Genomic DNA, 288,358 nt, shown 5'->3' with positions numbered 1-288,358 from the left:
AAGGCAGACTCTGCTTCCAAGAAGTTCTTAACCGGTTTGCCGTTTTCTGGCGACCGATTGTTTGGCGAACGATTGGATGAAATTATTAAGGAATCCAAGGGAAAGGACTCGTCCTTACCCCAGTCCAAACCGAAGAGACCTCAGCAACGGAAAATACAACCGAGGTTTCGGTCCTTTCGGCCCTCAGCCAAGTCCCAATCCTCTTCGTCCAACAGGCCAGAGAAAGGCCAGAGGAACTCCTATGTGTGGCGGTCTAAGTCACGCCCCCAAAAAACCGCCGGAGGCACTGCCTCCAAGGCGGCCTCCTCATGACTTTCGGCCTCCCCGAACCGCATCCTCGGTCGGTGGCAGGCTCTCCCGCTTTTGCGACGCCTGGTGGCCACATGTCCAAGACCGATGGGTGAGAGACATTCTGTCTCACGGTTACAGGATAGAGTTCAGCTCTCGTCCTCCGACTCGTTTCTTCAGAACATCTCCGCCCCCCTCTCGGGCCGGCGCACTTTTTCAGGCTGTGGGCGTTCTGAAGACAGAAGGAGTGGTGATTCCCGTTCCCCCTCAGGAACATGGTCACGGCTTCTACTCCAACTTGTTCGTGGTACCAAAGAAGGACGGATCATTCCGTCCCGTTCTGGACCTCAAACTGCTCAACAGGCATGTGAGCACCAGAAGGTTTCGGATGGAATCTCTCCGCTCGGTCATCGCTTCTATGTCACAAGGAGACTTCCTAGCATCAATCGACATCAAGGATGCTTATCTCCATGTGCCGATCGCACCCGAACATCAACGCTTCCTGCGTTTCGCCATCGGGGACGAACACCTTCAGTTCGTGGTACTGCCCTTCGGCCTGGCGACAGCCCCACGGGTCTTCACCAAGGTCATGGCATCCGTTGTGGCGGTCCTACACTCTCAGGGCCACTCTGTGATCCCTTACTTAGACGATCTCCTAGTCAGGGCACCCTCCCGGGTGGCGTGTCAACACAGCCTGACCGTCGCTCTGGCGACTCTCCAGCAGTTTGGGTGGCTCATCAACTTCCCAAAGTCCAAGTTGACACCGACCCAATCACTGACTTACCTCGGGATGGAGTTTCATACTCACTCAGCGGTAGTCAAGCTACCGCGGGACAAACAGCTTTCGCTGCAGACAGGGGTGCAATCTCTTCTTCGGGGTCAGTCACACCCCTTGAGGCGCCTCATGCACTTCCTGGGGAAGATGGTGGCAGCAATGGAGGCAGTGCCCTTCGCGCAGTTCCATCTGCGCCCACTCCAATGGGACATTCTCCGCAAATGGGACAGGAGGTCGACGTCCCTTGACAGGAACGTCTCTCTTTGCCTTGCAGCCAAAACCTCTCTTCAGTGGTGGCTTCTTCCCACTTCTCTATCGCAGGGAAAATCCTTCCTGCCCCCATCCTGGGCTGTGGTCACGACGGACGCGAGCCTGTCAGGGTGGGGAGCGGTTTTTCTCCACCACAGGGCTCAGGGAACCTGGACTCCGATAGAGTCTTCCCTTCAGATCAATGTTCTGGAGATAAGGGCAGTGAATCTAGCCCTAAAGGCGTTCCATCGGTGGCTGGAGGGCAGGCAGATCCGCATACAGTCGGACAACGCCACGGCGGTCGCCTACATCAACCATCTGGGCGGCACGCGCAGCCGTCAAGCCTTCCAGGAAGTCCGGCGGATTCTGCTGTGGGCGGAAGCCACAGCCTCCACCATCTCCGCAGTTCACATCCCGGGCGTAGAAAACTGGGAAGCAGATTTTCTCAGTCGTCAGGGCATGGATGCGGGAGAATGGTCTCTTCACCCAGACGTGTTTCGAGAGATCTGTCGCCGCTGGGGAACGCCGGACGTCGATCTCATGGCGTCACGGCACAACAACAAGGTCCCGACCTTCATGGCACGGTCTCAAGATCACAGAGCTCTGGCGGCGGACGCGTTAGTTCAGGATTGGTCGCAGTTTCGACTGCCTTACGTGTTTCCTCCTCTGGCGATGTTGCCCAGAGTGTTACGCAAGATCAGATCCGACTGTCGTCGCGCCATTCTCGTCGCTCCAGATTGGCCGAGGCGGTCGTGGTACCCGGATCTGTGGCATCTCACGGTGGGTCAGCCGTGGGCGCTTCCAGACCGCACAGACCTGCTGTCACAAGGGCCGTTTTTCCATCTGAATTCTGCGGCCCTCAACCTGACTGTGTGGCCATTGAGTCCTGGCTCCTAGCGTCGTCGGGGTTATCTCAGGATGTCATTGCCACCATGAGGCAGGCCAGGAAACCAACGTCCGCCAAGATCTATTACAGGTCGTGGCGGATCTTCTTGTCCTGGTGCTCTGATAAGGGTTTTACTCCCTGGCCTTTTGCCTTACCCATTTTTCTTTCATTCCTTCATTCCGGAATGGACAAGGGGTTGTCACTCGGCTCTCTCAAGGGACAAGTATCGGCGCTCTCAGTATTTTTTCAAAAGCGCCTAGCAAGGCTTCCGCAGGTCCGCACGTTCCTGCAGGGAGTTTGCCACATAGTTCCACCCTACAAGCAGGGCTGTGGAGTCGGAGTCGTGGAGTCGGAGTCGGAGTCGGAGCTCATTTTGGTGGAGTCGGAGTCGGAGTTGGAGTCGGTATAAAATGCACCGACTCCAACTCCTAAAATATATAATAAATTGGGGACAGGAGTGCAATGCAGAATGTGCTGAATATTTTACTAAATAATAACATTTAGTATAATGCTTATATTTAAGTGAAAAATTTATTGTAGTATAATGTGAACATCAGACATTTAATTGTTTTTATGATACAATAATCAAGATATTTGGATAGAACATAAAATATTTATTGGATACCACTTTAGAACACAAAAAACTAATAAATTGTAAATATGTAATATTATATATATATACACAGTGTATATACACACACAAGATATATATGTAATCTACTGTATATTACATAGTGTATTACATATTTACAATTTATTACAGTTTTTTGTGTTCTAAAGTTGTATCCAATAAATATATTTTATGTTCTATCCAAATATCTTGATTATTGTATCATAAAAATTATTAAATGTCTAATGTTCACATACACATATTCATGTACTACAATAAATTTTTCACCTAACTATAAGCAATATATGTAGGAGTCGGAGCCGGAGTCGGAGTCGGAGCCGGAGTCGGAGTCGGTGCAAGAGAATTTGAGGAGTCGGAGTCTGAGTCGGAGTCGAAGGTTTGGCTTACCGACTCCACAGCCCTGCCTACAAGCGTCCGCTGGAACCCTGGGACCTTAACAGGGTGCTATTGGCTCTTCAAAAACCACCTTTTCGAGCCGCTGAGGGATGTCTCTTTATCACGTCTTTCGCAGAAGGTGGCATTTCTTGTGGCAATTACCTCACTCCGAAGAGTGTCGGAGCTTGCAGCGCTGTCATGCAAATCCCCTTTTCTGGTTTTTCACCAGGATAAGGTGGTTCTGCGTCCTGTCCCGGAGTTTCTCCCTAAGGTGGTATCTCCTATTCATCTCAATCAGGATATCTCCTTACCATCATTTTGCCCTCATCCAGTTCACCAGTGTGAAAAGGATTTGCATTTATTAGATCTAGTGAGAGCACTCCGGCTCTACGTGTCTCGCACGGCGCCCCTACGCCGTTCAGATGCGCTCTTTGTCCTGGTCGCTGGCCAGCGGAAGGGTTCGCAGGCTTCCAAGTCAACTTTGGCTCGGTGGATCAAGGAACCGATTCTTGAAGCCTACCGTTCTTCGGGGCTTCCTCTTCCTTCGGGGCTGAAAGCCCATTCTACCAGAGCCGTGGGTGCGTCCTGGGCATTGCGACACCGGGCTACGGCTCAGCAGGTGTGTCAGGCAGCTACCTGGTCTAGTCTGCACACCTTCACAAAACACTATCAAGTGCATACCTATGCTTCGGCAGATGCCAGTCTAGGTAGGCGAGTCCTTCAGGCGGCGATTGCCCACCTGTAGGAAGGGGTCGTTTTCGGCTCTCTTTTATTGAGGTATTCTTTTACCCACCCAGGGACTGCTTTTGGACGTCCCAATTGTCTGGGTCTCCCAATGGAGCGACAAAGAAGAAGGGAATTTTGTTTACTTACCGTAAATTCCTTTTCTTCTAGCTCCTCTTGGGAGACCCAGCACCCGCCCCTGTTCCCTTCGGGCTGGTTGTTCTTTTGTGTACACATGTTGTTCATGTTGAATTGTTCTTTTGGTTATGGTTTCAGTTCTCCGAACATCCTTCGGATTGAATTTACCCCAGACCAATTTATAAGTTTCCTCCTTCCTGCTTTTGCACCAAAACTGAGGAGCCCGTGATCCACGGGAGGGTGTATAGGCAGAGGGGAGGGGTTACACTTTTTCAGTGTAATACTTTGTGTGGCCTCCGGAGGCAGAAGCTATACACCCAATTGTCTGGGTCTCCCAATAGGAGCTAGAAGAAAAGGAATTTACGGTAAGTAAACAAAATTCCCTTCTTTGTACAGCCTAGTAACATGCAGTAGTTGTCAGTGCTTATAGGGACATGGACCCATACAAAAGACAGACCTATAGAATACTAAAGTTAGGTAAGTGATAATAACAAAACTCCCTTGTGTGAATACAAATCAATGCAGGGTTATAAAGAGTGCAATCACCGTATTGAGGACAGATACTCAAAAGGTACAAGTCAAAATAGCAAGTGCCGGGTAAGTTAAAGCCCTTTAAAGTACATGCAAGTAAACACTGAGAGAATATTATCACATAAAAGCTCACATAAAGGTAATAATTCACAGTGGCACGAAGTACACTTTACCTTTCTACGAAAATATATTTTTATTGATTTAGAGCCTTGCACATTTCTATCTACATGGGTATTCTTATGTATGTAAAGGGATTAGAAAACCCAATGGGAATGCTGAGTTAATACTGTTAACAGTGCTCAGGACCCTCATGTACAGTTAGGTCCAGAAATATTTGGACAGTGACACAATTTTCGCGAGTTGGGCTCTGCATGCCACCACATTGGATTTGAAATGAAACCTCTACAACAGAATTCAAGTGCAGATTGTAACGTTTAATTTGAAGGTTTGAACAAAAATATCTGATAGAAATTGTAGGAATTGTCACATTTCTTTACAAACACTCCACATTTTAGGAGGTCAAAAGTAATTGGACAAATAAACCAAACCCAAACAAAATATTTTTATTTTCAATATTTTGTTGTGAATCCTTTGGAGGCAATCACTGCCTTAAGTCTGGAACCCATGGACATCACCAAACGCTGGGTTTCCTCCTTCTTAATGCTTTGCCAGGCCTTTACAGCCGCAGCCTTCAGGTCTTGCTTGTTTGTGGGTCTTTCCGTCTTAAGTCTGGATTTGAGCAAGTGAAATGCATGCTCAATTGGGTTAAGATCTGGTGATTGACTTGGCCATTGCAGAATGTTCCACTTTTTTGCACTCATGAACTCCTGGGTAGCTTTGGCTGTATGCTTGGGGTCATTGTCCATCTGTACTATGAAGCGCCGTCCGATCAACTTTGCGGCATTTGGCTGAATCTGGGCTGAAAGTATATCCCGGTACACTTCAGAATTCATCCGGCTACTCTTGTCTGCTGTTATGTCATCAATAAACACAAGTGAACCAATGCCATTGAAAGCCATGCATGCCCATGCCATCACGTTGCCTCCACCATGTTTTACAGAGGATGCGGTGTGCCTTGGATCATGTGCCGTTCCCTTTCTTCTCCAAACTTTTTTCTTCCCATCATTCTGGTACAGGTTGATCTTTGTCTCATCTGTCCATAGAATACTTTTCCAGAACTGAGCTGGCTTCATGAGGTGTTTTTCAGCAAATTTAACTCTGGCCTGTCTATTTTTGGAATTGATGAATGATTTGCATCTAGATGTGAACCCTTTGTATTTACTTTCATGGAGTCTTCTCTTTACTGTTGACTTAGAGACAGATACACCTACTTCACTGAGAGTGTTCTGGACTTCAGTTGATGTTGTGAACGGGTTCTTCTTCACCAAAGAAAGTATGCGGCGATCATCCACCACTGTTGTCATCCGTGGACGCCCAGGCCTTTTTGAGTTCCCAAGCTCACCAGTCAATTCCTTTTTTCTCAGAATGTACCCGACTGTTGATTTTGCTACTCCAAGCATGTCTGCTATCTCTCTGATGGATTTTTTCTTTTTTTTCAGCCTCAGGATGTTCTGCTTCACCTCAATTGACAGTTCCTTAGACCGCATGTTGTCTGGTCACAGCAACAACTTCCAAATGCAAAACCACACACCTGTAATCAACCCCAGACCTTTTAACTACTTCATTGATTACAGGTTAACGAGGGAGACGCCTTCAGAGTTAATTGCAGCCCTTAGAGTCCCTTGTCCAATTACTTTTGGTCCCTTGAAAAAGAGGAGGCTATCCATTACAGAGCTATGATTCCTAAACCCTTTCTCCGATTTGGATGTGAAAACTCTCATATTGCAGCTGGGAGTGTGCACTTTCAGCCCATATTATATATATAATTGTATTTCTGAACATGTTTTTGTAAACAGCTAAAATAACAAAACTTGTGTCACTGTCCAAATATTTCTGGACCTAACTGTATAATCCAGACTTGGTAGCATTTATAAATTGTAATTTTCTTGTGGGCCTGTTCTGTCCTCTATTCATTTGAATCACTTTTCTGCGTAATTCTCCATTTACCCGGTGGTAGTGCTGCAGGGAAATTGAACACTTGCTGTCAGGGTTCCACACTCATTGCTGGGTGTCCCAACGGAAGATGGAGTTTCATCTGTTTATTGTCAAGGATTGTCCAAACTTATTAAAATATTATCTTTCTCCGAAAATAAGACACTGCCCCAAAAAAAATGTGTTAGGGCTTACTTCAAGGGTAGGACTTATTTCCAGGGAAACATGGGTCGGGGGTAGGTTTACCTCCCAAAAAAGGCAGACCCCTGACATCTACGTTGCTCCCAGGTCCTCCTGCGACCCTCGGCGGGTGATTCCAGCAGGTGTTCTTCTCAGCAGTCCTTCCCTGCTTCCGGCCGGAACTCACACACACGTCTAATTGCGAGCACACACACTCATGCTCATACACACAACAGATCACACAGATCAGATCGCACACGCACGGCATCCAGTAATACCGTATTACTTCTGGCTGGCAGGTGGAGCTCGAGGACCTGCTGTGGAAAATATTGTTGTGCTTTCCACAGAGTCCTAGGTCCTCAGAGCAGTGCGGTATCACTGGATGTGTGTGTGTGTGTTGCACCACAGGTCCTCGATGCGTTCCACCCTGTTCCGTTTGGGATCTGATGACCTCATTGCGGGGTCTGTCTTCTCTCTCTTGGGGGTGTCTGCTTTCTAGAATGAAGTATCCTCCTGTATTTTTTAACTTTTTTTAGCTGCATGGACACTTTACTATTGAACCGCAACTCGGGCTTATTTTCAGGGTAAGACTTATATTTAAGCCTAAAGCCTGCTTTACACCATACGATCCAGCATACGATATCGTATGCGATCGTACCCGCCCCCATCATATGTCCGGAAAGTTCAATTTGTTGAACGTGTCGCACAAACGAATAACCCCCCGTCACACGTGCTTACCCGTCCATACGACCTCGATGTGGGCGGCGAACATCCACTTCCTGGAGTAGGAGGGACGATCGGCGTCACATCGACGTCATGCGGCAGCCGGCCAATAGAAGCGGAGGGGCGGAGATAAGCGGGATGTAAACATCCCGCCCACCTCCTTCCTTCTGCATTGCCGGCGGGAGCCGCAGGACGTAGGTAAGATCTGTTCATCGTTCCCGGGGTGTCACACACTGCGATGTGTGCTACCCCGGGTACGATGAACAACCTGACGTTCAATTTTTAGGAATTGAACGTCGTGCATGCGATGAACGTTTTACCGTTCAATCGCAATTGCACGTAGCTGTTACATGCTACAATGTAACTTACGATGCCGGATGTGCGTCACTTACGATGTGACCCCGCCGACACATCATAAGATATATTGTAGTGTGTAAAGCGTCCTTTACTCCAAAAAGGCCAAAAATTCCTGCTAGGGCTTATTTTTGGGTAGGGCTTATTTTTAAGGAAACACTGTATTATCAGATTGCAGCCTTTGGGTTTATTACAGAATATCACTGCAAGCTTGGGGTTTTATGCCCCACAGTTGACCTTGCTATCCATCGATTAATCTATAAATGTTAGCAATCTCTGTAATAATGTATAGGCGACAACCTAACATTCATCTGTTTTTCCTCATTTACAGCAATTCCTCCATTTATCATGAACAGTTTGGAAAAGAAAGCTTTCCTCAAGGTAAGCGTGCCACTTTGTTAGATATACACTAGTCGCGTCAAGTTTGCTGGCCTTCACGTCTGACACAAGTTTGCCCTTCTTTTTGTATTTAGCGTTTTCCATGGATGAGTGCCCCTATACAAGTAGGATTAGTGGGATTCTGGTAAGTAGCTGTGGTATTTTCATCTCAGTATAAAGCTTTTTTTATGCTTATGTCTGGGTTTGGAAATTAATAGCATATAGTAATGTTCACAGACAATGCTAAAGTAACCTGCTTAAACGTCTTAATTTTTTGTCTTTTTAGCTTGGTTTTTGCAACACCCCTTTGCTGTGCATTATTTCCACAGAACAGGTAAGAGTCATTTTCAATGCGAATTGTCATTATACAAAGATAATGCCACCGATACCTCTGACCCATACGTATAAAATATGGCAGGTATTTAATATAGTGTAATAAATGGAGTAAAACATTTTGCTTAGGCATTTTCAACAATGAAATATTGCATTTTGAACAAAATTTTGGGGCAGTCTCAGTGATAAATCTTGCCCCTCTGCCTGTATTCTGGACAGATTTAATGTGAATTACGGTGTAATGGTGCATACAGTATTATTCTTCCCATCAATTCGATGGAAACTACAACCGGAACAAAGGTGCAGGTGTGCAAAAACTAAATATGGCCATAAACATTACATGGTGGCCAGTTGTTATGTTTCTGGCTTCACCACAACCATTTATACAGGATCTTTCAGTGTGAAATAAAGCTCTGAGTCTGTTGACCTCCAACAACCTGTCGCTCTGAGAAAGAGTTTATTGCAAGATCCTAATTGTTGTTCGCTTGCTCAACACTTCCATTGTAGGAAAGTAAAGGATATGGTTCCAGGTTAAAAAGACTTGATGTGGTGGTGTGTCCTCTGAACAACCCCTTCCTTCTCAATATGGAGTGGTCTGTCTATTTGGAGGACCTCTCTTTAAATATAGACATCTTTGTGGATGTGCGTACTATAGAACGACTCTATCTTTGGTAAAGGTGAACCTACATTCATTTTATATATCGCAAAGTTTGGGAATTTTAACATATATAAAGGGCCGATTCATTACAATTGGTGTATATGCCTTACACCCCTTAACGACCACGGGCAGTAATCTTACGTCCTAGCGGTCATAGCATTACTGCCCGCGGTCTGCTGCAAGCAGCTTGCAGCGATCGGCGCACATATCAGCTGAGTTTTACCGTTGACATGTGTGCCGGTCAGGCACGAGCGGAATCGTTATCCGCCCGTGCCTTTTAACCCCTTAAATGGCGCAATCAATATTATATCATTATAATGGCGACAACGGTAAACATTTACTCATGGCCGTTATCGGAAGTCACGTGACGTGATCACGTGACTTCCAATGGTTGCCATGGTAGCACAGAGTAATGTTATGACTCCTGTAGCTCACATGACTCACTTCCTGCCTCACACAGCCGAGAGCTGGGGGACACAGGAAATAAGCATATCAGGTATTTACAGCTGTGTAGCTGTGATCAGCAAATATGGCAGAGTGATCAGATAGCTGCTGATTCATATAGTCCCCTAGGAAACCCAGTAAAATTTTATAAAAAAAAAGTTTTAAAGAATTAAAATAAAACACACAGTTTAAATTACCCTCCTTTTCGCCCCATTGAAAATTAAAGAGTTAAAAAAATATACACCTATTTGGTATCGCCGCGTTCAGAAATGCCCAATCAATCAAAATATAAAATCAATTAATCTGATTGTTAAACAGTGAAACAGCAAAAAATTCCAAACGCCAAAATTACGTTTTTTGATCTCCACAAATTTTGCGCTAAATGCAATAACAGGTGATCAATACGTAGCATCGGCGCAAAAGTGGTACCGTTAAAATTGTCAGCCTAAGACGCAATAAAAAGCTGTGACTGAGCCATAGATTAAAAAAAAATGAGAATGCTACGGGTCACAGAATATGGCGTAAAACATGCGCCACTGTTTTCTTACAAACTTCTGATTTTTTTAACCCCTTAGATGAAAGTAAACCTACACTTGTTTGGTGTCTATGAACTCGCACCGACCTCTGGCATCATACCAACACAGTTTTGTTATATAGTGAACACAGTCAATAAAATATCTCAAAAACAATAGTGCTATAGCACTTTTTTTGCAATTTTTCCACATTTGGAATTTTTTTGCCATTTTCCAGTACACTATATGGTAAAATTCATGGTTTCATTTAAAAGTACAACTCATTCCGCAAAAAATGAACCCCCACATGACCATATTGACTGAAAAATAAAATAGTTACGTCTTTCGCAAGAAGAATAGCGAAAAAAACCTGAAAGCGCAAAATCGTCCGGGTTAATTAAGTGGCTGCGGGAATGAGATTTTCTGAATTCATTTAAGGGCGCATGCTACTTAATGAATTAGGCACATCTTACCACAGCCGTTCGTTTCCTCTAGAAAAATGACTCCAGTCTTGACTGTAGCACATTTCTGGCATAATTTACGCCACTAGAGTGCCATAAATTTGATGAATTTCCCAGGCTGATTTGCCTTATCCCGTCCCTTGCATCCCAAACTTTGTGCCATTTTGGTGGGTTCTGTATAACCATGCAGAATGTCGAACTTTCTGCTCAACTTCGAATTGCTTGAGCATTTTGCAACATTTCTGGATGTTAGGCTAGTTTCACACTTGCGTTGAACGATATCCGTTGCATTGCGTTGTGTGACGGATGCAACGGATGTGTTGCATATAGTAGCACAACGGATGCAACGGATGCTGCAAAACAATGGAATCCGTTTTGATTTTTTTTTTTTCTACAGTTTTACCGGCGGCAGACTATTGTGAACGATCAGCTGATCGCTCCCAGTAGCCGGCCGCTGGGTGATCAGCTGATCGCTCCCTGCAGCCGGCCGCCGGGTGACCAGCTGAGCGCTGTCACTTGCCGGCCGCCGGGTGATCAGCTGATCGCTCCCTGCAGCCGGCCCCGGGTGATCAGCTGATCGCTCCCTGCAGCCGGCCGCTGGGTGATCAGCTGATCGCTCCCTGCAGCCGGCCGCTGGGTGATCAGCTGATCGCTCCCTGCAGCCGGGCGATCAGCTGATCGCTCCCTGCAGCCGGCCCCGGGTGATCAGCTGAGCGCTGTCACTTGCCGGCCGCCGGGTGATCAGCTGATCGCTCCCTGCAGCCGGCCGCCGGGTGATCAGCTGATCGCTCCCTGCAGCCGGCCGCCGGGTGATCAGCTGATCGCTCCCTGCAGCCGGCCGCCGGGTGATCAGCTGATCGCTCCCTGCAGCCGGCCGCCGGGTGATCAGCTGATCGCTCCCTGCAGCCGGCCGCCGGGTGATCAGCTGATCGCTCCCTGCAGCCGGCCGCCGGGTGAGCAGCTGATCGCTCCCTGGAGCCGGCCGCCGGGTGATCAGCTGATCGCTCCCTGCAGCCGGCCGTCGGGTGATCAGCTGAGCGCTGTCACTTGCCGGCCGCCGGGTGATCAGCTGAGCGCTGTCACTTGCCGGCCGCCGGGTGATCAGCTGAGCGCTGTCACTTGCCGGCGGCCGGGCATGCCGGCGGGCGGGCGCTCAGCTGAGCGCTGTCACTTGCCGGCGGCTGGGCATGCCGGCGGGTGGGCGCTCAGCTGAGCGCTGTCACTTGTCGACGGCCGGGCATGCTGGCGGGCGGGCGCTCAGCTGAGCGCTGTCACTTGCCGACGGCCGGGTGCTCAGCTGAACGTTCGGCCACCGCGAGCCAAAATAAAGTTTGTGATTTAAAAAAAAAAAAAAAAGAGCATGCGCAGTGAAATCCAGAGGATTTCACTGCTCAAAACAACGTTACATGATGCGTTCCTCCCGCTGGGCGGAAGCAACGGAGCGTCGCCCAGCGGAAGCAACGCAGGTCCTTTTGGTACAATCCGTCAACCATACAAGTCTATGGGAAACAGCGGAATCCGTTAACGGATTCCGCTGTTTTCCAAAAGGGCGGATTGTAACGGAAGGAAAACAACGCAAGTGTGAAAGTACCCTTAGTTGTCCTTCTGTGTCCCATTCAGAGGTTAATAAATATTGTTAATATTTTTTTCATTCCATTCCATTGTTAATATTTTTTTCTTTTCTTTTTTACATAGCTCAATGTCTGTGTCCCGACTGGAGCCTGAACTTCAAGCACAAATTAAAGAGAACAGCCCGGGCCTCGAGAGAGTATACTTCAATAAAGGGTTATAATCCGGAGCACACAACAATCCTACAACTGTATGCGGAACTCATAGGAGGAAGAAAGCAAGTCTTAAACCCGTATAAAGATGAACACAAAAGTATTTTTTATAGGTTTTCCAAACTGTCTTATTTTAAAGTCTTAGTTCAACATCCAATAGAAAACATTGTTATTTTTGCAGTTTAGCAGAATGTACATCTCACACTTACTATGTAGCCGTCCTCATAAATATTATCAGGAAGAGCTGGGCATTGAAACAAATGGGAACAGGTAGCGAGTAAGAAAATAAAAAATCCTAGTATGTATACAATAAATATACATTTTTTTATGTTGGGCAGCTTTCAAGATAGTTGGTTAGGACTTCTATTATTTTATTTTTTTTATATGAAATAGTACCACTCATGTCCATTAGCTATATAATATTGTTCTTTCTGCCTCGTTCCCTTTAAGGCTATACCGGACAGGTATGGCGGAGGACCGGGGGCAGACACAGAAGGATGAAGGCACCTGTGCAGCAACATTATACGTACCCTTTGCAGTCCAATAATTTACCTGTAACAGAAGCTGCTTTGTGCTTTGGAGCAGGTAGTAGGGCCCCTTTACAGAATGGGCTCTTGTACAGCTTCACAGGTTGCACCAATGGTATGTCCGCCCCTACAAAGGACAGACTCTGTATGGTAGGATATATACTTTAATGTCTACTGATGACAAGAAAGGCCCCATTAAGAGTACCCATAATCATCTGGACATGCTGCGCTCCAGACACAGTGTGTCTTCTCTTGCGGTGAAACGAGTGTTTTCTGCTGCAGAATGCAGCGTCTGTGCCCCAATCAGTTTTCTGGGCGCAGCATATTTTCGCGCCATGTTCTCCCTTCGAGAACACTCTCGTCTCCACAGCATAAGTTGACATGCTGTGACTCGGGAAGCTGCGCCGCAGGTCCGTTAATGCTATTAAAAAAAAAAAAAAAAAGCACAGTGGGCATGGGATTTCCACAAATGCCATCCACTGTGCTTCTTCTGTACAGCGCAGTGTTTCGGACACAGGGAAAACAGTGATATTCCTGATTGTGGGCACACGCCCTAAATTGTCGCGCATATCCATACGTAAGTTTACATCATTTAAAAACGTTTTTTTATTGCAAGCCTTAACTTTGACTTACCAGCCAACAACTCATTGTAACTTTTCTGTATTTTCTTTTTAATTATGGTTTATTACACATACCTCAGTTAATTAATAGCCAACTGGGAATCATTCCTCTGACTGCCAAAGGTCACTTACCTGTGACCCTTACTTAAACATAAACCACTAAGTGCACAGAGTTCAAAGGTTGACAACATAGGTGCCATAACCTTTCATACGGTGCAATATTCCAATATGTTGTTAACACAGTACAATGGCACATCCATTGCCTCTCTTTAGCACAGAAGGCACAAGATGTTCTCCCTTTCTATGCCGATGACCCCTATGATAACTTTCAGGGTATCCCAGGACGCAGTCTTGTGCTTATGTCAGGCTAGTTTCACACTTGCGTTGACCGGCATCCGTTGCATTGCGTTGTGTGACGGATGCAACGGATGCGTTGTATATAATGGCCCAAAAGATGCAACGGATCGTACAAAACAACGGAAAGCTTTTTTTTTTATTTTTTTTTTTTTTTTATTTACAGTTTTACCGGCAGCAGATTATTGTGTACGATCAGCTGATCACCCGGCTGCCGGGCGTTCAGCTGAGCGCTCTCACGTGCCGGCGGCCAGGCGCTCAGCTGAGAGCTCTCACATGGCGGCTGTCGGGCGATCAGCTGAGCGCTCTCAATAGCCGGTTCCCGGGCGCTCAGCTGAGCACTCTCACATGCCGGCTGCCGGGCGCTCAGCTGATCGCTCTCAATAGCCAGCTGCCGGGTGCTCAGCTGAACGCTCTCACATGCCGGCGGCCGGACGATCAGCTGAGAGCTCTCACATGCCGGGGGCCGGGTGCTCAGCTGATCTCTCTCAATAGCCAGCTGCTGGACGCTCAGCTGAACGCTCTCACATGCCGGCGGCCATACGCTCAGCTGAACGTTCGGCCACCGAGAAACAAAATAAAGTTTCTGTGATTTTAAAAAAAAAATGAGCATGTGCAGTGAAAAATAAAGGTTTCCGCCGCTCAAAATAAGTTACATGCTGTGTTCCCTCCGCCCGACGCAGCGTCAAAATAACGACGCTGCGTCGTCCAGCGGATGCAACGCTCACACTTGCGTTACAGTGCATCGTCCATACAAGTCTATGGAGAATAGCGCAGTGCGTTAACGAACTGCGCTAGTCTCCATAGTGACGGACTGCTCTGAACGCAAGTGTGAAAGTAGCCTCATGTTGCCAACGCTCAGCTTCTGAAGTAAACAAGTAGATTTCATTGCTTTTCAGGTATCTTATCCTCACAATACCACAATTCATTTTACTTAGACACTCAGATATTTGGGCTCTGACTTCCTTTACCAAATAATTAATTGTATGGTGGTAATCACATACAGGATCTTAATTGTCTCTGTACTAGATATGTCTATTCATTAGTACATACTAAGCACTCCGTAATATTGAAGATGAGTGCACACATTGATCTAGAAAAGCTTTTTTGTGATCCTCATCCAACCTTATTGTCTGCCAGGCCAATTATTCTCTATTAGAAGAGCATTATATTCCTTCTAAGCTTAAAATTGCATAAATCATCAGAGCTGTAGTTATACATTAAAGTATTGATGACCTATCTTTAAGATAGGACCTCGATATTCGCTCGGTGGGGATCTGACATTTGGCAGGCCCATTGCTCAGCTGATAATGGTGGTACCTGGAGCTGTATAGTGTTTGGAGACAGATTTCCAAGCTTTGTATTGGCTGTCCTCCTCTACTGGAGCTGTATATCACATGCAATTCAGTGGGAGCTGAGCCACAGTATCCGAGAAAAGCGATTTATATAGTAGACAGACCTGTGATGTTCCTGGTCCATACACTGCGAGCTTCCTATGGCCGCAACTCCAAGTATCTGCTGTGCAGTGGGAGAGCCCCCACCGATCTGATATTTATATAGGTCATCAATTTCTTAACCTAGACAACCCATTTTATGTTAAATATAATATAGCTCTTTATTAGGTTCCATCTCTTTGGGCATATTTCTAAATCCTGATAATTCTTGACTGAACCTGTTTAAAGTGGTACAGCTTTTTACCTGTAAGGGTATGTGCGCACGCTGCGTTTTTAGCATCATTTTTGTGTGTTTTTTGGGTGCGTTTTTAGTCTAAAAAAACAGCAAAGTCTATGAGTTTTCATTTTTGCTGTCCGCACAGTGCTTTTTTTTTTTAGCTGCGTTTTTGTGGTGACCATAAAGATGCAGCATGTCAATTATTTCTGAGTTTTTGGCAGTGTTTTTCACCCATGCATTGCATTGGAAAAAACGCAGGAATAAAAAGTGGTAAAAACGCATGCGTTTTTTGATGAATTTTTGCCACGGGTGCGATTTTGTGCATTTTCTGGGGGGGCCAAAAACGCTGCATCTTTGTGGTCAGAATAAAAAGGCAGCATGCGCACATAGCCTAAGGCTCCCATACTCATTAGATTAAAGTCTGCCAAACCCATAATTGGCAAGCAGTGTATGGGAGGCCTCCAGACTCTCCTCCGAAAGATGCTGTCGAAGGAAGAGAAAGATCCAGCCTTTTGATTTCAAACCGTTCATCCTTTCTTTCTACATGAGACAAAGTATGGCAGCGACTCTCTCGTAGAGAACAAACGAGAGGTAGCTGTTGGCTGCACAGCTATCGTGTAGGGAGCCCTTACCCTATGGAGTAGAGCACCACTGCCTATTGATTGCTGTGTACCTTTTGGTGCCTATTTGCCAACTCTCAATGTTCTGCCTTTTCGTTAGTCCCCTGCCTTCACTGTTACATTGCTGCTCCAACTATTTTCATTAGTCATTCATCTCCGTGCAGAATCTTGAAGATTTTTTTTCTATATATTTAATATTGTCATTTTTTGCTGCAGCATTTCACTAAAATATTTCAATGGTGAATACAGGATTAGTTTATTTAATATAGCACGTACTTACAGAGGTAAATGCCCTTTTTATACCACCCAATATTGTTTTTCATAACTCACAAGTGCACTATTTATTAAGAAACTATTTTGATATATAGGTTTACATAGAATTTAAATAATATATATATTAATTACAATTTAATTGGGAACAGATCTTTGAGAACCTAGAAGATAGAAGGGCACAATTTATATTAGAACATTTTCCAACAAATCACGGTCCTAGTATGGTCTCCTGACCCAAACTTGACAGCTTTGGGCTGTGATTTACAAATTAGACTACAAAGGAATCACTAAGGCCGGTTTCACACATCCGGCTTTTCGCCGGTTCCGGCGCACGCCAGTACAGTGTATACTGTACAGTGGCAGAGCAACAAGCTCTGGTCACATGCTGTCATGTGACCAGAGCATGTGACCCAGAAGTTACAGTGCTACCACTGTACTGTATCACACTGTACTGGCGTGCGTCAGAACCGGCAAACCGGCGAAAAGCCGGATGTGTGAAACCGGCCTAAGACTGCTTTCACACATCAGTTTTTTGGCATAAGGCACGATCCGGCGAAAAAACTGATGCGACGGATCTGGCTAAAAAACAGATCAGTTGCATCAGTTTTTTCCATCAGTTCCTTCAGTTTTTTGACGGATCCGTTGTGATACTGAGCATGCTCAATTCAAAGAAACAGATCCGGCGGCCGTATCCGTTTTTTTTCATCCATAGGCTTCCATTATAAAACACGCTGTACGGCGCAATACAGTTTTTCACCGGAGACAAAAAAATTTCCCCTCAGCGTTTCATCCAGCCGCCGGACAAGCAAAAGCCGGATGGAACGCAAGGCCATCCGACACAATCCGGCGCTAATAGAAGTCTATGGGGAAAAAAACTGATCCAGCGGCAACAGACGCCGGATCCGTTTTTTCACGTTTTTGCCGGATTGTGCCTGATGGCAAAAAACTGATGTGTGAAAGCAGCCTAAGTCTTTTATGGTCATTGTATTCTGCTGTTGTGATTTGGGTCACCAAGTACTTATATTGCAGAAAGACACTTAGGCTACTTTCACACATCAGTTTTTTGCCATCAGGCACAATCCGGTAGAAAAATTGATGCGACGGATCCATCGAAAAAACTGATTTGTTGCATCAGTTTTTTCCATCAGTTTAGTCCATTTTTTGATCCGTTGTGATACTGAGCATACTCAGCTTAAAAAAACGCAATCTGTCGTTTGATTCCGTCATATGACGACTGATCCGCCCATAGGCTTACATTATACAACACGCCGGACGGCACCAGATCCGTTTTATCCACATTTTTCCGGATTGTGCCTGGCGGCAAAAACCGGATGTGTAAAAGCAGCCTTAGCCAGACACTTAAAAGATCATTCCCATCTTCTTAGATGGATATTGTCTGATAGCGCTTACAAAAACAAGCATTTTTACAATTATCTACTTATTGAAATTTGCAGGCGATCTTAAGATATCAACAGTTTTTCTTTTGTTTACAGCTTGCTACCTAGGAGACCGACCAATGCTGCTGTGTAGCTTATAAGCAATGCACTGAAGCTGGCCAGTATTAGGAGGTAACAGTGATTCTGGCAAAACAGTATATACCAACACAGTAAAGAGGTGATAAGCACCTGCGCATGTTCTGCGGTCTAGCGGCAGTAGTCGGTCTCTAAGGTACTGAGCTGGGAACCATAGAAAAGTGTGCATGGGGTTGTCCACTATTAGGACAACGCCTTCACAATAATCATTTTTGCCCCCCCCCCTTTAAAATAAACACCTTTTTACTCCCCTCCAGCACTGTTGCAGCTGTGTAGTCACTCTTTCTCAATGTTTCATATGAGCTCTGCCCCCAATCAGCGCCGGTTTCAGTCTCCCCGCTTTCGGACAAATCGGACATAAAGACGAAGTGAGGGCTGTAGCTATCTGCTCACTTCCTATTGATGATTGATGTATCGAAAGGCAGGGAACGTGAAGCCGGCACTGATTGGGGGCAAAACACTCCGAATGAGAAGAGGTTGTCTTAGTAGTGGATAGAATCCTTAAATATCTCAAAAAGAGCTGACATTTTTAATAAGTAGTAAATTGCAAAATTGCTTGTTCATATTTATTTATTTATTTATTTTTTTTGTGGATACCTTGTCTACCGCATTGTTTTCCTCTGCTATATATCCCCTAATGCAGACTACATTTTCCACCATGTCTCATAATATTACTCTTGCTTCCACATAATTGTTGGCATTAGCAATATACATATTAGGCCAGATTTATGAAACTGGTTGCTTTTTCAGTGATACAATCACAACTCCTCTTTCATTTTTCAAGTGGACTATACAAATTAAAAGCTGCCCTATGCTTGGTTGCTATGAACAGCAAAGGGAGTTACAGAGGTCTTCACCAATATCTTTAGCTGCACGGGACATAATATAGAAGGCCAGGGACAGGCTGGATGTGATAGACTGACATCCTGTCTGCACAGTAACACGTGTACTGGATTGGTTGTCAGACTGGAGATCACATGACCCAAACTCTTACAGTGAGAGACTTAAAGGGTTATTCCTAACTCCAAGATCCTATCCCAGTATGTAGTAGGTGTAATAATAACAAACCCCTCCAATTAGAAATGTAGTATAGTTCTCCTGATTATGTTGCTTACCACATGTGCAGGGCATTGCAGCTTAGGTATCCATGGTTATGACTACTCATACAATGAGTTAGTTGCTAGTGGTCGTAACTATGGATTCTTAAGCTACTATTATGCCCTACACTTGAGATAAGTGACATAGCTAATCAGGAGAACTATACTACATTTCTATTGGAGATATTTGCTAATATTATTATTATTATACCTACTACATATTGGGATAGGATCTTGGAGATGAGAATACCCCTTTAACCCTGCTGTTCTGTTCGGGTTTACTATACACTTATAGTAAGAACACCTCTAATGAGGAAAAGTCAATTAACCATTAGTGATGAGCGAGTACTAAAATGCTCGGGAGCTCGAGGCTCGGGCCGAGCATCTCAAAATACTCATGTACTCGGCCCGAGCACCGAGCCCAATGTTATCCTATGGGAGACCCGAGTATTATTCTGAAATGACCCCCGGCAGCATGTAGAAACCATAAAACTGTAAATTAAAAAAAAAAACGTGCGTGTGTGTAAGCGTGCATATATATATACACGCGGAGTGGAGTGCGGGAGGGGCCGTAGCCGAGCGGGGAAGTGTCGGGCTAAAGGCACGGTCACGCTGTGCGGGCTGGCCAATCACTGCAATTCCACAACAGGGCTGTGGCATTGCAGTGGTCTGCCAGCCAATCCCTGCATAAGGGATGGCTGTAAAAAGAGCGCCAACATGAAGACCACGAGTACAGCACGAGTATCGCGAGATTACTCGGTCCACGCCGAGTAGCCCGAGTACATTGATACTCGTGCGAGTACCGAGTAGTAACAAGCATACTCGCTCATCACTATTAACCATGAGTTTCAGTACCGCATAATGACTATTTAAAAAATAAATAAATAAAATGTAATCATTTTTGACCGAATATCAGGGTTGATAGATTCCAGCAACATCTTATAATAGCTCATCCTCTCAGTACTATACAGGGTATATATGAAAAACATTGAATTGCCATAAATTTGATTTAATACATATTATAGTCTCACCTTAAGTGCATAGGTGTCTATAATGGGGACATTTAGCCAAACATGTTTGATTATTGTCTCCATGAAGAAGGTCTTGAAATAATGAATTTCTGTAATCATCTGTCTTCTCTGCAGTCTTATATACTGTATTAACCAGATGTGTATCAATGACACACAAATTAAAACCTTAGATCCTGGTAAAATATTATATTTTAGTAAATAGGCTATTGAGTCCATGCTGTGATGTAGATAGATTATTTAATTGCCGGTAGTGTCGCCCAGCAGTCTGCACCTAGTAATTCCCTTGAATATTTTTGGTGCTTAATAGTGATGAACAAGAAATAGGGGCAGAATATGTATTTTGCATTTTCTCATTTTATAGCGGAAGACTGAACTATTGGAATGACCAAGGAATGGTGGCCGTAGGAAAGCTGCCGTCAGGAAACCTTGTTGTTGTGATATTGCGTTTTGTGAGTTGTGCTATGAACTGAATAGAGTAATTAATAAATAAGTCAGTCTGACTGGTCTAGACAATATAAAATAATAATAGTGTCTTGAGTCCTTTCATGAAGCTTTGTATGGAGAACACGTCATGTGCCATTGGTGTAAGGACAACAGGCCTGAAGCTTTTGCCATCGCTGACTCTGAACCGTGCCAAACTCAATCCTTTGTTAGTTACTCAGTTGGAAACCACAAAAAGGGTCGGCTCATAAATTGGTTCTCCTGCTGACCCAGTTTAGGAAAGATGTTCTATTTCAAAAGCCTTATGATAAAAATATTTCTGTACATTGTAGTATCTATGGATGACTGCTAAGAAATACCATTTCCGCCATTACATAAAGACTCCACATTTTCCACTGTATTTCACTAGGTAATTTAGAACTCAGGGTTTAAGCAGATAATGCAATAATACATTTGTGCAAGATTTAAAGAACACCTCTAGTACAATTGCCGCCAGTCCAGCAGCTGCTTGGGCTATCCGCCTGGGGAAACCAAAGTGTTCACGTTGGGCAGTCAGTGAGGCATCATTGGGAGCTCTCACTTTAGGCCAGATTATTACTTTTTTACCCATTCTCTGTAGAATGTGGCCATAGAGGGCTGTTACGGCAACTTCAGCAAGACATTTGGTCCATGGAGAATCTGATGCCCAGTGGTTGATATTTATAAGGGTTAAATCACTTACATATTGCATCATGGGCTGTTCTTCATACTTTTCACAATGCTTTATTTTTTCTGAATTTGTTGGTAAGGGTAAAATTTAGGTTTAATGTGGTTATACGGTTCTTGGGAAAACCTCTTCACAATTCCTAGGTTTCCCCAGCTTAAAATAAGACCGTTCCGGTGCTGGCGCTATTCCAACGGTCCTGGCACTTGCTCTTCCGGTATAATGTAACAATGGGATGTCACATGATGCCTGAAGCTAATCCGTGGTCACCATGCTTTCCACATTCGGACAGATCACTTACATCCGGAGGAAGAGAAAGCAGCAGCACTCACTTCCTCAAGATGTAAGCTATATGTCCGAAGGCGGAGAGAGTGAAGTGGCCACTGATTAGCCTCAGGCATCACATGATATCAGATTATTACATGATCCCAGGAACAACGAGCACAGACCCTGCTGAAACGGTGGCGGTAAAGGACATAAGTTTAAGCTTTCTTATTTTAAAAAGGGGAACATACTGATTGAGAGGGAGTTACCTGAGAAGTAGACAACCCCTTTAGAGTGTAACTGGCATTTTGTAAACGTTTTGATATTACAGGCACTGTATATTGTTGGTCTCTCCCCCCAGACCCTCATCTATAGGTCTTAACACTGATCTGATATTCAAATTTCCTGCATCAGTGACTTCGACGCACAGAGCAGTGTACAGATTTAATAGTAAGTCTATGGGTCTGTACAATCACTCATGCAGAGTGATTGCCGCTTAATGAATCGTCCATGTCTGATTACCAGAAATGTATGCCATGAATTGAACAATCGTGTGACCCCATATTCTCATAGCTTTGCAGGAACTAGCACATAAATGCCAAAAGCCGCAATATTTTTCCTCAACTGCTGAGTTGCGCAAAAATATTGTGATGTATCAAGGTGTTGATGCCATTTTTGTGGTGTAAGCCCCTTGATGAATTGGCCCCTTAGATTTTCTATTGAGCTTGTACACCCCTGTGTGTGTGCAGCTCACTTGAGTGATATTTTGACCCTGACCCCCACCAATCAGCAATTCTATGCAGCGCCTGTAATATATAAAAACTATGTCAAAGCAGTATTTACTTTAAAGAGCAGTTTACCAAAAAATCTGGTGACTGAGTGTAAGCAGATTTAATGTATGTGTGGTAAAGCCTCTGGGATGTTACCACTCCAGAATACGCGTGTTCCTCAGTCTGCGTCTGATTTCATACTTATCAGATGACAGATTACACACATCCTTCCCTTAAAGCAAGGAATATCTCTTTAATACAGTTCTGTGGTGCATGAGACCTAAAGCCCCCATCACATTTAACGACTTTCCAGCGATCCCGAAAACGATACAACCTGATAAGGATCACTGGTAAGTCGCTACGTGGTCGCTGGTGAGATGTCAGAGTCAGATCTTCCCAATGACACAGCAACGATACAGCGACAGTGTCGACCTGTACAACGATCTCGGTGGTACGTGTCTGAGCTTGGAGTCATCAGTGAGGTCGTTGGTAAGGTGTCAAACACACCGATGCATCCTGCCCAGCAGGACCTCGACGATCAAAAAATGGTCCAGGCCATTCCGACACGACCAGCAATCTCACAGCAGGGGCCTGGTCGCTCCTATGTGTCAAACGTTGCGAGATCGCTGACTAGGTCGTTGTTGTGTGACTCAGCCACGATCTCGCTATGTGTGAAGGTACCTTAAGTCCAGTGTTCAGAGGAAGTGGAGTAGAGGTTTTGTATTAACAGGCCCTCCAGCTAGAACAAAAGAGAACTAAGGGGTACTTTGCACGCTGCGACATCGCTAGCCGATGCTAGCGATGCCGAGCGCGACAGTCCCCGCCACCGTCACACATGCGATATCTTATGATAGCTGCCGTAGCGAACATTATCGCTACGGCAGCTTCACATGCACTTACCTGCCTTGCGACGTCACTTTGGCCGGCGACCCACCTCCTTCCTAAGGGGGCGGGTCGTGCATCGTCACAGCGACGTCACACGGCAGTCGGCCAATAGAAGCGGAGGGGCGGCGATGAGCGGGACGTAAACATCCCGCCCACCTCCTTCTTTCCGCATTGCCGGTGGAGGCAGGTAAGGAGATGTTCCTCGCTCCTGCAGCTTCATACACAGCGATGTGTGCTGCCGCAGGAACGAGGCACAACATCGTATCTCCTATTGGTGTGACATTATGAAAATGACCGACGCTACACAGATCACCGATTTACGACGCTTTTGCGATCGTTTATCGGCGCATCTAGCTTTTTCACGTTGCGACGTCGTTACCGGCGCCGGATGTGCTTCACTTTCGATTTGACCCCGACGATATCGCAGTAGCGATTTCGCAACGTGCAAAGTACCCCTAACAGTCTAAGTTCCCCCTGCAGTGTGAATATTGCATATTTACATTTGGAAAGTACTCAGAGTATGGTCTCATACCAAGAGTGAGTTTAATTTTTTTTATCCAAACAGATGAAATCCACCGCTGAAATAAATGCAGCAGAACTGCTCTTAAAAAAAAAAAATGATGAAAAACACAAGCTACCTAAATCGCAAATTAGTGCATAAATGCTGCTAATATTCCACAGCATCACGTGTCGTAGGAATGTAGCCCCTTCCTTTTTTTTTTTTAAACAAAATTCTAGATTTCAAATAGTAATATTCTCTAAAGATGTTGTATATATACAATAATATGCTTTTAGGGGTCATTTGAGGTTAAACACTGCACCACTCTTGTGCATAGGCGGTGGCTGGTATTGCATGTCCATTCGAGTGATGGCTGATTGTTGGGAAGTTGTATTCCTAGAAATTCTAGCGTACAGACAAGACTCGTTGTACCAAATCTATTAACAGGCGTACTTACTCCCCTGAGCATCCGTGTAAGGCTAGGTATACATTTCCGTTAAATTGTATCAGGCACAATCCGCGGCTCTGGTAAACAACGCAATCCGTTTAGCGCATTCCATTGTGTCCCATAGACTTGTATTAGTGGTGGATTGCGACTGATTACCTTGTGTTGCATCTGCTGCACCGAGGTCAGTCGTTTTTGGACTGACCGTCGTGCGGAAACAACGCAGAATGTAACGTTTTTCAAGCTGTCAAAATTAACGCACTGCGCAGGAATCCGTCGCCATCCATCAAGCTTGTAATGTTTGTCTAGGGTGCTGGATTCCGTCATGCTCTACTGAGCATGCCCAGCATGTTTGGCACACCCACTGGGCTGTCCCAAACACAAACGGATCATGACTGATCTGTCAAACAGCGGATGTAACGGATACGACGGATCAGTTTTTTCACAGGATTCCTGTGAAAGGAATCCTGTGAAAAACACATCCGTTGCGTCAGTTGACATCTAAAAAACGACAGATCCGTTGCTGACGGATTTAAAACAACGGAAATGTGAACCTAGCCGAACACTGACGTATAAGGCACAAGTTTGGGTAAATCCTCCTTTATGTGCTTTTTCAATATTCCCGTAAGACCCTTTTTTTTTTTTTTTTTTTTTTTAATCTCTTGCCAACATCTTTTTTTATTTTTTTTTTTGTGCACATCATTTATTTATTTAAACCAAAGAACATTAACTTTGAGCGCATCATACCCAAAGCTTCAGTCTTTTAATGTTTTTATCAATTGTATTCATTTTTGTAGGATCATAAAAGAACAAACTGGAAACGTAACTCATGTAATTGTAAGATATTCCAGAGGGAGACAACTCCAAGTTATGTGCAATAAGATCCAAAACTGGGATAAGAAAAAGTGACTTTGTCTGCCATGTTATCTAAATAATGTTATACAGTGAACAACCGCATTTTATGTTCTGTATTAGTGGTGAGAAAATGTTAGGAAACTCTTAAATGTTCTTAAATCTCAGTTTAGTGGAAATAAAATAAAACCAAGGCTGGACAAATCCAATATCTGAGTGTGTGTTGTTTTTTTTTTTTTTTTTTTAATGCAATATAAATTTCTATTAGCGGCCGGATATACTCATGAATGGAAAATATTACTTCTGCTCATGGATGCTGGATTACTACAATGTGGAGGTTTGATTTATAAACTTTCTGCGGCAGCAATACATTTGGATGCAGGGAAAGTGAATGAAAGACTAGGCTTGTGCACTCCAGACTTGATGGATGAGGGGGTGGGAGTCAGACGCTTCTGATTCATTAAAGGAAATCTGTCAGCAGATTTTGCTATGTAAGGTGAAGCCAACATGTTGCAAGGGTTGACACGAGAAGTTCAGGCAATTCCTGTTTTTTCACAGTCCAATATGTTTATTTCCTATGTTTGTTTAAGTAGCAGGACCCTTATCATTGCTCGGACTACAATATCGCATGCTCAGCAGTCCAACATGCCCCTTCCTCTGATTGTCACCTCACTGTCAATGTACAACTTCAGATATGAAGAAAAATGAGGCACTCACCGGTCTGTAGATATTTAGAATTCTGTTTATACAGGCATAGGAGGAGGGTGCAAGGATGTTGTGCACACGGACAACGGCCGTTTCGCACCGGTTACCGATGCTTCCTTGGACCCGTAGAAGCATCGGTAACCGGTGCAAAATGGCCATTGTCCGTGTGCGCAACATCCTTGCACCCTCCCCCTATGCCTGAATAAACAGCTTTCTAAATATCTACAGACCGGTGAGGGCCTCATTTTTCTTCATATCTGATGATGTATAATTCTGGATCTTTTTGAGTGCACCCCGGATAGTAGATCCATACTGAAGACCACGTTAGTTACCTGAACAGGTGCAATTAAGCTGCAAGCTTAAGCTGGTCCCATGCTTGATTAAGCGTCTATTATTCCTTACCGTTTTGGAGAAACATAGTGCCCAGTTTATTCCTTCTAACTTCATTTGGCTTGATCACTGTCAATGTCCAATCTCTACAGAAAGCCTGGTGCAGGTGGGGACAGCCCTGTGCATTCTGCTACATGACTAAATCTAAAATTTCTAATTGTCAGAACGGCTGCACCCAGTATCTTTAGAGTCAGGATCACTGTCCCTACATCATGGTGCTCTCAGATAAGATAGCAAAACACCTGATGACCAATTCCCTTTTAAGAGATGACTACCTCTTAATATGTTCGGAACGTCTTAAAAGTGCATGCACCTTGCCAATAATCTTACTCTAGGCAGGGACTGGAGTAAGATTTCTGACATAAGGAACACTACATCTCGTCATTAAATAACAAAAGTGGCAATATTTTTTTAACAACTTTACATAATCACTTTGAATCGCTGGTGTATATTATTTTTTTTTTTTTTTTTTATTCAAAATCAATAGTAGAGGCAAAAAAAGGACTAGGGCTATGTGCCAACGCTGCGGAAAATTCACTTAATTTGCCGCGATTTTTTTGCAGAAATTCCGCAGATGTTTCAAAAATCCGCAGTACAGCGAGTCCCCAGCCATTTCTATGGCATTTGGGGAGTGCTGTGCCCATGCTGCGGTTTATTCCGCAGCGGAAATAATGCAGCTTTCCCTGCGGAAAAATCTGCAGCATGTCAATTATTCCTGCAGATTTCTCCGCAGAGTCCTATACTTACCTGCCTTGATAGAAGACACCGGAGTCACTTCCTCTAGTGCAGGGGAGCGCGGTGGAGCCAGGAGCAGGAGGGGGGCGTGGTCTTCACAAGCTGCGGTCATGTGACAGCCAGAGCTAGTTCAGGCCCGCCCACCTTCTCCTGCAGAGTACAGATGCTGACAGACACGGCCAGAAAGTGAAGTGCTGCGTGATGGAGGTAAGTATGAACACCCGATCACTGCAGCACTTGTTCTGCATTGAGGATGCAATGCCAAAGCCATAGTACTGTATCCTCAATGCAGAATGACCGCAGCATATCCGCAGGACATTCCGCAATACAACCGCAGCATGGAAACAGACAAAGTTGTGCTGCGGATTTCTGGGAGCTCCTGCGGATATATCCAAAGGACACTTTCCCTGTGGGGACATAGCCTAAGGCATTTTCTTCTGAATCAGCTCTATTTTTTTTTTGGACTCAAAATTCACATTCGTTATTAGTCTTCATGGCGTTTGTGCTACAGTTACCAGATCTCACTAAATCATATAATCAGTAAAAAAAACTATACAACCTGGCTCGGCAAAGTTTTTAGGCCACGCTCACATGTTGAGTATTTGGTGAATTTCTGTATTTGTAGCCAAAACCAGGAGTGGAACAATCTGAAGAAAAATATAATGGAAACATGGGCACCACCACATCTATATTTATTACCCACTCCTGGTTTTATCTTACAAATACTGAGGTAAAAAACTCCCCAAATACTGAATGTGTGAGCATGGCCTTACACCAGTATTCTGGTATAAAAAGTTTTGAAAAGTTGTATAAAATGTGCTACTTATGTGACTTTTGGCATACTCGCACCATTTTCACCAAGCTCTGACAAAGTCGACAGAACTGGGGCTGGACCAGGATTTCAGAACCGCTGCTCGTCAAATTCATGATGGGCAGTGGAGTTTACTACATCACAAATTTTATTCCAGCAGGGACTGGAGTAGGATTTATGGTAAGTTGCACACAATCACAATTGCATGCTATGAGCATCTTCATGAATCAGGAGCGTCTTACTCCAGCCCATCTCATCCTTAAGACCGGCATGAACAACATCCTCCTTGATGTATCGGGCCCCCTAGAGTCTAGTCTATACTCGTAACATTTACAGATGAAAAGTTTTGAAATGAATCAAAAATATCTCCAAACACTGACAAATTGAATCCAAACATCAACAACTGTGATGATTAATGAAATATAACATTTGTCCACTAGATGGCGATGTATCAGCTAAAGTAAATAACGTATTCCTAACCTAGAATAGCATACAAGGAATAGCCATAACATTAACACTTCTGACAAATGAAGGAAACTAATGACTGCTGGTGAGATGGAAGCTGAAGCACTAAGAGAAGACGTATGCAGTGCAAATGTGTTCATACAACACAAGTGAAATCTGTCTTATTACTGTTTTCAGCACTGTTGTTTTCGATCGGATCTCACTAAAGAGCTGTGTATCAGCATGAGAGCAGTGTCAGTCATTACATGTCTCACAATATAATAACTGACAATCAGTGTGGATTCATAAAAGAGAAGTCATGTCTAACCAACATGTTGGCTTTCTATGAGGAGGTAAGTGCAAATCTGGATGTTGGCCACATGGCTGATGTTATATAGCTGAACTTTACAAAGGCATCATAGCCTTATACTGAAGCTCCAGGACCAGTGATTAGGGGTCACTATATGTACATGGGGAAAAAAAAATGGTTAGGGGCAGGAAACAAAGTTGTTGTAAATGGTACATTCTCTACATTGGATTAAGAAAGCAGCAGGGGCCGCAAGGATCTGTGCTAGGACAAATTCATTTTAATGTCTTTATTATTGAACTTTGGATGGGATTAAAATTAAAGTATCAGTCTGCTGATGACACCAAACTATGTAGGATAATAAAAACTGATCATGATAATATAATATTACAGAATGATCTGGATAAGATGTCTTCACAGGCAAATACATGGAAGATTGTGTTTTAATGTTGATAAATGAAGAGTGATGCATTTAGACTAGAATAATCTTACTGCTGAATATACATTAAATGGAAGTAAACGCTGGACTACAGCACAGGAGAATAACTTGAGTATTTAGGTTACAAGTAGTGATGAGTGAAGGTTTAATTGGGTTTATAAAATAAAAAAATAAAACCCGGTTCCCACCCACAATTGATTCCAGATATGGGGACCATAATCCAGTGCTTAGAAATGGTGGTAGAAGGGATAGGGGGATTGGAGCAGGTGCCTTATACTTACCAGTCTTCGCGAGGCTTTAACGCTACTTCCGAGGCTGCTCCTTATTGCTCATACATATGCACTGCTTTCCCCACCCCTGGCGTATGTGATTGTTTGCAATCAGACGTTCCCCTAGCCTGTGTGTTAGTGAGTCTGACTGCCAGTAATCACAGACCCTGTCTGAGGCTCAAAATTGGTGTAAAAATAGATTTAAAACTTTGGCTTTGGGTCCCCCTATATTATAATACCCAGTACAAATAAAGCATACAGCTACAGGTTGTAGCGCCCAGCCATGTGCTTAACTTGGCTGTGTATCAAAATAAGAGGAACCTCATGGGGTGTTTTTTGAAAAAAAAAAAAAAATAAATAAAAAAAATATTTAAATCATTTAAAAAAAATGACATGCAGTTCCCCCCCAATTTTGATACCCAGCCATGATAAAGCTCAACAGCTAGCTGCTGGTATTCCCATGCTGGTGAGAGTCACAGAACTTTACCAAGCTCATCCCGATTGCCCTGGTGCACTGGCAGTCAGGGTAATAAGGGGTTAATAGCAGTTCACAGGTGCTACTTAGTCCTTAATAGGAGGCGTCTATAAGACCTCCCCATTACAAATCTGTAAATAAAAAGAAATAAACACAATGAAAAAAATCTTTTCTTTGAAATAAAATACAAAAAAACACCCTCTTTCACCCCATTATTAATCCCTAAAACACTAGAGTCTGACGTAATCCATACAATATCCCACAACTATCCCAGCTCTGCTACATCTGAAATGACAGCGTGTGGGCACAGAAAGTGACCTGGCAGAGAATGACTGAGCCACATGATGAGCGGTGACAGGTTATTTTTGGCCACAGCTGGAGGCTCCAACAGTTCTCCACCTGTGACTGCGGGTAACCTGACCTCAGGTAACCTTATTGAACGGAGTGATCTCACAGACCTGCATCTCATAGCAGAAAACCATGTTTTTCTTGCCAAGAGATGCATATTTGGTGCTGTAATTTTTACAGCATATTCTTGCACTCAATCTACACCTCCTGACAAAAAAATAACACACCAAAACTTTGTGTGGTTTTGATGAGATAGTGATGCGATTTTGTTTGCCAGGAGGTGTAGATAGCAGACAGTCATATTCTATGCTTGCACGCTGTCGCTTAGATCCAGCAGAGCTGCGATAGTCTTGGGACCTCGTATGGATTATGACAGACCTGAGTGTTTGGTGGTTAATAAAGGGGTGAAAGAGGGTGGGAGGATTTTGTATTTTATTTCAAATAAAGGATTTTTTGGGGTGTTTCTGTTTATTTCTTTTCACTTACAGATTAGTACTGGGGGTGGTCTCAGACACCTCCCATTACTAATCTAGGGCTTAGTGGCAGCTGTGAGCTGTTATTAACCCCTTATTACCCTGATTGCCAACGCACCAAAGCAATCGAGATGAGCTGGGTAAAGTTCATGTCATGGTTTCATTTCCCTGTCCACATGGCTAGGGGGCGGAGCCTTCTCTCGAGCCTTATTTCTAGAGCTAGGATGCTTTAAATACCATCAGCTCTGGTGAACCAGCGCCAGCTATAAGCTTAGCGCAGCTTTGCCTGTGATTGCTGGTCCTGTAAGTGTTATCCTGATCCGTCTCCTCCCTCTGCCCCAGTTCTCTGTGTGTTCCATCACCTAGTCGTCCCTCAATTCCTCTGTCCCCCTCCTACCTCCCCACTAGGTTGTCTCCTGTTGTACTGACCTCGACCCTGCTTCTGCTGATTCATCTGGTCCTCATTCTGCCCGTACTGTGCTTGACCCGGTCTGCCCGACCATTCCTCGCACACCCTGCAGCTCTGCTCCCCAGCTGTGCTGCAAGGCAGTGTACTTGCACACACTGTGTATCCACTTCCTAGTTCTTGTTGCTCTGTGTAGTGTCTTCTCCTGCATAGCTTCAGCTCCCCCTGGTGGCTGCTTGACAGTTCAAGAATTGTCGCATCTAATGAATGCAACAATCCTGGGCGGCTGCTATTTTTAGGCTGGGGGGCACAATAAGCATGCGTCTCTCCAGCCTGAGAATGCCAGCCACTAGCTGTCTGGCTTTATCATAAGGATCAAAATTGGGGGAGTGACCGTCTGCTGGTTTTTTGTTTTCGTTTTAATTATGTAAATAATTTTAAAACAGCTGTATGGAGTTCCTCTAATTTTGATACACGGCCATCATATGCACCCGGCTGGGGGCTGCAGCCTGTAGTCATATTTATTTATTTATTTATTAATAAATATATATATATATATATATATATATATATATACACACACACACATATACACACACACTCATATATACTGTGTATATATATATAGATATATATATATATTATCAATTCTTTTTTAATTTATTTTTACACCAATCCACAGTGGGTCTGTGATTATAAGCAGTCAAACAAGCTGTCACACAGGGTGGGGGCGCTGTCTGACTGCAGCCAATCACAGATGCCAGGATTGCCAGTGGACAGGAGAAGCAGTGAATATCTATGAGTGATAATGAGAGGCCTTGGAAGTAGAATGAGCGACCCTGAAGCAGTGTATAGCTGCGCCAGAGACTCTTAAGTAGCTTTTTCCATTTATTATCCCAGTTGCCTGACCCAGTTTGTTACACGGAGTTCCCTGAGAACTCCAGGCCCGTCACTTGGGTACTTTTGATCCCGCGTGGATCCAGACTTTTACAGTCCAGGAATTCCCATCACTAGTTACAAGTAAGCTTTTAGTGTTCGGAAAAATAGAGATTATATTCCGTGATCCCAACGTATTGTTACCCCTCTATAAATCGCTTGTAAGGCCACATCTAGAGTATAGGATCCAGTTTTCGGCTTCACATTTTAAAAAGGACATTCACAAGTTATAGTCAGTTCAAACGCAGACAACTAGATTATTACAAGGAATGGAGGCTTCCTATATGATGAGAGGTTGGGAAAGTTTGATTTGTTTAGCTTGCAAAAAAACACGTCTCAGAGGAGATCTCAATTATATGTATAAATACATGTGTGGTCAATATAAAGGACTGGAACATGACTTATTTCTTCCAAAGACAATACTAAGGACCAGGAGGCACTCGCTGTGGGTTGACCATTAGTGCAGTCAGACTGTGGAATGCGTGACCACATTAGGTAGTAATGGCAGACATGATAACCACTTTTAAAAAGGACGGGATACTTTTTTCAGAAAAAAATATAAATAACATAAAGATTAAACTTTATGGACTTAAAGGGGTATTCCCATCTCCAAGATCCTATCCAAATATGTAGCAAGTGTAGTAATAATAATAATAATAATAATAATAGGCAAATACCTCCAATTAAAAATGTAGTATATTTCTTCTGATTCACTGTCGCTTACCTCAGATTCAGGACATTGAAGGACCTTAGATATCCATGGTTATGACCACAAGCAACTGACTGGCCGTGACTATATGCGTGGTCATAACTATGGATTCCTAAGGTCCTGCAATTCCCTGAACATGAAGTAATGACATAGTGAATCAGAACTATACTACATTTCTAATTGGAGGTATCTACTTATATGATTACACCTACTATGTATTAGTATAGGATCTTGGAGATGGGAATACCCTTTTAAGTTTTTTTAACCTATATAACTGTAACAACTATATATAATATGTGGGTTGAAGCACAGTCAGCAGAAGCAGCTGTGCAGGAGGCTTAAAATTGGGTGAAATCAGTCAAACTGCTATAAAGGTGAAGTTGTGTAAGACAGTTTCATGTCACAGGTCATACACCATGGCAAGGTTGAGCACAGCGACAAGACACAAGGTTTTTATACTGCATCCTCAAAGTTTCTCCCAGGCATAGATTGTTACGGCTTTTGTGACGAGATTGAGAGAGTGAGTGAGTGGAAGGGGAGGCCCCTGCCACTTACCTTCAAGCTAGGGAGGTGCTTTGGGCTTGCCCTCAACCCAGAATTACACTTAAAGGTAGCAATGTCTGAGCCCCTGACCTCTTGCTATCTCCTTTCCTTGCCCTGATGGTAATGTATCCTCCACACCTACCACCCAATGGGACAGACCAAGACGGGGATCCCCAAAAACCCCACCTATACAAACGACAGGGGGTAATAACTCACATACTCCAACAAACAGCAAGGGAAGCACACAGGGGTGAACAGGTACCGAGAAAGGTAAAGGGAAAGTTCCAACACCAGGGGAAACCGCCACACCAACAAGCACCAGAAACAGCAGCATCAGCAATGCGATGCGACTGTCCACCTCCAAGCCCAGATCCAGAAAGATCCGAAATAACCAGCATTCCCTGTTGGAAGCAAGGGTTTTTTTTTTTTATCCAGGCCGGAAGTGGACATCAGCAGGAAAAGCTGAGCTGAATAGCAGAGTCTGCTGCTGCAACATAACTGAAAGTAACCCCTTGTGTGCCAAAAGTAATGTGTGTGGTCTAGGATGCAAACAGAGGAAGTACAAAACTGAGCCTGTCACATAACTCAGCTAGAGAACACGTGACATAGATTTGAAAGCAGACTGGAGTGTTAGGATGTGCTGTTGAAGCTCTTTTGCAGATGCACCAAGAAATTGGTGGCCAGGACTTGACTGGCCATTTGGCAATTTTGGCAAATGCCAGAAGGGTCGTCCCTTTAGTGGGCTGCTTGAACTATGGCCATCGCACTCTCTCTTCTGCAGCATCCACGGCAGACAGCATTAGCTTGCCTTGAGCACATGATTATGCCATGCTGCAAAGCTAAAATCAGCAGGACCACGGGGTGGCGCACTGTGCTGTTATGTACCGCCCCAGCCCTGCTGATTTTAGCTGGGAATCTCATGCCATTCTCTTATTCCTAATCAAATGTATAAGCGTGTTTAAGAAGCAAATACATTTTATCAGTGATAGAACTGTATATTTTGGGGTCTTCATTAACACTAGAAGTCCCAGAGAGGGGTCATTTAACATTTATACCTTTGGAACCCAGAGACGGGTTGAATGACCTGAAGGATTTTAGCTAACATCCTATAATCACCGTCTTTTGTTCTGTAATTAAGGCCATTACTGACGCACCACAGGAGGTTGTTGTTTTCCATTGAGTTTAGCCATTTAGTTTCTAGTTAGTTCTATTCAGTTTATTGTATTTGATAATATAATTGACTAAGGGTCATTTGACCCTCTTTCAGGACTTCAGGGGGAGCTCGAAATTTCTCGGACTTCTAGTGTTAATGGTGTGCTCAATTCTGAGATAAACAAGCAGATACATCTCCATCACTTGTTACCACCAAGGAGACATCTAAGTGGCTCCAGATTTATTCTGCAGCAGGATAATTACCTCATACATATATACAGCCATATATTCAGAATTAAGAACAAGGTGAACTGGAAGTGATGACACAGCCACACACAGCCTTGATCTCCAAATCACTGAGTTTGTCTGGGATCACATGAAGAGACAAAGATTTGTACAAGCCTACATTAACAGAAGATCTGTGTTTGGTTTTCCAAGATGTTTGGAACAATCTCCATGAAGTTTCTTCAGACTCAACAACAAAAATTTATGTCATAGGTTCTTATTTACTGTGATCCAATTCTTTTGTATGCAAGAATCGGAGCAAAGCTGAGAAGAAGATGGAGAACTTAATGTCACCATCTTCTCCATTTTCTGTGTCGGCATCAGATTGCACTTGGATGACATTCAAGTGCAGTCCAATTGTACCCCCCCCCGGGCAAGCAGGCGGGCTGCTGCCGCTCGGATGCGGATCCGGATCCACGTTGGCTCAAGGGGTCTCTGGACCTGGGGGTCACGCAGCCATTTGATTAAAAAAAGGAGGGGAGATATGTACAGGGGTTTTTTGGAAAGTTTGTGACGCCACCCACGGTGTGTCGTAATGTGAGGGATCACCGCTGCCGTTGGGGAGCCCGGTGATGATGGTGCGGCAGCCTGATGTTTAACCCCTCCGTGGTAGGGGGTTTGTGTCTCGGGGCCCGTTGATGGTTGGGATGGTGTTTGAGTGCCGTGGGGGGAATAGGAACAGGGATTTCCAATGTACTCACTCAGTCCCAGAATAACCACACCGACAGCTTGTAAACCAGAATTCTGAACACCACTGCAGCCTGCGGAGAGCACGCCTGGATCCGTGCCCTTGGTGTTGTTGTTGGTCTGTGGCCCTGTCCCGGCACCTTAGTCTCGATTGGACCCGTTGGTATGAAACTCTCCGGGTCCCACTCACCCGTATGGCTAACGGAGTGAGCTTGCTCTCAGGGTTCATGTGTAAGATTTCTTTGGACTGTAGTGGGAAAGTCCTATCCCTTCGGTGCGCTAGTACCCCAATTTTGGATGGGGATGACACTTGAAGTCTTCACCCCCGTCGGGTAAATTACCGGAACGCGTGAAGCTACTTTCCGGCCTGGGGTCCACGTACCCCATCGTGCCCTGGCCCTTGCCCGGTAATAGCTCAAAGCTGCTGGCTGCCCTCCTCGGCAGTCCGTGCCCTTGACACTGTCCCCTGCGACCGGGTTCCAGCTCCTACCAGGCCCAGACCAACGTCTGCCACCTAGTACACAGGAGCTCTCCTCCGTGGCCTCTCCTCACGAGAGCCACTTCACCTCCTCTCTCCTTCACTCTCGACTCTCAACTGTCACTGTCCTCACTTTCTCCTCACCAACCCCCCATGTGGGCAGCCCTATTCCCTTCAGGCCCCCCAATGGTGTGCCTGGTAGGTTCAAATGGCAAGTGTTCCTAGGATTTTGATTGGACAAGCTGTTATCAACACCAAAGGACCAGGATCCGTAACCAAGGAGGGTGGATACTGTGCAGAAGGGCAGATTGCACAATACCCTGTGACGACCTGATAGGCCAGGGTGTCACACAATGATTTACATGCACCCATTGACTTTAATGGGTGTGCACAGTCCGATATAAGCTGACCACACTAACAAAATGTAAAAAAAATGCATTCTGGTGTAATTATCAACTGGCTTCTATCCACAGGATCTTACAAATGCGGTCACAAAACTTGCGGTCTATGTAAATATATGGTAAATGCTAAAAATATTAAAAAATATAATATACAATTCAATATTTCTTCAATGATTAATTGTGGTACAGACAATGTCATTTATGTCATTTCATGTAATTCATATCATTTACAATATGTTGGCAGTACTACACGCACCTTGAGAAGGCGCATTTCCGAACACCTACGATGTGAATAACACTATGACAAGGAGCCTTTCAGGTGCATCCCAGCACTTTCTTAATGTCTACAAAGGTAACCTGGGGAGTTTAAAAGTTAATGTAATAGAGAAAGTCTACCTACCAAAAAGAGGGAGAAATTTGAAAAATATTTTACATCGCAGGGAGACTAAATGGATTTTTCAGATGGAGGCTAGAGCTCCTTTAGGTATGAATTTAAAAAATAAATTGATGTGTATATATATCAATCTTAAGACATGTTTCTGATTGCTGCTCATTTGTATTACTCACGTGTGAGGCTTTTTTCTTCAGATCACAACCATGGTCAAAGATGGAATAAGGACATACAGTCCGAAATGCTTCCCTGCTACATGACTTTGGATTGATTTTTACAATGGACATTTTTACTATCTAATATATAAAGCTGAGTGTGTGTGTGCGTGTGTGTGTGTGTGTGTGTGTGTGTGCAGGGCCGTATTTGCCACTAGGCACCCGTGGTCCCGTGCCTAGGGCGGCACGTTGCGGGGGGCGGCACTTTCTGGCAGCAAAAAAAAAAAAAAAAAAAAAATTTATATAAATTTTTTTTTTTTTTTTTTTTTTACATCCCCGCCCCCCGTCCCTCCCTCCGTTACACTCGGCTGTGTTCCGGGGGGGGGGGTTGGGAGGGAGGAGAGGCGCACTTCTGCTGTCTATTTAAATACATGGCATAGTGAGCTGACTAACCCCGGAAGTTCCATGGCCTGCACTTCCGGGGTCAGAGGCGCGCGGGCGCGACAATCAGCTCACTGCCCCGTGCTGCAGCGTCCAATGCTGCAGATGACACACGCCGCGGAGGAGGACGCATCTGCAGCTGGAGCAAGCCAGAAGAGGAGCCAGCCAGAGCAGGGCGGCGGGCATCGGAGCAGGTAAGGCAGAGCCTAGAATGTATGGGCACCTTACAGGTTAGTTGATGATCGTTGCAAATTGCGATGCCTCTTTTTGTCCACTGTAATCATGCAAGGGGAGGCTGGGGGAGGCTGGGAAGAGAGAGAGGCTGGGGGGAGGCTGGGAAGAGAGAGAGGCTGGGGGGAAGCTGGGAAGAGAGAGAGAGGCTGAGGCTGGGAAGAGAGAGAGGCTGGGAAGAGAGAGGCTGAGGGGAGGCTGGGAAGAGAGAGAGAGGCTGAGGCTGGGAAGAGAGAGAGACTGAGACTGGGGGGAGGCTGGGAAGAGAGAGGCTGAGGCTGGGGGGAGGCTGGGAAGAGAGAGGCTGAGGCTGGGGGGAGGCTGGGAAGAGAGAGAGGCTGAGGCTGGGGGGAGGCTGGGAAGAGAGAGAGGCTGAGGCTGGGGGGAGGCTGGGAAGAGAGAGGCTGGGAAGAGAAAGAGGCTGGGGGAGTCTGGGAAGAGAGAGAGAGGCTGAGGCTGGGAAGACAGAGAGGCTTAGGCTGGGGGGAGGCTGGGAAGAGAGGCTGAGGCTGGGGGGAGAGAGGATGAGGCTGGGGGGGAGGCTGGGGGGAGAGAGAGGCTAAGGCTGGGGGGAGAGAGAGGCTGGGGGGAGAGAGAGGCTGAAGCTGGGGGGAGAGAGAGGCTGAAGCTGGGGGGGGAGGCTGGGAGAAGAGAGGCTGATTCTGGGGGAGTCTGGGAGGGGGAGGCTGATGCTGAGGGAGGCTGATGCTGAGGGAGGCTGGGAGGGGGAGGGTGAGGCTTGGAGGAGGGAAGCTGGTGCTGAGGAAGGCTGAGGGAGGAGGGAGGCTGAGGCTGGGGGAGGCTGGGAGGAGGGAGGCTGAGGCTGGGGGAGGCTGGGAGGAGGGAGGCTGAGGCTGGGGGAGGCTGGGAGGAGGGAGGCTGAGGCTGGGGGAGGCTGGGAGGAGGGAGGCTGAGGCTGGGGGAGGCTGAGGCTGGGGGAGGCTGGGAGGAGGGAGGCTGAGGCTGGGAGGAGGGAGGCTGAGGCTGGGGAGGCTGGGAGGAGGGAGGCTGAGGCTGGGAGGGGGAAGTTGAGGCTTGGAGGAGGGAGGCTGATGCTGGGGGAGGCTGGGAGGAGGGAGGCTGATGCTGGGGGAAGCTGGGAGCAGGGAGGCTGATGCTGGGGGAGGCTGGGAGGAGAGAGGGGGAAGCTGGGAGCAGGGAGGCTGATGCTGGGGGAGGCTGGCAGGAGAGAGGCTGATGCTGGGGGAGGCTGGGAGGAGAGAGGCTGATGCTGGAGTAGGCTGATGCTGGGGGAGGCTGGGAGGAGAGAGGCTGATGCTGGAGGAGGCTGATACTGGGGGAGGCTGGGAGGAGAGAGGCTGAGGCTGGAGGAGGCTGATGCTGGGGGAGGCTGGGAAGAGAGAGACTGATGCTGGAGGAGGCTGATGCTGGGGGAGGCTGGGAGGAGAGAGGCTGATGCTGGAGGAGGCTGATGCTGGGGCAGGCTGGGAGGAGACAGGCTGATGCTGGAGGAGGCTGATGCTGGGGGAGGCTGGGAGGAGAGAGGCTGATGCTGGAGGAGGCTGATGCTGGGGGAGGCTGGGAGGAGAGAGGCTGATGCTGGAGGAGGCTCATGCTGGGGGAGACTGGGAGGAGAGAGGCTGATGCTGGAGGAGGCTCATGCTGGGGGAGGCTGGGAGGAGAGAGGCTGATGCTGGGGGAGAGAGGCTGATGCTGGGGGAGAGAGGCTGATGCTGGGGGAGAGAGGCTGAAGCTGGGGGAGGCTGGGGGGAGAGAGGCTGAAGCTGGGGGAGGCTGGGGGGAGAGAGGCTGAAGCTGGGGGAGGCTGGGGAGAGAGGCTGATGCTGGGGGAGGCTGGGGGGAGAGAGGCTGATGCTGGGGGAGGCTGGGGAGAGAGAGGCTGATGCTGGGGGAGGCTGGGGAGAGAGAGGCTGATGCTGGGGGAGGCTGGGGAGAGAGAGGCTGATGCTGGGGGAGGCTGGGGGGAGAGAGGCTGATGCTGGGGGAGGCTGGGGAGAGAGAGGCTGATGCTGGGGGAGAGGCTGCTGGTGAAGGCGGGAGAGAGCGGCTGCTGCTGGGGGAATGGGAGAGAGGGGCCAATGCTAGAGACAGAGGACAAGGGTTGAGGGATAGAGCAATGACAATATCGATGGGGGGGAGTGTAAGGACTCAGAATAAGAGGGGGCCAGCATTGGGAGCTCATTATGGAGAAGGGGCAGCATGTGTGGGCTCAGTATGGAGTGGAACAATGTAGGGGAGTCAATATCAAGAGTGGGGTAGTGTGTGTGGGGGGGGGTCTCAGCATAAGCGTTAGTGTGGTGGTCTTAGGATGAATGGGGCAGCATGGAGGTGTCATTATGGAAAAGAGGAAGGCAGCATTAGGAGCTCATGGAGAGGGGCAGCATGCAGTGGACACTGAGGAGGGGGCAGCATGCATGGGACATTGTGAGGAGGGGACAGCATGCATGGGACACTGTCAGGAGGGGACAGCATGCATGGGACACTGTCAGGAGGGGACAGCATGCATGGGACACTGTCAGGAGGGGGCAGCATGCATGGGACACTGTCAGGAGGGGGCAGCATGCATGGGACACTGTCAGGAGGGGGCAGCATGCATGGGACATTGTCAGGAGGGGGCAGCATGCATGGGACACTGTGAGGAGGGGGCAGCATGCATGGGACACTGAGGAGGGAGCAGCATGCATGGGACATTGTGAGGAGGGAGCAGCATGCATGGGACATTATGAGGAGGGGGCAGCATGCATGGGACATTGTGAGGAGGGGGCAGCATGCATGGGACACTGTCAGGAGGGGGCAGCATGCATGGGACACTGTCAGGAGGGGGCAGCATGCATGGGACACTGTCAGGAGGGGGCAGCATGCATGGGACACTGTCAGGAGGGGGCAGCATGCATGGGACACTGTCAGGAGGGGGCAGCATGCATGGGACACTGTGAGGAGGGAGCAGCATGCATGGGACATTGTCAGGAGGGGGCAGCATGCATGGGACACTGTGAGGAGGGGGCAGCATGCATGGGACACTGAGGAGGGAGCAGCATGCATGGGACATTGTGAGGAGGGAGCAGCATGCATGGGACATTGTGAGGAGGGGGCAGCATGCATGGGACATTGTGAGGAGGGGGCAGCATGCATGGGACACTGTCAGGAGGGGGCAGCATGCATGGGACACTGTCAGGAGGGGGCAGCATGCATGGGACACTGTCAGGAGGGGGCAGCATGCATGGGACACTGTCAGGAGGGGGCAGCATGCATGGGACACTGTCAGGAGGGGGCAGCATGCATGGGACACTGTGAGGAGGGAGCAGCATGCATGGGACATTGTCAGGAGGGGGCAGCATGCATGGGACACTGAAGAGGGGGCAGCATGCATGGGACATTGTGAGGAGGGGGCAGCATGCATGGGACATTGTGAGGAGGGGGCAGCATGCATGGGACACTGTGAGGAGGGAACAGCATGCATGGGACACTGTGAGGAGGGAACAGCATGCATGGGACACTGAGGAGGGGGCAGCATGCATGGGACACTGTCAGGAGGGGGCAGCATGCATGGGACACTGTGAGGAGGGGGTAGCATGCATGGGACACTGTGAGGAGGGGGCAGCATGCATGGGACACTGTCAGGAGGGGGCAGCATGCATGGGACACTGTGAGGAGGGGGCAGCAAGCATGGGACACTGTGAGGAGGGGGCAGCATGCATGGGACATTGTGAGGAGGGAGCAGCATGCATGGGACACTGTGAGGAGGGGGCAGCATGCATGGGACACTGTGAGGAGGGGGCAGCATGCATGGGACACTGTGAGGAGGGGGCAGCAAGCATGGGACACTGTGAGGAGGGGGCAGCATGCATGGGACATTGTGAGGAGGGAACAGCATGCATGGGACACTGTGAGGAGGGGGCAGCATGCATGGGACATTGGGAGGAGGGGGCAGCATGCATGGGACATTGTGAGGAGGGGGCAGCATGCATGGGACACTGTGAGGAGGGGGGCAGCATGATGTGAGGACAATGTGCAGATCATATTTCATAATTGAGGAAGGTGTGGTGGATATAATTTATAAGGGAGGGCAGTGTGTAGTTTATTAGGGGCAGTGTCACAGTCACAGTATAAGTGGGGACGGTGGGAATATTTTATACTCATGCTATGTTTTGATGTGCCTGTGGTGATTCCCATTGGGGGGGGGGGGGTTAGTGCCCTTCGTTTCTCATTGATACTTTTTCAAGTGTTTTACAGAGTAGATCTGCCTTAAACAGATGTCGTGTGCGAAAACTCAGTTTTACGTTGTCAATAAGGGGCGCGACCACTTAAAGTGCCTAGGGCAGCACGAAGGCAAAATACAGCCCTGTGTGTGTGTGTGTGTGTGTGTGTGTATATATAAACTAGAAAAAATTGCCGCCACTTCCTAATCTCATAGCCTGAACTGGTGCATACTGAACATGACATACAATATTCAAAAATAGCAGTTGCACTCAAGTAAAGGGAAGGAGAAAAATAAAAAAATAAAATTCATGTCCTTTGTCTGTGCACGCCTCTCAGTTATTTCAGGTGTTTTAATTTTCCTTTTGCAGGTTCTATTCTAGCCCATATAATAGTTCAGTTTGGACAATAGAGGCATAGCAATTAGAGTAGGACCCAGATGAGAGTTACACCATGACGTTGGTACCTGTCCACAAGTAAATTTGGCCACCTTTATTTGCTAAGTAACTCATACTTTTCAAAGAAAGTTTTTCATGTTTTCTTATCAGTAATGCGTAGTCACATTCCAATATTCATCATCTACATTCTTGTTTTTTCTCCTTCCCTTTACTGAATATTGTGTGTGTGTGTGTGTGTGTCTGTGTGTCTGTGTGTGTGTGTGTGTGTGTGTGTGTGTGTGTGTGTCTGCTAAAGGAATCCGAACCATCACATTTACAATCACAAAGGGGAAAATTTAATCACGCACTTTACAGTTATTCTCAAAAAAAACTGCTTACATTAAAGTCAATAGAGCTGGGAGCTACAGGCTATTAATAGGAGCTGTGATTGGTTGCTATAGGAACAAAGGACATTCTTAGTATAAGAAGCTTATGTGTGAGGTAATATGATTTCTGTGGAGAGACGGATAGAGAGACAGACTGAGAGACAGACAGACATAGCCACAGGCAGACAGAGAAAGAGGCAAACAGGGAAAGAGACAGAGACAAAGAGACAGACATGGAAAAAATGCAGACAGACAGAGAAAGAGACAGACAGGGAAAGAGACAGGGACAGACAGAGACAAACAGACAAGGAAAGAGGCAGACAGAGGCAGACAGGGAAAGAAACAGACAGAGACAGATAAGGAAAGAGATAGACAGAAAAGGAAGAGAGACAGAAAGAGGCTGACAGAGACACAGGGAAAGACACAGACAGACAGACAAGGAAAGAAACAGACAGGGAAAGATACAGTCAAAGACAGGAAAAGAGACATACAGGGAAAGAGACAGACAAACAGGGGAAGAGGCAGACAGGGAAAGAGGCAGACAGAGAATGAGACAGACTGGGAATGAGACAGACAGGGAAAGAGACAGACAGGGAAAACTACAGACAGACAGATAGGGAAGAGACGGAGACAGACAAAGAGACAGACAGGGAAAAAGACAGACAAAGGCAGACAGACAAAGTCAGACAGACAGAAGCAGACAGAGGCAGACCGGGAAATACACAGACAGACAGAGGAAGAGACAGACAGGGAAAGGACAGACAAAAAGACAGGGAAAGAGACAGACAAAGAGACAGACAGGCAAGAGACAGTCAGACAGATAGAGGCAGACAGGGAAAAAGACAGACAGATAAACAGACAGGGAATGAGACAGACAGGGAAAGAGACAAACAGGGAAAGAGACAGACTGACAAAGACAAACAAAAAGACAGGCAGACAAAGAGACAGACTGACAAAGACAAACAAAAAGACAGGCAAACAAAGAGACAGACAGTCAGACAGACAGAGGAAGACAGGGAAAGAGACAGACAGATAGACAGGGAAAGAGACAGATGGGGAAATAAACAGACAGGGAAATACACAGGCAAGGAAAGAGATACAGAGAGAGAGAGACAGGGAAAGAGACAGAGACAGCCAGACAGCGAGAGAGAGACAGACAGACAGGTAGAGAGAAACAAACAGAGACAGACAGCGATAGAGAAATAGACAGACTGGGAAAGAGACAGACACACAGAGACCGACAGAGAGATAGACAGAGAAAGAGTGACTGATACAGAGATAGACAGACAGAGAGAAAGACAGAAGCAGACACGGCTAGAGACAGACAGATACACAGAGGCAGAGAGACAGACAGACACACAAAGACAGACAGGGAAAGAGACAGACACAGACAGGCCAAAAGATAGACAGACTTAGCTACAGACAGACAGAGAAAGAGGCAAACAGGGAAAGAGACAGACAGGGACAGACAAGGAAGAGACAGACAGAAAGAGGTTGAAAGAGAGAGAGAGACAGACAGAGAGACAGGGAAATAGACAGACAAAGGCAGACGGGGATAGAAACAGACAGTGAGACAGGGAAAGAGACAGACAGGGAAAGATACAGACAGACAGGGAAAAAGACAGACAGGAAAAGAGAGACAGAGGAAGAGACAAACAGACAGAGGCAGACAGGGAAAGAGGCAGACAGACAGGGAAAGAGACAGACTGACAAAGAGACAGACAAAGTCAGACAGACAGAGGCAGACAGACAGGGAAAGAGACAGACGGAAATAGACAGAGAGAGAGAGACAGAAAAAGAGACAGACAAAGAGACAGCCAAACAGCGAGAGAGAGACAGACAGAGAGACAGACAGACATACAGAGACAGACAGGGAAAGAGACAGATAGACACAGGCAGGCCAAGAGACAGAAAGACAGAGAGACAGTTACTATCCCGGGCAATGCTGAGTACTATAGCTAGTGTTAGAATAAAATTGGATTTTTTTATGTACAACCCGGATTTGGATGCTGGATTCCACCTTTTTTTTATGTACACTGATAATGCTGTATACATTATACCCTGATATGCTGCTGTGTACTTCATATAGAAGACACTTCAACTGCTGTGTATACATCACAGGATATACTGAGACTATTGTACAGTCATGGCCAAAAGTTTTGAGAATGCTACAAGTATTAATTTTTGCAAAGTCTACTGCTTAAGTTTTTCTAATGGCAATTTGCATATACTCCAGAATGTCATAAAGAGTGACCAGCTTAACAGCAATTACTTGCAAAGTCAATATTGGCTAAGAAAATGAACTTTAACCCCCAAAACACATTTCAACATCATTGCATTCCTGCCTTAAAAGGAGCAGCTAACATTGTTTTAGTGATTGTTCCATTAACACAGGTGTGGGTGTTGATGAGGACAGGGCTGGCAATCAATCAGTCATGATTAAGTAAGAATGACACCACTGGACACTTTAAAAGGAGGCTGGTGCTTGATATCATTGTTTCTCTTCAGTTAACCATGGTTATCTCTAAAGAAACACGTGCAGCCATCATTGCTCTGCACAAAAATGCCCTAACAGGGAACAGTATCGCAGCTACAAAGATTGCACCTCAGGCAACAATCTATCGCATCATCAACAACTTCAAGGAGAGAGCTTCCATTGTTGCCAAAAAGGCTCCAGGGCGCCCAAGGAGGACCAGCAAACGCCAGGACCGTATCTTAAAACTGTTTCAGCTACGGGATCGGACTACCAGCAGTGCCGAGCTAGATCAGCAATGGCAGCAGGCTGGTGTGAGTGATTCTGCACGCACTGTGAGGCAGAGACTCTTTGAGCAAGGCCTGGTTTCAAGGAGGGCAGCAAAGAAGCCACTTCTCTCCAGAAAAAACATCAGGGACCGACTGATATTCTGCAAAAGGTACAGGGAGTGGACTGCTGAGGACTGGGGTAAAGTCATTTTCTCAGATGAATCCCCTTTTCGATTGTTTGGGACATCTGGAAAACAGCTTATTAGGAGAAGAAGAGGTGAGCGCTACCACCAGTCTTGTCTCATGCCAACTGTTAAGCATCCTGAAACGATTCATGTGTGGGGTTGCTTCTCAGCCAAGGGAATCGGCTCACTCACAGTCTTGCCTAAAAACACAGCCATGAATAAAAAATGGTACCAGAATGTCCTCCAAGAGCAACTTCTCCCAACTGTCCAAGAGCAGTTTGGCGCCCAACAATGCCTTTTCCAGCATGATGGAGCACCTTGCCATAAAGCAAAGGTGATCACTAAATGGCTCATGGAACAAAACATAGAGATTTTGAGTCCATGGCCTGGAAACTCCCCAGATCTTAATCCCATTGAGAACTTGTGGGCAATCATCAAGAGACGGGTGGACAAACAAAAACCAACAAATTCTGGCAAAATGCAAGCATTGCTTATGCAAGAATGGACAGCTATAAGTCAGGATTTGGTCCAGAAGTTGATTGAGAGCATGCCAGGGAGAATTGCAGAGGTCCTGAAGATGAAGGGTCAACACTGCAAATATTGACTTGCTGCATTAACTCATTCTAACTGTCAATATAACCTTTTGGTACTCATAATATGATTGCAAATATATTTCTGTATGTGATGTAAACAGACAAACACTATTAAAAACCAGAGGGCAACAGATCATGTGAAAATATAATTTTGGTGTCATTCTCAAAACTTTTGGCCATGACTGCATATATAGACTGAGACAATTTTCTACACTGTGTGCAGAATTATTAGGCAAATGAGAATTTTGATCACATGATAATTTTTATACATGTTGTCCTATTCCAAGCTGTATAGGCTTGAGAGCCAACTACCAATTAAGTAAATCAGGTGATGTGCATCTCTGTAATTAGGAGGGGTGTGGTGTAATGACTAGAGTTGAGCGATGTTCGATTCGAACCGTTCGCGAATTTCAAATTCGAGTGATTTTGGGCGGTGTTCGAGTCGTTGGACGAACTCGAACGATTTGCTTCAAGTTCGGCAGTTCGAGTTACCGTTCGATAACGGTTCGGGCACCAAGAGCGTTGCTAGTTACTAGCTGGCTTTTCACTGTAATAGTGTCAGTCACTGTTAAAAATGATATTATCAAAATTCAGCATATAGTGTGCAGGGGGGACGGGGTTTAGATCAGTGCTGCTGAGTGCTGAAAGAATGGTGATCGCCATTTTTTTTTTCCTAACCGCGCGTACAGTGTCGTGGGCCAGGCTGTCAGCCAATCACAGAGACACACACAGCAAAGTGGATTGTTGCCAGAAAAGCAAGGGCATGTGTCATTGGCTGTGCATGTCACATGTCCTTGCCCTATAAGACCCGGCCATTTTCCCCATCACCACCATTATCTCTCTGCTGCAGGTGTGTGACAGTCACTGCTCCCGCTCCCGCTGCTGCTGCTGTGTGCGCTATAAATTTATATAGTGCAATCTACACATCGGTTTAGGGATTAGGGACTACTTGTAATTTCAGCCCTTTTCAGGGCTACATTACAGCACTTTCATAGCCATTTTTGCTAGGCAGGTCTGTGGCAGTGCTGTGCAAGGTTTTATCACAGCGTCTGTCTAACTCAGCTCAAGCAATTCCTTGGGGCTTAGTTTCATTGTCAGGGATAGTACGTGAGGCTTCCTCTGCTGACAAGCAAGCTACACCACCTCTGCATTGTACACCACCTGTCCATTTTTGCTACGCAATTTTAATTGCAAAAAGTGCTGCCAGTTTTAGGGGCATAGTTTCATTGTCTGGGATACTACGTGAGTGTTCCTCTGCTGACAAGCAAGCTACACCACCTCTGCATTGTACACCACCTGTCCATTTTTGCTACGCAATTTTAATTGCAAAAAGTGCTGCCAGTTTTAGGGCCATGGTTTCATTGTCTGGGATAGTTAGTCAGTGAGGGTTCCTCTGCTGACAATTTTGCTATACCACCTCTGCATTGTACACCACCTGTCCATTTCTGGTGCGCAATTTTAAACTGCAGGTAGTCCAGCCAATCTGTGAGAAAGGTGCAGGCGTAGATATAATGTTGCCTTCATCCAAAGGTGGAGCTCTCGATGTCTGATACAGCTCAACACCAGCAGCTGTTTCCACTTCCAAAACAACTGCCCACCTGCCAATCACACTGCATGTTGCGATTAAAAGGGTGGAAGGTCTGCATCCAAAAGTATGTGTGACTGCTGTCCCCACAGTCACAGAGGATCAAGAGCATGCAGATGCACTTGATGAGGCAGACGGTGATTGCACCGCCCCGCTATGCCGCATTGTAGCACAGAGACCTTTGCACTGCGACTTATGCTTCATTTAAAGTTGTGTATAGGGTGGGCTCCACAGTATACAGCAAAACAACTAGGAAAATGACTCTAGGCAGTTGTGTTGATAAATGATTGTTTAACTGTACCAAAACAAACAATAACAACCATGCATAAAACTGAAAGAATAGAACAATCTTTTCACAAGACCAAAAGCCTACACCCCTATGCTGCATAATGTCGATTTATACCCCCTTCTCACGTACCTTTGCCTAACCAAGGGACTGTCTAAACAGTTGCCTACTACCTGAAAATCCCTCTGCGTAGCAGGATTAATTGTGTGTGTGTGTGTGTGTGTGTGTGTGCGAACACGACCTACAAGTAGCGCATCACAAGAGCTTACAACTTATCTACCTAAACATAGACAAAACCCATAAACCCCTTTGAATACCCTTGTTTGCTGAAGACTCACAAATACGGCAGATGATAAAAGTGGTAAGGCAAACCACACAGCTCAACAACACAGTCCTGGTAATCTTGTAAAGCAACAGTCAATGCAAACATGTGTCGCTGTCCCTCTAGGACTTTAACTGTAACTGACAAACTGACAGAGCAGAGGCAGCAAGTCTTATTGTCTGTATAGTCGGCCTAAGCAGAACAGCTATGTGTTTTGTTACCAAATCAAAGTGTTAAGTGCACGCAGTCCTGGCTGGGCCCAGCCTACCATAGCCGGGTACTGTGGTGTCCAGTTGCCATAAATACAGACTTGACGATCCTCTCACAGTAATCAGTATAGCCAGCAACTGAAGAATGGCGGTCTCCTGCACAAGATGCTGCTCACAGGCATTACGGTCCTCCACACCAAACTCCAACACGAGTCTCCTCACAATCCACCGAAGTTTTTCCGCGGCGGCTCCTTTCTGTTCCGTACACCTTTCGCTTTTCCTTCAGCTCACATACAGCACCTCCTCCGGTCTCCAAGTCCACAGCCGCAGACCGTTTTGATATTGCTATAGTGACCAAACAGTCAAAGGCAGATGCAAAACAGCAGCCCCTTGTGGGTAGTCAGCAACAATGCATTCAATGAATGGCAAATAAGCATCTTGCATTTACAGTGGATAAAGGTCAGCAATACACCCTCACCCTATCACTTCATATCCATGTGACGGTTCATGGACGAAGTACTCAAAGTAGTGATTTTTTGGCCTCTACTTGGAGATTGGTGACAAATCTTACAGATGACATGAGTTGTGTGATCCTTTGCGATGTCAAAAAAAACCCAATCTAGGCAAGGCTTACAGCCCATGTGACCTGCAGAGCCACCATGACTTCTGCTCAGAGGCAGAGTTGTGGCTGAGGATCCAGTTGTTGACATGCTTCCAGTACTTTGTCTCTGTCCAGGAAGACGTAACCTAACCTTGTCGTCAGTAGCATCCTCCTCCACCTCCTCTGCTGACCTCATCGACTGGCTGACTGTGGGTTGACAGTAAGTTGGGTCTCCGACCTCATCATCACCCTGTGTGTTTTCACTTACCTCGTCCTGACTCCTCAGAGCCAACCTTTTCCTGCCCTGACCGAATAGTAAAGTTGTCGTTCCAATCAGGTATCTGAGTCTCATCAGCATGTTCCCCATTGTCTCCACCAAGAGGATTTACAGTTTGGGAATGAGGGTCTACATTATGCTCAGAACCTTCTTCATCGGGGCCTGGATCCGACTCACAAAGCTTCTGGGCATCAGTGCAGATCATTTCCTTGTCTGGACTCACTGCAGCTTTGGAGCAGATCTCTGATTCCCAGGCTATAGTGTGACTAAACAGCTCTGCAGACTCAACCACCTCTGTTACCCCATACTCAGCAGGGCGGGTGGAAAGTTGAGAGCTGGTAGGAAGCAAGTGCGATTGGGTTTATATCACAGAGGAATGGAGTATTTGGGATATTGAAGTTGAGGTGGAGGAGAGGCCACTTAATGGAGCACTTGAGATCCATTCAAGCACCTGCTCTTTTGGTGCCTCATCTACATTTGGTAGCGATGGTCGTGTCCGTGAAATTATCCACGGGAAGAAGTAGACATCTTATTTTGGCTGGTAGTTGGTGTTACGAATCAGTGTCGCCGTAGCCGCAAGCAGCCTGCTGCAGTTCCAGTTGCGCCCAGGCATCAGCTGCCATTTTTGGCTGTGCCTCGGGTCGTCCAGCTGGCTGCTTCCTCCTCCACATCTAAGTGTGGAGAGGCGGCTAGTGCGCATGCGTGTGCCAATTTACCCCAGCCACAGCCTAAGTCAAGTGTTTCGCCTAGTGAGCATCCTCAGCCTGACTGTGCCATTCCTGAAGCTAAGTCCTTAGTTCGGGCTACTGAGCATGCTCCCACGCTTAAGGCCGCTTTACACGCTGCGATCTTGCTAGCGAGATCGCTAGCGTGCGTACCCACCCCCCATCGGTTGTGCGTCACAGCCAAATTGCTGCCCATGGCGCACAACATCGCTCGGACCCGTCACACTACTTACCTGCTTAGCGACGTCGTTGTGACCGGCGAACCGCCTCCTTTCTAAGGGGGCAGTTCGTTCAACGTCACAGTGACGTCACTAACCGGCCGCCCAATAGAAGCGGAGGGGGGCGGAGATGAGCGGGACGAATATCCCGCCCACCTCCTTCCTTCCCCATTGTGGGCGGCCTCAGGTACGGTGAGGTTCCTCGTTCCTACGGTGTCACACATAGCGACGTGTGCTGCCGCAGGAACGACGAACAATCTGCGTCCTGACAGCAACGATATTTAGGAACTGGACAGCGTGTCAACGAGCAACGATATGGTGAGTATTACCGCTCGTTAACGGTCGCTCCTGCGTTTCACACGCAACGACGTCGCTAACGAGGCCGGATGTGCGTCACGAATTTCGTGACCCCAACGACATCTCTTTAGCGATGTCGTTCCGTGTAAAGTGGCTTTTAGTGCGAAAAGCCTCTTTGCACAGGTACTTGGACTCCGTGCCATGTGTAAGTCCTGTGTTGTGCCTACAGAGCATGCTGAAGCTGATAGTCTGTTTCCTGAGACTGTTGTTCAGGCTCCTGAGCTTGCTCAGGCACTTAGTGCATCAGAGGCTAGGTCCAGTAAGGATCTCACTGGCCATCTCCGTGAGGTGGCAGTCCCTGATAGGCCAGAAGGCATCAGGTGTCCTGATGATGTGGCCACTCTGGACTGGCTCGCAGAGGCCCGCCCCTATGACTTGGCACCTCATCATTTTTCGTCAGACGATGACTGGTGAGGTGTTTGGGGCGTGGCTGCCATGAGGTCATCAGTGAAGTGGCGGTTCCGGATAGTCCGCTGGTTATGTCACTGATGACGTGGCACTCTGCTATTGGCTCCTGGAGGTGCATTGTGGTCTACCCTGGGTTGGGGCGGACCCAGGTTATCAAAGGGGCTGGAGGCAACAAGGAGGTGCGCAGTCTTCTATTATGCTAAGACAGAGCACACCTCCATGTTTTGAACCCATTGCGGCTTTAGGCCAGAGGTAGGCAGGGTAATGCAGAACGGTTACGACCAGCTCCTGTCCTACCAGTCCTGCTAGTGCAACCCAGTGGCATTAACTGGGCTGCTGCTGCTGCTGTGCCTGCTGTCCACAGGTGTGCCCCCTATGCACACGGACAGCATAGCCAATGGCCCCTGTGTTGTTAACTGAAACTAATAGTAGCCTGAACCGAGTTAGACGACACTCGGATCTGGAGACTGTGAACCCTGTTAGCGTCACAGGGTCTACACACTCAACCCAGGGTTCACAGTCTCCAGATCCGAGTGTCGTCTAACTCGGTTCAGGCTACTATTAGTTTCAGAGCCACCCAGCTTTGTATCCTCCGCCTAACCTTCGGGTTTCCAGCATCTCCTTTTCCATCTGGGAGCACGATGGACCCCGACTGGCGATTGGGATATATATCACCGTATCTTAATCTGCCAGTCCCCCCGTAACAGATGGTGTTTCTTCAGGAGATGTTACTGTTGCTTTACCACCAAACCCACAGACACAAACTTATTTTCCCTTTCCAACACACCTGTTCCCCTTTCCACCAGCATCTGGCCTGTTTCCACTCATTTTGTATATGACCAAATTTGCAACTCTGCAGGGACACACTACTCAACGCCGCCTCAGCACAGCAGCCAGCCCTCGGTCCCTCAGATTTGGACAAGTAAAAGACCGTTTCCTCCTAGCCATGACAAAGCATTCATATTCACTCTGTGCAGCACTGGTGTTTAGTGTAAAAGCCGATCTAAGATTGCGTACCAGCTTCTGCTGATACTCCTGCATACAAGCGTCCCTTTCTTATTTTGCCAAATTTTGTCTTGTACCGGGAACCTAAGAGTGTAGCAACTCAGTAGTCAGCATTACTTCTAATTCTGACATTCCGAGGGTCATGTTGTAGGTAGTGCAGTAAGAAGGCACTCATGTGTCTTGTGCATCCAGGAGGACCAAAACCTTGCTGTGTTGTTGGCGGCAAGGTGAGAATCATGCTTCCTTCCTCTGCCCTCTCCCCCCAACGTCGCACAACAGAAATGTGATCAAGGTTTCCCTCATCTGCTGAGTCTTCCATTTCTTCCTGGGCTCCTGCCCCTTCCTCAACGTTTTGGCTGCTACCATGCGCCCTTGAAAATCCCTCTCCCCCACCGTCCCATGCCTGCCGCCTTGGTGCTTTTGACCGTCTGGACCTTGAAGACCTTGTTATCCCTTCTGCATATGACTCCTCCTGTACTTCCTCCCCTTCCTCTTGTCCCACCACCTGACTTCGAATGTTTAGAGTTTGCTCCAGCATGTAGATGACATTTCTAAACTGTGAAGAAGGGTGCATAGGTTCTTGATCTGAGAACACTCCAGCAGCGTGATCTGCCCCACCTCTGGATCTCGTTAGCCCAGGCTATACATCATAACGTATTGAACCAGTGCTCGGCGGTGCTGCCACAGTCGCTGCAAAATGAGCAGAATCAAATTACTGCGTGTCGGCACATCGCATTTCAGCCTTTGAACCGGCAGGCTGAAAGACTGCTGGAGCGATGCAAGTCATTGAGCTGCGGGGTGTGAACGGCGGAAGTGAGCACATCGCGAACGTGCCCTCTGCAGAAGGCCATGTAGGCCGGGATAGTGATTTAAAAATTGCTGGACAACCAGGTTGAACATGTGAACCATCCAAGGCACGTGTGTCACATTGCCCCGGCGAAGGGCCGCACCCAGGTTTGCAGCATTGTCGCACATGGCCTTCCCTGGCTGCAGATTGAGTGGAGACAACCATTGATGAAACTCGGTCTCCAGAGCTAACCGTCCACAACTCCTCAGCGGTGTGACTCATATTTCCCATACATTTCAAAGTAAAGAGTCGACCGCCTGATGCCGTTGAGCTCTACTGCCAGCATAGTAAGGAGGTGTACGGGATTCTTTGTGCACAGTTACAACGCGGGTGGCCTTACCAGACAGGATTTAAGCAGAGGTAGAGGACCAAGACGAGGTTGAGGAGGCAGAAGCAGTGGAGGAACTTTTACGTACAGAAGAAGGACTGACACACAACTCGTAGGGATGGCAAGACTTGTACAGCAGACCCTTCTCCATCTCTCACCATAGTTACCCAGTGCCCAGTCAGCGACATGTAACGCCCCTGTCCATGCTGACTGGGCGTAGTATCTGTGGTGAAATGCACCCTGTCACACACAGTTTCTGAAGGAAGCAGTGATGTTGTGTGTGACATACTGGTGTAGCGCAGGCATGCCTTTCTTAGAGAAGTAGTGGCGACTGGGCATCTGCTCTTGGGGCACTGCGATGGACATAAGGTCTCGAAAATCCTCTGTGTCCACCGGGTGAAAAGGCAGCATTTCTGTAGCCAACAGCTTGCAGATGCTGAAAGTCAACCTCTTAGGCAATTCATGCCCTTCTAAAATCATGTAAAACAAAGCAAGGGGACTCCAACCAGAGTCTCCATTTTTTCCAAAAATTGGGCCCCAGACAACACTTAAGTGGCATCAATTGTCCCACAGTTGCAAACTTGAAAAGTTGATTTGCATGAAGCACTATCAAAAATCCACAAGCCTTTTCGTCTCCCCAGAATGACACAGGGGTAGAAAAGTCCTTGCAGATCCATGATTTGTTCATCTTGATGAACGTTAGTCTGTCCACATTGTCACTGGACAGATGCGTGCGCTTATCTGTCAGCACACAACCAGCAGGACTGAAGACACGTTCCGAGAAAACGCTGGCTGCGGGACATGAAAGGTCCCCAAGGCGTAAGTGGGGAGCTCAGGCCATTTTTCCAGATTGGAAGCCCAAAATGAGCAAGGCTCAAGTTGCACAGTAATGGCATCGATGTTCACTTGCAGATACTCCTATATCTGTGTCTCCTCCTCCTTTTACTCGTCCAGCTCTTTTGTTTTCGCATGAGTATATGTACTTGTCACTTTTCCATCTGTTTGTGGTGTCTTGTGAGTTGTCACCTTTTGGACACCTTTGAAGGTGTTTTCTATGTGTTTGTATGTGTTTGTGTTTGCCTGCCATTGTTTTCAATAGGGTTCGAAGGTGTTCGTTGAACGTTCGCAGAACGTTCGCTGAACTGAGCCGCCGTTCGACGAACTGAACTCGAACACTAGGGGGGTGGCTCAACACTAGTAATGACATCAACAGACTATAAAAGGTGTGCTTAATTATTAGGTAACTTCCTTTCCTTTTGCAAAATGGGTCAGAAGAGAGATTTGACGGGCTCTGAAAAGTCCAAAATTGTGAGATGTCTTGTAGAGGGATGCAGCAGTCTTGAAATTGCCAAACTTTTGAAGTGTGATCACCAAACAATCAAGCGTTTTATGGCAAATAGCCAACAGGGTCTCAAGAAGCGTGTTGGGCAAAAAAGGCGCAAAATAACTGCCCATGAATTGAGGAAAATCAAGCGTGAAGCTGCCAAGATGCTATTTGCCACCAGTTTGGCATATTTCAGAGCTGCAACATTACTGGAGTATCAAAAAGCACAAGGTGTGCCATACTCAGGGACATGGCCAAGGTAAGGAAGGCTGAAAAAACACCACCTTTGAACAAGAAACATAAGATAAAACGTCAAGACTGGGCCAAGAAATATGTTAAGACTTATTTTTCAAAGGTTTTATGGACTGATGAAATGAGAGTGACTTTGGATGGGCCATATGGATGGGCCAGAGGCTGGATCAGTAAAGGCAGAGAGCTCCACTCCGACTCAGACACCAGCAAGGTAGAGGTGGGGTACTGGTATGGGCTGGTATCATCAAAGATGAACTTGTGGGATATTTTCGGGTCGAGGACGGAGTGAAGCACAACTCCCAGATCTACTGCCAGTTTCTGGAAGACAACTTCTTCAAGCAGTGGTACAGGAAGAAGCTGTTATCGTTCAAGAAAAACATGATTTTCATGCAGGACAATGCTCCATCACATGCATCCAACTACTCCACAGCGTGGCTGGCCAGTTAAGGTCTAAAAGATGAAAAAATAATGACATGGCCCCCTTGTTCACCTGATCTGAACCCGATGGAGAACCTGTGGTCCCTCATAAAATGTAAGATGTTGCCAATGTATGTAAAGCGCTGTGGAATTAATAGCACTATATAAATGAATAAATAATAATAATTATAATAATAAGATCTACAGGGAGGGAAAACAGTACACCTCTCGGAACAGTGTCTGGGAGGCTGTGGTGGCTGCTGCACGCAATGTTGATCGTAAACAGATCAAGCAACTGACAGAATCTATGGATGTAGGCTGTTGAGTGTCATCAGACAGAAAGGTGGCTATATTGGTCACTAATTTTTTGGGGTTTTGTTTTTGCATGTCAGAAATGTTTATTTCTAAATTTTGTGCGGTTATATTGCTTTACCTGGTGAAAATAAACAAGTGAGATGGGAATATATTTGTTTTTTATTAAGTTGCTTAATAATTCTGCATAGTAAGGGGTACTTTGCACACTACGACATTGCAATCCGATGGTTGCGATGCCGAGCACGATAGTCCCCGTTAATAGGTAATAGTTACCTGCACAAACAAATATCCTCCTAAGATAGCCAAATCTAAAAAAAACCTCACTCCAACTTCCAAAAATATTAAGCTTTGATATGTATGAGTCTTTTGGGTTGATTTAGAACATAGTTGTTGATCAATAATAAATAAAATCCTCTAAAATACAACTTGCCTAATAATTCTGCACACAGTGTATTTATATCTGTGCACACACGTGAGATTTCGCCCTTCTATGCAGGAGGTGTCATCCATATCAATCAAAGCAACAGGATGGTGATCAGCAGTGGATGAGGGGGATAGACAACACACTAAGGATGCCCATCCAACCGGACCATTCAGATTTACATAGAACGCGGGAGAATTTAGAAAGATTTATGAGGGGTGTACAGCGAAAGTCAGGATAATATACACCTTTGTGGAATATAGCACAGGTGCTGCTGTAGGTGCTAGTCTTTTGTTCATACATGAAAAGTCTGGTGACAGGTTCCCTTTAACTACTGGCATTGGGCACTGACTGTTGCACGGTGTGTCATTCTGAGAACTTCTGGAATGCCAGAGGAGCACACGCTATCTGATTTGAACTGCCTCACATTGACAAGCTGCGCTACAGTCAGTACTCTGTACCAGGAATAAACTACTACTCTTGCTGCCCTTGAGGAAGTCACTACTTGACGATACATGTGGGGCCAGTAGCACCAGGAATTCTAAGTACTTTTTGGAGTTTATTACACCCTGGTTTGGGTTGAAAACAATTAGCATCAGAAGAGTTCTTTTTTTTCAGATCTCTAGTAGCATTCCTTTATATGCCTTGTGGCCATGGCCATTTGGCTGTGTGTAGCCCTGCATATAATCTTGATATTTGCAATAGGGTTCCCTCACTCTCATATACTTTCTTTTGTCGTTATCAGTTGCAATAGTCCCCGGGGAGGACCACTGGTATAGATGAATGTGTGTGGATCTTTCTTTCATTAATATTGGTCACTGGTGACTCTCACCCGAATCTCTGTAATCTGTACATGATTGAATAATTATTGCTTTGACTTGTATTCGAACTATATTCATACACTTTTTATATTGATCTTCTGGTGGTCTATCATTGTGATTTTTAATTATTTTTAATTGTATTTGTATTTTGTAAGTGGCTAGTCCACATTATTATTTTTCATATTTCTGATTTGTGCTTCTTTCATATTTTTCTACTTGAAATATTGTCTGGTTGATCCCTCATTTCTTTGGCATATCTTTTTCTATTTGTGTTTTAACTCTTTTTAGTGCCGGGGGTGATCCCAGGGCTGTAGTGGTGCCCTCCCCTTTCTTTTTTTTATAGGACTAAACTACTACTGACTACTGTCCTCAAGATGGTTAGAATCAATCCGTCCGCAGGTGTTTACATGAGAAAAATGCCCATAATTAGAGGGGATCTCCCAATATATATAAAAACTGTTAGATCACACATAAACTGGGCTTTCATAATATACAGACAATATGCTCCTCCCCTCACAGAACGCCCTGTATATTCTAGTTACAAATAAGTGGGGATATCAATGAATATAAATATATAGACAGATATGTCCATATACAAACTGAATATCTGTGAACCTTAAGTCCACAAATCAAGAAAATCCCGTGGTCTAAGACCTATACAGGGTAGCTGACTGTCAAAAGAACTCCCATTTATCAGGGAAGGGGGGGAGTAATACCCTTGTTACAAAAAACAGGGCTAAATGCCTAAAAGGTCAAATGAAGCTAGAGAAGGTAAGTTGTTTGTTCAGGCCTCCCGGATTGGTGGATTCCAGCCAAAAAATCCAGTGTGTCTCCCTCTGTAGCAATTTCTTATCCCAATCTCCCAGACGAATAGACGGGGGGATCACTTCAATGGTCTTAAAAGAGAAGGATCCCAGATCTCCATTGTGGTATGTATTCACATGTCAGGCTAGGGTGTGTCCGGTTTATTTCTCACATTCTCTAGATGTTCCCCTATCCGCACTTTGAGTTGTCTTCTGGTTTTCCCTACATAGTCCTTTGGACATGTGCATGTACACAGGTAGATTACTCCCTCCGTTTTACAATTCGCAAAATTGCGATTTTTATAGATCCTTCCTGTGACTGTACTTCCAAATTCTTTAGAGGGTGTGATGTGTTTGCAATATATGCATGACCCACATTTCAATATTCCCTCCTATCCAACCAAGTACCACTTCTTTTTGGAGGGGCATAGAAACTATGGACAACCTCATCCTTTATTGTCTTAACTCTTTCAAACGTTACCGAGGGGTGTGCCGATACGTACTCACAAATGTCAGGGTCGCTCCTTAAAATACCCCAATGTTTCCTCAGGATAGCCATTACCTTCGTATGCTGGTCGTCGTACATCCCTATTAGTCATGTTATCTGTCCATCGTCTTTTTTTGGGATGATGGTCAAAAGGTCTCTTCGATTGCTATGAAATGCATTTTTATATGCCTTTTCTATAGTGTTCTCTGGGTATCCCCTTTCCCTAAATCTCTTTATAAGATGGTACGCCTGTTTATCATATTCTGAGATTGTAGAGCAGCTCCTCCTCTGTCTCAGAAACTGTCCTTTCGGAATTCCAGTTTTCAGGCTCGCTGGGTGATGACTTTCCCAATTGAGCAAACTATTTGTGGCATTCGGTTTCCTAAAGATAGAGGTACTTAGGGTCCCATCTGTTTCCTTTGTTATTAGAACATCCAAGAAGGGGAGTTTGTCTCCCCCTATCTCGTATGTGAACCTCAAACGTAAGTCATTGATGTTCAAATGGTTCACAAACTCAACAAAGGACTCTGCTGATCCTGACCACACTACTAGAACATCATTTATGTAACGTCCCCAGAACTGAATCTGGGGACCCCACACTTCAACGTCCATGAACACAACGGTATCCACCCACCAACCCAGGAGCAAGTTTGCATACGTGGGAGCACAGGGGCTCCCCATTGCAGTGCCCCTGAGTTGGTGGTAATACTTTGTGTTAAAAATAAAGTAATTATGCGTCAGGATGAATCTGATCAACTGTAAAATGAAGTCATTATGTTGGAACATGTAAGTTCTTCTGGAATTTAGATCATGTTCCACAGCTTTCATACCAATATTATGAGGAATACAACTATATAGGGATTCCACGTCAATGCATACTAGGAGAGCTTTGGGGTCAACCACCAATCCCTCAATCTTATTTAATAAGTCCATAGTGTCCCTTAGATGTGACGGTAGAGATGTTACAAAGGGGCGAAGGATTTCATCCACATATATGCTGCAATTCTGGGATAGTGCCTCTATACCTGACACAATGGGGCGACCTTTCACCGGGCACACCATTGGTGCTCTTGGTAACAGGAACTCAAATTCCTCTGAGGATATCAATTTCATTGTCCTAGCTTCACATAGAATGCCCTTTAGCTCTTTCATATAGTTCAAAGTCAGGTCCGATTTCAAAATCTCATATGTTGAGCGATCCGACAAAGTGACCTGACACATCATCAGATATTCTTTTTGATTCATTATAACAACATTTCCCCCCTTATCTGAGGGCTTTATTATTATCTCAGAATTGTTACCCAGACTTTGAATAGCCATTCTTTGTTCTGTCATAAGACTCGGTCTAGTAGGTGTTAACCTCGGGTTAATCTTTTTTATGTCATCACAGACTAGTTTACAGAAAATGTCGGTACTGTTGAACTCACTAACAGGAGGCATTCTTTTGCTTTTAAGTTTCAAACCCGAAAAAGGCCCCTCCCCCTCTGATCTATTGCTCTTCTCCTCCAAACTCATCAAAGTATTAAAATCAGACATCAGTTCTACAGGTATTCCTAGTTGTGCACACTTTACCCGGTCATGGTTGGCGAAGAACTTCTTCCACTTTAATTTTCTTATGAAGAGATTAATATCCTTCACCCATGAGAAGGCGTCAAATTTTACAGTGGGCACAAAAGACAATCCTGTCTGTAGTACTGAGCACTCAATGTCGGTAGGTATATATGTTGAGAGATTTATGATACATAGATCATTAGGGTCTATCTTGCCCTTCTGTTCTGTGAGGGAGCTCTTTGTCTGAGGTCGTATGGCCCCAAATCCCTCATCTCTAAAAAAGAACGTGTGGTGGTTGGGGGCAAAGAAGATAAGGATGAAGAGGATACTGATGGTCCTGAGGTAACATCTCTGGGAGCAAACTGTCTCCCTCCCCTGTTTGTATTTCCTCTCCATCTTTTCTTTGAGAAGCCTTTATTCCTGACTCTTCTAGATTCGGTGTCTGATGATTCAGGATCAGTAGAGGAAACCTCGCTAGGTTGTTGTTCTTTTGTCAGAAACGAGTATGCCTGTTTATCCTTGAATTCAAATAAATCTCTAATAAACCTCTTGTGTTTTCTGTCTTTAATGCTAAGTCTGTATTTTTCTACTGTTGTTTGGAGTGTAGTCTCTCTATTAGCAAACTCCGAATCTGTTTTGTATTTTAAAGCCTCCTCAATCAAGTTCTGCAAGGTACTAGAGGATCTTTCTAGAATGATCTTTTCTTCTTCTAATAGAATGTCCATAAATCGTAACGATGATGTAATTGATTCCTCCTCCCACTTGGCCAATAAAGCTGCAGACCTGGACCTGTTTGCAGGCACAATAGTGATCCGCAAACCTCTGGGGACAATCCTCTGTTTGATGTAGTTATCCAATGATTGGACCTCCCACCAAGATTTAATGTTCTCCTTGTATGCTACAGTTAAATCGACAAAGATATTCCTCAGGGAGGGGCCTGCCGTAGAACTATTATTTACAGATAATTCATGTAGGGTCACACCTATATGTTTAAACTGATAATAGGTTCTACCCCTGACAGTTTTTGATTTGCACATTTTTGTTGTATCTGCAGTGCAGAGATTATCTCTGTGCACTCCTATACTCCCAGACTAGCTGCACTTTAATCTAGTGCAGGGAGAAGAGGGCGAGCTGACGTTGAGCGGGGGCGCCACTACGCAACCCAGGGTGCCAACCACCGCGGCAAGGTAGGGAAAAGTGTGAGGGTGTTTGACCAATCCCGCTCTGCACTGCAGCACCTTTTCCTTTTATGTATTATATTTTTGTGTGATGTTTGTCATATGGGATATCTAATTTTAATCTAATTTAAATAAAGGTTTTTTAAGGGTTTTTTCTATGGTATTCCTGATATTATACAGAGGACAGTGTGTGAGGAGGGATATTATAAAGAAGGGAAGTGTGGGGGATATTATACTGAGGTGCAGTGTGTCATGGGGTATATTATACAGAGGGGCAGTGTATGAGGGTATATTATACAGAGGTGCAGTATGAGGCATATATTATACAGAGGGGCAGTGTGTGAGGTGATATTATACAGCGGGGCAGTATATGTGTGGGGATATTATACATAGAAGCTGTATGTGAGGGATATTATACAGAGGGGTAGTGTGTGGGGATATTACACAGAGGTGCAGTGTGGGAGGGATAATATACAGAAAGGCAGTGGGTGGGGCAATATTATTCAGAGTGGCAGTGTATGTGGGTGGATATTATACATAGTGGCAGTGTGTGGAGGGATATTATACAAAGGGGCATTGTGTTGGGATATTATATAGAGGGGCAGTGTGGTGGTGTATTATACAGAGGGGCAGTGCGGGAGAGATATTATGTAGTGGGACAATGTAGAGGGTGTATTATTAATTAAAGAACTGGAGTTTTTCCAAAAATGGGCAGTGGGACTGTAGAAGTTTTGAGGGGTAGAGGCAGAGCTGGGGTGGATCCTGGGTGGCGTATGAAGGAGGCCCAAAAAATCCCAGTGGCAGCCCTTGTGAGCATTATTAGTAATCTGTACCACATAGCAGGTGCAGTAATAAGGACACATAAGGCAGCAATGGCTATCAGTAGAAAGAGAAGTTTGTGCAGGTTAGGGAGGGTGCTAAGAGTGTGAGAAGTCAAATGTTTCTGTGTTGTAAACTGCAGGCTGGAGACAATGTCATGTCAGTCTGGGCCAAATGAAAAAGACAAGAAAAGCGAATAACTTAATCAGAAAGAACGTCAGCTGTAAGTCACTATATATAAGTGTACTGTAATTCCCTACATATTGTGCAGGACTTAGTAGTTGTAAATGTGCTTACCTTGTTTGCTGCCCACTCACAAATTTCGCTCTTGCCCTGAGATGAACCCCTAACTATGCCTCTGAATGTATCTAGGTACTGAATGTTATCTCAAGATATGGAGATTATGAGGTCTACACTACAGTGGTCTTTTAGTCGAGTAATGATGTTTTTGAACTAAAGGGCCATTTACACGCTGCGACATTGCTAACAATATATCATCGGGGTCACGGTGTTTGTGACGCACATCTGGCATCGTTAGCGACATCGCAGCGTGTAATCGTTGTCTGGTCAGTAGCGAGGTTGTTTGTCATTCCTGCGGCAGCACAAATCGCTATGTGTGACACCGCAGGAACGAGGAACAACCTCGTACCTGCGGCCGCCCGCAATGAGGAAGGAAGGAGGTGGGCAGGATGTTTGTCCCGCGCATCTGCGCCCCTCCGCTTCTATTGGATTGCTGCCGTGTGACGTCTCTGTGACGCCGCACGAACCGCCCCCTTAGAAAGGAGGCGGTTCGCCAGCCACAGTGACGTCAAAGGGAAGGTAAGTCCGTGTGACGGGTGTAAGCGATGTTGTGCGCCACGGGCAGCGATTTGCCCGTGACGCACAACAGACGGGGGGAGGGGACGCTCGCTAGCGATCTCACTAGCGAGATCGCAGCGTGTAAAGCACCCTTAAGAATTGATCAACAATTTTTTGGTGGAACTAAACTACAGACTGTTATAGACCTACAGTCATAGTAGCCCAACATAATTGTGATTACATGGTCTACCGTAATCTGTAATGAAGTTCCTAGACTACACTATTGCTAAAGGTTAGCTCCACATTTTCCATCTGTGGATTGTTTATATCTGCAGATTAATGTACCATAGTGAAAGTTTCCATAATGCAAGTCATTAGTATGATACATATTCTTATGTCATTGTATGAGATTGAGTTATGCAAAACGATTCACAGTATCCTGATTCATTATCCACAATGGTGCAACATGACAGCCATAGCAGACTACTGCGAACTTCCTTCTACATGCCTTTTCTAATTTGTAGGTCCCGTGATGTCCATCATATGGGTCCTACTAATCAGAAATGGCACCCAGGATATAAGTAGGTAGTAGGAATTTCAAAGTGTTCCAGCTCTGTTCCAGCTACCATGGAATACCAATATGATCACGGGACAATGTTTCTGTATATCGTTTTCTTAAACTTTAGTATAAGACAATGAGCTTAAACTCTAATATCCCATTCTAAATGGGATTAAAATCATTATTGATGACATAGCTATTGAAGATTCGAGGCTTCTCATGCCCAAAGAAATATGGTTCTGGTTTACAAGATAGCAAGTGCCTTTCTGGATGTTTTCCTGAGATAGATCTTAAGCTTCTTTTGGAAGCCCTAAAACCGCAAAAATGGCTTCATTACTAGAGATGAGCGAAGGTCGGGTTCTACGGGTTCAGCTAGACTTTATGTCAGTTCTGTTCTGGACCCGGACTTGACATTAACTTTCATTGGAAGTCACTGATTGGCAGTTTGGGTCTCTGAGTAAGTATATCCAGAAAAAAATACAATTAATAGCTCAAAGAATAGAAAACAATTTTTACTGGTGAACATAATCTATAACCTTCAAAAATCTCAATTCACGAAATTATTTTTAAAATCACAATATTTAAAGGGAACCTGTCACCTAGAATATGCGTTCTGACCTATCAGCAGATGCATGTGTGCCCTAATTACACCTCCCTACCCATCCTTATGTTCTAAAATTGTATAATATGAAAGTAATAAAAAACGTTTTATTACCTTCATATTTCCTATGTAAATTAGAGAGCCGCTGGTCACATGGGCGGGGCCTTGCCCTATGGACGTCTGCATACTTTCCGTGGTATCACGCCCCTGTGGGCGTGATACCATGGAGTCACATGAGCGACGTCCCCGTCGCTCAATCTATCCTGCGCGCATTTATATTTACCATTGCGGGAGGCTTCTCTTCCGGGTTCTCCTTGTCAGTTCAGACGCGCACTGTGCATGCGCAGTGCGCGTCTGAAACTGGCGAGTAAACACCCAGAAAAGAAGCCTGCCACAATGCACGCAGGATAGAATGAGTGACGGGGACGTCGCTCATGTGACTTCATGGTATCACGCCCACAGGGGCGTGATACTATGGAAAGTATGCAGACGTCCATAGGGCAAGGAGCTGCCCATGTGGCCAGCGGCTCTCTAATTTACATAGAAAATATGAAGGTAATAAAACGTTTTTTATTACTTTCATATTATACAATTTTACAACACAAGGATGGGTCGGGAGGTGTAATTAGGGCACACATGCGTCTGCTGAAAAGTCAGAATGCATATTCTAGGTGACAGGTTCCGTTTAAACCACAAAAGTGCAAATGTCAGTTCGGGTCACTGCCCACATGCGACCAGTCATAAACAGAACACTTTTCTGGGTGACTGTGGGTGGGAGTTCAATATAATTGTCCAGGTCAGTACAATTACAGCCATTCCAAACTTGTATTTTTTTTATTTTTATTTAACCCCTCAATGAACTATGACATGATATGTATGTCATGGGTCATCTCCCTGCCTTTGATGTATGCTCGCACGCTGAGCCCGCATCTTTCCCCGCACGTGATGGCTGTCACTTGCTATAAGAACGATCCTATGTTTTGGCATGACAAGGTATCCAGCAATGATGTCAATGATAACTTTATCAGTTATAGTCCTAACAAAATGAAACAGGCCAAGGTTAGTATGATTATTCTCAAGTAATTGTAGTCATTCATTTTACTTTTTCTTCTCCATCTGATCCAGACCATCATGACAACATTCTCCATTCAAACATATACAGCACACTGCTATTAATGAATACATTAACTCCAATGTTGCCATAGACATTAAAAACATGAGGTACCTAGCATTTTTTTGAACAGAGAATGCAAAAGTCATCCAACCACATAAAGGTGTACCTTTAATATGGATGGTCCATAACACTATTTTCCCATTTCTCCATGTGCCAAAACAGCATTATCTAAATGTGAAGCGAAAGGTGAACCAGGCATAGTTCGCAATCCAAACCTTGTGTGGGGAAGAGCCTGGGAGGTGGCAACACACACCAATATCTACTACAATAAAGAAAAAAATAGGACTCGCATTCCTTTAGTATTAATCAGTCATAGCCATAAGAATATGAAAAGGGTAAAAGTTATGATGATTACTCCCAGGTAATTGATCTAATTAATTTTATCTTTTCTTCTCCATCTGATCCAGACCACCATGATCACTTCCTTCATACATGTGTCATCTCTGCAGAATGTTTCTTACAGACATATTTGGCTCATTGCTTTTCTAGAACATTGCATATGTTTCCTCATTCTAAATAAAGCACATAGTGCTATGACCGTCCAAAGTATTCCAGGCATCCAGGCAGTAATAATGCCTCTCCTTGTTTTTCTACAAACTAATTGCATCCTCCTTTTGTATTGTGGCGCCCTGGACAAGCCAGGTCGTCACAGAACTACACCAACACACCCCACACCCCGGTTAGGCACACCGAAGCCAAACACAAAATCCTTGTTGCCTTCCTCCAGGGGCTGATGTCCACACCAGGGGGTGGGCCAGGTGGTTGGTCCCGCCCACCGAGGAGTTCACAATCCTGGAGGCGGGAAAAGGAGAGAGAGGAGATTAGAGTTTGGAAGTGAGAGGAAGTAAAGTGGTAGAGGAGCAGTCTGAAGGCGGTCCGGGTGTGTGGCCCGGATGGAACAGCAAGGTTGGCAGACGGTGGTGACCGTCTGCAGGAGAGGCTAATTGGAGCAAACCGTATGGACCGTGGACGGGCGGTGGCCCGGCGGTACCGGATCGGAGAGTAAAGAGAAGCCAGCACCATCCGGCAGGGCTTATGCACCCCGACAAGGCTAGGAGTCGCCGTTAAATTTGTCAAATCCGTTAGCGAAGGGAACCTCCGGGGTTTCCCAGCAGTCAAGACCCGATTGAAGGCAACCGCTCAAACCGTAGAGGGAAACACAGTCACCGCCTGTGAAAATGTAATTTACCCTCTCACTGTATATGCTGTGATACTATGTCATGATATGCATATTTCCCTGGTTGTATTAGTTGTAATTCATGTATTTCCTTGGGGGAGCTACTGGTCTCAATGTGTCTCTCTCATACAATTGTAGTCTTGGCATCTAATGTGATTATGTAAATAGCCTGTCCTCTTCTTTCCAGAGTTGTGTATCTAATCTGTAATTGAATTGGCCAGTGAAGGAATAGTCATTGTTCTGCACAGCAGGGGATCCCTTCATCTACTGTGGCTGGCAGACATATCGGAGCCCTGTGATGGACCAAACCATTGATGATAGGATGTGTGACCCCCACCCCCTGAACATGGTGGGCTGGTCAAGGAGCACAGACAATGCATTTCCCTTTTTGTAACTTCAGAGTGAGCTGAAACTTGAAGAGAGCAGGAGCCCCAGCCTGGGTGGCTGTGGACACGGACGGAGCTAGGCCTGTGTGGCGGCCCGTGGGATTGTGTGAAACTCTTTGGACTACTGTAAGGACGATTGCTTTGTTATCCGGTCCGAGGATTGTCGGGAAGGGCCCCCGAATCTGTTTTATTTGGACTTGTCGTGTGCTGTTCCTGTATTCCTGTTAGTAAACCTGTTGGATCATCCTCGGCCTGTTGTCTCTCTTTGCTCTGATGTACACCCCGTCACAAACTGGTGGCAGCGGCGGGATCAGAGCAGAAGAAATGGAGGACAACAGCCAATCGACGTCTGAAACCAGAACCTCAGGATACAGGAACTGGACTGTGGCGAGTCTACAAACAAAGGCCCGTGAATTAGGTGTCGGCTACAAAGGACTCTCTAAGGAGCAACTAATTGAGGCATTGGAACACGCTTGCCTGCAAGATGGCACCGAGGAACAATTTCCACAGCAAGGGGAGCAAAGACGGGAGCCGGAGGTGAATACCCAAAAAAGTCAATGGGTTGTGTGGTACAAGGAAAAGATGGCACTGCTTGGAGATGAGGCCACCATAGAAGATAAGAGGGAGGCCATGCGTGGAGCTGAAGAGAAGGAGCGCAGGATGGAGGAGATGGCATTGCTGGATAAGCAGCTCGCTGTGGAAGCCGCGAGAGGTTCCAGACAGACTGTAACCCCAGCACCCATCATGAGGGAACTTCCCAGAGTGTCCCGCAAAGACTTCAAGCAGTTTAATGAGGCTGCTGGTGACATTGAGGGCTTCTTCCAGGACTTTGAGCATCAGTGTCGATTAATGGAAGTCCCAGAAAGGGAGCGCGTCCGGCATCTGGTTGGGCTCTTAGAGGGTGGAGCTGCTGAAGCCTATAGAGCTATGGACCCTCGGTGGAACTGTGAGTATGCGGAGATTAAACAGACTATTCTAAAACATTATGCTGTGACCCCAGACACTTACAGGACTCAGTTCCGTGCTTTAGCCTGTGATGGGGAAGTGTCTTTTAAGATATATGCTCATAGACTCAAACAAATATGTAATCGCTGGCTGGAGGCAGAGGAGGCCTTATCTTGGGAGACCTTCCTGCAGGTCATCCTAAAAGAACAATTCTTTGCCCAGTGCCCCGCTGAGATCCGGGAATGGGTGCGTGAGAGAAAACCAGCGACAGTGGAGGAAGCTGCTGCTCTCGCTGATGAGGCTCTCACCATCAAGCCTCAGTGGAGGGTTCTGTTGGAGGATGGAGAGACGCCTAACAGCTCCACAACACCGGATGCCCCCAGTTATTCTGTCCCCATTGTTCCCCGTTCCTCTAAGCCACCACATGTTGATACCCGTGTTAATGTGCCTCCAGTTGCTTCTACTGCACTTTCTGGAATACGCCGGGGAGAGGAAGTAACAGAGCGCAGGTGTTATGTTTGTAGGCATCCCGGGCATTTGCAGGCCTCATGCCCAGCCAGGCCATGGAGGAATCATCCTCAAACCCCTACAGCACCTTCAGGTGGGAGCCGGCCTCCAAGTTCCCCTACCCCTTACCCAAGAGGACGCCTTGGATGGAGGGAGACCCAGCTCAGATGCTATCAATGTGGACAGCCAGGGCATCGGCAAGTCTCCTGCCCAGCTGTTCAAATGAGGACTGATCCTGCACCCAATCGGATTGTTAATTATTTACAGCCTAGTGCCATGGAGGAAGATGTGGCACCGTTATGTGAGGACTGGCCTAGTGACTCAGCCCCCCATGTTGCACCACCAGGAGTTTACGGGGTGCGACCCGCAGTTATGACGACTTCTGCTCATCGAGGTAAGCACTTGCAGGAGGTTGTGCTGGATGGACAGAGACTTGTTGGATTTTGTGACTCGGGTGCTTTCCTCACACTGGCTGATCCCCGAGTGGTTCGGCCTGAGGCAATCCATAGAGGACCTGGGATTGTTATTGAACTGGCTGGTGGACAATGGAGGACTATTCCCACAGCCACTGTGGATCTGAACTTTGGTTTGGGGGTCAGGCGATGTGTGGTTGGGGTGATGGGTGGTCTGCCTGCAGCTGTTCTCCTGGGCAATGATGTGGGAGAGCTACGATGCCAATTCGTGGCTGCATGAAGCCACATGTAAGTAACGCTCTGCCTGTGTGTACTTAACCAGTGACCTGTAGAGGTCCCTAGTACGTACACAAGTTGGGAGGGTGAGGGATTGTGAAAATGTAATTTACCCTCTCACTGTATATGCTGTGATACTATGTCATGATATGCATATTTCCCTGGTTGTATTAGTTGTAATTCATGTATTTCCTTGGGGGAGCTACTGGTCTCAATGTGTCTCTCTCATACAATTGTAGTCTTGGCATCTAATGTGATTATGTAAATAGCCTGTCCTCTTCTTTCCAGAGTTGTGTATCTAATCTGTAATTGAATTGGCCAGTGAAGGAATAGTCATTGTTCTGCACAGCAGGGGATCCCTTCATCTACTGTGGCTGGCAGACATATCGGAGCCCTGTGATGGACCAAACCATTGATGATAGGATGTGTGACCCCCACCCCCTGAACATGGTGGGCTGGTCAAGGAGCACAGACAATGCATTTCCCTTTTTGTAACTTCAGAGTGAGCTGAAACTTGAAGAGAGCAGGAGCCCCAGCCTGGGTGGCTGTGGACACGGACGGAGCTAGGCCTGTGTGGCGGCCCGTGGGATTGTGTGAAACTCTTTGGACTACTGTAAGGACGATTGCTTTGTTATCCGGTCCGAGGATTGTCGGGAAGGGCCCCCGAATCTGTTTTATTTGGACTTGTCGTGTGCTGTTCCTGTATTCCTGTTAGTAAACCTGTTGGATCATCCTCGGCCTGTTGTCTCTCTTTGCTCTGATGTACACCCCGTCACACCGCCAAGGCTACAGTTCCCAGGGCCAGAGCCTGCGGGCAAAAGGGGCTCCCTCAGCATCCATCCAAGCTGGGGAGCGGGTTACCGGTGGGAAGCCATTGGAACCGTAACACAACACAGGTGCAGGGAAAGGCAGTCACCATCAACCTGCCGGGAGGAGAAACACTGCAGCCGTCTGTGGGACCCGTTCATCCAGCCATTTGTTTTACCGGAGACTTTGCATTCGTCATTGGCTGAGTGAGTACCACCGTGCCGTGCGGCACAGCGCTGCCCCCGCGACCCTGCACCTCACCAGGCCCCGTAACCCGCCTGCCATCCCTAAACCCCCCATCGGGCCCCGGGACAACCAAACCCCCTACCTACGGAGGGGAGAACCAACATCCAAGCTGCTCCCTGTCATCGCTCCCGGGATCCCCGTCCAGAGCAGCGGTGGTGTCACCAATCTCACCACAACCGTGGGTGGCGTCACGGACAATATCCCTAAACCCAAACCACCCCCTTTCACTCACGGGCGAGGAACGCCGCTCGAGTCCCCGGGATCCGGCCCACCGCTCGAGCCACCACCAAGCAGCAGCAGCAGTAGCCGGACCCGAGCAGTGGGTGAGTGCAGCGTCCCCTCCTCCGCCCGCGACAGTATCCCACAAATGTAATTGCACCCCCAAACGTAAAGGGTGCTTTACGCACTGCGACATCACTAGCGATCTCGTTAGCGATGTAACACGCCAGATCGCACATACGATTTGCCGAGATCGCACATGTGACCGGCGCTACAAAAAAAATGACCTATGTGCGATCTCGGCAAATCTTATCTGCGATCTGGTGTGTCACATCGCTAACGAGATTGCTAGTGATGTCGCAGTGTGTAAAGCACCCTTAACAGTGCACCTTTTGTACCTTCACACAGTGATCTGTGTATCCGTGCCCAGTACACCCATTACCTACCTCCACATGGTGATAGTGCCATCTTTTTGCCTCTACACAGTAAAGATGCCCTCTCAAACTTCCATATAATAATTAATTGTGGACCTTAGTGACATACAATAATAATAATCACCATTTGTGCCTAAATAGAACAATAATATCCCCCTTCCATATCATAGTTTTGTATCAATGGAAAAAAACTAATTAATTTCACTCTGGCCTTTTAAAAGAGTAAGTGACACAGGGTTCCCTGTTCAACTATAGTTTTCAGTTGTATTGACATCTTCAATTGAAAGTGCTACCTCCTTGGGAGATTTGCTTACTCCTTCGGGAGTAGAAGAGGCCTCTCCTTTTCCTGGGAGCCTTCTAGACCTACCGGGAGACTTGGCAGGAGGACTCAAGGTATATTTTACTTTGATTTTAGGTAGAGTCTAGCATCACATACTAAGTTATCCTCAAGGTCTCTTAATTGGAAACGATTGCTCCTGGCAATGTCAGAAAATATTATTTCTAATGCGATGGACATCTAGCTGTGTTCATTCTGGGTTATGAATTGAATACCAAAGACTTACACTAAAAATGCAGCAGGAGGAGAAAGGAACAATGCAGGTTTAAATGCCATGCAGGGTCTGAAGAAAGCTAGGTAGCAATGATCTATTGCTAAATGGATCACTATTCCTATTTTAAAGGCATCTTGGTTGATCTGATGATGGGCAAGATGATCCTTTTCGATTATTCTGTGTTCCCATTAAGTATAATTGAGTGCTGAGAATAGCCACCTTTACTTGTCACCTGTGTGTTATATAGCGGTCACCTGAAGGTCAAGTGTTTCTAGATTTTTTTTCGTCCTAGATGATGTGTGACCAATGACAATATACCAGTCGCGTGTGCGGTTATTCGATAGCTCAGAGCCACAATCACTACATGCAGCTTGGGCTGTGAATGAGCGCCTACACAGCAGCAATCCTCCATTGTGATGGCAGCCTAGTTTCCATAGGAACTGAGGGAGGGAGATTGCAGTTCCAGGCTCCATGAGCTCATTCTCTGTCTGCCTGCCTAGAAGAAGGAGGGAGGGGCGGCTGCTTGCCTACCCATCCAGCCATCCTCAGCATCATCACAGCCCCAGCTGCTGATGTGTGGCTTATACCGTCAGCTGCAGGAGCAAAATGGATTCAGGACTGAGACAGCTCAGCTTTCCTCTCTGCCAAACCTCAACATGGTGAGTCCTGCTATAGCTCATCATTTCATGTTTTCTTATGGGTGTAAGGCTGCGTTGTCATTGTCATCTCCGGACATCGGCGTAGGTGCCATGTACAAATATAACTGACTGAGGATGCTGGGCTATACTGACAGCTTGCTGCAATCGGAGAATTTCCATGGAAGAATGACCCTAGCCAGGGGCGGACATATCATTGGTGCAACCGGGGCCCCTGAGGTAAGGGGGCCCATTTCTACCTCTAAGGCAGGTGGAATTGTGCATTTTGATAATTTATTGGAGTGAAAAGGGCCCATATATTGTTTTTTCACAGGGGTCCTTTTTAGTCTGTGTCCACAAGTGACCCTAGCAGTCATGTATTATGTACTATACACATTAGCACTGCAATAGTCCCTTGAAGGGTAATGATGGCAGCGATTGTAGTAATCGGGCTGGGCCTCACCTTAATTTCCATCTGGAAGACACAACATCCCCGGGGAGTTGCAATGAATTCATGATTCCGGCATGTGCAACAATTTTTATCTATTTTCTCTTCTCTTCTGTGCTGTTCTAACAATACGACAAACCTGATCCAATGTCACTGCTTCGACTATAGACTGGACTGCATAGTATTTAATGTGATATATGGAAATCCTGGGATAACGTGAGTTGTTGAGGTAGTGCAATGGTACCGCTTGCTTCAATGTCAATCATTTATTGTGACGAGAATCCAGTAGGCCATGACCATACATATTCAGCAATTTAACGTGATATTTTTATGCATGAGATACCATCATTGTATATATTATCAGTGGATGTGATATCCTTGCATGGTGTTGCCTCTAGCTTCCAATCAGATTTCCATTTTAGACAGGTTTTACATTTTGGGTAATGCTTTACGCCTAGATGTACTAGAAACGTATGGTGGTTTCCCAATATTAAAGTAGGCTATATTCCGATATAGCATAGACACGGTAGGTTCTGTATGATTTGTGATGGTAGCTTTATAAATCACGTGCCTGCCTTTTACTGTAGCCTATTGATTTTTGCTAATAATATTGGCTTGGCACTGTGCAGTGAATGTCGCGGAGAGCACACAAAGCCTTTATAATATTGCAACAGCAAATACAGTCCTCCTGTATATTGGATCGAGTTCAGTTTTTTCCAGGCCTTAGTTCTTACTTCTTGATCTATTGAGTCATCAGGGGAATACATCTTACAGTGGTGACCTTTATTACATAAAATGCCTGGCCGGGTTGTTAATTTTGATTTTGTCATGTTCATTTAATAGATTCTTATGCAAAAAAAAAAAAGCAAAAATGCTATTTCTAAAATTTATCCTGTCCATAGACTGGAGACCTCAACACAATGAGTGATTGTTCACAGCTTTAATTGTCATCTTATAGTATAGGAATTTGCCTTTGCTTACTACATATTTTTCAATTTGCATGGTTTTCCTACACACATTTTGACATCAGATCTAATTGTATACTGTGTCTGACCTGAACAGGAAACAACGTGTCTGAAGTACATACAATGTACTATACAAGGTATATATTTTTGGTAGGTCAAATGTATAACATAAGCCTATTTTCCAGGAAAGATTCAAAAGTTGCAAATTTATTTCATATTATATAGTTATCAGCTCTGATATTCCCAACAAAAAGCATTTTCATCTTTGGCAAAAGTACACAATATTTCAGCAAGAGGCGGAGAAGATACATCCTAATTCCATGTTTTCCCTAAAAATAGTCCACAAGTGGCCCCACTACGAGTAGCTTGTTGCTGGGATTTGCTATCAAAAATCTTTACAAAGAAGCAGAAAGAAGTATGTTATTTGTAGCCCCAAAAAAATCAATGAAAAATACTTAAAATACCTTTCTTATTAATTTCTATTGTAAAACCACTTTGCTGGTCTTATGATCCGTCTATTGAGTGCTTTTTTCTGTTTCAGGTTTTGGAAAAATGCGTGATAGGTAAAAAGAAAGTCCATATCACTTCTTTGAAGTGTTTCTTGATTAAAAACACTCCAAACTAGATACTACCCAATCAAAAGGCTGCAAAAATATTTCAGGAATTTGTTTTTCAAAAAAGCATGAAAAACTCTTAAAAAACTGCTTTAGGAAATCAAAAACTCCCCAAACAAGGAGCATTTTCTTAAATGGTTTGCACCAGAACACTTGTCATTTTACCTCCTCAAAAAATACTTTATGTACATGTAACATCTCGGGGTCGAGGGGGTTTTCACCTGACACGTTGCCGGATCGGGGGTGCAGATGCTCTGCGTCATCACGGGCTGACCTGGCCTGGTTTCGTGACCCCGAGACATACAGGAGGGGAGGAAATCGGTGTACAGGAGGGAGGACGGAGGATTGGGGTGGTAGTGACAGTTTAGGAAAGTCTTTTAAGATCGTGACACCAGGCCAGAGATGGACCGCCACTGTGGGTGCTGCTCTCCAGGGCTGATGATGAGGGTCACAGGCGGAGCGGGATTACCCCGGGGAGGATGATGGAGGATGGACGGGGGTGGTGGTAGTCCTCGTTGGCGCTGCAGCGCTGGGTGACAGTGTCGGTAAAGGAGAGGCAGAGACAGGGGCTGCGGTTTCCAGTCTTTTACTCACAAGACGTTTAGGCGCTGCCGCAGAGTACCGGTCTCTGCCACGATGGGCTCCAGCTGCTCCCGTAAGCGTGAAAGTTCAAGTCTGGTGTGTGTGTTAGCCTGTGAACCCTTTCCTCCTTTGATGCGCTAAGTATCGGACCCCCGTGGCGTGAAGCACTTGGGGATCCCGGTGTCAGTAGAGTGTCCCGTTCTGTACGCTGATAGTGCGGTTCCGATGTGGGGCCGGTCGTAGACTATATCCGGATCCTATATGCTATTTGGCTGCAGACTCAGTGGGACGGGTCCGGTGACTTTTTTAGCCGTTCCCCGCGACCTTTGCAGAGTTAGTAGACGACATGAAGTATGCCTGCCTTAGGGTTCTGTACCCTGACAGCGCCGGTTCTGTGGAAGCAGCCACCTGCTTCTCCCCAGCGACCATGTTGAATGCCCTGGCCCACAGAGCTTCTCGCGGCACGTCCACTCTACTCTGTGTCTGAAGCTGTTCTCTCTCTGTTGTAGTTCTGTTGTGTGTTCCAAACTGCTGCTTCCAGCTGCTGCCACCGGCTGGTTCACTACTCTCACTAGGTCAACCTGATCTTCCCACTGTGTGTTCCTGACCCCCCCTGGTGGTTGCTTCTCCCTGATCCAGGGGATCCGGAAGCCCCTGGTGCGGTGGCGTCCTGTAAACCCACCGCTGTAGTGGCCCCCTACTGTGACCCAACCCTGGCCCAGTCCCCATTGGAGAGGGCAACCCACTGTTACTGTATGCTTATGTGAGTGGAAACCGGTACCGACCTTTCTTGGACCCAGGATAAGTACTACACCTTAATGGAGGTGCAGTACCCAGTGGCACCTGAAGCCTCAGGGGCGCCACATACACATACCTTATCCAATTTTGTGAAAGTGTATGGAGGCAATAAAATACTGTTTCATTAACGATGTAAGAGTATGTTCATATCATGCGTTCTTTTTGCATGGCTTTTTTTCCTCAATTTTAGAAAATTGCTGCAAGAACTGCACATTGTAACCACTATATTAGAAATGCAAATATATGTGTAAATACACCCTAAAAGTCCTCACTTATGAGGTGATCGCCCCCTTCAAGGCTTTATTTAGGCTATGCTTTCCTCCCAGGCATCCCAAATTCAGAAGGAGGAACTAAATGTTTCAGGTCATAACTCTACAAATCATTTCATCCAGGAAAACATTCTCTTGTGTAGTTAAACACAAAAACAAGAAGTTACATGTTAACTTCCTTTCTTACGTAGTTTTTTAGGTTGAAAGTAGACATAAGTGTATCGAGTTCAGCCTATAGCCTAACATGGTGATTCAGAGGAGGTCAAAAACCCCATGAAGCAGATGATAATTGTCCATTTTAGGGGAAAAATGTCCTTCCAGACTCCACATACAGCAATCAGACTAGTTCTCTGGATACGTCCCATCACATAATTTAGTACCCATAACTTGCAAATTGTCTCTTCAGGGAGGAAGTAGATGAACTGTAGTGCCACCTATTGGAAGTAGAAATCTTAAAAGTCAAAAGTCAAAGTTTAACGACCCTTGTCATATGACTTAGGATTTATGCCAGATCAGAACCTCAATTTGCAGACACAGTGTTTCAGGGTAATTGCCCCTCATTAGTGCAAAGTATGAGATCTGATCTGGCTGTATGAGAAGCTAAGACGGGGTCTAAGGTTAAAGCTTTTTTCCTTGTGAAGACTGACACACCAATCTTACATACCAGTAGTGAGGAGACTTAGGGGTACTTTGCACCTTGCGACATCGCTACTGCGGTATCGTCGGGGTCAAATCGAAAGTGACGCACATCCGGCGCTGATAACGACGTTGCAATGTGTAAAGCCTAGATGCGCCGATAAACGATCGCAAAAGCGTCATAAATCGGTGATCTTTGTAGCGTCGGACATTTTCATAATGTCGTACCAATAGGAAATACAATGTTGCTCCTCGTTCCTGCGGCAGCACACATCGCTGTGTATGAAGCCGCAGGAGCGAGGAACATCTCCTTACCTGCCTCCACCGGCTATGAGGAAGGAAGGAGGTGGGCAGGATGTTTACGTCCCGCTCATCTCCGACCCTCCGCTTCTATTGGCCGCCTGCCGCGTGACGTCACTGTGATGCCGCACGACCCGCCCCCTTAGGAAGGAGGCGGGTCACCGGCCAGAGTGACGTCGCAGGGCAGGTAAGTGCATGTGAAGCTGCCGTAGCGATAATGTTCACTACGGCAGCTATCACAAGATATCGCATGTGCAACTGGGGCGGGTACTATCGCTCTCGGCATCGCTAGCATTGGCTAGCGATGTCGCAGCGTGCAAAGTACCCCTTAGGCTATGTGCCCACGGGACATTGTACCTGTGGATATATCCGCAGGTATGTCCTCAGGTTTCCCGCAGCAGCTCCCTGGAATCCGCAGCTATCCATTGCTGCGGTATTCTAGCAAAATATCTGCGGTAAACCTGCGGACATTCGTGCGACTTACCTGCAGAATTCTCGCCCTTTATCTCCATAGTGGAGAGGCAGGATTTCTGCAGTTATTTCCGCAGGAATAATTGACATGCAGTTACGTGCAGTTGCAGGACATCTGCAGCATAATCCGCAGCCGCACATACCGCAGCATGGACACAGCACTCCCCATGTCCCATAGGATAACATGGGGAGTGTCTGTACTTGCAGTAACCCGTGGATTTATCTAGAAAATCCAGATAAATCCGCAGGTTTTCCACAGCAAATTCCATGGGTACATTGTCCCGTGGGCACATAGCCTTATAGCTGCAATGCAAATTGTCTCTTCAAGGAGGAAGGAGACAAACTCTTGCACCACCTATTGGAAGAAGCAATCCTAAAAGTCAAAACTGACCCTTGAACGAGCCTTGTCATATGACTTAGGATTTATGCCAGATCTGAACATCAATTTGCAGACAAGGTGTTTCGGGGTGATTGCCCCTCAAAGTGCTTAGTACTCATAACCTGTGATTTTATATTTGTTAAGAAAGGCATCCAGGCCCTCCTTGTACTCTTGTACACCTGGGGAGGCTGCATTATACTGTACATGGAGGCCTGGGGAGGCTGCATCATACTGTACATGGAGGCCTGGGGAAGCTGCATTATACTGTACATGGAGGCCTGGGGAGGCTGCATTATACTGTACATGTAGGCCTGGGGAGGCTGCATTATACTGTACATGGACGCCTGCGGGGGCTAGCTGCTATATTATTCATGGAGAAATGGGGAGGCTGCATTATACTGTACATGGACGCCTGGGAAGATTGGCTGCATTATTATACATTGAGGCCTGGAGAGGCTAGATGCTATATATTATACATGGAGGACTGGGCAGGCTGGCTACATTATTATACATGGAGGCCTGGAGAGATTGGCTGCATTATAATACATGGAGGCCTGGAGAGGCTGGCTGCATTATTATACATGGAGGCCTGGAGAGGCTAGCTGCTATATTATACATGGAGGCCTGGGGAGGCTGGCTGCATTATTATACATGGAGGCCTGGGGAGGCTGGCTACATTATTATACATGGAGGTCTGAGGGGCTGCATAATAAACATGAAGGACACCTTAGACATGGACAAGGGCTGCATTATACATGGAAGTCTAGGGGGCTGGAAGGACACCTTATACATGGAATATAGGGGTGCATTATACATGGAGGAGTATGGGGCTGCAAAATACAATATGAAGTTTTATTGTGTTGCGTTATAATACATATAGGACTATGGGGGCTACATTAAAATATATATAGAGGACTATGGAGGCTACCTTATACATGGACTATAGGGGTGTATTATAAAACATGGAGGACTATTTGGTGCAGTATAATATATGGAGTACTATGGGCTGAATTATAATACATGGAGAACTATGAGAAATTCATTATAATAATTGGAGGGCTATGAGGGCTACTTTATACATGGAGGACTATAGGGCTGCATTATAATATATGGAGGACTATGTGATGCGGTATAATATATGGAGGACTATGGGGTGAATTATAATACATGAAGAACTATGGGAAATGCATTATCATACATGGAGGACTATGGATGTGCATTCTAATATATGAAGGATTATGTGGGACCCTTTATACTATTTGGAAGGCTATGTGGGGGCCATTATAGTATTTGGAGAACTATATACAAGGGAGAGAAAGATACAAGCATGGGCTGGGAACGTTTGTGCTGAGGGAAAAAGACTCTTCTCTCAGCACCCAGCTTTCCCATGCTCTGATATGGGAAAGCTGGGTGCTGAGGGTAAGATGTATAGCAGAGCATGGGAAAGCTGGCTGCCGAAGACAAGATGGATATCAGAACATAGGAAAGTTGGGTGCTGATAGACGGATTTCAGACCACGGGAAACCTGGGTGCTTATTATCCCGTACCCCGTCATTATCCCGTATCCCAAGTGTCAGTGTACGTGGAGGAGGGGGCCCAGGTCTGAACTTTGCACCGGGGCCCATCAAACTCTAGTTACGCCACTGAATGTAGAGTATGCCCTCTTGTACCCTATGCAGGTCTAGGTATAAAAGCTTATTAAAAAGATCTCTGTCCCCTCATATATTTGTACATTGTAATAAGATCGCCCCAAAGCCTATGTTTATCTAAACTGAATAACCCCCAAGTAATAATCTGTCTTGGTATTGCAGTTCACCATTTCCCTTAAAAACGTTGGTCACTCTTCTCTGCACCCACTCTAGTGCAGCTGTCCCCTTCTTATACACAAGAGACCAAAATCTTAGACATTATTCTAGGTGTAGCCATACAATTGACTTGTATAAAGGCAAAACTGTGCTTTTCATGGGCATCTATGCCTCCTTTAATGCATCCCATTTTTTTATTCACTAAAGTTTATTTTGACATCAGCCCATATACCCACATCTTTTGCAGTGACCGTTTTACCAAGTATTTTACAATTTAGTACATGATACTTTTTGTTTCTTCTGCCCAAGTGCATGACCTTACATTTATCTACATTAAACTTCAATTACCATTAATCTGCGCAAGCCTTTAACTTACATAAATCTGTATGTGATATTAAATTATCATCCACTGCAGTGATAACCTTGCAGAGTTTAGTATTATCTGCAAATATTGAAATACTACTTTGTATTTTCTCTACAAGGTCATTAATTAATATGTTAAACAGAAGAGGGTCCAATACTGACCCCTGTGCTACCCCCACTGATAACTGTGACCCTTTGACAGAAAAGGCAAAAGCAGTTAAAACATATTGTGCTAAATTGCTTACCCCTTTTTGCTTGGATATTTAATGAGAAGTAAGGCATAGGTCTCACCATTGTTTACCTGGTAAGATTAGTGTCCTGCTATAAAGAGCAGCATTTTTCAAGAATCAGGTAGGTGGAAGAGATTGGCTGTTACACATCAGTGTTGAAGCACAACGCATAGTGATTACCAGCAAAAACAACAGAGTTGCCAAGCTTAGTATTTTGTTTAGTCATAGACTCAAGTTACACTCTTAAACCAGGTGCTCACAATATAGACTGGAGCCTAGACGTAGTGTGCAACAACTTTCAAAATCCAGGCCCACCTCTATTCAGTGCTTAATCTGGCAGGACTCATAATAACACCAGTCCAGAGCTGGTCCATGTTGCAAGTGTTGGTCCAAAAAAGATCTGGTCAGATTTCATAGTCACTGCTCCTCTAAAAGGTCAACTACAACTATTGATCTATTGTCACCAATACATTCTTTTCTTGATCTGTCATAGTTTTTTAGGTTCAAAGTTGACACAAGGCCATTGAGTTCAACCTATGGCCTAGCATGATGATTCAGGCAAAATCCCCATAAGGCAGATGATAATTGTCCGTATTAGTTGAAAACGTCCTTCTCGACTACACATACAACAATCAGACTAGCTCACTGGATCAACATCCCATATAATTTAGTACCCATAACCTGTATTATTATATATTTTTAAAAGTCATCGAGGCCCTCCTTGTACTATTGTAGGGAATCAATCATTATCGCTGCTCTTACAATAAAAATGTGCCCCCTGTGATATCATTAGACCTTCTTTCCTCTCTACGTAGAGGATGTCCGTTGTCCCCATTGCAGGTCTAAGTGTAAAAAGCTCATTAAAAAGACCTCTGTTCTGTCTCCTCATATACAGTGGGTCCACTCATATCCTGTCCACTGCCATTAACTTGAGAACTTGATAATTTGAGGACTTGAGATTTGATGTTTTGTCTTTCCTGACGGTCCTGAGGAAGGGGGCAGTGGCTCCGGAAACGCGTAGACCTGGATGAAAATAAAGATACATTAATCTAAACATCTGTCCCAGTGATCTTTTGGCGCAGTATTGAACACCCCTCTCTTTTGCTCTCTGTTATCTGCCGTTTTGGGTGGCTGCAGCCTTTGATCAAACTCTACATGCGATTACAGTGGTTGTGACTTTCACAACGATATCTGGTGAGTAGTTTCATCCTCCTCCCACCCCTCACATACTGGGGTAAGACCCTATATACGCTTTCTTTCCACAGCTTTCTCGTATTAACTTGAGAACGGCGGCAGCTACAGTTAGGTCCAGAAATATTTGGACAGTGACACAAGTTTGTTATTTTAGCTGTTTACAAAAACATGTTCAGAAATACAATTATATATATAATATGGGCTGAAAGAGCACACTCCCAGCTGCAATATGAGAGTTTTCACATCCAAATCGGAGAAAGGGTTTAGGAATCATACAGTTAGGTCCAGAAATATTTGGACAGTGACACAATTTTCGCGAGTTGGGCTCTGCATGCCACCACATTGGATTTGAAATGAAACCTCTACAACAGAATTCAAGTGCAGATTGTAACATTTAATTTGAAGGTTTGAACAAATGAATCTGATAGAAATTGTAGGAATTGTACACATTTCTTTACAAACACTCCACATTTTAGGAGGTCAAAAGCAATTGGACAAATAAACCAAACCCAAAAAAAAAAATTTTATTTTCAATATTTTGTTGTGAATCCCTTGGAGGCAATCACTGCCTTAAGTCTGGAACCCATGGACATCACCAAACGCTGGGTTTCCTCCTTTTTAATGCTTTGCCAGGCCTTTACAGCCGCAGCCTTCAGGTCTTGCTTGTTTGTGGGTCTTTCCGTCTTAAGTCTGGATTTGAGCAAGTGAAATGCATGCTCAATTGGGTTAAGATCTGGTGATTGACTTGGCCATTGCAGAATGTTCCACTTTTTTGCACTCATGAACTCCTGGGTAGCTTTGGCTGTATGCTTGGGGTCATTGTCCATCTGTACTATGAAGCGCCGTCCGATCAACTTTGCGGCATTTGGCTGAATCTGGGCTGAAAGTATATCCCGGTACACTTCAGAATTCATCCGGCTACTCTTGTCTGCTGTTATGTCATCAATAAACACAAGTGACCCAGTGCCATTGAAAGCCATGCATGCCCATGCCATCACGTTGCCTCCACTATGTTTTACAGAGGATGGGGTGTGCCTTGGATCATGTGCCGTTCCCTTTCTTCTCCAAACTTTTTTCTTCCCATCATTCTGGTACAGGTTGATCTTTGTCTCATCTGTCCATAGAATACTTTTCCAGAACTGATCTGGCTTCATGAGGTGTTTTTCAGCAAATTTAACTCTGGCCTGTCTATTTTTGGAATTGATGAATGGTTTGCATCTAGATGTGAACCCTTTGTATTTACTTTCATGGAGTCTTCTCTTTACTGTTGACTTAGAGAAAGATACACCTACTTCACTGAGAGTGTTCTGGACTTCAGTTGATGTTGTGAACGGGTTCTTCTTCACCAAAGAAAGTATGCAGCGATCATCCACCACTGTTGTCATCCGTGGATGCCCAGGCCTTTTTGAGTTCCCAAGCTCACCAGTCAAATCCTTTTTTCTCAGAATGTACCCGACTGTTGATTTTGCTACCCCAAGCATGTCTGCTATCTCTCTGATGGATTTTTTCTTTTTTTTCAGCCTCAGGATGTTCTGCTTCACCTCAATTGAGAGTTCCTTAAACCGTATGTTGTCTGGTCACAGCAACAGCTTCCAAATGCAAAACCACACACCTGTAATCAACCCCAGACCTTTTAACCACTTCATTGATTACAGGTTAACAAGGGAGACGCCTTCAGAGTTAATTGCAGCCCTTAGAGTCCCTTGTCCAATTACTTTTGGTCCCTTGAAAAAGAGGAGGCTATGCATTACAGAGCTATGATTCCTAAACCCTTTCTCCGATTTGGATGTGAAAACTCTCATATTGCAGCTGGGAGTGTGCACTTTCAGCCCATATTATATATAGAATTGTATTTCTGAACATGTTTTTGTAAACAGCTAAAATAACAAAACTTGTGTCACTGTCCAAATATTTCTGGCCCTGACTGTAGCTCTGTAATGCATAGCCTCCTCTTTTTCAAGGGACCAAAAGTAATTGGACAAGGGACACTAAGGGCTGCAATTAACTCTGAAGGTGTCTCCCTCGTTATCCTGTAATCAATGAAGTAGTTAAAAGGTCTGGGGTTGATTACAGGTGTGTGGTTTTGCATTTGGAAGCTGTTGCTGTGAGCAGACAACATGCGGTCTAAGGAACTCTCAATTGAGGTGAAGCAGAACATCCTGAGGCTGAAAAAAAGAAAAAATCCATAAGAGAGATAGCAGACATACTCGGAGTAGCAAAATCAACAGTCGGGTACATTCTGAGAAAAAAGGAATTGACTGGTGAGCTTGGGAACTCAAAAAGGCCTGGGCGTCCACGGATGACAACAGTGGTGGATGATCGCCGCATACTTTCTTTGGTGAAGAAGAACCCGTTCACAACATCAACTGAAGTCCAGAACACTCTCAGTGAAGTAGGTGTATCTGTCTCTAAGTCAACAGTAAAGAGAAGACTCCATGAAAGTAAATACAAAGGGTTCACATCTAGATGCAAACCATTCATCAATTCCAAAAATAGACAGGCCAGAGTTAAATTTGCTGAAAAACACCTCATGAAGCCAGCTCAGTTCTGGAAAAGTATTCTACGGACAGATGAGACAAAGATCAACCTGTACCAGAATGATGGGAAGAAAAAAGTTTGGAGAAGAAAGGGAACGGCACATGATCCAAGGCACACCACATCCTCTGTAAAACATGGTGGAGGCAACGTGATGGCATGGGCATGCATGGCTTTCAATGGCACTGGGTCACTTGTGTTTATTGATGACATAACAGCAGACAAGAGTAGCCGGATGAATTCTGAAGTGTACCGGGATATACTTTCAGCCCAGATTCAGCCAAATGCCGCAAAGTTGATCGGACGGCGCTTCATAGTACAGATGGACAATGACCCCAAGCATACAGCCAAAGCTACCAAGGAGTTCATGAGTGCAAAAAAGTGGAACATTCTGCAATGGCCAAGTCAATCACCAGATCTTAACCCAATTGAGCATGCATTTCACTTGCTCAAATCCAGACTTAAGACGGAAAGACCCACAAACAAGCAAGACCTGAAGGCTGCAGCTGTAAAGGCCTGGCAAAGCATTAAGAAGGAGGAAACCCAGCGTTTGGTGATGTCCATGGGTTCCATACTTAAGGCAGTGATTGCCTCCAAAGGATTCGCAACAAAATATTGAAAATAAAAATATTTTGTTTGGGTTTGGTTTATTTGTCCAATTACTTTTGACCTCCTAAAATGTGGAGTGTTTGTAAAGAAATGTGTACAATTCCTACAATTTCTATCAGATATTTTTGTTCAAACCTTCAAATTAAACGTTACAATCTGCACTTGAATTCTGTTGTAGAGGTTTCATTTCAAATCCAATGTGGTGGCATGCAGAGCCCAACTCGCGAAAATTGTGTCACTGTCCAAATATTTCTGGACCTAACTGTATAGGCATAGAAGTAGTGTCTAGGTATAGTAAAGTAGCCTTGCGCTACGCAATGAAGCCACCTATAGAGCCACCTGGTGGAAAATAACGGACTTAGCATTTTTATTATATTATTATCATAGCATTTCTATATGCAAGGTGTCGATTCGTATTGAATTGATGATGCCCTGCAACTTTGTAATTCACTTTTTTCTCTATCTTGTTCCGTTTTCGAAATAAAAATGCTAACGCCGTTGTTTTCCACCAGGTGGCGCTATAGGTGGTTTCATTGGGTAGCGCATGGCTACTTTACTATACCTAGACACCACTTCTATGCCTATAGCTGCCGCCGTTCTCAAGTTAATGGCGGTGGACAGGATATGGGTGGATGCACTGTATTTGTATATTGTTAAATAACACATCAAAACCTTCATTTTTCCAAACTCAATAACCAAAAGCTTAATAATCTGTCTTGGTTTTGCAGTTCACCATTTCCCTTAATAACTTTAGTTGCTCTTCTCTACACCCACTCTAATTCTTATACACTGGAGACCAAAATTGTACACAGTAATTTAAATGTGACTGACTGCACTAATGACTTCTATAAAGGCAATACTATGTTTTTCTCATGAGAATCTATGTCTCTTTTTAATTCATCCCATTATTTTATTTCCCTTGGCAGCAGCTGCCTGACACTGGTCACTAAAGTTTATTTTGACATAGACTCATATACCTACGTCTTTTTCAGTGACAGTTTTATCCAGTATTTTACAAATTAGTACATAATTATACATTTTATTTCCTACATTTGTCTACATTAAGCTTCAATTGTAATTTTTTGCCCAAGTCTTCAGGTTACTTAAATCTCTATGTGAAATTAAATAATCCTCCTCTGTGTTGATTATTCCAGATTTTAGAATCATCTTGAAATATTGAAATTCTACTTTGTATGCCTTCTACAAGGTTATTCATAAATATGTTAAACGCTGTTAATTGTGACCCTTTGAATTTTTTTTTAGAAGTCCTATAACAAAAGATTAGCCAGTCAATACCTTAGTAATTGGGCAGAGCAGTGTGGTACTGTAAATAGTAGCATTTTTCAAGGATCAGATAGATGGAAGAGCTTGGCACTTATACATCAGTGTTAAGGCAAAACGCATGGTGATTACCAGCAAAAATAGAGTTTGGTATTTGGTTTGGTCACAGACTAAAGTTACACTCAAATCAGGTGCTCACAATACAGACTGTAGGCTAGATATGTTAAGCAACTGCTTTCAAAATCCAGGGTCACTTCTATTCAGTGCAGGACCCAGCCATAATAACACCAGTCCAGAGTAGTCGAAGGTGTAAGTAGTGCTCCAAAACCATCATGTCAGATGTCACAGTCACTGCTCCTTTAAAAGGTCAACTACAACAATGGATCCTCCTCATTGCTACTTATCTAGGAGAGGTGTACCTTGTCTGAGCATCAATTTGTCCAATATATTCCTTTGTTGACCTGTCTCTGGACAGTTGTACAGCTTTGTTTCTCCTCTATTGAAGAGTAACTCCTAATAGTTGATGGTCTTCACTGCATCATAGGCTCCTAGCCATTAATAGTCATTCCTGGGTTGTATGTTTTATCCAACACAGGGAGCAGGGAGGGACAGAGCAGAGACACAGCCAGCCCCTGAATTGAGCATCACTGATGATGCTTAGTCTCAGGGAGGGGGCAGAGGCTGTGTCAGTGACTGCAGCCTCTGCCCTGATGACGCTTTGTTTGAGTATTCCAGCATGCACTGGAATTCTGAAATGAAGTGTCATCAGACAGGAAGTAGGGAAAAAAGCAAGAGCAGTTAAATGTTAGTGTAATCAGGGAAGGGAAGGACATTTTTAATGAAGTCATATTAAAAATAGTTTAGATTGGGGCAAGAAATAGATAAATATTGATTAAAAAAATTTCAGTCTTCAGACCAACCCTTTAAGGGTAAGTGCACAGAAATGCCTGCACCATTTCTACATCTCTTGGCAGTAAAATGCTGTGTAAAATATGGTCATTTTTGCCAGAATTCTTACATGTGTTTTTGGTGCAGATTTTTTGCACTCATTCATATGAGTGAAATTTGCCGCCCAAACCCTGAAAGAATTGACATTGGCAATTTAATTCTGCTGTAAATCTGTACTTTAAAAATAAGCAAGGTGAGCATGAGACTTCAGGAATCTCATTCACTTTGCTGGGACCAGGAAATTCTTCAGGTTTTGGGACAAATCGTCTAACCCTTCATTAAGACTGGCATGCCAAATACTATTTTTAATGAATTAGGATCATAATGTTTTCCAGTAATCTTTCTCTATTGATTGATAGTGGCTCCAGACCTAGCATATCTAACTAGGGTGTCCACATTTTTCATATTTAAAAATGGCTCCCCTCTTATAGGATACATATCTTTCCATCAATAGAACTTAATTTATCTTGTTTCTAAGACTTTATTGCTTTATTTTACACTGCATTTCCTAACCCCTTTAAACCCAAAATTACCTTGTTATTTTTTTTATATCTTTTCTGTACAAGTTATCCAAATCCCACAACAGCCAACTTTTTTCTAGATACATTAAAAAGCCATAGGAAGCCATAAAGATTATACTTGTATTTATTATATGTATGCAGTCTGAAATACTGATATTAACACATTATAGAAATTACTGTAACTTTTCGCCTGATAACAAGCTATGACATACATTTTCATCATAAGTTAATATATATTGTATGAAGCAGGCTCAGGAGCTGAGTCTGCTTTATACCAAGCAGGCTGTATCCAAGTTAATAGCCATGCATGTGCCTGTGACTGCAACAACCTGAGCTTGCTCTGATTGCTGTATATTAACCACCTAAATCCCTGGTCAGTCTCTGACAGTGGTATTTAGATGACATTAATAATTATCTGGGGGCCTGCTGAAAGCCCCCATAATGTCTATCTTGGTCCTCCTGTAAAATGTAGCCACCGGCTGAGCTCTATAAGAGACAAAACCTAAGATAGAAACAAAGTGATCATATACCCTGCAGTAAGTACATAAATATGAATCTAATATATAAAGCTCAGAATATGTATTGTGAGACTGTGACCGGGGTTATCTATGACGGCCGGTATGTCTCGCCCCGGTTGTGCTCACTCCATGATAGAAAGTAAATCCACTCTAGGGTTAATGCTGTTTCCCTACAGGCTGAAGGAAGGGTTAAATAGAATCAGGAACAAGGGCAGGTGTGCCGGGTGTGAGGGAGTGAACACAACTCCCTGAGTTCTCTGCTGGAGAGGCACATGTATATTGTTGTGGACTTTTGTTTGGACATTAAAACCGTGTGCTGTGAACCTTAATGCCTGGATCCCGTGTCTTCTGCTGCGCAGCCGACCACGCTACCTCACATATGGTGGAGAATACGGGCATGACAGCCGGTGAGGTGTAGCATCCATCCCTGGTGACCCAGCAGCACATGTCCTGGATTCGAGCGGCTATACTACAGCCCAAACCCGGTGACGCCATGGAGGACATACTAAGGCAGCAGCAACAGACTAATGCACAGCTACAAGAGGCTAATGCACAGCAGCAACAGACCAATGCACACCTGCTCCGGGCGTTGGAACGTCAGCAGCAATCCTTGCAAGCGCAGGACACAAGGCACCAAGAACAGCTGGTTCAGGCCAATGCACGTCAGCAGCAATCCTTACAAGCGCAGGAAAAAAGGCACCAAGAACAGATGGTTCTCCTGGCCAAGTCGATCCGTGCCGGACCGGCAGCAACAACCCCGGGACCGGGTGACGACGGCAGAGTCCGGAAAGCGGTGAGACAAGCATTACAAAAGATGACCCCGGGGGATGATGTGGAAGCGTTCCTGGCGGTGTTTGAGCGGGTGGCCGAGCGGGAAAAGCTGCCGACCCCCCAGTGGGCTGAGGTATTGTCGCCCTATCTGACGGGGGAACCTCAAAAAGCATACCTGGACCTCTGTACCGAGGACGCCATTGACTATGTGACCCTGAAAGCCGAAATACTGGCTCGGTTGGGGGTGAATACCTATGTACGGGCTCAGCGGGTAAATCAGTGGTTCTATGAGGAAGCCAAACCCGTACGCTCCCAGGCCTATGACTTGTTGCATCTTGTAAAAAAATGGTTGCAGCCTGTCACTCTGAGCCCGGCGCAAATGGTGGAAAGGGTAGTAGTGGATCGTTTTGTGCGCACTTTACCCGTCACCGTTCAACGGTGGGTAGGACAGGGTGACCCGAGTACCCTGGACCAATTAGTGTCCCTGGTAGAGCGGCATGTGGCTACGCAGGACTTGATACGGGACACTGAGACTTTGCGTACCGCCCGTCGGTCCGGCCCCTCCAAGCCTAGGGCCAAGGACCCACCGCTGACACCGGTGCAGGAGTCCCCTACCGTCCCGTCTGAGGCCACGGCCGCCATTCCTGAGGTCCGGAAGGTTCTGTACCCTAAACGACAACCCGTCAAGGGGGTTTCCGTCTCCATTAGATGTTGGCGGTGCCAACGGGTGGGACATATGGAAGCCCAGTGTCCACTCACCACGGAGCCCATGGATTGTGGGGTTACCCGGCGGGGTTCAATGTATGCTCAGGTGGTGTGTACCGCTGACCTGGTCTCCCCAGAGACGGAGCCCCACTTGTGCCAAATACAGGTGAATGGATGTCCGGTTACAGGATTGTTGGATTCCGGAAGCTTAGTGACCCTTGTGCAATCCACCTTGAGGGCTAAAGTAAAGGCCACAGGACGTACCGTGGGGGTGGTTTGCATACATGGGGACCGCCGAGACTATCCCACGGGGATTGTCACCATCACAGCACCGTGCGGTCAGGTGCAACATGAGGTGGGACTTCTTAACACTCTTCCCTATGACGTGATCCTAGGAAGGGATCTGCCCTATTTTTGGACTTTATGGAAGGGACCCCCTAAGTCTCCTCAGATATTGGTCAGTCCGGGACCTGAGCCCTACAATCCTGAATCCGGGACACCTGCCGTAGGGGTCCCCATGATAGGGACAGAATGTGAACCCGATAGGTCGCCCCTAGAGGTATTGGCAGGAGAGGCTGAGACGGTCGAACTCATCCCGGAGTTGGAGGCGTCCCCGGATACGTTTGGGACTGCCCAACTCCAGGACCCTACATTAATACATGCCCGGAGTCGGGTGACAGTAATTGACGGGGTGGCACAGCTGCCCGGTGCCCAGGTAAGGTACCCCCATTTCGCTCTTAAGCAGGATTTACTCTACCGGGTAGATGAAATACGGGGCGTGGGGGTAGAGCAGTTGGTGGTGCCCCAGCCGCATCGTCGGCGGGTCCTCGACTTGGCTCATAAACACCTGATGAGTGGCCACCTAGGGGTCAAGAAAACGCAGGAGCGAATATTGCAAAGGTTCTATTGGCCCGGAGTCTTTGGGGAGGTAAAACGGTTCTGCGAAACCTGCCCGGAGTGTCAGCTTACCGCACCCCTGACCCATTTTCGCAGTCCGTTGGTACCGTTACCCATTATAGAAGTCCCTTTTGAACGGATAGGGATGGATCTGGTGGGGCCCCTCGTAAAGTCCGCTCGAGGGCACCAACACATCCTAGTGATCGTTGACTATGCCACCCGGTATCCCGAGGCGATACCTCTCAGACATACTGCAGCAAAGCTTATAGCTCGGGAGTTGTTTGCTGTGTTCTGCCGGGTGGGGTTGCCCAAGGAGATCCTTACGGATCAGGGGACCCCATTCATGTCTAAAGTGACCAAAGAGCTATGCCGGCTACGCCAGATCAAGCAGTTGCGTACGCCTGTGTATCATCCTCAAACGGACGGTTTAGTCGAGCGTTTCAATAACACCCTGAAAACCATGCTCAAAAGTGTAATTTCAAAAGACGGGAAAGACTGGGATATGATGCTTCCCTATTTGATGTTTGCCATCCGTGAGGTGCCACAGGCATCCACGGGGTTTTCGCCTTTTGAATTGTTATACGGGCGACATCCCCGGGGATTGTTGGACCTGGCAAAGGAAACATGGGAGCAAGAGCCCACCCCCCATAAAAGTGTGATTGAACACATTTTGGGTATGCAGAACCGCATAAGCGCGGTCATGCCAATTGTGAAGGAGCATTTACAGGAGGCTCAGGCCGCGCAAAGCGGCCGCTACAATAGACAAGCCACCGTGCGCACCTTTAAACCCGGGGATCGGGTGTTGGTATTAATCCCCACGGCGGAGAGTAAATTCCTGGCTCAGTGGCAAGGCCCCTACGAGATAAAGGAAAGAGTCGGGGTAGTCAACTATAAGGTATTGCAGCCCGGTAGGCGGAAACCTGAACAAATATACCATGTCAACCTATTAAAACCTTGGCAGGAACGGGAAAGCCTGATGGCTGTTTTTTCCCCATCTCCATCCTCTTCGGGTCGTTCACCTCCGGCTCCAGCGACCTCCGGAGAGGACGAACCGGAAGTAAGGATTGGAGAAGCCCTCACCAAGACTCAGAGGCGAGAGGCCAGACGGTTGGTTCAGCAGAACCCCGATGTCTTCTCCGAGCTGCCCGGTAGGACTAGTCTGATACGACATGATATTGTCACCGAGCCCGACCTGAAGGTACGCCTGAAGTCATACCGGGTACCGGAGGCTCGACGACAAGCCATATCGGAGGAAGTAAAGACAATGTTACGCCTGGGGGTCATCGAAAAATCCCGGAGTGAATGGGCTAGTCCGATTGTCCTAATACCAAAACCCGATGGCTCCTTAAGGTTCTGCAATGACTTTAGGAGATTGAACGAAATATCCAAGTTCGATCTCTACCCCATGCCCCGGGTGGATGAGCTGATTGATAGGCTGGGACAGGCGCGATATTTCACCACGCTCGACCTGACCAAGGGGTACTGGCAGGTGCCACTGACGGAGTCCGCCAAGGAGAAAACCGCTTTTGTTATGCCGGAGGGTCTCTTCCACTATGTTGTCTTGCCTTTTGGGTTACACGGCGCTCCGGCCACGTTCCAGAGGTTGATGGACTTGGTGCTCGAACCCCACCAGGCGTATGCATCAGCGTACCTTGATGACATCATTATTTACAGCTCCGATTGGCAGACCCACTTGGAACAGGTACAAGCGGTGGTGGACGCACTTCGAACAGCCGGATTGACAGCCAATCCCAAGAAATATGCGTTGGGACTCACGGAAGCCCGCTACTTGGGCTACGTGATAGGCCAAGGAGTGATTAAGCCCCAAATTAACAAGGTTGAGGCGATCCAGAAGTGGCCTAGACCCCTGACCACGAAGCAGGTTAGGGCCTTCTTGGGTATCGTGGGGTACTACAGGAGGTTTGTAAAGGATTTTGCGGGACTATCAGCCCCCTTGACTGACCTTCTCAAAGGCAAGAAGTCCGTCATGGTGCGCTGGACTCCGCAGGCCGAGGACTCCTTCTGGGCCCTGAAGGGGGTCCTGTGCGGACAGCCCGTTCTCGTACACCCTGATTTCCGGAAGGAGTTCATAGTACAGACTGACGCCTCAGAGGTCGGCCTGGGGGCAGTGTTGTCTCAGGTGGTTCAGGGGGAGGAACACCCCGTCACCTTCTTAAGTAGGAAGCTCACCCCTCCCGAGCGGAATTATAGCGTAGTGGAGAAGGAGTGCCTGGCGATCAAGTGGGCCTTGGAGTCCCTACGCTATTACCTGCTGGGACGGCAGTTTCGCTTGGTGACGGATCACTCTCCACTGGTCTGGATGAGGTCCGCCAAGGAATGGAATGCCCGGGTTACCCGGTGGTTCCTTTCTCTGCAGAACTTCCGGTTTACGGTTGAACATAGAGCCGGTGGGTTGCAGGGCAACGCCGATGCCTTGTCCCGCGGCCCGTGTTTGATGGCGGGAGTTCAACCCCGCACGCTTGAACTGAGGGGGGGGGGTATGTGAGACTGTGACCGGGGTTATCTATGACGGCCGGTATGTCTCGCCCCGGTTGTGCTCACTCCATGATAGAAAGTAAATCCACTCTAGGGTTAATGCTGTTTCCCTACAGGCTGAAGGAAGGGTTAAATAGAATCAGGAACAAGGGCAGGTGTGCCGGGTGTGAGGGAGTGAACACAACTCCCTGAGTTCTCTGCTGGAGAGGCACATGTACAGTTAGGTCCAGAAATATTTGGACAGTGACACAATTTTCGCGAGTTGGGCTCTGCATGCCACCACATTGGATTTGAAATGAAACCTCTACAACAGAATTCAAGTGCAGATTGTAACGTTTAATTTGAAGGTTTGAACAAAAATATCTGATAGAAATTGTAGGAATTGTACACATTTCTTTACAAACACTCCACATTTTAGGAGGTCAAAAGTAATTGGACAAATAAACCAAACCCAAACAAAATATTTTTATTTTCAATATTTTGTTGCGAATCCTTTGGAGGCAATCACTGCCTTAAGTCTGGAACCTATGGACATCACCAAACACTGGGTTTCCTCCTTCTTAATGCTTTGCCAGGCCTTTACAGCCGCAGCCTTCAGGTCTTGCTTGTTTGTGGGTCTTTCCGTCTTAAGTCTGGATTTGCGCAAGTGAAATGCATGCTCAATTGGGTTAAGATCTGGTGATTGACTTGGCCATTGCAGAATGTTCCACTTTTTTGCACTCATGAACTCCTGGGTAGCTTTGGCTGTATGCTTGGGGTTATTGTCCATCTGTACTATGAAGCGCCGTCCGATCAACTTTGCGGCATTTGGCTGAATCTGGGCTGAAAGTATATCCCGGTACACTTCAGAATTCATCCGGCTACTCTTGTCTGCTGTTATGTCATCAATAAACACAAGTGACCCAGTGCCATTGAAAGCCATGCATGCCCATGCCATCACGTTGCCTCCACCATGTTTTACAGAGGATGTGGTGTGCCTTGGATCATGTGCCGTTCCCTTTCTTCTCCAAACTTTTTTCTTCCCATCATTCTGGTACAGGTTGATCTTTGTCTCATCTGTCCATAGAATACTTTTCCAGAACTGAGCTGGCTTCATGAGGTGTTTTTCAGCAAATTTAACTCTGGCCTGTCTATTTTTGGAATTGATGAATGGTTTGCATCTAGATGTGAACCCTTTGTATTTACTTTCATGGAGTCTTCTCTTTACTGTTGACTTAGAAACAGATACACCTACTTCACTGAGAGTGTTCTGGACTTCAGTTGATGTTGTGAACGGGTTCTTCTTCACCAAAGAAAGTATGCGGAGATCATCCACCACTGTTGTCATCCGTGGACGCCCAGGCCTTTTTGAGTTCCCAAGCTCACCAGTCAATTCCTTTTTTCTCAGAATGTACCCGACTGTTGATTTTGCTACTACAAGCATGTCTGCTATCTCTCTGATGGATTTTTTCTTTTTTTTCAGCCTCAGGATGTTCTGCTTCACCTCAATTGAGAGTTCCTTAGACCGCATGTTGTCTGGTCACAGCAACAGCTTCCAAATGCAAAACCACACACCTGTAATCAACCCCAGACCTTTTAACTACTTCATTGATTACAGGTTAACGAGGGAGAAGCCTTCAGAGTTAATTGCAGCCCTTAGAGTCCCTTGTCCAATTACTTTTGGTCCCTTGAAAAAGAGGAGGCTATGCATTACAGAGCTATGATTCCTAAACCCTTTCTCCGATTTGGATGTGAAAACTCTCATATTGCAGCTGGGAGTGTGCACTTTTAGCCCATATTATATATATAATTGTATTTCTGAACATGTTTTTGTAAACAGCTAAAATAACAAAACTTGTGTCACTGTCCAAATATTTCTGGACCTAACTGTATATTGTTGTGGACTTTTGTTTGGACATTAAAACCGTGTGCTGTGAACCTTAATGCCTGGATCCCGTGTCTTCTGCTGCGCAGCCGACCACGCTACCTCACAGTATGTAAAGTGCTGGCCAAAAGTATTGGCACCCCTGCAATTCTGTCAGATAATACTCAGTTTATTCTTGAAAAAGATTGCAATCACAAATTCTTTGGTATTATTATCTTCATTTATTTTGCTTGCAATAAAAAAAAACAAAAGAGAATGAAACAAAAATCAAATCATTGATCATTTCACACAAATCTCCAAAAATGGGCCAGACAAATACTTACCTTAGCCTAATACTTGGTTGCGCAACCTTTAGCCAAAATAACTGCGAACAACCGCTTCCGGTAACCATCAATGAGTTTCTTACAATGCTCTGCTGGAATTTTAGATCATTCTTCTTTGGCAAACTGCTCCAGGTCCCTGAGATTTGAAGGGTGCCTTCTCCAAACTGCCATTTTGAGATCTCTCCACAGGTGTTCTATGGGATTCAGGTCTGGACTCATTGCTGGCCACTTTAGTAGTCTCCAGCGCTTTCTCTCAAACTATTTTCTAGTGCTTTTTGAAGTGTGTTTTGGGTCATTGTCCTGCTAGAAGACCCATGACCTCTGAGGAAGACCCAGCTTTCTCACACTGGGCCCTACATTATGCTGCAAAATTTGTTGATAGTCTTCAGACTTTATAAAGCCATGCACACGGTCAAGCAGTCCAGTGCCAGAAGCATCAAAGCAACCTCAAAACATCAGGGAACCTCCGCCATGTTTGACTGTAGGGACCGTGTTCTTTTCTTTGAATGCCTCTTTTTTTTCCTGTAAACTCTAATAATACCAAAGAATTTGTGATTGCAATCATTTTCAAGAAGAAACTGAGTATTATCTGACAGAATTGCAGGGGTGCCAATACTTTTGGCCAGCACTGTATGTATGTATGTGTGTATGTATGTGTGTGTGTATGTCCGCTAAAGGAATTTGCACCGTCGCATTTACAATCATGAAATTTTGCACAGATGCCCCATTTGACCCAGGGAACATAATAGACTATGTTTTGACGGGAAAAATTAACCCCGCACTTTACAGTTACTCTCAAAAATCCTGCCTCCATTAAACTGAATAGGTGGGAGCTGCAGGCTATTAATAGCAACTGTCAGTAGTTGTTATAGGAACATTATAAACTGTTAGTATAAGAAGCTTATGTGTGAAGTAATAAGATGTCGGTGGTGAGACAGATAGAGACAGACTAAGACAGACGTGGAAAGAGACAGACCTGGAAAGAGACAGCTGGGCAAAGAGACAGCTGGGCAAAGAGACAGCCGGGCAAAGAGACAGCCGGGCAAAGAGACAGCCGGGCAAAGAGACAGCCGGGCAAAGAGACAGATGGCCAAAGAGACAGATGGCCAAAGAGACAGACGGGCAAAGAGACAGACCTGGAAAGAGACAGATGGGGAAAGAGACAGACGGGGAAACAGACAGATGGGGAAAGAGACAGACGGGGAAAGAAACAGACGGGGAAAGAGACATCCCTGGAAAGAAACAGACCGGGAAAGAGACAGCCCTGGAAAGAGACACCCCTGGAAAGAACAGCTGAGTAAAAAGAGCCAGACAAAGAGACAGATGGGTAAAGAGACAGACGAGCAAGGAGACAGACGGGAAAAGAGACAGACCTGGAAAGACACAGACCTGGAAAGAGACAGACCTGGAAAGAGACAGACCTGGAAAGAGACAGACCTGGAAAGAGACAGCCAGGTAAAAAGACAGCCAGACAAAGAGACAGACGGGCAAAGAGAGAGACGGGCAAAGAGACAGATGGGCAAAGAGACAGCCCTGGAAAGAGACAGCCCTGGAAAGAGACAGCCCTGGAAAGAGACAGCCCTGGAAAGAGACAGCCCTGGAAAGAGACAGATGGGCAAAGAGACAGACGGGCAAAGAGACAGACCTGCAAAGAAACAGACCTGGAAAGAGACAGACGGGGAAAGAGACAGACTTGGAAAGAGACAGATGAGGAAAGAGACAGACAAAGACAGATGGGGAAAGAGACAGACATGGAAAGAGAGAGACAGACAGACACACACATAGAGACAAACAGAGAGATAGAGAGAGACAGACAGACACAGAGATGGCGACAGATAGACTGATACAAATACAGACAGAGAGATAGAAACAGACAGACAGAGACATAGACACAGACAGACAAAGAAAGACACAGACAGAGAGACAGACAGACAGCGACACACAGACAGATACTGGGAGAGAGACAGTTACTATCCCGGGCAACGCCCGGGTACTACAGCTAATAGTACATATAAATAACATAGGGTACTTAGCAAACACTGTTTTTGATAAAAAAAAAGCACAAAAGTCATCCCACCACAACAAGTTCCTAACCTAGTATTAAAATCTCACCTGTCAATCAACGTCAATCTAGATGGGGGCAGAGCAGAATCAGGGGCCCAACTGTTTAGACATCTTTACATGGAAAGCTTTATAAATGAAATGACTAGCTTAAAAAGAGGGAGCCATGCCCCTGTTTGTACAACATACAAAAAAACACAGCAAAACCAAAGAAAAAAAAATATAATACCCCTGCATCAAAAGAAAAAAAGACCTGTGAGTAGCACAGGTAACTAGGGACCTACAGCATATACATTGTGTCCACAAATATCCTGTCCACCGCCATTAACTTGAGAACGGCGGCAGCTATAGGCATAGAAGTGGTGTCTAGGTATAGTAAAGTAGCTATGTGCTACGCAATGAAACCACCTATAGCACCACCTGGTGGAAAACAACGGAGTTAGCATTTTTATTTCGAAAACGGAATGAGATAAAGGAAAAAAGTGAATTACAAAGTTGTAGGGCATCATCAATTCAATTCGAATCGACACCTTGCATACAGAAATGCTATGATTAGAATGTGTAAAAGTCACAAGGCTGCGGACGTGAAGCGATGCCTCATGGAGACCTTCCTACAAGTCATTGGGTATGGAGGCTGTGTGGAGTGGCCTCCATTCTCACCTGACCTGACCCTATTGGACTTCTTTCTATGAGATCACATCAAACAGCAGGTGTATGCGACCCTCCACCAACATTGCAGGACCTATGACGACATATCACAGATGCAAACGTGTCACTACCATATTGCACAATGTGCAGCAAGATACAGTATGCTGTCCAGAGTCCAGATGTGCATTGCAGCTGACGGGGGCCACTTTGCGCATCAAAGTTAAATGAGCATTCAATGTTTTGGGGGGGGGTCATGGGTTTCATATTATAGCATTTCTGTATGCAAGGTGCTGATTCGTATTGAATTGATGATGCCCTACAATTTTTTAATTCACTTTTTTTTCTCTGTCTCATTCCGTTTTCGAGATAAAAATGCTAACTCTGTTGTCTTCCACCAGGTGGCGCTATAGGTGGTTTCATTGCGTAGCGCATGGATACTTTACTATACCTAGACACTACTTCTATTCCTATAGCTGCCGCCGTTCTCAAGTTAATGGTGGACCGGATATGGGTGGATACACTGTATATGAAACCGCAAGGAGGTAGTATAGGGCACACCTGTCAAATGTGCACACAAAATGCAACCAATAATATTGTTAAAAAAAAACCTCCTGTGCTAAACATAATATATAGGTCTATGTGCAGTAATATATGCAGTGGTTAATCAAAAATACCTAATATGAATAAAAAAGATAGCCATATGAAATAGCATGAAATATCTCTATGTCTGTAAGTTGATGCACATTAACTTATTCATCCGTGTTCACAACATTTTATTAGAGCAGAAAATTTAATATATGAATAACACGTAAACTTTGACTAGACAATCTAAAAATGTGTCACATTTATGGAAGACTCTCGTTCAGGATGATAAATTAATGTTGGTGCAGTAGGTGCATCTATTTACACTGTCTAATCAAAGCCAACTATTGGTTAGTTTACTATGGTCCTTAATTCATGCCAAAATGTTGCCACAATTTTTGTCTTCAGTTGCAGCATTGTAGTCCATGCCCCTTCACCATTAAGTCATGCCTTTGTGTTACATCCTTCCTTCTTGCCAAGCAAGATAATAAAAATACTTTAAGATATCTTCCTAAAATGAGCATTTAATATAAAAAAGCAAAAAAGAAAATATCATTACTTACAGCAAGATGGAATTGCAGCTGTATATGGCTCAGGGCAAAAGACTACTACCACTCCAGCAGGATACAGCTAAACCCCCACTAGGTGGAGGCAACACAGGTGCAGGTGGAACCATTCACACTCACTTCCAAATATGGAGGAGGTGATGGCTGGATGGTAAAACTGCACACTGGTGGCTTGCATAGAGCACTGTTCACACTAGCAGACGCACAGTCACAAACCCGCAGCCTATTAGGTGACGCCCATACTATTAGATCAGGCGGGCTGCCAAGCCGTACCCCCACTGCGCGCTACGTAGGGACAAAAACTCTGATAGCAAGGCCTAACAAAAAGGGGCCTGGCTGTATCCTGTACAAAAAAGTTTGAGGTTTTTTGTTAGCGTTATGGCCCTACGTAGCGCGCAGTGGGGGTACGGCTTGGCAGCCCGCCTGATCTAATAGTATGGGCGTCACCTAATAGGCTGCGGGTTTGTGACTGTGCGTCTGCTAGTGTGAACAGTGCTCTATGCAAGCCACCAGTGTGCAGTTTTACCATCCAGCCATCACCTCCTCCATATTTGAAAGTGCGTGTGAATGGCTCCACCTGCACCTGTGTTGCCTCCACCTAGTGGGGGTTTAGCTGTATCCTGCTGGAGTGGTAGTAGTCTTTTGGCCTGAGCCATATACAGCTGCAATTCCATCTTGCTGTAAGTAATAAAATGAGCATTTGGTGAATTTTTGATGTTGCAGATTTTCTGCACCTATTAGGTAAATTAGGTTACGTGTGTTTTTTCATTGTGTTTTTGAGTGTGTTTTTTTTTTACATACGTTTTATCACGTTTCTAATGCTGTTTTTTGTCTTTTTAAAATGTCATGTTTTAAATAAAGCTGCTTTGATTTTGATACTTACTGTTACTTGACTTTGTCAAAACTTTATTAACACAGTCATTGTTCGGATTACATGCCTTCTTTACCTGCGATTTTCCAGAACTAATACAGTTCTATAGGGGAAATATGCATATAAACTCAGCATAACCGGCTAAAGAAATTGACATTTTTTAATTAAAAAAGCATCACAAGTGAGTTTACACAGCATAAAAAAGCACAGTGGACCCGAGATATCAATAAATCCCATCCACTTTACTGGAGCTGTAATATTCTGGGTTTTTTGGTCAGCGAAAATACACATCGTCAAAAACTTACTACTATCTCTTCTTGGGAATCAGTCCAGAATTCTGGAACATTCTTATCTAATATTTGACCAATGGCTATTGGTATTACTTTATTGAATCAAACCAAGAGATTCACAAGAAATAAGGATTGGTGTTCTTTTACGTGGACAAGGAAGTCACAGGGTGCTGTAAATAAAAAGATAGGGCCGCAAGGGGCGTAGGTAGAGTAGGCTCGCACATGACTGAGGTTTGGAAGGAGGAGGCCATGAAGGAGTCTATAATCAATTTTCTGATGCGCTCATGGGGCCAGGAGTTGTACTCATCACTGGGCCGGTGATTGTGGGTTTGGGATGTCCAGCTTTGTGGCCCCGAGGTGTCAATAAAAGATGGGGATGGGGATGTTGGGAGTAGTTGTCTTTCGTGACACCACCTGTGGAATGTGGCTACTAGGGGAGCCACCGCTGCGGGATCTCGCTCACTTCTGGGGCCGATGGTGTGATGCAGCTCAGGTGTTCCAGCTCTCCACAGGTAGAGCTATGGCCCCCAGGATGATGATGAGTACGGAAGTCTATGGCGCCGGAGGGCAGGGGCAGGGGCGTCACAGGAGCTTTGGTTCAAGTTCTTTACTCACTGTCAGATTATCGCCCCTGGAGCGCCGGTTTTCACCAAGACAGGCTCCAGCCGATCTCGGAGAATTCGGAGGCCAGTGTTGTGCATGGTGAGCCCTTCCTCCTTGCATGGTTTCAAATGGGTCACTGTGGCATAAAGCTACACAGAGTACCCTCTCTGTGGTGTTTAAATACCATCCCATATAGCAGGCAGCGCGAGTCCTTTGATGGGCCGCCCTATGGTCATGATTCCTGGCTCTATTTGTTGCTTTGCCCCGGCGATGTTGTGGGACAGAAGACTTGAAATCCTCTGCCCGACAGAATTAATAAAAGGACTTGAAATTCCCCTTAATCTAGGGCTCTGCACCCTGTCAGCGCTGGTCCTGGGGGAACTGACTCTGTATCCCCTCAGCGACCGTATTCTCCTTTGTCCCACCAGGTCCACCGGTATTGCTGTTCTCCTGTTTGGAACTGCACTCCACAAGGCTGTGTCTGTCTCAGGCCGGCTCCTACCTCCAATTCCTCTCTTGACTCCTTTCTCTCCCCGGACATCACCCCTCCCCCTCACAGGTCCCTAGACTAGTGGGTGGGAAGGCCTTTACAATTAGGCGGACATCCATGTGACCTGACCTTAGTCTGGTCCCCAGTTAGAAAAGGGCAATGGTGTCTATGTGTGTATGTGTGGATGAGTGGTCTGGAACCAGCACTGACCTCCTCCGAACCTGGAATGAATACTGCACCTTAAGTCCAACGCAGTACCCTGTGGCACCTGAAGCCTCAGGGGCACCACATTTCCACGTCCACGGGAGAGTAACTGAAGGGGTGAGCAGGTTTAGTTTAGGTCACATGGGTTGGGATTTGTTATAGGATTGGTTGGGAAGTTGTGGGAAGGGGTCAGGAAGAAAGTTTGATTTACCTTAAAAGAGGAAGACAATCCAGGATTGTGCTCTGCGCCATAAAATCAGGACCTGTTCACATCCCGACCATCTGCCCCCTTTTTCTGTTTTCTGTTATTAATTTGGTAACCTTTTTGGGGTTGAGTGTGTTTTTTATTTGTATTAATTATAGTCATGTCATAGCAGCTGGAGGTGAGAGGGTCAGGGATGGCCTTGGTTATTGGGGTAGGGTGACATCAGAGATATGTCTCTCCTTTGTTACTGAGTTATGGTTTAGTTCTCGCTGGGACGGTTCCCAGGGAACAGGAAAAATTGGAGAAGGGACAGCACTGTGACAGTTGTCAACCCCTAGTCGGAGCGGTGTGACTGGGGATTATTTATTTTGGTGCTGTTCCATGTTGGTAGGCCATTCAGCATCTCCTCAGAGAAAAGATTGTTTGATGTTTTTGGATATTAATATGTTGTAATCAATAAAGGTTGCTGTGGCCATATATTTCCACATCAGTCAGTGTTACGTCTTTCTTTGTGAAGGTCGTATACACTTTACAATACCCTAGTCAACTGATTTCCAGCTTTTGTCTCGTCTTTTTAACCAATAACTAGTTTTCTATAGCAATACGTTAACTATTTTTTCACCATATTAAGGATATTGAAATGTTTTGATTAATGTACCAGACTTTAATGCATTGTTGACTGCCTTTACCTAATTTCCACATTGATAGTCACCAGGCGTTTTCCGCGGCGTTTTTGTGCATTTTTGGACTCAAAACTGCATGACTTTGCTTCCCCCTTAAAGTCTATGACTTTTCATTTTTGCTGTCCGCACGCAACTTTTTATTAGCTGCGTTTTTTAGCTAAAAAAAAAATGGACATGTCAATTCTTTCCTGCGTTTTTCACCCATGCAATGCATTGGAAAAACGCAGCAAAACGCAGTGATCAAAAATGCAGAAAAAAGCAGCCAAAAACGCACAAAAACACAGCAAAACACGGTGCGTTTTGTCCACGGGTGCATTTTTGTGCGTTTTTTGTGGCCAAAAGCGCAGCGTTTTGGAGAAGTGCTAAAAAGGTCTAGTGCACACATTTTCTGATCTGGGACAAGTGAATAGTATAGGCCATAAATCTCCAATAATTGACTGTTCCACTTCTCAGATTCTTGCCTTTCACGAAAATCCCTTTCTCCATCATCATCATGCCATAGAGGAGCCCCAGAGGTTGAACAAGCAAACTGAAGTTTATGAGAGTTACATATATAAAGAGAGCAGCATTAACCCCGTCAGCCTCCGTCAATTTTCCGTTTTTCATTTTCTTCTCCCCTTCTTCCAAAAGCCATAACCTTTTATTTTTCTGTCAATACAGCCATATGAGGGCTTGTTTTTTGCAGGATGAGTTGTACTTTTTAACGACACTATTCATTCTGCCTCATATTGTGCTGGAAAATGGAAAAACATTCCAAGTTCAGTGAAATTGCAAAAAAAGTGCAATTGCACAATTGTTTTTTGTTTTTTTAATTTACCATATTCACTATATTGTAAAACTAACTGCATTATGATGCCTCAGATTGATATGAGTACCTAAATACCAAAGATGTATAGTTTCATGTTTATCTAAGTGGTGAAAAAAAATCCAGAAGTTTGTAAAAAAAAAAAAGACCAAAGCGTTTTTTTGGGATCTGGTGTTGTTTTTTGCGACTTGAGCTGACATTTTTAATCATGTTATCTTTGGGTAGATGCAATGTTTTGATCACAAGTTATTGCATTTTAATGCAATGTTGCTGCGACCAAAAAAATGTAATTCTAGCATTTTGATTTTTTTCTCGCTATGCCATTATCCGATCAGATTAAGTGATTTTGTATTTTGGTCGATCTGGCATTTCTGAACATGGTGATACCAAATATGTGTTTTTTGTTTTATTATTGTTTTATTTTCAATGGGGCAAAAGGGGGTGGGTGATCTGAACATTTAGATTTTTTAATTTTGTCATATTTTTTACAACTTTATTTTTACATTTTTTATTGATTTTACTGGTAACCTTAGGGACTTTATGACTGCACTATCTGATCGCTTCTACTGATCACAGCTATGCTTCAGCATTACTCCAATCAGCAGAAATGTTGATCTGTGAATGCTGACTCAAAGGAAGTGAGTCATGACAGCAACAGGGGTCAGCAGTTGACTCCGCACTGTCATGACAACCCATTGGTGCCCCATGATCGCGTTACGGGGCTGCCGAGGGTGGCGGGGAACAGTGTGATGCCCGCCGAAGCGCATTAGATTGTGCTGTCAGAGTTTGACAATGGGATCTAAGGGGTTAACAGGTGCAGGTAGATCTCCGATCCACCTGTACCTCTCAGCTGCACAAGTTTGCTGATCAGATCAGATGACATGTGCGGGGAAAGATTTGGGCTCTCTGTGTGAACCCACATTAAATGGAGGGAGGCTACCTAGGATGTATATACAAGTGCTTCTCAATCAGTTAGAATATCATCAAAAAGTTATTTTTTTTCAGTTATTCAATACAAAAAGGGAAACACATTATATAGAGTCATTACAAACAGAGGGATCTATTTCAAGTGTTTATATCTGTTAATATTGATGATGACTAGGTACACAGGAGGAGAAAGGAGGAGCACATGTGAAGGATTCAGGGACACATTAGATGGTATTGTAGTATAGCCGCTCACCTGGTGTCAGGTTTCCAGGTTTTCCAGTTCTCTTTTGACTGCCCTTGCCCTCGGTTAACATGGAGGTTACCGTTCTGTTGCCCTACTTCCTGTCCAGCAGCTTAAAAGGCCGCCTCCCAGCCCAGTCCAGTGCCTGAGTATACTGCCTGCTGTGTGCTCCTGCTGTGTTTGCTGCTTATTCCGGATTGCCTCGGGATTCCCCTAAAGGACTACCTACCGATTGTCTCAGGACTGTACCCGGCTCTTAAGGCTGTGCCCGGATTCCGTTTACCATCTTCGGTCAGCACTCCGCCTGGTTCTCTTTTGGTTCGTAACCATCCTGGATAAACATTTCCGTACGGACACTCATTGACTTTACCGCTTGCTCCTTATCCCGGCCGCTGCGCATTTAGGCCTTCCGGGGTAGATTGCCGGACAGTCCCTGTATAGGGGTTCGCTCCGGTGGTCTCCCTGGGGGAGTCCGGTGCGTGGTCCCGGGAATCCCCTGCGCGTCTATTCCGGAAAGTATTGTATGTGTTATTGTATTGTTGTGTTTGTTCTGTTTCTACCGTGGTGACATACTATAAAACATCTTGTACCCGGAACTCGTCTCTGATTGTCATTGCCCTACGCTATCGAAATCCTCAGAATATAGAATAAGTATTACATTATACTCAGGCCCTTAGAGGATTTCGCTGGGGCAATGACTGAGACACGAGTAGATCAGCTGTTCTCCATGATTAACTCCCTGCAGCAGGAGATGGAGGTGGTGCAGACTAAGCTTAGAGATGTGGAAACGCAGCTGGGCCATGATCACCAGGTACTGGGTCCGGCTATACAGGATTTGCAAGTCAGAGTGGAGGCTCAGGAAGCCGTCCCCACTACGTCCGTACCAGCTGCCGGTATGCCTAGGTTACCCCCATTCCGTTTTAATGGTGATCGTAGTCAGTTCCGTGGATTTATTAACCAATGTATACTGTTTTTCGATGTACATGCTGAATATTACCGTTCTGACCGGTCAAAGGTGTTATGTATCATCATGTTATTAACCTCACGAGCACTGGCTTGGGCTAATCCGATGATAGAAAACCGGGACATCCGTTTAAATCACCTAGATGACTTTCTGAACGCAATGGCGCAGATGTTTGATGATCCGAATCGCCGTGCTACCGCTGAATCTGCTCTCCTTTCCTTACGTCAGGGAAAGCGCTCTGTCATTGAATACGCCACTGAGTTCAGGAGGTTAGTGGTAGACACCGACTGGGGAAACAATGCATTATTGTCCGTTTTCAGAAAGGGTTTGTCCGGTACCATCAAGGACGAGTTAGCCCGTTCCGAATCCCCAGGGGATTTTGACCTGTTTCTCCAGCACTGTGTGCGCATAGATACCCGTTTAACGGAACGTAGACAGGAAAAATGGGCAGCTATAAACCGTATAAATAATAATACATTTCCTTCCAGAGAACCGGCTTTCAGGACTCCACGGGAGGCTGAGGACGTTCCTATGCAAGTGGACTCTCTACAAAAGCGAGAGACCAACGAACGTCGTGAACACCGGCTCCGTGAGCGTTTGTGTTTCTACTGCGGTCAATCGGACCATTTTTTAATCGACTGCCCGAAACGTCCGAATCGCCCAAATAAGGTATTGGCAGCCATGGCAGAGTGTGATAACACGGACGCAGAGTCTGATATCTCTGAGGCAAGTGGACACTGGGATGCGGTATTTCCCTTGACGGTAATGTCTACCTCACCGAAGGACTCAGAAGGGAAATATACCCATTGTTCACTCCCCATTCAGATCCGGTGGGAGGGACAGCTAATTCCTACCTCTGCAATGATAGACTCTGGGGCAGGGGGAAATTTCATGGACTTATCTTTTGCTAGTAAACACGGTATCCGGACTCAGCAAAGATCCTTACCGGTTACCATGGAGACGGTAGACGGATCTCCGTTAACATCTGGACCAGTGGATCGGGAAACAGTACCGCTAGAATGCGTGATGAAACCAGGTCAGCAGGAGACTCTTGTTTTCATGATGATCTCTTCTCCACATTTTCCGATTATTCTAGGTATTCCGTGGCTACGGTCTACAAATCCGGTCATCAATTGGGAAACTAAGGAGATATCCTTCCCACCGCAGAGTGATCCGGCCATTTGTCCAACTGTTCCGGTTCCGGTAACACCACATGCAGAAGGCACGGTACAGGTACCCGTTTTACCCTCGGTTTATCGTGACTTCGCTGACATATGCGACAAAAGAAAGGCCGATCGGCTTCCTCCGCATAGACCGTATGATTGCCCCATAGACTTACTCCCAGGGGCAGAAATCCCGTTTGGTCATGTTTACCCGTTGGCGGCTCCTGAGCTAGAAGCCCTAAAGGAGTATATTGATGAAAGCCTGGCCAAGGGATTTATTCGCCCGTCTACCTCGCCCGCAGGGGCACCCATCTTTTTTGTGAAAAAGAAGGAGGGGACTCTGAGACCCTGTATTGACTACCGGGAACTGAATAAAATAACCATCCGGAACCGGTATCCGTTACCGTTGATTCCGGAGCTATTGGAGAGAGTCCAACAGGCAAAGATATTCACCAAATTGGACCTCCGTGGGGCATATAATCTGCTTCGTATACGTCCCGGAGACGAGTGGAAGACCGCGTTCCGATGTCGGTACGGACATTTTGAGTATTTAGTGATGCCTTTTGGACTTTGTAACGCTCCTGCGGCATTTCAACATCTAGTTAATGATATTTTCAGGGATATCATGGACCAATTCATGGTGATCTATCTGGATGATATTCTAATCTTTTCTGATTCTCTCCAGGAACACCAGGAGCACGTCAAGACCGTACTTACCCGGCTGAGGGACAACCACCTGTACATTAAACTGGAGAAATGTGAGTTCCACTGCTCACAAATACAATTCTTAGGTTATGTCATCTCTCCTCAGGGACTGAACATGGAATCTAGCAAGATACAAGCCATTCTCGACTGGCCGGAACCGGGAAACATCAAAGAGGTACAACGCTTTGTCGGTTTTGCCAACTTTTACCGACGCTTTATCCGTAACTTTTCAGAGATTGTTCGTCCCATCACCCTGTTGACTAAGAAAGGACAGAAGTTTGTATGGTCCGCCCAGGCTCAGGAAGCGTTCCATCATCTCAAGGGATGTTTTACCTCAGCACCCATACTAGTGCATCCGAATCCCGCACTTCCCTTCATCGTGGAGGTCGACGCTTCCGACTACGCATTAGGGGCCATTCTTTCTCAAAGGACCGGGGACAAGAGTCTCCTGCATCCGTGTGCCTTCTTCTCCCGCAGGTTGTCCCCTGCGGAAAGGAACTACGACATTGCGGATAAGGAATTATTGGCGATTATTGCCGCCTTCAAGGAATGGAGACACCACTTACAGGGAGCCGCGCAGCAAGTGATAGTACTCACAGATCACCGTAATCTGGAATTTCTCAAGTCTGCCAGGTGCCTGTCTCCACGACAAGCCCGTTGGAGCCTATTTCTTAACCAATTCAATTTTGTTGTTACATACCGTCCAGGTTCACGTAATGGGAAAGCCGATGCCTTGTCCCGAATCCCTGCCGTGGACTCCGTGCCTGGAACCCCGTCGCAGACCGTGTTAACAGATGCCAATTTCGTTGGAGTAATCCAGGACCAGGACTTGTGGAAGGACATCAAGCTGGCCTATGATGGTGATGTATTTCTTGCTGCCCCCCCGAATGATGTAACTCTAGTTCTTCGGAATGGTGTGTGGTTAAGAGAACGACGCATTTATGTCCCGGAGGCCGTAAGACTTCGGGTTCTCAAGTTGGTTCATGACTCCGTGTTGGCCGGTCATAGGGGGGTACAGAAGACGCAGGAATTTCTGAGCCGGTTTTTCTGGTGGCCTACCTGTTTAAAGGACGTGAAGGACTATGTCCACTCATGTGTGGTTTGTGCCCGGTGCAAGGTCCCTCGTGTGGCTCCTACGGGACTCCTCCAACCGTTACCCGTGCCATCTCGCCCTTGGGGGTCTATCTCCATGGATTTTATTGTGGAGTTGCCGGTCTCAGGCGGGCATAATACCATTTTAGTGGTGGTGGATCGATTGACTAAAGCTGCTCACTTCATTCCGTGTACCGGTCTTCCCTCAGCCGCAGAGACAGTGGATTTGGTTGTCCAGAACGTATTCCGATTGCATGGGGTACCGGATGAGATCATCTCCGATCGGGGCGTGCAGTTCACGTCGAGATTCTGGAAGGGGTTTTGTACGGCACTCCAGATTGATGTCTGTTTGTCTTCTGCATACCATCCTCAGACAAATGGACAAACCGAACGGACGAATCAAACCCTGGAACAATATCTTCGCTGTTATGTCAGCCATCTCCAAGACGATTGGTTGAAGATGCTTCCGTTGGCGGAGTTCTCCTACAACAACACTCAGAGCAGCTCCACTAAGGTAACGCCCTTTTTCGCTAACCTGGGTTACCATCCGACTATTTTGCCTAGGTCACCGGTTGCGGTTTCGGTACCAGCGGTGGAGGACAGAGTGACAGAACTACGACAAAATCTGGAGGTTCTAAGGAACACCGTAGCTACGGCCCAGGAGCGTTACAAGAGGTCGGCGGACACTCACCGGAAACCGGCACCCATGTACAAGGTAGGGGACTCTGTATGGTTATCCACCAAAAACCTGAGATTGGGTGTTCCTTCGCAGAAACTGGGACAAAAATTCATCGGTCCGTTCAAAATCACCGGGATCGTGAGCCCTGTGGCCTGTCGGCTACGGTTACCGCACCATCTAAAGGTACACCCGGTTTTTCATGTGTCTCTCCTCAAACCCGTTTCCCCTAATACTTTTCATGGTCGTATTGTGCCTCCTCCTCCGCCTGTGATGGTCGACGGCGAGGAGCAGTTCGTGGTTGAGGACATTATTGACTCCCGGCTCCATCGTCGTCGGCTTCAGTATCTGGTACGTTGGCAGGGGTACGCCCCCGAGGACGATTCCTGGGAACCGGTGGGTAACATTCGGGCACCCCGGAAGATTGCCCAGTTTCATCGCCGGTACCCGGACAAACCTGGCCCTGATCCGTCCTGAGGCCGTCTCTGGGGGGGGGGAGTAATGTCAGGTTTCCAGGTTTTCCAGTTCTCTTTTGACTGCCCTTGCCCTCGGTTAACATGGAGGTTACCGTTCTGTTGCCCTACTTCCTGTCCAGCAGCTTAAAAGGCCGCCTCCCAGCCCAGTCCAGTGCCTGAGTATACTGCCTGCTGTGTGCTCCTGCTGTGTTTGCTGCTTATTCCGGATTGCCTCGGGATTCCCCTAAAGGACTACCTACCGATTGTCTCAGGACTGTACCCGGCTCTTAAGGCTGTGCCCGGATTCCGTTTACCATCTTCGGTCAGCACTCCGCCTGGTTCTCTTTTGGTTCGTAACCATCCTGGATAAACATTTCCGTACGGACACTCATTGACTTTACCGCTTGCTCCTTATCCCGGCCGCTGCGCATTTAGGCCTTCCGGGGTAGATTGCCGGACAGTCCCTGTATAGGGGTTCGCTCCGGTGGTCTCCCTGGGGGAGTCCGGTGCGTGGTCCCGGGAATCCCCTGCGCGTCTATTCCGGAAAGTATTGTATGTGTTATTGTATTGTTGTGTTTGTTCTGTTTCTACCGTGGTGACATACTATAAAACATCTTGTACCCGGAACTCGTCTCTGATTGTCATTGCCCTACGCTATCGAAATCCTCAGAATATAGAATAAGTATTACACCTGGAGAGGTTGTGCAACCTTGCACAACCCCGGTTACAGCATTGGTTGTGGAGCTGGGCAAGTTTCCATCCACCACTATGATGTTCCTCTGCCCGAGTAGTCTGCGTCCTGTGGGACGGTCATGTGACTCATCATGTGGAGTCCAAGTCACCGCCAGAAGTTTGCAGCCTCAGGCTTAAAGCAGATCCTGCCGTGAGTCCCAGGGGGGAATAATGTAGAACAAGCTGTGTAAATTCTTGGTCCTGTGGAGTGCTAAGAAGGAGATGGAAGGTTTCTTGCTTACATTTCTTTATTTTTTAATTCCACAACGCATTTCGATATATAGTAGTATATCAGTAATATATCTTCATCAGGTGGTTCCACCTGATGAAGATATACTACTATATATCGAAACGCGTTGTGGTATTAAGAAATAAAGGAATTTAAGCAAGAAACCCTTCATCTCCTTCTTAGCGCTCCACAGGTCCGTGAATCTACACACTTAATATTGATGATGACTGCTTACAGCCAATGAAAACCCAAAAGTCATTATTTCAGAAAATCAGAATTACCACAAAACACCTGCAAAGGGTTCCTAAGCGTTCAAAATGGTCCCTTAGTATAGTTCAGTAGGCTACACAATCATGAGGAAGACTGCTGACTTGATAGATGTCCAGAAGGCAGTCATTGACACACTCCACACCACAAGGAGGATAAGCCACAAAAGGTCATTGCTAAAGAAGCTGGCTGTTCACAGAGTGCTATATTGAAGCATATTAATGGAAAGTTGAGTGGAAGGAAAAAATGTGGTAGAAAAAGGTGCTAAAGCAACTGGGATAATTGCAGCCTTGATAGGATTGTTAACAAAAAGGCCATTAAAAATTTAGGGGAAATTCACAAGGAATTGACTGCTGCTGGAGTCAGTGCTTCAAGAGCCACCACACACAGATGTATCTAGGACATAGGCTAGATAGGTCCAAGATTTTGTTTTCAGATGAAAGTAAATTTTGCATTTCATTTGGAAATCATGGTGGTGGAGAGGCCACAATCCAAGCTGTTTGAGTTCTAGTGTGAAGTTTCCACAATTAGTGATGGTTTGGGTAGCCATGTGATCTGCTGGTGTAGGTCCACTGTGTTTTATCAAGACCAAAGTCAGTGCAGCTATCTACGAGGAAATTTTAGAGCACTTCATGCTTCCCTCTGCCGACAAGCTTTCTGGAGATGGAAATTTCATTTTCTAGCAGGACTTGGCAACTGTCCATACTGCGAAATCTTCCAATACCTGGTTTAATAACCACGGGATCACTGAGCTTGATTGGCTAGGAAACTCGCCTGACCTAAACCCCATAGAGAATATATGGGGTATTGTCAAGAGGAAAATGAGAGACACCAGACCCAACAATGCAGACGAGCTGAAGGCTGCTATCAAAGCAACCTGGGCTTCCTTAACACCTCAGCATTGACACAGGCTGATCGCCTCCATGCCACGCCGCATTGATGCAGTAATTCATGCAAAAGGAGCCCCGACCAAGTATTGAGTGCTTTTACTGTACAGACTTTAAGTAGACCAACATTTCTGAGTTTAAAATCATTTTTTCTAATTTTCTGAGATAATGACTTTTGGGTGTCCCTTGGCTGTAAGCCATAATCATCAACATTAATAGAAATAAACACTTGAAATAGATCAGTCAGTGTGTAATGACTCTATATAATATATGTGTTTCCCTTTTTGTATTCAATTACTGAAGTAAATTAACTTTTTGATGATATTCTAATTTATTGAAATGCACCTGTATATGTCCTAGGTCATTAGGAACCTGTTATCTGATTCTTGCTGTTGAAACCACATGCAACATGATTCAGAACCTGAGTGCACAGTTTAATTGTGCCTGCTTGCTAATAGTAGGTAAGGTGGTATAGCACGTACAGGCATCTTACCGGTGTCAGCAACAGAACTGTCACTTAGACAATATGTGATTGAGACTGGGCACAGATTGTGGCCTGCAGTTGATTTTCCAAATCATCCCAAAATGTTTATTAGGGTTGATTCCAAGACCATGGGAATCATGGCTTCCTGCAACCTGCTGCTATAATGCTGGAAAAACAGAATTCCTCATAGGCCTTGTGCACATGACTGTATTTTCAGTCCAAGTACTGTCCATGAAAAAAAAATGGACAGTACTCAGACCATTGTTATTCAATGGGGCAATGCAGATGAATGATTATTTTTTTACTGACCTATTTAGGGCGTGAAAAAAAAAATTGCAGCATGCACTAGTTTCCTCCAGAAATCGTATGAGACTCATCCTCTTAAGTGTATGGGCGTGAGAAAAAAAAATTGGATTCCACAGTATAGCATCTGACTTTTACTGATACATTGCATTGGTAAAAAAAAACGGATGACAAGTGATAAAAAAAAATCAGCCTACTTTTCTTGATGAAACTCTGACCGATTTTTAATATGGATTTGTAAACCTACCAATAATGTCATTATATCCTGCAGAATACAATTAATGATTTGTAAAAGTTGTTTCTGCTGTCTTACACGTCGGCTGATATGTATAGTTTCTCCGATATGTGGTGACCACCTTAAGATGAAAATTTAAACCCTAAAGGTGTTTTGCTTACAGGTTACTAATGTATATTGGATATCCAAAATGCTGACTAGGAACTTTAAATGTTATAATGAGTCTTTTTAAGGCCAGTTTTACATGGACTTAAGGCCGCTTTACACGCTGCTATATCGTTACCGATATCGCTAGCGTGCATTCCCACCCCCGTCAGTTGTGCATCACGGGCAAATCCCTGCCTGTGGCACACAACATCGCTAACACCCGTCATACTACTTACCTGCCTAGCGACGTCACTGTTGCCGGCGAACCGCCTCCTTTCTAAGGGGACGGCTCGTTCGGCGTCACAGCGACGTCACTAAGCGGCCGCCCAATAGAAGCGGAGGGGTGGAGATGAGCGGGACAAACATTCCGCCCACCTCCTCCCTTCCTCATTGCGGCCGGCCGCAGGTATGAGGTTGTTCCTCGTTCCTGCGGTGTCACACATAGATATGTGTGCTGCTGCAGGAACGACGAACAACCTGCGTCCTGCAACAGCAACGATATTTGGGAAATGGACAGCGTGTCAACGATCAATGATAAGGTAAGTAAAATTGCTCGGTAACGGTCGTTCGTGCGTTTCACACGCAACGACATCGCTAACAAGGCCGGATGTACGTCATGAATTCCGTGACCACAACGACATCGCGTTAGCGATGTCGTTGCGTGTAAAGCGGCCTTTAGACTCATCAGGTCTGACTGTAGGTCTCTTGACCCAAACTCAGCCTCATATATGCCCATGAATATGGGTCAGATTACTTTCAGTTGTTTGGGAAATTATGGTGCGTGCATAGACCATGAATGTCAGACGTGTGAAGTCAGCCTAAAATCAGTGGTTTCAATTCACCAAAACAATTGTCAGAAATCAGGCCTAAATTGTTTAAAAAAAAATCACAAAAATTACTCAACTTTTGGCATTTTCCACCAGTTTCTTTGAGTTCTGGTAAAACAGGTCGAGCTGGGATTAGATGATACTGAGGTGTGGGACCACTGCTTGTCTAAATCCTGGCAAACTGTCCCTAACGCCACAAATCTTACCCCACATCTGGCTCCTCATTCATTAAAAAGGATGTGCATGTGACTCCTACACGCTCCCTCGAGACTGGCGAAAAAAGTGCCTATCTGGAATTGGGAACAGTGTCTTTTGAAATGAGGCACCAGTGGAATTTTAGTACGGTGATGGACTAATTGAAGTGCACTGCTAACGTTTCATCTACTAATAATATCAACTTTTAGCAATTAGCCAGCGTTAACACCTATACAGAGAGCCTCTGTTTGGTAAGTTCTCTGCTTTTAATGGCAAATATTAAATGGGGTTGCCCAGTTTTTACAAGCTCATCATGAGAGCAACTAAGCACCAAAATACAAACCATGAAAGACAGTCCCAGACAATTATTCCATGTTCAACAGTTGCCACAAGGCATATAAGCAAGAAATCAGCCGATGAATGATCACTTATGATCACATGGGATCAATATACTGCAGATAGTTTGCAGCATATAGTCTGCAGAAAATTTTAATAGTATTAAAGTGCATAGCATGTCAATTCATTGTTAAGGTTCAGTAACTAATTTTTCATTATGTGTTAAATGGAGAAAACCACATTAGTTTTTTATTTGCTATGAAATACCAGTGGTTCTATAGCAAAATCTGCAACCCCTGAAAAAATATACACTGTGCAAAGTTAATTATTTGAAAAAAAATAGATATATACGTGTATAGGTAACAGTGTACAGGTAATATAGTGATAACTGGTGACATTATACACAGGAGCTCTGTAGATAGTGTACAGAATTAGTGTACAGGAAACACAGTGACCATCAGTGGCTAATGTATAATTATCATGGCTTGCATTAAGTGTATCTCTGCCACAGTGTAATTGTATGCCACAGTCCAGGGCAAGATTAAACTTTCAAGCATGTAATTTCAAATGGAAATAGAGAAGCTTCTCCCTATTGCTTGCAGGGAGAACAAATTATCTCCAAATGTACCGCCCCGCGCTCGGCTGCAGCCGAGCTGCTCGGATCCGGGCTCGTTGGTGGGTGGCTCGAGCGCCTCCGGACCAGGGGTCACTTCGCTCTGAAAGGATGCTGGTGCTACGTCGGGGGGTTAGGGTTACGGCCGGGTCCGTGGTTTTTAGTTACGTTCGTGACGCCACTCATGGGCTGTGATGAATGTGGACACCACCGCTGCTGTTTACTAGGCCCCCGGGGACGGTGTTGCGCAGCCAGGTGTTGACCCCTCCGTAGGTAGGGGGTTGCTGGTCCCGGGGCCCCATTGTGAGGGTACGGACGGATTAGTGTGGTGCGGGGCGATGCGCGGCCCGAGGGCACAATAGTACTCACTCTGACAGATACACTGTAGTCTCTGGTAAACTAAAAAGATGGTGGTCGGTGCATTGTGCTAATGCTCTCCCACCTACTTTTTAGCACTTTCTTTTATTGTATCTTTTATGTTTTATACTGTAGTTATCATTTTTTGTCGATGTGTCAGTAAAATTTCTATTATTTTAGCCATTTTGGTGTTACCAGTTATCTTAATACAGTTCTTTAGGTCATACAGTTTTGGTCTATTAGGGTTGTGATTCATCGTACATTATTCAGCTGGATTCTTTACATTAGGGTAATTCCTTCTATTATAGGTTCTTGTGTCCATATACTTTGTCTATATAGTAGATGAGATGATACCTTTTTACACTGTAGTTTTAGTTAGCTGTGCTTTCGAGTAGAAATCCATCCTGCAAAAAAACGTATCCTGTGCAATATACAGGGTTGCCAACTTGACTTTTATGTTTCACTGGATATCTTTTAAAAAAATTACAGACATACAATATGTTTTACGGACACATTGGAAAGCCATAATAGATCATAACAAATCATTATGATTATTAGTGATACCTGTGTAATGCCACAAATGTGATAAGAAGACATCAGCTCCATTCACTGAATACTGTAAAATGGTGAGAATTGCAGTTAAAGTAATCTGTATAAGTTTCTCCGGTATCCCAAAAAATCAGCCGCCTTTAAAGAAATTTACGGACGGGGGAAAAATATGACTAATTTTTACAGACCCTCCTGGAATTTCTTGATGGTTGGTAACCCAGGCAGTATAGCTGTTTTTTATTTTACCATGAGTGGTCAAGAAGCAATGTATACACCTATATGTCAGACCCTGTATTTCGTGCATAGCCAATAGATTTGCTTTAGTATATTTGCCACGCGAGCTCTGTAAGATACAATACACATAAAATATCACACAGAGACATTTATTACAGATTCTCCTTTGTTAGCTATTATAAATAATGTCTTATTATTTTTTTCCACTTTGATAAATTATATTTGCTCCTGGGTACAGGCCGAAAATAGTCTGCATGTTTCCTATGAACTTTCCTAGTGGAATATTAAATCATTGTGACCTTCATGGTGCATTGATCTCTTACAAGGTCCGGCTTTACAGACAAAACTTAGCTGTCTAGATAGTTATATAATATGTAAAATGAATTATCCGCCTTTTCCTGGCAAGCATTAAAGCGGATATATCACTTCTTACAGATTAGCGCAGACACCCTACAGATGCCCTAATCTTCTAATAAACCATTACATGATAAATGCCGCTGTTTCGCAGTCTGGGGTATATGCAGCCCCTGGCAGGTATAAGGCTACTTGAGTTCCTAAACCAAATTAACTACTGTATAATGCAATATGATAATAAGCAAAATCTATACCCACTGACTCTTTTTTAATGATTGTATTAGAAGATACTCAATTGCTCTAAATCAAGTGGAGTTTCATATCTGGTTATAAGTGAGCCGCCTATGCCCATATTTGACCAACAGTGATGATACTTATAGCATTCATAGAATGTAAGCCCGCAAGGGCAGGGCCCTCTTCCCTCTGTACTAGTCTGTCTACTGTAACTTGTATATGTATTTTGTATGTAACCCCCTTCTCATGTACAGCACCATGGAATCAATGGTGCTCTATAAATAAATAATAATAATAATAATAATTCATGATACAGCTACATCCGACAGTTAAATGTGTGGGGAAGGTTACAAGTGACAAATGTAGAGTCAGCTGCGATTTTAGCTGTGAGCTACAACTGGACCTTAGTGGTAACTTTAAATTATGTCTTGAATGGTGTTGCAAGTGAAAGAGAATGGCAGACCAGAGATCACTGTGCTCAAGCATATGCTGGCTCCCTCACAAGAAACCACATGATAGAAATAGTTCAACATGGATTTATTCACAGTTATCCAGTATCGAGGGACTTGCACTTTTAACGTTGTGGAACGCCAGGCCGTAAGGGCTCCGCACCCCTTCACTAGAGAGAGCCAGTGTGTTACGGTTGCTGCGAGCACTGGAGACTATGTCCAGATTTCTTGCTACTGCACATGTGCGAGCGCTGGAGACTAAGTCCAGATTTCTTGCTACTGCACATGTGCGAGCGCTGGAGACTAAGTCCAGATTTCTTGCTACTGCACATGTGCGAGCGCCGGAGACTAAGTCCAATCTTGGAGCCATTGCACATGTGCGGGTGACATCATCGCTGACACGAGGTCACATGTCTCTGACACCTTCTATGCCGATTGGTCGCTGGTCATGTGCTTGTGACGTCTTGCTCGGTGATAGGCCAGCATGACGTCACTCCTGTCGTTCTGGCAGCGGATTGGCTCTGGTGTCCTCCATCTTGGATGAGGCACAGAGTCTATATAAGACCCTGACACACGCCGCATGGTGCTCAGTCCTCTTGGTTCATGCATATGAGTAGACGCTCTGTGCGCGTTCCTCTAGGCATTCCTCTGTCTATGCTAGGTGAGCGCTACCGGCAGGGTAGCGTTCTTATACCTTACAGCTTCGGCTGCTGTCCGTATCCTTTTCTCTTAGGGGAGCGGACATAGGCAGGTGCCTGAGGCACATGGTCTGGCTGGGCCTTGTGATTCTACTCGTAGGTGGACGTTGCCGCTAGGGTAACGTTCCTTATACTGCGTCTGGCAGTTGTTCGTATCCTCGCACACTAGGGGAGCGAACAGAGGTAGGAGCTTTGTGCGGCTTACGCTGCTGTTCGTCTCTTTTGCACCACTAGAAGAGCGGACCTAGGCAGGTGCCATATCTAGTGGTTCGTGTCCTCGCACACTAGTGGAGCGAACGCAGGTAGGAGCTTTGTGCGGCTTACGCTGCTGTTCGTCTCTTTTGCACCACTAGAAGAGCGGACCTAGGTAGGTGCCATTTCGCACACATTGCCTTTGTCTCTGTGATTATTAACAGAGATCATTCCACACACCCTCCAAGTAAGGGAGGAATTGCTTTACTTACTTATTATATCCTTCTGTGAGTTAACAGAGGTATTGCACTCTGCCATAGTCTGCAGCAAAGTCTTTGCACGGTGGACCCTGACTGTCTGATACTCCTTTCAGTTATTATCAGACAGCCCCCCGTAACACAGTGCTTGTAGACACTTACTGTAGTCTTCAGGGCAGCCGGTAGCCATCTTATTTGGTTAAGTTAAATACAGGACACCGTAGAGTTCTTTGCAAAGAAACACTTATTTAACTTGTTCTCTTTCACGACAGACATAGCCGTTAATATCCGGTTCTGCTGCCGCTGTTTCTTGGGGTACTTCATCTTGCCTAGCCTGCTGCCTGGGACCAAGTCTTCCAGTTGCTGGGCCTAAGCTTCCGCTTCCCCCCCATTCTTCTGCCCGCGGCTACCCATGTCCCATCACTGCCTTTGAAGTCTTCTAGCCTCTTTACTTGCCTAGGTCTGTCCTGAGGAACTCTCCTGGGCATGCCCGTCTAGTTCCTGGACTCTTCTAAGATTGTACTGAAATAAGACTTAGGGGTACTTTGCATGCTGCGACATCTCAAGCCGATGCTGCGATGCCAAGCATGATAGTCCCCGCCCCGTCGCAGCTGCGATATCTTGTGATAGCTGCCGTAGCGAACATTATCGCTACGCCAGCTTCACATACACTTACCTGTCCTGCGACGTCGCTCTGGCCGGCGACCCGCCTCCTTCCTAAGGGGGTGGGTCATGCGGCATCACAGCGACGTCACACGGCAGGCGGCCAATAGCAGCGGAGGGGCGGAGATGAGCAGGATGTAAACATCCCACCCACCTCCTTCCTTCCGCATTGCAGCCGGGACGCAGGTAGGAGATGTTCCTCGCTCCTGCGGCTTCACACACAGCAATGTGTGCTGCCGCAGGAACAAGGAACTACATCATACCTGTCGCTGCACCGGCATTATGGAAATGGCGGACCCTACACCGATGATACGATAACGCCGCTTTTGCGCTCGTTAATCGTATCAAAAAGGATTTGCACACTACGATATTGACTGCGACGCCGGATGTGCGTCACTTTCAATTTGACCCCACCGACATCGCACCTGCGATGTCGTAGAGTGCAAAGCCTTAAGGCTGCTTTACACCAGACAATCTATCGTGCGATAGATTGTCGGGGTCACGGTTTTTGTGACGCACATCCGGCATCGCTGGTGATGCCGGCCTGTGTGACACCTCCTAGCGATGCAGTATCGCTCACAAATCGTGAGTCGTGTACTGCTCGCTAGGTTCCATAATATCGTTTAATTTAGTTGTTCATCGTTTCCGGGGTAGCACACGCCGTTCCGTGTGACACCCCGGGAACGATGAACAGCAGCTCACCTGCGTTACGCGGCCGCCGCCGGCTATGTGAAGGAAGGAGGTGGGCGGGATGTTTACGTCCCGCTCATCTCTGCCCCTCCGCTTCCATTAACCGGCGGCCGTGTGACGTCGCTGTGACGCCGAACGTCCCTCCCACTCCAGGAAGTGGACGTTCGCCGCCCACAGCGTGGTCGCACGAGAAGTATGTGTGACTGGGGTTACCGACTTTGTGCGCCACGGGCAGCGATTTGCCCGTGACGCAAAAAGGACGGGGGCGGGTACGATCGATTGTGAAATTGCACAATCGGTCGTACCGTGTAAAGCAGCCTTTAGGCTCCAGACACTAGGTGGATACCTCTTTCCTGGTGGCTTTTTCCATCACTACTTTCCTGGTAGCATTTCTTCTATACCTGGAAGTCATATCCATCTCAACATCATGGTTTGCTAGATTTCAGGAGATGAACTTGCCTGCCTGCCATCCAGATCTTTCACTAATAGAATACATTTGTTGCATTACAAATCTGGCAAAGACGACCTAAACTATTTAGTAGTTAGAATCCTATGCTAAAAAGGGGTATACATAGCTCTGTCCCAACTTTTTTAAAGGGTCTCTGTCAGCATAGGATGATTGCACAAATTAAGTAGAGACGCTCGGTCCTCATGGCAGCCAATTTAAATACACCTTATCATCTTTTTCTTTTCCCTCAATTTCCACCTTCCTCTGGCTCTATGACGCCAGAGCTGTCAATCAAAGTAGAGGGGAGGGTGGAAATAAATGGAAAACAAGTCCCGGCATGATGCACGAGCACCTGTACTTGGCGTGAACAGTCATTCTGTGCTGACAGACTCCCTTTAGGATATGTAGCTGCCATCAATGTATAAATTAGTACTTTTTTTTCAAATTAAATGAAAAATGTCCAACAATGAACTTCTGGTATGGTATCTATGTTCTGTTGTGAGCAGAATGTAGCTATGAGAGATTCCACATCATTACATTCTTCACTTCTATACATTTTACATAGCTCCTGTGTGACGTCCTGGACTATTCGGGTCATCACAGGCTTCTGCACAATCTGCCCTTCCCGTGCAGAACTCAAACCCCCATGGTTCCGGGAACCTAACCTGCAGTACTGCCTCCACCAGCATTCACAAATCCTAGATACACCTTGTACCACACCTGTCAGGCACACCAGTGGGCTGCTTAAGCAGGAATAGGGCCGCCCACCTAGGGGTCAGGCAGGTAGGTGGGAGGTGTCAAGTCAGTTGAGTGGTAGCCCTCGAGCTGTGAGGAGCTCTGAGGAAGCTGGGAGTTGTAGCTCCCAGGAGAGAAGCAGACTAGGTCGCAGACGGTGGTCTGGACCTAGAGGAGTCGGACCCCCGGTCGCAGGGGATTGAGGGTAGGTGCCTGGAACCCGTCAAAGAGGACGGTCAGCAGCCTGTGGTCCTGTCACCGGTCTGGGACCGAAGGCACAATGAGGTACACGGACCCTAGGTCGAGGAGAAGCTTTAGGCGACCGGCAATTAACCTGCGGAGGACAGGGCCTTTATGGACTGTTGCCACCAAGCTCAGAGATCGGGGGCACTAGTGCAACAAGGGGGATAGGGCTTTCCAAACAAGCGACCCATTGAAATCTCAAGCGTGAGCTCCTGAGAGCAGGCTACTTCACTTAGCCACAGTGGGGAGTGGGGCCCGGAAAGCTCCAAGCTACCGGGCCTCAATGGACAATCTAAATTGGTGCCAGGAGGCAGGCTACAGACCATCAGGCAGTGCTGCAAGGGACGGGACCCGGCCGAGCTCCTCTCAGGAGACAGCGGCAGTCAGATACTTGGTTTACCTTGGTGTCAGCATCTGCTTCATTGCTGAGTGAGTACCCGATTGACCACTGCACTGCACTCCCCTCTTCACCATTCAGAGTCCCGGGGCCTACCGCTACCTGTGGAGGGTAATGTCATCTTGCTGCCCCACTCCATAACACCGGGTACTCCCAACGGCAGCGGTGGTACTCCCAATTACCACACACTACGGGTGGCGCCATGAACTATACCTCTCCCCTGTAAATAACCCCCCTTTTACATTTGAGTGTGGCCCCTAGCCCCGGGTCCGGAGACCCTTGAGCCATGAGTAATCACACCCCCGGATCTGAGCGGTTCGATCCGCCGCAGGGACGGCACAATTGTCCACTACACAAGCACTCTGGAACTTACACTAAATGGAGGGAAACCTGCCCTTAAATAAGCTCTGTGACCAGATTACATAGCCTCTTACGATACCAGTAGAAAATAGCTACAATACTGGACAACATACTTTTAACTCCTACACAATTGCATTACTCAGCACTACTCATACACACAATTTTCATAGGTCATAGGTCATCGTCTTTCTTTGGCAGTATTGTGGCCTGGCAATAAAATGCAATGGCATATGGAATCCTACATTGCAAATAAACAATGCAATGTCATTGGGGCAACATGCCCAACATGATACCAGCATAACGTGTTGGAGAGTGTCAACAGTCCCCCTTCACTTTCTTACTGTATAACCTGCCCAGGGTGAATTTATATAAAATCACGCTGATTACTTATGATTCAGACATAGCGGTCATAGACTTATTACTATAGTATTATAAGGTGAAGATAACCATATTCACTCAAAATTAATGCATTCCACCTGTATTTATTAATTATTTCTGCTATTTTAACTTCCGATCCTCTTATCTATGTAACATCCTTTCTTCTTCCCCACCTGCTGGTTTTGTTAAACCACGTTAGTGGAATAAGGTCACTGATTAGCGATCTTTTTGAACTTCAAGGCACAGCTTATGCTGAAGATGAATACAAGCACACCGCTCCAGGAGGATATCTAATTGTTGCTATGGTAATTGAAGCTGGAAAGTGGAAAGCTGATACCTCTAGAGAATTCCATGAACGGGTAGCTGACAACTATCTCGTAGAAATATTGGAGACTGCATTGTCATGGTTTTCTGCATTCCTTGTCGAGTGTTTGCTGGCTGTTAATAATTTAGGTTCCTGGTGAACCTAGAATGTCACATATTTTCTAGGTCTACATCTAAGTGACATTTCTAGTTCTGGGTAAGTTGTCCATGTGTAGAGATGTACAATGTATCCTTCTCTTTTAGTATGCTGTTACAAATAGTGGTCTTCCTGCATTATTTTGCTTAATTGGGTTGTTCAGACCTTTTTAATTTTAAAAAAGGTCTCATGGAGGTCTGAAAAAAGAATAAAAAAATAATCACCTACCAGACCTTTGCTACTTCTTCGAACTGCCACTGTGTTCCCCTCTGGTCTTTTGCTTTTTCTTCAGGTAGGGATTTGTCACTTGACCACAATAGCTTTTCGGCATAGCCTTCCTCTGGGGTGGGACTGATGCTATCACAGAACAAATCGATAGTATTAGTCATTGTGCCTATCTTCCCGTTGACATATCATTTGTATAATACATTATATTATCTGCATTAAAGTATCACTCCAGTGATTTTTCTTAGAAAGCCTTGCTCTGAGTCTAATAGACTTACATTGAGAGAGTAAAGGGGGCTTTACACTCTGCGATATCATTAGTGAATTATCGTTGGGGTCACGTTGTTTGTGACGCACATCCGGCTTCATTAAGGAGATCGCAGTGTGTGATACCTACGAGCGACCTTAAACGATCGCAAAAGACGTCAAAATCGTTTGCCGCGGAGAGGTCATCCCGAATCCAAAAATCGTTGTCTGCTTATTAGCGATGTTGTTCCTCGTTCCTGCGGCACCACACATTGTTGTGTGTGACACCGCAGGAGCGATGAAATCTCCTTACCTGCATCTTGCCGGCGATGCGGAAGAAAGGAGGTGGGCGGGATGTTACGTCCCGCTCATCTCCGCCCCTCCACTTCTATTGGACGCCTGCCGTGTGACGTCACTGTGACGCCGCACGAACCGCCCTCTTAGAAAGGAGGCGGTTTGCCGGCCAGAGCGACGTCGCAGGGCAGGTAAGTCCGTGTGACGGAGACTGATGAGGTTGTGCGCCACGGGTAGCGATTTACCCGTGTCGCACAACCGACAGGGGGTGGGTAGGATCCCTTGCGATCTCACTAGCGAGATCGCAGCGTGTAAAGTACCCTTAACAGTAGAGTGATCTGAGAGATTACAGATGTGATCACGAGGTGGCGGAGCAGACCGAAGCACCTCTGAAAATGGGAGAATACGGTGATTGCTGACAATGTTACTATCTTCATAACACTTACATACAGTGGGGGAAATAAGCATTTGATCTCTTGCTGATTTTGTAAATTTGCCCACTGACAAAGACATGAACAGTCTATAATTTTAAAGGTAGGTTAATTTGACAAACAGTGAGAGATAGAATATCCAAAATAAAATCCAGAAAATACCATTGTATAAATTATATAAGTTTATTTGCATTTTGCAGAGTGAAATAAGTATTTGATCTCCTACCAACCCTTAAGAGTTCTGGCTCCTACAAATCACTTAAGGCCCAGTCACACACAACGACTTACCAGCGATCCCGAAAACGATGCGACCTGATAGAGATCGCAGGTAAGTCGCTGGGAGGTCGCAGGTGAGATGTCACACAGTCAGATCTTACCAGCGATGCAGGAACAATACAGGTCGCAGTAGCGACCAGTATAACGATCTCAGCAGTCACTGTGACCCTGTCACATAGTGTCAAACACAGCGATGTGTACTGCCCAGCAGGACATCGCCTTTGAAGAAAATGGCCTGGACCATTCTGCAACGACTAGAGATCTCACAGCAGGGGCCTGATCGCTGGTAGGTGTCACACATAACAAGATCGCTAACGGGATCGCTACTGCGTCACAGTGAGTCAGCTGCGATCTCGCTAGCGATCTCGTTATGTGTGATGGTACCTTTAGACGCTCCTAATCAACTCGTTACCTGCATTAAAGATAGGTGTTTTAAATTGTCACCTGTATAAAAGACTCCTATCTTCAAACTCAATTAATCAGTCAGACACTAACCTCTACAACATGGGAAGATCAAAGAGCTTTCTAAGAATGTCAGTGACAAGATCATAGACCTGCACAAGGCAGGAATGGGCTACAAAACCATAAGTAAGATGCTGGGTAAGAAGGAGACAACTGTTGGTGCAATAGTAAGATAATGGAAAATATACACAATCACTGTCAATCAACATCGATCTAATGTTCCATGCAAATTCTCACCTCGTGGGGTATCCAGGATCATGAGGAGAGTGAGAGATCAGGATAAAACTACACAGGGGGAGACTTGTTAATGATCTCAAGGCAGCTGGGACCACTGTCATCAAGAAAACAATTGGTAACACATTACACTGTAATGGATTAAAATCCTGCAGTCCCCGTAAAGTACCACTGCTCAAGAAGGCACTTGTGCAGCTGGCCTGTCTGAAGTTTACCAATGAATATCTGGATGATTCTAAAGCTAGGTTCACACTCAGCGACAGCGACAACGACGTTGCTGTTACGTCACCATTTTCTGTGACGTAACAGCGACCTTGTAAGTCGCTGTTATGATCGCTGCTTAGCTGTCAAACACAGCAGAAGCAGCAGCGATCATAACGACACGCGTCGCTGTGCTACATGTGCAGAGAGCAGGGAGCCGCGCATACTGCTTAGCACTGGCTCCCTGCACTCCTAGCTACAGTACACATCGGGTTAATTACCCAATGTGTACTGCAGCTACATGTGCAGAGAGCAGGGAGCCGCGCACACTGCTTAGTGCTGGCTCCCTGCACTCCTAGCTACAGTACACCGGATTAATTACCCGATGTGTACTGCAGCTACATGTACAGGGAGCAGGGAGCCGGCACTGGCAGCGAGAGCGGCGGACTTCTGGTAACGAAGGTAAATATCGGGTAACCAGGGAAAGGTCTTCCCTTGGTTACCCGATGTTTACCCTGGTTACAGCTTACCGCAGCTGCCAGATGCCGGCTCCTGCTCCCTACTCGCTTCATTTCGTCGCTCTCTCGCTGTCACACACAGCGATGTGTGCGTCACAGCGGGAGAGCGACGACCAAAAAATGAAGCTGGACATTCAGCAACGATCGGCGACCTCACAGCAGGGGCCAGCTTGTTGCTGGATGTCACACACAGCGACAGCGACGGGACGTCGCTGCTACGTCACAGAAAATGGTGATGTAGCAGCGATGTCGTTGTCGTCGTCACTGTGTGTGACACCACCTTAAGAGTGATTGGCAGACGTTGCTAGGGTCAGATGAGACAAAAATTCAGCTCTTTGGCATTAACTCAACTCGCCTTGTTTGAAGGAAGAGAAATGCTGCCTATGAACCAAACAACATGTTTTGGAGGTGTTTCTCTGCTAAGGGCAGAGGACTACTACACCGAATCAATGGGACATTGGATAGAGCCATGTTCCATAAAATCCTGAGTGACAACCTCCTGCCCTCCGCCAGGACATTAAAAATTGATCGCAACTGGGTCTTCAAGCATGACAATGACCTACAATGACATACAGCCAAGGCAACAAAGGAATGGCTCAAAAAGAAGCACATTAAGGTCATGAGGTGGCCTAGCCAGTTTCCAGACCTTAATCCCATAGAAAACCTATGGAGGGAGCTGAAGCTCCAAGTTGCCAAGCGACAGCCTCAAAATCGTAATGTTTTAGAGATGATCTGCAAAGATGAGTGGACCAAAATTCATCCTGACATGTGCGCAAACCTCATCATTAACGACATAAAAGTCTGACTGCTGTGCTTAAGGGATCAAATACTTGTTTCTCTCTGCAAAATGCAAATAAATTTATATAATTTATACAATGTGATTTTCTGGATTTTATTTTGGATATTCTGTCTCTCACTGTTAAAATTAACCTACCCTTAAAATTTTAGACTGTTCATGTCTTTGTCAGTGGGCAACCTTACAAAATCAGCAAGGGATCAAATACTTAACTCCCCCACTGTATATGATACCTAATAAAGTGGGAAATAGAAAAAAACAAACTCTGAAGTGGAACTTGAAACTTTTATTTGATACTGTCATTATTGGAGTAGGTCGATAGATCACCATTCTAAAAATGCACTCATACTTTATCTTTGTCTGAAAACGGCTGATTAATAAGGATTCTCTTAGTCAGACCTCACAAACTATGTAAAGGCTAGGCAATCAGTATAATGCGCATGAATAACTGCTTTACTAAATGAGCCATTTTACTGTGTACACTATATGTATGACAGTATACAAACTACACTCCATGCACAGCCTTTCAGCTGAATTAATTCTTGAAAACCATTATATGCTCTCATAAAGCTTTTCTGCATTAAAATTCATTACCTAAGGCAGCCTATGTAATAGCTTTACTGAAAATTAATTATTTTGGAATGGGATCTGAGTTGCACTCCAGTGCATGCTCGCAGTCATGTTCTTTGAGCTTATCTATCTAGCGTTGTAATTAATGCTAATAAGAATTTTCAGGTCAGCGATATGATGAAGCACTGAACAGATATTTTTTTTTCTCATTGGTTAGTTTTCAATAAAGCAGCTAAGTAGGTTGTTTTGGCAGGCAAAAGCAACATCGCTAGCAACATCGCTGCTAACGAACAACTTTTGTGACGTTGCTAGCGATGTTGCTGTGTGTGACATCCAGCAACAACCTGGCCCCTGCTGTGAGGTCGTTGGTTGTTGCTGAATGTCCTGGGCCATTTTTTAGTTGTTGCTGTCCCGCTGTGAAGCACAGATCGCTGTGTGTGACAGCGAGACAGCAACAACTAAATGTGCAGGCAGCAGGAGCCGGCTTCTGCGGAGGCGGGTAACCAATGTAAACATCGGGTAACCAAGAAGCCCTGTCCTTGGTTACCCGATATTTACCTTTGTTACCAGCCTCCGCCGCTCTCACTGTCAGTGCCGGCTCCTGCTGTGTGCACATTTAGCTGCAGCACACAGCAGGTTAATTAACCCCATGTGTGCTGTAACTAGGAGAGCAAGGAGCCAACGCTAAGCATTGTGCGCTGCTCCCTGCTCTGTGCACATGTAGCTGCAGCACACATCGGGTAATTAACCCGATGTGTGCTGTAACTAGGAGAGCAGGGAGCCAGCGCTAAGCATTGTGCGCTGCTCCCTGCTCTGTGCACATGTAGCTGCAGCACACATCGGGTAATTAACCCGATGTGTGCTGTAACTAGGAGAGCAGGGAGCCAGCGCTAAGCAGTGTGCGCTGCTCCCTGCTCTCTGCACATGTAGCTACAGCACACATCGGGAAATTAACCCGATGTGTGCTGTAACTAGGAGAGCAGGAAGCCAGCGCTCAGTGTGCGCTGCTCCCTGCTCTCTGCACGTGTAGCTCCGTGCGGTGGTAACCAAGGTAAATATCGGGTTGGTTACCCGATATTTACCTTAGTTACCAAGCGCAGCATCTTCCACGCGGCGCTGGGGGCTTGTCACTGGTTGCTGGTGAGCTCACCAGCAACTTGTGTAGCCACGCTCCAGCGATCCCTGCCAGGTCAGGTTGCTGGTGGGATCGCTGGAGCGTCGCAGTGTGACATCTCACCAGCAACCTCCTAGCAACTTACCAGCGATTCCTATCGTTGTTGGGATCGCTGGTAAGTTGCTTAGTGTGACTGGACCTTTAGTCTAGAATAGTCTTTTCTTATTGTAAGAGCAACACTTAAAAGAATTTGAATACAATACAGTGGAACCTTGGATTAAGAGTAACTTGGTTTGAGAGCATTTTACAAGACAAGCAAAGCTTTTTACAAATTTGTAACTTGGTTCAAGAGCAATTCTTTGCAATAAGAGCACATACTCACCGTGCACACTTCTGGTTCTGTCCTTACACCGCACTCTGACCCACTCTGGAGGTAACTTTCTGTACATATGTTCTGTATACCATTGTACAGTACAGTATAAACTATATAGCATATCTATCAATTTGTATTTGTGGATACAGTATTGTACTCTCGGCTAACCAGTACGGCACATTGCTTGTACAGCACCTCCCGCACACCAACAATTCTATTGTAAGCTAAAGTGCAGTTCAATTTGTTTTACATGTTTTTTACAGTACAGTATTTTGTATTAGTGTACTGTAACTTTATATGAATACAGTGCATTATATTGTATTACTGTAATATGTTTCTATAAATACAGTAAATATTTTTAGATTGTGGAACAAATTGTCTGCGTTTCAATTATTTCCTATGGGAAAATTTGCTTTGATATAAGAGTAACTTGGTTTAAGATCACACTCCTAAAATGAATTATGCTCGTAATCCAAGGTTCCACTGTATTTGTGTAATAATTTTCTATATACTGTATATAGAAGAAAATTGCTTATGACCCCCCCACCGTACAAACTTTGTCTAGTTTCTAACAATTCTGTTTTATGTCCTTACCATGCAATTTTTCATATGATGCTGTAAACCTAAACTAAAATTCAACCATGTTTTCATGCCTAACAACTGGTAGTCATGAGCTATAACCAAGTAAAATGATCATTAACCCCGTATGGTAGGGCCCCCCATATACATTAAATTAAAGTCACTTGACCATTTTGGCAGGCTTAGCAAACCATCTAATGTGTGTTGGGGCCTCCTTAAACTTCCCTGACAGATCAATTTATACAAGATAAAATTAGGGCAATTTGAATTCAAACACCCAATCTGTTGGTTGTCCTGAGAGATTAGACACTGCCAGAGCTGTCACGCATCGACTTAAGGCCCCCGTTCACAACCCTTTGGCCAACATCCATCTCGACCATATCTTCCATATACCTGAGTGATCGTTCAGCTAAATGCTCCTGGCTTCTCTGAGAAAGCTGCTGGCGGCTTATCATCAGGAGAATAAAGCGATCAGCAATCTAAAATGAGACATGCCTGACTGACAAACTCACCGAAAATCAGTTGGCCGGCGCCCCAGACACACATGAGAGTATCCGCTGTAAACCATCTGTATTGGTCTTTATCAATTTATTCTTTGACTGCCAATTATACGATGTTTGTAAAGTTAAAATGAACCCGCTCCCTGGAAAAATCTGCAGATATGGGGTTAATCTGCAGGTTAATAGAATTTTGAACCTGCCCAGTGCCTGCACATGTATCCTCGCTGCCGGGAGGATAGCTTTCTCTAATGCTGAGCGGCTGTCAGTCGGTGCGGGGGTGTGGTAAAGCTGCTGCTCTCCATACACAGACAAGTGACTGAACCCTCATTGGCACTGCCTCCATGACTGAACACTGCCGGGAAGAATTAAGTTCATTTCCTCCTGGCAGCGGTGTAATGTACAGGCACCAGGCGGGATCAGGATGCTATTAACATACAGATTAACCCCATATCTGCAGGTTATTAGCATTTTTCCACTTGACAGGTTTCCATTAAAGGGCTTTTCCAAGATTTTATAATATATGATCTTTCCTTAGGATAAGTCATCAATGTCTGGTTGGTTGGGTTGTGACACCTGACACCCAACACCCCTGCCGATCAACTATTTCTGGTACCACCCCCAGCCAGAACTGCTTAGTTTACAGAGGTGCACAGCTCTGTCAGCTTTGTAGTCGCCATGCCTGGGGGCTGCATAACCTAACCCTATTCAAATCAATAGGGAGTGGATTTGCAGTACTTGACCGTGGCCACTGTTTCATCGATGGAGCTATGTAGTTCAGCTCTGTAAATGATTAGTTGCGGCTGGTAGCAGCATAGGGAACAGCTGATCGACATGGGTGTCAGGTGCCGCATCCCAGCCAATTATACGTTGATTACCTATCCTAAGGATAGGTAATTAATGTTAAAGTCCCAGATAACTCCTTTAACTTTACATACCTTCTATAACTGGGCAATCAAAGAATGAATTGACATTTTGTAATTTTTTAACCTAGCCCAGCTCTTATTTAGGAACAGAAGACTCCTTGGAAGCCTGGATATTTTTTTTATCCATGCTGCCCTGATTCCAATTATATTGCCTATATATAGTGAACTGCAGCATTAATCTGTAATTAAACTCTGCTTGTGGAAGCCTGTGAGCTCTTAATTTAAATAAGCCACTCCACTGAGCAAATTCCAGGGAATCATTGACCTTCACCCTTTAACACCTATGCAGGGATCTTAACATATGCAAGTCCACCTGGATTAAATTTCTGAAATGTCTGCTAGCCAGTAGAGTGAGCATTATTATTTATTATTATAGCGCCATTTATTCCATGGCACTTTACAAGTGAAAGAGCGTATACGTACAACAATCATTAACAGTACAAAACAGACTGGTATAGGAGGAGACAGGACCCTGCCCGCGAGGGCTCACAGTCTACAGGGAATGGGTGATGGTACAATAGGGGAGGACAGAGCTGGTTGCGCAGTGGTGTACAAGACTGAGGGTTATTGTAGGTTGTAGGCTTGTTGGAAGAGATGGGTCTTGAGGTGCCTCTTGAAGCTTTCCCCGGTAGGGGGGAGTCTGATATGCTGAGGTAGAGCATTCCAGAGTATGGGGGAGGCACGGGAGAAATTTTGTATGCGATTGTGGGAAGAGGAGATAAGAGAGGAGTAGAGAAGGAGATCTAGTGAGGATCTGATGTTGCGTGCAGGTAGGTACTGGGAGACTAGGTCACAGATGTAAGGAGGAGACAGGTTGTGGATGGCTTTGTATGTTATGGTTAATGTTTTGAACTGGAGTTGTTGGGCGATGGGAAGCCAATGAAAGGATTGGCAGAGTGGCGAGGCTGGGGAATAGCAAGGGGAGAGTTGGATTAAGCGGGCCGCAGAGTTTAGTATAGATTGGAGGGGTGCAAGAGTGTTGGAAGGGAGGCCAGCGAGCAGGAGGTTGCAGTAGTCGAGGGGGGAGATGATGAGGGCATGCACTAATGTTTTTGCTGATTCTTGGTTAAGGAATGCACGGATCCGGGAGATATTTATGAGTTGTAGTCTGCATGAGGTGAAGAGGGCTTGGATGTGTGGTTTGAAGGATAGAGCAGAGTCGAGGGTTACTCCAAGGAAACGAGCTTGTGAGACTGGGGAGAGTGAGCAACCATCAAGTTTGATGGAAAGGCTTGTTGGAGGAGATGAGTGATGAGTAGGAAAGACAAGGAACTCTGTTTAGTCCATGTTAAGCTTTAGGAATCGCGCAGAGAAGAAGGATGAAATAGCAGACAGACATTGTGGAATTTTGGTTAGTAGAGAGGTAATGTCAGGTCCAGAGAGGTAGATCTGTGTGTCATTGGCATAGAGATGATACTGAAAGTCATGGGACTCTATGAGCTGTCCCAGGCCGAAGGTGTAGATGGAGAAACACAGGGGTCCAAGAATTGAGCCTTGGGGGACACCAACAGATTGGGGGCGAGATGATGAAGTGGTGTGAGAATGAGAGACGCTGAAAGTTTGGTCGGTTAGGTATGAGGAGATCTAAGATAGGGCCAAGTCTGTGATGCCCAGAGATGAGAGAATCTGTAGTAGGAGGGAGTGGTCGACTGTGTCAAAGGCAGAGGACTGGTCCAGGAGGAGGAGGACAGAGTAGTGTCGCTTGGCTTCGGCGGTTAGTAGGTCATTGGTGACTTTGGTTAGGGCAGTTTCAGTAGAGTGATGTGGTCGAAGGCCAGATTGTAACCGGTCAAAGAGGGAGCAGGAGGAGAGGTATGAGGACAATTCAAGATGGACATACTGTTCCAGTAGTTTTGAGGCATAGGGTTGAAGGGATATGGGGCAATAGTTTGACACAGAGGATGGGTCAAGGGAGGGCTTTTTGAGGATGGGTGTAATGGAGGCATGTTTAAAGCATGAAGGGAATACACCACTTGTTAGTGAGAAATTGAAGAGATTGGTTAGGGATGGGATGAGGACTGCGGTGATGTTGGGGATGAGGTGCGACGGGAGCAGGTCAAGTGCACAGGTGGTTAGATATGATGTTGAGAGTAAAGTGGAAAGATTGTTTTCTGTCATGGTGGAGAAGCTGGATTTGGAGGAAGAGGGCTGAGTAGCTATGATGACGGGCTGTGGTGATTGTGGGCCAAAGCTTGCTTTGATGTTGTCAATCTTCTACTTCAATAAAGAGGCAAAGTCTTCAGCTGAGATGAGAGGAGGGGCAGGTGGTGCTGGAGGACGGAGGAGAGAATTGAAAGTGTTGAATAGCTGTTTACAGTTGTGAGAGAGAGAGGATATGAGGGATGAGAAGTAGGTTTGTTTTGCAGCAGTGACTGTGGACTTGAAGGTGGTGAGGGACTCTTTATATGCAATGAAGTGCTCAGTGGAATGAGACTTCTTCCATCTGCGCTCAGCAATTCTGGAAGCCCGTCTCAGTTCTTTAGTCTGACTTGTGTGCCAGGGTTGCCTGTTGATTGTGCCGGTTTTGGTGTGTGTGTGGGGGCAGCTGATTCGAGAGCTGCAGAGATTGTAGTGTTGTATAAAGTTGCAGCAGCATCTGCATTGTGTAAAAAAGCAATATCTGTGAAAGGGAGAAGGGACTGAGAAAGTGCGTGTAAATTAAGGTATTTGATTTTTCTGTGAGGGTGTGAAAGTTTGTGGAGGGGGGGTTGCGTACTTGGAGAAGAGAGGCAAGAAAATGTGAGTAGGTTGTGGTCAGACAGGGGGAGAGGTGAGTTAGAGAGGTTAGATAAGGAACAGAGACGAGTGAAGGTGAGGTCCAGCGTGTGGCCATCTTTGTGAGTAGCTGCAGAAGACCATTGGGTGAGGCCGAAAGATGAAGTGAGTATTAAAAGTTTGGAGACAGATGAGTGGGAAGTGTCAATGGGGATGTTGAAATCATCCATGATGATGGTGGGGATGTCGGTGGAAAGGAAATGTAGTAGCCAGGTAGTTAAATTATCAAAAAAGGCAGTGGCTGGCCCTGGAGGGTGGTAAATGACAGCCAGTTGAAGGTTGGAGGGGGTGTAGATGCGTACGGAGTGCATATCAAAAGAGGGGAGAATAACAGAGGGTGGCAGTGGAATTGGTGTAAAGGAGCATTGGTCGGACAGGAGCAAACCAACTCCTCCACCATGCTTGTTACTGGCGCGGGGGGTGTGAGAGAGTTGGAGACCGCCATAAGAAAGTGCAGCAGGAGAGGCTGTGTGAGAGGGTGTGAGCCAGGTTTTAGTGATCGCGAGGAAGGATAGTTTCTTAGTGATGAAAAGTTCATGAATGTAGGAAAGTTTGTTGCAGATGGAGTGAGCATTCCATCGAGCTCCTGTTAGTGGGACTGGGGGATCGGGGGCTGGGTGGATGGGTATGAGGTTAGAGAGGTTGCGGAAATTTGTGATAGATTGCGGATGAGGGTTTAAAGTGACAATAGGGATGTGGTGAGGAGGACCTGGATTAGGAGAGATATCTCCAGCAGTGAGAAGCAGTGAGAGTGTTAGTAAGTGGGAGCAGGAGAGGCCATGAGATGGTTGTGTGTCTGGGGACACTGGGTGAAATGTGGAGGAAAGTATGTGAGGGGAAGGTGAGATGGGTGGGGAGGATAGAGGAAGAGATGAAACGTTCATTACTGGGTTTAGGGATCAGAGGGGGCAGTACAAAGTGAAGTATTGTAGGGGTGATAGTGAAGATAAACACAAACATTGTTTACAGAGTCTATGTATCTAGTTACCTTCCGGTCACTTTTGGCCCAATTCTGGCCTAATTCAAGGCATCATACTTCTATGGTGCATACTTGTCTTGGTGCAGACAAAGTCTTGTGCAGACTTTTAGTTGCCCCAATATATACATATACAAGTGCAATCAGCTGTGAAGGGGTGGGTGCAACAAGAACCTCTTGATCACTCAATCAAAGAAACCAGATGCAGCATCACATAGCCAGAGTAAACAAAGGTCATAAAAGGAAGATGAGGAACAGGGGGGAGAGGTCACAGTGAGATGCTGGAGCATGCCAAGGGAGATATTGAAGCAAAGAGAGAACAGGCCAGATATATTGGGAAAGCAGGGTGGATGATTTAACATACCAGATATTAGCACAAGTAGCAGAGAAAAGGGGAGATCAGTTCAGTTCATGGGAAAGCAGGGTGGATGATTTAACATACTTATATGGTGCATACTTGTCTTGGTGCAGAAAAAGTCTTGAGCATGGTCATCAAGCCAGGATGTTACCTGGGGGTTAAAGTCAGGGACAGAGTTTTGAGGCAGTCAGGTACAGAAAAAAAAAGCTAAAAGATCATGAACTAATTACAAGGAAATACAGGATACAAAGGAAAGATAAAGCAACAGAACAGACCATGGTAGTAACAAACTGTGGGCTAGAAGTTATCTGCAGGGTCTTTAAACATGGAATGACCTGCCCAAGGCTCTCAGCAGGTAGATGACAACAGCATCTAATCAGCATCCTGCAGCATAGATACCTTGCCTGGATAAGGCCACAAATCCCAGCCAGATTATGTAAAAGAGAACCATGCTTTCTTCCCCCAATGCCATTGGTAGTGCAAACATGGCACCTACCAGCAGCAAAGGTCATAGGCGAGGGTTCAGACACAGCCATAACATAATCAAATATTTGTCCTGTCCTGTTGAATAAGGGTCTAAAGTGAGATAACCCTTTAAGACCTCTGCCAACTTAACAAATTAACTTTGTGTATATTACACATTGTATGTTGCATGATTCTGCCAAACTAACTGCACGACAATCCTGGACCTCCTAGCCTGTTCCCTAGCCATTGAAAATAACAGGACCTGTTGAAGTGCTCTCAGCTCGAAACGTATGTTACCTGCATTCGATGTAACACCTGTTGTGTTTTACTGTTTTGGCACAATAAAGAAGAAATGTACGCAATGGTGAGTGCCATCTTTGGTGCTGAACCGCTTCTCATATTGGTGGATTGTATTATTTAATCACTATGTGGTGGTATTATGGGGTCTGGTCATAGTGTGGTGGTATTGGCCCTTGTATGTGGCATTATTCAATCACTATAAAGTGGTAATTAGAGAAGAGTGGACCTGTGGAAGTTCAGTTTGGTGGGTTCAGCTGGACTTTAGATAGTTCGGTTTGGGACCCAGACTTGACCAGAACCCCAATAAAAGTCAATAATTGGGCAGTTCGGATCTCTGCGAACATGCAACCAGCCATAAACAGATTACTTCCGGGGGCGAGTGGGCAGGGGGGTTCCTTTTTTTGTTTTTGGTGCATACTACATCAGATAACGCTGTTGTTACCCCCGTTCAAATACTGCAAGCGGCTCACACTAGGCTGAGGACCAAGCGTACCCAAGCACAGCAATGCTCGCGTGAGTGGTGGTCTTACGTAAAACACCCAAACTCCGAACCTGAACTGTAATGTTTTGTAAAGTCTCTGTTTGGTATGAACACTGAACCTGGGGTTTGCTTATTTCTTTTGGTAATATGTGGTCTGGTCACAGTATGGCAGGATTTGTTTCTTGTATGTGATATTATTGGTTTTGATACAGTGGATTGTGTTGTCTGTGAAGGTCATTTGTTCTTTCTGATATTAATTAGAAGATTTTTTTATTTCAATTAAAGATTAAATACTTGGAAGTTTAACCGTTCCCTTCAAGAAAAAAGCTACCAAGCAAAATATTCGGCTGAGATTCAATGGGTCCAGGATGGTCATGTTGTTTTTCTTATTTTGGCATGTCCTCTTATTAAACCGCCCATGTTTTGACATGTTACTTGTTGCAACGTTTTGCCGCATCATTTTTGTACTGTCTAATGTATAAAGAATGATATCCACATAGAGGCACTAATCCATATATTAGTAAATCTCACAACACTATTTTTTATTGTATACCCTTATCCTCTCCCACATCTGATATTTTCTGTATATACTTTAAATAGTGTTCACTAGTTGTTACATTCTGCCATGTCTTATTTTCTCACAATAAATATGTATTTATCCTAATATACCTTTTAATAATGTATTTAAATAAAAATATGTATTTTATATGTTCCCTCCTTCTGGTGTTTTCAACAATTATTAAGTTATCTTCTCTCTTGTGGATCTAGATTGTTTTCACCAAAGATCCCATTTAATACAAACTTCCATAATTGCACATCCCAGTTATTGTTCGCGCACCACAATAGATGTCCAGAAGTCTCCTGTATTTTACCGCCGACGCTCCACTATAACAGGGGTAACAGCTAATAGGTATTTGTAGATAGCTGTAGAGTGGGCCCTAGAGTCAATTCCCCCCGTGTGCCCGACACCGCAGTCCGACCCTGTATATAGTGATGAGAATATATATAAGTATGCGTCCTATGATATATTTCTGTGTCCCCTTCTTAGAATATTTGAGAGTGTAACAATGAATTTACGGTCTCAATTCCTAACAATAAGAGATCAGGAGCTGCACACTGCTCACACAATATCCCTAGGCAGTAAATTCAGATTGTCTTTTTCAATTCCATCTTATATTAATGAAGTAGGCACATTCTGAACTTATCACATCTTCTCAGTACTTCCCTGGTGGGTCTAAACTATGGAAATCCTCAGCCACTTGACAGTAAGTTGGACAGAGTAGATGTGAATAAGTATTGTACAATAAGGAAAACCTTTGGGCCTTATCCACAGATCATGTACTCCCTAGAAATACACTTAAGGAATCCTGTCATGTGAAAAAAAACACTATTAACCTACAGATATTAGGGTTAGTCTGCAGGGTAAGCATATGTTCACATGCTGCATCTTTTTTCTGAGTGCATCTTGAGTGCATCTTTTTTACTGTGGTCACAGAAAACGCAACTTGTGGCTCACAAACGGCATGACGTTTTGCCGCGTTTTTGTTAATACGTTTTGTTTTTTGAAAGAGAAACAAAATAAGATTGGCCTGGGTAATAGATAGATAGATAGATTCATCAGTAATCTGTAAGTGAAAGTAAATAAACATAAACACACCCAAAAAGTCCTTTATTTGAAATAAAAGACAAAAAACACCCTCTTTCACCACTTTATTAACCCCCAAAACACCCCTGCAGGTCCAACGTAATCCACACAAGGTCCCATGATGCCTCCAGCACTGCTACATCTGAAGCTCACAGTGAGCGCAAAAGAACATGACTGCCCACTGTGAGTTCCAGGCAGCGACTGAAGTGAGCCACGCAATTGATAGCAGGGTTTTCGCTCTCTCTTTTTCTTTGGTGGTGGTGGTTGGATGGTTTTCTTTTTTTTTTGTGATGGTGGTTATGGGGATGGGGTAGTAATAACGTTTTGAACCAGCCCAGAGCCTGTAATGAGAGGAAATTAACTGTATTCCTCCCGACAGTGTAATACTTCCAATCTTTGGGATGGAGATGGTACGAGTTTAGTCATCCTGTGTGTATAGTGAGGGACGGCTGTAACTGTGCTCCTGCATTGAATGACAGCCACCTCTGTATTAGACCCATTTATTAGTCAGTGCCGGGGGCACAGTTACAGCTGCTGCTCACTAAACACTGAGCAGTGTCTGAACCTGCACCAGGCCCAGCCCAATAACTCAAAGCTGAACGCAGCCAGTAGGAATAAAGTTAATTTTACTGGGTGCAGTAGTTCTGACACAATCAGCCCCTGTCCACAACAGCATCTGTCCATATACAGTGAGTAGCTACTAATCACAGTAAGGGGGTGTCGGACAAGTGCCCACGTGACTGCTGGCCACACCAATGATAAACTACTGGAGCTTAAACAAACATAGCTGATAAACAACATACACTGTGATAAGAGACACATGGCTGAATTCTCTGTATTGATCCTACAGTATGCTGCCTACAGATTACATAACAAAACCTGTTGGCAGATTCCTTTTAAATACACTATATTAGCAAATGCTCTATTAAAGGGGTTGCCCAGCCTCAGTGTACAAGTCTGCAGTCACTTGATGTGACTGCAGACTTGTGAATCCTCACAGCATGCAACGAGGCTCCGGTGACCACAAGTATATGATTTGCATAGATGGAGACTTCTGCTGTCTGGACATGCATGGCCTTGTTTAATACAACTGAATTGAACGATGCCGGATACGTCTAATTGGAATGTGGCTGGATGTATGCAAATCGGCACTGGAGAATCCTAACTGCGCACTATGAGGATTCATAAGTCTGCAATTACATATAGTGACTGCTGACTTGTACCCCAAGGCCGGCGAACCCCTTTAATAAAGAAGGTCTCCAGTTAATGCCATTCACTATTAGCCAGAGCAGAGAATAGCTATGATCAGTGTCACTATCCGACAATATCGTACGGTACACTGTGTGCACAGTTATTAGGCAATTTGTATTTTTGCTGATTCCTTTTACTATTGAACAACTGCAGTGCTATCAGTCAATCCCCAATATCGTAGCAGTTTCACGAGTGCTGTATCCCTCTGTAAAGGCCGCTTTACAGGCTGCGATCTCGCTAGCGAGATTGCTAGCATGCGTACCTGCCCCCATCGTTTGTGCGTCACGGGCAAATCACTGCCCGTAGCACACAAAAACGCGCGGACCCGTCACACTACTTACCTGCCTAGCGACGTCGCTGTGACCGGAGAACCGCCTCCTTTCTAAGGGGGCGGTTCGTTCGGCGTCACAGCGTCGTCACTAAGCGGCCAGCCTATCAAAGCGGAGGGCCGGAGATGAGCGGGACGAACATCCTGTCCACCTCCTTCCTTCCTCATTGCCGGCAGCCGCAGGTAAGGTGAGGTTCCTCGTTCCTGCGGTGTCACACACAGCAATGTGTGCTGCCGCAGGAACGACGAACAACATCATTCCTGCAGCAGCAACGATAATTGGGAATAGGGGGGCATGTCACCGGTTAGTGATTTTGCACGTTTTTGCGATGATTCAAAATCACTCATAGGTGTCAGACACAACGACATCGCTAATGTGGCCGGATGTGCGTCACAAATTCCGTGACCCCAACGACATCGCTTTAGCGATGTCATAGCGTGTAAAGCGGCCTTTAGACTCTTAACAATATTTCACTTTTCAGAATCAGATAAATCTCTTTTTTGGCCCCTTTTTGCCTGAGGAACAATAGCTGCCTAATAATTCTGCACACATGCACAATCTGTAAGCTGGTTTTTGCTATCTCATCTAAGAGCAGCATGATGAAATCAAAGAGATGATGTTTCACTTAGCTTTCTGGGTGCAGCAGTTCTACATAATCAAAGATTTTAGTTAGTCATGCAGCAGAGCTGAGCTAACCCAGTCCACACCAGGTTCTCTCTATATGATGTCTATAGATAGAGATCAGCTAATCATAGAAGTGGGCATTGTCAGATAACTGCACATAGGGCAGTTAGTCCAGCAATGATAAGCTGCTGGTGCTAAAACAAACATTGTATGTAAACAACAGCATGGACCTTGATAAGAGACACATAATTGAATTCTGTGTGTTAAGCTTTACAGCACGCTGTTTTCAGATTACACAGTAAAAAACTGCTGATAGATTACCTTTATTAATAAAGTAAGCTGCTATCCTTAGGCCACCCCTTCCTTCATTACACAAATATACATTTCCTCATCTGCTGCATCCAATAATCATTCTAGTTTATACAGCTTGGACTTGGAAAACATGCATAAAAAATAATGATGTGGTCAAAATAGTAAAAACGTTTGCACCATATTTTGTAAGCTTGAAAAGTCCATAATTTGTGGACTCATATTAATGGGGAGGAGGTACAAATATTCTTCCTCCAGCCGTATTTCTGTCTAATATACAGCATACAACATACATCTAATGCAGATCAACCTCTCCATCAGATACTTAAGTCAGCAGCTAGCTCCGATCAATAAAGGTGGTGTAATTCCTGGCATTCCTGTCCTGACTCTTCTGGGATGCCAACTAAATGTTTCTTTGTCATATGTGGCTTTTACTTTTAGAATTTCTTCTCTTTCCTGACTGATGCTTTGCACTTGCTGTGGTGCCATATTTATTGACTTACCATTGACTGTGTGTCCTGTGTCCTTTAATAACCCTAATGATTTATGCTGTTTTGCTGCAGCTAAGTTTAATTATACCAAGATTCATTGTTTCTGTTATTACTATATTGTAGATTTCTAGCCATTTTTCAGACCTCTTATTCTGACACACTGTCAATAACTACTCTGGTGTCTGTGATCAATGCAGGCAGACTTGGGTGTCGACCTGCAGAGTGGTAGTTCACAGGCAGTCTACCAAGAGTTAATCTCTTCTCTATGCCATCTATAGTTGATCTTAGCTGGTCTGGTAAGGTGTTGTAATCCAAACTATCTGGGGATTGTGATACTTGTTGCTGAGTGAGAGTGTGGAGTTAACACTACCATTTGTTGCTACCTTCCATTCTTGCTTTTCTCCTGAATCTCTCATTGTCTATTGCTGTGTGTGTGCGCAGTGTGTCAGAGTTTTGGTTTTCCTTGAATTTCTTTCTCTGTGCAGGCAGTCTACCAAGAGTTAATCTCTGCTCTGCCATCTATAGTTGATTTTAGCTGGTCTGGTAAGGTGTTGTAATCCAAACTATCTGGGGATTGTGATACTTATTGCTGAGTGAGAGTGTGGAGTTAACACTACCATTTGTTACTACCTTCTGCTCTTGCTTTTCTCCTGAATCTCTCATTGTCTATTGCTGTGTGTGTGCAGTGTGTCAGAGTTTTGGTTTTCCTTGAATTTCTTTCTCTGTGTTTCCATCTCACTTCTGCCCCTTCCTTCCCTGGTAGGTTGGGGGAATTAAATTAAATCTGGTCAGGAGCATAGCCAGGCACGGGACTCAGTCGTCTCCACCATCAGAAATAACCCTGAGGTTAGGGATAGCCTTGGGTCCCCTAGTATGAGGGCCAGAATAGGAACCACTGTCCCTTGTTATCCTACAGTCATGTTGTGACAATGGGCCCAATTCATCAAACTTATTATGCCAGAACTGGTGTAAAAAGCTGTGAAGTGTCTCATAATTTTGGCACAACTTGAGAAAAAGTACAACTGAAAAATAAAAGAAACTAAAAAGGCGTCATTCCATTAACTCAGTATGCTTTAACATAAATATCCGTTGAGAAAATATGCATATAATACAGTAATTAAATGTAATAATATATTTATATAATAATAGGGATATCATTTTGATATCAAAATTTCTTAAAACACTTTGGAACGAAGGTGCATAATTAGTATATCCAAAATGAATCTTTTAATTAATTTGGTATGGACAAGATTTGAGGATTTTTTTAGTGTAGAGAGGCCTTGATGATTTAAACAATGGTTTCCCTTGTTTTCTATGTTTACTTCATCCTGTACCTTATTTTATTTGTTAAAGGGGCTGTCTAGGATTATTTTCTTCTAAAAAACACCTCACCTGTTTACAGGTTGTATGGGGTATTGTAGCTCATTGTCTTTGAATAGGCCTGAGCGTCGTCAATACATTACACAACTAATGTTTTTCTCATCTTAGATAACCATAATTTAGCACATATTAGTCTAATATATAAGGCTGAATGTATGTATGTATGTATGTATTTATGTGTGTGTGTGTGTGTGTGTGTATGTCCGCTAAAGGAATCCGCACCGTTGCATTTACAATCACGAAATTTTGCACAGACGCCCCATGTGACTCAGGGAACGTTATAGACTATGTTTGGATGGGAAAATATAAGCCCGCACTTTACGGTTAAGGTACCGTCACACATAACGAGATCGCTAACGAGATCGCTGCTGAGTCACGGTTCCTGTGACGCAGTATCGATCCCGTTAGTGATCTCGTTATGTGTGACACCTACCAGCGATCAGGCCCCTGCTGTGAGATCTCTAGTCATTGCCGAATGGTCCAGGCCATTTTCTTCAAAGGCGATGTCCTGCTGGGCAGGACGGATCGCTGTGTTTGACACTGTGTGACAGGGTCACAGTGACTGCTGAGATAGTTATACAGGTCGCTACTGCGACCTGTATCGTTCCTGCTTCATTGGTAAGGTCTGACTGTGTGACATCTCACCAGCGACCTCACAGTAACTTACCAGCGATCCCTATCAGGTCGCATCGTTTTCGGGATCGCTGGTAAGTCATTGTGTGTGACTGGGCCTTTAGTCTACAAAATCCTGCCTCCATTAATCTGAATGGAGGTGGGAGCTACAGGCTATTAATAGCATCTGTCAGTGGTTGCTAAAGGAACAAAATAAACTGTTAGTATAAAAAGCTTATGTGTGAGGTAATAAGATGTCGGTGGTGAGACAGATAGAGGGACAGAAAAGACAGACAGACAGACACAGACAGGGACAGACGGGTATAGAGACAGAGAGACAGAGACAGCCTTGGAAAGAGACAGCCTTGGAAAGAAACAGCTCTGGAAAGAGACAGACGGGGAAAGAGAGAGCCCTGGAAAGAGATAGACTGGAAAAGAAACAGACCGGGGAAAGAGACAGACCGGGCAAAGAGACAGCCCTGGAAAGAGACAGCCCTGGAAAGAGACAGCCAGGCAAAGAGAAAGCCAGGCAAAGAGACAACCAGACAAAGAGACAGCTGGGCAAAGAGACAGCTGGGCAAAGAGACAGCTGGGCAAAAAGACAGACTGGGAAAAAGACAGACTGGGAAAGAGACTGATCAGGGAAAGAGACAGACCGGGCAAAGAGATAGCCCTTGAAAGAGACAGCTGGGCAAAGAGACAGCCCTGAAAAGAGACAGCCCTGGAAAGAGACAGCCCTGGAAAGAGACAGACCGGGAAAGAGACAGACCGGGAAAGAGACAGACTGGGAAAGAGACAGACTGGGAAAGAGACAGACCGGGAAAGAGACAGACCGGGAAAGAGACAGATTGGGAAAGAGACAGCCCTGGAAAGAGGGAGCCCTGGAAAGAGACAGCCCTGGAAAGAGACAGACGAGGAATGAGACAGACAGATAGAGAGAGACAGACAGACACAGACAGACACAGAGAAAGAGAGAGACACAGAGATAGAGACAGACAGAGAGACTGATACAGAGACAGACAGAGAAACTGATGCAGACAGAGACAGACAGACATAGACAGACAGAAACTTGAAGAAAGATAGTTACTATCCCGGGCAACGCCCAGGTACTACAGCTAGTAATATATAAAGATATTAAGTGTCAATAACCTAAACAAAGGCTGAATCCTATAGAAGACGCTGAGGAAAATGAAAGATTCTGAAACACTCAGCCTTATAAAAAAGGACCTTGAAGAAGCAGAACAATTCACTTCACATGAAAGCTTTTATATCAACCCGCGGGAGCACTGGAGCATTATCCCAATATTCTCCATCACATTCAGCCTCATGTCTAGCACTCCATGCAATATACACCCAGAGGCAATGATAAAAATAAACCTGCCCTGGGTCGTTATGCTATGTTATATAGATTGATCCAAAGAAAGTGCTTTGCATGCTTCCTTTATCATCAGGAAACAACAATTAGCTCATAATGCTGGCAACGTTTACTACCACACATTAATGGATCCAGTGAAGGTAACCTGGAATTCAAAGTGAATCTCCATCTTTTATCATCATGTCATTTTCAGGTCAAGCATTCTGTGAAGATAATTTTCCTAATGTATGTTTCTGGACATCGGAGTGCACATTTCTGGCTTTCCAATCTACGTTAGCTGTAATTTACTCTAATTTCTGATTGAAATTATAGAAAATTAGCTGAGAAGCAAGAAACCTTATACTGATCAATTCCTATCAGAATGGTGAAAAGAACACTAAAAATGTGGATAAAAAAATTTAAATAATGGTCAGAAAACCAGCATGCAGCCATTAAAAAATTCCCCCAATAAACAATCAAATTGTATGTACCCACAGATTAGTAGCCTCCTCCATACTTGGGTTATTGGGTTAAACATAATGCATTGATACTTATAAAAAGGGGTCTTCCTAAGCTGGTAAGTTATCCCCTATCCCCTCTAATATAATGAAAGTTTACTTCAAGGAACATATCCTGGTAGTGGACAGAAGCCATGTTCACTGTATGCGTAATACTACAATAAAATATTGATGGACAGAAACCTTGAAACGTAATTACTAAGAGCAAAAGTAGCTAAGACCCCTCTCGTGGTAATCAGAATTTTATATTTAGCACAGTACAAATTGTTTGAATATACTGCACTTAAAGTATACTATGGACTTTAGCTGGTGTATAAGCCATGGTAAAAGAAGGGGAATGGTAAAAGAAGAGGCGTAGAGGACCAGATGGAGGACTGTGGAAGCAACGGGACAAATGAATAGTCAGGTGAGTATTATTTCTATATTTTCTTTTTACACCCTACTCTTATTATGCATTGCTCGTCTAAAGAGACCCCAAAGCATAATACGGAACATTTAGTTCCCCGTTGCCAAATTCAAATATTTGCAGATTTGATCATATCTACAGTATTAGTATTTTGTTTGGTTTAGATAAGGAGCATTATTAGAAGGCTGGTTATGTACCTCTATACCTAGGTCACAATACTCTATATTCCTTTTTCTATATCTCAGTGACAATACGCCTTAAATAACTTTTTATTGTTTTGATTTATTGATTACTGATAATAAATATTCATCCATTAAACTGAGTAATCCAATAAATTTACATATATATACATAAGGAGATACCCTAATTTTACATATAAAATAAAGGTTAAGACTCGATTTTTTTGCTTGTCAAACAGAATGAGGAACGTAAACTGATTTACAAGTGTAAGGCCTTTTTCACAAAGCCATAATATGGGCAGACTTTAGCTTATGTTGTTTGGCTGTGCACCCATGCTGGGCAGCAAGTGTTTCTTTCCTGGCCAAGTAAAGTCTCAGTCCCTGGTCAGCATGATAGTCCCTCAGCATTCAATGCTAAGCTACTTAATGTCTTGTGAAGACTTACATACTTAAAAGAAATAAACCTTATCCTACCAGGCATGACTCCCTGAATACCAATATTGGCATCCCCAGTATTCTTCCCACAATTTATGTATGGAGATATGGCACCAAGAATCTTACACTTGTCTGAACCCTTCGCAAAGGAACATTGTTTAATGATGATTGATGACCCAAAAAATCTCTCATAATATCTCTGTGAAGCCAAATTCACATCACATGACTGCATTAAGGATCAACTATATAAGATCTAGAGGAGACAGATATATTTTCATCGGTTGGCAATACCATAAACCCTGCTCACAGTGCTAAGTGACAATGACAGACTTACAAGATTGAAAAATGCCTTCATAAATTGAGTTGTCTACATTTGTGCTTCTTCTTATTCTCTCCAGACATTTTTGTCGTGTTTTTTTTTACTTTCTCAATAAGATGAGTGATTCTTTGAAGCAACACTAAACCCACTTGAGATATTTCTCTTCAAGTTGACCAATAATTCTTTAGCATCTACTTTAATTTTACTGAAGGTATTTAACAACTCCATATGACTCTGTGGATGAATACTTACTGGTTAATTGGAGACGGGGATGAGAGGAACTTATATCACATACTGTACGGTAGTACTCAAATTTAGTAAAGCAGTGTTTCTGAGTGTTTATAAGGCAAACACCCTATGTATAATAACATTAGTACTGTAAGTATATGAACATGTACTGTGTTGTGTATAAAAAGTACAAAATCAGAATGCTAACAGTACCCCTAGAGTCAAGACGTATAACTCTTGGGGTACATGTAGCACAGGTTGAGAACCTAAGTCCTAGAATATATCCAGTGAATTAAATTACTGTACAAGTTCTTTTAATAATCATTGTGATTGTACAAATGTGTTGGACTAAAGGCCACTTTACACACAACGATATCGCTAGTGATCTCGTTAACGATGTGACATACCCAGATCGTTGCTACGATTTGCCGAGATCACTCATAGGTCGTTTTGTAGCGGTCACACGTACCCATCTCACAAATGACGCTACATCGTTCAGCGATATATTGGTTGACCAAGGCGGTCATGTGGACACCGTCACACAACATTCCTCCCAACGATTCCGGCAATGAGAGAGGCGTATAATTGTCCGTAGCATACACCCTGGCATGACACCAATCAGAGTGGAGGAGGCGTGGAGCATTGCTCGGAACGTTACGCCCGCGTCGCTGATGACGGACACATTAACAGTGTTGTTCGTCATTGGCAGGGTGTCAAACGTAGCAATAGGTCTGCTGCGTTCGAAACGACGAACAATATTTTGAACTGAACGACGTGTCAACGATCACGATTTTCGCTATTTTTAAGATCGATCGGAGTCGTTCGTAGGTGTCACACGCAACGACGTCGCTAACGATGACGGAAGTGCGTCACTAAAACCGTGACCCCGACGACATATTGCCAGATAAGTCATAGCGTGTAACTGGGCCTTAAGATGCCAAGAGCCCACCAGTAACATTGACTCTGAGGCGCCGTGTCCAGCTACATGCAAATATTACATTTCCCTCATTCACAAATTAGTCTCTGCTTCTATATGATAATAACCTGGGTAATTTATTACATGAATAATGATACACTGCTTTTGTCTAAACATAGTCAATCAAGCATATTGTTCCAATCACTGTTCACATAGTGGGATGGGAGCCCCTCCGGGGAATGCTGCTATTCCCCTGTGGGTAAGTCCAAGATGATGGTATACATAAAAGGTTCTGATACTTTTTTTTGGTCAGTTTGCTAGGTTTGGATATATTTTATAGAGGAATTTTCCATTAGCAGCATATCACTTACAGTTGCCCACGTTGTGCAATACAATTTTGGTCTGAACAGCTATGGTTCTTATCATTCTTCCTTTTTTGGATAGACTAGAGTAGTACTTCTCTGCGTTGATCCCATTCCGATCAATATCAGAGTGTTCATACTATGGCTGGGTTATGTATGTATGTGAACCCTGTAGTGGTTATAGAAGGTCTGCTTTATTGTGCTGCTTACACGTATTTGCTGCTTCATTACTACAATGACGTGCTGTGAAATGTTTCTACTGACTTATTTTATATTTTTAATGGATTTGTACATCTAGAAAATTGGTTGTAAGTCATTCATCGTCTATAGATACATGCAATGTATATTACAAATAATTTGCTTATTTCATGGAATAATCCCCAGTTGACTTTGGCATATTTTATCTGCATTGTGATATGTGCATGTCCTGATTGCAGATACAGAAGCTACATGTGTATTTAAATGGTGCCTTATTGAAGAAATCTGTTATTATGTGGCATGTGGATCCTCATTTCCTTGGTTCCTCGGATGACAGCTGTGTTAGTTCTGCGCCCAGCTATGACAGCCTCATTTATATTCTGCACTGCAGTTGTACCAAGAAGAAGCAGCACAAAGGAGAACTGGCAAGATGCCGCAGTGTGAGCGTCCAAGCTCGCTCTCTCCGAACAGAGATTCTTCATCGCCTGATCCACCCATTCAGTAGATTTTTGTATCCTGATGGATGGGCTCCCATCTAATATTTTTGGGCAGCCTAAATGCAGATGCCCCTGAGGGAGCTAAAATACCTGGATAAATACTTAGATGGAATAAATACCATATGAAAGCAGTTGCTATAATAACAATGCATGTTTTAATAGTGTACAAAATCAAATCACAGGAACTTATCATTGGCATGTCCGTAAATAAGATTTACATAAACATGATCTTGAATCTGGCTATGTTCGCACACTGCGTTTTTTACCCGCGTTTTTGCTGCAGAAATTTCTTGAGAAATTCTTGTAACCTTTCTGCAGACATTCCCCAGCAAAACCTATGGCAAAAAAAATTAGCTGTGCGCACACTGTGTTTTTTTATTAAGAAAATTCTTTCAGTAGATTTTCTTAAGAAAAAGAATGAGCATGTCACTTCTTTTCTGCAGCGAACTGCATTATTTCACTCCATTGATTGTAATGTAATCATGAAATAGCGCAGGAGTAACGCAGGTAGCAAGTTAGGTGTGTTATTCCTGCGTTATACCTGCATTATACCTGCGTTATTTCCGCGTTATTTCGCGTTTTTCGTGACATAGTGTACATCCCTGCCCTGCGTTTTGCTGGGAAGTGATGTCACTAGGAGAGGAAGATCAAGTTCCTCCATTTTCAGTGTTGGCAGAAAGTAGTGATCTCACACTCACACACAGACATATACATATATAATGCACACAAACATAGAAATTAAACGTACATATTAAAAAAAAAACCGTGGGCTCCGCTGTATTTTTACCGTCCAGCTAGGTAAGCACACAGCAGCGGCGCGGTATTCTCAGGCTGGGGGGGCGAGGGCCATGGTTAATGTCCCCCCCTCCCGCAGCCCAGAATATCCGCCCACAGCTGCCCCGGGACTGTCGCATCCATTATGTGACAGTCCTGGAGTGTTACCGTCTCTTGCTGTTGCCGTGATGCAGTGGCAATCAGGTTAATATGGCGTTAACGGCAACCAATAGCTGCCGCTAAGTCCAAGATTAGTAATGGCAGTGTCTATGACACACCGTCACTAATCTGTAAGTGAAAGTAAAGAAACACACACACACCGAAAAATCCTTTATTTTGAATAAAAGACAAAAAGCCCCCTCTTTCTCTACTTTATTAAGCCCCCGATCACAGCTCCGACGCAATCCACAGCGCTTCATTGCTTCCAGCTCTGCTCCAGCCGCGTCTGACAGCTCTCCACGCAGCCTCGTTCAGTGAGAGAGTGCTGGATGCGGCTCCCTGAGTAAGGCTGCGGGTAACTCCAGGACATTTCTCACGGTCACTGATGTGAACACATTACCAACCGCGAGAACTGCAGTATGTGTGGGGGTTGGGAGGAACACAAACGTCATAAATAAAGCTGGAATATCTTTCCCTATATTATCCATCTATCTATCCCTCTATTATCTATCTACCTATCTATCTATTCCCCTAAATATCTATTATCTATCTATATCTTTCTATCTATCTGTCTATCTATCTATCTCTATTATCTATCTATCTATTCCCCTAAATATCTATCTATTAGTTATCTATATCTATCTATCTATCTATCTATCTATCTATCTATCTATCTATCTATGTTTCGATATTATCTATCTATCTATCTATCCCTCTATTATCTATCTATCTACCTATCTATCTATTCCCCTAAATATCTATCTATTATTTATCTATATCTATCTATCTATCTATCTATCTATCCCTCTATTATCTATCTATCTACCTATCTATCTATTCCCCTAAATATCTATCTATTATCTATCTATATCTATCTATATATATCTATCTATCTATCTCTCTATTATCTATCTCGCTATCTATATATCTATCCCTCTATCTATCTATCTTCTATCTATCTATCCATCTATCTATCTATCTATCCCTCTATTATCTATCTATCTACCTATCTATCTATTCCCCTAAATATCTATCTGTTATCTATCTATCTATCTATCTATCCATGTATCTATCTATCTATCTATCTATCCATGTATCTATCTATCTATCTATCTATCTATCCCTCTATTATCTATCTATCTATCTATCTATCCATGTATCTATCTATCTATCTATCTATCCCTCTATTATCTATCTATCTACCTATCTATCTATTCCCCTAAATATCTATCTGTTATCTATCTATATCTATCTATCTATCTCTCTATCTTCTATCTATCTATCCCTCTATTATCTATCTATCTACCTATCTATCTATTCCCCTAAATATCTGTCTATTATCTATCTATATCTATCTATCTATCTCTCTATTATCTATCTATCTATTTTTTATTTTTTTTTTATTTTCAACGTGCTTTATTGCAATAAAAGCATTAAAAAATGCAGGGACCAACCTGAAAAAAACACACCAAAAACGCACCTGCCTAATTGGTGCGTTTTTTAACGCAGGTGCGCTATCCTTCACTCTCAAGAAATTTCTTAAGAAAAATCATTTTTCTAGTGTGAACATAATAAGGCCTCATTCAGAAATGTTTTTTTCACATTTGTGTTCAAATGATGGCTTTCACAGGTAGAATACATATCCATTATGGATCAACGTCATGTAAAAGCACCCATACCCCAAGCCTATGGATCCAACGAAATCAGGGACAGCACAGGGATGCCAAATCTTTTTTTCGTGATTAGCATTTTACTGTATTGAAGAAGCTTCACAGTTTATTAACTTTTTCATATGTGAAAAATCACTGATGAAACATTGATGGAAAATACTGACCCACTGACGGAACACTGATGGAAAATACTGACCCACTGACGGAACACTGACGGAAAATACTGACCCACTGACGGAACACTGACGGAAAATACTGACCCACTGACGGAACACTGATGGAAAATACTGACCCACTGACGGAACACTGACGGAAAATACTGACCCACTGACGGAACACTGATGGAAAATACTGACCCACTGACGGAACACTGATGGAAAATACTGACCCACTGAGGGAACACTGATGGAAAATACTGACCCACTGACGGAATACTGATGGAAAATACTGACCCACTGACGGAATACTGATGGAAAATACTGAACCACTGATGGAACACTGATGGAAAATACTGACCCACTGACGGAATACTGATGGAAAATACTGAACCACTGATGGAACACTGATGAAGCTGGAATGGAAAATGCTGATGGCACTTCTAACTTTTGATGGGGTACATACTGTACATATTGTACGTAGGCCATTTGTGTGCCGTCTGTGTGTCCATATTTGCAGCCATGTGACATCCATACTTATATATCAACATTTTAAAATGTGAATAAGAAAAACGTTTCCTAGGTTAGAATGGTATTATAATGGTATTATTTTTTGGTAGTACCCCAAAAAAATCGGATGCAATATGGATGATTCACAGAGGATCCAATTTTTTTTTTTGTGTACTCCTAGAAAGGAATAAGTGCGTCTCATCCAAAATATGGAAGTGAATCATGTGCTCTGCAATGTTTTTAAAGACGGTCCCTTGGCTTATATTAACAAGCTATCATGTGAATTACATATAGAATTACGTTACATAAATCAGATGCAAGTGTGAGTGTAAGTCTAAGGCCCCATTCACACTTCCGTGAAAAACACGCACGTGTGTTACGGGCCGTTTTTCGGGTCCGTATCCCGATTTTGTGTCCGTTTTTATGGTCCGTGTGGCATCTGTGTGAATTGCGTATGCTAGCCGTGTTTGAGTGTAGAACGTCCGTGTGTGCGTGTGGAATTAACGTTTATGTGTACGTGGAATGTCCGTGTGGAATGTCCGTGTGTGTGATGCACAATGTCGTTTATAAATGTCGGCTGACAGCCGACAGAGTTGCGCGATGAACTTCACCCGACTTCATCCTCATACCGCGGCTCTGTCTGTGTCGAGTACTGATTAGCGGTCACCTGTGAAGGATTCACCGGTGACCGCTATAATCCCCCGAGTGACTGAAGTTTCCCCCCCCTCTCTCATACTCACCGATCCCCGATCACCGGCGCGGCGCTGCACGGCATTCACACTGCTGCGGCGGCTTTTACTATTTTGAAAAAGCCGGCCGCTCATTAAACAATCTCGTATTCCCTTCTTTCCCCGCCCACCGGTGCCTATGATTAATTGCAGTGAGACACGCCCCCACGCTGAGTGACAGCTGTCTCACTGCACCCAATCACAGCAGCCGGTGGGCGTGTCTATACTGTGCAGTAAAATAAATAAATAAATAATTAAAAAAAACGGCGTGCGGTCCCCCCCCAATTTCAATACCAGCCAGATAAACCCATATGGCTGAAGGCTGGTATTCTCAGGATGGGGAGCCTCACGTTATGGGGAGCCCCCCACCCTAACAATATCAGTCAGCAGCCACCCAGAATTGCCGCATACATTAGATGCGACAGTTCTGGGACTGTACCCGGCTCATCCCGATTTGCCCTGGTGCGTTGGCAAATCGGGGTAATAAGGAGTTAATGGCAGCCCATAGCTGCCACTAAATCCTAGATTAATCATGTCAGGCGTCTCCCCGAGATACCTTCCATGATTAATCTGTAAATTACAGTAAATAAACACACACACCCGAAAAAATCCTTTATTAGAAATAAAAAACACAAACATATACCCTCGTTCACCACTTTAATCAGGCCAAAAAAGCCCTCCATGTCCGGCGGAATCCAGGATGTTCCAGCGTCGCATCCAGCTCTGCTGCATGGAGGTGACAGGAGCTGCAGCACACACAGCTGCTCCTGTCAGCTCCACGCGGCAAATGAAGAGTGCCACGCGATCAGCTGAGCTGTCACTGTGGTTACCCGCTGTCAACACTGGATCCCTTCAGGAAGGGGACCGGTAACGCCTCCGAAACGCGCGTCGGATCTTGCTCAGTATAGTACTGTGAAGGAGACGTAACTGTCTGTCTGTTCTTTACCGACTACGGAACCTGTCGGTTCACTGGCAGGTGATTGCTCAAGCAGGTGCACGGAGGAGCCTATAACCCAGGGCAGAACAGCCCTGCTCTATTAATCTTTAATCGGCATCCTGTATTCTGGATTTGAAGATTTTACATATTGCGACTCAGCACCAACTTTCTTCTCCAGACAGGAGAAAAAACCACTCCACGCAAGGACCACATCTCACGGAACTCTCATTGGTAACATCGGTGTCAGGTAACACACACTGGGGACCTGTAACGGGCCCCCGGTGCACTGATCCTTTTACCGCTAGACTCCTCATTAGGAGCGCGGTATATCTAACCCTAACCAGGGGCCGTGAATGAGTGCAGCGTGGCTGTCAGTGACAATCTAACAAGCAGTAAAGTTTTAACCTCGGTGCAGGCACCCGTAAGCAGGAAGATTGCCCTTACACACGGGCTAGTACGGTCGTAGCACTTCCCTGGAAAAACTTTCTGCAACTATTTAACTGCTATTTCCTGAGAAAATCACCCTCTTTTTGATCGCACCATTAACATCAGTAACTTTAGTAATATTCGTGTTTGCCACCGGCCGGGGCCCCACGATTCTACAGTCATAGTGTGCTCATCAATGTGTGTATTTATTTGTTTTTGTCTCTTTTTACTTGCAGAAATCAATTGTGTTTCTATTGTTAGGGAGTATTGGTAGCAATAAAATTTTAAAATAGTCCTTACTCTTATTTTTCAGCGCTGGTTTGTGAGATTCTCCATTTATGGAAAAAATCTCTAATTCAATTTACTAAATATATCCGGGCAAGTTTTTGGGGCGGTTTTTGCCTAAAAACCAGCTGCAGAATTATAAGTAAGTCTTTTGGGTCAAGCGCTTACCATTGTTTTAGGACAAAACATTTTTTATTCTCTATATGTTAGCTCTCTACATAGTCATATACAGTATTATAGAGACCACTATGCCAGAATAGACCACCAGAAATATATTGTAGGTAATTATTAAACATACTGTAGAAAAAAATCATATGTGATGCCCTGGACCCCCAGGGGTCACAGTACACTAACACCACACACACACCCCCTCCCCTGGTTAGGTACATCAGTCAAACAAAACCCTTGTTGCCTCCCTCCAGGCTTGATGTCCACACAAGGTGGGGCGGAGCCAGGCGGTTGACCCCGCCAACCGAGGAGTTCACAGTGGAGAGGTGGAAGTGAGAGGAGCAAAGATTGTGTGTGTCTGGGTTGGTGCCCAGGCACAATCAGCAAGGTCGGCAGACGGTGGTGGCCGTCTGCAGGAGTTGGTGGAGGTCAGCGGAACTGTAGGATCGGGGTCGGGTGGTGGCCCGCCGATACCCAACTGGGGAGCAGATTGAAGCCAAGCACCAAGGCAGGGTACTCAGACCCCGACTACGCTTGTAGCCGCCGTAAAGGTCAAATTCTCTGATTGCGGTCTGGACCTCAGGGGTTCATTCCCAACCAAGTCCCGTCAGAAGGCAACAGCCCAACCCGTCCGGATAAGAGCCACCGCCAAGGGCCAGAGATCCAAGGGCCAGCGCCTGCGGGCAAAATGGGCTCTCCCGACACGTACATGCCAGGGAGCGGACTACCTGTGGGAAGCCATAGGAGTCAAACACACATACAGGTTCAGGAAACGACAGCCACCATCAACCAGTCAGTGGAGAGTGAGAACACCGCAGCCGGCTGCGGGCCCCGTCCATCCAGCCGTTTGGTTTACCAGAGACTGTGTCCTTCTGTGTCTGAGTGAGTACAACAGTGCCATCCGGCACCGCGCTGCAACGTTGCACCCGCGCCCACGCTGCCTCTCTGCATCGGCCCCTGCACCTATCCCTCCTCCCTGCTCCCCAACCGGGGCCCCGGGACCAACAGCCCCTACCCACGGAGGGGTCAGCACCTTAGCTGCTCTCCGCTATCGCTCCCGGGATCCCCCGTCACCAGCAGCGGTGGTGCCCACCATCACCACAACCCGTGGGTGGCATCACAACCGACATCCCACCACAAACCTCCCCCTTTTCACTCGTGGGCGAGGAGGCGCTGCTCGAGCCCCAGTTCCGGCCCTGTGCTCGAGCCATCGAGGAGCAGAAGCACCGGACCCGAGCGCCAGCGAACCCCCAGGCGAGCGGCGTTCCCGACCCCTCCGCCCGCGACACATACATTCATTGATTTCAATTTTATCAATAAAAATGTGATTTGTCTATCAAGAGACTTGCCAATAGTTGGCATCCCTGGTGCTGTTATAGTATGAATCTGCTTTAAATTATAAGCATGGAGGATTCAATTACAGGAATCATCTTACCCTTGTAATGTATGGCTGGATTAGGATAGATTTAGCCATGTCTCTTCATTGAATTGGAGTTGCTGAAATCTAAAAGTTTGTGAAATATGTAGATTATAAAAATACACTATTTTATGTGGTTTTCCCATTTTTTTATTTAAAGGAAACCTGTCATCAGATTCATGCTGCCCAAACCACTGGTTGCACATTTTCCTCCAGGATCGTTTGTCTCTTAAGTTCTGTTGCCTTTCAGAAAAAACAGTTTAATAAGCCTTGAAAAGTCATCTGGGGACTATAGGGAGAGATCTGACTAGTCCCCCTTGTGGTCTTCTTCTCCTCGCCCCCAACCAGTTTATTGAGAGGTCTCCCTCTACGTACATATATGACGGTGCCAGTTGTCGCGGGCGGAGGAGGGGACGCTGCGCTCTCCCACTGCTCGGGTCCGGCCGCTGCTGCTGCGGCTGCCGCTGCTGCTCGGTGGTGGCTCGAGCGGTGGGCCGGATCCCGGGGACTCGAACGGCGCTCCTCGCCCATGAGTGAAAAGGGGGATTTTTGATTGTGGGGGTTTTGATTATTGTCCGTGACGCCACCCACGGTTGTGGTGATATCGGTGACACGACCGCTGCTCTAGACGGGGATCCCGGGAGCGGTGACAGGGAGCAGCTTTGTTGTTAGTTCTCCCCTCCGTGGGTAGGGGGTTGGTTGTCCCGGGGCCCAGGTGATAGGGGTAGGGATGGATTGCAGGCGAGTTACAGGGCCTGGTGAGGTGCAGGGTCGCGGGGGCAGCGCTGTGCCGTACGGCACGGTGGTACTCACTCAGCCAATGATGAGGACAGAGTTCTCGGTAAAACAGACGGCTGGATGGACGGGTCCCACAGGCGGCTGCGGTGTTGTTTCTCCCGGCAGGTTGGTGGTGACTGCCTTTCCCTGCACCTATGTATGGTAGATGGTTCCAATGGGTTCCCACCGGTAACCCGCTCCCCAGCTTTGATATGGGCTGGAGGAGCCCCTTTTGCCCGCAGGCTCTGGCCCTGAGAAACGGTTGCCTTGGCGGTGGCGGTGTCTCCCTCTCTTGGATGGACTGTTGCCTTCTGTCGGGACTTGGCTGTTGGGAAACCCAGGAGGTTCCCTTCACTAACGAATTCGGCAAATTCACGGTGACTCCTAGCCTTGCCGGGGTCTGTAAGCACCTGCCAGATGGTGCTGGCTTCTCTTTGCGTACCGGTCCGGTACCGCCGGACCACCGCCCGTCCACGGTCCTTACGGTAGACTCCAATCAGCCACTCCTGCAGACGGTCACCACCGTCTGCCAACCTTGCTGTACCGCCCGGGCCACACACCCGGACGCCGTCAGTTAGTTGCTCCACTACCACTTCTCTTCCTTCCACCTTCACCTCCAAAACTAATCTGTTAGTTTTCCCGCCTCCAGGACTGTGAACTCCTTGGTGGGCGGGACCAACCGCCTGGCCCACCCCCTGGTGTGAACATCAGCCCCTAGAGGAAGGCAACAAGGGTTTTGTGTCTGACTTCGGTGTGCCTGCTGGGAGTGTGGGGTGTTGTGAATGTTAGTTATGTCTTGGCTGCTGGGAGGCTCCCTCTGGTGGCCAGGAAGGGTTTGGACAGAAACCAGGTGGGTTGTGCAGTGGGTGTTTCCTTTCCTAACTCTCTGCTTATTTAAGTCCTGGTCTGATTGCAGGCTGTTGCCGGATGTCAGTTGTTCTTTGTATCTCCAGCCTGCTTAATCCTGCTCTACATCACATCCACTCCAGATAAGTTCTTGCTCTTTATTTATTGCCTGGTTCATTTGCTTATTTGGGTTTGTCATTTGTTGTGGTTGGTTTCAGTTTATTTCCTTCCAGGGAGTTTCCCCCTCAGTGGATTGTTGAGGAACTCCCTGCAGTTCTGTGTGGAGTATAGCTCCTTTGGGTCCATGTGTTTGTGGCTTGTTGAATTTGTTATAATTCTTGTTTTCTGTTCATTGGTATGACAAGGGCACCTGGTATAGGACGGAGTTCAGATCGAGCGATCTGAGGGCCTTTTTGTACTATCAGGAAGTTGGTATTTTGCAGGGTTTTTCTCTGGCTACCATCAGTCCCTTTCCTGTCCTTTCCTATTTTAGTCAGCGGGGGCCTCACCTTTTGCTAATCCTGTCATCTACCTGTGTATTGTGTTTTTCCTATATCACCGCAGTCTTTGAATGTGGGGGGCTTGCTATTCTTGTCTATTTTCTGAGGCAGAGAGTTATTCATCTTTCCTTCCTTTAGGATAGTTAGTTCTCCGGCTGGGTTCGCGGTGCACAGGATGTTAGTTCACCCCTCGGCTACTTCTAGTTGTGTTGGTTAGTAAGGGGATGGCGGCCAGATTAGTTGCCAAGGCTCTTGTCACCTTTTTGCCAATGATTTGTGGTGATCTTCCATGGTTCCGGATCATAACAGTGGGGTGTGTGGGTGTTGTGCTCTGTGGCCCCTGGCTTGTCCAGGGCACCACATTCCCCCTTAGTTAAATGCAGACCGTCCGTGGGCTGCCCGTCCATCACCGGTTTTATTTTCACAACTGAAAAATAGAAAAACGGTAAAACACAGATTACATTTATAATAACATCTTCCCACATCGGGAGGTACTCTTACTTAAACGTTACTTAACGGTTAGGGCTTCTGCTCTCTCCCAGCCAAGCAACCTGGCCCTGATGCTGCCCCTAAGCAAACAGGCAGCACCCCTTGACCCCAGTCCAGCACAAGTTGCCCGAGCGGGTTCTGTCCTTTCCAGGGGACCCGCGTCCATGGGGAACCCCTGAAACCCCCAGAGGATCGCCACCGGTTCCGGTGGTGGCTGGGCCCCAGCCTGCTCCACTGCGGGCCCTTCCTCCAATCTGCCTCTCCGGAGGCGGGTAACGGTAGAAGCCACAACAACATTATTTATTTACAAGCCACAAGTTCGTGGTTGCCTTGCTAGTTCTCAGGCTTGTCCATAAGGAGTTCCTTATGCATAATTGTAAAGGGGGTCCCAACGGGGACCAGTTGCCGGCAACGACCGGTGCAAATCACGCTGACAATCAGGTAACTTTTCATCAATTATTCATTCTTTTCATTTTCAAACTTTCAAACGGTACTTTTAACACTGATGGTCCCAACGGGGGACAACTTTTAGGCGGAGGACCGCCGACTTCACTGCGCACCTTCATCATCCTCCGCCGGCCCTGGGTGGAAGAACACAGGCACCAGCCCCTCCAGCGCATAGCAGGCGCGACGGGGAAGGGCCGCCCGGTAGCCGTTATTTCCGCTCCGTGGAATGTAAGTCGCCTCCATGCCATCCAGGGCGATGACTCCTTCGTCCTCCTCTGAAACAGGCTCTATGTCAGGACCAGAGTCACTATCATCCGACCCTGCGCCAGGCGGGTTGCCGCCAGCTGCCGCAGTCTCCGGGCTTGCCACTCTTCCGACTACCGTTGCGAGGGGTTGCACGCCCGACGGACCAGCATCAGCAGGGTGCACGGGCAAGGAAGATGGGGGCAGCATGGGGGCTAGGGGTAGACCGGGTCCCTCAGCCGCAGTGGCCGGTCCCTCGGGGACACAGGGGCGTGGGTCACTCACCAGCTCCTCCATCATGGCCTCCATTCCGTACACCCGGGCGACCGCAGCTACCTTTTCCACCTCTGTGGTCCACTTCCATCAGTATGCATATCTGACGTCAGTAGTGTCGGCAGATCCCTGCCGTTCGGGCCCTCAGCCACGCCGCTGTTCCGGGCACCGGCTCGGTAGCCTCCGCATAGCTGGGTGGGGCAGACATCCTTTGCAGGGCTCAGCAGATTTCGGGGTCCCAGCGTCCCTGCTCGTATAGCCGTGAGCTACATGCGGCCAGACGCCATCAGTCCCCCTTAGTCTTTTTCCAGCTCCTCCCCTACAGGGGCAGGGTTTTGGCCTTCGCGCCTCCACTACTCGAGGAGACGCTCAAGCGGGAATTCTTCGCGCCCAAGATGGCGGCTTCACAAATTTTCCGGCCGGACACCTCCGGCGGTCACACAAGGCGCACTTCCACCAGTCGGTAGAACGGTAGGATCCTGTTCGTGACGCCAAGTTGTCGCGGGCGGAGGAGGGGACGCTGCACTCTCCCACTGCTCGGGTCCGGCCGCTGCTGCTGCTGCGGCTGCCGCTGATGCTCAGTGGTGGCTCGAGCGGTGGGCCGGATCCCGGGGACTCGAGCGGTGCTCCTCGCCCGTGAGTGAAAAGGGGGATTTTTGATTGTGGGGGTTTTGATTATTGTCCGTGACGCCACCCACGGTTGTGGTGATATTGGTGACACCACCGCTGCTCTAGACGGGGATCCCGGGAGCGGTGACAGGGAGCAGCTTTGTTGTTAGTTCTCCCCTCTGTGGGTAGGGGGTTGGTTGTCCCGGGGCCCGGTGATTGGGGTAGGGATGGATTGCAGGCGGGTTACAGGGCCTGGTGAGGTGCAGGGTCGCGGGGGCAGCGCTGTGCCGCACGGCACGGTGGTACTCACTCAGCCAATGATGAGGACAGAGTTCTCGGTAAAACAGACGGCTGGATGGACGGGTCCCACAGGCGGCTGCGGTGTTGTTTCTCCTGGCAGGTTGGTGGTGACTGCCTTTCCCTGCACCTATGTACGGTAGATGGTTCCAATGGGTTCCCACCGGTAACCCGCTCCCCAGCTTGGATATGGGCTGGAGGAGCCCCTTTTGCCCGCAGGCTCTGGCCCTGAGAAACAGTTGCCTTGGCGGTGGCGGTCTCCCTCTCTTAGTTGGACTGTTGCCTTCTGTCGGGACTTGGCTGTTGGGAAACCCAGGAGGTTCCCTTCACTAACGAATTCGGCAAATTCACGGCGACTCCCAGCCTTGCCGGGGTCCGTAAGCACCTGCCAGATGGTGCTGGCTTCTCTTTGCGTACCGGTCTGGTACCGCCGGGCCACCGCCCGTCCACGGTCCTTACGGTAGACTCCAATCAGCCACTCCTGCAGACGGTCACCACCGTCTGCCAACCTTGCTGTACCGCCCGGGCCACACACCCGGACGCCGTCAGTTAGTTGCTCCACTACCACTTCTCTTCCTTCCACCTTCACCTCCAAAACTAATCTGTTAGTTTTCCCGCCTCCAGGACTGTGAACTCCTCGGTTGGCGGGACCAACCGCCTGGCCCACCCCCTGGTGTGAACATCAGCCCCTAGAGGAAGGCAACAAGGGTTTTGTGTCTGACTTCGGTGTGCCTTCTGGGAGTGTGGGGTGTGTGGGTGTTGTGCTCTGTGGCCCCTGGCTTGTCCAGGGCGCCACACAGGCACCTGTCAATCACCTGGAGCTGTGGCGCCCCTGACCTGGTCAGGCACCACTGAGTACTGCACCCATGCTGGGGACAGTACAAAACAGGTAATCCAGAAGGCTGACCGAGGTGTGTGACTACACAGGCGCATAGTGATCAGGTCTCACACATTTACCTTTGAGAGGACCCCTGGGGATCCCAGGAGGGGGCGAAGCCTCCATCTCCACTCGAGGGGTGTGGTAGAGAGCCTGGTTGCTAGGTGACGTAGGCAAGAACAGGAGAGGAGGGAAGAGTGAGCCGAAGACAGTTGAGTGGTGAAGTTCAGGGAGGGCAGAAGCAGACCCTGTAGCTCTACACAATTCTGACAACGTACGCGCAGTGACTACTGACGGGGGAGAACGGTCACCTGGGAGTGCTGCCCGAAATCCACCCACGACTAAAGAGAGAGCAACGGAGTGGAGAGTAAGGAGACTGTCAGGGAGATACCAGGCCCAAACGGGTAACAGGTCCCAGTGCAGGGATAGATCCACCTGTCCTTTGCCAAACCTGCATGAGGGGGCACTTTACACCCCCAAGACATCACCACAGAGTCCGCAGCCACGTAGCCAAAGTGAGGGCCCATAGCTCACAGGAGGCAAGCAGCCGGAGTGACCTGGTCCAGGCTACAAGCAAACGGGCCAAAAAGAAGGGGAGAGAGGCACCAGCAACTTCCCTGGGCGACCCCAGCAGGGCTTCAAGCAGGGGTTACCCCAAAACACAACGGGCTAAGGAAGGCGAGTTGGTAGCCACCCTCACCAGTCAGCCTGAAGGACACCTGGTTCCAGCCTGGTTCATCCCAGCTACGCCGGGGTTACTCACCCTGCCACGATCAGTGAGTAAAACCCCTGAAAGACACCCTGCTTGTGCGTGTGAGTCATTCTGCGACTTGTAGTTCCACACACCTACACGGGACCCTGGGGCATGCCTCACTCTCAGGAGGCTATTACAACTGACTGCACCTACTATCAGCCCCAGGCACCCCTAACCTGCAGTGGCGGTCTCCACTGACCGCAATTCTGAGAGTGGCGTCACGACAATCAAAATAGAGGATTTCCTACCTGTGACAAGATCCAGCCGCGTGGAGTCCCTGAAGGTAATGCACCGCTGCACCGACACCGAACCTCGGGGCCCCACACATCTGGCGTCACGAACAGGATAAGGACTAGACCTGTTCAGACAGGTGACCATGTGCCTGGGCGGTCCGCTTGGAAAATTGGAAGCGCCGCCATATTGCCACCATGAAAAGCGCGCTGAAAAACAACAGCAGCCCGCGCTGGGAGAAGTTACCGCCCACGAAGAGGTGTGGCTACCCAGAGATCCCCTGAAGGGTCCTGGCCTCGCAAGTGATGAGAGCAGAGGCGTTCAGAGACGTCGGGAAAGAAAGGGAGCCGGCAGCCTGCTGCTGAGAAGAGATCTGCAGAGCAGCGACGACACGGTGAAGATGGCGTCTGAAGATAGGAGCCCAGAGCCAGGTTCCGCTGCCTGGTGGTCCTGGGAGCTTGCCCAGTTCAGTAACCGACTGGAAGCGAGGATCGTGCAGCAGATCCGAGAAGGACGTGCGGAGCTGCAGGAAATCGCTGAAGCAGTTGAGGCCTATGAGGAGAGAGCCGCGCTACGAGTGCCCCACAGGACGGCTCAGGTCCCGATGGTGGCACTGATGGGTGAGTCCTATATTGCCCCTGCCAGCGCGAGTGCCCCGACTCCTGCTGCCACGCCCGCGGTCCCTGAAGAGGCGCCCGGCGCGGCAACGCTGAATCAGGCCGCAGAAGCGCCCAGCCCGGCCCGCACAGATCCCATCGCAGCTGTGACGCCAATCCAGGCCGCAGAAGCGCCCAGCTCGGCCCGCACAGATCCCATCGCAGCTGCGACGCCAATCCAGGCCGCAGAAGCGCCCAGCCCGGCCCGCACAGATCCCATCGCAGCTGCGACGCCAATCCAGGCCGCAGAAGCGCCCAGCCCGGCCCGCACAGATCCCATCGCAGCTGCGACGCCAATCCAGGCCGCTGCAGCAATGCCTTGCTCGGCCCGCCAAGACCAGGCCGCTGCCACGCCAGGCTCGGCCCGCCAAGACAAGACTGTACAATTATTTACCCCGGCCTGCCAGGTCAGAGCAGACACCGCTCCCCAGCCCAAGGAAATCCCTGCTAGGAAGTCCCTGCTGGGGGAGGACCCCGAATACTGGGAGCTGAAGGCTGATCTAGAGGCCCACTTCCCAAAGGAGATGGTGGACCGGTATCTGCTCCCTCCGCATACTCACAGGAAGACTCCTGCAACATTCATGCCAAAGGGTCCCCCGCCCTGGCCTGCTGATGAAAATCCATCCCTAGCGCTGCCACAAGAGGAGTGCCCAGAAGAACTAAGGGGGAGGGGAGGCCAGGAAGCTGAGAAGCTGACCCCAGAGCCATCAGCAGTGGATGCAGCACCAGTCCAAGAGCCAGAGATGCTGCCGTACTCCCGCTGGGATGAAGAGGGCCCGACATCCTCCGCTGAGGAAGATTTGTCCAGATACCTCACCTGGGAGCCTGCAAGCGGTGAGGTGGCAGTCAGGCAGGACCCAGCCCGCAGGACACGGCGCCGCAGCAGGACAAGGGATCCACCTGCACAGCAGTCTCCCGAGGAGAAGGACGAGGTCACGGCCAGAGACTTAGAGGAAAAGCGGTCCTTGAGAAGGGCCAAATCGCAGGTCAGAGGCCCACTTTGTCGAGGAGTTGTAGAAGACTTCAGTCTAAGGTCTGGATATGGCTTTATAGTAGCATCTGGTGTAAAGGAGGGCATATTTGTAAGCAGGAGAGACGTTAGAGCCCATTTGCCCAGAGGACACCCAGGAAGAGACCTACGGAAGGGAGATTTGGTCGAGTTCACAAAACATCAAGGAGAAAGAGGGTGGTACGCACTGGATGTCATACCATGTACCAGGAACCCCTACAGAGATCCTGCTATCTCTACAACAGATGATGACGACAGGTGCCAAAGCCCAATAGGCAAGAGCCCTGGTAAACAAAAGTAAAGTTAAATACGAAAGTACAGCAAGTTAAAGTTTGAAGTTTGCAACGTTATAGAAAAGTTTAAGAAATGTGCCCACATGAACTGATGTGAGAAAATCCTTTTGCACCTCGCGTATGGACCATAGGCTATGAACTGTCTATAGCCACAAACTCTCGCAGTGTTTATAGTCACCCCAGAGGTACAACCACTACCAGGGAGCACGCCTGTTTATGGGGCCTGGCTCTCCACCACAAAGAGGGTACCTGGTCAGCACCAACTGTGGAGGCCGCCTCTGCATCCTGCCAGAAGAGGCTGAAGGCGCGGCTCCACCAGGCCAGGTATACCCTGAAACCACCAGACCATGAAAGCCACCTCTACATCCTGCCAGAAGTGGCTGAAGGCGCGGCCAACGGGAGAGGCAGATGGGAAGAAAGGTCTGGGGAAGCTGATGGCCCAGACCTGGTTACCAAAAGAAACCGGTGACCTGCCGCCTGAGAGGGTTTAGGGTGGGTTAACGGACTTGTGGGTGGAAGGTGGTGATGTATGGTACCTGATGGTTTTAAAACGTTTTACCATGTTTTACTATTTTATGCATTTTAAAATGTTGTCTTGCAGCCCGAGGACGTGCTGGTGATAACTAAGGGGGAATGTGGCGCCCCTGACCTGGTCAGGCACCACTGAGTACTGCACCCATGCTGGGGACAGTACAAAACAGGTAATCCAGAAGGCTGACCGAGGTGTGTGACTACACAGGCGCATAGTGATCAGGTCTCACACATTTACCTTTGAGAGGACCCCTGGGGATCCCAGGAGGGGGCGAAGCCTCCATCTCCACTCGAGGGGTGTGGTAGAGAGCCTGGTTGCTAGGTGACGTAGGCAAGAACAGGAGAGGAGGGAAGAGTGAGCCGAAGACAGTTGAGTGGTGAAGTTCAGGGAGGGCAGAAGCAGACCCTGTAGCTCTACACAATTCTGACAACGTACGCGCAGTGACTACTGACGGGGGAGAACGGTCACCTGGGAGTGCTGCCCGAAATCCACCCACGACTAAAGAGAGAGCAACGGAGTGGAGAGTAAGGAGACTGTCAGGGAGATACCAGGCCCAAACGGGTAACAGGTCCCAGTGCAGGGATAGATCCACCTGTCCTTTGCCAAACCTGCATGAGGGGGCACTTTACACCCCCAAGACATCACCACAGAGTCCGCAGCCACGTAGCCAAAGTGAGGGCCCATAGCTCACAGGAGGCAAGCAGCCGGAGTGACCTGGTCCAGGCTACAAGCAAACGGGCCAAAAAGAAGGGGAGAGAGGCACCAGCAACTTCCCTGGGCGACCCCAGCAGGGCTTCAAGCAGGGGTTACCCCAAAACACAACGGGCTAAGGAAGGCGAGTTGGTAGCCACCCTCACCAGTCAGCCTGAAGGACACCTGGTTCCAGCCTGGTTCATCCCAGCTACGCCCGGGTTACTCACCCTGCCACGATCAGTGAGTAAAACCCCTGAAAGACACCCTGCTTGTGCGTGTGAGTCATTCTGCGACTTGTAGTTCCACACACCTACACGGGACCCTGGGGCATGCCTCACTCTCAGGAGGCTATTACAACTGACTGCACCTACTATCAGCCCCAGGCACCCCTAACCTGCAGTGGCGGTCTCCACTGACCGCAATTCTGAGAGTGGCGTCACGACAATCAAAATAGAGGATTTCCTACCTGTGACAAGATCCAGCCGCGTGGAGTCCCTGAAGGTAATGCACCGCTGCACCGACACCGAACCTCGGGGCCCCACAGAGCAAGGTGGGGAGAAGCCAGCCAAAGGCTAGTCAGTTGTCTTCTTATAGGCCCAGGGCAGCTTCTCATGATTTACATGGTGGCAATTAGCAGCCAGTGTCTAATTCATGCTACTCATGGTTTGGGCAGCATGAATCTAAAGAATCATTGTGGCCGAACCGAGTTATTCAAATTATGTGTGCTCGGAAATACTGTAGACGAACACATAGCCCTGATTCATGCTGCCTGTGGTTCAGCCAGCCTGTATCTAGTGACAGGTTCATATTAGCCTTCATAATTAATAAAAAAAAAATTATAAACATAAACATGGCGTCAACACTAAAGGTACCGTCACACATAACGAGATCGCTAGCGAGATCGCAGCTGAGTCACAGTTTCTGTAGCAGTAGCGATCCCGTTAGCGATCTTGTTATGTGTGACACCTACTAGCGATCAGGCTCCTGCTGTGAGATCTCTAGTCGTTGCAGAATGGTCCAGGCCATTTTCTTCAAAGGCGATGTCCTGCTGGGCAGGACACATCGCTGTGTTTGACACTGTGTGACAGGGTCACAGTGACTGCTGAGATCGTTATACTGGTCGCTACTGCGACCTATATTGTTCCTGCATCGCTGGTAAGATCTGACTGTGTGACATCTCACCTGCGACCTCCCAGCGACTTACCTGCGATCCCTATCAGGTCGCATCGTTTTCGGAATCGCTGGTAAGTCGTTGTGTGTGACAGGGCCTAAATGGCTTGACCCTACCAATCTGCAAGCATTACACTGAAAGGCTGTCCCTGCGTTGGTGCAGAATCACACTGCCATGTCTGCCTTATGAATAAAGGGACTTAACTAAGATATAAATCATGAAAAACCTACGTCTAGATGAAATGATGTCCTTTAAAACTGGAAAGGAGTTTGCTTTTATGGTTTTTCCTCTAATCCCACAGCTATCTAATGATTTTTTTTCAACAATAACTCTTTGTAAGAAGCAGTATACTGAGTAACACAGTGATATTTCCAGGCCTAGGGATTAAGCAGAAGGAGTGCAAGTAGTATCTAAGAATACGACATTTTATAGATTTCTGCCATATCATTTACTCATCTTGATAACACAGATGCTCCCAGCCAGTCCTTCAGCGAGCTGCAATGCTGTGTCAGCATCTGCTCCATGGACGTCTACACTGTACACGAATCCTCCCTCTCTCCCGTCTCTCCTGGCCATATGCTGCTGGTTACTCTTTTGTTTCTGCCCGCATAAATAAGCACATTTACCAATTATGACTGCGGTGCCCATATTTTATGAGTTTATTGTAATGTATGCAGCGGAAGAATGTGCCTTATCATCCTTCTATCAGACACAAGCCTTTTTTTGTCTAATCCTGAAAATAATTCACTGTGTGTTTCTTGTCGAAATAAAAATTGCAAAAAGTTTATTTACTCCTGCCTTCAACAATTTTTTGTGGCATGTTGTGATACCTTCTAAATTGTGAGGTTTCTGGGAGATAATAAGGCCACGTTCCCACGTTGAGTATTTGGTGAGTTTTAGTAATGAGCGAGCATTACCATGCTCGGGTGCTCAGTACGCGTAACGAGTAGGGATGAGCGAGCACTACCATACTCGGGTGCTCAGTACGTATAACGAGCAGGGATGAGCGAGCACTACCATACTCAGGTGCTCAGTACGTATAACGAGCAGGGATGAGCGAGCACTACCATGCTCTGGTGCCCGGTACTTGAAATGAGTAGGTCAGATGCTTGGATGAGCTCGACTTGAGTACCGAGTATAATGGAAGGCAATGGGGAACTTGAGCATTTTTCCCGAAGTTCTTCGGGAAAAATGCTGAATTTCCCATTGATTTTCATTATACTCAGTACTTGCGTCAAGCCCATCCAAGAGTCTGATCTGCTCAATTCAAGTACCGAGCACCCAAGCATGGTAGTGCTTGCTCATCCTTACTCGTTACACGTACCGAACACCCGAGTATGATAGTGTTCGCTCATCCCTACTTGTTACGCATACTGAATACCCCAGCATAGTAGTGCTCGCTCATCTCTACTTGTTACGCATAGTGAGCACCCAAGGATGGTAGTGCTCTCTCATCACTACTCGTTACACGTACCGAGCACCCGATTATGGTAGTGCTCGCTCATCACTACTTATTACGCGTACTGAGCACTCCACCATAGTAGTGCTCGCTCATCTCTACTCGTTACGCACACTGAGTACCCGAGCATGGTAGTGCTCGCTCATCACTAGTTATGAGTACCGAGTACACAAGCATGGTAGTACTCGTTACACATACCGAACACCCAAGCATGGTAGTACTCTCTCATCACTACTTGTTAGCCATACCAAGCACCTAAGCATGGTAGGGATCGCCCATCACTACTTGTTACACGTACCGAGCACCCGAGCATGGTAGTGATCGCCCATCACTACTCGTTCCGTTTCCCAAGCACCCAAGCATGGTAGTGCTCGCTCATCACTTCTCATTACACGTACCAAGCACACAAAAATGGTAGTGCTCGCTCATCACTGCTCGTTTTCCGTACTGAGCACCCTAGCATGGTAGTGTTCTCTCATCACTAGTGGCTACCTTTTTTCTGTGATTTTTAAATAAAGCTATTTTGCTTGTGCGTTTTTTACCTTTGGATTTTTTGCATCTAATGCAATTCTGTGGGGAAAATCCGCACATGATAGGCAGTGTACCCGTAAGAGAAATCTACATGTTGCAGATTTAAAAAATTACACTGCAGGTCAGTTTACGATAGGTAAAAACACCACAGTGGGCATGAGATTTCTATAAATCCCATCCTCTTTGCTGGAACTGTAAGACACTGCGGTTTTTTTTTCCACAACAAAAATATGAATTGTCAAAAACTCATCGTTGTGTGAACTTAACCCAATTCTGTATTTGATTACCAGGTCAGATCTTGATGATTTTGTCTCATCTTGTTGTTCTTCTAATTTGTCATGTGTACTTAATCGCTATTGCAATGAACAGTAACATTGTTACTAAATCTGCAGGCACCATTTGATTCAGGGCAAAAATGCTCCTTGTTGCTCCCTCACATTTTGAGATATGATGGTGACCGGAAAGAAAGTGTAGAGTTATGGTTGTGACTGGTTATTTCTGATATTAGTGCATTATTTATGTCTCAAGTACAGAGAATATGTGCTTGGCTTTTCCAAAGAGTTTAGGACAGTAACATCTCCATCTTTGCAGTAAAGTGGTATCTAAAATCTTGCGAAATAAATCCATGCCCAGACCCTCTCCACAAAGAGGTGTATTCTAAAAAAAATGAATGTTTTTGTCTGATTGTTAGCCAATGGCACTTTGTCACTGGAAAACAGAAGATTGTACCAATTCATCTATTCTAAAAAGTATTTTATTGGAAAACATCTGAATTTTCAAATAGACCTGCCTTTCTTCCATCCTTCAACTAGAATTAGTTCCTCTCAATTTATTGATGAGTTTTTGCCAAAATTCTGACATAAAACTAAAATGTTGCAAAATGTTTGTGCAACTTTTGGCATTTTTACGTCAGTCCCAGCCCGCTCTGTTAAAGTGCGTGGAACTGGGGCAGAATGGGGCATGGAAAATTCATCAGAAAAAAAGGCCTAAATTATGTCAGAAATGTGTGCTATTCCCTGGTTGCCATACCATTTCCGGCACAGCATTTATACAATGCACCAAATTCATTAAGAGGCACGTCTTAAGGGTGCTTTACTCGAGACGAACTATCGTGCGATGCATCGTCGGGGTCACGGATTGCGTGACGCACATCCGGCATCATACACGACGTCGTCTCGTGTAACATCTCTGAGCGACGCAGTATCGCTCACAAATTGTAAGTCGTGTACGCGACGCTCAGTTCCATAATATCGTTTAATTACAATGGCGCTGATTGTTCATCGTACCCGGGGCAGCCCACATCGCAGTGTGTGACACCCCGGGCACGATGAACACATCTTACCTGCGTCACGCGGCACCTGCCGGCAATGCAGAAGGAAAGAGTTGGGCGGGATGTTTACGTCCCGCTCATCTCCACCCCTCCGCTTCTATTGGCCGGCGGCTGTGTGACGTTGCTGTGACGCCGAACGTCCCTCCCCATTCAGGAAGAGGTTGTTCGCCGCCCACAGCGACGTCGCCCAGGAGGTAAGTACGTGTGACGGGGGGTTACCGACTTTGTGCGCCACGGGCAACGATTTACCCGCGACACACAAACGAACGGGGCGGGTACGATCAATCATGAAATCGCACGATCGGTCGACCCGTGTAAAGCAGGCATTACATCAGCGCTCCCTTCATTGAGACTGGCATACAAAACACCAGTCTTAATGAATCAGGGTCTTCATGTCTTTATCATGTGCTTTTATTTTCCTTTTGCTAAATTTCATAGTTTTTTACCCTTTGACAGCAGCTGCCTGGCATTGATAGCAGTACCTGTACCTACAAAATTTTTTGCAATGGTCACATTTGTTTTCTTATTTGAAGATATAACTGTTATCTAAACTTTCTATTAATGGAACCTATTTACTAGACATGTTAAATTTCTTTTCTCGACAGATATGGACCGGAGAGCTGAAAACAATGGATGTAGATGGTTGAAGTCAAAGGTGAGATTTTAATACTTTTTGCACAGTCCTGTGTAGATCGGTTTATGAGTCCAAAATTGGCTTAGTGGGTTTGTAGGTCTTTGTTATCAATACTAATTCTTGGAAAGTGCAAACTTAGATTAGACCATTTTAAAATATGTCAAATTGACCAAAGTGGTTCATGAAGTTTGATAAATTTGGGATATTTTAAGACTGATTAGTATAAGCTTTCATCTCCTATTAGTTGGCTTCTTTTGCGATAAAAAAATTAGCTGCAAAATTTTGGTGAAACTTTTGGTGCAAGAAGTCTTCTGGCCCTTTCACACTGCGTTCTTTCCCATGTTTAGAGGTCCTGTCGGGACTTATGTGTTAATTAAAGGGAAAGGGGTGGAAGCCACAAACAGACACCTCTGCTGGTGGCTTATCTCCAGGAAGAACGAACAGATCAGGGGTTCAGACTGGACCATTCTTATCTCCTATGACAACATCTGTAAGAGACACCCCCAAATACATTACTGTAGATGGATGACTTTCATCCCGTGTATACGGGAACTTTATTCTCTGAGGCACACATGCTTTTGTCTTTGTTTTCATTAATAATTTGATTGTAATGCATTTTCTTACTAAAGGGCTTCCACAAGAGAAGAATCATTTTACTTCCTGGATTCCTAACAAACCAGGAGCTCCAGCGTCCATTGGGGATGGCTTACTGAGAGAAGTGAAGTCATAGACTCTTACAGCAAGACACAACCATGTCGAAAAAGGGGCGTAACAAGGGCGAAAAGCCCGAAGCTCTTATACTTGCTTTACAAGCTGCAAATGAAGACCTCAGGACTAAATTAACAGATATTCAAATTGAGCTTCACCAGGAAAAATCAAAGGTATGTCAATAGAGCACCCAAAAAAAGGACCTGATTTCCATGATCAAGTAGCCCATGGGCTAATACATGTATTTTGGGTTAAAAATAATTTATGCAATTCAGCTTCATAAACATTTTACATGATTTTGCTGTCACAGACTCTGTTTCCATGACCATTCAACTTTGATGTGTTCTCTAGTTATAAATCATCTGAGAAGAGCTTAAAAAAGATTCTCGGTTACCCACTTTGCAGCCAGCAATGGATGGTACAGCCAAAGATTACAGAAATACTGCAAAGTTTAAAAAAACAAACAAGCAAAAAAAAAGCCAATACAAACATACCCATTTAGACTATTAATTTTAGACAAAAGTGCATGCATTTATGTAAGAAAAAAAAATCCTATATGGTGAAATATTTACTGTGTGTATTATATATTTAACAAAATAATAGCATCTGTGTGTATGCTGTGTCAGATGTTTTATTGAGGTATATATCATGTGTCCGGTGTCTCATGATATGTGCATCATGTATGTGGTGTGTTAGTGATATGTGTATCTTGTGTCCAATTTGCTAGTGAAGTGCTACTGATGTGTGTATCATTTGTCCGGTGTGATAGTGATATGTGCATCCTGTGACCGGTGTACCAGTGTTATGTGCATCCTGTGTCTGATATGCTAGTGATATCTGAATCCTGTGTCCGGTATGCCAGTGATAAGTGCATCCTGTGTCCAGTGTGCCAGTGATATGTGCATCCCGTGTCCAGTGTGCCAGTGATATGTGCATCCCGTGTCCAGTGTGCCAGTGATATGTGCATCCCGTGTCTGGTGTGCATGTGATATATGCATCCTATGTCTGGTGTGCTAGTGATATGTGAATCCTGTGTCCGATATGCTAATGATATGTGCATCGTGTGTCTGATTTGCTAGTGAAGTGCTACTGATGTGTGCATCATTTGTCCGGTGTGTTAGTGATATGTGCATCCTGTGTCTGGTGTGCCAGTGATATGTGCATCCTGTGTTCGGTGTTCCAGTGATATGTTCATCCTATGTCTGGTGTGCATGTGATATATGCATCCTGTGTCTGGTGGGCTAATGCTATGTGCATCGTGTGTCTGATTTGCTAGTGAAGTGCTACTGATGTGTGCATCCTGTGTCCGGTGTGCCAGTGATATGTGCATCCTGTGTTCGGTGTTCCAGTGATATGTGCATCCTATGTCTGGTGTGCATGTGATATATGCATCCTGTGTATGGTGTGCTAGTGATATGTGAATCCTGTGTCTGATATGCTAATGATATGAACATCGTGTGTCCGATTTGCTAGTGAAGTGCTACTGATGTGTGCATCCTGTGTCCGGTGTGCCAGTGATATGTGCATCCTGTGTTCGGTGTTCCAGTGATATGTGCCTCCTATGTCTGGTGTGCATGTGATATATGCATCTTGTGTCTGGTGGGCTAATGCTATGTGCATCGTGTTTCTGATTTGCTAGTGAAGTGCTACTGATGTGTGCATCCTGTGTCCGGTGTGCCAGTGATATGTGCATCCTGTGTTCGGTGTTCCAGTGATATGTGCCTCCTATGTCTGGTGTGCATGTGATATATGCATCTTGTGTCTGGTGGGCTAATGCTATGTGCATCGTGTTTCTGATTTGCTAGTGAAGTGCTACTGATGTGTGCATCCTGTGTCCGGTGTGCCAGTGATATGTGCATCCTATGTCTAGTTTGCTAGTGATATATGCACCCGCTGTCCAGTGTGCTAATAATATGTGCATTGTGTGTCTGGTGTGCTAGTGATGTGTGCACTGTGTGTCCGGTGTGCTAGTGATCTGTGTATCAATTGTCCGGTGTGCTACTGATGTGTGCATTCTGTGTCCAGTTTGCTAGTGATATGCATATCCTGTGTCCGGTGTGCTGGTGATGTGTGCATCCTGTGTGCTAGTAATATGCACATCCTGTGTCCAGTGTGTCAGTGATATATGCATTTGTGTGCATTGTGTCCCCCGATGTGCTAGGGAGATATGCATCCATTGGGCTAGTGATATGCACATCCTGTGTCCAGTTTGCTAGTGATATGCATATCCTGTGTCCGGTGTGCTGGTGATGTGTGCATCCTGTGTCCAGTGTGCCAGTGATATGTGCATCCCGTGTCCAGTGTGCCAGTGATATGTGCATCCCGTGTCTGGTGTGCATGTGATATATGCATCCTGTGTCTGGTGTGCTAGTGATATGTGAATCCTGTGTCCGATATGCTAATGATATGTGCATCGTGTGTCTGATTTGCTAGTGAAGTGCTACTGATGTGTGCATCATTTGTCCGGTGTGTTAGTGATATGTGCATCCTGTGTCCGGTGTGCCAGTGATATGTGCATCCTGTGTTCGGTGTTCCAGTGATATGTGCATCCTATGTCTGGTGTGCATGTGATATATGCATCCTGTGTCTGGTGTGCTAGTGATATGTGAATCCTGTGTCTGATATGCTAATGATATGTGCATCGTGTGTCCGATTTGCTAGTGAAGTGCTACTGATGTGTGCATCCTGTGTCCGGTGTGCCAGTGATATGTGCATTCTGTGTCCGGTGTGCCAGTGATATGTGCATCCTGTGTTCGGTGTTCCAGTGATATGTGCATCCTATGTCTGGTGTGCATGTGATATATGCATCTTGTGTCTGGTGGGCTAATGCTATGTGCATCGTGTGTCTGATTTGCTAGTGAAGTGCTACTGATGTGTGCATCCTGTGACCGGTGTGCCAGTGATATGTGCATCCTATGTCTAGTGTGCTAGTGATATATGCACCCGCTGTCCAGTGTGCTAATAATATGTGCATTGTGTGTCTGGTGTGCTAGTGATGTGTGCACTGTGTGTCTGGTGTGCTAGTGATCTGTGTATCAATTGTCCGGTGTGCTACTGATGTGTGCATCCTGTGTCCAGTTTGCTAGTGATATGCATATCCTGTGTCCGGTGTGCTGGTGATGTGTGTATCCTGTGTACTAGTAATATGCACATTCTGTGTCCAGTGTGTCAGTGATATATGCATTTGTGTGCATTGTGTCCCCCGATGTGCTAGGGAGATATGCATCCATTCGGCTAGTGATATGCACATCCTGTGTCCAGTTTGCTAGTGATATGCATATCCTGTGTCCGGTGTGCTGGTGATGTGTGCATCCTGTGTCTGGTGTGCTGGTGATGTGTGCATCCTGTGTCCAGTGTGCTAGTGATATGTGCATCCTGTGTCCAGTGTGCTAGTGATATGCACACCCTGCGCCCGGTATGCTGATGATGTGTGCATCCTGTGTCCGGTGTGTCAGTGATGTGTGCATTGTGTGCCCGGTGTGCTAACGTTATGTGCATCTTGTGTCCTAGAAAGGTATGCAATATGTATCTGGTGTACGTGTGATGTATGCATCATATGTCTGACGTTCATTGTGTGCTCGGCGTGCTAATGAGGTATACATAATGTGTCTGTTTGGTAGTGATATGTGCATCGTGTGTCCGGTGTGCTAGTGATTTGTGCATACCAAGCTCAGTGTGCCAGTGATGGATGTATCCTGTGCACGGTGTGCCAGTGTGTTAGTGATGAGAGCATCACATCTCCAGTCTGTATGTGATGTGTGCATTATGTGTCCAGTGTGCTAGTGATGTATGCATTGTGTGTCCCGTATTCTAATGAGCTGTACATCATATGTCCAGTGTGCTAATGAGGTATGCATCATATGTCCAGTGTGCTAATGAGGTATGCATCATATGTTCAGCATGCTAGTGATGCCTGCATTGTGTGTCCGGCATGCTAGTGTCGTGCGGCGTTCAGAGTTGCACTCGCTGGATGTCATGGTGGCGTCGGACACTGTTCACACTGCAGAGTCTGACAAACAGCCTGGGTTCCCTTAGTTGCACAGCCTGTCATGGGCGTTGGCTGACTCTGGTTTCACTGTTCTCCAGTACTGCAGGAGTTCATTCCTGCTGGCTTGTGATCATCTGCTGGGAGCTCAGGCTACTGATTACCATTGTAAGAGGGTGTCCACTGCCTTGCTGCCCCTGAAGAATGTTATAGTACAAGTGAAGATGTTATGACAAATTGGTGTATTCTAGTGAAATATGATAGTAATGTACTTTATTGTCATGTGTTTCCCATGTGTAATTTGGCTAGCGGCCACTAGGTGTCACTGGGTCCCAGGTCCCACAGTGTAAGGGAATGTGAGGGAGTGACAGCTTGGCATGGATTAAAAGAGGGAGGACAGTCCCCTGCACAGGAGAGATATAGTAAAAGGACCTTCCTGGTACAAGGCAGATAGGGAGTAGTGACGAGAAGAGAAATGACCTGCAGATGTAGCAGGTTGGGGTCTTGTGGTGTGGAGGAGTCAGGCATAAAGGAAGAAGAGAGAAACAGTCAAGGAGACGGAAGTGGAGACTGAACCCCCTCAGCTACAGAGCGTAATTCCAAAAAAACAGGAAAAGAGGAGTCCGTCCCTTTCTTAGGCTGGCGACTGTAAATGGTTCAGACAAGATGACCTGTGGGGTCACTAGCACAGTGGGGGCACAGTCAGAAGGAGTCCTCTCATTGCTAAAAAGTCGAGCAGTCAGACCAGCCACCCAGCTAAGTGACTGAGTGAGGAAGGAATGGATAAATCGCCCAACCCTCTCCTCCTTGGTGGCTGTAACTAAAGAGCTGGCTTCATAAGGCACAAAGTTCCTGTGAAAGAACATGGCATAAAAACTGCCTTAGCGAGTGGAAGCTGTGTGCTAAAAGATATCCCATAAACAAACAATACCAAAAGGCACGGACAATCCCGTGCCATATTCACAATATGGACAAAGCCATATACAGATTATTATAGACAAAAGGAAGAAAACATTCTGTACAACGACTTAATGATAGAAAATGTATATTTTATTGATAGAAAATAGCTAACAAGCAGACAAACAATATTGGATTAAAAGACCATATTACTTATTTCACGTCGCTTTGGTGGGGTATGTGCACACACGTGGGACTGGGGGTATGTCCCCAGGGTCACGTAGTGTGTGTGCACCCTCATTACGGCGATGTTGTGTGATGTGTTTTGCTGGGTATTCAAATCGTTATGGATGCACTTTAATCCGTTATGTATAATGATATACCAGCATCCATTAGTGACGATCTCGCTATGTAGCATTTACCTGCTAATTTGTGTCACTGTTAGGGTGCGCAGGCGCATGTGGACATTGAGGGTACACTTGTATTAGCTATAGGATGCGCGCGCCCCCATGTCAGTGACACGGAGAGTCACGATACGTCACTTCCGGTTCGGCATACATCACTTCCGGTTCGGCATACATCACTTCCGGTTTTGCATACATCACTTCCGGTTTTGCATACATCACTTCCGGTTTGGCGTTTTTAGGTCCTTGGGTGTATTCTGTGGCTTTCTCATGCGTGTTTGCACGTGGGGGTCCTGGCCACACCCCCACTTGCAGCACGCCCTATGTATCCACCTATTGAGGTGATGGGCATGGTATTGGACATAACGTCACTGCACACACCCTATGATCTGATTGGTTGGGGTCAAGACGGATAGTGATTGGATACTTATCCTTTATAAGGTCACCTCTTTTAATCAGAGACCACCCCGGAAGAAGGAGTCATACCGAAACCTATGGGTCGGGGAATTGGGCTCTCATCCACCATTTAGGTATGTTGGTTGCAAGGTATTATAGTGCATTGTTACAAGAACCTTTCTGACACTATGTAATTGATGTATTAGTAACGGGCACCTAATAAGCAGCAGCACGCTTTAGTTTGTATGTAATATTGGCTTTTTAGCCCTTTATGTGCTGTGTGCTAAACTCTAACATGTGCTACCATATACCTACTGTGGGGTGAGGGCGCCATCTATTGGTACTCACCATTTTTTGTCTCTGCTAATTTTAATCCAATATTGTTTGTCTGCTTGTTAGCTATTTTAAATAATATTATAAAATATACATTTTCTATCATTAAGTCGTTGTACAGAATGTTTTCTTCCTTTTGTCTAAAAGATATCACAGTAAAGTTGTTAGGGTTTTAACCGTTGGTAGACTCGTTACTGAAAGTACGGCATGTGATGCCTGTGAGAGTGAATGGGTCCAGAGAAGCCAGACGAAGACCTGGTTGGGCAGCTTCGAGCAAGTACCACCTTCACACCCACTTCATACACCACTCTGCCCCCCACATCTGTATTGTGCTGGGGTGGGTTGACGAGTTCAACCTTCGCCCATGATTTCACCTCCCTAGTACTTTATACCATCCTCAGCCATCTTCACCCTTTATAAGGCTCTGGACTCTGGGGCTGAGTGCCGGATATAGTTTCTGCTATCTCAGTTCTTGTGGTTATCCAGTCCTATGGGGTCTACAATTTGTGGTTTTGTGTGGTGTGTGAGTTCTCCTGTTGTGCATTTATTTCCTACCCCTTTTGCGTTACTCCCCAGTTCACATACAGTTCCTCCTTTGTGTTTGAGTGCTGTATGCACAAGTTTTCATTTACCCTTGTCTGTGCTTATTTGTGGGGTTTTCATTTTTGGGATTCCGGCCCGCTCCCTGGGTGGGATGGTGAAGTTTAGGGCTCGAACAGGAGACAACAGGGTCATGCTGGGGGCTTGAATCTGGCTACCATTAAGCCTACCTTTGAAATAAGGGACAGCGCAGGGGTCCCAGTCTTAGGGTCAGCCTAGGAGCCCCTGTTCCTTCGTTACATATGTGCCGCCCCCACGTCAGCAGCCGGGCTGCTCAGATCCGGATGCACGGTGGCTCGAGGGGTCTCCGGACCTGGGGGTCATGCGGCCACTCGAATCAAGGGGGGGATATGTACAGGGGATGGTGTGGAAAGTTCGTGACGCCATCCGTGGTGTGTGGTAAGGGTGAAGTACCACCGCTGCGGCTGGGAGTGCCCGGTGGCGATGGTGTGGACAGCCAGGTGTTTAACCCCTCCACGGGTAGGGGGGATGCCCTGGGACTTGGTGAGGGTGTCGGGGAAATGCTGTCGGGCCGGTAAGGGTTAATTGCGTACTCACTTAGTCCAATAACGCTGACAACCGTGGTAAACCAAAGTTCTTGATGCCACTGCAGCAGGGAGGGAGCACGCCTGGATCCCGTGCCCATTGGTGTTGCTTGTTAGCCTGTGACCTTAACCTTGGCAGCTCTCTTCTTTAGTTGGTCCCTTTCAGCTTGAAACTAAACGGGTCCCATTCACCTGTATGGCTAACGGAGTGAGCTTGCTCTCAGGGTTCACGCTTGGGATTTTCTGGACTAGACAGTGGGAAAGTCCTATACCCCTCGTTGCGCTAGTACCCCGATTTTGGAGTGGGTGGAGAACGGATCTTGAAGGCTCCGTCCTCGTCGAGTGAATTACCAGGACGCCTGAACCTACTTCCTGGCCTGGGGACCACGTACCCCGTTGTGCCCTGGCCCCTGCCCGGTGATGGCACAAGGCCACCGACTGTCCTCCTCGACAGGCCGTGCCCCTTGTCATGATCCCCTGCGACTGGGGTCCAGCTCCTACCAGGTCCAGACCAACGTCTGCCTCCTAGTATACGAAGGAGCCCAGCTCCTGACCTCCTCACTCTTTCACCTCCAACACTACACTGCCTCCTAACACTCCTGACCTCCCCTTAACCAACCCCCCTAGTTTCCAGCCCTATTCCCTTCAGGCTGTCCACTGGTGGGTGTGGTGCAGAGTGTTACTAGGGTTTTGATTAGCTCATTCTTAGCAACACCAAAGGTCAGGGACCTGTAACCAAGGAGGAGATGGATATCATGCAGAAGGGCAGATTGCACAATATCCTGTGAGGACCTGATATGCCAGGGCGTCACACATACCCCGTGACAGCTAGTGAGGTATACATCATTTGTCCGGTGTGCTAGTGAGGTATAAATTATGTATCTGGTGTGCTAGTGATGTGTGCCTTGTGAGTCTAGCATGCTAGTGAGGTATGATCATGTGTTTGTGTGCTAGTGATATTTTCATCATGTGTCCAGTGTGCTAGTGATGTGTGCATCCTGTGTCCGGTGTGCTAGTGATGTGTGTATTGCATGTCCAGTGTGCATGTGATGTGTGCATCATGTATCCAGTCTGCCAGTAAAGCATGCATCATACGCCTGGTGTGTTAGTAATGTGTACATCATGTGTCCGATGCGTGTATGATGTGTGCATTATGTAACTGGTGTACTAGTGAAGTGTGCATCATGTGTCCGGTGTGCTAGTCATGTGTGCATTATGTGTCTGCGGTACTAGGCAAAGCCTGATCTCCCCTTATCAAATCATAAAGATTTCATCTGCTCCACTTGACACTTCTCTGAGAATGCCGCTTAAAGTTAAAGGGAATCTGTCACCAGGTCTTTGCTATGTAATCTAAGAGTAGACTGATGTAAGGGCTAAAGGACGCTTTACACGCTGCGATATCGGTACCGATATCGCTAGCGTGCGTACCCGCCCCCATTGGTTGTGCGACACGGGCAAATCGCTGCCCGTGGCACACAACATCGCTAGGACCCATCACACTACTTACCTGCTTACCGACGTCGCTGTGACCGGCGAACCGCCTTCTTTCTAAGGGGGCGGTTCCTTCAGCATCACACCGACGTCACAGCGACGTCACTAAGCGGCCGCCCAATAGAAGCGGAGGGGCGGAGATGAGCGGGATGTAACATCCCGCCCACCTCCTTCCTTTCTCGTTGCAGGCGGCCGCAGGTAAGGTGAGGTTCCTCGTTCCTGCGGTGTCACACACAGCGATGTGTGCTGCCGCCGGAGCGACAAACTACATCGTACACGCAGCAGCAGCGATACTCGAGAATAGGGGGGCATGTCACCGATGAGCGATTTCGAACATTTTTGTGACGATTCAAAATCGCTCATAGGTGTCACACGCAACAACATCATTAAAGCGGCCGGATGTGCGTCACAAATTCCGTGACCCCAACGAGATCGCTTGAGCGATGTCACAGTATGTAAAGCGGCCTTTAGACCCTGATTTCAGAGATTTGTCACTTACTGTTCTACATGTTGTAAATTTCATAGAATCACTGTTTCTACTGCTGAAGATCTAGCAGTGCTCTGAATGCTGAGTCCTGTAGCACTTCACCTACATCACTGATTGACATCTTTCTGTGTGTACAATACATTGTCAGCAAACTGTTAATCAGTGGTTGGGGTGTGGACACACAAAGCAGGAGGACTATATAACTCAAGACAACTAGTCGTATAGTGATACTCTCCTACTAATAAAGGCACTCTGACCACCCTACGTCCAGCTGCTCTCAAATTACACAGCAAAAACCTGCTCACAGATTCCATTTAATGGATTCTGATAAAATGTATTGATTTTATGTGAAACTTTACAACACTATTCTTTGCCTCACTCAATGCTAGTGGAACATTGTAGTAGGTGCTGGATTGTATATTTCCAGCTTGCAGGATATACTGACCTGTATATGGCATTCTTGAAAATAGCTACACAAAGAAGCACTCCCATCAAAATTTGTATCCTTCTACTATATTGCAATTATTATATTTTATAGCCCTGTGTACTTACAATTGCTCATTTTGTCCTTCTACCCAGTTAATTATTCTCTTTTTCATTCGATCTATGACATCACATCATTATAAACAGACTAGCTGAATCTTTCTAGGCTCTATACAGAAACGGGAAGTCTCTTTTTCCTTCTTGAGTAATCACTGCAACAGTTAATGGCAGCAGGGAGAAGTCCAGCAGCAGGGTCAGGACATCAATAGGGGGTGATTCAAGCAGGGAAAGAGACTTCCTGTTTCTACAAAGAGCAGAGAAAAGAGAAAAATTAATTGGGTAGAAAGGCAAAATAAGCTATTGTAGGTACACAGTGCTATATACTATGATGATTGCAATATATTAAGAGGATAAAAACTTTGATGAGAGTGTTTCTTTAGAAGGAATCTATCAGCAGGTTTTTGCTATGTAATATGATAGCAGGATAATATAGGTTAGGAGAGCCTGTTTACTGGGATGTGTCACTTATTTTGCTGCTTATTGTAGTTTTGAAAGATTCTGTGTTTTCTCTGTTGTAGATGTATCAGTGGTCAGAATGCTGAGCCCTGTTTAACCCAACCCACACTCCTAACTGACAAATCCCAGTGTACACTGAAAATTGGTAGCAAGCTACCAATCAGTGATGGGGTGGGGTTATACAGATTAGCTTGACTGGCCTGCACATGAGACCTTATCCTGTAGTGATAATATCCTGCTGATAAAACACTGATTGTATTGAAACTAGAGTGCACTAAGTGACACATCCCTGGAGTCAGGCTATTTTGCCTTACATGATGCTGCTCTCAGAATAAAGAGCAAAGTCCTGGTGATTGGTTCCCTTTGGAGGAGTATTCAGCCTTAGTGCTTAAATCAGAATGCTATGTAATCAGATTAATAATTGGAAACCTGTAAATCAGAAAAATAATTGTTGAAATGTATTGTCTCTGTGTTCACTTGAATGAATGAATGAATGAATGAATGAATGAGTGAAAGTATTCAATATATAATAAAACTCTCTTATGTTGAATAAGTGAATTGGTATGACCACTATTACATTCTAAAACATTGATGTTTGCTGTCTGTAATGTTCAGGTGGCAAGACTTGAGAGGGAGAAAAACCAAGAAAGTAAGAGAATAAAGGAACAAGAGCAGCACAGACACACGGCTACTATTTCGGAACTCAAGGCCAAGCTGCACGAGGACAAGATGAAGGAGCTTCAGGCAGTAAGAGAGAACCTTATTAAACAGCACGAGCAGGAGATGTCTCGAATGGTGAAACTAAAAGATGCTGAGATCCTGCGGCTTAAGTCTGCTGTGAATGCTCTACGAGATGGCAGCAGTGACAAAGTAAGGACAGCCCTGACCACAGAGGCGCGTGAAGAGGCCAGGAAAGTGTTCGACTCTGAGCGCCTTAAGCTTCTACAGGAGATCACAGAATTGAAGTCTGCTAAGAAACAGGTGGATGAGTCCCTCAACAATATGATACAAGCTGACAAAATCAAAGCTGGAGATCTGAGGAGTGAGCACCACTCCCACCAGGAGGCCATTGCAAAATTTAAATGGGAAAGTGAAAGAGACATCCGTAGACTGGTAAGAACAACAGAATATAATAAAATCAATGCAAATGAAAGTAATAAAGTCCTCCAAAAGGTCAATCAGATTACAGATCCAAGTTTTCTAAAGCATGTAATAAATGATCAATCAATGGTGGCAACTCCTTAGCCTATTCCTTACTCCAAAATTCCCTCAATAAGTATCAAAACTCCATATATTTTATAAGGATAAGGAAGAAAACTGCTTAGTGCCACTTATTAGAGATGACTAACTTGTAGATTTACTTTGGACCCCTTTACCAGCCTTGCAACATGGCTATGTATTTTACCTAAACTAAAGTCTCCGCCAAACGAAAGAGACTCTTATATTGCCCTTCATCAATATAGCTCACAGGAAGTATTGTTTCTTCTTGCAGAGACTGCTATATAATAACATGGCTGTTTTAGAAGGAACTCTACTTTCAACAAACTTTGTATTAGTCAAAATTACATATCAGAGAAATAGACTTCCTTCTTCAGCTTTCAGCCATTTCTTCGCTCTCTCCTCGCGCAATGAACTTATCATCCACTCTTAAAAAACAGCTCAACATCATCTTGTTTAGACAAAACAGTAACAATGCAGTGACATGACAAGAATCTGCATAACTAATCATATGCTAAATAGTTGCAAGTCAGATTTATGTAAGAGATAGCCAAGATGATTGTCTATAAAATGAAGTAGCCTCAGGCCCAAAGCTGTAGTGGATGATAAGATATGGAGCCTGAAAGTCAAAAGTTCAAAACATTGTTACCCTTTTGCTTGTCGCAGTATAAGGAGAACAAAGACCTATCTACTTTCTAAATAACCTTAGGAACCTCAGTTTATACTTGGTTTGACTTTGTGAGCGCAAATTATTACTCATGTACTACGCTTCCAGAAAAAAATAGTTAGGTACTTGTACTTTTTGTGTTGGCATATCAACTAGACATAAACAATTGTTGTTGTTGGCCACATCAACTACTGCATGTTCGTCATCACAATATTTGTGGTACTTGTGTCATTGGCCTAGCAAAAAAGAACCTCAATGCCAGCTGTGGGCTGTTCACCCCTTCAGACACTATAAGTCACGCCATGAGAGCTGCACAGTATCATTTAGAAAATGAAAGTGCCCTATTTAATAGGTGTGCAAATTTTGTTTCCAATATGGTTCCCTTTATCTTATTGGTAATGCATAGACCCCCCCCCAAATAGTATTTTATTCCTCTACTCCTGGTACCTCCTAAATATATGTGATATTAAAAATATTATTCCCTTTCATTTCAAAATCAGTGACTCAATCGGCTTGTACCTCCACACCAATGTTCTTGATAGGGTACGAAATGTAGACCAATAGGCATTCAGGGGAATTCAGGGGCCCAAATATTTGTGTGCAAATGGTCCATAATGGTACATTAACATGTTGGCTTACCCTGTTCTTCTTGCAATATTCACAATACATTGCTCTATGAGGTTTATGTAGATACTATGTATATATGGCAGTTCCAAAGTTAAAATGAGAGCTGTTTTCCACAATGTACAGTTGGCTGAAAGTTATTGAACCTTCAGAATTTTCACCATTTCTGCATAAATATGATCTAAAATCACATCAGATTTTCAAAAAGTAGATAAAGGGAACCAAATCAAACAAATGAGTCAAAAATAGTAGGCCCTGTCATTATTAAATGAGAAAAATATCAATATCTAAGAGTGGCTAAAGTATGTGAACCTTCTCTTTTTGAATTTAGACCCCCTTGTGCAACATTACCTGCATCTAAATGTTTCCAGTGATTGGTAATTAGTCCTGCACATTGGCTTGGAGGAATTTTACGCCATCCCTCCCTACAAAATAGCTTCAAGTCTGTTACGTTGGTGGGTTTTTCCCATGAACTACTTGCTTCAGTTTCTTCCACAACAGTTTTATAGGATTAAGCTCAAGCCTGTGACTTGGCCATTCCAAAACTTTAACTTTATTTTTATACAACCATTCTTTTGTAGAACAATTTGGGTGCTTTGAGTCATTGTCTTGCTATGTAACCCACATTCTTTTGAGATTTAGCTCATGGAGAGATGTCCTGACATTTCCCTTAAGAATTTGCTGGTATAATTCCGAATTTATTGTTCAGTCAATGATGGCAAGTCATCCTTGCCAAGATTCTGCAAAACAGGCCTAAACCATTATACTATTGCCTACTTGGTTCCCAGATGGTATGAGGTTTTTATGTTGTGTTTTTATGTCTATAAATACTGTATAACACTTATCATTTAAACCAAAAAGCTCTATTTTGGTCTTATCAGTCCATTAAACAATGCTCCAATAGCTATTAGCTTGTACACTTGTTCTTCAGCAAAGTGCAAATGGTCAGCAATGTTCTTGTTAAAAAGAAGTGGCTTACTAATTGTTATTCTTCTATGCACTTCATTGTTGCCATGAGTATTATCTAATGTTAGATAGGCCTTTAGTTGCTTAGAGGTTACCTTGGGTTCCTTTGTGACTTGACTTTGTAGACAATTGTACATCTTGTTGGAGTGACCTTTGTTGGTTTACCACTCTTGAGGAGAGAAATAGTGGTCTATAATTGCCTCCATTTGTGAACAGTCTGACTGACTGGATTGGTGGAATCCAAACTAAAAATAGTTTTTAAAGCTTTTTTCAGCCTGATGAACATCAACAGCTCATCTTTTTTTCCTCATAAAGGATGCACTTCCACAAATGTGTTGTGAAGATCAGACTTTGATAGATTGGTACTTTTTAAATAAAACTCATATCTGATTGTCATCTCATTGGCGGAAAATTCCAGACATGATGTATGGAAAAAGAATGTGAACCTCTATGAACAGTAGATTATTTGACAGTAAAATTAGATATGTAACATTAGATCATTTCCCACATTTAAAAAATGACATAGTCTAATATTCTAGTACCACTGTAGCCTATATATTTGATGTTATAACTATTCCATAATTTCCACATACAGTACACTCAAGTGAGTGTTACTGAATATTACAATATGTTGTATAAGTCACTAAGGGCTCCGCCACACATCCGTGAAAACCACGTCCGTGTAAAACGGGCCGTTTTTCGGGTCCGTTTTCCGTTTTTTATGTCCGTTTTTATGGTATGTGTGGCCTGCGTGTGTATCCCGTATGCTAGCCGTATGTGCGTGTGGAATGTCCGTGTGTGCGTGAGTGAAATAACTGACATGTGTATGTGTTGTCCGTGTGAAATGTACGTGTGTGATGCAAAATGTCGTTACTACATGTCGGAAGACAGAGTAGCGGGATGAGAATGAACTCGGGTGAACTTCACCCGACTTCATTGTCATGCTGCGGCTCTGTCTTTGTGCCGTGTACTGATTAGCGGTCACCTGTGAAGGATTCACCGGTGACCACTAATCCCCCGAGTGACTGAAGTGTCCCCCCCTCTCTCATACTCACCGTTCCCCGATCCCCGGCGCTGCACGGCGTTCACACTGCTCCGGCGGCTTTTTCTAATTTGAAAAAGCCGGCCGCCCATTAATCAATCTCGTATTCCCTGCTTTACCCGCCCACCGGCGGCTGTGATTGGTTACAGTGAGACACGCCCACCACGCTGAGTGACAGGTGTCACACTGCACCCAATCACAGCAGCCGGTGGGCGTGTCTATACTGTGCATTAAAATAAATAAATAAATAATTAAAAAAACCGGCGTGCGGTCCCCCCCCATTTTAATACCAGCCAGATAAAGCCATACGGCTGAAGGCTGGTATTCTCAGGATGGGGAGCTCCACGTTATGGGGCGCCCCACCCTAACAATATCAGCCAACAGCCGCCCAGAATTGCCGCATACATTATATGCGACAGTTCTGGGGCTGTACCCGGCTCTTCCCGATTTACCCTGGTGCGTTGGCAAATCGGGGTAATAAGGAGTTATTGGCAGCCCATAGCTGCCAATAAGTCCTAGATTAATCATGTCAGGCGTCTATGAGACACCCTCCATGATTAATCTGTAAATTACAGTAAATAAACACACACACACCCGAAAAAATCCTTTATTAGAAATAAAAAACACAAACAAATTCCCTCATTACCAATTTATTAACCCCGACAAACCCTCCATGTCCGGCGTACTCCACGGACCTCCAGCGTCGCGTCCAGCTCTGCTGCATGGAGGTGACAGGAGCTGCAGAAGACACCGCCGCTCCGGTCACCTCCATGCAGCTAATGAGGTGAGTAGCGCGATCAGCTGCTGTCAGTCAGGTAACTCGCGGCCACCGCTGGATCCAGCGGTGACAGCGATTAACCTCAGTGACAGCAGCTGATCGCGCTACTCATCTCATTAGCTGCGTGGAGGTGACCGGAGCGGCGGTGTCTTCTGCAGCTCCTGTCACCTCCATGCAGCAGAGCTGGACGCGACACTGGAGGTCTGTGGAGTACGCCGGACATGGAGGGTTTGTCGGGGTTAATAAATTGGTAATGAGGGAATTTGTTTGTGTTTTTTATTTCTAATAAAGGATTTTTTTCGGGTGTGTGTGTGTTTATTTACTGTAATTTACAGATTAATCATGGAGGGTGTCTCATAGACGCCTGACATGATTAATCTAGGACTTATTGGCAGCTATGGGCTTCCAATAACTCCTTATTACCCCGATTTGCCAACGCACCAGGGTAAATCGGGAAGAGCCGGGTACAGCCCCAGAACTGTCGCATCTAATGTATGCGGCAATTCTGGGCGGCTGTTGGCTGATATTGTTAGGGTGGGGGGGCCCCCCATAACGTGGAGCTCCCCATCCTGAGAATACCAGCCTTCAGCCGTATGGCTTTATCTGGCTGGTATTAAAATGGGGGGGGACCGCATGCCGGTTTTTTTAATTATTTATTTATTTATTTTAATGCACAGTATAGACACGCCCACCGGCTGCTGTGATTGGGTGCAGTGTGACACCTGTCACACAGCGTGGTGGGCGTGTCTCACTGTAACCAATCACAGCCGCCGGTGGGCGGGTAAAGCAGGGAATACGAGATTGATTAATGGGCGGCCGGCTTTTTCAAAAGAGGAAAAGCCGCCGGAGTTTTTAGAACAGCCGTGCAGCGCCGCGCTGGAGATCGGGGAATGGTAAGTATGAGAGAGGGGGGAACTGACCGACAGACAGCTAGAGGGACAGACAGACAAAGAGACCGACCGACGGACTGAGGGAGAGAACGAAACATAAAAAGAAAAAAGACTGACATGACATGAAAAAAGCACAAAACATACAGGGAACAAACAGAGATGCGTCCGTGTCACTCGGACGTGCGCACAGACCCATTGACTTTCATTGGGTCCGTGCTGCGTGTTGCGTGAATAAAACGGACATGCTGGCGTGAGACACGGCCCACAAAACGCATCACGGACACGGACTAACGGACATAACCAAAAACGCAAGTGTAACCGCTGAGATATAGTAACATTGGTGCACGTTTGGCCGTGTCTCCAGTATACACGGAAACGGACCAAACACGCACGTGTTTCACGGATGTGTGTTTCAAGCCTCAAACAGGAAGTGGTGCGTTTATAATGATAGTAGATCATTTGCTACTGAAGACCACATGAATGATTTTTTTCGCATTATTCTTCAGATGGACGAAATTAAAGCAAAAGACAGGATTATATTCTCCCTGGAAAAAGAACTGGAGACGCAAACCAGTTTTCTTCAGAAACTCCAGTTGCAGAAAGAAGCTTTGGATGAGCAATTATTTCTGGTGAAAGAAGCGGAGTGTAACATAGGAAGTCCCAAACGGGAAATCCCTGGAAGGGCAGGAGATGGATCAGAGCACTGTGGAAGTCCGGTAAGATTGATGACTAAATTACCACATCTTTTATGGTTACATTAAAATCAATTACCATAAATTATGCTTTGCTTTTCAATATCCAGATTTAAGCCTAATGCAAGAGTTCTCAATCCATTTTTTTAACAGACACAGCCAAAGAAAGCAAAGTATTTGAATAAACTTTATTGTTTCTGTTTTGATCTATGTTGTCCTATGGAGTCCCAATTAGGTCCGCCAACAGTAATTACTTGCTACCTAAACCATAAAATTTATGCAGAAGACCATATCACATTTCAGAGCAGAAGGAGATCAGTTTGTTTTGCTGCAAAACATCAGCAGCTTAAACAGGAGTTGGTCTATACTCCTGAATATAGCAAATAGGTAGAACTCAAAGTCTATAAAGAGATCTTTAGAAAAACTTTTTATAAACATCCTTTATATGCCAATGAGCACAGGGACTAGTCGCAAGGGCGTTAGTTGCCATGACTAATCCGCCCAATTAGCATGTTAGTACACCCACAGGAGCATGCTTACCTGCTATTCAATGCCCATTGTCCAGTGCCCATGTGTCCAGTGTCCAATGCCCATTGTCCAGTCAGCAGTGACGCTCGTACCTGTGTCCCTTGTCACCACCAATGAAGCTGGGTTTAGGCTTAGTGTGCATGATCAGAAGTCCCTGGCACTTCCGGTCATGTGCACTACAGTCCCTGACAGAAGTTCTGTCACTTATCCATGTTATGTAAATAAAAGCTTATAACCTGACTTTAAATTCATCCATTGGTTTAATAAATTACTCTTTTAAAAGCTGAAACCCTCCCAAAATTTGGTTTAGGTTATGAAAATAAAGTTGCTGCAAAGCTGAAATATTGATGATTTAATGAACACAGAAAGGTCAGATTTTGGCAAGCAAAAGTTTTGTCACCCACAGAAAGTAATGTGAAATTCAAACAAATAATTAACTTCTAATATAAAGATATGTTGCATAACATTGGCGACTGAAGTTGTGGTGCTATTAGAGCCATATTTAATATTTTGTGTGACTTCCATGAGCTTGAAGCAGTCTTACATGTCTCCCAGAGTTCATCTAGATTCTTTGGTTTTGTCTTCCAAGCTTCCTCTTTCATCCTACCCCAAACATGCTCAATGAGGTTCATGTCTAGTGACTGGGCTGACCAGTCCTTGAGCACCTTGATCTTCTTTGCCAGAGATGTTGTAGAGATAGATGTATGAGATGTAGAGATGGAGGTATGAGATGCTGCAGAATTTGACCCCTTTTATGATTGGGAATGTAAGAGGTAGCTAATACTTTTTGATATTTTAGGCTATTAATATTGCCTTCCACCTTGCAATTGTTTCGCACACCCCCATACTGAATGTAACCCCAGACCATGATCTTTCCACCACCAAACGTAACTGTTTTCTGGGTGTATTTTGGATCCATATGGGCTTCAGTAGGTTTCCTGCAGTATTTTCAACGCCTGTGGTGTAATTCAACTGAAGATTCATTAGAGAAATCCACCTTCTGCCACTTTTCCAGCCTCCATCTGTTTAGCAGGCACAGTTTTTTTATTGCCTTTTGTTTAGTGCTGGCTTCTGGGCACTGATTCGACCATGGAGGCTATTTCGAGACAGAATCCAACAAACTGTTCTAGTTGACACAGGGACGTGAGGTGACTAGGCCTGTTGGAGCTCCGCTGCAGTGGCAGAGGGACTGTCTTTATATATTATAACCAACAAACGTTCCTCCTGAGCAGTTGTCTTGCAGGGTCGGCCAGACCTGGGCTTGTCAAAAACATCTCCATTCTCTTAAAATCTTTTTTTAATTCTTTGTACTTGACGCTGAGACACATTAAAGGTGCCAGCCACCTCTGCAGTGGATCTGATCTTCAGCCTCTTGATAATCAAGGCTTTGGTCGCAGGGTGGATTTTTGGCATGTTGTCAGAGGTCAAGTTGCACTTCAAGTGAAGGTCTGGGGTGCTGGGTTTCTTTTTATACCCTTCCACTAATTAACCAATCATTTAGTGAGCACAGGTGAGGATGTAAACTAGGATTGGGTGCATTATATGACAAGGCGGCAAAACTTTTGTCTTGCCAAAATCTGACCTTTCTGTGTTCATTAAATAATCAATATTTCAGCTTTGCAGCAACTTTATTTTCATAACCGAAATCAAATTTGGGAGGGTTTCAGCTTTCAAAAGAGTAATTTATAAAACCAATGGAAGAATTTAAAGTCAGGTTATAAGCTTTTATTTACATAACATGGATAAGCGACAGAACTTCTGTCAGCTAGTGTAGACCTCTCTGAAGCCAGGACGTGTACACTCAGCTTCATAGTGCGCATGACCAGAAGTGCAGTGACTTCTGACCATGCGTACTGACCCTAAACTCAGCGTCTGAGGGAGTGACAACAGATACAGGTACGCGTGTCACCACCGATGATGCTGACGCAATGGGCATTGAATAGCATGTTAACATTAAGTAAAGGAATTTGGACATGCATTACTGCTAAGTAAATACATTTAAAAATGGAGACACTTAGCTCATGAAAAGGCCAGTTTTATGTAAGCCCAGTAGCCAGTGTCAAGGCGTATCTCTTTTTGCTGGGTCCCTACCTAAATACCTCTACCCAGGCATTCAAGAAAGAAAGCAGTATCCAGAAATGAGAAGTAGCAAAAATACTACAACTACCCAGCTGAAAGGTTTGGACATTACAATTGCTGTATTCTGACAATGAGAAGGAAGACTGAGTTTCTTTGAAATTCAGTATTATATATTGAATTACTCCCTCCAAGTAAGGTCAGACGTAAATGTAGTGGTAAAAAAATAAATAATAACTCACATAATGAAATGGTTTGTTTGCAGGACTTGAGAAGAAATCAAAAAAGAATGGCTGAGCTAAATGCCACAATCCGAAAACTAGAGGACAGAAATACATTACTTGTGGATGAGAGAAATGAACTGGTAATGTATCGCCTTTATATTTTAATTAAACGAAAGTTGTCAGCAGGATATTGTTCTGGAATCTGAGACCTGCATGATGTAGGGGAAGAATGCCTGATTCCAGTGATATATCACTTACTAGACTGCTTTATATAGCTTTCATAGAACCTGTTTCATATGTTGTATATGTGTGTTTACCGTGCTGTATATGTAGCAGTGCTCAGAATGCTTAGCTGTATATAACCCCAACCACACTACTAATTCGCAGGTTCCTGTGCACACTGTGCATGGTCAGCAAGCTGTCAATCAAATGGGGATGGGGTTACACAGATTAGTTGGTTTGACTTATGCGGGCTTTACACGAGACGACTGATCGTGCGATGCATCGTCGGGGTCACAGTTTTCGTGACGCACATTCGGCATCATACACAATGTCGTCTCGTGTGGCACCTCCTAGCGACGCAGTATCGCTCACAAATCGTGAGTCGTGTACTCGTCGCTAGGTTTCATAAAATTGTTTAATTAAAATGGCGGCGGTTGTTCATTGTTTCCGTGGCAGCACACGTTGCCCCGTGTGACACCATGGGAACGATGAACAGCAGCTTACCTGCCTCCCACGGCACCCGCTGACTATGTGGAAGGAAAGAGGTGGGCGGGATGTTTACGCCCCTCTCATCTCCGCCCCTCCGCTTCTATTGGCCGGCTGCCGTGTGACGTCGCTGTGACACCGAACGACCCTCCCACTCCAGGAAGTGGACGTTCGTCGCCCACAGCGGGGTTGTCCGGAAGGTAAGTACGTGTGACGGGGGTTAAACGAGTTTGTGCGCCACGGGCAGCGATTTGCCCTTGACGCAAAAACGACGGGGGCGGGTACGATCGATCGTGCTATCGCACAATTGGTCATCTCGTGTAAAGCAGTCTTTACTCAACACACCTAGTCCTGCAGTGATAATCTCCTAATGATAAAACATTAATTGTATTGAAACTACGGTAAACTGCTGAGCAAGTTTTAGATCCCTGGAAACAGGTATTCTGCCCCTACATTATGCTGCTCTCAAATTGAATAGCAAAAACCTTCATACAGACTCCATTTAAATTATTGGTGAAATACACGTTTTGCTAGATTATAAGGAATTCTTCTTATTGTCATGTTTTCGTACTGTTTTTACTTTTGATGTATCAGCGTTTACAACCAGTTACAGCGCAAGTGCTAGATTTCCATCGCATGCAGCATCTCAAATAATTACAGTGCCATGTGGAAATACCTCTTTGAGTTGGTGTGGAGCAAAATCTGAATGTAATAGGTATGGTTTTGGTAACATGCATCAAAGTAGGATATGTCCCAGGCTTTTCTTTACCGGCAAAGAATAAAGAATGGCAAAAAAGCATAATGACTGTAATGGGTCTTTGATACATGTGTTAAAATTATGGATAGCGCACGTACCCAAAAGTTAGCAACATAAAGAGATGGCAGTACTTAAACGGAATCTTTCAGCAGGTGTCTGCTGCTTCATTTGAGAGCAGAGGAGACAGAGGATCTGAGTTTTTAAGGTGCAAACAAACATAATTTATTATAGAATAAGTGACAAATTTCAGTCAAAAACGTTTTTTAAAATCAATACGACGCCATGATTAATCCGGATGATGTTAATAACAATGTACAGTACAGACCAAAAGTTTGGACACACCTCCTCATTCAAAAAGTTTTCTTTATTTTCATGACTCTAAAAATTGTAGATTCACATTGAAGGCATCAAAACTATGAATTATCACATGTGGAATGAAATACTTAACAAAAAAGTGTGAAGCAACTGAAAATATGTCTTATATTCTAGGTTCTTCAAAGTAGCCACCTTTTGCTTTGATTACTGCTTTGCACACTCTTGGCATTCTGTTGATGAGCTTCAAGAGGTAGTCACCGGAAATTATCTTCCAACAGTCTTGAAGGAGTTCCCAGAGATGCTTAGCACTTGTTGGCCCTTTTGCCTTCACTCTGCGGTCCAACTCACCCCAAACCATCTCAATTGGGTTCAGGTCTGGTGACTGTGGAGGCCAGGTCATCTGGCGTAGCACCCCATCACTCTCCTTCTTAGTCAAATAGCCCTTACACAGCCTGGAGGTGTGTTTGGGGTCATTGTCGTGTTGAAAAATAAATGATGGTCCAACTAAACGCAAACCGGATGGAATAGCATGCCGCTGCAAGATGCTGTGGTAGCCATGCTGGTTCAGTATGCCTTCAATTTTGAATAAATCCCCAACAGTGTCACCAGCAAAGCACCCCCACACCATCACACCTCCTCCTCCATGCTTCACGGTGGGAACCAGCCATGTAGAGTCCATCTGTTCACCTTTTCTACAAAGACACGGTGGTTGGATCCAAAGATCTCAAATTTGGACTCATCAGACCAAAACACAGATTTCCACTGGTCTAATGTCCATTCCTTGTGTTCTTTAGCCCAAACAAGTCTCTTCTGCTTGTTGCCTGTCCTTAGCAGTGGTTTCCGAGCAGCTATTTTACCATGAAATCCTGCTGCACAAAGTCTCCTCTTAATAGTTGTTCTAGAGATGAGAAGGTGTGTCCAAACCTTTGGTCTGTACTGTACAAAAATAGAAAAAAATACCCCATTAGTTAATGCAAGGCATACGAGATATGCAGTAATGCATGAACACAAGATGTTTTTTTCTCTATAGCAAATTGCCAAAAATAAATTATGCATCAAAGCATGTATATAAAACAGATTATGCATATACCCTAGTCATTAACAATGCAATGCAGCAGTTTTGTACCAGGATAAAGGACATGGGGTCCAATATATTTTCCAATTGATATTGCTAAGTCCCAATAGTCCTTAATACAATGGTTCCCTGGAAAGTTGAAATCACATACATTGTATGCCAGCAGTGAACCTCAGGAGGCTGTTGAGAATGGTAATCACTATACCAGATAGTCCAGGCGTTAGGAGGCCCCCAGAACGCCCTACGTACGTTTCAATTCACAAAGGTGTAGAATCTTTCTCAGGGGACGAGATGCTGTCTGTTTGCACCTTAAAAACTCAGATCCTCTGTCTCCTCTGAATTACGAATATGATTTTGTGCTACCCGTGGGGTCCTTGTAAACTTTGGACCTCCGGGATTTTTTCTAATATGGTCTTATGGAATTTTTTTCTAATATTCATTTGAGAGCAGCATGATGTAGGCAAAATACCCTGAATCCAATGTTGTATCACTTACTTTACTGGGTGCAGCAGTTTTGACACTATCAGAGTTCTTAGATTTATAAATACAGCAGGCTAAGAAAAGTGCCCTGCCCCCACATGGCTCTGTATGTAAATTATCTAGACAGTGAGCTGCTAATTACAGAAGGGGCTTCTCAGACTAAGGGGCACTTTGCACACTACGACATCGCAGCTGCGATGTCGGTGGGGTCAAATTGAAAGTGACGCACATCCGGCGTCGCAGTCGATATCGTAGTGTGTAAATCCTTTTTGATACGATTAACGAGCGCAAAAGCGTCGAAATCGTATCATCGGTGTAGCGTCGGTCATTTCCATAATTTCGGAAGGACCGATGTTACGATGTTGTTCCTCGTTCCTGCGGCGGCACACATCGCTGTGTATGAAGCCGCAGGAGCGAGGAACATCTCCTACCTGCATCCTTCGGCTCACACCGGCTATGCGGAAGGACAGAGGTGGGCGGGATGTTTACGTCCCGCTCATCTCCGCCCCTCCACTTCTATTGGCCGCCTGCCGTGTGACGTCGCTATGATGCCGCATGACCCGCCCCCTTAATAAGGAGGCGGGTCGCCGGCCAGAGCGACGTCGCAGGGCAGGTGAGTGCCTGTGAAGCTGTCGTAGCGATAATGTTTGCTACGGCAGTTATCACAAGATATCGCAGCTGCGACGGGGGTAGGGACTATCGTGCTCGGCATCGCAAGCATCGGCTTGTGATGTCGTAGTGTGTAAGTGCCCCTAACAGGCAGGAGGCAATGTAGTCCAAGTAATGATAAGGTTCTGGTGCTAAAACAATCACTACAAGTATACAACAGCACAGAGCTTGATAAGAGACACATTGTTGAATTCTGTGTTTCAACCAAGACAGCATGCTGTCTTCACATTACATAAGAAAAACCTGCTTTAAATTCCTTTTAAAATGGCATTAAAATGTTTTAGAGGCATGTTTTAGGTTCTTTGGGGTCCAGAAGCTGTCACTTATGTGTTATGAATTATTATTATGTTAGATGATTTTTGAGGTCTAATTTTTATAAGCATTCAACATCTAATGCAATGCAGTGGGATTGCAGCATAATTTACGGTATTTGCTGTATTTAGCTGCGGAGAGTCCGAGAAGCAGAAAAACAATGTAAACCTCTCCTGGAAAAGAATAAGTGCCTCACTAAAAGAAATGATGAATTAATGCAATCCTTGCAACGCATGGAAGAAAAGCTGAAAACCCTTTCTAAGGAGAATGCAGAGATGGTATGTATTACATAACATATTACTATACAGAGTGGAAAGTTTACACTGTAGAAATAGCCGTTTAAATCCATGGATTTGGTTTCAAATTTTACCCTTTGCATTGCAGACCATCTTCAAAATTAACTACCCCATCTACAACTCGTCTCCAGAAACCCTACCCCTATAGTCCATTAAACCATTTTAACCTGTCCCAGATAAAAAAATATATATGTTTTATCTATAGAAAGAGAAAATCATATCTCACCCACCATTGAAGAAATTGAGGTCCTTAAATGATCTTGATCAAGCCGGGGAAGAGCAAGAGATTGAGTTCCTGAAGTTACAAGTGGTAGAACAACAGAACATCATTGATGATTTAACAAGAGTGAGTAGAATGTTATTTTAAAATTCTTATGCAGATAAGATTTATTTCACCTTTGGTTTTATAGTGCAAACATATTTCAGAAATCTTTTTACAAAATATAATCGTATGTTAGACACATACAGTCATGGCCAAAAGTGTTGCCACCCTTGAAACAGAAAAAAGTCATATTGGTCATAATTTCATACAACCCCCCCCCCCCCCCCAAATGAGTCAGACAAAATTGTTGGCACCTTTCCAAAATTCTGGGTAGACAACTCTCTTTCAAGCATTTGATGCCCATTCAAACTCACCAATGGCAAGTAACAGGTGTGGGCAATATGAAAATCACACCTAAAACCAGATAAAAAGGGGAGAAGTTGACTCAATTTGTGCATTGTGTCTGTTTGACTCTAAGCATGGAGAACAGAAAGAGCAAAAGAGTACTGTTTAAGGACTTAAGAACCAAAATTGTTGAAAAATATCAACAATTTCAAGTTTATAAGTCTTTCTCCAGAGATCTTGATGTTCCTTTGTCCACGGTGTGCAACATAATAAAGAATTTTACAACACATGGTACTTGAGCTAGTCTTCCTCAACGTGGAGAGCAAAGAGAAATTGATGAAAGGTTGCGATGGATAATCGTCCAGATGGTAGATAAGCAGCCCCAATCAAATCCCAAAGAAATTCAAGCTGTCCTTCAGGATACATCAGTGTCCGTACAAATTATCTGTCGACAATTGAATAAAATGAAACAGTGTGGCAGGAGATACATTAAGACCCCAATGCTAACACAGAGTCATAAAAAAACAGACAACAGTTTGCCAAAATGTATGTGAGCAAGCCAAAGATCTTCAAGGAAAGCATCTTGGAAACAGATGAGACCAAGATAAAGCTTTTACCGGAAGCAAAATGAGGCCTACAAAGAAAATAACACAGTACCTACGGTCAAATATGAAATCTGATAGAGTTTCAAAGATGTTTTAGGGTTGTTTTGCTGCCTTTGGCACTGGGTGTTTTAACTGCATGCAAGGCATCATGAATAGGGATGATCGAATACCTCAAATATTCGGCTTCGCGAATATTCGACGAATAGGTTGCCGCTATGCGAATATTCGATGCGCAATGTAAGTCTATGGGAAGCCTAAATAGTTCCGAATAGTTGTTATTCGGGTTTCCCATAGACTTACATTGCGCATCAAATATTCGCAAATAGTCGAATAGCGGCAACCTATTCGACAAATATTCGCGAAGCCGAATATTTGAGGTATTCGATTATTCCTAATCATGAAATCTGAAGATTACCAAGGGTTTTGGGTTGCATTGTAGTGACTAGTTTTAGAAAGCTGGGTTTGCATTTTAAGTCATGGGTCTTCCAGCAGGACAATGACCCCAAACATATTTCAAGAATCACCCAGAAATTGATGGAAACAAAGCCCTAAAGTGACGAGCAATGAGTCCAGATGTAAATCCCATTGAACACCTGTCGACAGATCTTAAAATTGCAGTTGAGAGATGACACGCTTCAAGCATGAAAGACCTGGATCAGTTTGCAAAAGAAGAGCGGTGTTACATATAGCATAGAGAACTTAAAATATTACTTTTAATAAATACCTTAAAATGACTCTGACATGTATATACATAATAGCATTGAGGTAAGTAAAGTGAAAGTGCTAAATCAATAGTGCAATTAGTAAAAGTACATTTTGTATCCTGTCGTGACCCATGTGTAACTCTTGCCCTGACAAGGGTTGTACCCAAGTGTAATACTACTTAGCCGCTCACTGGCCCTCCCAACGCATTTCTTCCTCTGTAACAAGGATTCATCAGGGGAACATATAAAAATAAGAGGTGGAATAGAGGATAAATGAGAGACCTGCAGTGGCAGAACATTTTCAGCTAAGGTTTGTTTGGTGCTGGAGAACCTACAATTAGAAAAATGGCCATTAAGTGCAATACTATTCAAGACTCCCTTCTATGCCAGTGTTATGGGTGGCACATCGAATGGCGTCTTACTACACTTCCTGGTTATGGGACGGGAAACTTCACTCTCCACTGCACACATAATTGAATGGGCGGTGCCAGTATTGGGAAAAGATGTGAGCTAATGGAGGCATTGCCTATTACATTCGACGCAATCTTCGACCACCGTGCATTGCACCAATCTCTCTGACATTGTGTTCCATAACCAGGAAGTAATGTAAGACAACATGCCATGTGTCTCCCATAACAGTGGCATAAAAGGCAGTCTTGATTGAATAGCATCGCATATGGGTACTGGCCTTGTCAGGGCAGGAGCTACACACGGGACAGGACTGAGTACAATACCCTGGACCACCACATCATTGCTCCTGCTCTTCTATGTATGAGAGAGGCACTTCTCAATTACAGTAATGGGAGACATCTACTCTTTATAATTGCTCTATTGATGATCCACTGTTGATTTAGCACTTGCACTTTATTCACCTCAATGCTCTTATGTGTATACATGTCAGAATCATTTTAAGGTATTTATTAAAAGTTATATTTTAACTTCTGTATTCTATATACAATTGATCCCTGAGAAGTATATTCTACCCTAATACACTATTGGATTAGACGTATACCTTCCAAAAGGAGAGTGGTCCAAGATTCTAGTTGAGAGGTGTAAGAAGCTGGTTGATGGTTAGTAAACAATTGATTGCAGTTATATATTCCAAAGGGAGAGCAAACAAATATCAAATTCAGGGTGCCAGTAATTTTGTCCAGCTCATTTTGGGGTTTTGTGTGAAATTACGTCCAATTTCCCTTTTTTTCCTAGTTTTTTGTGTTGTTCCAAGACACACAGAGGAAATACATGTGTATAACAAAAACATGTAATTGAAATAATTTTCTGGGAGAAATATGTCATTTTCTGGAAAAATTATAAGGGTGCCAATACTTTTGGCCATGACTGTATGAAACCAAGGTCCCTATTTTACAATAACTCATAATGAACTTATATGTACAGTAATAGATCTGTCCCAAGGATATAGCATCCAATTAGCAAATATATATTGTATCTATAGAAGGATACTTATTATAAAACTAGTACTTTATGTTAATTACCGGTAATTTATAACAATTATTTCATGAAAAGTGAGGCTATGTGCGCACGTTGCGTACTGGCCCTGCAGAAATTTCTGCAGCGATTTAAACAGCACAAGTGCGCTTCAAATCGCTGCTGAAACAAAAGCCGATTTCATGCGCTCTGCATGCAGCCCCTCCCAGCCCCTGCCATAGACAGAGCGGGGGATGCATGCAGAGCGCACGAAAGAAGTGACATGTCACTTCTTAGAACGCGCGCTTCAGGCAGCAGCCAAAGTGCTGCGCTCTAATACGCCACGTGCGCACGTCTCCTGCACAATCTCCATAGGTTGTGCAGGTGACGAAGGAAGCATGCAGTTACGCTGCGGTACAGATCGCAGCGTAACTGCATGCAATTGCGCAACATGCGCACATAGCCTAAATGTGACTACGGTAAGTGCATAATTATTACATCACCCCAAATTGCACTGTAAATAAACACCATCACTCCTCTAAATATTATATAGATATTTACACCATAAAGGGGGATTATTGTCATTTAATTGTGAGTTTAACATAGAGTTACATTTCTGACAATTAATAAATATATTAGCTGGGAGATCTCTGTATATATTTTTTAAAATATCCAAAATTGATAGGGAATCAAACATTTTTAATCCCCACTATATAGTATATCCATATTATGTAAAGTGAGTGTCGCTGTTCACGTAAGTCTACCAGAAGTCTTCTGATAATCTTAAAGTTCAGAAACCATTAGTGTAATGACTAGAATTAGTGCAGAGCAAGTGTGCTTGGCTCTATACTCGATTGAGCATTGGGGTGCTCGGGTACTCGCGGAGTTCAGCCGAGTATCGCGGGTGCTCGGATATTTCGTCCGTACAACAACAACCCCAACACACAGGCACCCCAGGGAGAGAGCCATTTGCAGTCTCTGAATGGCTCTCACTACGGATAAAGTCACATTTTGGATATAGTATATGCCCCCCAAAAAAAACTTGCTCTCCCTCCCATCGGAAATTATCTGTTTATGGCTTTCTGAATGTGGGTGGAAACTCAAACTGTCCAATTATAGTCTTCCATTATACTCACTACTCGCGTCGAGCTCATCCGAGCGTCTGACCAGCTTGAGTCAATTAATGAGCACTCGAGCATTTTACTACTCGCCCATCACTCACTAGAATCTTTAATATCACTTCTGATATCAATTAAGATTCACGGCTCGTTTTATTTTCTGATTCAGTATTATTGAACTGTCTATTAATATTGAATTAGGATGCTTACATGCAGCAACTGAATCTGACAAATCTGACTTGTACTGAAGAGAAATAGTTTACCGTAACTAATAAAGGGCTATACAGATATTACTATTCACCTAGTTAGGGTCAGGCTAAGCATTGGGGCTCATTCAGACGCACATCGGTCTGAGCACGAATCGCAAAGCGCATGGACCGACCGCAGGTATCTGAACCTGAGCATCACAATGTCATATAACTCTTTGAGGCTGTGACACTTGAGACAGGAGTGCCATGGCCTGTCAGTGCATTGCTGCCTAAACTCAGAACGATGTACATGTACATCTGCATACGCCCTTGGGGCTGAATTAACTTATTAGATGCAGTTGTATGCAATAATAATAATAATGATAATAATATACAGCTCAATAATACTGAGTAAGAAAATAATTACGAACTGTGAATCTTGATTGATCTCAGCAGTGATATTAAATAGGTTGTACACTACTTGGACAACCTTTTCTCATAGATCATGTACGCCCCCTAAGAAAAAAGCCTATACTCACCTCCGGTGCCAGAGCGGTTGCAGTGGTATTGGAACCTGCATTCCTGGGGCCCACATGACATTGCTATGATACACGAGCCCCTCGTCCAATCAGGGTCAGCTTCCTTCTCCCTGCCTTCAGACATGTAAGTAATTAACAGGAAGTGAGTGCAGCTGCGGCTGCACTCACTTCCTGTTTATTACCTAACTATCCGAAGGTGGGGAGAAGGAAGCTGACGCTGACTGGATGAGGGGCTCACGTATCATAGCAATGTCATGTGGGCCCCGGAAATGAAGGTTTCAATACCGCTGCAACCGCTCTGGAACCGGAGGTGAGTATAAGAATTTTTATTTTTATGGAGGAGAACATAAACAATGAGAAAAGGTTGTCCAAGTAGTGGGCAACCCATATAATGATTCTAGTCGTTACACTGATGGTCTCAGAATTGTAAGAGATTGTAAGATTTCTATTAGACTAATATGAACAGAAATTCTCCCTTTACAAATAGATATAATATATGGAGGGATTGAATATGTTTGCTTACCTGTCAATTTTGGACATTTTAATAAATAAGCACAGGGGGTCAGCTGCCTAATAGATATAATAATTGTCAGAAATGGGAGGTAGAATTTCATTTTCTTCTCTGTTACACTCACAATTAAATTTCAATAAATCCCACCTTCAGGACCTGAGCAATCTGTGCAATCTTTAGAGGAAAGACAGTATCTATTACTACAGTGCATTTTGGGACGATAGAATAATTATGCACTTAGTCACATTTGTTTTTCAAGTAAAGGTCTCTATTTTAGTCTCATGTAGCTGGTGTAGTTGGTAACTCACCATATACAGAATGGTTAGCTTGAATCTGGCTAATGTGTGTTTAGAACTCAATGATATATAAACTAAACCAGAGATTAAGGGAATCTGGCAGCAGGATATTTGTTAGGGCCGGGTGGACGGGCAGACCCAGGAGGTGGATCCACTGGGCCGGACACCTCACTGAAGGCAAGGGGTCCGGTAGCCGGAGCACTACAGGTAGCAGGACAGTCCGTTCAAAGGAGTGGAGAAGTCCCTGGGACCACGGAGTCACCGAAGGTAGTCCGGGTGACGGAGCTCAGGTTCAGAGGCCGAGATGTTGTCAGGCAGAGTCCGAAACCGATGGAGCGAGAAGACGGGTCACCACAGGGATCAGAGATGGTATGGACTGACAAGATGGCTGACAGTCACCGTTCGGGGTTCGGGAATCGTCAGGACCGGATGGCAAGGCAGGAGCGGCTCTAGGAGAGAGAGAGGTAAGTATACTGCAAGACACAAGGAGACCTGACTCCTAGCTTAGCAAGACACGAAGAACAGGCCCCGCCCACTTGGAAAGGATCCCCCTATATACCCTGTACCTGATTGTTCAATATCCTGTTAGAGGACACCGGCCCTTTAAGAGAGGGTCAATGACCGCGCGCGCGCCCTAATGCGCATGCGCGAGGCCCGGGTGCCAGAAGCCATAGCAGGAAGCGGTGAGCAGGAGGCAGGAGAGCCGGGCTGGGGCCGGGTTGCCGACGGGCGCCGGGAGCGGGGACCGGGCTGCCTGGGGACCGCAGGCGATGGAGCAGGAAGGCTGAGGAGCGGGGGACCGGGAAGCCTGGCACGGGAGCGGCGGAGCGCCACCGGAGAGCGGGGAAGCGTGGCAGGGGAGCCGGTAAGCATGGCAGGAGAGCCGGGGAGCCTAGCAGGGGAGCCGGGGAGCGTGACAGTACCCCCTCCCCCATGCCCCCCTCCCCGCAACCGGGACAGGAAGGCACGTATCAGAGGAGTACCCACATTCTCCCGGGGTTCCCAGGACCTATCTTCAGGACCATACCCCGCCCAGTCCACCAGGAAGAACTGTCAGCCCCGTACGGTTTTCATGGCCACGATATCCCTTACCGCATAGATGTCATCATCAGCAATAGGAGGAGGAGCAGAACTGGCAGCAGCGGAGAAGGGTCCAAGGACAACCGGCTTGAGCAGGGAGACGTGGAAGGAGTTGGGTATTCTCATCGTGGCCGGGAGCTGCAGCTTGTAGGAGACCTCATTTATTTTGCTGAGGGCTTTAAACGGCCCGATATAGCGAGGACCCAGCTTGTATGATGGTAGCTTCAATCGGACGTACTTAGAAGCAAGCCAGACCAGATCTCCTGGAGAGAAACACGGAGGATCCAGACGCCTCTTGTCTGCGTGTCTCTTTATCCGAAGGGAAGCACGTCCAAGGGACGCCTTGACAGAGTCCCAAATTGTTGAAAAGTCACAGACTACAGCATCAGCAGCAGGGACATCCGAGGAAGAGGATACAGGTAATGGGACGGAAGGCTGAAGTCCGTAAACGACATGGAAGGGAGAGCTGGAGGAGGACTCACTGACGTGGTGGTTATGGGAGAATTCAGCCCAAGGAAGAAGCGTGGACCAGTCGTCGTGATGGGCGTTGACGTAGTGATGTAAGAAGGAGGTCAAGATCTGATTGACTCGTTCCACTTGGCCATTCGACTGAGGATGGTAGGCTGAAGAAAAGTCCAGAGTCACTCCCAGATGTTTGCAGAGAGCCCTCCAGAAGCGGGAGGTGAACTGAGTTCCTCTGTCGGACACAATGTGTGATGGAAAGCCATGCAACCGGAAGATGTGCTGTATGTAAGCGTCAGCGAGTTCCTGGGCAGAGGGCAGTCCAGCCATAGGGACGAAATGAGCCATTTTGGAGAACCGATCCACCACGACCCATATGACAGTGTGTCCGGAGGACAGGGGCAAGTCCGTAATAAAGTCCATTGCAATGTGTTGCCACGGAACGGAGGGTATAGGCAGAGGCAGAAGACGGCCATATGGCAGGTGTTTAGGCATCTTGTTCCTGGCACAAGAGGAGCAGGCTGAGACAAAAGAAGCGACGTCCGTGCGAAGGGATGGCCACCAGTAGTGACGTACAATTATACTCCATGTTTTCTTCTGACCAGCATGGCCGGCTATTTTCGAGGCATGGCCCCAGTGCAACACTTTTTGCCTGTCCGTCTCAGAGACATAGGTCTTCCCGGGCGGTATCTGGGCCAGGGTGACAGGGGCCACCGGAATGATTTTACTAGGGCAGATGATGGGCTGTGATGTCTCCTCATCCTGCTCCATGGGCATGAATGACCTGGACAAGGCATCTGCTCATACATTCTTGTCCGCGGGTCGAAAATGGAGCTGAAAATCGAACCTGGCAAAGAACAAGGACCACCTGGCATGCCGTGGGTTCAGTCGCTGAGCGGACCGCAGGTATTCCAGGTTCTTGTGGTCCGTGTAAATGATCACGGGGTACACTGCTCCCTCCAGAAGGTAGCGCCATTCCTCCAGAGCCAGTTTGACTGCTAATAGCTCTCGGTCACCGATGGTGTAGTTGCGTTCAGGCGCTGAGAAGCTCTTGGAGTAGAAACCGCAAGTAACCATCTTCCCGGAGGAGGACTTCTGCATGAGCACTGCTCCGGCTCCCGAGGAGGAGGCATCCACCTCCAAGGTGAACTGTCGGTTTAACTCAGGACGGTGGAGCACAGGGGAGGAAGCAAATGCCCGTTTCAGGGAGCAAAACGCGGCGTGACCAGTCCTTTGGATTAGCCCCCTTCTTGGTCAAGGCGGAGAGAGGCGCAGTCAGAGCAGAGAAGTGAGGGATGAACTGACGGTAATAGTTTGCGAATCCCAGAAAGCGTTGGATTGCCTTCAGTCCGGAAGGAGGGGGCCAGTTGAGAATGGAAGAGACCTTCTCCGGGTCCATCTGCAGACCAGTATCGGAGATTACGTAACCCAGGAAGGGAAGAGAAGACTGCTCGAAGACACACTTCTCGTACTTGGCGTATAGACGATTCTCTCTCAGTCTTTGTAGTACCAGCTGCACGTTCTCTCTGTGGGTCTGGAGGTCAGGTGAGAAGACCAGGATGTCATCCAGATACACCACCACACAGATGTAGAGAAGGTCCCGGAACACGTCATTCACCAATTCCTGAAAGACTGCTGGTGCGTTACACAGGCCGAAGGGCATCACACAGTATTCATAGTGCCCATCGCGAGTATTGAATGCGGTCTTCCATTCGTCCCCAGAGCGGATGCGGACCAGGTTGTAGGCACCCCGAAGATCCAACTTGGTAAATACACAAGCTCCTCTAAGCCGATCAAACAATTCGGGGATGAGCGGCAGGGGGTATTTATTTTTCACGGTGATTTGGTTCAATCCCCGGTAGTCAATGCATGGGCGTAGGTCGCCCTCTTTCTTCTTAACGAAGAAGAAGCCTGCTCCAGCAGGAGAGGAGGATCTCCGAATGAATCCCCTTGCCAGGTTCTCTGTGATGTAGGTAGACATGGCCCTTGTTTCAGCAGGAGACAGCGGATATATCCGTCCTCGAGGTGGTGTAGTTCCCGGGAGTAGGTCGATGGCACAGTCGTAAGGACGATGTGGCGGCAGTACCTCTGACTCCTTTTTATCAAAGACGTCCGCGAAGGACCAATAGGCCGAGGGCAGTCCCGGTAGGGACTCCGGAACCGGAGGTCGTCGGATGGGCTGTATAGTCTTCAAACAATTCTCGTGGCAAGAGGAGCCCCATCGGGTGATTTCACCAGTACCCCAGCTGACTGACGGTTCGTGTGTCCGTAACCAGGGGAGTCCCAGCAGGATTTGATGAGACATGTGTGGGAGGACGTAGAGAGCGATGTTCTCGGTGTGCAGGGCACCGATACGTAGTTCCACCGGCTTGGTGATCCACGAGATGGTGTTAGAGAGGGGTCTCCCATCTACCGAGGCAATCACGAGGGGTTTGTCGAGTGGAGTAACAGACACCTGGTACTTGTCCACCGTGGCCTGCTGGATGAAATTGCCTGCTGCCCCGGAATCGAGGTACGCCTCGGCCGTGAACCGCGTCTCTCCCGTTGTTACTTGAACAGTCCACGTAACCGGGTCTGAGAGAGTCCCAGCACCTAGGGTGGCCTCTCCTACCAACCCTAGGCTTTGGAGTTTCTGGACAGGAACGTAGCAGGTGTGTGCCCTCTCCGCAGTAGAAGCAGAGGCCCTTGGCGAGCCGTTCTGCTCGGCGTTGTTCAGACTGCCGCAAACGGTCGATCTGCATGGGCTCGTGGACAGAGACACCAGACGACGCTGACTGAAGTACGGCGGGCTTCTGAGGAGGAGAGGAATGCCGTATCGGATGTCTCTCACGGGACACCTCTTTGGATCGTTCCTGGAATCTGAGGTCCACGCGGGTGGCTAGTGCGATCAGGGCATCCAGGGTGGAAGGCACATCGCGGCCTGCCAGCTCGTCCTTAATACGACTGGAGAGTCCTTCCCAGAAGGCGGCGGTGAGGGCTTCATTGTTCCAGCCCAATTCTGAGGCCAAAGTGCGGAAGCGGATGGCATACTGCCCCACCGTCATGGTCCCCTGATGTAGCCTGAGGAGTGATGAGGCGGATGCGGCGGCACGGCCGGGTTCGTCGAAGGTGGTTCTAAATGCCTGCAGGAAGTCCTGGATGTTAGTGGTTACAGGATCCTCCTTTTCCCACAAGGGGTTCATCCAGGCCAGTGCCTCACCCTCTAGATGGGACATCACAAACGCCACCTTGGCTTGGTCGGAGGCAAACAGGTGCGGAAGCAGCTTGAAATGGAGGGAGCACTGGTTTAAGAATCCTCTGCAGGTCTTGGGATCTCCGGCATATCGAGGTGGAGAGGCCAAGCAAAGTTTAGATGCTTCCGAGAGAGCCGCCACGGGAGCCGTGACCGTGGACTGTGCAGTGGTAACCTGAGATGCCAGGGACGTGGCAGATGCTTGCAGCGTGTGCAGGCGGGTATCCACTGAGGTCATGAAGGCCAGCATGCGGGACTGAGTCTCGCGCTGACGTCCGAGTTCCAGCTGCAGGGTGCCCAGCTGGGCCGCTAGTGCTTCGGCGGGATCCATGGCCTGTTCTTACTGTTAGGGCCGGGTGGACGGGCAGACCCAGGAGGTGGATCCACTGGGCCGGACACCTCACTGAAGGCAAGGGGTCCGGTAGCCGGAGCACTACAGGTAGCAGGACAGTCCGTTCAAAGGAGTGGAGAAGTCCCTGGGACCACGGAGTCACCGAAGGTAGTCCGGGTGACGGAGCTCAGGTTCGGAGGCCGAGATGTTGTCAGGCAGAGTCCGAAACCGATGGAGCGAGAAGACGGGTCACCACAGGGATCAGAGATGGTATGGACTGACGAGATGGCTGACAGTCACCGTTCGGGGTTCGGGAATCGTCAGGACCGGATGGCAAGGCAGGAGCGGCTCTAGGAGAGAGAGAGGTAAGTATACTGCAAGACACAAGGAGACCTGACTCCTAGCTTAGCAAGACACAAAGAACAGGCCCCGCCCACTTGGAAAGGATCCCCCTATATACCCTGTACCTGATTGTTCAATATCCTGTTAGAGGACACTGGCCCTTTAAGAGAGGGTCAATGACCGCGCGCGCGCCCTAATGCGCATGCGCGAGGCCCTGGTGCCAGAAGCCATAGCAGGAAGCGGTGAGCAGGAGGCAGGAGAGCCGGGCTGGGGCCGGGTTGCCGACGGGCGCCGGGAGCGGGGACCGGGCTGCCTGGGGACCGCAGGCGATGGAGCAAGAAGGCTGAGGAGCGGGGGACCGGGAAGCCTGGCACGGGAGCGGCGGAGCGCCACCGGAGAGCGGGGAAGCGTGGCAGGGGAGCCGGTAAGCATGGCAGGAGAGCCGAGGAGCCTAGCAGGGGAGCCGGGGAGCGTGACAAAATTGCAATGTAAACTGAGGACAGCATGCTGCAAGGTTTAAAAAAGAAAAACAACTGTGCTCCTCTTATCTGAGTGAAAAAACAATCACTGATCTCGGGGAGACCAGCCAGAGAAAACACTGCCGGCAGCCAGCGAGGGCGCTCACGACAGTGAAATCCTAGGTACATTGCCCCCTGGGAAATATGCAAATCAAAAAAGTCAGTAGAGCTTCTGTTAGGAGTCTCAACACAGAAACCAGCCAGATATCCCTCCGGGAAGGACCCAGCCAAGGGGTGGCTCTTTTTAGGAGACCACCATAACCACCATATTAAGTGGCCCTTTTAGTCAATATACAACTTTTTGACAAGTTTAAAGATATGACAAGGGAAATACCAAGGCCAGGTATCCATCCACAGACAGCTGTTTCAGGGTATTGCCCCTCATCAGTGTGGAGTAGGATTCTGGCCAGGTGGGAGCAATGCCTAGTAGACCAACAAGACAAAACAATCACTGATCTAAGGGAGACCAGCCAGAGAACACACTGCTGGCAGCCAACGAGGGCGCTCAAGACAGTGAAATCCTAGGTACATTGCCCCCTGGGAAATATGCAAGTCAAAAAAGTCAGTGGAGCCTCTGTTAGGAGTCTCAACACAGAAACCAGCCAGATATCCCTCCGGGAAGGACCCAAGGTGAAGGGAAGGTGGTTCTTTTTAGGAGAGCACCATAACCACCATATTAAGTGTCATATCTTTAAACTTGTGAAAATGTTGGATATTGACTAAAAGGGCCACTTAATATGGTGGTTATGGTGGTCTCCTAAAAATAGTCACCCCTTGGCTGGGTCCTTCCCGGAGGAATATCTGGCTGGTTTATGTGTTGAGACTCCTAACAGAGGCTCCACTAACTTTTTTGATTTGCCTCTTATCTGTGTGTGAGCTATTGTTTACCTAAACTAAAGGTTTATTAATCTGTGATTAGCATTAGAGGACTATGAAATGGTGTGTCATGTTGTCCAGCTCACCCCCTGCTGTGATTGACATCTCACAGTCAATGCACAATCTCTGTTGAGAGCCTGGTGTGGACAGGACAGCTCATAGCTCAGCTAAACTCAATTCTTTGATAATGTCAGAATGGCTGAACCCAGTAATCTAAGTTAAAAATGGTTAGAGTCAGAATCTCTTTCTTGAAACATGATGCTCTTAAGGCCGCTTCTCACGCTGCATCATCGCTCAAGCGATCTCATTGGGGTCACAGAATTTGTGACGCACATCCAGTCGCTTTAGAGATGCCGTTGCATGTGACACCTATGAGCGATTTTGCATCGTCGCAAAAATGTGCAAAATCGCTCATCGGTGACATGGGGGTCCATTCTCAAATATAGTTGCTGCTGCAGTAACGATGCAGTTCGTCGTTCCTGCGGCAGCACACATCGCTCCGTGTGACACTGCAGGAACGAGGAACCTCTCCTTACCTGCTTCCCGCCCGCACTGCGGAAGGAAGGAGGTGGGCGGGATGTTCGTCCCGCTCATCTACGACCCTCCGCTTTTATTGGGCAGCGGTTCAGTGACGCTGCTGTGACGTCGCTGTGACGCTGAACGAACCGCCCCCCTTAGAAAGGAGGCAGTTCGCCGGTCACAGCGACGTCGCAGGGCAGATTAGTAGTGTGACAGGTCCGCGCGATGTTGTGCGCCACGGGCAGCGATTTGCCCGTGTCGCACAACCGATGGGGGCGGGTACCCACGCTAGCGATATCGGTCACGATATCGAAGCGTGTAAAGCGGCCTTTAGATGAAGTAGCAAAAACCTGCTGACACATTTCCTTTAAGTGGTAAGTAACATGGATGGACTGGGAGGTATATACCTTCTTTTTATTCATTTTTTTTTCTTTATGGTGGTCAAATGTTATTTATTTTACTTTTTTATTTCATGTTTTTTATTACTAGCTTGACATTGTAGTTTTACTACATTTTATATGGCTGGTATAATATATACAGTATATAATACTGTGCAAACCTTTTTGGTAGAATAAGAAATAGAATGCTTTAACATAAAAGGGTGGTAGAAGTTTATTTTAATGAATTAACTAAATATAAAGTATATGAAGACAAGTCTATATCAAATAATTATTTATAGTGACCACCCTTTGCTTTGAAATCAGGATCAAAGCATCAATTCTTCTAGATAGACGTGTAATACAGCAATAATACCTAAAAAATAACTTTTATTAGTTCCTCTAAAAATAGGGAAGGATCACCTTGCCTATGCATAAAAAATATTCAGCTTTAGGGTTAAACGTATTGCAAAATCCTCCATAGCAATAGGGGGACTAGCATACCCTGTATATATGCAGTAACACCTAAATGTCAATTGGTGCTGGCAGATAACTATTTAACCAAGATGTCCAAGATTTTTCACACAACTGCTCACTCAGACTCTGTCCACAGATCGGCAGCAGTGTTAATTACATCCAATATTACCCTCCAGTTGCTAATAGGAGGTTTTTTTTATATAATGACCATAATACCCACAGGTGTTTGGTCAGAAGGAACAATATTCCTCACATCCGGTTAAAAGATTAGCAATATCCAGGAATTCAGATAGTCAAGTTGTTAACCTGGTATTGTCTGAAAGGGAACAATCTCACCCATTTGCTGGTGTCTTGTCTCCCAAGTGGTCAGTTCGTCCTCATATTCGGCGTTTTCCAAAAGACCCTCACCAAACAGGTCTAGGACCCCTTATGAATGGACTCACTGTCCTCTCCCAGAAACTCCTTCTCCCTTCTCCCGACGCGTTTCTTATACACCATTCATCAGGGGAGCATTAAGGAGATAACCTATACTGGGTTATTCAGACGGTGACAGCGCATGTCCTATTAGCTAATAGATCTCAGATCTTATGTGAATATTATATATTGTTCTGTTGTTCATTTTGGGCCATGAAGCTAAATATGGTTTAATCTATATTTTAAAGATAACCTATCACCAAGTCAAAAGTGGCCAAGTTTTGTTCTTAAGTTATTTCCACTGCTTCTTAGAGAATTCCATTTTTTGTCTTTTTTTTCTGGCCTTTTCAAGCAGGCGATGTTCATAGGATTACCATGAAAGTGTCTTTACAGGGCTTTGCATTATTTTACTGTGAACAATGCCTTCTTGGTAAAGATCATACAATTAACACTGAATAAAAATGCCCATATCTTTGGGATTGTATGTCGAATTTAAAAAACAAATAAACAAACAAAACAACAGAATACTCAGGGAAACAGCGGGGATAAAGAGCAAAAACTGTCCTCTGGTGACAGGTTCTCTCTAAGACCAGTCTATTTTTTTAGTATATTGCAGCAAGACATTCACATTAAATGTACTGACTAGTGATGAGTGAGCACTACCATTGTCGGGTGATTTGCATTCGTAACGAGCAGTTGGATGCTTGGATGGGCGCGACTCGAGTACCCAAGTATAATGGAAGTCAATGGGGGACTCGAGCATTTTTCCAGAAGATCTCCTGGAAAGATTCTTGAGTTCCCCATTGACTTTCATTATACTTGGGTACTCGAGTCGCGCCCATCCAAGCATCCAACTGCTTGTTATGAGTACCGAGCACCCAAGCATGACAGTGTTCTCTCATCAATAGTTATGAGTACCGAGCATACGAGCATGGTAGTGTTCTCTCATCACTAGTTATAAGTACCGAGCATATGAGCACGGTAGTCCTCGCTCATCACTAGTAGTGAGCATTCACATTTTTATTGAGATATCACTTGACCAGTTGCATATTCCACCCATTGCTCGGCTTACCCACAGATATCCTGTATTCACTACTTGACAGTATTTGCAAATGTCCGCTGAAAAATATGCCACAAATACTGGAATGTTGGCAGGAAAATCGCTGTGTAAAATGCTTACATTTTTGTTTTTGCTTTTTTGACATGCTTCTTGATGCATTTTGTTCCCATTCATATGAATGGATGAAAAACACTTACAAATTGACATATTGCAGATTTGAAAGAGGTTCAAGTCTGGAAGGAAAAAATAAGCAGCATGTGCATGAGATTTCAGGAATCTCATTTAGTTTGCTGACACTGTAAGACAGCGTTTTTTCGCTGCAAACAATATGTGGGGAAAAAGCGCAGAAAATACAAAGTACAAATGGAACGTGAGAAAAACCCTTACTACTCAGTAGGCATCATGAAGAGGGTGAGCATGAAGGATAATAAGACAAAAGAAACACTATTTTTTATTTTCTTTATCAATGCTTTTATTAATTTAGTGTACATATCCACGTTAATACATCTGTTATTAATTTATTTTAGGATAGAGAAAAACTTATTAGACGAAAAAAACATAAAAGAAGTTCGAAGCCTATAAAGGTAAATATGATGACAATTTCTAATGAAATATATATATGGAATTCTAATAAACATAACTATTAGTATGAGCTGATCTATTATTTAGAATATGTGTGACCCATACACTCAAATAGTGAGAGACCCTTGGCCATCATCACTGTTCTCTCATCACCCATCATTTGCATCACTAGAAACCAGTAAATAAGGAAGATAAGGAGACTACATTATTTTGAGCTGCACAAGAGAACACTTGAGAATTCCCCTTTTAGGGGTTGTGATTTAATCTTTATATACAAGTAGGGTTCTGTTAAACCGGGCAGTGAATAATGAGAGGCAGTTGGCCTTATCCTCTGGCAATTATACCACCCATGGTGCCCTGCTGATGAATCCAAGTGTGGGAATAACTATGGAAATGAAGGAGGTTTTACTGTTAGAACTTGGAGAACCCATGTCTACGAGTAATATCAAGGGCATCTGAATATTGTAAAGAGGATTTTACCAAGTAGAACGCCTTCTATCAACTGGAGGATGGATAGAGCTAACCCCTTCTATTAGATGAAGGATAGATAAAGCTGTGTAAAGAGAGGCTCTTGCTCTGAAGGACTCAGCACCATGTGTATTTTGGTCGCTAATTGATTTGTGACCACCCACATTTTTTTTGTACATGGAATGCAGTATGCTTCCTGGCAATGAATTGTACTTTCCCACTGGATAAGTTGGTTATTATTCCTATTTATTACAGAGACACCTGGTAGACACTGTATTTGGATATGATGATGACTCCATGGATTCTGAAACATCATCGGTAGCTTCCTATCGAACCGACAGAACGCCAGCGACGCCTGATGATGATTTAGATGAGGTTAGTAATATTACTAAAGTTCTTTACAATGTCCCCAGGTGAACTGTCACCCTAGGAGTATGTTCACAAATTCAGTAATTGCTGTGAATTCCTCAACCTAAATCTACAGTAATTTACAGTGCTATATAAGCGGATAGGGTTTTTAAAACCTCCTTCACAAGTTGTGGAATAAATATCCGCACGTAATTTCTTGTGTGGATTTTTACCGTGGATTTAGCCCTATAAAACATTTTGTAACAAAATACACATACACAACAAACTACACAACACATGCGCTTTCACACAGAACAAATATGCAACTGAAAATTGCAGGAATCAGTTTTCTTTCTGCATAGACAGATTAGTCTGACATCCAGTATAATTGGTGTGTCAGTGGTCATATAGATACATATATTCAGTAATATCCAAATATTGCAATTACTCTCCCAAAAGACCATCTCTTGAGAAGATCATCCGGTTATCCATACCAGATCAGTTGTGATAGATTTTCCCTTCCGCCATATATTATGCAGCCATGTCCGGTGAGAAGACCTCCAGGCTAGGTGATTACTTTTTAATGCATAGAGATTACACTGTGAACAAAACTATTTCTAATACATAATTCTTTAATAATCATGCATTGCCTCCTAGTTTTCTTTATTTTAAGATATTTAACCGAATACCACAATGCCCTTTTATGTAGAAACTTCATTCAAATAAATACGTTGTGTCCTTTGTAGAGTTTAGCAGCGGAAGAGTCGGAGCTAAGGTTTCGCCAGTTGACAAAGGAGTATCAGGCGTTGCAAAGGGCTTATGCTTTGCTCCAAGAACATACCGGCAGCATTATTGATGCAGAGAAAGAAGCAAAGGTAAGCGAGTATCAAGTATAATAAAATATAATACTTGTTTCAATATCTAATTAGGTTAGGCCCACAGGAAATGATGTAGACCTGTGGTCGCCAAGCTGTAGGTCTTCATATCAAAACAAGGGTGGACATGGCTTCCCCTTTAGTTCCTTTTAAGTGGGGACTTTTACCTATTCCAACAATAGCTAAAACATTTACATTCTCAGTATATTTTAGTTCTCTTATTTCATTTGGTTATGATTGGACATAAAATGACACAATATACATAACGTTTGGCAGATTCAGGAACAGATGCAAACAGAGGCCCTTCGCTATAAAGCCAAAATCGAAGATCTTGAAAAGGCTTTGTCAGAAAGGGGACAGGTAAATGACAAAGATATTTGTTACTTTTCTCTACTGCATGACCATATTGTCAATAGTGGAAACTAAGATATCATTTTATCCTTAGTGAGCATGAGAATAAATCTAATAACTGTGCTTTCTGTTTGTAGGATTCCCACTGGGTGGAAGAAAAACAACTTTTTATAAGACGAAACCAGGAATTAATAGAAAAGGTAATGTAGTATATGGTACTGTACTTGTGACACCGTGTCAAGTCATGTCATTAAACCCTACTGTGAGCTTGGTAGTAATGAAGAGGTGAAGACATGTAAACACAATACAAAATTCAGGAAATCTATAGAAAAGATTGCATGTTAAAGGGAACCTGTCATGTCACCGAACACTATTAACCAGCAGATTAAGGGTTAATCTGCAGTCATGTAGCTGCCATAATGTAAGCGCGGCTACTGCCTTAGATTCTTGGTCATAGAGACGCAGCCGGTATAGCTTAGCGCTCAGTACTTAGTAAGCGGCGCCTGTAATCGCGCGCCAAAACTGATGCACTGTAGAGCCAGCTGTCATTAACTGCCAGGGTGTGGTTACAGCCGCTGCTCACTATGTACTGAGCGGTTCGCTGCACCGGCCACGTCTCTATGAGTGAAAGCCGGAGGCTGCCAGGAGGAATAATGTTCATTTTCTCCCAATAGCCTCTCTCTTACAGGGCTGCGGTTGCATGTCTTTAGAATGTTAGATTAACCCCATATCTGCAGGTTAAAGGCATTTGGGAACATGACCGGTTCCCTTTAAATATACATACATGCACAATAATATTTATTAGCCATACTATATCATTAGAACCATGAGTTGAACCCATTTGGTATTCTAACTACTGTATACTGTGTAAGACATTTCTCATCCATTTGCAATGTGCTACTAAATGTCAGGGTGTTAAAAGTGATAGCTTTATCCCTTTAAGGTTATGCTCACAAGGCAATCTTTTGGTCAGTATTTCATATCAGTTTGTAACGGGGGCAGGGGGTGCCTCAGGGGTTGTAGTCGCGGTCTCCCGCCCAGGGGGCGGCAGGCTGACCCCCGGCCCGGCCGTCACTGTTAAAACGGAGGTGTTGTTTGTGGGGCAGAGTGTGGGTGGCAGGGACGCGTTCGTGCCGGTACCTGAGTTCTCCGTGACGCCGTTTTCCCTCGGCTCGCCAGCCCCTTCATCAGTTACAGAAAAGAGCCACTGAAAGGCAGCTGGTAAACTAAGAAACATTTTATTGAACGAGGCTTCCATTTTCTGTTACACTTCTCAGCAGCAAGTTACTTCAGTACTTCACTTTAACGTTACAGATTACGTTCCTTCCTGACGGTTTCCCCTTTTTGCTGACGGTCACTCTCCTTCACCTGCAGGGGACACTTGTTAACCCCCTAGTAGCTGTACTCTGAACCCTGAATTACTGCAGGGCAGATCTAGCACACACTACCGGTTCCGGATGAGTTCCCACTCCTCTTTACACCTTTTAGCATCAAGTCACATCGGTTTATAGGTTAAACTTCTTGCTGACGGTTTCCTCTTTCCCCGGTAACTTTCCCTCGCCTGCAGGGGACATACGTTAACCCCCTAGTAGCTGCACACTGAACCCTGTTTCACTGTAGGGCAGATCTAGCACACTCTACCGGCTCCGGATAAGTTCTCACCTTTCCACTTCTTTGCCGGGGAACTGCTTCACTTGTTTTCTACGGGCGTTCCCATTTACCTTCACTTCTTTGTCAGGGCACTACCCTTCGCCTGCAGGGGCCACTTGTTATCCCCCTGATAGCTGCACTGCACTGTAGTACACACTACCGGCTTTGGGACTAGTTTTGACTCTTCCACTTCTTCTGCCACTGCACCACTTCCACACTCTGCCCCGTCACCTCAGGCTTCTTTCTCCAGTCCCATCTCACTGCACACTGCTCTGCCTTCAGAGACCTCCCTTCCTTCCCTGCCACTGTTACCAGGGGAACCACTGCTCTACACTGGCACCTAGTGGGGAAACTGTTTAATCACTACAACAACAGGTAACATTTTACCATTAACATTTACAATTTGCCACCATACTACTGTGGCGTCTTCAGGGGGGGAAAAACAGCTCCTTCACTACCAGGGGTCCGACTACCCCTTACAAGTATTTGTAAGCCAAAACCACATGTGAGTAAAAAGTGCTTGTGTTTATTTTATACTTTTGTTCTACTCCTGATATTTGGTTAGAAATACTGACCATAGAAAAATATTGACCATAGATACTGATGTGTGAACGTGGCCCAATGTATTTATATATTCCTATGTAATTTGGGATGATTTGTCACTTTTGGTCACATAATACTAGGATTTGTTATTAATATGTGATTGGACTGATTTCTATGACATAATTATTTTTCTCCTGTGCCCTTACATCCCTGTTATGGCGCCCCCAACTGTTCTTTTGATTCCTTTTCAAATTGACCAGTGCAGGTGAAAATAAATTACTTTTAGTTCAGTGAGTCTTAAGGCCTTGTCACACACACAGATAAATCTGTGGCAGATCTGTGGCAGATCTGTGGCAGATCTGTGGTTGCAGTAAAATTGTGCGCAATCAGTGCCAGGTTTGTGGCTGTGCACAAATGGAACAATATGTCTATGATTTCACTGCAACTACAGATCTGCCAAAGATTTATCTCTGAGTGTGACGGGGCCTTTAGGCTATGTGCCCACGTGTGTGCGCTTTGCACAGCAGCGTAACGTCACTGCATGTGCGCTTCAGAGTGCAGCTGAAAAGCTCCGTTCTGAAGCTTCGGTGACTGCCGATTTCATGCGCTCCGGATGCAACCTCTGCCATAGACAGAGCGGGGGCTGTATGCAAAGCGCACAAAAGAAGTGACATGTCACTTTTTAGAACGCAACGATTTGGCAGCAGCCGAATCACTGCATTCTAATACGCCACGTGGGCATGGATTAGGCACAATCTTCATAGATTGTGCTGGGGACGCAGCACGCATGCAGTTACGCTGCAGTGCAGATCGCAGCGTAACTGCATGAAAATACGCTACGTGGGCACATAGCCTTAAAGGGTGCTTTACACGCTGCGATCTCGCTAACGATATATCGTCGGGGTCACGTCGTTAGTGACGCACATCCGGCGCCGTTTGCGACATCGCAGCGTGTGACACCAAGGAGCGACGATCAACGATCGCAAAATCGTTCAAAATCGATGATCGTTGACACATCGCTCCTTTTCAAAATATTGCTGCTGCCACATTTAAGATGTTGTTCGTCGTTCCTGCGGCATCACACATCGCTATGTGTGACACCACAGGAGCGACGAACATCTCCTTACCTGCGTCCACCGGCAATGCGGAAGGAAGGAGGTGGGCAGGATGTTACGTCCTACTCATCTCCGCCCCTCTGCTTCTATTGGGTGGCCGCTTAGTGACGCTGCAGTGACGTCGCTATGACGCCGAACGCACCTCCCCATTGAAGGAGGGATTTTTGGCGGTCACAGCGACGTCGCTGAAAAGGTATGTGCGTGTGACGCTGCCATAGCGATAATGTTCGCTATGGCAGCGATCACCAAATGTCGAACGAACGACGGGGGCGGGTGCTATCGTGCACAACATCGCTTGCTATCGCTAGCGATGTCGCAGCATGTAAAGCACCCTTTATTGGCTGACCTGTCAGTGTACTGACAGTTTAGAGGCGGAGTGGGACCGAGCATGTGTGACCACTGCGATGAGTGGTCATGACCTTAGGTGGAATCAAAAAAAATAGGGACGCACCATAACAAGAATATACAGCATTATCTAGACACTTGAGCATTTCGGGGATAGTGTAATTTAAAAATAAAAGTTTTTAATGACTTAACAATGAAACATAATATTTTATTGATGAACAAATTACTCTTACTTTGTATTTGTGATTATAAAAACTTTCAGATTGATAAGCTGGAATCTGAAAACAATCGTCTACAACAAGAACTGCAAGATGCTAGAGACCAGAATGAATTGCTGGAATTCCGAAATCTGGAGTTAGAAGTAAGACTGATTCATAAGACAATTTTTAAGGAAGTCTGTCACCCCCAAGGTCAATATTAAATTATCTATACAGTGATATATATATATACTTATATATACAGTTAGGTCCAGAAATATTTGGACAGTGACACAATTTTTGCGAGTTGGGCTCTGCATGCCACCACATTGGATTTGAAATGAAACCTCTACAACAGAATTCAAGTTCAGATTGTAACGTTTAATTTGAAGGTTTGAACAAAAATATCTGATAGAAATTGTAGGAATTGTACACATTTCTTTACAAACACTCCACATTTTAGGAGGTCAAAAGTAATTGGACAAATAAACCAAACCCAAACAAAATATTTTTATTTTCAATATTTTGTTGCGAATCCTTTGGAGGCAATCACTGCCTTAAGTCTGGAACCCATGGACATCACCAAACGCTGGGTTTCCTCCTTCTTAATGCTTTGCCAGGCCTTTACAGCCGCAGCCTTCAGGTCTTGCTTGTTTGTGGGTATTTCCGTCTTAAGTCTGGATTTGAGCAAGTGAAATGCATGCTCAATTGGGTTAAGATCTGGTGATTGACTTGGCCATTGCAGAATGTTCCACTTTTTTGCACTCATGAACTCCTGGGTAGCTTTGGCTGTATGCTCGGGGTTATTGTCCATCTGTACTATGAAGCGCCGTCCGATCAACTTTGCGGCATTTGGCTGAATCTGGGCTGAAAGTATATCCCGGTACACTTCAGAATTCATCCGGCTACTCTTGTCTGCTGTTATGTCATCAATAAACACAAGTGACCCAGTGCCATTGAAAGCCATGCATGCCCATGCCATCACGTTGCCTCCACCATGTTTTACAGAGGATGTGGTATGCCTTGGATCATGTGCCGTTCCCTTTCTTCTCCAAACTTTTTTCTTCCCATCATTCTGGTACAGGTTGATCTTTGTATCATCTGTCCATAGAATACTTTTCCAGAACTGAGCTGGCTTCATGAGGTGTTTTTCAGCAAATTTAACTCTGGCCTGTCTATTTTTGGAATTGATGAATGGTTTGCATCTAGATGTGAACCCTTTGTATTTACTTTCATGGAGTCTTCTCTTTACTGTTGACTTAGAGACAGATACACCTACTTCACTGAGAGTGTTCTGGACTTCAGTTGATGTTGTGAACGGGTTCTTCTTCACCAAAGAAAGTATGCGGCGATCATCCACCACTGTTGTCATCCGTGGACGCCCAGGCCTTTTTGAGTTCCCAAGCTCACCAGTCAATTCCTTTTTTCTCAGAATGTACCCGACTGTTGATTTTGCTACTCCAAGCATGTCTGCTATCTCTCTGATGGATTTTTTCTTTTTTTTCAGCCTCAGGATGTTCTGCTTCACCTAAATTGAGAGTTCCTTAGACCGCATGTTGTCTGGTCACAGCAACAGCTTCCAAATGCAAAACCACACACCTGTAATCAACCCCAGACCTTTTAACTACTTCATTGATTACAGGTTAACGAGGGAGACGCCTTCAGAGTTAATTGCAGCCCTTAGAGTCCCTTGTCCAATTACTTTTGGTCCCTTGAAAAAGAGGAGGCTATGCATTACAGAGCTATGATTCCTAAACCCTTTCTCCGGTTTGGATGTGAAAACACTCATATTGCAGCTGGGAGTGTGCACTTTCAGCCCATATTATATATATAATTGTATTTCTGAACATGTTTTTGTAAACAGCTAAAATAACAAAACTTGTGTCACTGTCCAACTGTCCAAATATTTCTGGACCTAACTGTATATATTCAGTGTGTGTGTGTGTGTATATATATATATATATATATATATATATATATATGGTCCAGAAATATTTGAACAGTGACATAAGTTTTGTTATTTTAGCTGTTTACAAAAACATGTTCAGAAATACAATTATATATATAATATGGGCTGAAAGTGCACACTCCCAGCAGCAATATGAGAGTTTTCACATCCAAATCGGAGAAAGGGTTTAGGAATCATAGCTCTGTAATGCATAGCCTCCTCTTTTTAAAGGGACCAAAAGTAATTGGACAAGGGACTCTAAGGGCTGCAATTAACTCTGAAGGCGTCTCCCTCGTTAACCTGTAATCAATGAAGTAGTTAAAAGGTCTGGGGTTGATTACAGGTGTGTGGTTTTGCATTTGGAAGCTCTTGCTGTGACCAGACAACATGCAGTCTAAGGAACTCTCAATTGAGGTGAAGCAGAACATCCTGAGGCTGAAAAAAAGAAAAAATCCATCAGAGAGATAGCAGACATGCTTGGAGTAGCAAAATCAACAGTCGGGTACATTCTGAGAAAAAAGGAATTGACTGCTGAGCTTGGGAACTCAAAAAGGCCTGGGCGTCCACGGATGACAACAGTGGTGGATGATCGCCGCATACTTTCTTTGGTGAAGAAGAACCCGTTCACAACATCAACTGAAGTCCAGAACACTCTCAGTGAAGTAGGTGTATCTGTCTCTAAGTCAACAGTAAAGAGAAGACTCCATGAAAGTAAATACAAAGGGTTCACATCTAGATGCAAACCATTCATCAATTCCAAAAATAGACAGGCCAGAGTTAAATTTGCTGAAAAACACCCCATGAAGCCAGCTCAGTTCTGGAAAAGTATTCTATGGACAGATGAGACAAAGATCAACCTGTACCAGAATGATGGGAAGAAAAAAGTTTGGAGAAGAAAGGGAACGGCACATGATCCAAGGCACACCACATCCTCTGTAAAACATGGTGGAGGCAACGTGATGGCATGGGCATGCATGGCTTTCAATGGCACTGGGTCACTTGTGTTTATTGATGACATAACAGCAGACAAGAGTAGCTGGATGAATTCTGAAGTGTACCGGGATATACTTTCAGCCCAGATTCAGCCAAATGCCGCAAAGTTGATCGGACGGCGCTTCATAGTACAGATGGACAATGACCCCAAGCATACAGCCAAAGCTACCCAGTAGCAAAAGTGGAACATTCTGCAATGGCCAAGTCAATCACCAGATCTTAACCCAATTGAGCATGCATTTCACTTGCTCAAATCCAGACTTAAGACGGAAAGACCCACAAACAAGCAAGACCTGAAGGCTGCGGCTGTAAAGGCCTGGCAAAGCATTAAGAAGGAGGAAACCCAGCGTTTGGTGATGTCCATGGGTTCCAGACTTAAGGCAGTGATTGCCTCCAAAGGATTCGCAACAAAATATTGAAAATAAAAATTTTTTGTTTGGGTTTGGTTTATTTGTCCAATTACTTTTGACCTCCTAAAATGTGGAGTGTTTGTAAAGAAATGTGTACAATTCCTACAATTTCTATCAGATATTTTTGTTCAAACCTTCAAATTAAATGTTACAATCTGCACTTGAATTCTGTTGTAGAGGTTTCATTTCAAATCCAATGTGGTGGCATGCAGAGCCCAACTCGCGAAAATTGTGTCACTGTCCAAATATTTCTGGACCTAACTGTATATATACACACACACACAATACAGACCAAAAGTTTGGACACACCTTCTCGTTCGAAGAGTTCTCCTTATTTTCATGACTCTGAAAATTGTAGATTCACATTGAAGGCCTCATAACTATGAATTAACACATGTGGAAAGAAATACTTAACAAAAAAGTGTGAAACAACTGAAAATATGTCTTCTATTCTAGGTTCTTCAAAGTAGCCACCTTTTGCTTTGATTACTGCTTTGCACACTTTTGGCATTCTCTTGATGAGCTTCAAGAGGTAGTCACCGGAAATGGTCTTCCAACAGTCTTGCAGGAGTTTCCAGAGATGCTTAGCACTTGTTGGCCCTTTTGCCTTTACTCTGCGGTACAGCTCACCCCAAACCATCTCGTTTGGGTTCAGGTCTGGTGACTATGGAGGCCAGGTCATCTGGTGTAGCACCCCATCACTCTCCTTCTTAGTCAAATAGCCCTTACACAGCCTGGAGGTGTGTTTGGGGTCATTGTCCTATTGAAAAATAAATGATGGTCCAACTAAACGCAAACCGGATGGAATAGCATGCCGCTGCAAGATGCTGTGGTAGCCATGCTGGTTCAGCATGCCTTCAATTTTGAATAAATCCCCAACAGTGTCACTAGCAAAGCACCCCCACACCATCACACCTCCTCCTCCATGCTTCACGGTGAGAACCAGGCATGTAGAGTCTATCCATTCACCTTTTCTGCGTCACACAAAGACACGGTGGTTGGATCCAAAGATCTCAAATTTGGAATCATCAGACCAAAGTACAAATTTCCACTGGTCTAATATCCATTCCTTGTGTTCTTTAGCCCAAACAAGTCTCTTCTGCTTGTTGCCTGTCTTTAGCAGTGGTTTCCTAGCAGCTATTTTACCATGAAGGCTTGCTGCACAAAGTCTCCTCTTATCAGTCATTCTACAGATGTGTCTGCTGCTAGAACTCTGTGTGGTATTGACCTGATCTCTTGCTGCTGTTAACCTGCGATTTCTGAGACTGGTGACTCGAATAAACTTATCCTCTGCAGCAGAGGTGACACTTGGTCATCCTTTCCTGGGGTGGTCCTCATGTAAGCCAGTTTCTTTGTAGTGTTTGATGGTTTTTGCCACTGCACTTTGGGACATTTTAAAAGTTATCCCAATTTTTCGGACTGACTGACCTTCATTTCTTAAAAAAATGATGGCCACTCGTTTTTCTTTACTTATATTTTGTATTATGGCATGACAAAAGCAGCTAACAGTCTATTCAGTAGGACTATCAGCTGTGTATCCACCATACGTCTGCACAGCACAACTGATGGTCCCAACCTAATTTATAAGGCAAGAAATCCCACTTGTTAAACCTGACAGGGCACACATGTGAAGTGAGAATCATTTCCGGTGACTACCTCTTGAAGCTCATCAAGAGAATGTCAAGAGTGTGCAAAGCAGTAATCAAAGCAAAAGGTGGCCACTTTGAAGAACCTAGAATATAAGATATATTTTCAGTTGTTTCACAATTTTTTAAGTATTTTCATTCCACATTCCACATTCCACGTGTTAATTCATAGTTTTGATGCCTTCAATGTGAATCTACAATTTTCAGTCATGAAAATAAAGAAAACTCTTAGAATGAGAAGGTGTGTCCAAGCAACACATAATCAATGATGATTTTTGCATTTTGTTTTACAGGAGCGTGAGCGAAGGTCCCCACCATTCAATTTACAGATTCATCCATTTTCTGATGGAGTCAGTGCCCTACAGATTTACTGCATGAAGGAAGGTGTTAAGGTATGGGATGCACTATGTATTTCCAATTTATGAACAGTCACATGACTGAATGAGAGGCCAATACTGTCTACTAAAAGTGAAGAACTATTTAGCAATTTTTCCATTTTTTTTTTTTAAAGGATGTCAACATACCAGATCTGATCAAACAGCTAGATATTTTGGGAGACAATGGGGTAAGTAGTTGCCCATAGTTGATGCCCTTAAATAATTAAATCATATTTCACACTAACCTCACATTATTCTTCCATTAGAATCTAAGAAATGAGGAACAAGTTGCCATCATTCAGGCGAGCACTGTGCTGTCATTGGCCGAGAAGGTAATGTTAAAATATTAATCCGTTCTGGTGGTCTTTTGTATCTTTGCATCAATTAGCGTCTAGAAATGCCTACCAGGTATATTGTCTTAATGAGCTCTCATATATAATTCACCACTGCCTATGGCACTTACGATTATACAATACACAGCACGGCTTGGATGATGTCTCATCTATGACAGGAGAAAATATGAAGTCGTCACTTTGAAATAAATCTCTTAAATGAGGGCTTTGGTTAGCAAGTAGGAAAAACCACTAATGTGTAACAATGGTCCAGTGAACGTTCGGGGCCTTGCCATAATCCGCATAGTACCCATGAGAATGCAGGATGATTATTTTATGTGGTGTCATGGGTTCCTGGGATATGTTACACATATGTTCACTACTTATTCTCTACTTTAGAGATTCTATCAAGACGTTAAAAAAGAACCAGTCATTTTCCATCAAGTTTAACCTTCCTCCACCATAAATATGTAATTTTTTTACTTGGTATAAATATCATAGTTCTCCTGAATCTAATCTTCTTTTCCTGCACCTCTCTGTTCCTAGATATTATGTTTCCTGTATATAAATGTAGTCTTTTTAGCCAACTGGGAATGGTTCTCAAGAAGGCACCCAATGAGGAGTTAATGACCACACCCTCTTGGATAAAAAGAGATTGATATATAGGGGATAGGAGGCCATATATCACTAATGGAGAGGTGTTGGAACAAAAGAAAAATAACACATGATTCAGGAATATAGCATAATTTACAGCCAGTAAAACTATGAAATATTTAAGGCAAATATGAGGTCTTCTAGTATACGTACATTGGCAGTGGCAGGAGTAGTGTGTATTAAAGTGGTTGTCCAGTACGGTAATGTTAATAGTTTAACCTTAGGAAAGGTAATCAATACCAGATTGTGACACTCAGAACCACCTGCCAATAAGCTTTCTGGGGCGGTGGGTTATGGAGTTGCTCAGTTGTTGAGCTGGACAGCACAATTCAATCTTCTGCATAGCGGCTGCAGCCGGGTACTGTACATCTGCCCTAATTCTAATTAAAAAGGATGCAATTGCGGTACCCCCGTACAGCCAATATGCAGTTGATGAGTCTTTCCTGCACAATTGATCACTTTTGGCCACAGCCAGCATCAGTAACAACTGATCGGTGGGGGAACCGGGTGATTCAAGCTTGCTGATCTGGTATTCATGAGTCATGACCTGTCCGAAGGCTTGGGTCACATGACCGTATTTTTTACCCAAGTGTGATTTGATAAAACTTCAGATCGCAGTCTGACCAATGCCATGCTATGGGGCCATAGACATGTGCAATTTTTTCCCTCAGTGAGAGTCTGTCCTAGGAAAAGAATCGCAGTATGCACAAATTGCATCTGCAAATCGGGTCGCACCTGGCATTGGAAGTCATTGGGTCCGTAAGAAATAAATCGGATTGTTCTCAGATGACATCTAAGTTTGGTCTGATTTTCAAGAACTTACAGAATAGAGGAGATGGAGAAATTTTGTGACTGGCAGTCCGAATTTTCTCAGGTGAGAGAAAACATGGCCCAGTGACCCTGGCCTACGGATAAACCCTGAATAATAAAATACTGGACAACTCCGGTAATTTGATTTAAGCGGGCTTTACACGCTGCAATCTCGCTAGCGAGATCGCAAGCGATCGTACCCACCGCCGTCGGTTAAGTGACATGGGCATATCACTGCCCGTGTCACACAACCTCGCTTACCCCATCACACGCACTTACCTGCCCTGCGTCACACGGCAGGCGGCCAATAGAAATGGAGGGGCGGAGATGAGCGGGACGTAAACATCCCGCCCACCTCCTTCCTTCCGCATAGCCGGTGGAGGCAGGTAAGGAGATGTTCCTCGCTCCTGCGTTGTTATACACAGCGATGTGTGTTGCCGCAGAAGCGAAGAACAACATCACTAACATCCTGAAAACGATTATTTTGTTTCAGGACGACCTCTCGTTTAAGATCGCTCTTAAGTGTTACACACTGCAATCTGGTTAATGACACCGAATGTGCGTCACAAACAACGTGACCCCGACGATAATTCTTTAATGATATCGTAGCGTGTAAAGCCCGCTTTAGTCTTTATGTTATTATGGCTTCCGGAATTGTTGAAGTCTCTCAAATTTAAAGCATCCGCTGCATAGGAATAAAGAGTTGTGGTCTCTGTATGCTCCAGGAACCATATGGATTTGGAACTTGTAGAAAAAACATGGATGTACCTTTGTTGTCAAAGACATTTTTCTAATACCGCTATAAAAAATACAATACAGTAGCCTCACAACATCGCACCCAGTGTCTTTTCTGATTCCATTAAATTAATGTCAAAATAGCAACAAAAAGATTAATAAATATCCTCCAAAAATTAAGTATTACTTACAGCAAAGATGGGCTGCAGTGTGAACATCGCCAAGGCCAAAAACTAGTACTCTAGCATGATGCAGCTAAGCACCCACTAAGTGGAGGCATCACAGGTGCAGGAGGAGCAAATCACACACACACTTCCAAGGAATGGAGGGGGCAATTGCTAGATGATAAAACTGCACACTGATGGCTTGCATAGAGCACTGTTCACACATACAGATGCACAGTCACAAGCCCGCAGCCTATTAGGTGACGCCCATACTATTAGATCAGGCGGGCTGCCAAGCCGTACTCCATCTGTACACCATACAGGGACAGGAACTCTAATATGCAAGGCCTAACAGAAAGGGACCTGGCTGTATCCTATACAAAAAAATATGAGGTTTTAGTTGGTATTATGGCCATAAAATGAAAGCCTACAACCCTCATCACGGGAACCTCATGCTTGTAGGTCCCTACACTAAATATAAAAATAGCAACAAAAAGAGAAATAAATATCCTCCAAAAATTAAGTATTACTTACAGCAAAGATGGGCTGCAGTGTGTACATCGCCCAGGCCAAAAACTAGTGCTCTAATACCGGCTAGAATATTAGTTTTTGGCATGGGCGATGTACACACTGTAGCCCATCTTTGCATTAAATTAATGTCAAAACTATTTGGCAATACATTCTTGTGGCCATATTTTATCATATACTGCATGGAAACAGCCGTATATCCCATACTAGGAAAGTCAAATGTCCACACAACATTACATGGTATTTTGTTTTACTATGATACTTTACAAAGGGAAGCCTGACACCTAGTGGTACATTGGTGTGGTACATCCAAAACCTGGTTAACCCTTGTCTGGTACTTTGAAAAAAATATCACTAATTGTACCAATAATCTGCATGGAGTCACATTGACCCAGTGCTACCAGACAAGGGTTAAAAAGGTACCAACACATGTAAACACACATAGTGAAACCTACATATAGATGTATAAAGCTTTGAATTTATTAATATTGCCATCGGGTTTTGAAAAGGTTTACTGCGGGGACGGACATCATGTGTGCAACCTGTGCAGCCACATAGGAGCCAAGACATCATTTCTACCTCCAAAGCAGGTGGAATTGTGCACTTAAGATAAGCTAATGGGCTGCACAGTGCCCTTATACTGCTCCTGCACAGGGTCCATATACTGTTCCTGCACGGGGGCGCATATACTGCTCCTGCACAGGGCCATATACTGCTCCTGCACAGGGCCATATACTGCTCCTGCACAGGGGCCATATACTGCTCCTGCACAGGGCCATATACTGCTCCTGCACAGGGGCCATATACTGCTCCTGCACAGGGCCATATACTGCTCCTGCACAGGGGCCATATACTGCTCCTGCACAGGGCCATATACTGCTCCTGCACAGGGGCCATATACTGCTCCTGCACAGGGGCCATATACTGCTCCTGCACAGGGGCCATATACTGCTCCTGCACAGGGCCATATACTGCTCTTGCACAGGGCCATATACTGCTCCTGCACGGGGGTGCATATACTCTTCCTGCACAGGGCCCATATACTGCTCCTGCACAGGGCCCTTATACTGCTCCTGCACAGGGCCATATACTGCTCCTGCACAGGGGCCATATACTGCTCCTGCACAGGGCCATATACTGCTCCTGCACAGGGGCCATATACTGCTCCTGCACAGGGCCATATACTGCTCCTGCACAGGGCCCTTATACTGCTCCTGCACAGGGCCATATACTGCTCCTGCACAGGGGCCATATACTGCTCCTGCACAGGGCCATATACTGCTCCTGCACAGGGCCCTTATACTGCTCCTGCACAGGGCCATATACTGCTCCTGCACAGGGCCCTTATACTGCTCCTGCACAGGGCCATATACTGCTCTTGCACAGGGCCATATACTGCTCCTGCACGGGGGCGCATATACTCTTCCTGCACAGGGCCCATATACTGCTCCTGCACAGGGCCCATATACTGCTCCTGCACAGGGGCCATATACTGCTCCTGCACGGGGTCCATATACTGCTCCTGCACAGGGCCATATACTGCTCCTGCACAGGGCCCATATACTGCTCCTGCACGGGGGCGCATATACTCTTCCTGCACAGGGCCCATATACTGATCCTGCACAGGGCCCATATACTGCTTCTGCACAGGGGCCATATACTGCTCCTACACAGGGTCCATATACTGCTCCTGCACAGGGCCCATATACTGCTCCTGCACAGGGCCCATATATTGCTCCTGCACGGGGCCCATATACTGCTCCTGCACAGGGCCCTTATACTGCTCCTGCACGGGGGCGCATATACTCTTCCTGCACAGGGCCAATATACTGCTCCTGCACGGGGGCCATATACAGTTCCTACACAGGGTCCACACTGCTCTTGCATAGGGCCCTTATACTGCTCCTGCACAGGGCCCATATACTGCTCCTACAAAGGGCCCATATACTGCTCCTGCATGGGGCCCATATACTGCTCCTACACAGGGCCCATATACTGCTCCTGCATGGGGCCCATATACTGCTCCTGCACAGGGCCCTTATACTGCTCCTGCACGGGGGCGCATATAATCTTCCTGCACAGGGCCAATATACTTCTCCTGCACGTGGGCCATATACAGTTCCTACACAGGGTCCATACTGCTCCTGCACAGGGGCCATATACTGCTCCTGCACAGGGCCCATATACTGCTCCTGCACAGTTCCCATATACAGTACTTTTCCTGCACAGGGCCCATATACTGCTCCTGCACAGGGTCCATATACTACTCCTGCACAGTGCCCATATACAGTACTTTTCCTGCACAGGGCCCATATACTGTTCCTGCACAGGGGTTCATATACTGCTCCTGCACAGGGCCAATATACTGTTCCTGCATGGGGCCAATATACTGTTCCTGCATGGGGTCCATATACTGCTCCTGCACAGGGCCCATATACTGCTCCTGCACAGGGCCCATATACTGCTCCTGCACAGTTCCCATATACAGTACTTTTCCTGCATAGGGCCCATATACTGCTCCTGCACAGGGTCCATATACTACTCCTGCACAGTGCCCATATACAGTACTTTTCCTGCTCAGGGCCCATATACTGTTCCTGCACAGGGGTTCATATACTGCTCCTGCACAGGGGCCATATACTGTTCCTGCATGGGGCCAATATACTGTTCCTGCATGGGGCCAATATACTGTTCCTGCATGGGGGCCCATATACTGCTCCTGCACAGGGGCCATATACTGCTCCTACACAGGGTCCATATACTGCTCCTGCACAGGGCCCATATACTGCTCCTGCACAGGGCCCATATACTGCTCCTGCACAGGGCCCATATATTGCTCCTGCACGGGGCCCATATACTGCTCCTGCACAGGGCCCTTATACTGCTCCTGCACAGGGCCCATATACTGCTCCTACACAGGGCCCATATACTGCTCCTGCACAGGGCCCTTATACTGCTCCTGCACGGGGGCGCATATAATCTTCCTGCACAGGGCCAATATACTTCTCCTGCACGCGGGCCATATACAGTTCCTACACAGGGTCCATACTGCTCCTGCACAGGGGCCATATACTGCTCCTGCACAGGGCCCATATACTGCTCCTGCACAGTTCCCATATACAGTACTTTTCCTGCATAGGGCCCATATACTGCTCCTGCACAGGGTCCATATACTACTCCTGCACAGTGCCCATATACAGTACTTTTCCTGCACAGGGCCCATATACTGTTCCTGCACAGGGGTTCATATACTGCTCCTGCACAGGGCCAATATACTGTTCCTGCATGGGGCCAATATACTGTTCCTGCATGGGGTCCATATACTGCTCCTGCACAGGGCCCATATACTGCTCCTGCACAGGGCCCATATACTGCTCCTGCACAGTTCCCATATACAGTACTTTTCCTGCATAGGGCCCATATACTGCTCCTGCACAGTGCCCATATACAGTACTTTTCCTGCACAGGGCCCATATACTGTTCCTGCACAGGGGTTCATATACTGCTCCTGCACAGGGCCAATATACTGTTCCTGCATGGGGCCAATATACTGTTCCTGCATGGGGCCAATATACTGTTCCTGCATGGGGGCCCATATACTGCTCCTGCACAGGGGCCATATACTGCTCCTACACAGGGTCCATATACTGCTCCTGCACGGGGCCCATATACTGCTCCTGCACAGGGCGCTTATACTGCTCCTGCACGGGGGCGCATATACTCTTCCTGCACAGGGCCAATATACTGCTCCTGCACGGGGGCCATATACAGTTCCTACACAGGGTCCACACTGCTCTTGCATAGGGCCCTTATACTGCTCCTGCACAGGGCCCATATACTGCTCCTACACAGGGCCCATATACTGCTCCTGCATGGGGCCCATATACTGCTCCTACACAGGGCCCATATACTGCTCCTGCATGGGGCCCATATACTGCTCCTGCACAGGGCCCTTATACTGCTCCTGCACGGGGGCGCATATAATCTTCCTGCACAGGGCCAATATACTTCTCCTGCACGTGGGCCATATACAGTTCCTTCACAGGGTCCATACTGCTCCTGCACAGGGGCCATATACTGCTCCTGCACAGGGCCCATATACTGCTCCTGCACAGGGTCCATATACTACTCCTGCACAGTGCCCATATACAGTACTTTTCCTGCACAGGGCCCATATACTGTTCCTGCACAGGGGTTCATATACTGCTCCTGCACAGGGCCAATATACTGTTCCTGCATATGGCCAATATACTGTTCCTGCATGGGGTCCATATACTGCTCCTGCACAGGGCCCATATACTGCTCCTGCACAGTTCCCATATACAGTACTTTTCCTGCATAGGGCCCATATACTGCTCCTGCACAGGGTCCATATACTGCTCCTGCACAGGGGTTCATATACTGCTCCTGCACAGGGCCAATATACTGTTCCTGCACGGGGTCCAATATACTGTTCCTGCATGGGGGCCAATATACTGTTCCTGCATGGGGGCCCATATACTCTTCCTGCACATGGCCCATATACTGCTCCTGCACAGGGCCCATATAATGTTCCTGCACAGGGCCCATATACTGCTCCTGCACGGGGGCCCATACACTGCTCCTGCACGGGGGTCCATATACTGTTCCAGCACGGGGGCCCATATACTGTTCCAGCACCGGGGCCCATATACTGTTCCAGCACTGGGGCCTCTTCTGTCTGTGTCCGCTCCTGCTTTACTTTATAGCCAAGGACAGATCCTCAGAGAACTGAGATTTCACCTTACATGATAGTAGAATTCTAATGTCTCTGCTTAATTTAAATAATGTCAACTGAGAACTGAGAAAAGTGGAAATTCTGGTAATAATAATATATATTAATAGAAAATCATAATGAACTGTGCTAATAAAACACAATTCAGAGCAGTTTCTATGTGCAAAACCTTGTATGTCACTGGGTACAATTTTCATTGTGTGTCTTGACAGTGGATACAACAGATTGAAGGAGCTGAAGCCGCACTTCATCGGAAGATGATGGAGTTGGAGAGTGACATGGTAAGTAGCTGCACACTTTACTTGCATGCCATACAAGAAATGTTGATTCTAATATACAGAAAAAAGAGTGCTGAGTAACTCTGGGTGATCTTACACAAATAAAGGTGACTAACCAGACCTCAAGGTGTACGAATTAGGCACAAATTGAGAGTTTTTGGAGTATCAACGCTGCAGCTGGGAGTACCAGGGAGTGATGGAGTGGGGCATCCAGGTATTAGAACCCTCCACGGGTAGGGGGGATGCCCCGGGACTCGGTGATGGTGTTTGGGGAGTGCCGTGGGGAGCGAAGGGGGTCACTTGCGTACTCACTCAGTCCATTAAGCTGACACCGACAACTGGATAAACCAAAGTTCTGGATACCACTGCCACTGAGGGGAGCTAGTTCGGGTCTCGTCCCCAATGGTGCTGCCTGATGATTCGTGACCTGCCTCCTGGCACTAAGTTTACTGCTCTGTTGGTCCCAGTAGTATGTAACTTGCCGGGTCCCACTCCCCACTATGGCTAAGTGTGGGACCTTGCTCTCAGGGTTCACGCTTGGGATTTCCTGGACCGTTTCAGTGGAAAGTCCTTTCCCCCTCATTGCGCTAGTACCCCGATTTTGGAGCGGGTGGATGGCGGATCTTTGAAGGCTCCGTTCTCGTCGGGTAAATTGTCAGGTTGCCTGAAGCTACTCCCTGACCTAGTGTCCATGTACCCCGGTCGTGCCCTGGTCCCAGCCCGGTGATGGTGCAATTCCGTCCTCCTCGACAGTTCTGTGCCCATTGCCACGATCCCCTGCGACCAGGGGTCCAGCTCCTCTAGGCCCAGACCACCGTCTGCCACCTAGATAACTTCCTAGGAGCCCTCCTCCCGACCTCCTCTCTCCTTCACTTCCAACGCACTTCTCTCTCTCCTGAAACTCCTGACCTCCCCTAACCAATGCCCCAAGTGAGCGACCCTATTCCACTCAGGCCGTCCACTGGTGTGTCTGGTGGGTGTGGTGCAGAGTGTACCTAGGATTATGATTAACTGATGTAGGCAACACCATGTAGTTGGGGACCCATAACCAAGAAGGAGGTGGATATTGCACGGGAGGGCAGATTGTACAATACCCTGTGACGACCTGATAGTCCAGGGGCGTCACATAGGTAACAGCAGGTAACAGCACTCAGTGTACTTAAGGATTTAAGGAGCTCTTGAATTTTTTACTTTTATTTTTTGAAGGTGAAGGGGTAGATATGTATAATCACGTTGAAAATTATCAGTGTAATAAATAATTAGTTATAATGATGTTTTTAATATCTGTAAATGTGCAGAGAATCAAGTATAATATTTTATTCCCTTAGGAGCAGTTCTGTAAACTGAAGGGGTATTTGGAGGAAGAACTGGATTACAGGAAGCAGGCCCTGGACCAAGCGTACATGGTTTGTACATCGTGACCATATACATATAGTATATTACTGCCGTGCATTCTAAAGACTAACGCCCCAAGTATTCTACAGAGGCAGTGGGTATGTTCATCCAGATGGGACACAACACTATAAATGTCTTTTATGACTCCGTCCTTTAATGGTTAATTTAGCATAGAGTAAATGAAGCTGCAACTTAGCTTAGCTACATGATAAAGATATAGCGGTAAATCATGTTTAGTAAATTTATAAATCCCCTAAGAACCGGGCAGTTTTTTGTTTTTGTGCTCTGATTTTTTCCTCCCCTTTTTTCAAGAGTCATGATAACCTAAAACAGAGGTCACCCTACACTGTTTAAAATTATTTCTGGAAAATTAAATACATTTAAAAAAAAGAAAACTTGGGGTCCCCGCAAAATTGGATCACCAGCCAATGTGAAGCTGACAACTGGGGCCTGTTATTCTCAGAGTCGGAAGGGCCATGGTTATTGGGCCCTCTCCAGCTTAAAAATAGCAGACCACAACCGCCCCAGAAGTGGCGCATCCATTAGTTGTGCCAATACTGGCGCTTCCCCTCGGCTCATCTAATATGTGCCACTTCTTGGGCTGGCTGTGGGCAGCTATTTTTAGGCTGGTGAGGGCCAAATAACCATGGGCCTGCCAACCCTAATTATATGAGCACCCAGTTGTTTGCTGTTCCTTGGCTGGTTTTGTAAAATAGAAGCTTGAGAAAGGATCTGATGAACTGAAATCACTTTTTCAGTTAAGGGACACTTACAGGCTCTTTGTTTTCCCGCACATTCATCTTTGATAGGGTCTGAGAGGACCTCAAAAACGACAAATCGAGAGTTAGAAACTTTCCTTATTGGACTGTCAGAATGAGCGCACTGACAGATTTTCAGTTAACCCGTTTTGCGGTTATAGAAGGAAAAGGTCCAAATTTAGTATTGAACCCAATTCTAAAAATTATTTTTTTTTTACCAAAAATGCCTGCATTTATGTAAAAATTGTCCCCAGAAGGTGGACAGCCCCTATGAATTAAAACACAGACAGTGGAGGACTCATGTGCAAAAAATAAAGTGTTTGGTCCCTTTGAAGTCCAGTAGCTAAGCAGAATGCCCAATTTCACCCTCTTTAGGAGGGGAGTAGGCCCCCTTAGCTTCTTGGCCCCTGTCCAGCTGCCAACTTTGCACCAGTGATATGTCCACGTCAGGATGACTAAAGTTCTAGTCACTTTTGCAGTGCCCCTTTGTGGCAGATAGCTTAAATGGTCAAATGGAAAGACAATCAGTAAGGTTTACTGATTACCCTAAGTTGGAAATGATGTGTTGAACATTTCACGAATTTAGGAAAATAGGCAAAGAAAAAAAGACAAAAGTGGAACTGTACATGTGATTTTCATGTCTTCTTCTCTGATTGACTACTGACTGAACAGCGAATTCAAGAACTGGAGGCCACTCTGTACAACGCATTGCAGCAGGAATCCGTCATTAAATTTGGAGAGCTACTCAATGACAAGCAACAAGATGAACTCAGAATGGCTGTGGAAAAGCTGAGGCGGCAAATGTTACGCAAAAGCCGAGAATTCGACTGCCAGATCCTGCAGGAGAGAATGGAGCTTCTCCAACAAGCGCACCAGGTACTAAAGGCAGAAACTGGGGTATTTCATAAAGGAAACATTGCGAGGTAGACCTAATAGTCCTTCTCTAGACAATTCATCCCCAAAATTTACTGAGAATATAGTCAACACCTCAATCATATATATCCTCTGTGCTAAATGTATGTTAACAGTGAGCATCAGATGCTTCATGTTGAAATCTGCAGCATTATAATATTGGAGGACTTTGCTCTCATTTAGAGTAAAGGTTTTATAAGTTATGCTCCTAAATAGTGTAATCATGTTCCATGTAGAGTGTATATTTGCATGGCAAATTTTATTAAGTCAATTAAAAATGTCTCACCATCATAGCACAATGTACATACAGGTGCATTTTAAATTAGAACATAATCAAAAAGTTAATTTATTTCAGTAATTCAATACAAATAGGGAAATGCATACAGTTAGGTCCAGAAATATTTGGACAGTGACACAATTTTCGCGAGTTGGGCTCTGCATGCCACCACATTGGATTTGAAATGAAATCTCTACAACAGAATTCAAATGCAGATTGTAACGTTTAATTTGAAGGTTTGAACAAAAATATCTGATAGAAATTGTAGGAATTGTACACATTTCTTTACAAACACTCCACATTTTAGGAGGTCAAAAGTAATTGGACAAATAAACCAAACCCAAACAAAATATTTTTATTTTCAATATTTTGTTGCGAATCCTTTGGAGGCAATCACTGCCTTAAGTCTGGAACCCATGGACATCACCAAACGCTGGGTTTCCTCCTTCTTAATGCTTTGCCAGGCCTTTACAGCCGCAGCCTTCAGGTCTTGCTTGTTTGTGGGTCTTTCCGTCTTAAGTCTGGATTTGAGCAAGTGAAATGCATGCTCAATTGGGTTAAGATCTGGTGATTGACTTGGCCATTGCAGAATGTTCCACTTTTTTGCACTCATGAACTCCTGGGTAGCTTTGGCTGTATGCTTGGGGTCATTGTCCATCTGTACTATGAAGCGCCGTCCGATCAACTTTGCGGCATTTGGCTGAATTTGGGCTGAAAGTATATCCCGGTACACTTCAGAATTCATCCGGCTACTCTTGTCTGCTGTTATGTCATCAATAAACACAAGTGACCCAGTGCCATTGAAAGCCATGCATGCCCATGCAATCACGTTGCCTCCACCATGTTTTACAGAGGATGTGGTGTGCCTTGGATCATGTGCCGTTCCCTTTCTTCTCCAAACGTTTTTCTTCCCATCATTCTGGTACAGGTTGATCTTTGTCTCATCTGTCCATAGAATACTTTTCCAGAACTGAGCTGGCTTCATGAGGTGTTTTTCAGCAAATTTAACTCTGGCCTGTCTATTTTTGGAATTGATGAATGGTTTGCATCTAGATGTGAACCCTTTGTATTTACTTTCATGGAGTCTTCTCTTTACTGTTGACTTAGAGACAGATAGACCTACTTCACTGAGAGTGTTCTGGACTTCAGTTGATGTTGTGAACGGGTTCTTCTTCACCAAAGAAAGTATGCGGCGATCATCCACCACTGTTGTCATCCGTGGACGCCCAGGCCTTTTTGAGTTCCCAAGCTCACAAGTCAATTCCTTTTTTCTCAGAATGTACCCGACTGTTGATTTTGCTACTCCAAGCATGTCTGCTATCTCTCTGATGGATTTTTTCTTTTTTTTCAGCCTCAGGATGTTCTGCTTCACCTCAATTGAGAGTTCCTTAGACCGCATGTTTTCTGGTCACAGCAACAGCTTCCAAATGCAAAACCACACACCTGTAATCAACCCCAGACCTTTTAACTACTTCATTGATTACAGGTTAATGAGGGAGACGCCTTCAGAGTTAATTGCAGCCCTTAGAGTCCCTTGTCCAATTACTTTTGGTCCCTTGAAAAAGAGGAGGCTATGCATTACAGAGCTATGATTCCTAAACCCTTTCTCCGATTTGGATGTGAAAACTCTCATATTGCAGCTGGGAGTGTGCACTTTCAGCCCATATTATATATATAATTGTATTTCTGAACATGTTTTTGTAAACAGCTAAAATAACAAAACTTGTGTCACTGTCCAAATATTTCTGGACCTAACTGTATATTATATGGAGTCATTACACACAGATTGATCTATTCCAAGTGTTTATTTCTGCTGATGCTGATGATTATGGCTTACAGCCAATGAAAACACACAAGTCATTATCTCAGAAAATTAGAATGACAAAACACCTGCAAAGGTTTCCTAAGCATTTAAAATGGTCCCTTAGTCTGGTTCTGTAGGCTACACAATCATATGGAAGACTGCTGACTTGACAGATGTCCAGAAGCCAGTCATTGAGACACTCCTCAAGGAGAATAAGCCACAAAATGTCATTGCTAAAGAAGCTGGCTGCTCACAGAGTGCCATATCCAAGCATATTATTGGACAGTTGAGTGGAAGGAAAAAGTATAGTAGAAAAAGGCACACAAGCAATGCGCAATGCCAAGGATGCACATCCAGCTGAAAATGGTGATTGAACTGACTGGCTCTCCTCCTCAACAGTACCAGTTTCATTCCCTTTCTTTGACCATGATCCTTACGACATATATATATATATATATATATATATATATATATATATATATATATATATATATATATATATATATATATTATATAAACATACACTGTATACATATGTACTGTGGTGAGCACACTCCTCACATTTTTGTGATATGATACTTTGATACAAGGTAAAGTAGTCAGTGTACAGCTTGTATAAGTGGGAATTTGGTGTGCCCGCTAAGTAACTCAACACACAGCCATTAATGTCTAAACCGCTGGCAACAAAAGTGACTACACCCCTAAGGGAAAATGAAAAATTGAGCCCAATTAGCCATTTTCCCTCTTCAGTGTCATGTGACTCATTAATGTTACAAGGTCTGAGGTGTGACTGGGGAGCAGGTGTATTAAATTTGTCATACTGGTCACTGGAAGTTCAACATTACACCTCATGGCAAATAATTCTCTGAGGATCTGAAAAGAAAGAATTGTTGCATTCCATAAAGCCTAGGCTATAAGAAGATTGCAAACACCCTGAAACTGAGCTGCAGCATGGTATATAGCGGTTTAACAAGACAGGATCCACTCAGAACAGGCCTCGCCATTGTCGACCAAAGAAGTTTAGTGCACATGCTCATCAAAATAGACATTTTACTGTTGCCAGTATCACTGCAGAAGTGTAACACCTGCTTGGATCCACAGACTCAGACAGGCTGTAATGGACAGGCTAGAGGGAAGCCACTCACCAAGCAGGACCCCCAGAACCCTGAAACCCTTTAACCCCTATACAGGGATTTGGAATTACACGGGGCCCTGGAGATCACTACCTGTGGAAGGCAGCAGTCCAGAGAGTAGTCATCAGGCAGGGTTAAACCAGGAATTGCAAAACAGGGACAGAATCGGACGGCCAGGACGTCATCAGCAAACAAAGCAGAGGTCAAATCCGGATCGGGCAGCAAGGTACAAAACAGACAGGCAGAAGGGTAGTCAGAACACAAGCAAGGTCAACGCACAGGAATCAAAATACAAATCGCACAGGAGCCAGGAGTACAAAACTATCTCTGGCAGTGGTCACATGACAGGAGGGGGAATAAGAAGGGTGTAGTGTCTTCCCATTGGCTGCAGGTGAATGATAGCAACTTCAGCTGGAAGACACACACCACCTACAGTTAGCCAGTGGTACTGAAGGTTCCAGGGAAACCCAGCCTAGTGGATGAGCGGAGCCTGCGCCCAGCAGAGCCACGAGCACAGACCCCTCTCCCATCACCAGCACTATCCATGGCGGGAACACGGCATTGCCCGGTGACCGGAGCAGAAGTCGCAGGAGCGTACTCCGGTGGAGATATGACAAGAAGTTACAAGGGTGGGGGGCGAGGTCAGCCTGTAAGTGCTGAAACTACATTTCTTCAAATTGATCTGCATGGCTGTTGTCCCAGAAGGAAGCACCTTTTAAAGAGAAGAAATAAGAAAAATCCAGCGCTATCCTCAAATCATTTAAAAAAATGTCTTTTTAGTTCAATAAACTTGTTAAAAGTCGATCAGATAAGCAGCAGACAGTATCAAATAATATGATAGAACAGTTTTGTTCTTTCATATTATTTGAAACTATCTGCTGCTTATCTGATGGACTTTTAACAAATTTACTGAAATGAAAAGAATTTTTTTTTAAATAATTTGAGGACAGCGCTGGATTTGTCTTATTTCTGGAGTTCATGACAACCCTGCCATTCCGTGTGCAGTATCCCAGCTGATACCAGATAGCAGCTGATCGGTGAGCTGAATTTTTCTTTGTTTAATCTTTTAAAGAGGGTTCGCTAGAAAGCTTGCAAACAGTTTGCTGAAGTCAAGCAGACTAAGGGGTACTTCACACACCGCAAGATCGCTGCTGAATCACGGGTTTTGTGACGCAGCAATGACCTCATTAGCGATCTCGCTGTGTGTGACACTGAGCAGTGATCTGGCCCCTGCTGTGAGATCGCTGCTCGATACACACAGCCCTGGTTCGTTTTTTTATTGTTGCTCTCCCACTGATAAGCACACATCGCTGTGTGTGACAGCGAGAGAGCAACAATCCTGAATGTGCAGGGAGCAGGAGCCGGCGTCTGACAGCCTGCGGTAAGCTGTAACCAAGGTAAACATCGGGTAACCAAGGTGGTTACCCGATATTTACCTTCGTTACCAGCCTCCGCAGCTCTCACGCTGCCAGTGCCGGCTCCTGCTCCCTGCACACACCCAGCTAAGCGGTGTGCGCTGGTAACTAAGGTAAACATCGGGTAGCCATACCTGATGTTTACCTTAGTTACCAGTGTCCGTAGCTTCCAGACGCCGGCTCCGTGCAAGCGCAGCGTCGCTTGCACGTCGCTGCTGGCTGGGGGCAGGTCACTGGTCGCTGGTGAGATCTGCCTGTTTGACAGCTCACCAGCGCCCATGTAGCGACGCAGCAGCGATCCTGACCAGGTCAGATCGCTGGTGGGATCGCTGCTGCGTCGCTAAAGTGTGACGGTACCCTAAGGACATGCCTTTCTGGAACCATGTCCTGTGGTCTGATGAGACCAAGATAAAAATTAATTGATTCAGATATTGTCAATTGCATGTGGCAGAAACCAGGTGATGAGTATAAAGACAAATGTGTCTTGCCTACAGTCAAGCATGGGGGTGGGAATATTATGGTTTGGGGCATGAGTGCTACTGGCTGTGGGGAGTTACAGTTCATTGAGGGAACCATGAATGCCAGCATGTACTGTGACATACTGAAGCACAGCATGATCATATTCTAACATGATAATGACCCAAAATACACCTCCAAGACCAGCACTGCTTTGCTAAAGAAACTGAGAGTAAAGGTGCTGGACTAGCCAAGCATGTTTCCAAATCTAAACCCATAGGAGCATCTTTGGGGCATCCTCAAACAGAAGGTGGAGAAGCTAAGGTATCTAACATCCACCAGCTCCATGATGTGGTCATGGAATAGTAGAAGAGGATTCCAGTGGCTCATGTGAAGCTCTAGTGAACTCCATGGCTAAGAGAGTTAAGGCAGTGCTTCAAAAATAATAGTGGCCACATAAAATATAGATACTTTGGACACCATTTGGCTATTTTCACTTAGGAGTGTACTCACTTTTGTTGCAAGCTACAGTATTTTGACATTAATGGCTGTGTGTTGAGTTATTTAGAGGGCACCAAATTTACACTGTTATACAAGCTGTATACTGACTACTTTACATTGTATCAAAGCGTTATATCTTCAGTGTTGTCACATGAAAAGATCTAATAAAATATTTACAAAAATATACTATTTTTGTATGAGCTGTGAAAATAACTACATGACACATATAGGTCCTCACAACTTATATGAAGCATAGTACAAACTTAAGGGGGACATTATGTATATTTGTGATCTGAAACGGTTTTAGTTAAAAATAGATAATAAAAATGTAACCACACACACATGATTTCCCTTCACATTTGGTCAATGTAAAACCAGTAAGTGGATTTAAGGTCAAGACTTCAAAGAGTTTGTCTACTATTTATAGTTGCACTGAATTTCAATATTTCTCTTTGATTTTAGAGAATCCGAGACCTGGAGGATAAAACAGATATTCAGAAGAGACAGATTAAAGACTTAGAGGAAAAGGTTGGTTGTAAAAATTAATAACTTTGATTCCTAAATAAAAATGTTTCCCTTATGGAAACATGTGGTTACGAACTTACGACAAAAAAAAGCTTATAGAGTCAGTGTGCTGAACATATGTCCAGAAAATTCTTCATGTGTAAGGCTGAATGTAGGGCTTGTCATCAATCATCCATATAGCATAACAATAATGGTAAAGGTTCCCATACACATTAGACTAATGTCGGCCATTTTCAGCAGGCTCGATTCACAGTCTAATGTGTATGGGGTTCTCCTGACTGTTCCCAGATAGATGATATCAGAGAATACAATAATAAAACACCTTGACTTGTCCGAGTTCAGAATCCCGATCCTGGTTTCTTTGTTGAGATGTTGCTGCTTGAAGAGTCTCTCGTAGAGACCATAGAAGATCTCTGCAAATCGAGTGCTCCTGTGTATGGAAGTGTTGGGAGAGATTTTTGCTGGCAAATCGGGCAGCCATCGTTCGTATAACAGCTATTGTGTATAGGGCCCTTAAAACTCACTCTAATTCATAAATATTTACTGCAGTACTACCATAGAGTAAAAAAGCCTTACATAGACAGCATTGATATCAATTTCCTGACCATGTAATCCACGGAGACACTGAGTGCTCTAGAGTGAAAGACATTCTTTGTAGTAGAAAAGCACCTTGAATGCGATGAATAATCCATACAAGGGTGATTGAAAATGAGTTTTTCCATTTAATTACAATTTAGACACTAATATAATACATTTTCGAGCCGATCTGAATAAAATAGATATACCAGGGAATTGTTACTTTTGTTGTAGAACTTGTCCCTTTTTCAAAAACAAAGTGTAATGCGGGCTTTACACGAGACGATATATTGTGCGATATGTCGTCGGGGTCACGGTTTTCATGACGCACAACCGGCATAGCGCACGACGTCGTCTCGTGTGACACCTCTGAGCGACGCAGTATCGCTCACAAATCGTGAGTCGTGTACTCATCGTTAACTTTCATAATATCGTTTATTTTCATGGGTGCAGGTTGTTCATCGTTTTCGTGGCATTACACGTTGCTCCGTGTGACATGACAGGAATGATGAACACAGCTTACCTGCGTCCCACAGCACCCTCCGGCTTAATAGAAGGAAGGAGGTGGGCGGGATGTTTACATCCCGCTCATCTCCGCCCCTCCACTTCTATTGGCCAGCTGCCGTGTGACGTCGCTGTGATGCCGAACGTCCCTCCCACTTCAGGAAGTGGACGTTTGTCGCCCACAGCAAGGTCGTCCGAAAGGTAAGTACATGTGACGGGGGTTAAATGAGTTTGTGCGCCACGGGCAGCAATTTGCCCGTGGCGCAAAAACGACGGGGGCGAGTACGATCGCTCGTGCTATAGCACGATTGGTCGACTCGTGTAAAGCAGGCTTAACACTTGACCAAAGCTGAAAAGTTAAACGTTTTTGATTCCCAAAGTCCATTATACCCTGCACTTCAAGGACATGGAGATCTAGAGGGCTCTGTTAGCCTGCCCCATCAGATCGTCAATACCAGATCATGAAATCCCTTGAATCTGTAGACAGAATACAGTATTTTTGTGTAAATCAGCTGAGCCATAGTTTTATGATCATGGGCCCAAATGCAAAAACAGTAATAAGGTCCAGGGTAGACCGATCCTGAGATCTTTGGCCTAATAATATTCACATGATTATCAATATCTTGTGTATTATGTTATCTTTTAATTCACGACTGGACATTAGCAAATTGAACTTACCAGAACTCGAAGACAGATCAGTGAGCAAATTGTGAATAGTCTGTGATATCACTCATAGGTGTTAAGATTATTTTTTGTCACTTCTTCCATTTTGCTAAAAACTTACCTTTTTCCTCTGCAGTTCCTTTTTCTATTCTTGTTCTTTTCTCTCGCCTTCATTCTTTGGCCTTGACATTAATGTTACCTCTTGATCAGGTAAGAGCTATTCTTTGTCTTTCCTAACATTGATTCACTTTACGTTGCTAACATTGATGTAAATTATCTAGAACTTAACAATGTTATTAATAAACCCCTGTCCATAGAGGAATGCCCTAAAATTGATCCTCAGGACAACGAACAATAAATCCTATTGCCTCTCCCAGTTATTGAGTTAGCTCTCAACCTATTATCCTCAGAACATATTGAACAAATTCCCCCCAGGTTGGAAGTGAGTTGTTCAAGGTTAAGGGCCAAAAGATACGGCGCTGCTCAAAGAGTTAAGGCACCGTCACACTTAACGAGATCGCTAGTGAGATCGCAGCTGAGTCACAGTTTTGGTGACGTAGTAGCGATCCCGTTAGCGATCTTGTTATGTGTGACATCTACCAGCGATCAGGCCCCTGCTGTGAGATCTCTAGTCGTTGCAGAAAGGTCCAGGCCATTTTCTTCAAAGGCGATGTCCTGCTGTGCAGGACACATCGCTGTGTTTGACACTGTGTGACAGGGTCACAGTGACTGCTGAGATCGTTATACAGGTCGCTACTGCGACCTGTATTGTTCCTGCATCGTTGGTAAGGTCTGACTGTGTGACATCTCACCAGCGACCTCCCAGCGACTTACCTGCGATCCCTATCAGGTCGCATCGTTTTCGGGATCGCTGGTAAGTCGTTGTGTGTGACTGGGCCTTTACATTTTTGGGGTAATGCTCCTCTGGGAAATATTCAAATTGTCCCTTCAGGGAGGAAGGAGACAAACTCTTGTGCCACCTATTGGAAGTAGTAATCCTAGAAGTCAAAAGTGGCCCTTTAACAAGCCTTTTTATATGACTTCGGATTTATGCCAGATCAGAACCTCAATTTGCAGACACGAGGTTTCGAGGTGATTACCCCTCGCTAGTGCAAAGTATGAGGTCTGATCTGGCAGCTATAAGACTCCTCACTGGCAGACAGATTGTTTTGTCAGGTTTCCGCAAGGAGAAAAGTTTTCCCCTTAGAGTCCACTAAAGCTTCTCATAAAGCCAGATCAGACCTCATACTTTGCACTGACTAGGGGCAATCACCTCGAAACAGTGTGTCTGTAAAATGAGGTTCTGATCTGGCATAAATCCTAAATTTGGCAACCAAGTTCTTAACTGTGGAATATGAAGGGCATTAATCCCCCAATGTCTGTGACATATCACCATGAATATCCTTCGCGGACTTTCCTTGCAGAAACAAGAATATTATCACTCCTCTGCTCTCAGTTGCTGTGAATATCGCATTAGACTCCACCATTTTGTTTTCCCTGTAGTCTGTAGAACACTGTTGCCATAAGCAACAAACACAAAATGTTGAAAACATATATTAGACACATAAGACTTTCATGTGATGTAACATTCGTTACAATAGAAAAAAACAAAGACTTATCAGCATCCCTTGTATAATCTTGCCATCTTAGAAATATCACAAAAGCCTATTTATTTTATATTACAAAATTCCACTGGCATACCCCATTGGATTACTGTTAGGCTAACAAATAAATACTTAAAAAATAATAAAAAGCAAAAAATGTGGTCATGACACACTGCTATGGGAGAACCTTCTGCTGACTCTATGGGGGTAATGTTCCTCAATGCTGTACTATCTCCCATCCTAGGCCCCTTCCATGTATCGTGAGATTTGAGTACAAACCTCCCTCCATCAGCAAGGGTATTGAAGATGAAACGTGGCTAGGTCTTTCAGCATGATAATGATCCCAAACACTGCCAGGGCAATGATGGAGTGGCTTCATAAGAAGCATATGAAGGTCCTGGAGTGGCCTAGCCAGTCTCCAGATCTCATCCCCATAGAAAACCTTTGGAGGGAGTTGAAAGTCCGTGTTATAAGCGACAAGCCCAAAACATCACTGTTCTAGAGGAGATCTGCATGGAGGAATGAGCCAACATACCACCAACAGTGTGTGCCAACCTTGTAAAGACTTACAGAAAACGTTTGACTTCTGTCATTGCCAACAAAGGATATATAACAAAATATTGAGAGATGAACTTTTGTTATTGACCAAATACTTATTTTCCACCATAATTTGCAAAAGAAATCTTGCCAAATCAGACAAGGTGATTTTCTGGATTTGTTTTCTCATTTTTTCTCTCATAGTTGTGGTCTACCTATAATGTCAATTACAGGCCAACCTCATCTTTTTAAGTGGGAGAACTTGCACAATTGGTGGCTGACTAATTACTTTTTCCCCCCATCCTGGTATATATGTCCCTCATCCTGAGATATATGTTCCTTATCCTGATGTCACTTATCCTTTTATATATGTCCCCCATAGTGGGCCCATTGTGTTGTATATGCCTCCCATCGCGCCACACCCATAAAAAAATATACTCCCTTCCCTCCTGTCTCCCGATGTGCGGTGTCCTCTTCTGATCCCAGCAAGTGACATCAGCGTGTAAGCGGTGCAGCACATGACGTCAATGCCATGTGCCCTCAGTTACATGCCGATGTAACTTGCTGGAAAATTCACTGCTCCCCATGCCCATTATTATCAGTGAGTATCAGACACACATGATCGTCCAGCCGCTGCAGGAGCTCATCAGCTGCTGGAATATTCACTGCTCTAAATGCCTAGGATTATGTGTGTCAGGAGCAATGAATATTCATTTTCTTTAATAGTGGACACACATGATCACACAGCCACTGCAGGAACTCATCAGCTGCTGGAATATTCACAGCTCCAAATGCATGGGATTATGTGTATCAGGAGCAGTGAATGTTCATTTTCTTTAACAGTTGACACACATGATCAAACAGCCACTATAGGAAGCCGGTGGTTGGGTGATTACGTGTGTCCACTATTAAAGAGAGTGAATATTCACTGCTCCCCATGCCCATATTCATGCCCACCTCTTGGCGCCACATTCAGTGCTGAGAGGAGTGCGGGATTATGGGAGTGAGAAGCAGTAAATATTAATTTTCTTTATTAGCGGTCACACTTTTAGCAACCGTGCCACCTCCTGACTACTGTGACCCTGCTCTTTCCTCCTATGACCCGCTCCTTTGATGCCGCCACCCCTGTTACCCCACACACACACAGCCACAGCCAGGTACATCTGGACTATAAATCTTTCCTACAAACTTTTTTGGGAAAAAAAAGAGGGAGTCTTATAGTCTGAAAAATACGGTACATACATGTCCAATATAACAACTTTTTGACAGTGCATAGTGATAGCAGCACTGAAAGGAGACACACAGATTTAAAAATAATCCCTTGAAAAATCATATTAATTAAATTAATTCAAACAATAGTCAGTTTTGCTTTTCCACCACGGTCTGGTGAGCTCAGTTGATAAGGGATGAGTTTGAGGTAGCTAAAGCCCATACAGGAAAGGGCACAACTAATAAGTAGCCAGGAGAAATTAACTCCATCTAATCCAAATATTTGGGAATTTTCCTGAGCAGCCCCAGCATATATACATAAGTAACTGAGATTTACCACCAATCTCCATTGTGAGATGGCAGGCACTCTTGAGGACAAGTGAAGAGTGGACCCATCACCACAATCCAGTATATTAAAATATCAAAAATTTATTAGATATTAACAAATCCAATGGATCCAAAACTTGAGAGAACATGCATAAGGGCACCTTACGCATTTCGGACAACAAGTAAAAACAAGTCCTTAATCATAGGTGACTAAATATACTCTTGAGGACATCCGGTATCTAACCACAGACTTTTGGGTTCATTTTAATTTATTCATTTTATTTATTTCCAGATCGCCAGATTGCTCATTAAATCAAAATTAAAAATAATAATAATAATAATAATAATAATAATAAATAATAGTTCAATTTCTTTACTTCTCTTGTGCTTTCTCTGTCCCTTTTTGTTATTTTGCTATGTATACACATATACCGTACATGTTGGAGCTCAGAAGTACCTTCTTTTCAGTTCAGATAGAGGTCCTGACGCCGATTCTGTGGACTCCACATATTCTGATACTATTAGTTTGTTATGTGGGATCTCTTGTAGACTGCATTACAATGATTCATTTCTTTGAAACTTTTTGTAAACTTTTTGTATTATATTTAGCCTTTCTTTATCACATAATACAAATTTCTTTCTTTGTCTTATTTTTAGATTTTAAGGAAATATGGATGAGCCCTTGCAAAAAGATCAATGCTTCCATATTTGCAGAGAGAACGCCTGTACTGCAGTGACAGACACAAGGCCTTGGAGTCAAAGCCATTGTTCCTTATCTGCTATGTTATGTTGCAGTGTGATCGGTCTGAAGTCACAGTATATATGCTGCACTCAGTGGAAATGTAAGCGCTTATCTAACAGAGAACAAATGTCCTGAAGAGGAACAACAGGTCAATAGAAGAATGCGTCTTGGGCATAGAACCAAAGCTAACGAGAAACAATCTACTCCCTGCTGTGCAGGGGAACTCTATTAATGTAACACCATATATCCAATGAAAGAATTAGGAAAAAATAAAATAAGCTGCAAATGGACAAAGCTGGAGACCTATCCCCATCCCGCCCAGGTTATTTACAATAAAATATTCATTGATTACAGTCTGGTTTACTTAATATAGGGATGCTATTCGTCTCAACTCAGGAATAGTAACAACTAAAATGTCATTATTGTAGGGTGGATGAATGGGAGGACTAACCCCTATAACAATGAAGACTAAATGGGCATCCATTTGTATTCCAGTGTGTTAATCATAAGGAACAAAGGCGAATGTCTATCAAATCTGTATGGGCAATCTACATTAGGTTGTATTGAATTATTGAAATTACCAGGCATAGTGAGATATCTGAGTACTGATGTGGCAAAGGCAGTCAAATAGTAATGATCTTAAAAAGCTATGCATCTGTGATGATACGCCTAGATTATAGAGTAGTAGGAATCAATATGTACATGCTGCCTTATGGTACTGTATGACAAATTACCTAACTTGATATTGAGAAATTGAACAGATTTAATAAAGCTGGTCATAAACCCTAGATAATTTTGGTGAATCACGTTGACAATTGAAAGGGAATCTGTCACATTGGTGTGCTATCTGCATGAAGCCCATTATGGAGCAGAAGGACCTGATGAGTTAAAAGGGAACCTGTCACCAGGTTTTCCGTATATAAAGTACAACCACCGTTAAGGCCTCTTTTACAGAATTTTCGTAAGCTGTCATGATTCCTCTGTGCAGAGCATCTTGCACTAAGACATGCTCTGCTGTGTTTTCTGGACTGCTGAGCTGGAAGGTTGATTGACTGTGCAGGATTCCATTCTGGTTCTGGGAGGTGTGTGCTCAGGTATTTCATCTTTTGGTAATTGCCGATTATTTACTGAGCATACTCCCCCAGAACCTTGCCAGTCGTACATTTTGGTTTGGTAGTTGTGCTGTTAACTTGTGTCTTTGCTTTGTTCTGATCTCTGTTTACTGACCCCAGACTGTTGCTTGACTTCTCTTTGCCTGCTCCCTGTTGCGGTCGTGACATCTTGCCTTTTGACCCCAGAACGTTATCTGACTACGTCTCAGTTTTCTCCCCGAAGTTATTACGTATCTTCCTGGAATACTGACCCCGGTTCGTGACCTGACTATGCCTGAATTCTCCCTGTGTCCATATGTGTCCTCCTGTTACCAGACCCCGGCTTTCCTGACCACTCTTCTGTCTGTACTACCCGTAAGTAGTGACTTGCATTACATAAACTATATGTAAGTCGCCAATCGCCTCTGCACAGCAAACCTTTTATTATACCAACGGATGGAGCGCTCCTGTCTGATGGTGGTCTCTGGTTTTGATTCAGTGCCTCCTCTCTGTTCACCACAATCACCATCGTTCTTCCCTTTTTTACGTGTATGATGCGTCATTGTGTACCTATGGCGCTCTTGCACAGGCATTCTTCCATGTGCCCTGCTGAAGCTAGAGCAAAGAACTGTCATGCCCATTCACCAGGTAAGGCCAAATAGTACCTAAGGCCTGGAAGTAAAGCTGGAGCATGCGCACTACAGTACTTTAATCTTCTCTCAGCAGGGCAGAGCATAGTACACCTGCGCAGGAATGTGATGTGGAGACGCTATGTAGATGACATAGGACAAATCATCCACATGAAGAAGGGAAGGTGGACGGTTGTTGGAGAAGAGGTGGAACTCGATCAAGACCAGAGACACCCATTGGACCAGACCGCGCAGTCTGTGGTATAATAAAAGGTCTTTTTGTCCTACGAAGAGAAGACTGGGGACATACATACAGCTTACTAGAATGCTGTAAAGGCGGCATTAAGGATGGTGGCCAAACTTTATATTGGGAAACCTAGTGACAGGTTCTCTTTAACATACAGTTATGTAGGGGGGAAAAATACTTTTTTTGTTAGATTCAACTCTTCTACTTTCTACACTTAAGAGTCCAGTAGGCAGTCCAACTTTCTGCTTGACTTCTATCTCTCTATACACAGTTGGACAGTGATGGCTGAGGCATGGACTGTTGTACCCCTAAGTATAGTAAGAGCAAGGTTTAAATTAAACACAAATTCTGTATAATTTGTAATTTTACTGCAGAACTACATATCAGTCTGCACAGCTCCTTTTGCAGCTACCTGCATATCGGACACCATCTTTCAAAAGACAGTTTCCCTTGAAAGCGTATAGGGACATCTGCTTGAAAGGCGAACAAGAATTAGGCATGCTAAATTTCAACATGCTTGACCCTTTGTTCCTCGGAGATAAGCAGCACGAGAGGTATTTGGTAGTCACTTAAGCTGGGTTCACACTAAGCGACAGCGACAACGACGTCGCTGTTACGTCACCATTTTCGGTGACGTAACAGCGACCTTGTAAGTCGCTGTTATGATCGCTGCTTAGCTGTCAAACACAGCAGAAGCAGCGATCATAACTTCGCTACATGTGCAGAGAGCAGGGAGCCGCGCTTAGCGCTGGCTCCTTGCTCTCCTAGGTACAGTACACATCGGGTTAATTAACCCGATGTGTGCTGCAGCTACATGTCACAGTGCAGAGAGCAGGGAGCCGCGCGCACTGCTTAGCGCTGGCTCCTTGCTCTCCTTGCTACAGTATACATCGGGTTAATTACCTGATGTGTACTGCAGCCACATGTGCACAGAGCAGGAGCCGGCGCTGGCAGCAAGAGCGGAGGCTGGTAACAAAGGTAAATATCGGGTAACCAGGGAAAGGTCTTCCCTTGGTTACCCGATGTTTACCCTGGTTACAGCTTACCACAGCTGCCAGACGCCGGCTCCTGCTCCCTGCTCGCTTCATTTCGTCGCTCTCTCGCTGTCACACACAGCGATATGTGTGTCACAGTGGGAGAGTGACGACCAAAAAATGAAGCTGGACATTCAGCAACGACCGGCGACCTCACAGCAGGGGCCAGGTCGTTGCTGGATGTCACACACAGTGACAGCGAAGGGACGTCGCTGCAACGTCACAGAAAATGGTGACGTAGCAGCGACGTCGTTGTCGTTGTCGCTGTGTGTGACACCAGCTTTACCCACCCTATTTCAATAAATATGCACACTTATCTTATATGAGAGTACATACGTATGTGGAAATTAGGGGAGATATCTTTCAGTTACTTTGGCCAACAGTTATTTAAAGTATACGTCCAGCTTTAGTTCAAAATGGCAATTTGCAGTGCCTTATGCCTGAAAACTCAGAGCCTACTGTATACTTCATATACTGTGCTGGAGACACACAATGTATACTCGTGAATGCAAACATAGTTCTGATAGCAGGAAGGGCTACCGAGGAAGCCCGTTCCTTCTGGCATTGTACATACTCAATTCTGAAAGCAAATGTTTCTTACATATAGCAATACTTGTTATTAATTGTAAATTGCCACTTGTCTAAAGTCTACTTAAAAACGTTCCTAAAATTAAGTTATACACTGTATATAGACAAAAACCTAGAAGACATCAGTATGCTTCAAGAAATACCATCACCTTCACATTTAATGAACTTATGGGCTAAATAGTTTACAGTTTACTGTATGAAAAAAATGAACTCAGACGCAAACTACAAACTTGGTAATAAAATTCACTCGAAAGACACATATATGACAACCATTTAGGTTAGTCAAACCTTGGATTGATTTTTTATATTTTATAAATGAAATGTGCAAAGGCAACTAGCATTTTTACTAATAACTAAGTGAACCAAAATTTACCAGAAAAAGTCCAGATCGCTTTTCCAGTAAGCCAGTATTAGGGGCAACAGCCCCAAAAGACAGATACTCTTCATGCTCTGGGCAATACAATCCCGCCTCTTGAATGCCATTGTTGTGTCCTCCATAAGTTTGGGAACGCCCAGACTCATGCTCTTCATGCTCTGGGCAATACAATCCTGCCTCTTGAATGCCATTGTGTCCACCATGAGTTTGGGAACGCCTAGACTGATGCTCTTCATGCTCTGGGCAATACAATCCCTCCTCCTGAATGCCATTGTTGTGTCCTCCATAAGTTTGGGAATGCCCAGACTGATGCTCTTCATGCTCTGGGCAATAGAATTCCGCCTCTTGAATACCGTTGTTGTGTCCTCCTTGAGTTTGGGAACGCCCATGTAAATGGAACTGCTGACTGTGGATGTCTGTTCTTTCTTGTACATAAAGCATTCATGCTCTTTTATTGTTGCACTTGTGCCTTTTCCAATGAAAGTGAAGTCCACTTAAGAATCAAGCCGAAGTAAGCATGCCGGTGTACTCACAGAGGAAGAGGTCTAGAAGAAAAAAAGAAGCATGAAGTGTAAGATGCTAATGAATAGTCAATGGCCAGTGTCCATATTGCAATCTTGTGAAATGATATGCTACAGGAAAACGTCATTGAAGCTGGACATTTCATTTGTAAAGCACTGATTGAGTTGAGGGACATTAACTGATCCACAATAATCATTGGGTTTTCTAATAATTTTACACTGTTATCATTTTTCCAGTACATGTAAGCATCCAATGTTCACTAGGCTGGTACTATATATTGTACTTGTGAAAATAAGACTGTACAGAATTCTTGAACTGTGTATATATTAGGATTCGTTACTGGAGCCTATACAAGTGTACTTCTTCTAATTAAGGAAATGACTGAATTGCTTTGTCCTGCATATTAAACTGTACAGTTTTCTTTTATACCATACAACTCTGACATCATTTATATATTCAGCTTTTTTTATGATTTATGTGGCTATTTAACACTAAACCATTTGTCAGGTCATGTGTCTATTGTATCAGAGTGTTTATGTTACCACAGGTGGACCTAAAGTATTATCTAAATTTTATACTTGACCAGAGAACTGTCACGCACGTGACTAACAGGGTTAAACCAGATACTAAAACCCCCCAGTAGATGTAACTACACACAGGGTACACAAGGGTTACAATATAACGGAGGTCCCTGCTACTAGGGAGAGGGGAGCGGGGTCATCACCAGAACTCACTTGCAACTGTACTCTGTACTCCCTGATGTCCCTATACGGGTTCTTTCACCCCATTGCCGACAATGTTACTAAGCCCTCTTTTGCCCTAAACTCACCCTGGCTAGTGAGCAGGCTGGTGAGATCACTAGTCTCATCTCTACAATATAGAAACAGAAGGGTAGGAAAACAAACAGGGGAAATAGACATTAAAAGGGAAAACTCTGCAGGCAACTTCAGTGCAGCTGACACCACTGCTGCACAGAACACAACAAACTTCTTCCAGAGCAGGTTGCTTCCAAAGTGGACAACATAGAAATGAGGATTGAGTTTTTATCACAGGCATCAGCTGATCAGGCACATAACCTTAAATAGTGAAGGGGAAGGAGCTCAAAGTCGCACTTGAGATTGAAAACTACAGCCAGCAGCCAGGCAGGAAATCCTGCTAGTAGTGCTTATAGCACTATTAGCAAAAAGGTGGATATGCCAGCAGCAAGGCGCTGTGACCTTCTGATATCAGCCTCATGTTAAATGGTGATACCCTTCAAGGCCCCCTCTGAGAGCTGCTTTCTCTTCACTCTATTCTCCGTCGGGCAGTACACTTTACTGGGTCCGCAAAGCCTGAGCAAGACTGGGCTCACTCAGTTCTGCGTCTCTTTCTCCTTTCAAGTCTACTACAACCTGTCACCTCTGATCGCCGTCACCTTAATTAGTTTCCTTTTGCAAGTTCTTGCTGCTCTCCTCTCTACTCTAGTGTCCCTACAGCAATACACCACTCTCACCACTCTGCTACATCTGCATTTTTTGCTTCACTACTATATTTTCTGGTCTTTCCAAGTGGGCATGGCTCACAGTAGTGTGGCACCCCAGTGGCCCTGGGAGCCACAGTGCCATTGTGCTCATCACTGGGAGCAATGCCATGCTTGGAAACAGTGGGTAAATCTCTGGCAGGTACACTAACATGCAACACCACTTCCTCCTCCGGGCCAGTAAGGGGAGCTCATAACTTGTGTTGAAGGGAGCCTCTCTGGACATTCTAACTTGGAGGAGGTATTAGGGAGCAACAGGAAGCCAGACCTCAGAACAGTAGTACAAAGAAAAGAGAACGGTCGCTGTCTGAGAGCTGCTGCCCAGCTCTCCAGGACAGAGTGCATAGAGCGAGACACCGGCGTCCCAGACTACTGGGTGCTAACAGTCCAGTAGTAATGCCGGAGGGCAGAAGAGTTCACCTCCTCTGGCCCACCTAAAATCCGGAGGCGAAGTGGCAAGAAAGAGCCTGGGGTCACTGCTACAGAGTGGGCCCCAGTACCGGCTTGCGCTACCTGTCAGACGGAAGACTTAACACACTTAGAAAGAGGGACCTTGTGCAGCTTCAGGCCACAGCGACCTACAACTGATCATAGAAGGAGGCTTCTAACTACTGGGTAGAGAGAAATCCTACTGCTGCTTCCAGGCTGACCCGATCACCAACTCCTGAAGTTCACCAGATACCAGTAGAAGGTAAAAGGAGATTCCAACCTGTGTCGTCCAGTTCTTGCCATCACCCTCAGCCCTGCACCCCCAACGTATTACTCTGTTCCACCGTCATCATATCCCTGGGAACTGGCTTCACCTGCGGGAAGCAAATCTATCCTAGCTGCAGTGACATCCGCCCCAGAGGACAGCGACAGCAGCGGTAGCTGTTACCTGGCCGCATACCACAGGTAGCGTATTTTATCATCTAAAGACTTTCCATCCTACCACCCTCCACCCTCCTTTCTGTATACCTAGGGGTCATGAAATCGGGTCAGGCCACCCCGTGATGACGCAGAGGATCTGCACCACCGGCCCGGCGACGGGACGGGTTAACCCCCTCGACCCCTGGGTGCTACAGTAGTCTCTGGGGTGTTGCTTTAGGTTGCCCAGTATTATTACCCTGTGATCCATGACGCTGTGATAAAGACCATTAAACTGAATAAAAAGGCTCTATATGGAACCATTGGCAGATTTAAAAAGGGGATTTCAAACAAATAAAGTTCATTTTAATCAATAGATCTTGGAATAATAATAATTTCCACAATTGGATGTGTTTAATAAAAATGTCCCTATGATGAGATATAGGTATATATATACTGTATATATATACTGTAATATATATATATATATATATATGTGACGTCCTGGCAAAACCAGGTAGTCACCGAGGTTGTTCAATCTCTCAGGTACAAAACTCCATCCTCCTTGGAAGTCCAACACAAAACCCACACCCAGGTGCACAACACCAGCCAAAAAAGCCTAGTCACCCCCCATGACAATAGGGATACACCGGTGGGCGGGACCAGGCGGATGGGAGCACCCACCTAGGGGTCCTGAGGTGTCAGGGGAGGGAACAAGACAGTTGAAGTAGAAGAACAGTGCTGACAGTTGAATGGAGGAGTGTGAAGTGCAGCGGAGTCAGGGGTTGGGGCCCCTGGACTACCGGACTAGGTGGCAGACGGCAGGGTTGTAGCCCGCCGGTGCCGACAGCGGGAATCTGGTCCGGAGGCCGTGCACAGACGGGGTACCTGGACCCTAGGGCGAGGAAGGTTGCAAGCCCCTTGTTGATTGACTAGCCGGGGATGAGGTTTCAGGCCTTGTTCTACAGAAGCCCAGAGAGCGAAACGGAAGCCCAACACGGGGGATAGGGTGTCCGCCAGAACCCACAGAGATCCCAAGGGTCACATTTCGCAGGCCACAGCTCCCAACATACACAGTACCGGGAGTGGACTTCCCCGTTCCAAGCGGAGTTGTCCCATTGAAGACACAAACACTGAGTGCAGGACGAAGGGACCCCTGTTTGCTACACCCGGGTGTGGGACCAGAGTACACCCGCCGGAGGCGACCGGTCACTGGCAATTTGCTTTACCACTGGACTTTGTGTGCAATTCTTTGGAACTGTGAGTACACCATTCATCCCCGGTCCAACCCTGCACGTCATTCTCAGCGGTCATTGCTTCCGTACACCCCTGGGCCCCAGGACTACACCTCCCCTACACGTGGAGGGGATTCCATCCTACTGCCCTGCTCCATCAGCCCCGGCACCCACATACCAGGCAGCGGTGGTGTCACTGACAAAAACTCCCCTGCAAATAACTCCCTTTCCTACGGTTGTGAGGACGGACGGCTGTACGAGCCGGGTCTGGCTACCATTCGAGCCGCAGTAACAAACCCGGATCCGAGCAGCCCCTGCAGCGGCCCGGCCCCCATCTGCAACATATATTATATAATTTATATATATATATATATATATATATATATATATATATATATATATATATATATATATATATATATATATATATATATATATATATATATATATATATATATATATATATATATATATATACAGTACAGACCAAAAGTTTGGACACACCTTGTCATCTCTAGAACAACTGTTAAGAGGAGACTTTGTGCAGCAGGCCTTCATGGTAAAATAGCTGCTAGAAAACCACTGCTAAGGACAGGCAACAAGCAGAAGAGACTTGTTTGGGCTAAAGAACACAAGCAATAGACATCAGACCAGTGGAAATCTGTGCTTTGGTCTGATGAGTCCAAATTTGAGATCTTTGGATCCAACCACCGTGTCTTTGTAGAAAAGGTGAACGGATGGACTCTACATGGCTGGTTCCCACCATGAAGCATGGAGGAGGAGGTGTGATGGTGTGGGGGTGCTTTGCTGGTTACACTGTTGGGGATTTATTCAAAATTGAAGGTATACAGAACCAGCATGCCTATCACAGCATCTTGCAGCGGCGTGCTATTCCATCCGGTTTGCGTTTAGTTGGACCATCATTTATTTTTCAACAGGACAATGACACCAAACACACCTCCAGGCTGTGTAAGGGCTATTTGACTAAGAAGGAGAGTGATGGGGTGCTACGCCAGATGACCTGGTCTCCACAATCACCAGACCTGAACCCAATCGAGATGGTTTGGGGGGAGCTGGACCGCGGAGTGAAGGCAAAAGGGCCAACAAGTGCTAAGCATCTCTGGGAACTCCTTCAAGACTGTTGGAAAACCATTTCCGGTGACTACCTCTTAAAGCTCATCAAGAGAATGCCAAGAGTGTGCAAAGTAGTAATGAAAGCAAAAGGTGGCTACTTTGAAGAACCTAGAATATAAGACATTTTCAGCTATTTCGGACTTTTCTAAGTATTTCATTCCACATGTTTTAATTCATAGTTTTGATGCTTTCAATGTGAATCTACAATTTTCAGAGTCCTGAAAATAAAAAAAACTCTTTGAACGAGAAGCTGTGTCCAAACTTTTGGTCTGTACTATATATATATATATATATATATATTATATATTATATATATATATATATATATATATATCAAAAAACTGACCCGCACATCCAACAAATGTGAACAGGTGCTAACTGAAAAAACATAGTAACTATAAATGCATACAGTTGAACACTGAAAAAGCCAAAATTGTACAAGGGAAAATATGGCACTGCATTACTGCAAAAGAGAGATATTTAGTTTATGTATTGGCCAATGCATGTAAGCCCGGAAACCAACGGCAAGGTATATCTCTGTAATCCGGGAACCTAACTTAAATGCCACTATCTAGGTTAAAAACATCGAGAACCAGCCTATGATCTTGTGCGTTAATGTATTAATACTCTTTTGTATCCTCCCCGGCCCAAGAGGCATGGAATGATCACACAATGTCCTTGTATGGTCAGACACGGCCATTCCACAGCACACAGTACATAGCAGGGGCACATACTGTATATAAGATTATTTTAGCACAGGAGAATTTTTTTTAAAACACGTCCAATTGTGGGAATTTTTCAATTTATTTAAATTAACATAAAAATTAATTTTGTTCGTGGGAAAAGCCCTTTAAAAAAAGGAGCAGCAGGAAAAAAAAAAAAAAAAGATAGAAAAACAGTCCACTTTAGACCTGGTGACAGGTCATCTTTAAGCATTATTTTTGAAGGACAACTACTAGCTCTAGAGAAATCCCAAATATCTGGAACCATTTTTAAAGGAGAAATCTATCTAGGGTTTGGAAAGATGACAGTGATTGTTAATACCAGCGGTGCAGCTAAGATCAGAAAAGATCATAGGGCCAAGACATATATTTGCACCCCTTCCTTGTCAACTTTTCCCATGGCCAAAAAAAAAAATCATTAGCACCACAGTTAACTCTATGAGTACAGAAAACGTAGGAGATGTGACTTATGCGGGTGTCACACGAGACGATCTATCGTGCGATGTGTCGTCGGGGTCACGGCTTTTGTGACACACATCCGGCATAGTTTACGACGTCGTCCCGTGTGACACCTACGAGCGACGCAGAACGTTCGCAAATAGTGTATCGTTGACACGTCGCTCATTTTTAAAAAGTCGTTTATTTTTCTTTGCGCCGGTTGTTCATCATACCTGGGGCAGCACACATTGCTCCGTGTGACACCCTGGGAACGATGAACACAGCTTACCTGTGTCCCGCGGCTCCCGCCGGCTATGCGGAAGGAAGGAGGTGGGCGGGATGTTACATCCCGCTCATCTCCGCCCCTCCGCTTCTATTGGCCGGCCGCTGTGTGACGTCGCTGTGACGCCGAACGTCCCACCCCCTTCAGGAAGTGGATGTTCGCCGCCCACAGCGACGTCACTCAGCAGGTAAGTACGTGTGACAGCGGTTCAACGACTTTGTGCGCCACGATCACTCGTGCGATCGCACGATAGATCGTATCGTGTGACGCCCGCATTACAGTCCTAAGTAACACCACAGATAAGGCTTCTGCCACACTCACGTGAAATTCACGCACGTGCCGAGAGACATGTATTTTCCCTGCGTGTTGCATGCAGGTAAGTACGTGTCTCTGGTACGTGCGTGACACGTGTGTTCTACGTGTGCTATCCGCGATAGCACACGTAGCATCGGTAATTATTATACTCACCTGGTCCTTCCTGCTGTCCGCGCTGCTGTCCGTGGTGCTGATCCTCGGTCTCCAGCCCTCCCGTCTCCCCGCTGCTGCTGCTGCCAGGCAGTGAAGTGAATATTCAATGAGAATAATGAGCGGCGGTCGGCAGCAAGAGGCAGCAGCGGCAGAGACAGGAGGGCTGGAGAAGGTGAGTTAATGTTTTGTTTTTTTTTCACTGACATGTGTGTTTTCTCCGGCGCGTGTCACACGGGACCGCATCCACACTACACCCGTGTGGTGCGGGCCGTGTGACACCCGTGCTGCGGGAGAAAACACTGACATGTCAGCGCTTTCAAAAACGCACACACGTACAAACGCACACGGACACACGTTCCGTGTGGTTTTACGTGTGTGTGCCTGCTACAATAGGGTAGCATTGGTTAAAGTGTCTCCGTGCCGCCGGTACGTGTAAAAAATGACAAACGCGTGCCGGAGGCACGGATGTGTGGCGCTAGCCTAACACAGTGATATCTGAGTACAGATAATGTAGTAGATGTCACCTGCAGTCCTATGTAACATCACAGATAACAGTGATATCTCTGAGTACCTACAGTGCCTACAAGTAGTATTCAACCCCCTGCAGATTTAGCAGGTTTACATATTCGGAATTAACTTGGCATTGTGACATTTGGACTGTAGATCAGCCTGGAAGTGTGAAATGCACTGCAGCAAAAAAGAATGTTATTTCTTTTTTTAATTTTTTTTTTAAATTGTGAAAAGTTTATTCAGAGGGTCATTTATTATTCAACCCTTCAAACCACCAGAATTCTGTTTGGTTCCCCTAAAGTATTAAGAAGTATTTCAGGCACAAAGAACAATGAGCTTCACATGTTTGGATTAATTATCTCTTCTTCCAGCCTTTTCTGACTAATTAAGACCCTCCCCAAACTTGTGAACAGCACTCATACTTGGTCAACATGGGAAAGACAAAGGAGCATTCCAAGGCCATCAGAGACCAGATCGTGGAGGGTCACAAGGCTGGCAAGGGGTACAAAACCCTTTCCAAGGAGTTGGGCCTACCTGTCTCCACTGTTGGGAGCATCATCCGGAAGTGGAAGGCTTATGGAACTACTGTTAGCCTTCCACGGCCTGGACAACCTTTGAAAGTTTCCACCCGTGCCGAGGCCAGGCTTGTCCCAAGAGTCAAGGCTAACCCAAGGACAACAAGGAAGGAGCTCCGGGAAGATCTCATGGCAGTGGGGACATTGGTTTCAGTCAATACCATAAGTAACGTACTCCACCGCAATGGTCTCCGTTCCAGACGAGCCCGTAAGGTACCTTTACTTTCAAAGCGTCATGTCAAGGCTCATCTACAGTTTGCTCATGATCACTTGGAGGACTCTGAGACAGACTGGTTCAAGGTTCTCTGGTCTGATGAGACCAAGATCGAGATCTTTGGTGCCAACCACACACGTGACCTTTGGACACTGGATGGCACTGCATACGAGCCCAAGAATACCATCCCTACAGTCAAGCATGGTGGTGGCAGCATCATGCTGTAGGGCTGTTTCTCAGCCAAGGGGCCTGGCCATCTGGTCCGCATCCATGGGAAGATGGCTAGCACGGCCTACCTGGAGATTTTGGCCAAGAACCTCTGCTCCTCCATCAAGGATCTTAAGATGGGTCGTCATTTCATCTTCCAACAAGACAACGACCCAAAGCACACAGCCAAGAAAACCAAGGCCTGGTTCAAGAGGGAAAAAATCAAGGTGTTGCAGTGGCCTAGTCAGTCTCCTGACCTTAACCCAATTGAAAACTTGTGGAAGGAGCTCAAGATTAAAGTCCACATGAGACACCCAAAGAACCTAGATAACTTGGAGAAGATCTGCATGGAGGAGTGGGCCAAGATAACTGCAGAGACCTGTGCTGGCCTGATCAGGTCTTATAAAAGACGATTATTAGCTGTAATTGCAAACAAGGGTTATTCCACAAAATATTAAACCTAGGGGTTGAATAATAATTGACCCACACTTTTTATGTTGAAAATGTATTAAAATTTAACTGAGCAACATAACTTGTTGGTTTGTAAGATTTATGCATCTGTTAATAAATCCTGCTCTTGTTTGAAGTTTGCAGGCTCTAACTTATTTGCATCTTATCAAACCTGCTAAATCTGCAGGGGGTTGAATACTACTTGTAGGCACTAGAGTTGAGCGCGGTTCGAGGTTCGAGGTTCTCCAGTTCTAGGCTCGCGTGATTTTGGGGCCTGTTCTAGATCGAACTAGAACTCGAGCTTTTTGCAAAAGCTCGATAGTTCTAGAAACGTTCGAGAACGGTTCTAGCAGCAAAAAAACAGCTAATTCCTAGCTGGCTTTCCGCTGTAATAGTGTAAGTCACTCTGTGACTCACACTATTATGAAATTTCAGTGTATAGTGTGCGTGAACAGTGCCTTCAGATCACTCCTGTTTGTATAACGGCGATCCCCATTTTTTTTTTTTTTTCCTTGTCTTCCTTCCCTAAGCGCGCGCGTGTAGTGGGGAGGGCCATTATGTCAGCCAATCCCAGACACACACACAGCTAAGTGGACTTTTAGCCAGAGAAGCAACGGCATGTGTGATAGGATCTGCATGTCACATGTCCCTGCATTATAAAAACGAGTATCTGGCCGTCCGGACGCCATTATCTCTTCTGCGTCCTTGGTGTCAGACATCACTGGCGCAGCTCCGTCCTTTGTCCTATCGCCGATACTGCTGTATGCGCTCCATACACAGCGCTGGACAGCTTAGGGATAGCACTTTCCATCAGTCCTTTTAAGGGCTCGTACCGGCAGGGTCAGAGCCATAGGTGACAGGTCCTGAAAACAGAGACAGCGTCTGTGTAGCTAAGGTCAGGGATTTCCTCGCTGCATTTCCCCATTAGGAGGGAATAGAAAGGCAGGCTTCCATTCCTCTACCCAGAGCCCCACAATCCTGGCACTGTACCCTCCTGTCCTCTGCACACTCCAACTCATTATAACTAAGCCATTATACTAGCAAACACTCAGTGTACCTAGTGGCATCCTAAACGTGGCTATTGGACTTTGCTATAGTCCCACTAGTGCAAAGATATTTGCAGCACGTCTGCCTGCATTGCACACTCAAACTCATTGTTACTAAGCCATTATACTAGCAAACACTCAGTGTACCTAGTGGCATCCTAAACGTGGCTATTGGACTTTGCTATAGTCCCACTAGTGCAAAGATATTTGCAGCACCTCTGCCTGCATTGCACACTCAAACTCATTGTTACTAAGCCATTATACTAGCAAACACTCAGTGTACCTAGTGGCATCCTAAACGTGGCTATTGGACTTTTGTCTAGTCCCACTAGTGCAAAGATATTTGCAGCACCTCTTCCTGCATTGCACACTCCAACTCATTATAACTAAGCCATTATACTAGCAATTGATGCTGCCAGTTTAAGGGCCGTAGTTGCATTGTCAGGGATATTTATTCTTTATTATTCTGCTGTTAATAAAGCTAGACCACCGCTGCAATCTACACCACCTCTCAATTTTTACTACCCCATTTTCAGTGCACAATCTTGTCGCAATCAACATGAGTGGCAAAATGACAGATGCTGGTGGAAAGGGGAAGAGGCGTGGTGGAAAAGGAAAAAAAGGGTTTGTCCGTGGGGAAGGTGGCAAAGCTCCATTACCATCTGCTGAAGAGAGACCATCTACCAGCAAAAGTAAGATGTCTACTACTTACCGTGGACAATCCGATGTGCTCCCTTTTTTACGGACACGAACAACAGGAACAAAGGTAGATGATGGCCAAAAAAGGAAAATGTTTTAATGGATCTCAAGTGGTCCAACAAGTGCCCTCTCAGCCACTTCAAGTACCGCATCCAAAAAACACCTCTGAGTTGTAATCCCAATCAAACTTGCTTTCTCCCAGCTCTGAAGTCTCCATCAGCCCTGCACAGTATGGTGGAACTGAGATGGCTGAGTCTGCAGAGCTGTTCAGTCACACTATAGCCTGGGAATCAGAGGTCTGCTCCCAAGCTACAGTGAGTACAGAACAAGAAATGGTCTGCAGTGATGCCCAGAACCTTTGTGACTCTGATTCAGTCCGTGAGGACCAAGTTTCTGAGCATAATGTTGACCCTTTGTCACAAACTGTAACACCTGTGGTTATAGACAATGAGGAACATACTGATGAAGATGAGACGCAGATACCCGATTGGGATGACAACTTAAATATTCGGTCAGGGCAAGAAGAGGCTCGGTCAGAGGGGGAGGGGAGTGCAAACACAACAATTGATGATGAAGTTCTAGATCCCACCTACTGTCAACCCACAGTCAGGCACTCGAGGAGGTCAACAGAGGTGGTGGAGGAGGATGCAACTGATGACGAAGTTACCTTGCGCCTTCCTGGACACAGTCGGAGTACTGGTAGCACGTCTACAACTGCATCCTCAGCCACCACTCTGCCTCTGAGCACTAGTCGGGGGGGCTCAGCAGGTCGCATGCCCTCTAAGCCTTGCCTAGCCTGGTCCTTTTTTGACATAGCAAAAGATCGCCCAAATTATGTGATCTGTAAAATTTGTCATGGTTCTCTTAGTAGAGGTCAAAACCTCAGCAGTTTGACAACTTCTTCCATGAATCGTCACATGAATAAATATCATATGTCCCGGTGGGAAGCTCACCGTGCTGCAATGCGGCCTAGCGGAGCGAACCATCCACCGCCTGCCCCTTCCAGTGCATCCGCGCGCTCTTCATCTTCTAGGACTGTGGGGACAGCTGTCACACCTGTTTTTCCACCCACAACTTCCACCACTGTAACCGCAACAGGCAGTTTGCTTGGTAGGTCGTCAGTTGGTTTGGAAGGGGAAACAAGTGAGTGTGTACAGCTCTCTCAGACATCGATAGCACCAACTTTGGATGAAGGCAACATCATGTCTCCGCCTGCACTTTCCTCACAAACCTGAATTTTTCCAGGGACACCCTACTCAACACCGTCTACACACAGCAGCCAGATCTCTGTCCCTCAGATGTGGTCAAATAAAAGGCCACTTCCTGCGACCCATGACAAAGCTAAGAGGTTGACTCTATCCCTCTGTAAGCTGTTGGCTACAGAAATGCTGCCTTTCCGCCTAGTGGACACACAGGATTTTAGAGACCTTATGTCTGTCGCTGTGCCCCAGTACCAGATGCCTAGTCGCCACTACTTCTCTAAGAAAGGTGTGCCCGCGCTACACCAGCATGTCGCACACAACATCACCGCTTCCTTGAGAAACTGTGTGTGAACGGGTGCATTTCACCACCGATACTTGGACCAGTAAGCATGGACAGGGACGTTACATGTCGCTGACTGGGCACTGGGTAACTATGGTGATAGATGGTGAAGGGTCTGCTGCACAAGTCTTGCCGTCCCCACGACTTGTGTGTCAATCCTCTGTCTGTCCAAGTTCCGCCACTGCTTCTGCATCCTCCACCTCATCTGGGTCATTCACCTCCGCCCCAAGCCTGCCTGGTCAGGCCACCAGCGTTCTCACTGCGCAGAAGGAATCACGCACCCCTCATTACTATGCTGGCAGCAGAGCGCAACGGCATCAGGCGGTCTTTAGCTTGACATGTCTTGGGAATAAGAGTCACACAGCTGAGGAGTTGTGGTCAGCTCTGCGGTCCGAGTTTAATAAATGGTTGTCTCCACTCAACCTGCAGCCTGGTAAGGCCGTGTGCGACAATGCTGCAAACCTGGGTGAGGCCCTTCGCCTGGGCAAGGTAACACACGTACTTTGTATGGCTCACGTGTTGAACCTTGTCGTCCAGCAATTTTTAACACACTATCCCGGCCTAGATGGCCTTCTGAACAGGGCACGAAAACTGTCTGCTCACTTCCGCCGTTCAAGCGCCGCAGCTGAGCGACTTGCATCGCTCCAGAAGTCTTTCGGCCTGCCGGTTCATCACCTGAAATGCGATGTGGCGACACGCTGGAATTCAACTCTCCACATGTTACAGTGACTGTGGCAGCACCGCCGAGCCCTGGTGCAATACGTCATGACGTATAGCCTGGGCCAACGAGATGCAGAGGTGGGTCAGATCACCCTGATGGAGTGGTCTCAGATCAAGGACCTATGCACCCTTCTGCACAGTTTCGACATGGCGACGAATATGTTTAGCGCTGACAATGCCATTATCAGCATGACGATTCCAGTCATTTACATGCTGGAGCACACGCTAAACACTATTCGGAGTCAGGGGGTGGGACAACAGGAAGGGGAGGAACTACAGGAGGATTCATATGCGCAAGACACAACAACATCACCAAGGTCCAGACGTTCATCATCACCAAGGCGCCAGGCATGGGACCATGGGGGACAGGGATCAACAAGGGCGCATGGTAGCAGGCGAGATGTTGAGGAAGGTGCAGGAGAACATGAAGAAATGGAGGACGAACTGTCCATGGACATGGAAGACTCAGCAGATGAGGGAGACCTTGATCAAATTTCAGTTGAAAGAGGTTGGGGGGAGATGTCAGAGGAAGAAAGAACGGTTAGCACCTCTATGCCACAAACACAGCGTGGACTTGGTCCGCATGGCTGCGCAAGACACATGAGTGCCTTCTTGTTGCACTACCTCCAACATGACCCTCGTATTGTCAAAATTAGAAGTGATGATGACTACTGGCTTGCCACACTATTAGATCCCCAGTACAAGTCCGTATGCAGGAGTATCAGCAGAAGCTGTTACTCGATCTTAGCTCGGCTTTTCCACCAAACAACCGTGCAGGTGCAGGGAGTGAATCTCCCAGTTGTAACTTGACAAACATGGGATGGTCTCGTCATCTTCAACAGTCTACCCGTACCAGTAGCACCGTATCTGGTGCTGGTAACAGCAATTTTATGGAATCTTTTCATAATTTTTTTAGACCCTCTTTTGCAAGGCCACCAGAGACAACAAGTCTGACACATAGTCAACGGCTGGAGAGGATGATACAGGAGTATCTCCAAATGAACATCGATGCTATGACTTTGCAAATGGAGCCTTGCTCCTTTTGGGCTTCAAATCTAGAAAAATGGCCAGAGCTCTCCAGTTACGCCTTGGTAAGCGCACGCGTCTGTCCAGTGACAATGTGGACAGACTGACAATCATCAAAATGAACAAGTCATGGATCCAGAAGGAATTTACTACCCCTGTGTCATCCTGGGGAGAGTAAATGCTTGTGGATTTGGAATGTGCTTGATGCAAATCAAAACATCCTGTTTGCAACTAGGGCACAACTGCTGCCACTGAAGGGGTGGGTGTGTGTGTGGGGCCCAATTTTTTGAAAAAAGGGAGACTCCGCTTGGAGTAACCCTTGCTTACATTGTTTTTAAAAGAAGCCAAGATGAACAGAGCTGGGATCAGGAAAGACTTTGCTACCTACCCTGGTGTCATCCTGGGGACGGTAAATTATGGCGTATTTTTGAATGTGCTTGATGCAAATCTAGCTGTGAAGTGTACAACTGGGGCACAACTGCTGCCACTGAAGGGGTGGGTGTGTGTGTGGGGCCCAATTTTTTGAAAAAAGGGAGACTCCGCTTGGAGTAACCCTTGCTTACATTGTTTTTAAAAGAAGCCAAGATGAACAGAGCTGGGATCAGGAAAGACTTTGCTACCTACCCTGGTGTCATCCTGGGGACGGTAAATTATGGCGTATTTTTGAATGTGCTTGATGCAAATCTAGCTGTGAAGTGTACAACTGGGGCACAACTGCTGCCACTGAAGGGGTGGGTGTGTGTGGGGCCCAATTTTTTGAAAAAAGGGAGACTCCGCTTGGAGTAACCCTTGCTTACATTGTTTTTAAAAGAAGCCAAGATGAACAGAGCTGGGATCAGGAAAGACTTTGCTACCTACCCTGGTGTCATCCTGGGGACGGTTAATTATGGCGTATTTTTCAATGTGCTTGATGCAAATCTAGCTGTGAAGTGTACAACTGGGGCACAACTGCTGCCACTGAAGGGGTGGGTGTGTGTGGGGCCCAATTTTTGGAAAAAAGGAAGACTCCGCTTGGAGTAACCCTTACTTACATTGTTTTTAAAAGAAGCCAAGATGAAGAAGTCATGTTTCAGCAAAGACTTTGCTACCTACCCCGCTGTCATCCTGGGGACGGTTAAGAATAGCATATTTCTGAATGTGCTTGATGCAAACCTAGCTGTGAATTGTACAACTGGGGCACAACTGCTGCCACTGAATGGGTGGGTGTGTGTGGCCCAATTTTTGGAAAAAAGGAAGACTCCGCTTGGAGTCACCTTGCGGTGTTTTACATGATTTTAGAAGGGCGTGCCATGCCTATATCTGTGTCTCCTCCTCTTTTTCCTTGTCCTGCTCTTTTGTTTTCACATGAGTATATGTCTTTTGTTTTCGCATGAGTATATGTCCTTGTCACTTTCTCATGTGTTTGTGTTGTGTTGTGAGTTGTTTGTCACCTTTTGGACACCTTTGAGGGTGTTTTCTATGTGTTTTTATGTGTTTGTGAATGCCTGCCATTGTTTCCTATGCGGTTCGAGTTCGGTTCGTCGAACGTTCGACGAACCGAACTCGAACGGGACCTCCGTTCGGCGAACCGACCTCGAGCCGAACCGGGACCGGTTCGCTCATCTCTAGTAGGCACTGTATGTAGTAGATGTCACCTGCAGTCCTATGCAGTACCACAGATAACACATTGATAGCTCTCAGAGTACAGATAATGTAGTAGATGTCACCTCCAGTCCTATTCAATACCACAGATAACACAGCAATAACTCTTAGTACATATAATGTAGTAGATATCACCTGCAGTCCTGTCCAACACCACAGATAACAGTGATAAGTCCCTGAGTACAGAAAATGTAGTAGATGTCACCTGCAGTCCAATGTAACACCACAGATAACAGTGATAACTCTCTGAGTACATATAATGTAGTAGAAGTCACCTGCAGTCCTGTCCAACACCACAGAAAACAGTAATAACTCCCTGAGTGCAGATAATGTAGATGTCGCCTGCAGTCCCATGTAACACTACAGATAACACAGTAACTGAGTACAGATAATGTAGTCGATGTCATCTGCAGTCCTATGTAACATCACAAATAACACAGCGATAACTCCAAGTACAGATAGTGAAGTAGATGTTCCTTGCAGTCCTATGAAACCCTCTATACACCATTATAAGAGGCAGTGGTGCACTGGAACTATTTTCTGATAGAAGTGCTGCTATCTGCCAGGAACAGGGAAAGGATGAGCCTCTTACAGTCCTGCTACTCCTGAAGCCACTTCACCATCTGCTATGGTCCTCTTAAAGAACAGAAATACATAACTACAGTATCCAACTATTTTTGCTAGGGTTTGTATAACTGTGGCAATGAGTAAAGATACGTTCTGGGGTCACCATATACGAGAACATTATTCATTGGTTGCTGTTAGTGATGAGCGTGCGCTAAAATGCTTGAGTGCTTGATACTCCAATCAAGCCGGTCAGACGCTCAGATGGGCTCAAGTCAAATAATGAATATAATGGAAGTCAATAGGGAACTCAAGTATTTTTCCAGAAGATTCCCCCCAAGGAGGGTTGGTGGTGCAGGAAAATCGATTAAATGGCTGGAAACAGCACTCAAATGGAATGGGAACAGCACGGGGAAGATGACTGGACACATCTCTGACTGCCAGGTCACCGCTGGAAACAATGTTGTCAGAGTATTGCACCACGTTTTCGTACGGACAATAAAACATACAAAACTGAAGAAAAAAAATAGATTTTACAGGAAACATTTTCCTGGAATTTGGAATGGACCTCCTGGGTCATCTAGTCCAACCCCCTGCTCAAAGCAGGATTCACTAAATCATCCCAGACAGATGTCCGTCCAACCTCTTTTTAAAGATTTCCATTGAAGGAGAATTCACCACCTCTTGTGGCAGCCTGTTCCACTCATTGATCAAAAGTTAAAAAGTTTAAAAAGTTTTTTCTAATATCTAGTCTGTGTCTCCTCCCCATCAGTTTTATTCCATTGCTTCTAGTCTTTCCTTGTGAAAATGAGAATAAAACTGATCCCTCTACAGTGTGACAGCCTTTAAGATATTTGTAGACAGCTATTAAGTCTCCTCTCAGTCTTCTCTTTTGCAAGCTAAACAATCCTAAATCCTGTAACCGTTCCTCATAGGGCATGGTTTGCAGACCAGTCACCATTCTGGTCACTCTTCTCTGAACTTGCTCCAGTTTGTTGATGTCTTTTTTAAAATGGGGTGCCCAGAACTGGACACAATATTCCAGATGAGGTCTGACCAAGGAGGAGTAAAGGGGGATAATGACTTCACGTGATCTAGACTGTATGCTTCTGTTTATACATCCTAGAATGGTGTTTGCCTTTTTTGCTGCTGCATCACATTGTTGATTCATGTTTAGTCTGTGATCTATTAGTATACCTAAGTCTTTTTCATACATGCTGCTGGATAGCTCTATTCCTCCCATGCTGTATATGCTCTTTTCATTAATCTTGCCAAGATATATGACTTTGCATTTCTCCCTGTTAAAAAACAAACATTCTATTAGTTTCTGCCCATTGTTCCAGTTTGCTTAGATCCTCTTCTCTAGTATTAGCTATACCTCCTAGCTTTGTGTCATCAGCAAATTTAATCAGTTTACCCTTAATTCCTTCATCTAAATCATTGATAAAGAAGATGTTGAACAACACGGGGTCCAGGACAGAGCCCTGTGGTACCCCACTTGAGACAGTCTTCCAACTGGATGTGCAGCCATTTATGACCGCTCTGACTCCGATCACTAAGCCAGTTACGAATCCATCTAACAGTTGCTTTGTCCTTTCCACACTTGGTCATTTTTTCAATAAGGATTGTATGAGATACTTTGTCAAATGCTTTGCTGAAGTGAAGATACTATACCTACTGCATTTCCCTGATCCACCCAGTCAGTGATTCTGTCATATAAGGAAAGGAAATTAACTTCGTCTGACATGATTTATTAGTTACAAACCCATGCTGGTTCTGGTTAATCACTTCATTCTAATCCAGGTACTTGCATAAATGTTGTTTAATAATTTGTTCAAAGATCTTTCCTGGTATGGAAGTCAGGCTCACAGGCCTGTAGTTCCCTGGGTCCACCTTCTTCTCCTTTTGAAGATAGGGATAACATTTGCACTGCTCCAGTCTTTTATTTTTAATAAACCTTCTTTCCTATGAAAAAGAAAAAAGAGATAGGAGGTTCAAAAACTACCAACCCTGAGATCTCCTCAGTATTTCACCCAAAATTTATTTAAGAAAGCACTGAAGGGAGTCTAAAACTTTTACTAGTTAAATACAAAATATAATAAATTGTGTGACACCACACACAGTGAAAGTTAAAATTAAAAGGTAACCACACCTATCACTGTAGTGTCTGCCATAGTAATGATCCAACACGACACAATACACCTATCAATGTGTCTTACAAAGACAAAAGAAGCTGGTACCCTCTATAATCTTATTCACACTTACATGGGCTAACAAAGAGCCCCTAGGTAATTTATAACCTGTGGAAAAGATGCATATATCGCAGGGATAGCCTAAACTGTCAACAAATTAACATTACTATAACCACACACAGAATAAAGCAGCAACACTACAGACAAACAAGAGAGACAATGCCTAATGTTACCCGTCAGGCAACAACCTAACATATACTGTATGGTGGCGCAACGTCTCGTATACACAGGACAGACAAGGGGTGATCTCCCCCATGTACTGATGTCTGAGATCCACTATCTACTGTCCTGGAACCAGTACTTTCAGGAGGGAGCCAGAGGTGGGCACTTTTTTTTCCATGTCAGGGTACAGTTACCCGTACACAACCCAAAGATCCCGCCTTACAAGGAGAGTCCACATCTGACCTTTTATAAAACTGAAGCCCCAAACATTACCCACGCATTTCATGCTAAAGTCTCATCAGGGAAGTCACCATGCACTTGGTTTAATCTCTGGGCTAAGCCCCTTAATAATGGAGCTGCCTATAATCTTCCTGGAACACATAACAGCATGGAACTGTGACGCCCTGGCCTATCAGGTCATCACAGGGTATTATTAAAAAAATGTGCAAACAACACACAATGGAGTATATTCAAGCCAAACATTTTACTTGACAATAACATTTAAAGGAAGTACACCAAAGTGGTGTACTTCTTTTAAATGGTGTACTTTTAAATGTTATTGTCAAATAAAATGTTTGGATTGAATATACTCCATTGTGTGTTTACACATTTTATGAATAGTATAGCAGGAGTTCATCCCGTTATTGGGAATCTAAAATAATGGGGATATTATTGTTCAGGTAACACTTGTGTGCATGACTTGATATAAGTACATGTGCCTCTACTTTTCCATGAAAATTGTATCCATCACAGGGTATTGTGAAATCTGCCCTTCTGTTCAATATCCACTTCCTCCTTGGTTACGGGTCCCTAACCAATGGTGTTGCCAAAACCAGCTAATCAAAATCCTAGGAACACTCTGCACCACACCCACCAGACACACCAGTGGACGGCCTGAGTGGAATAGGATCGCCCACTTGGGGGGGTTAGTAAGGGGAGGTCAGGAGTAGGCCAGAGTAGTGTTGGAAGTGAAGGAGAAAGGAGATCAGCAGCTGGGCTCCTTGGATGTACTAGGTAGCAGAGGGTGGTCACCACCAGCAGGAACGGGACCCAAACGTGCTCCCATCAGCGGCAGCGGTGTCCAGAACTTTGGTTTACTAAGTTGTCGGTGTCAGCTTTATGGACTGAGTGAGTATGCAAGTGACCCTTACCTCCCCAACGGCACATCCCCGTCACCATCACCGAGTCGCAGGGCATTCCCACCTACCCGTGGAGGGGTTAAAAACCTAGCTGCACACTCCATCGCCACCGGGTACTTCTCAGCTGCAGCAGTGGTACTCCATCTTACCACCCACCATCCCCTGTAAATATCTCCTTTATTTGAGTGGCCACACGACCACCGGGTGCGGACGCCCCTCGAGCCACTATGTGTAAAGGCTGGCAAACTCAGAAGGAGAGACTGCAAAACGCACAAGAAGACACACAGTGGATGGCCTCAGATTAATTTTTCTCCCCATTATTAAGGAGCGAGACTCCTACACTAGTAAAGCCTATGCACTACGTGCAAAGGCTGCCAACATTTTGAAGGAAGGACTGCAATACACCTTGGAAGACACGAAGACATAGAGGAGGGTCTCAAAATACAATTTTATCCCATTATTATGGAGTGCGACCTCAAGACTAGAAAAGCCACTGCTCTATGTGCAAGAGATACCAAAAATTAGGAGTGACTGCAATACACCCTGGAAGACATGTACAATCCCTGACAGAAGTTCTGTCGCTTATCCATGTGATGTAAATAAAAGCTTATAACCTGACCTTAAATTCATCCATTGTTTCATAAATTACTCTTTTGAAAGCTGAAATTCTCCCAAATTTGGTTTAGGTTATGAAAATAAAGTTGCGCAAAGCTGAAATATTGATCATTTAATGAACATAGAAAGGTCAGATTTTAGCAAGACAAAAGTATTGTTGCCCACAACAGAAAGTAATATGAAATTCAAACAAATAATTAACTTCTAATACAAAGATATGCTGAATAACATTGCTGAATGAAGTTGTGGTGCTATTAGAGCCATATTAAACATTTTTGTGTGACTTCCATTAGCTTGAAGGACTGCATCCATACAGTTCAATAATGATTCATACAATTTATTGATGAAGTCATCAGGAATAGCAAAAAATGCAGTCTTACATGCCTCCCAGACTCAGAGTTCATCTAGATTCTTTGGTTTTTTCTTCCAAGCTTCCTCTTTCATCCTACCCCAAACATGCTCAATGATGTTCATGTCTGGTAACTGGGCTGGCCAGTCCTTAAGCACATTGATCTTTTTTGCCAGGAGGAACTTTGTTGTAGAGATGGATGTATGAGATGAAGCACCATCCTGCTGCAAAATTTGACCCCTTTTATGATTGGCAATGTAAGAGGTAGCTAATAGTTCTTGATATTTTAGGCTATTGATATTGCCTGCCACCTTGCAAATGTTTCGCACACCCCCATACTGAATGTAACCCCAGACCATGATCTTTCCACCACCAAACTTAACTATTTTCTCGGTGTATTTTGGATCCATATGGGCTCCAGTAGGTTTCCTGCAGTATTTGCGGTGGCTGTGGTGTAATTCAACTGAAGATTCATTAGAGAAATCCACCTTCTGCCACTTTTCCAGCGTCCATCTGTTTAGCAGGCACGGTTTTTTAATGGCCTTTTGTTTAGTGCTGGCTTCTGGGCAGTGATTCGACCATGGAGGCCATTTTGAAACAGAATCCTACAAACTGTTCTAGTTGACACAGGGACTTGAGGTGACCAGGCCTTTTGGAGCTCTGCAGCAGTGGAAGAGGGGCTGGCTTTGGATTTTCTAACCAACAAACGTTCCTCCTGAGCAGTTGTCTTGCGGGGTCTGCCAGACCTGGGCTTGTCAAAAACATCTCCAGTCTCTTCAAATCTTTTTTTTAATTCTTTGTACTTGACACTGAGACACATTAAAGGTATCAGCCACCTCTGCAGTGGATCTGTTCTTCAGCCTCTTGATAATCAAGACTTTGGTCGGAGGGTGGATTTTTGGCATGTTGTCAGAGGTAAAGTTGCAGTTCAACTGAAGATCTGGGGTGCTGGGTTTCTTTTTATACACACCCACTAATTACACGATCATTTAGTGAGCACAGGTGAGGATGTAAACTAGGATTGGGTGCATTATATGACAAGGCGACAAAACTTTTGTCTTGAAAGAATCTGACTTTCATTAAATGATCAATATTTCAGCTTTGCAGCAACTTTATTTTCATAACCTAAACCAAATTTGGGAGGGTTTCAGCTTTCAAAAGAGTAATTTATGAAACCAATGGATGAATTTAAAGTCAGGTTATAAGCTTTTATTTACCTAACATAGATAAGCTACAGAACTTCTGTCAGGGCCTGTAGAGGAGTGCCTCAGCATACCATTTTTCCCATTATTAAGGACACATACTCCTATGCCTCATACACATCCTTCAAAAGTTATGTAAGGGGCATTATACACACCATGGAAAAATGAGGGAGGGTCGCATGATGACCCTGTTGAAAGGTTGGAGCAAGAAGCTGACAAATGAAGAGAACAAGATCCATATACCCTTGTTTGGGTGGGAAGGTTGCATGAGAATACATCAGATAAAAGGAACATTAGCATTTTCTTTATGTTCAGTTGCTGTCATCCGGTTGGGTTGAAAAAACTGGGCCAATCCAGGCCTTGTTCATTTTGAAAAGAAGTCAGCCTGTCAGCATTTTCATTTGACAGGTGGATGTGCCTATCAGTGATTATGGCCCCTGCGGAACTAAAAAAACCCTCTGACAAAACGTTAGTGGCAGGGCAAGCCAGCACTTCCAAGGCATAGAAAGACAGTTCATGCCATGTGTCCAGCTTGGATACCTAATACTTGAACGACACAGAAGAATCACAGAGAATGCTGGTACGGGCAGCTAAATACTTCTACACCATTTTCCCCCAAAATGTCCCTCCTTGTCAAACTCTTGGCTCTATTGGACCTGGTGTGTGTCTCCCATGTCTCTCCTTCTTGCATACCAAAGGAACTATGACCTTTCTGCTACCAACATTGTTAGATGGGAATTTTTGTACTAATTGTTTGACTAGGGTGTTCTGGTATTGCACCATTTTAGTAGATGGAAAGTTCCCCTTGAGGCATGGGTTGAGAAGGGTGAACAACCAATAATCAGTGTTGGCCAAAATGCGTATAATGCGAGGATTATAGGTAAGGCACAAAAAGTTAGCCATGTGTGTCAGACTCCCAACAGGCAAGACTTCTATGTCTCTACCATGAGGATGACTCTCTATAACCTTCTTTTCCTCCCTCTACTCATTCTTTTCAGCCCATCCACGCTGAACAGATAGAATGAAGCTGCTATGGGTAGTACACTCTGTAGGTAGGCAACCATCTCCTGTCCCTCGTCCACATCCTCAGCCTCCTCCTGCTCAATTTCACCCAATCTGTGCTGAGAAAATGAGATGAGGCTGGGATGTGTAGTATCACCTTGTGTACTTACTGTATTTCCTCCATTTCAACCTGGTCCACATAAAAAGCTTCCTCTTTAATTGAGTGCAGTGACCAATTAGTAGACAAAGAGTGGGATGGTTACACCCATGGTCATCACGACTCACCATTTTGGTTGAATTCTCAAAGTTTTGTAGAACCTTACAGATTTCAGACTTCTATGCCTACTCATCGATTCTTATGTACGGAGGCTGAACACAATACCGATAGGCATTTTGTAGCTCATATTCAACTACTACCCTCTGCTGCTTACAGAGCTCTGCCAACATGTGTAATGATGGACTAGACTACCCCTGACAAAGCTGCACCAGGTAACAACACGTGTTGGGTCCAAGTTTTTTTCTCACCAGGCACCTTTACAATTATACATATTCGCTTTCCTATGTTATGTTTAGCATTAGCATGTGCCTATCTATCTATCTGACTATACACGTACATTATTTATGAGTGTTTTTCTTATTTTCACTGTGTTATAGAGAAATTGTGTAACAGATTATGGGGTCCATTTTCTTATCCAGTGTCAAAATTCCAAATTTTCGGTTTTAATAACATTTTAGCGTGATAAAATGTGACTATCATTTTCACATCCACATTTTAAAAAGTTTTGTGAAGCACCTATGGGTTCAAAATGCCTAACACACCTCTATATGATGAGTCTAGTTTCAAAATGTTTTGGTACCTTATGGGCTATACAAATGTAACAAGGTGCCAGCAATCTATTTCAGCCAAATTTGCTTTCCAAACTTCAAATATTGATCCTTCTGTTCTGAGCCCCGTTTATCCAAGCAGAACTTTTTTACTACATGTGGGGTATCTCTGTGCTCATAAGAAAGTGGTAACAAATTGTGAGGTCTAGTCTTTGGTGGTACATGTTTTAAAAGTGAGAAATTTGGTGTTAAAGCAACATTTTTGTGAAAAAATGAAAATTTTCAATATGACAACCTATTGTTATCAAATTCTGTAAAGTACTTGTGGGTTCAAAATGTTCATCATACCTCTATAAAGATGGCGGAACCTCACAAGGTTCGGTTCACCGAACCCAACCAAAAAAAAGAGTACATTCGTCGAACCTTTATCAAACCAAACTTTGAACCTAAAGCGGGCTTTACACGTTGCGACATCAGCAACAAGATATCGTCGGAGTCACGTCGTTAGTGACGCACATCCGGCGCCGTTACCGACATCGCAGCGTGTAACTCAAATGAGCGACGATCAGTGAGCACAAAAACGTCAAAAATCATTGCCACGTCGCTCATTTCCATAATATCGCTGCAGCGACAGGTACGATGTTGTTTGTCGTTCCTGCAGCAGCACACATCGCTGTATGTGACACTGCAGGAGCGACAAACATCTCCTTACCTGCCTCCACCGGAAAAGGAGGAAGGAAGGAGGTGGGCGGCATGTTCCGGTCGCTCATCTCCGCCCCTCCTTTTCTATTGGGTGGCGGTTCAGTGACGCTGCTGTGACGTCGCTGTGACGCTGAACGAACCGCCCCCTTAGAAAGGAGGCGGATCGCTGGTCACAGCGACGTCGCAGGGCAGATAAGTCCGTGTGACGCTGCTGTAGCGATAATGTTCGCTACGGCAGCGAGCACCACATATCGACCGTACGACGGGGGCGGGTGCTATCACGCTCGGCATCGCTAGCATCGGCTAGTGATGTCGCAGCGTGTAAAACCCGCTTTAATCAAACCTTTCTGAACCCCGTCGAATTCAATGGGAAGCCAAACGTAAGGCAGACAAAACACCTTGAGGTGGGGTCGAAAATCTTCCAAAACAGCAAAAAATATGTTTACAATGCAGCAACACTGTTTTGGCATAGCCATTAGCTTCCTAGGCTATTGACAGAAGAAATTTAGAGGTGGATGAAAGACCGGTGTAAGGCTGGTGCTGCCATACCCCTTGCCAGTACAGACAAGACCTAACTTGGAGACCCATCTTGGAGTCTACAGATTTAAAAACATTTCAAGCAGACAGCAGGACAGTGGCATCAATTGCTCCCCCTCCCCCATTTCCCCATAGTTAATTTGCATAGCAGGAAGGTATAGTGCATGCAACACACAAGATGTGGCCTGGCATTTCTATTTAAAAAGTGAGCACAAAGCAACCATGCCTTCTGCATCAGCACATCCAGGCAGGAATAGTGCCCTAGAAATTTCTGTACAACCAGGTTGAGCCTGTGAGCCATGCAATGCACATGTGAAGTTGCCCAAGCAAAGTGTCACCACCAGGTTTGCACCATTACCGCACACGGCCTTCCCTGGCTCCAGGTCCAGTGGAGACAGCTATTGATCAAACTGGGCATCAATAGTGGCCACAACTCTGCAGCTGTGTAACGGTTTTCTCCAGTGCATATCTCCAACGCCTGATACCCTTGACCTACACACAGGATGTGGCCTGGAATTTTCATGTAAAAAATAAAGAGATGCATGAGTGACAGGCATAGGGCTGGTGCTCCTATACCCCTGGTACTGCAGACAAAAGCCAACTTGGAGATCCTACTTGGTGTCTCCACATTTCCAAAAATTAAGGTCAGTTAACAGGAAAAGTGGAAACAATTGGCACACACTACAAATAAGCTAACTAAGCAACATGACTGCTTGGGACCAGCCCTACAACAAGGCCTGAACCAGCAATTTTACCTTCACTAGAGACAGCAAGATAAAAGACAGACGTAACGCTGGTGCTCCCATACCCCTGGCACTATGGACAAAAACGAACTTGGAGACCCTACTTGGAGTCTCCACATTTCCAAAAATTAAGGTTATGTAACAGGAAATGTGGCAACAACTGGCACACACTACAAATAGGCCAACTAAGCAGCATGGCTGCTTGGGACCGGCCCTGGAACAAGGACTAAACCAGCATTTCTAACTTCACCAGAGACAGCAAGATAAGACAGACATAGGCCTTTTTCTCTCAGGCCACTGAAACTGCAGCCAAAAGGGAATGTTGAAAACCGACTTAGAGTGTTGAGATTTAAAAACCTTTCAGGCAGACAGCAGTACAGTAGCTTCAATTTCCCCTCTCCTCGTAGGGCCTAAAAAGAGCAGGGAAGTACGATCCAGGCAACACACAGGCTATGGCCTGGCATTTGAATTTTAAAAATGAAGACATGCCTGAGTAGTAGGTGTAGGCCATTTTCCTCCCAGAAGCCTGGCACTACCCACAAGACACAACTTTGAGACCCATTTTGGAGTCTCCACATTCCAAATCCTTTCAGGCAGACAGCAGTACAATAGCATTAATTGACCCACTTACCCTCCCCATAGGGTATTAAAAGATGTGGGAGGTACGGTCCATACAACACACAGGCTGTGGCCTGGGATTTTAATTTTAAAACTGAAGACATGCCTGAGTGGCAGGTGTAGGCCTGGTCCTCCCAGAAGCCTGTCACTACCCACAAGACACAACTTTGAGACCCAATTTGGAGTCTCAACATTCCAAATCCTTTCAGGCAGCCAGCACTACAGTAGCATCAATTGCCACCCTCACCCTCCCCATAGAGCATTAAAAGATGTGGGAGGTACGGTCCATGCAACACACAGGCTGTGGCCCGGAATTTTAATTTTAAAAAGTGATGGGGGAATAGAGTCAGGGACATGGTCAGTGTCAGCCTGGATTCATAGGAGCAATAGTGACAGGTTGCGGCCCTGACATGGATTAGAGGCAGTGATTTACTGACTGAGTGCTCGGAGTTCGGTGCTCACTGATCGCTGTGTTTGTGGTTGTGAGAACTGATCCCACAGCGACCGAACAGTGCAGAGCTCCAAGCGCAAAGGTACTAAATCACAAATCTATGCCTACTGCTGTGAAGAAACTGACCAGCCATTCTCACTTCCAGTAAAGATGACCAGGGAGTCCTGGCCATCCTCACCTCCACTAGAAGAGTCCTCCCAAGTTGCAAACTTCTGCACAGGCTGGAAGCCAGGAGGACGCTCTATAATAACTGCCCGAGGAGAGGAAAGCTGGGAGGAGGAGATACATACACCAAGCAGTGTGCGAGCATGACTAGGCCAGTATGGCAGTGCTACTGAGTTACGCAGCGTTGACGTGGCTTCTATTTAAATACAATAACCTTTAAAATTTTAAATGCACAGCCCTAAAGACACCAGAGCTTTGCACTTGTAATTCGGGGCACAGGCCCCAAATCAAAGTTCCTAACAACGCCTCTGAGTAATACATTATACTTTTGATCATTAATCCAATATACTGTAATAGAGTGGATAAAACTGACCAGTGAAAGTAGAAACATTTGAATTGGTTTTCGGCACTAAAATGTTGGCCTATAATAGCTGGAAGACCACCTACTGGAACCTCTACTAAACAATGATGTTGAGGATAAAGAATTGAGTATCCAAAAATACTTAATTCAGCCATTTCATAGACTCAGTTATATAGTTCAGTAGATGTGAACTAACTCACATATTTGTGAATGCTTTTGTTTCTTACTAACATGTATATATGTATATTGCATATTCAGTGTATTTTCCTTAAACACAGTATATACCACCACATGTGATTGTAAAGATGGCTGCTATTTCCTGTTCTCCACCCAAGACAGATCGACAAAGAAATTCCTGGAGCCTAGACTGACCAATCAACGGAGAATATGCAGATCTCTCTACGTCATGAAGCCCTGACTTACGATACTTGATTGGACTAAAACTTTTGTTCACACCCCCTTACTGTTGGGTCTAGAGTCTCTTTCAAACAATAAAGAACACACTTGGTTAAGAGCCAGTCATGGAGATAGACATAACTGACTTTGCTGTGCAGTTATTCATTCTCGTGTGCACACATGACATTTTAATTAGAAGCAGCAGCCGGATATCAAGAGATCCTTTGAGTCTCATCATCATCGTCATTCTGACCTTGACAGTTGGCGCGCCAAGTGTGGGGCTACCGAGAAGAGTGAGTCAGAGCTTCCACTTTCCGGACGTCTGAGGCTGCTCCACAAGTATCCAGGTGTTGCGCGATATCAAGGATTGATCACCCTTCGTTTCCGCGGTAAGCATCATATACATTGTGTGTGCTGTTTTACCTGTGGATCGAGAGACACCTGGCGAAAGGGGGTGGTCACTAGTCCGGAGAATGGTAGTGCACCGGAGACCTAACGGTGTGACTGTCGCTCGCCGGTGACCGAGAGAAACCCAGACCCTATAGGTGCTGGCTTTTAGGTCTTTTGTAAAGTATCCGGCTGTCTGTATTTCTCGCTGTAAGTAAGGTAGAAATGGGGGGGCTTTTTCTTGAGTAGCTGTTTTTATTTGTATATAGGTGTATAGTTAATCAGGCTTGTGATTTCTCTGTTTGGTTCTCGGAGAGTTAATTGTCTGTTATTGTTCACGGAGGGAGAGAAAATGGAGGCTAAGGAGCTGCTGTCTTTGTTCTGTGTCTGCAGCCTCTTAGACAAAGAAAGCAGGGGGGGGGAGGTTAATCACCCACTGCCTGCATTTCTCCACTAAGAGGAAAGTTTGTGTGTGTGTTAGGAATGCGAGAGGGGGGAGCACATCCTTACATTCTTACACTCAGAGGAAGCAAAAAGGTGGGGGCCATATGTCCACCAGCTGCTTGAGGCAGAGCGGAGATCAAGTTACACAGCTCGGTCTCTGCTGTCTTTTAGCTGAGAAACAGAGGGGTGGAAGAGTGAAGAGGCAGACACCGGGTGTTAAAACAGCGCAGCTCTTTGGAGCGAGGAGAGAGGAGGGGTCAGTGGGCTAATATACAGGAGGTGGCTGCAGCCTTTGTATCGTAAAGCAAACAGAGTTGTAATGATTTGAAAGAAAGACAAGTGTTATCTTGGTTTGGATTTGAGAGAAATTAACTAGTTTATGCGTTTTTCAGCATTTTGTAATCGTTGGTTTGTTTTTGGAACAGAGAGATAAGGGAATTGGCGTGTCCCCCAGTGTTTTATTTATATATATATAAAATACATCGATTCTTGTGTTAATAGCCGGAAATAGGAACACGTGGAGAACGGTATTAGCATCCACGTGTTGGACGCTGAAAAAGTGCGTCCGCTTACACGGGAAAGAGGGGGAGGGATTCCGGTGGTGGAGAAAAGTGTTTTGAACCAGCGTATTCCCCTGAGTATTAACTCATGCACTGCTATGTGAGACGCCGGAAAAATAGGAACGTACGAGGAACGGTATTGTATTCGTACGTTGGACGTCGCAGTATGTCCTTATTGCATAGTAGGGAAGTGGGAAGAGGGTTCAGTTGGATGTGGCCAATCCAGCTAGAGCACTGTATACTCTGTTCAAGAAGAGATTGTTTTTAGTAGGAGCTGAGAACGCTGTCGCCCTAGTTACAAAAAAACGGAAAAAATATAAAAGATTGCAAAAAGTTGGACTACCACTAGATGGCAGGCTGCAACCCATGTATTGAAGTTCAGATTAATCTGTAGTGAGTTTATAATGAAGGACAAAGACCCTATTCACTGTGTGTTGCTGTTTGTAGAATCACTAAATGTTTTTCTCTAGCGGTGCCTTATTGTTCTTCTCTAGAAGTCATTATATCTGGTGCTAATCATATCTCTCCTTTGTATGCTGGAATGCAAATTTACAGGCACTAAAAGTATCCCTGGTTTACTACGTAGTTCCAGACACTCCCAGTACACCCAGGGAGTCACAACATGGATGCTGCACCCGGAAGTCAGGTGCCTGGAACTTCCTGTGGCAGCGGTCTTGCTACAACCACTGATGGCAGTACACCTCATAAGCCACACCCCTCGCAATGGCTCTTTGTTCAAAGCTCTCCACCCATCCCCGGTGGGAGGTGTTCTGTGGTATAAATGACTAACACATTTGAATAAGTATAAATTGTATATTTGTTTACTCAGCTATCCCAGAAATGCAAGTCAAAGATAAGTAAGTGAAACTTTTACAGAATTGATGTGGAAAGATATCTGTTTACATAAAATCAATTGGTATTTTAGAAGTCCTGCAGCATTATATCATAAAATAAAATAGAGGAAGGTAAATATATATATCTTTGTACTGTGTTGGTTAATTTAAAACAAAAATCGTAAACGACTTACCCCTACTGATGTCAAAATGTATCAAATCCATTTGTAAAAAGGAATTAGGAAAAATGTATAATGCATCCAATGTACATATGGGTAATGGATGTGTTCACTGCTACGTCTTTGTTATAACAAAGGATGAGGTTTTTTTTTTTTTTTTTTTTTTTCCTTCTTCCTCTCTCACTTTTAAGAAGTAAGAATGGAATGTGTCTTTCCCCAATAGTGACGTGAGTTTGGTTTAACCCTTAGAGTTCAGGATTTCCCATTTTTAGTTTGCTGTTTATACCTGAATAGGGAATATTAAATTTCATGGGATGTGCGATATAATTTGTGTTGTTTTGTTTTTAATGGCGATTTATTTGAACAATATATTTTTATTTTGTGACTCTATCGCCTTTTCTGTTTTTACGATTATTTCTAAACCATATATATATTTTTGCAAGTTAGTCGCCCAGTCACAGCTGTCATTTCATCATGTCTCAGTCGTTTCTACTATGAAAGGTTTTTCTTTTCTTTATGGATACAGTGTTTATTGTAAAGTTTTAAAATTTCCCAGTAATGTATAGTGTTCTGAGATGTACGTTATTTTCAGTGTTTGTTCATTTTAGGTTTTAGTATGTGGCTAATTTATTACCTGCTGTTTTATCTTTTCTTTTAGGGAATACCAGTATAAAAATGTTGAATTTTGCCATATTGGTAAATAAACAATTAAACAAGGGGGGAACAAGGTATTAATTATATTCTCCAGTTTCTTGGAGGGCGCAGCAGGCATATTAGATAGGTTTTGAAGTTGACCTTGGTTTTGAAGCTGACCTTTTTCCCATAGGTTATGTTTATTAGATTACTATGAGGTATATCTGTTAACTGAAATAGGAAAGTTTTGTCTTATATGTTTATTTGTTTATTTGTTTGTTTATTTATTTAGTATTCTCAGTCATGTGAAGTATAGATGACCACTAACTGTATTATGATCAGAGATGAAGTTATAAGAATGATCTAATGTATATTTTTTAGTTTTTGTTTTTATAGATGAAACCAGATGGTGGTCGATTCTGCACTGGATATGCTGCTGTTTACACCACATGAGGTAGTCTAAATTCGACCACTCCCTCCAATCCTATTGATACAGGAGACAGTGATGCATTAAATGCCTCTCTTGATGGGTAGAACAGGAGTTGGTAAGAGTCTTTAGAGGTGTATGTAGGTTGTAGATTTTTTCCTGTTGTCAAATGAATTAGGTATGCCGAAAAGAAAGTCTAGATCTGAGCTGATGGATTCGGATGGAGATCCTCGCACAGGTGCAGCTGACCAAGAAGCAGTGAACGGGCCTAGAGTTGAGAGTCTTTCACCAATACCGACCATGCCTTGGTGACATTGGTCACGTCAGTGACTTCTGTCACTCCTTGTGTTCTTAAATCCCTACAGGAACAAGCGATACAACAAGGAATGGAGTGTGACATGCAGGGAGCCAGCTGACTGAGGAAGGTCTGTGGACAAAGGGTGGTAAGCTTTCTCTGCCATGAGAGCTCTTCTTAATAATGGCCCAGGTACCATCTGTGAAAGACAATTGTCAGCGTGTGCTTTGGTGACACCGGGTTCAGTACCCAGGTGGGCAGATTCACCCAGTCTTGTGAGACAAGTGCCTAGAACGAAGTGAGAAAAAACTGTAAAGAGTCCGTAGAAACACCCTGCACCTACTCTACCCATTCTTAGAGACTGCAAACTGATTATAGATGTATATCATGAGCACGTTGTATGCAAGTCTGTGCGTGTTGTGTAAATTTTTCTCCAGGTTTGGTCAGAGGTATTCCAGTGCAGAAAACGATATTATTGTTGAGAAGCACATGAAGGTGGTATGTAAAGAAAAATGTGTTTACAAAAAGTGTATATTTTATAGAAAAGTGAAAACTAGTAAATCGTGTATAAAATGTATATGTTTTGTTTCCTTTTTGTAATAAACAGGTTTTTATGTAAGATGTTTTTGGTTTAGCATAGATATGTATATTTTTATATAATTGACTGAATAGTGTGATAAACAGGTGTAATCTCCAATTCCAGATCTTAAATCAGAGCTATTAGCATATGGTCTCCAGTCAGGAAACTGATTGATCCTAAAGGACAAGCGAGAAAGAGCCATGAGTCAACACTAGATGAGCCGATCCAACCACAGAAACATCTATGGATCCACACCTCGCATTGCAGAAGGGTTAATCAACCAGAGCTGCACTGAGCGTTCTGCTCATACTTATCCTTTTCAGAAAACCCTGTACAGTTTTAGACCAGCATTGCCAGAACAGTTAGAAGAGAGGACTTAGAGAACCTTGAGACATGGGAAAGTCCAACTACAAAGGGTGAGGACTCGCCTAGGAGTCCTTGGTCTCAAACCGGTGAAGAAAACCCCTTTCCCCTTTCCGCCCATGTTTCAACGTTCAGTTAGGCAGGTTTTTCAACAGATCTTTCTACCTCTCTTCCTAAGGGAACACAGTACCCTTAGTATTTAGAAATGGCAGAAGTAAGTCTTTAGGGGCGACTGTTGAGGATAAAGAATTGAGTATCCAAAAATACTTAATTCAGCCATTTCATAGACTCAGTTATATAGTTCAGTAGATGTGAACTAACTCACATATTTGTGAATGCTTTTGTTTCTTACTAACATGTATATATGTATATTGCATATTCAGTGTATTTTCCTTAAACACAGTATATACCACCACATGTGATTGTAAAGATGGCTGCTATTTCCTGTTCTCCACCCAAGACAGATCGACAAAGAAATTCCTGGAGCCTAGACTGACCAATCAACGGAGAATATGCAGATCTCTCTACGTCATGAAGCCCTGACTTACGATACTTGATTGGACTAAAACTTTTGTTCACACCCCCTTACTGTTGGGTCTAGAGTCTCTTTCAAACAATAAAGAACACACTTGGTTAAGAGCCAGTCATGGAGATAGACATAACTGACTTTGCTGTGCAGTTATTCATTCTCGTGTGCACACATGACATTTTAATTAGAAGCAGCAGCCGGATATCAAGAGATCCTTTGAGTCTCATCATCATCGTCATTCTGACCTTGACAATGATATCCCCATCATTATTTACCAGGTGAAGATCTTTATATTTTTTTGTAGCTGAGCCTGGCACTGAGCTCAGAGCAGAGGTTTGTGCCTTTTGTAGCTGTAAATTGTGCACCATGTGCCGATGGGAGGCAGAAGCGGAGACAGATAAAAGAGGCCCCTAGGCAAGAAAAATCCATGGACCCTTCGCAGTCCAAATCTAATCATAACAGCACAATCCTATCTGCTTTTGAGGTGGTAGTGGCCCCCTTGCCTCTTGGTGCCCTTTGTTGCTGCATAGGTTACACCAATAGTACATCCAACCCTGACGAGGGGTTAACCCATACGTTATCATACATCAACAAGGTTATGGATTCAGAAATTAGAATACTCTTCTGTTTGGCCATGCATTTTGTGTGATGCTATCTTAATGATTAGGGATGATCGAATACCTCAAATATTCGGCTTCGCGAATAGGTTGCCACTAAGTGAATATTCGATGCGCAATGTAAGCCTATGGGAAGCCTGAATAGTTCCGAATAGTTGTTATTTGGGTTTGCCATAGACTTACATTGCGCATCAAATATTCGCGATTAGTCAAATAGTGGCGACCTATTCTGCAAATATTCGCGAAGCTACAGACACACAGCGCTCCACAAACAACGCAACACACACAACGCAACACACAAACAACACCGCTCTCACCCCCCGCCACACCCTACACAAACACTTGGTAACTAAACACAACAACATCTATATTTATTTTATATATCTATATTTATTTTATATATATATATATATATATATATAAAAAACAAAAATCATACATTAACTACACAATACGTAAATTCTAGAATACCCGATGTGTAAAATCGGGCCACCTTCTAGTAAGTAAATAACAGTGGTCTTGGTGGAGTATGAGTGATGTTGGCAATAAACAAAAATAGAATGGTTCAGAGTTTGTAAATTTGATTTGTCACTACCCTACATCTAATGTAATGATATTGTGGAATTTCTGTAAGGACTTCTCTAATTTAGCAGAACAACACTTCCCACATTACTGCAAAACAAATATTTTACATTCCTCAGCTATAAAACTACATACTTACACATATCTCATATATCTTAGAAATAACAGTTTCCACCAGAAGACCTAAATACATTTTTTTCTTTTGTCAAGAATTAGAGACACATGACTGATTTGTCTCATTTGGTTGTGTCTACGGCTGCCAACTGTCCGTAAATTTTTGTGCAGTCCATTAAAATGTTCTCGACTGTAAAAAAAAAAATGTGATTTGACAGTGTCTTTTTCAGAAGACGAAAGAGATTATACAAATATTGGAATTTTAACTATAATTCATTTTACATCTCAGTAAATATTCCTAATGTATCTATATCAACATCCAGAGCTATAGACATATAATATGGATTGTTAAAGACTTTCCAATATGTCTGTAAAAAATGTCCACTGTTTATTTTTAGATAAATTGTCCAGAAAAAAAAAAAGTTAGCAACCCCTTGTTGTGTATAGTAATTCAATCCTGCTATATTAAAGTAAATACTGTATGGCTGAGGTGCAATACCGCATCTCAATAAATTAGAATATCATCAAAAAGTTCATTTATTTCAGTAATTCAATACAAAAAAGGAAACACCTAAAAATAAGATCTTTTTTTGTACTACTGTTAGTCTACAATATAACAAAATAATTTCTATAATAAAAAAATTTGAGTGTTTATTTCTGTTAATGTTGATGATTATTGTACCGTCCCTGTAGCGGTCGAACCGCTCGGATCCGGGGGTGATTACTCGTGGCTCGAAGGTCTCCGGACCCGGGGGCTAGGGGCCACACTCAAATGAAGAAGGGGGGCTATTTACAGGGGAGATATAGTTCGTGACGCCACCCGTGGTGTGCGGTAATAAGGAGTATCGCCGCTGCCGTTGGAAGTATCCGGGGTGATGGAGTGGGGCAGCCAGATGACGTTACCCTCCACGGGTAGGGAAAAGCCCCGGGACTCTGGATGGTTGGCGACAGGGCAGGGGGAGCGCATGGCTGGTTGGGAGCAGGGGTTAATCAGGTACTCAGACGAAAAGCAGACACTGACAACGAAGTAAACCAAGTCTCTGGGTGCTGCTGCCCTCTTGGGGAGCTCGTCCGGTTCCCGTCCCCTGCTATACTGCCTGGTGGTCCGTGACCTGCCTCCTGGCACTGTATTTTAGAGTTTTCAGTTGGCCTGTCAGCTGGGAGCTTTCCAGGCCCCGCTCCCTGCTAGAAGTAGCAAGAGGAGCTTGGGATTTCAGTGGGCTGCTTTGCTTGTTTGCCACTTGTTTGGAAAGCCCTATCCCCCTCGTTGCGCTAGTGCCCTCGATCTCTGAGCTTCGTGGGAACAGTCCATATAGGCCCTGTCCTCTGCAGGTTAATTGCCGGGTTGCCTGAAGCTTCTCCCCGACCTAGTGAACTGTGGCTGCTGGCTATCCTCCAAGACTAGCCAAGCACCCAGTCCCAATCTCCCGCGACCAGGTCTCCGACTCCTCCTGGTGCAGACCACCGTCTGCGACCTAGCCTCCTTTCCCTTGGGAGTTCCAACTCCCAGCTTCCTCCAAGCTCCTCACAGCTCGAGGGCTACCACTCAACTGACTTGTCACCTCCCACCTCCCTGCCTGACCCCTAGGTGGGGGGCCCTATTCCAGCTTAAGCAGCCCACTGGTGTGCCTGACAGGTGTGGTGCGAGGTGTAACTAGGATTTGTGAATGCTGGTGGAGGCAGTACTGCTGGATGGGGACCCAGAACCATGGGGGTTGAGTCCTGCACTGTGAGATTGTGCAGTATCCTGTGGCAACCTGACTAGACAAGGGCGTCACATTATGACTTACAGCCAATGAAAACCCAAAAGTTCTCAGAAAAATTAGAATATTATATAAGACCAACTGAAAAAAGGATTTTAAACTCGAGTGTTGGCGCCTACTGAAAAGTCTGTACAGTAAATGCACTCAATACTTGTTCAGGGCTCCTTTTGCATGAATTACTGCATCAATGTGGCGTGGTATGGAGGCGATCAGCCTGCGGCACTGCTGAGATGTTGTGGAAGCCCAGGTTGCTTTGATAGCAGACTTCAGCTTATCTGCATTGTTGGGTCTGGTGTCTCTCATCTTCCTCTTGCCAATATACCATAAATTATCTATGGGGTTTAGGTAAGGCGAGTTTGCTGGCCAATCAAGCACAGTGATACTGTGGTTATTAAACCAGGTATTGGTACTTTTGGCAGTCTGTGGGCAGGTGCCACGTTATGCTGGAAAATGAAATTTCTATTTCCAAACAGCTTGTCAGCAGAGGGAAGCATGTAATGCTCTAAAATTTCCTGGTAGACGGCTATGTTGACTTTGGTCTTGATAAAACACAATGGACCTACACCAGCAGATGACATGGCTCCTCAAACCATCACTGATTGTGGAAACTTCACACTAAACCTCAAGCAGCTTGGATTGTGGCCTCTACTCTTCCTCCAGACTCTGGGACCGCGATTTCCAAATGAAATGCAAAATTTCCTTTCATCTGAAAACAACATCTTGGACCACTGAGCAACAGTCCATTTCTTTTTCTCCTTGGCCCAGGTAAGAGGCTTCTGGTGTTATCTGTTGGTCATGAGTGGCTTGACACAAGGAATGCGACAGTTGTAGCCCATATCCTGGGTACGTCTGTGTGTGCTGGCTCTTGAAGCACTTATGCCGCCGCCGCGTCAGCAGCCCGCCGCTGCTACTCGGATTCGGATCCGCAGTGGCTCGAGGAGTCTCGGAATAAAAGGGGGTTATTTACAGGGGATTGTAAGGACAGTTTGTGACGCCACCCATGGTGCGTGGTAAGATGGAGTACCACCGCTGCAATGGGAAGTACCCGGTGGCGATGGTGTGGGCAGCCAGATGTTTAACCCCTCCACGGGTAGGGGGGATGCTCCGGGACTTGGTGTAAGTGACAGGGAGGTGCCGTTGGGACGGTCAGGGATCACTTAAGTACTCACTCAGTCCAATAACGCTGACACCGACAACCGTGGTAAACCAAATTTCTTGATATTGCTGCAGCAGGGAGGGAGCACGCCTGTATCCTGTGCCCGTTGGTGTTGCTTGTGAGCCTGTGGCCTTTTCCGTGGCACCTAACTTCTAACTTGTCCCTTTAGCATAGAACTATCGGGTCCCGCTCACCAGTGTGGCTAACTGGATGAGCTTGTGTCGCGAGCAGGGGTGAATGACCACGTCAGGGAAGGCTACCCGAGGCGCTCGGATCCGGGATCGTGGCTGGGGCTCGAGTGGAAGCTGGATCCGGGGCTTGCACAGCGGCCCGTCGCCAACAATAAAAAGGGGGTATTTACAGGGGAAGAGTTTGTCAGTGACGCCACCCGTGAGTTGAGGTGATGGATGGTGACACAGCCGCTGCCTTGGTATGGGACACCCGGGGCTGATGGAGTGGGACAGCAGGATTGAATCCCCTCCACGGGTAGGGAAGGTGTTGTCCCGGGGCCCAGGTGTACGGGGAAGAATGCTGCGCAGCGTGTTCTGCAGAGCTGGACCAGGTGGTAATGGTGTACTCACAGTTCCAGAGAAATTCACACGGAGTCCAATGGTAAACCAAATTGACAGTGACCGGTGACCTCCGGCGGGTGTATTCGGGTCCCACACCCTGGTACAGCAAACAGGGGTCCCTTCCTCCTGCACTTAGTGTTTATGTCTTCAGTTTGACTACTCCGCTTGAAACGGGGAAGTCCACTCCCGGTGATTCTATGTGTTGGGAGCTGTGGCCCGCGAGAACTGACCCGTGGGATCTTAGCAGGCAATTGCGGAGCCCTATCCCCCTCGTTGGGCTTCCGTCTCGCTCTCTGGGGTTGCTGGTGGGACAAGACGTGGAATCTTGTCCCCAGCTGGCTAATTGACAAGGGGATGGAAGCAGTCCTCACCCTAGGGTCCAGGCACCCCGACTGTGCACGGCCTCCGGATCGGATTCCCGCTGTCGGCACTGAAGGGCTACAACCCTACCCCGGTCCACTTAAGGTCTCCCACGACCGGATCTCCATCGCCTGTGGCCCTCTCTGCCGACTGCCACCTAGTCAATAGTCCGGTAGTCCAGGGGCTCCAACCCCTGACTCTGCTGTCACTCCACACTCCTCTCTCTTCTACTGTCAGTAATGGTCTCCTTGTGTTCACTCCCCTGACACCTCAGGACCCATAGGTGGGCATCACCATCCTCTTCGCCCCGCCCACTGGTGTGTCCCTATTGCCATGGGGGGTGACTAGGCTTTTCTGGCTGGTGTTGTGTACCTGGGTGTGGGTTTGTGCTGGTATGCCAAGGAGGATGGAGTCCTACACCTGGAAGATTTTTGCAGTCTCTGTGACAACCTGGTTTTGCCAGGGCGTCACACTTGCTCTCAGGGTTCACGCTTGGGATTTTCTGGACTATGTATTGGGAAAGTCCTATCCCACTTGTTGCGCTAGTACCCCGATTTTGGAACGGGTGGAGAACGGATCTTAAAGGCTTCATGCTCATCGGGTAAATTGCCTGGACGCCTGAACCTCCTTCCAGACCTAGGGTCCATGTACCCCATCGTGCCCTGGCCCCTGCCCGGTGATGGCACAAGGCCGCCGGCTGTCCCCTCGACAGTCCGTGCCCCTTGTCACGATCCCCTGCGACCGGAGTCCAGCTCCTACCAGGCCCAGACCAACGTCTGCCACCAAATAGCCTCAAGGAGCCTAGCTCCTGACCTCTCCTCTTGAGAATCACCGCTAACTGACTGTCTCCTGACCTCCTCTTAACCAACCCCCCAAGTGGGCGACCCAGTCCCTTCAGGGCAGCCACTGGTGTGTCTGGTGGATGTGGTGCAGAGTGTTCCTAGGATTTTGATTAGCTTGTTCTCGGCAACACCAAAGGTCAGGGACCCGTAACCAAGGAGGAGGTGGATATTATACAGGAGGGCAGATTGCACAATACCCTGTGATGACCTGATAGGCCAGGGCGTCACACACTTACTCCAGCAGCAGTCCACTCCATCTGAATCTCCGCCAAATTTTTGAATGGCCTTTTCTTAACAATCCTATCAAGGATGTGGATATCCTGGTTGCTTGTGCACCTTTTTCTACCACACTTTTTCTTTCCAATCAACTGTCCATTAATATGCTTGGATACAGCACTCTGACCAGCCAGCCTCTTTAGCAATGACCTTTTCTGGCTTCCTCTCCAATACTTAGGAAGCTTTTGCAGGTGTTGGGTGGTAATTATTCTAATTTTCTGAGATAATGACTTTTGGGTTTTTATTGGCTGTAAGCCATAATCATCAACATTAACAGAAAGAAACACTTGAAATAGATCACTCTGTGTGTAATAACTATATAATATATGTGTTTCCCTTTTTGTATTGAATTACTGAAATAATGTAACTTTTGATGATATTCTAATTTATTGAGATGCACATCCTATGAGCAGGTGTGGGCTTGATTTTCTAACAAAACAGCCATGAATTTCTAATTCAAAAGTAATTTTATAAATTAAACCAAGTGTGTATTCAGCATTTTTAGATCCAATTGTATGAAATGTGAATAGAAACAAAGAAAATGCTTCCCTCTGATTGTGATGTTATATTGACGAGGAAATAAGTAACCGCCCTGCTAATGAATGGCGCGGCAAGAATTTGGAGGCAACACAGGTTACATTGGCAGAAACTAAAACTTATTTTTGAAGATTTATCTAAGTGTAATAGTTACAAAGTTCAGTCACAATCTTGTTGGCTGCTCGCTTATAGTCTCTATAGCTCTAATTTTCTCGGCGTTTTTGCGCGTTTTTCGGGTGCGTTTTTGGCCTCAAAACTGCATGACTTTGCTTCCGCAGCAAAGTCTATGAGTTTTCATTTTTGCTGTCCCCACACAGCGTTTTTTTTCAGCTGCGTTTTTGTGGTGACCACAAAAGCGCAGCATGTCAATTATTCCCGCGTTTTTCACTGCGCTTTTCATCCATTGAGTTCAATGGGATGTTGAAAGACGCA

At 45.4% G+C, this 288,358-nt stretch overlaps 2 protein-coding genes across 2 annotated transcripts in view; both read left to right on the top strand.

Annotated features, from left to right (window-relative positions):
• The window catches only part of SFXN1 (sideroflexin 1), a 98,419-nt gene extending 73,167 nt beyond the window's left edge, over positions 1 to 25,252 (top strand). Inside the window, exons 8-11 of the mRNA XM_075344612.1 lie at positions 8,237 to 8,286; positions 8,379 to 8,428; positions 8,570 to 8,617; positions 12,387 to 25,252. Of these exons, the coding sequence (XP_075200727.1) occupies positions 8,237 to 8,286; positions 8,379 to 8,428; positions 8,570 to 8,617; positions 12,387 to 12,483 (245 nt within the window). The 3' untranslated portion in view covers positions 12,484 to 25,252. The remainder of the gene's footprint in view (positions 1 to 8,236; positions 8,287 to 8,378; positions 8,429 to 8,569; positions 8,618 to 12,386) is intronic.
• A 45,603-nt stretch (positions 25,253 to 70,855) lies between these two features.
• JAKMIP2 (janus kinase and microtubule interacting protein 2) lies at positions 70,856 to 248,999 on the top strand. The gene is made up of 23 exons (XM_075344611.1): positions 70,856 to 71,037; positions 167,721 to 167,770; positions 168,379 to 168,630; positions 179,210 to 179,707; positions 185,286 to 185,495; positions 188,341 to 188,439; positions 192,747 to 192,893; positions 193,117 to 193,257; positions 209,120 to 209,176; positions 209,898 to 210,017; positions 210,737 to 210,865; positions 211,142 to 211,225; positions 211,354 to 211,416; positions 215,132 to 215,230; positions 220,357 to 220,455; positions 220,575 to 220,628; positions 220,707 to 220,772; positions 228,629 to 228,697; positions 230,023 to 230,100; positions 231,520 to 231,723; positions 237,808 to 237,873; positions 239,750 to 239,823; positions 243,948 to 248,999. The coding sequence occupies exons 3-22, from the start codon at positions 168,502 to 168,504 to the stop codon at positions 239,798 to 239,800; spliced, it is 2,463 nt and encodes an 820-aa protein (XP_075200726.1). The 5' UTR covers positions 70,856 to 71,037; positions 167,721 to 167,770; positions 168,379 to 168,501; the 3' UTR covers positions 239,801 to 239,823; positions 243,948 to 248,999.
• Positions 249,000 to 288,358: the final 39,359 nt, after the last annotated feature.

This window comes from Anomaloglossus baeobatrachus, chromosome 4 (assembly GCF_048569485.1).
Source record: "Anomaloglossus baeobatrachus isolate aAnoBae1 chromosome 4, aAnoBae1.hap1, whole genome shotgun sequence".
Classification (NCBI taxonomy): Eukaryota; Metazoa; Chordata; class Amphibia; order Anura; family Aromobatidae; genus Anomaloglossus; species Anomaloglossus baeobatrachus.
Note: the sequence above shows the minus strand (reverse complement) of the source record. Positions and strands in the feature narration are given on the sequence as shown.

Coding starts and splice junctions, on each gene's coding strand:
- JAKMIP2 (XM_075344611.1), top strand. CDS start 168,502: ATGTCGAAAAAGGGGCGTAACAAGGGCGAAAAGCCCGAAGCTCTTATA. Junction 211,417..215,131: donor ACCAGGAATTAATAGAAAAG/GTAATGTAGTAT, acceptor AAAAACTTTCAG/ATTGATAAGCTGGAATCTGA. Junction 220,456..220,574: donor GCATGAAGGAAGGTGTTAAG/GTATGGGATGCA, acceptor TTTTTTTTAAAG/GATGTCAACATACCAGATCT.